Raw genomic sequence first — 288,358 nt, 5'->3', positions numbered from 1 at the left:
TCTATCAGACGGCTGTAGATACAGTGCGATCTCCTCCTAGCACAGACATACGCATGCCTGTACCTGAAGGGTTTTCTGGTCACAGATCTGACTTCCGGAATTTTAGAAATAGAGTGTTGTCATACTTTGAGTTAAGGCCTAATTCGTCAGGGACCATGGCACAGAGAATAACCTTTATTAAGACTTTGTTGTTAGGGGATTCCCAGACTTGGGCATATAATCTTCAGACAGGGCATCCGGCCCTAACTTCGGTGGAAGAATTCTTTAAAGCTATGGCTATAATTTATGATGATCCGGACATTGCCTCTACCGCTGAGCGGAAGCTCAAGACACTGCGGCAGGGCAAGGGTCCGGTAGAAAACTATGCTGCGGAGTTCAGGAAATGGGCAGTGTCAGCTAGATCGGACTCTTTTGCTCTTCTAGACTGCTTTTTGTCAGGCTTGTCAGACGCAGTTTCTGATCTTATGCTGGGTCATCCTGAGCCGAAGTCTATCGATGAGGCCATTTCATCGGCCATCAGGATTGACCGTCGCTTACATTACCAAAGACAGACTCGGGGTAGGAACAATGTGAGATATGTGTCCTACACTGCGCCTCCATCTGTTTCATCTCCACCCGCTTCGCCTCCACCAGAACCAATGCAGATTGGTCGATCGAGATTGTCCCGGGTGGAACGGAGGCGCAGAGAAACAGAGCAGCTTTGTCTATACTGTGCAGAGGGGGGTCATAAGGTGCAGAATTGTCCCAAGAAGTCGGGAAACGCTGCCGCCGAGGTGTAGTCGGAGGTAATACCCTAGGCGCGCAGTCATTACCTCTAGATGATCAACGTTTGCTCCTTCCTTGTACTATATCCTGGAAGGATAAGACAGAGATCACTGAAACCTTCATTGACTCTGGCTCAGCAGCCAATTTTATGGATTATGAATTTGCTAAGAAATTGGGGATTCCAATTTCTCCATTAAAGCAACAGATTCTGGTCACTGCAGTGGATGACTCTCCCCTGCAGAGTAACCACCCTCTGTCTCAGACCCCTGAGTTGGGGGTTACGGTAGGGATGTTACATAAAGAGAATTTAGTTTCTAGTGTTGCGAATGACAACCTCCACGATCATTCTTGGTATGCCATGGTTACAACTTCACTCGCCTCAGATCAATTAGGCCACAGGTCAGCTAACAAGCTGGTCTACCCATTGTTATCATCATTGTCTAGCAAAGGTAACCTTGGGTGAAACCAAGATTCACATGGAGGGTTTGCCAGATCAGTATTCAGAATTTGCGGACGTGTTTTGTCCTAAGTCAGCTGTTAATGTCATAGCTGTATGTTAATCCAAGTTTCATAGATATGCACTTAATAGATATAAGGTGACACCAATGTTTAATAAAACCTATGTAACACAGATGAATAGAGTTACCCTTTAACATTAGACTCAGATTTTTCTACTGCTGACATGCTTTAGCCAAGAGCTAGTACTGTGTGTGAATTCTTATCTTTCAGGAATGTGTAACAGACATGTTGCGCCTGGCACTGCAAACCTCCCACCGTAGGATGTTTCCATTCCCACAAGCTGAAATCTTGGAAGTATCCTTGAGAGAATGGACTACGTGCTAGAGACAATACCAGGTGCTAGGCTATGGGAAATCTCCACCCTTCTGTGCAAAGAAGAAAAAACTCTCGGAGACATGCATTTATTATTGGACAAGTAAAATTACATCATGCCTACATACTTTGGGGTATAAGAGCCAATGCACGGTGGAAGTGAAGCCAGAAACCTTAACTGCCTGAATCCTTTCACTAGGCTTACTTGGTTTCCCGCATGTATACATGTGATATTTTTGAATAAAGCCATATCTTGTTTTTCTTTTCATCTCCTGACGTATTTTTGAAATCTTGGTGCATTGGTAAGAAAGTGACATCCACATTATGGTCCTTCGAAGCGGGATCGATTCTGTTTCGCCTGGGGTACATCTCTGAAATATGGGGGTGATGATCCCAGTCATCCCAACAAAATAAGTCCTCCAGGGTGAAAAATTCCCTGTAAACAGGGGCAAATTTTCAGAGTACTATACCCAGACGGGACGGAACTCGAATCCAAGAACCAGGATTTCAGGAGATGCTTTGAAGAGCAGAGGGCTTTACTTTTTTTGGTGTGTTTGTGTGTGAATGTGTGGCCGGCCACGGATTGAGCGGATTACATTGATTGTCAACACTGAGAGCTATCAAGGTGCATCAAAAAAGTAAGTAGATATTTGATTTTATTCAAGTACTGCATGACGGTTCAGTTAGCTGGGGATACCTGTGATCTGTAAAAAAGCTGACAATTTTACCAATTGTCAGTCGTGGTATCTGCGAGGTGGAATAGATCCTCAGTGACCGGATGAGGAGAAACAGCGGATACCACGCAATAGCCACAGGGCAAATGTAATCCCAGGGCTCAAGTGCAAGCCGAATTTAACCTCCTTAGCGGTAACCCCGTGTGTGACACGGGGTAAGCCGCCGGAGGGTGCCGCTCAGGCCCTGCTGGGCCGATTTGCTTAATTTTTTTTTTGCTGGACGCAGCTAGCACTTTGCTAGCTGCGCCAGCACCCCGATCGCCGCCGCCGCGCGCCCGATCGCCGCTATCCGGTGCGGCGCGCGGCCCCCCCCCCCCCCAGACCCCGAGCGCTGCCTGGCCAATCAGTGCCAGGCAGCGCCGAGGGGTGGATCGGGTCTCCCAATGACGTCCCGACGTCGCTGACGTCGGTGACGTCATCCCGCCCCGTCGCCATGGCGACGGGGGAAGCCCTCCAGGAAATCCCGTTCTTTGAACGGGATTTCCTGATCGCCTATCGCCGGAGGCGATCGGCGGGGCTGGGGGGATGCCGCTGAGCAGCGGCTATCATGTAGCGAGCCCTCGGCTCGCTACATGATAAAAAAAAAAAAAATTAAAAAAAACTGTTGCGCTTCCCCCTGGCGGTATTTTTCATACCGCCAAGGGGGTTAATCCAGGGCTACAACAGCCGGGTTGGATTCAGGGCTTAAGTGCAAGCCGGGTAATAGCCGTGGTTATCATCACTGATTTGCTAGGCTGGGTAGTAATTCTCGCAAAGCGCGCCCGAGTTACAGCGGCATTCAGTGAAGCGTACTATTCAGCAAGTCGGCCCCAGCACAGTATCGGTACACTGGGGGGCAGCGGCGGCTGAGCAGTTATATCATAGGAAACAGATCACAGGTGCCCCGGAATAGAATTGTCAGGCAGGATGGGGCAAAATGCAACTAAAGCTCAACTTCTCCGTGCAACGGATGATGAACTTCTCATGCACCGTAAAGACCCCCGCTTGACAGAGAAATGCGAGGTCTGGCATGAGATGTTCAAATTCCCGGGCCATTTGCACCCAAAACAATGCAGGGCATTGATAAAGGCTATAGAGGAAAGAAGTAAAGGGAAATTGACTTTGCAGAATAAATATGGTTTGCAATTGGCGAGAGAATGGCGAGATGAAGCTGACAAGCGTAAGAGGGAACTGTGCTCCTTTTATTTTGGAAAGAAAGCGAGTGATTTGGAAGGGGAATATGGTCACAGCGTGACTATACAGGATGTTGAAAGTGAAAGTGATAGTGACAGTGGAGATGTGCATGGAGCTGGAGCAGCACAAAGGCTGAGGCAGAGATCCCAATCCCCTCAGCGGGCTCCAGATCACAAGTCAGGACTTCCAGCCCACACCTCAAGTACAGGAAACATCAGTGAGCCCACTAAGTCCAAACCTGTTAATAGACAAACTGAGGTGACAACGTCTGATAGACAGTTGCGGGAACGAAGAACCTCAGGAACCCGAGGCAGAGCATCCTCAGTCTCGGGCATCAAACAGGAGGTTGATCAGTTAGCTGTGACAACGGGAGATCTGAGAGTAAGTACAAATAGTGAAGAACAGCCATCTCAGACCCCGCCGAAATATACCAACATTTACCCACCGCTTCCACACCCTCAACTTCCTTCCTATAATCCAGGTGCCATCTTTATGCACCCGATGGCAGCCATGTCACAGCTCCCGGGTTCTGCCCTATTACCTTACCCATCTTCCACCACATTGCGACAGCCAGCAGTGACCATTTCAGTGCCTACTGAAAAGTGCAACCCTGAACCCGCAATGCAAATGCCTATGATAGAGCTCCCAAACGGAGCAGGGCAAACCATACATGTTTACAGACCCTGGACAGAGGACGACATGTTGAATGCAATTAAGACTATACCTAGCCCGAGAGAGGATGTGGTTGAATGTGTTAAACAACTGACTGAGTTGAGGCGGAGTTTTAAGCTGACTGCCACTGAATGTGAGAGAGTTGTGAGAAGAGTCTGTGGTACTGGATGGGTTAATATCGAGGGTAATTGGAGTGCATGGGGGCCTGGACGACTTGCGACTGAACCGCCAGCAGAGTTGGGTTGGGAAAGCACAACCTTAACCACCAGGTGGGATGAATTGATCCAACGAATGATAACATTTTATAAGATCACCCCAGATTTTACCAAGCTTTCTACAATTTCCCAGAAAGCAAACGAAAGTGTGGATGATCTGGTTGCACGGGTCATGGATGCTTTTGAAAAATACAGTGGGTTGCAGAAACCTGCAGTGCTTGATGGCACTACACCATGGGAACAACAGCTCAAAGCACAGATTGATAGGGCTTTAAAGGAAGAATTACAGTGGACAATCCATAAACATTTGATTACATGGCGTACGTGCAGTGTGACAGAATTTTTGGAGTATGCCAGGCATGCAGAGAAAATTCTGATAGAAAAAAAGAAGCGGGGACAGAAGAGACATCCTGCTGCGGCAGCCTCCTATTCCTTGTCCACCTACAACCAGGGCATGGGAGAGGAGGGTGCATACAGCGAAGATGTCTCGCGTCCCCGTCCCCGTCCACGTAGATTTTTGCGTGACTATGCAGGAAAACGAGAAAGAGGGGAATGTTTCATTTGTGGAAAGCGGGATCACATTGCACGAGACTGCCCAGAGAACACGGCCAATCAAACCAAGCAACAAACCCAGTCTGCATGACTAGGCAGGGAAGAGTTGAGCCGTGACACTATTGTGATTGAGATTGATTATGCTGACACAAAAAAGCCTGAAATCCTCTTGTCTGTATCGAGTGTTAGAATCAAGTTTTTGGTTGACACTGGTGCATGTAGGTCAGTCTTTGGGACTGGTTTAAATATCCCGTGGGAAAGGTTGGGTACAGTTGTAACACGAAATGCCGGTGGTGGGTTTGAAGTGTCCCCAACCACTAAACCGTTGCAGGTTTTAGATGAAAAGTCAGGCAGAGCTGTGTTTTGCAGTTTCATAATCTCTGCAAGGTGCCCAATTAATCTGTGTGGCAGAGACTTGATTGGTGATTTAAAGTTGACTATTGCTCCCGGTCCAGAGTCACTGCAGATCCATCGTGCTCCTATGGCAGACGCACCTGACGTGCATTGGTACGGTATTATTCTGCCAAATTCACTCCTGAACTGGATGCAGCAGGATGCCGGTCCGGCTGATACATTTCAGGAGGTAGTATGTGTGGCACACGTCACCACACATTACATAGCAAATGGACGCAGGGATTTGGACTATGAGCAAAAGTACCCGATAAGGAGAAAAGTCTGTGTAGAGATTACCGGACTATGGGAGAATGCAGAAGGTTATGTTCTGTATGAGGTTTCAATCCCAGGCTGGGACAGTGTTGAGACAGACGGCATCCTGCAGGATGAGCTGTTTGCTGTCCCGAACTCCGCCCCTCATGCTTCACTGTACAAACCGAAGTGGGGACGTTGGGACACGGCCGGGATTCTATTGAACAAGTGGAAAGAAGAAGGTGGTGAGGGCATTTACGCCACCTTCAGACCACGGGAATGCTGATACACCTGACTAAACGACCTGAAGAATCTGACAATGTTGACTTTGCAGATGCGTCCTGACATGAGTTGTCCAGTGTCCCAGACAAGCTGTGGGCACAATCTGACACTGACATGGGTCTGATAAAAAACTCAGAGGAGGTCATTGTAGTTGCTAAAGGTGCATACCGGCCATATAAAAAACAGTATCCACTTAAACCTGACATGGTTGCCGGCATTGAGCCCATCATACTTGGTTTCCTAGAAAAGGGTGTGCTCATACCTTGTGACTCGTCCCCCTGTAACACGCCCATTTTTCCCCTGGCCAAACCTAACTCTACAGAATACCGTCTAGTTCATGACCTTAAAGCGGTAAATGAAGCAATTGTGCCACGAGCTCCAGTGGTTCCCGATCCCAACACAATTCTAAATGAGATCACCCCAAGCTGTCAAGTTTTCAGCATAGTCGATTTAAAAAATGCTTTTTTTTCTATAAAACTTCATCCTGACAGCAGATTTTGGTTCGCTTTTACGTTTAAAGGTAAAAGATACACGTACTCGAGACTCCTGCAAGGATACTGTGAAAGTCCGGCGATCTTTTCACAAGAGATAAATAGGTCTCTAGAATCTTTCCCTGTCCCTGATGATTGCAGACTCCTCATTTATGTCGATGATGTGTGTATAGGTGCTCCAGATGAGAAGAGGTGTCTGCAACTCACAGTGCAACTGCTCTGTTTCTTAGCAGAACAGGGCCACAAGGCCTCACGTAAAAAACTACAGTTCTGTCAGCCCACTGTTAAATATTTAGGACAACTCATTTCAGGTGCAGGACGTACTATTGAGGATACGCGGGTACGAGCTATCCAAGATATACCAAAACCTGTGACAAAGAAAGACATGATGACGTTCCTCGGGACCCTTAACTACTGCAGGGCCTGGATTATCCATTGCTCAGCACTGGTTAAGCCTTTGTTCAATGCCATCCACATTGACCCAATGGCAATGACTGACAAAGTCACCTGGACAGATGACTTGACTATGGCATTTCAGAGGTGTAAGTCTGCGCTGCAAGACCCCCTGGTTTTAGCCTTCCCTGATTACACGAAGGTTTTTAAACTGTATGTTGATTGCAAAGATAAATGTGTGACAGCTGTGATGACACAAACTTGGGGAGACAAACAGAGGCCGCTAGGTTTTTATTCTAAGCCTTTGGATCAGGTTGCATGTGCTTTGCCGTCTTGTGTACAATCTGTTATTGCTGCTGCGATGGCTGTCGACATAACGGCCACCCTGGTCCTCTACCATCCACTAGAGGTTCTTGTTCCCCACGCAGTGCATGCTCTTTTGTTGCAGGATAAAATGACGTTACTTACTCCTGCCCGTCACTTGTATTGCACTGCCACGTTGCTGGGTCAGCCTCACCTTACAGTGAAACGCTGTACCACACTCAACCCAGCAACTTTACTCCCGACCCCCGCTGCAGAGGGTGATGAGCCTCAGCATGATTGTGTCACAGAGTCACAAAAGGTCTTTCTACCCAGAGAAGACCTGAAGTCCGAACCAATACCCGGAAGTACACTCGTCTTTGTCGATGGCTCTGCCTCCAAAGATGCCTTAGGAGGGAACAGAGTGGGATATGCTGTTGTTACCCTGGATGCTGTTTTGGAGTCTGGTCCCTTACCAATCTCCTACTCCACACAAGCTGCAGAGATTCATGCACTCACTCGAGCCTGTGAGTTGCACGAGGGTGAAGTTCTCACTGTTTACACTGACAGCCAGTATGCGTTCTCTGCTTGTCATACCTACGCTGCACAGTGGAGGAACCGTGGCATGTTAACTGCGGCTGGGAAACCAGTCTGCCATAAAGACTTATTGCAACAGCTCCTTGATAGTGTACTGCTGCCCTCGCAGGTAGCTGTGGTAAAATGCATGGCACACATGCGTGATGACTCTGAAGTTACCCGTGGCAACAATCTTGCAGATGCTGAGGCGAAATTGGCGGCGCTGCGCCCTCTCCCAACTTCTGACCCATCCCATCCCATGCCATCCCTTCTGCCCACCACAGCTGCCGCCTCCCCTTCACTCCCTGACACTGATCCCCCTCTGCCATCAGCCCCTCCCCTCTCATCATTCCATCCTCTGCAGCGATCACCACTGATCTCTTAGTGGAATTCCAGAGCAATGCACCAGCAGCTGAAAAGTCTCAGTGGGGAAGAGCACATGCAACTGTTAATGATAGCGGCCTCCTCTGTGTCAATGATGCCTTATGCCTTCCCAGACTTCTGTACAGATTATTGGCTCTTGTGTTACATGGGGTCACCCATGTCTCAGCGGGTGGTATGATGGCTACAGCCACCAAATATTTTTACTGTCCGGGCATAAGCACCTTTTTTAAGAAGTTTGTCTCACAATGCACTGTATGTGCCCAGCACAACACAGGAAAGGGATTAAAGCCACCTATTGGTAAAACACCTACACCACATTACCCCTTTCATACTATTGCACTGGATTACATTGAACTCACCCCTGCAGAGGGAAAGAAATATGCTCTAGTGGTGCTAGATATATTCTCGGGGTGGGTGGAAGTCTTTCCCACTGCAAAAGCTGATGCACTCACAGTTGCAAAAGCGCTGACAAGAGATATTATTCCGAGATGGGGCATACCAGAAAAAATCATCAGTGACAATGGTAGCCATTTTGTGAATGATATCATTAAACAGTTGACAGTTACTTTGTGCATAAACGTTAGGCACCATTGTAGTTATCACCCACAGTCAGCAGGAGCTGTGGAAAGAACAAATGGTACAATTAAAAACAAACTTACTAAAGCTATGGCGGAAACAGGGAAGAGTTGGATACGGTGTTTACCCTTGGTATTGTTAAGTATGAGAACAGTGACAGTGAAAGGCAAGTTGTCACCATATGAAATTGTGTTTGGCAGGTCCTACAGAATCCCGGCTTTTGATGTAATCTGGGATCCCCCTGAGGAGTGGGAACTTGCAGACTACTTAAGACGCACCTGTAAACAAAGATCTCATGTACCTGGGAACCCTCCAAAAGAGCCGGATGTAAGTGAGGATCTCCTTGTAAATATAGGAGATTGGATCTGGGTCAAAATTATTAAAAGAAAACATTGGAACACCCCACGGTGGGAGGGTCCTTACCAGGTGTTGCTGGCCAAACCCACAGCGGTCAAAATAGCCGAAAAAAGTTCGTGGATACATTTAACTCACTGCAAAAGGGCACCCATTCCTGGTTCAGGGGCAGAATAGACAGCATCCTGTGACGGGAGGTGTAAGCTCCTGGGCCCTGGAGTGTGAGGAACATTTGCCTGAGCTCCAGTCAAGACAACGTCACAGCGGGTGGAGGGAATATTAGAGATTTTCCTCCATTTAAAGCGGGCACAAGCCCTGAACAGGATGACTGAGGAGCTAGATTAGGGAGAGTTGGGGGCCCGTTTAATTCTCAGAGTTTGTGTTTTAAAAAAAAACAAAAACAGAAATGGGGATCTTGGATACAGGATACTTTAACACTCCAAGTGGAAAGGGAGTCATTATTTCTATGCTTTTCATTGGGACATTGTGGACAGTGTTAGAAGCCCTAGAGCATTTCCAAACACCTCCTTCAGCCTTTCCACAAACTGATAATGTAACTCACAACCGACCAAGGGTTAAACGGGATGCCATAAATATAGGACTGATGCGAAGAGGACAGGTTGCTGTAACAAGAGAACACCAGAGCTTAGTGTTCTGGTATAATTCTTCACAAGTACAAGTGGCGACTTACACCTTTGACTACTGCCAGGTTGTGCAACGTTGTAATTGGCACTGCAGCCTTTATGAAAAAGGACAATTTTTTATTTGCGTGACTGATGACCATTGGGGGTATAAATGTAGTTCTTGGGAAGCAGCTGCCTGGAACACAGGTACTGACTGGGGATATAGACCTGATCCTGCCATGACTCGGGTGGACAGAAATGGGGTGCCCCTTCACTCAAGGATGACCTTAACAACAGCTGGGGGAGCCTGTATGCCCGGAAAACAAATAGATAGTTCCCAGCGCCTGACCCTGAATACAGAAAACCCAAGCCCTGGAGATGCAGGAACATATGTGATAGGCATGCATGTCCCAGGGTATACAGGGGGGCCTCTGGGGAAGTTTTCGCTCAGGGACATGTACAAAAACCCTGAGTTTAGAGTCATGGAGCATGAGGATCAGGAACCTTGGGTACAGGCCCTGGCTAACCCTACATTTGAGGAGACCATTGCCATGGAGACAGGATATTCAGATACTAACATGTGGCTTGAATGGATGAGGTACACAGCCAAACAAAACAATATGTCAGATTGTTATGTATGTGCAGGAGCAAGGCCACACCTTGGCACTGTGCCACTTCCCCTTCCAGAAGGGGGTGAGAAATGTTTTCTGTCACTCTATAGGAGTAAGGGTCAAACCCCGGCCACAACAGATCCACTCTGTAAAATGTGGATTGACCGATACCCATTGAAGGAAGGTACCCCTGATCAAATTGACCACTCAGCAACTGTGTACAAGGGAAACTATACCTGTTATAACAGTACGAATTCAGGTGGAGTAGATGTGGGTGAATTTCCCCCTGGTTACTGTGCTGTAATGAAACAAGCAGACCCTTTCCTACTATTTCATCAGACACACTCCCTTGGTGATATCTACTGGTTGTGCGGTGATCTTAAATTACGCCCTAGATTGCCACCAGTGTGGAAAGGTCACTGTGCACTGGCCAAACTCATTATGCCCATACATATGTTTAGAGAAAGTGACCAAGATTTTGAAAAAGAAGCCCACAAGATCTTTAAGAGAGAACTTAAAGGTAACCTGGACCCACATGTCTATTTGGATGCAATAGGTGTCCCCAGAGGGGTTCCAGATGAATTTAAGGCCAGAAACCCAGTGTGGGCAGGGTTTGAGTCTTTAATTCCACAGATCACTATTAACAAAAACGTGGAGTGGATAAACTACATATATTACAATCAGCAAAGATTTGTAAATTTCACACGTGATGCTCTGCAAGGCATAGTTAATGATTTAGGCCCAAACTCCAAAATGACATTTCAGAACAGAATGAGTCTGGACATGATGCTTGCTGAGAAAGGAGGAGTTTGCAAATTTCTGGGACTGGGCGGGGCCTGCTGTACCTAAATTCCCAGTGAAACTGGCCCTGATGGACGGGTGACAGAAGCTTTGAGGAAACTGACTGACCTATCAGACGAGTTAAAAAGAAACTCTGGTGTATCAGATTCCTTTACAAAATGGTTCAATGACTGGTTTGGAGACTGGAAGGGTTTCCTAAAAAATGTTGGTACCATGATACTTATTGTGATACTCATGTTCAGTTTTTTTGCTTGTTGTGTCATACCCCTGGCCAGGAAATACGTGGGCAGTTTCATAAAGCAGAAAACTGATGCAGCCATGTTTTCATTTCAACATGAGGAATACAATGACAGTGAGGAGGAGGATAGCTTTATGGGAAAGCACAAATTCCCAAAAATTGATTTCTCAGTTGTGTAGATTGTTTGATATCAGATAAGATAGTACACTAGAAGCATTAGGCGTCAAATAAATACATATATATATTTTGTAATGCTACAAGGCTACAAAGAAAGCAACTGCTAGCTTCCATTACTTAAGAAGTGTTTCAAGTCTATGTAGTTAAACCCCTTGCCACCTTATACGTATATATGTGCAACAGGGGGGTATGATAATGTCATAGCTGTATGTTAATCCAAGTTTCATAGATATGCACTTAATAGATATAAGGTGACACCAATGTTTAATAAAACCTATGTAACACAGATGAATAGAGTTACCCTTTAACATTAGACTCAGATTTTTCTACTGCTGACATGCTTTAGCCAAGAGCTAGTACTGTGTGTGAATTCTTATCTTTCAGGAATGTGTAACAGACATGTTGCGCCTGGCACTGCAAACCTCCCACCGTAGGATGTTTCCATTCCCACAAGCTGAAATCTTGGAAGTATCCTTGAGAGAATGGACTACGTGCTAGAGACAATACCAGGTGCTAGGCTATGGGAAATCTCCACCCTTCTGTGCAAAGAAGAAAAAACTCTCGGAGACATGCATTTATTATTGGACAAGTAAAATTACATCATGCCTACGTACTTTGGGGTATAAGAGCCAATGCACGGCGGAAGTGAAGCCAGAAACCTTAACTGCCTGAATCCTTTCACTAGGCTTACTTGGTTTCCCGCATGTATACATGTGATATTTTTGAATAAAGCCATATCTTGTTTTTCTTTTCATCTCCTGACGTATTTTTGAAATCTTGGTGCATTGGTAAGAAAGTGACATCCACACAGCCGATAAACTTCCCCCACACCATCCTTTCGATTTCCCCATTGATCTCAGGTCTGGTTGTATGCCCCCTAGAGGTCATCTCTATAATTTATCTGGGCCAGAGAAATTAGCCATGCAAGAATACATCCGATGAAATTTAGCTAAGGGTTTTATTCGTCCTTCTCGGTCTCCAGCAGGGGCCGGGTTCTTTTTTGTGAAAAAGAAGGATGGAGGCCTCCGCCCATGCATTGATTATCGGGGCTTAAATAAAATCACAGTAAAGAATCGTTATCCTCTGCCCTTGATAGACGATTTGTTTACCCAGGTTACCAATGCTAAGATTTTCTCAAAGCTGGATTTAAGGGGTGCATACAACCTTGTGTGTATCAGGGACGGTGATGAATGGAAGACGGCCTTTAACATGCCCGATGGGCATTACGAGTACCTATTGATGCCCTTCAGGTTGTGTAACGCCCCTGCCATCTTCCAAGAGCTGATTAATGAGGTGTTCAGAGAGGTATTGGGCAAATTCGTCCTGGTGTATTTAGACGATATCCTAATTTTCTTGTCCAAGCTCTCAGAACACAGAAAGCATGTTAAGTTTGTGTTACGAAAGTTAAGACAAAATATGCTGCATGCGAAATTGGAGAAGTGCATTTTTGAAGTGACCTCCGTCGCCTTTCTGGGGTACATAATTTCGACCTCTGGCCTCTCTATGGACCCTGGGAAAGTTTTAGCTGTCTTGGAATGGCCCCAACCTGTAGGGCTGAAAGCTCTCTTGAGATTCCTGGGGTTCGCCAACTACTATAGGAGGTTCATAAAGGGATACTCTACGGTGATTTCACCTTTCACCAGTCTCACCAAAAAAGGGGCAGACACTCACCACTGGTCCCCTGAGGCCCATGCTGCTTTCTCCACCCTGAAGAAACTGTTCTGTTCTGCACCCATACTGAGACATGTTGACATCTCCTTTCCCTTTATCATGGAGGTAGATGCCTCAGAGGTAGGGGTAGGGGCTGTGCTGTCTCAGCATTCCGGTTTGCAGGGAAAATTGCATCCTTGTGCCTATTTCTCCCGTAGGTTTTCACCCGCAGAGAAAAACTATGAACATACCATTACGGTTTATACTGACCACAAGAATTTGGAGTACATTGAAGACGCTAAGAGACTTAGCCCCCGACAGGCCCGGTGGTCATTATTTTTTTCGAGATTCAGATTTGTAATCACGTATACCCCTGGTAGTAAGAACATCAAGGCTGATGCCTTATCCAGATTTTTTGAACCCGAGACAGCACAGCCCTCAGACCCAGAAACCATTGTTCCTGAAAAGATGGTTCTGGCAGCCACTGAGACCTGGAAAGACTGGACAGTCACGTTGGGTCCGTTCCAACAAGATGTACCAGGGGGGAAGTCTGAGAGGGTCATGTTCGTACCATTGCCTTTTCGCTTACAAATATTGCAGCTGTTCCATTCCCTCAAGAATGCTGGGTATCCTGGGGCCACCAGAACTCAAGATCTCATTGCTAGATGTGCTTGGTGGCCGTCATTGGCAACTGACTGCAAGGAGTATGTGAGGGAGTGTGCAGTGTGTGCTAGGAGCAAACCCTCCCATCAGGCACCTGTTGGAACACTGCAACCCCTGCCAGTTCCAAGTGAACCATGGACCCATTTGTCCATAGATTTTGTGGGCGAGCTCCCCAGGTCTGAGGACATGATGGTCATTTGGGTGGTAGTCGATCGATTCAGTAAGATGGCCCATTTTGTCCCCCTGAAACGACTCCCCTCGGCCCAGGAATTGGCCGATCTCTTCATCCAGCATGTTTTCCGGCTGCATGGCATTTCGGAAAATATAGTGTCAGATCGGGGAGTCCAATTTGTTTCCAAGTTTTGGAGAGCATTTTGCCATCAGTTAGACATGGAGCTTTCTTTCTCATCAGGCTACCACCCACAGACCAATGGCCAGACCGAAAGGACAAATCAGTCTCTGGAACAATTTCTGAGGTGTTACGTTGCAGATGCACAAACCGACTGGGTCAAATTTTTGCCGTTTGCAGAATTTGCACACAACAATCTGAAGAGTTCCTCCTCAGGATTTTCCCCATTTCTGGTGGTGACGGGAAGGTTAACTAAGTTCACCCCATTGCCAGTGGCTTCCACTCCGTTTCCAGCACTGGAGAGCTGGCAGAAGTCTCTGAAACAGATTTGGGGAATGGTTGAAAGAAATCTGGGGAGGGCTTTTCAGAACCAGAAAAAACAGGCTGACAAGAGACGTTCCATAGAATGGGAATTTCTTCCAGGAGACCTGGTCTGGGTGTCCACACGACATTTGGCTCTAAAACAACTGTCTCCCAAGATAGGCCCTAGATTTGTGGGTCCTTTTCCAGTGACCAGGAAAATCAATAATGTCACCTATGCCATAGATCTCCCTACCAGCATGCGAGGTGTGAGATCATTTCATGTGTCCCTGCTCAAGCCGGCAGTGCACGTAGATTCCGCTCCCCCCCCCCCCCCCGTGTTGATTGATGACCAACCTGAGTATGAAATTGAGAAGATTCTGGACTCACGGCTTGTGCAGAACTCTGTGCAGTATTTGGTTCACTGGAAGGGGTATGGCATAGAGGAAAGAACTTGGGTGCCAGACTGTCGTATGCACGCAGAGGAGTTAAAAAGGGAATTCCATAACTTGCATCCTGGGAAGCCGGGTAGGAGATGTCCGGAGTCCACTCCTCAGGAGGGGGGTACTGTGAGAAAACGCGGAAAAGCCGGCGCGTGTACTAGCAGCAAGGCGGCTGATTCCGCGTCCAACGCGGCGGTCTGCACGTGGAAGCGTGCATCTAGTGACATGGCAGAACGCGGAAAAGCCGCCGCATGTATTGATGGCGAGGCGGCTGGTTTCGCGTCCAGCGCGGCGGTTTGCACGCAGCAGCGTGCGGCTGGGGTGGCTGAGCCTGTTAGTTCACATAGGTTTAGGAACACGCGCGCGCTGAAAGGCAGGGCTTTTATGATGGCCAAGGGGGGATCAGCTGACCAGGTTGGTCAGCTGACCTCAGAGCTGGTAACCATTGATTGATCACTTTAGAGCGGCGCCTGAGAGCACTGCTCTATATATGGTTACTGCTGGCCACTCTCAAATTGTCTGCCAGTGCGATCACTACGTGGAAGCACTCAGACCTTAGTCAGATCCTACAGTGTGTTTGAACCAGGAGGACCTGGGGATTCACACTGAGCTAGGGAACTTGTGTTATTATTCTGTTATACATCAGACTAGTTCCAGGGTGTAGAGACCACGGACCTCACACCCAAGACTAGGGAACTTGTGTTACCATTCTGTTATACATCAGACTAGTTCCAGGGTGTAGAGACCACGGACCTCACACCCAAGTCTAGGCATTGGTTGATATTTGTTATGACCTGTTGCTTTCCTGACTATCCCTCTGCTTTCTGATTCGGTACCACGCATATCTGATTTCTCGTTGCCAAACCCTGCCTGCCCTGGATACCGAATCAGCCTTCTGTCTTTTGTACTTTGTCTGTCCGTGTGTTGCCGACCTGGCTTGCCTGACCTCGAGAGCTATCTCTCTCCACTTAAGAGATACTCTCCAGATCTGTCAGTGACATCCACCTCTAGGTGTCACTCACTCTCTTGTCCTTCCTACCTGCTGCCTGACTCCACCCCTTGGAGAGTCTCAGGCTGCTGGAAGGTTTCCGTACTCTCTATAGCAGTACTTCCCGTACTGCCTAGGGCCACCTGCTTTTCAGGTGGTTGCTCAAAGTCATACTGTTACACCAAACACTCACAATACACTTTATTAGAGGTGTCCAGAGGTTAGCACTATATCTGTATTATTGGTGATTCTGCAGATCATCCATAATCAGGTATAGATCTGTATTCTTGGTGATACTGCAGATCACCAATAATCAGATCCTCTCTGCAAGCTGACACCGATCGTTACATCATGTCTAGGAGAACTCATGGAGAAGCATGTGATACGTTTGATCAACTGATAGATTTGGTAAGCTCTAATTAGCTGTGATCACATCCAGTTTTAGCACATGACCATGACTAGCAAATCAGAGACTTACATATCTATCACCTGACCAAACTGATCTCATGCCTCTCCAGGAGTTTTCCTAGACATGACCATCACTAATGATCCCCTCCTACTCTTGTCATCTCATCCAATCCTGCATACAGAATTTCTCTTTTTTTTCCCTCTCCTACTAAACTTCCTCCTTAAATCAGTTTAACACTCTCTATCTTTAGTAACGTTCAAACACAACCTAAAACCCCACTTTTTCAAGCAAGCATATAACCCATCCTAGACAATTTTAGCTGGTTACCAAAGTACTACTATATATATGCATAAATTACATAGTTCTATTTTATTTGCTGCTTAGCTGTAATTCCTGCCTGTAATTTGTTGGCACTGATGGAAGACCAGGGGCTTCCTCCGGGTCACAGAATCTAAGTGACTATTGGGCTTCATCAGAGCATCCCCATCCCCATTGACTTTTTATGAACTGTAATTATGGCTTATTTTTGGAGCAGGTATTATATTTTGAGAATCCTCAACATTTTTGAAAACTCATGCTAAAGCTTATTTACAGGGTAGGTCTTATTTTCTGGCAAACAGGGCATTTGGTTGCAGTTTTATGCTACATTTCAAAAAGAGGTGTTAAAGCTAATGGGAACCCATATTTAAATAAAAAAAAAGTCAGATACTCACCTAAGGAGAGGGAAGGCTCGGTCCTAATGAACCTTCCCTCTCCTCTCCCGGTGCCCTCAGTGCTGCGCTGGCTCCCCCGTTCACATCCCCAACCGAGGGGACTTCGGAAGTCTTTGGAAGCTGAGTCCTCCCAAAGACAGGCGGCTCCATACTGCGCACGCGCGAGTGCGTCATAGTGGGCGCTCGCGCGTGCGCAATGTAGAGCTCCCCGTCTTCGGGAGAATTCAGGCTCCCGAAGTATTTCCGAAGCCTCCCTTCAGCCAGGAAACAGCGGTATTTGACTGAAATGGTCGAATACCTCTACGGGGAGCCAGCGCAACAGCGGGGACCTGGAAAGGAGAGGGGATGCTCTATGGGACCCAGAGCCTCCCTCTCCTTAGGTGAGTATCTGACTTTTTTATTTACAGTTCGGTTCTCATTCACTTTAAACACTGATTCATGTTGAGAAGAAAAGTTGAATTTCCTTTTAAACATTGTTACTACTTTTTTAAATTTGACTTTCATTCTAAGATGTTGGTTAGGGGAATTTTTTGTGTAGACAAGTGATTACCTTCCTCTAGCCTAGGCTGCATATGGTTTCAGCCTTCACTTAAATCATATTCCAGTTTTGTCTGTTCACCATTTTTCCACTGAGACCTTCTTAAACTTATTCCTGTCTGTGCTCTGCCATCAGATTTTCCAGACCAACATGCAATATCCATGATGAAAAAAGCCATTACCATGGAAACTGTGTTTATGGGGAATTCCCTAGAAATATTTGGAAAAAATAGACTTCTCTGTATTTCCTGAAAATAATTACCGCAACGTATGGACTATTGGGGTAACCCAGGGGAGGTCAGCTGCAAAATGCCTTATAAAGATTCTATGCCTTTTACAGCTTTTATAAAGAAACCTGGTGAAGAGTATTTAAAAAGAGCCTCAATGAAAATAAAATCTAGTAATGACTATAACAGAGCAGATGTGATGAGAACCTGCCTACGCTAAATGTAGAGCAGTGTTAGGCGAAATAGCTTTGGGGCATTTAGATAACAGTTCAATATATTATGCAATAATGCCCCTCTGTATGCAGATAATAATGGCAGTATTTGTATAGCGCCTTTCTCCTGTCGGACTCAAAGCGCTTGCGAGGCAGCCACTAGAGCGCACTCAGTAGGCAGTAGCAGTGTTAGGGAGTCTTGCCCAATGAACTCCAGATGATAAGTGGTTGTTGCCTGTTTTTCTCCACAATATATTTGATTTTGCTCTCTTTTCTCATTCACCTACTACCATATGTACTTGAATATAAACCTAAGATAAAAACCCAGGCCACAACTTTTAACATCCTCATCCCCATATTTCTTCTCTCATGGTCTTGTTACCTCCTCCCTTCCCCATATAGCATTTCCTGGAGTCTAGTGGACCCCCTTCCTCCCTCATACAGTGCTACCTGGTGTCTAGTGGTTCGCCCTGCCTCCCCCATACAGCATTACCTGGTGTCCAAAGGTTCCCTCCCCTATACAGTATACCTGGTGTCTAGCGGTGCCCCATCCCTATACAGCATGCCTGGTGTCTAGTTGTTCCTCCTCCCTCATACAGTGTATAGGCGAATAGGGGACCACAAGACAAAAGGTATGACCCAAGTATAAACTGAGATTTTGCTTTGAGGGTCATTTAAGAAGCAAACAAAAATCTTGGTTTATAATTGAGTATATATGGTAACCATGTTCTTGTCATGTTCATTTCCAAAACATTTCTTTCATCCATCCATTATTTACACAAAAAATCTAGTGCATGCCCCAGTCCACAGGTGGTGGGCCGAAAGCGGACCACCTCACTATTTTATGTGGCACACAATAGTTTCAAACGCATAGGATTGTCTCAATTCAATTAAAGTCTATGCTAATTTAAAGGGCTCAATAAACGACATCTCCCACAATCATCTGTCAACTTTAACATCCCACTGATAGAGTTCATGGTTTCTAATTCAGTGTTTCGCAGCTATTTTTTCAATAAGCAAAGATTAGAAATCTCAACAATCAATCCCAAAATGACCAAGAAGAGAAAGGTTGACACTAAAAGAAAACAATTGAATGAAAGATGGGAAAGTAAATATATGTTTGGGCATTAACCACCTTGACGGTAATGACGAGCTCAGCTCATCCATTACTCAGCCCCTGGAGGGTCTTTTTGCACCAAATTTTTGAAAGGGGTGTAGCTAGCACTTGGCTACCTACATCACCCCTCCGATCTCTGCCAGCCCGCTCTGATCCCACCGATCACCACTGTTTTTGCTTACCCCCTGGAGCCCGCGCCGGCGCAGCCTCTCCATAGCCTCCAGGGGTTGCTATGGCGGCGATCTGAACTGCGCATGACGATGTCATCAGACGTCATGTCCGATCGTTGCCATAGCAACGCCTGAAGCTATGGCAGAAGTCTCGGCCATTGCAGGATCTCGGCCAGGTAAATATCGCCGGTGGCGAGCAGAGGGGGGGATACGGTGCCGGGGGACTTGGGGGGGAAAGTGTGGCTAGCCTAGTCCTAGCTACACTAAAAATTAACCTTTTTTTTTTTTTTTTAAAGCCACTCACGGCCGTATGGCTGCAATAATTGTAACGCCAGGGTGGTTAAGGACAAATATATGCGTTATAAGACAGTGTCGGTGGTGGAAGAGTAATATACGTCAGCAATTTGACCCAAAAGTCCTGTATTATAAATGTACTCTTCAAGAAAAACATTAAATTGTCTAAGAAGTAAAAGTCATACTGCAATCACAACAGGAAACGTTTAGCATGGCATGTTGTCAGTTTGAGACTGTCCAATAAATGTTAAAACTAAGGCTGGGAACACACTTGAGTTGGCGATTTCAGGTGCATTTTCGGGAAATTTGGTGCACTGTGTTCATTCCGATTTTTTCTGAATGTGGTGAAATACATTTTAAATCGGAAACACGTGTCTAGAAAAAGCAAAATGCTGTCCAATTTTTAAATCGCAGTAAAAAATGGTAATACAAAATATGGACGTGCGATTCCCAAGTGGGCCAGTGTGAAGGTGGGTATTTTTCTGCATGCAGTAAAACATGCACCATTCTGACAAGCATGCTTCCTGCCTTAACCTCCTTGGCGGTAATCCTGAACTAAGTTCAGGCTAAGCCGCCGCGGAGGATTGCTCAGGCCCTGGTGGGCCGATTTGCACAATTTTTTTTTGTTACACGCAGCTAGCACTTTGCTAGCTGCGTGTACTACAGGATCGCCGCTGCGCTGTTTCGCCGCTACCCGCCGCGCCCCCCCCCCCCCCCCAGACCCCTTGCGCAGCCGGGCCAATCACCACCAGGCAGCGCTAAGGGGTGGATTGGGATTTCCCCATGCGCCATGACGTCAATGACGTGGATGACGTCATCCCGATCGTCGACATGGCGACGGGGGAAGCCAAACAGGAAATCTCGTTCTGAACGGGATTTCCTGTTTGCTCTGATCGCCGAAGGCGATCGGAAGAGGTGGGGGGATGCCTCTGCACAGCAGCCATCATGTAGCAAGCGCTAGGCTAGTTACATGATTTTAAAAAAAAATTAATTAAAAAGTGCTGCGCCACCACCCTGGCGATTTTTTGTAATGACAGGGGGGTTAATATTGTAAGTAATGTGGTCTGCAACTTATAATGCTCCCACCCCTGCTCTAGTGTTTTATTGAAAAGCCCCCAATAAGTGTTTGCATTCATCTCCTGTTGCTAACTGTCAAAATCTTTGCTTAAAGGACAACTGTAACAAGAGCGATCTGAAGGCTACCATATTTATTTCCTTTTAAACAATTCCAGTTGCCTGTCTATCTTGCTGATCTTCTGCCTCTAATACTTTTAGCCCCTGAATAAGCATGCAGCATATCAGGTTTTTGACATTATTGTCAGATTTGACAAAATTAGCTGCATGCATATTTCAGGTGTGATTCAGACACTAGTGCAGCCAAGTAGACCAGAAGGGCTGCCAGGCAACTGGTATTGTTGGAAAGGAAATAAATGTGTCAGCCTCCATATCCCTCGTGTTACAGTTGTCATTTGACAGGATTCTAGCAGCCTAAGCCTATATGTGGGCAGTGGCATCATCAAGATGGCTGCCAGGGACCCCTCAGTCCCTGGCGACCATGCTATGACAAGGGTTAATTAAACTAGGATTTTTTTAATGTGAATGGGGGGTCTAGGGGACCAGGGCATATCCTGCCCTGTCAGTGTACTGACAAACAGCAAATGACTGCAGCAAATTCACTGCTTTTGCTAAGGATATATATAAAGCTACAATTCCAATTTGTTAGATGCATTATCTGTCATTTTACCACATATAACAGAGTAACCATGCAGCTCGGGGTGACCCAAACCACTAGGAATGTATAGGGGGATAAAAGAGACCGAAAAGCCTTCCTACTAATGAGCAATGCTTGGTGAAATTTGCCTTCTTAAAACAGAAGGAAATTTGCAATAATTCAGCTATAAGTGAACATTTGTGGTAACCCACAATGCACCACTACTGAATATGCAAATTATCTCTTTTGGATCCTGTAAGCCAGACAAGCATCCAGAGCCGTTGGTGTTTAGCAAGCCTATAGCTTTAAATATTACACAGCCACACCAACCCCATGTAAGAAACTTTTATTATCATTACTTTCATTTCTCAAAAACTACAAGGTCTAATTGATTATTTTTGTTACTTGTTACCACTATCTTCCCTAAGATACCCAGCAAATTTGGTAATTATAGCACGTATTTGCTTTGCCATAAACCAATAAAGTCACTGCCCTTGACTTCAACGCAATTTTCCAAAACTTGCCAAAATTTTGCAGAGCCACTGAAAGTTGAAGGAAATTCTTTTGAGGCTGACAGAGACTTTCTTACTAATCCCTACTTTTACGTTATGATACAATATCATATTACACCAGCACATGGGATTGTAAGAAACATCTGCAATGCCAGACCTGTAGCCCTGGTGAAAAATAGAAAACAGCAATAATGTGTAAAAATGGAATATAAAAAAGAGTGAGCTGCTTGCTTCCAATATTGTAACTGTAATATTGTAATACTATGTTCCATAAAACCTACACTCAAAATAAGCAATACACACAAACACCATTGAGATATATTTCAAGCCATACTTTGTAAAATGTAGAAAGCAATACAAAAATCTGACTTTACACAATGATATACAATGGCCACTAATATGAAGAGCAGTTATGCATTAGACCCGTGCAGGTAAAACATACAGTAGAACAAATTAGCGAACAGCAGTTGGAAATTGTATGCATAGCAATAAACAACACAATTTAACAGCAGGTGGGACAACTAGAGAGATTTGCTCTGATTAGCCCAAAGTATTCATATGCAACACAATATCCTGTCATAGAATAATAATATGTAATAGGCTAGCTAAAAACAAACAAACAAACAAATAGGTAACAGTGCAGAATTGGAATATAAAGGAAAATATGCACAAAAATTGATGTAAATCTGTGAGAAGAATACAAAATAGCTATTCCCTTAAAAATATTCCCTTCAAAACTGTAAAATCTTTATATATATATATATATATATATATATATATATATACACGGTATTTCACATATAGCAATAGCTGTTAATTACAAAAAACTTTCTGTACAATGATTTGAAGTATAATAAATAACATGACTCAATTGGTTTGCAACATTGGAACAACTATATATACATAACTCTGTAGCAAAAATAAAAGATACATCCTACGATTAATAATAATAACATCTATGTCAAGGAAATAATAATGGTACACAAACAACTCACAACATGGAAGTTTCCCTGAAAACATTTCCAAACTTACTCCACAAAAATGCACATATGCCGGAAAATAAAATGTACTGTATGTACAGTGTACCCAATGGGGATCACAAGAGAACTTTCATTGACATGCAGAGTCCCAAATACTTCATCCCCACCCCCAATTAATGTACTAGTGCATGATGATGATCATATACTGTATGTTGTATCTGTGTGTCCACTTTTTAAAAGTATTTAAATATGAAATACTTAATCCAGGAGGGAGGGAAGGCAAAACTAAATAACATTAAAACTGATAATACACCGGGCCCGGGTGGTATCTATACTTGGGTGCTAAGGGAATTAAGTTCAATTATTGATAAATCTCTTGTTCTATCTTTTGTGACTCTCTTTCAAGTGGGATAGTTCCATTGGACTGCTGCACAGCCCACATTTCCCCATTGTTTAAGAAGGGCAAATAAACTGAAATTATATGCCTGTAAGCTTAAAGCGGATCTTAGATGAAAAACTAACTATAACAAGTAACTTGTCTATATATCTTATATAAAGTTTAGATAGTTTACACAGCAAATATAGCTGCAAACAGCTTCAACATTTTATGATTATTTATTCCTGTGATACAATGAGGGCAGCCATGTTCTGTTTGTCACAGGCTGAGGGCTTGAGATACTATCAGCTTGCCTGCTTGTAAATTCAGTCCCCTCTACCCTTCCTCCTCCCCTCTGCCTCTGAAATCTCTGGCTAGTAGCCTCCTTCTCTTCCTACCCAGACTGAACGCCCCTAAGCCCTTGTTACAGTGCCAAGGCACTGTAAAAAGCTGTTGGCGAGGCTTGTTTACTTTATAGGGAATTCGAGTATTAAAACAAAACAAAAAAAGTATTTGGCTTGAGGAATCCCTTATAAACTATATGAAAAGAACACAATTATGCAGTGAGTAAAAGTTTATCTCCAATCCACTTTAAAGTGAACCAGAGACGAAGTACCATCATGTATTTTACCATATATATTAGTGGGAACATTAGAGAAAACACCTACCTTGCTCTCTGTTTCATTCTTCACTGCTTAGCCTGCCTGTTATCAGCCCTGATAAAATCCCCGACTGAGCATTCAGTCTGGCTTTGCTCAGGAATCATTATAGCTGAGTCATTATAGCAGAGCCAGAAGGGGGCAGGCTTGGGCTTGAAAAGACATCAGAGAAGACAGAGTCCACTATAATGATTCATGAGCAAAGCCAGACTGAATGCTCAGTCAGGGATTTTATCAGGGCTTATAACAAGCAAGCTGAGCAGTGAAGAATGAAACAGAGAGCAGGGTAGGTGTATTCTCTAATGTTCCCACTGTGTGGATATTGGGAATGATGTAGACATGAATTACTTGGACTTTGCAAAGACCTTCAATACTGTTTCCCTTAACAGTTTGGTGCAAAAGTTTAGGATGCAAAATCTGGGGAAGATTCTGTGAGCATGAATTTTATGGACAAAAAGCAAAGTGTTCTGGTTAATGGATCGTAGTCAAAATGGGTGACTGTTAGCAGCGGGGTCTCACAGGGGTTCGTCCTAGGTTCAGTACTCTTTAATTTATTTATTAACGACCTAGTAAATGTAGTATGCAGTAATGTTGCAATTTTTTCAGATGCCACAAAGTTCTACAGAATTATCAACAAACAGGAAGATAGTAACATATTGCTGAATGATTTGGATGATCAAGGAGATGGCAGGTGAAATTCAATATTGAAAAATGTAAAGTCATGCACCTTGGTTGTAACAATGGTCTAGCACCATACAAAATATTCAGGATACAATAAAAAATAAAAACAATAAAAAAAGCTTGAGAGATTAGATTTGTGTCCCTAGGTTTGTGCAAAGAACTACTAGAGGACATGATCTGCACATGGAGGTGAAACATTTTCACCATTTAGGAAAGAGTTCTTTACAGTAAGAGTAATGAATATGTGGAATGTATCACCGCAGGAAGTAGTTACGGTAAACTCTATATATGCATATAAATAGTGGTGAGCACAAAGTTTCACATAATCATAATTTCACATCGTAATTCACAATTACGATGCAAAATTGTAATGCGGAATTTCAGGAAAAAAAGCATACTTAATTTGTATGTAAACATCAGAAACCGTAATTTTACGTAATTTTCACGTCGTTTTGCGCCAAATTTATCAGCTAATAGCAAAGCCCCAATACACGTCATCATCACCAAAATTGCTACGTATGTTAAGGAGAAAAGTGGGAATCAGACAAACAAAATTCAAAAGACCTTGTAGTTTTTGTGATAATCGATTTTGTAAAAATGCAATGGAAAATGGTTTTTAAAGTGAGGCCGAGGTGAAATTGATATGGAGGCTGCCATTTTGTTTCCTTTTAAACAATACTATTTGCCTGGCAGCCCTGCTGATCTATTTGGCTGCAGTAGTGTCTGAAGTACACCAGAAACAAGCAAGCAGCTAATCTTGTCAATTCTGACTTAATTGTCAGAAACACCTGATCTGCTGCATGCTTGTTCAGGGTCTATGGCTAAAAGTATTAGAGGCAGAGGATGAGCAAGATAGCCAGGCTACTGGTATTGCTTGAAAGGAAATAAATATGACAGCCTCTATATAACGCTCACCTCGGGTTCACTTTAAACAGTCATTTTTCTAAGCTTAAAAAATGTTTTTCCTTTGCATTTTTTACATCAATTTTCTAAAAAACGACAAGGTCTTTTGGGAAAATTATTTTTTCAACTTGTACCCCCCCCATTCCACTTAACCCCCCTTAACAAAGGTAGCAATTTTGGTGACGATAGCTTGTATAGCGGCTTTGCTATTAACTGCAACATTACGCAAAATCACAAATGGATTACGCAAAATCAGCTGAATGTCCAAACTGTTATTATGTATGGTCATAATTGTGAATTGCATAAAGAAATATTGAAAAGGCTACTTGCAATTGATTGTACTAATTATTAGCTTGTGGACAGGTAAGTGAGAGAAGGTGTGCTGAGTGTTTCAGTGGAACTGGTGTCCCTAGAACGTAAGGACTGTCCCTAGGACAGTTCAGCTTGTAATGTGGCTAGGCTGAAATCCAACAGCCTATTTAAAAACTATTTCTGTTAGCTCTAAAGGTGGCCACACACACCATACAATTTTTAAATATCTTTTCAATTCAAGAATTGCAATCAATGCTTCTGACTGAGTGTAACATTTCAAAAATCTGACCAATGTACCGCACACATGTGTTCAATTTTTCTTCAATTATAATAACAATTATTAAAAACTCTGAAAAAAAATGTGCTTGGGTCTGTAAATCAAGAAATTGTCAATTTACCCTACACTATTCAATTTTCATATAAATTGATCAAAAAAATCCAACACTTCCAATCTTTTATCGAATAAAAATGGGAAATTCAATTTTTTGAATGAATGAAAAAAAAAACCTTTTTATTTTTCTGTACAATGGATAATATTAAGCAAATTGGTGTAAAATTGGATCTTCTATTTGTATTGTGTGTGGCCACCCTTTACAATTGCAACCCACAATTAGTGATGCTCAAATACCCCTTTTTAAAATTCGAGTTTGGTCGAATTCGAATAGTAAATTATTCGAGGTCAGTCGAATATTCGAGTCGAATAATTTTTACTATTCGATTCGACCTCGGACTTCGAGCTCACTATTCGAGTCGGTATTCGAGCTCACTATTCGAGCTGACTATTCGAATTGGCCTTAAATAGCTTCCAACACTTGTTTTGAGGGTGAATGATGCAAGAAACATCTTTTTTTCCAAGTAACAACAGCAAGTGATTATGTGGGGATGTTCCTTTAAAAAAAAATGTGGAAAGAGAAGTTGTGTCCTTAATTTTGTTCAGTAGTGTTACTGTATATACTTGTTCTTCTTCTTCTTTATCTTTCTTCTTCTTCTTCTAGATCTTCTTCTTCTATATCTTCTTCTTCTTCTTCTATATTGTCTTCTTCTTCTTCTTCTTCTTCTTCATCATCTTCTTCTTCTTCTTCTTCATCATCTTCTTCTTCTTCTTCATCTTCTTCATCTTCTTCTTCTTCTTCATCTTCATCTTCTTCTTCTTCTTCATCTTCATCTTCTTCTTCATCTTCTTCTTCTTCTTCATCTTCTTCTTCTTCTTCATCTTCTTCTACTTCTTCATCATCTTCTTCTTCTTCTTCTTCATCTTCTTCTTCTTCTTCTTCTTCTTCTTCTTCTTCTTCATCTTCTTCATCATCTTCTTCTTCTTCTTCATCTTCTTCTTCTTCTTCTTCTTCTTCATCTTCTTCATCTTCTTCTTCTTCTTCATCTTCATCTTCTTCTTCTTCTTCTTCTTCTTCATCTTCATCTTCTTCATCTTCTTCTTCTTCATCTTCTTCTTCTTCTTCATCTTCTTCTTCTTCTTCATCATCTTCTTCTTCATCTTCTTCTTCTTCTTCTTCTTCTTCATCTTCTTCTTCTTCTTCTTCTTCTTCTTCATCTTCTTCTTCTTCATCTTCTTCTTCTTCATCTTCTTCTTCTTCATCTTCTTCATCTTCTTCTTCTTTTTCATCTTCTTCTTCATCATCTTCTTCATCTTCTTCTTCATCTTCTTCTTCATCTTCATCTTCTCCTTCTCCTTCTTTTTCAATATCGTCTTCTTCTTCTTCACGTATTTCTCTTTTCAATTTTTTATTTAAAGAAATGCAGCTATTTTTGAGCGTAACAAATAGCTGGTGGGCGCACGCATGTTGGAAGCGCCATTGTATGTGCTCCCTGGCAGTGGAAACACAAAGACAGCAGGAGGTAAATTCAGCAGCAGGAGGAGGAGGATGAGTGTGTGGCAGCAGGCAGTCAATGAGGCAGGCAGCTCGCCGTGACATAATAGCCCTGGTACCTAGCGGTGATACCAGGGCTGTAAATAAACACAACAGGAGGTCCCAGACAGCGGTCGTGCAGCCCACATTGTGTCCAATACACAACTGGGACAACACAGTTTTCAACCCGGGCACCTCAGAAAAATTAAACCTTTTTTTTTTTTTTTTAATGGTTTGTTTGGTTTTGGTTTTGCAACCAATATAGCTATTGTTTGACGTAATAGCTGGTGGCAGAGTGGCAGCAGAAGGTAATTCTGTGTACCCTGGCAGTGGGAAACACAGACAGACAGCAACAGCAGCAGGAGGAATGGAGGAGTAATGTGAGCAGCTATTGTTTGACGTAATAGCTGGTGGCAGAGTGGCAGCAGAAGGTAAATCATCTGTGTACCCTGGCAGTGGGAAACACAGACAGACAGCAGCAGCAGCAGCAGGAGGAGGTATGGAGGAGCAGTGTGAGTGTGGCAGCAGGTAGGCAGCGTGACATAATAGCCCTGGTACCTAGCGGTGATACCAGGGCTGTAAATAAACACAACAGGAGGTCCCAGACAGCGGTCGTGCAGCCCACATTGTGTCCAATACACAACTGGGACAACACAGTTTTCAACCCGGGCACCTCAGAAAAATTAAACCTTTTTTTTTTTTTATGGTTTTTTGGTTTTTGGTTTTACAACCAATATAGCTATTGTTTGACGTAATAGCTGGTGGCAGAGTGGCAGCAGAAGAAGGTAATTCTGTGTACCCTGGCAGTGGGAAACACAGACAGACAGCAGCAGCAGGAGGAGAAATGGAGGAGTAGGCGAGCAGCTATTGTTTGACGTAATAGCTGGTGGCAGAGTGGCAGCAGAAGGTAAATCATCTGTGTACCCTGGCAGTGGGAAACACAGACAGACAGCAGCAGCAGCAGCAGGAGGAGGTATGGAGGAGCAGTGTGAGTGTGGCAGCAGGTAGGCAGCGTGACATAATAGCCCTGGTACCTAGCGGTGATACCAGGGCTGTAAATAAACACAACAGGAGGTCCCAGACAGCGGTCGTGCAGCCCACATTGTGTCCAATACACAACTGGGACAACACAGTTTTCAACCCGGGCACCTCAGAAAAATTAAACCTTTTTTTTTTTTTTTAATGGTTTGTTTGGTTTTGGTTTTGCAACCAATATAGCTATTGTTTGACGTAATAGCTGGTGGCAGAGTGGCAGCAGAAGGTAATTCTGTGTACCCTGGCAGTGGGAAACACAGACAGACAGCATCAGCAGCAGGAGGAATGGAGGAGTAATGTGAGCAGCTATTGTTTGACGTAATAGCTGGTGGCAGAGTGGCAGCAGAAGGTAAATCATCTGTGTACCCTGGCAGTGGGAAACACAGACAGACAGCAGCAGCAGCAGCAGGAGGAGGTATGGAGGAGCAGTGTGAGTGTGGCAGCAGGTAGGCAGCGTGACATAATAGCCCTGGTACCTAGCGGTGATACCAGGGCTGTAAATAAACACAACAGGAGGTCCCAGACAGCGGTCGTGCAGCCCACATTGTGTCCAATACACAACTGGGACAACACAGTTTTCAACCCGGGCACCTCAGAAAAATTAAACCTTTTTTTTTTTTTATGGTTTTTTGGTTTTTGGTTTTACAACCAATATAGCTATTGTTTGACGTAATAGCTGGTGGCAGAGTGGCAGCAGAAGAAGGTAATTCTGTGTACCCTGGCAGTGGGAAACACAGACAGACAGCAGAAGGGCAGTACACAGCAGCCCACTGTAGGTGTAAAATGTGTGGCTGCAGGCGACGTAATAGTCAAAGTGAACCAGGCTGGCTTAGTGAGCAGGAGCCAGGAGGTGGTAAAGGGTGGTAAGGCACATTAACGATGGTTCCGGCAGCCAGTTCATGTCCCCCTCTCGCCGACAACAGGGGCCAGGAACTCGCCTTCCACCCACGCCTGGTTCATCTTGAGAAACGTTAGTCTGTCCACAGACTTGTGAGACAGACGTGAGCGTTTCTCGGTGACCACGCCACCAGCTGCACTGAAGCAGCGCTCGGACAGCACGCTGGAAGGGGGGCAGGACAGCACTTCCAGGGCGTACTGCGCCAGCTCGCTCCAGATCTCCATGCGCTTGACCCAATACTCCATGGGATCAACAGGGGCATCGCTGTCAAGCCCGCTGTACGACCCCATGTAGTCAGCCACCATGCGGGTCAGGCGCTGGCTGTGACCGGAGGAGGATGCTGCTGCATGCATCTCCTCTCTAGTCACTGCTGCCGGAGCCTCTACAGTCCTGTAGAGCTCGTGGCTGAGAGACAGCAGGTCTGTGGGGCGCTTGCTGCTGCTGGATGCAGGCACCTGCTGCTGCCTCTGTGCTGGCTGCTGGACAGTGGGGGTGGAAGGCTGGGGGAAGGCTTCCTCCAAGCGCTCAACAAGGGCCTGCTGCAAGCTCCTTATTTGTTGCGCTGGGTCTCCTCCTGCAGGCGGCAGGAACTGGCTCAACTTCCCCTTGAGGCGTGGGTCCAACATCATGCTGATCCAGATGTCCTCCCTCTGCTTCATCTGGATCACCCTGGGGTCCATGCGCAGGCACGTCAGCATGTGCGCTGCCATTGGAAAGAGGCGGGCCACGTCTGCTGGCACATCGACGTCAGTGCTGTCCTCATCCTCCTCCTCTGCCGCCTCATCCTCTCTCCACCCCCGCACCAACTCAGCTGCGCTGTGCTGATCCCCCTCATCAGCAGCCAGGTCAGGGACCTCCACCAAGTCCTCCTCCTCCTCCCCCTCAGAGGTGGACTGCGCAGCTGGTTGCCGCTCCTGCTGGTCCAAGGCTGCCGCTCCCTGTTCCAGCAAAGCATCGAGGGCCCTGTTCAGCAGAGAAACCAGGGGCACCCACTCGCAGACCATAGCATGGTCCCTGCTCACCATGTTTGTGGCCTGCAGGAAGGGAGCCAGCACTAAGCACACCTGCTGCATGTGCCTCCAGTCATCATCGGGGACGATGGACGGGATGTTGCTGGTCTTGTCCCTTCTCTGAGCTGCGGAAACAGTGGCCAGGGCAAGGTACTGTTTGACAGCGTGCCTCTGTTCAACCAGACGCTCCAACATCGCCAGGGTGGAGTTCCAGCGAGTCGGAACGTCAAGGATCAGCCGATGGCGTGGCAGATCCAGCTCCTTTTGCACGTCTTCCAGGCTCGCACAGGCTGCAGCCGAGCGCAGGAAGTGACGCACAACATTCCTTGCCGTTTCCAGCAGTTCGCCCATCCCCTGGTAGGTGCGCAGGAACTTCTGCACCACCAGGTTCAGCACGTGGGCAAGACAGGGGATGTGGGTCAGGTTTCCCCTGTCTATTGCGGCAACCAGATTGGCCCCATTGTCGGCCACCACCTCTCCGACTCTGAGGCCTCTGGGGGTCAGCCAAATCCTCTCCTGCTCCTGGAGTTTGGCCAACACATGGGTTGCCGTCAGCTTGGTCTTCCCAAGGCTGACCAAGTGCAGCAGCGCTTGGCAGTGGCGGGCCTTCACGCTGCTGCTGAGGCGGGGGGTTTGGCCAGGTGTGCCGGAGGATGGCAGAGGATCGGAGGAACCTGCTGCAGTTCCCCTGACCCTGCGGGGTGGCACCACCCACTGTGTTGCTGCTGCTGCTGTGCCCGCTGCTGCTCTCCCATCCTCACCCCCTTCCACCAAGCTGACCCAGTGGACAGTGAAGGACAGGTAGCGGCCTGTCCCGAAGCGGCTGCTCCAGGAGTCTATGGTGACGTGGACCCTTTCACCAACCGCGTGCTCCAGCCCTCGCTCCACATTGGCCATCACAAAGCGGTGCAGTGCAGGAATGGCCTTGCGGGCAAAGAAGTGTCTGCTGGGGAGCTGCCAGTCTGAGGCTGCGCAAGCAAGCAGCGCACGAATGTCGCTCCCCTCCTGCACGAGCGTGTACGGCAGGAGTTGGGAGCACATGGCCCGTGCCAGCAAGCCGTTCAGCTGCCGCACGCGACGGCTGCTGGGAGGCAGAGCCCTAACCACCCCCTGGAAGGACTCGCTCAAAAGGCTCTGGCGTGGCCTTTTGCTGACACGGGAATCAGCAGACACAGCAGAGGAGGCCACTGAGGACTGGCTGCCAGAACAGGCCTCAGTGTCGGCGGCAGGAGTTGCAGAGGGGGGAGGAGCAGTGCGTTTCCGCACTCCTGCTGGTGCTGCTGGAGGAGCAGGAGGGCGGGTGGCTGCTGTTGCTGCTGCTGCTGCTGAAGGCTGTGCAGTGATGGGTGTGGTGCCACTGCCAGCAGCAGATGCCTTCAGCCTCTGGAACTCCTCATGCTGGTGGAAATGTTTAGCCGCAAGGTGGTTGATGAGCGAGCTGGTGCTGAACTTTAAGGGGTCTGCACCTCTGCTCAACTTCCGCTGACAGTGGTTGCAAGTGGCGTACTTGCTGTACACAGTGGGCATGGTGAAAAACCGCCAGATTGGTGACAGAAACTTCCCCCTACGGCATGGAAGCGCTGCTGCCTGTCTCCCTGTGGTGGTTGGGGGGGGGCTTGGGTGCGGCTGGTGGTGGTACTGGCTGATGCTGCTGCTGCTGCTGCTGAGCCTGAGACACCAGCAGGCTGTGGGACGCTGCCAATGCTTGCAATGATTCGCCTCCTTGCAAGGCCCACAAGCGCATCCTCCTCCTCCTCCTCAGAGCTGCTGAGGACGACATCCCCTGGAGGTGGTGGCACCCAGTCTCTGTCTGTCACCGGGTCATCATCATCATGCCCCTCCTGAAACATGTCCTGCTGGGATGATGACCCCCCAAACTCCTCTCCTGATGCATGGATGGGACGCTTGACTGTCGCCACAGTCTTGCTGTCCAATCCCTCCTCCCCCAAAGTGCCCATCAGCATCTCCTCCTCAAAATCGCCAACAACAGCAGACAATACCCTGATGGTGCCTGGGGTAAAAAGACTGCTGAGTGACAGGTCGGCGACTGATGGTGAACTGGCCTCCTCCCCAGGCGCTGCTGGGCGGCTGCTGCGAACAGGGGTGGTGGTGGTGGTGGTGGTGGTGAGGGTGGAGGCCTCGGATGCAGAGCTGATGGCGGGCTGCTCATCCTCCGTCATGAGTTGCACCACAGTGTCTGCATCCTTTTCCTCAATGGGACGTTTCCGACCCGGCTGGAGGAAAATGGGAGCAGGTGCTACACGCTGCTGCTGCTGTGTCTCTGCAGCGTGAGTTGCAGATGCTCCTGCTGGGCGGCGCCCAAGGCGTCCACGGCCAGTGGCTATGGGAGGAATGTTAGCCACTGACGCTGCTGCTGCTGCTGCGGAACTGTGCATGGTGGCGCGCCCGCGGCCGCGGCTTGCCACAATGCTGCTCCCTCTCCTCCTGATTCCCTTGCTGCCCTTCCCCTTGCCCAAACCGCGCTGGCTGCCACTTCCAGACATCTTCAATGTTTTGGGCGTATAGACAAAAGTTTTTTAAAAGGGCGGGTGAAAAGTGGGGTACTTTAATGGAGTGGGTTGGTTGGTGAGGTGACTGAGTGAGTGTCCCCTAGTACAGTAAGTAAGTAGTAACAGTCAGGAAGTACAACTAGCAGTTACAATAATCAGTAGTAATCACAAGTAAATTTAGTGTGTGTACACTCAGACAGTGAGTGCACGCACGCAGGAGCTAGTAGCCTATGAACACAGTGACTGAGTGTCCTAGACTCCTAGTACAGTAAGAGTAAGTAGTAACAGTAAGTAGAACTAACTAATTACAATAATCAATCAGCGATCAGAAGGAAATGGAGTGTGGGTGTGTGTACACTCAGACAGTGAGTGCACGCACGCAGGAGCTAGTAGCCTATGAACACAGTGACTGAGTGTCCTAGACTCCTAGTACAGTAAGAGTAAGTAGTAACAGTAAGTAGAACTAACTAATTACAATAATCAATCAGCGATCAGAAGGAAATGGAGTGTGGGTGTGTGTACACTCAGACAGTGAGTGCACGCACGCAGGAGCTAGTAGCCTATGAACACAGTGACTGAGTGTCCTAGACTCCTAGTACAGTAAGAGTAAGTAGTAACAGTAAGTAGAACTAACTAATTACAATAATCAATCAGCGATCAGAAGGAAATGGAGTGTGGGTGTGTGTACACTCAGACAGTGAGTGCACGCACGCAGGAGCTAGTAGCCTATGAACACAGTGACTGAGTGTCCTAGACTCCTAGTACAGTAAGAGTAAGTAGTAACAGTAAGTAGAACTAACTAATTACAATAATCAATCAGCGATCAGAAGGAAATGGAGTGTGGGTGTGTGTACACTCAGACAGTGAGTGCACGCACGCAGGAGCTAGTAGCCTATGAACACAGTGACTGAGTGTCCTAGACTCCTAGTACAGTAAGAGTAAGTAGTAACAGTAAGTAGAACTAACTAATTACAATAATCAATCAGCGATCAGAAGGAAATGGAGTGTGGGTGTGTGTACACTCAGACAGTGAGTGCACGCACGCAGGAGCTAGTAGCCTATGAACACAGTGACTGAGTGTCCTAGACTCCTAGTACAGTAAGAGTAAGTAGTAACAGTAAGTAGAACTAACTAATTACAATAATCAATCAGCGATCAGAAGGAAATGGAGTGTGGGTGTGTGTACACTCAGACAGTGAGTGCACGCACGCAGGAGCTAGTAGCCTATGAACACAGTGACTGAGTGTCCTAGACTCCTAGTACAGTAAGAGTAAGTAGTAACAGTAAGTAGAACTAACTAATTACAATAATCAATCAGCGATCAGAAGGAAATGGAGTGTGGGTGTGTGTACACTCAGACAGTGAGTGCACGCACGCAGGAGCTAGTAGCCTATGAACACAGTGACTGAGTGTCCTAGACTCCTAGTACAGTAAGAGTAAGTAGTAACAGTAAGTAGAACTAACTAATTACAATAATCAATCAGCGATCAGAAGGAAATGGAGTGTGGGTGGTGTGTGTACACTCAGACAGTGAGTGCACGCACGCAGGAGCTAGTAGCCTATGAACACAGTGACTGAGTGTCCTAGACTCCTAGTACAGTAAGAGTAAGTAGTAACAGTAAGTAGAACTAACTAATTACAATAATCAATCAGCGATCAGAAGGAAATGGAGTGTGGGTGTGTGTACACTCAGACAGTGAGTGCACGCACGCAGGAGCTAGTAGCCTATGAACACAGTGACTGAGTGTCCTAGACTCCTAGTACAGTAAGAGTAAGTAGTAACAGTAAGTAGAACTAACTAATTACAATAATCAATCAGCGATCAGAAGGAAATGGAGTGTGGGTGGTGTGTGTACACTCAGACAGTGAGTGCACGCACGCAGGAGCTAGTAGCCTATGAACACAGTGACTGAGTGTCCTAGACTCCTAGTACAGTAAGAGTAAGTAGTAACAGTAAGTAGAACTAACTAATTACAATAATCAATCAGCGATCAGAAGGAAATGGAGTGTGGGTGTGTGTACACTCAGACAGTGAGTGCACGCACGCAGGAGCTAGTAGCCTATGAACACAGTGACTGAGTGTCCTAGACTCCTAGTACAGTAAGAGTAAGTAGTAACAGTAAGTAGAACTAACTAATTACAATAATCAATCAGCGATCAGAAGGAAATGGAGTGTGGGTGGTGTGTGTACACTCAGACAGTGAGTGCACGCACGCAGGAGCTAGTAGCCTATCGACAGTGACTGAGTGTCCTAGACTCCTAGTACAGTAAGAGTAAGTAGTAACAGTAAGTACAACTAACTAATTACGATAATCAATCAGCGATCAGAAGGAAATGGAGTGTGGGTGTGTGTACACTCAGACAGTGAGTGCACGCACGCAGGAGCTAGTAGCCTATGAACACAGTGACTGAGTGTCCTAGACTCCTAGTACAGTAAGAGTAAGTAGTAACAGTAAGTAGAACTAACTAATTACAATAATCAATCAGCGATCAGAAGGAAATGGAGTGTGGGTGTGTGTACACTCAGACAGTGAGTGCACGCACGCAGGAGCTAGTAGCCTATGAACACAGTGACTGAGTGTCCTAGACTCCTAGTACAGTAAGAGTAAGTAGTAACAGTAAGTAGAACTAACTAATTACAATAATCAATCAGCGATCAGAAGGAAATGGAGTGTGGGTGGTGTGTGTACACTCAGACAGTGAGTGCACGCACGCAGGAGCTAGTAGCCTATGAACACAGTGACTGAGTGTCCTAGACTCCTAGTACAGTAAGAGTAAGTAGTAACAGTAAGTAGAACTAACTAATTACAATAATCAATCAGCGATCAGAAGGAAATGGAGTGTGGGTGGTGTGTGTACACTCAGACAGTGAGTGCACGCACGCAGGAGCTAGTAGCCTATGGACAGTGACTGAGTGTCCTAGACTCCTAGTACAGTAAGAGTAAGTAGTAACAGTAAGTACAACTAACTAATTACGATAATCAATCAGCGATCAGAAGGAAATGGAGTGTGGGTGTGTGTACACTCAGACAGTGAGTGCACGCACGCAGGAGCTAGTAGCCTATGAACACAGTGACTGAGTGTCCTAGACTCCTAGTACAGTAAGAGTAAGTAGTAACAGTAAGTACAACTAACTAATTACGATAATCAATCAGCGATCAGAAGGAAATAGAGTGTGTGTTGTGTGTGTACACTCAGACAGTGAGTGCAGTGCGCACACGCAGGAGCTAGTAGCCTATATGAACAGTGACAGTGAGTGTCCCTACGGGTACAGTAGGAGTAAGTAGTAAGTAAGTACAACTAACTAACAATAATCTATCAGTAATCAGAAGGAAATAGAGTGTGTGTACACACAGACAGTGAGTGAGTGCACACACGCAGGAGCTAGCTAGTAGCCTATAAACAGTGACAGTCAGTGAGTGTCCTACTCCTAGTACAGTATAACTACAATACTATTAGTAAAGGACAGCAGAAATACTGGTATAGATGAGAGAAATAAACAGAGGACAGCTGCCCACAGAGGCAAGGCCCCCCTGAGGCCTAAACCTGTAAGCTTGCAGCAGCTGCCTGTCTCTAATGTAACACACAAGCTACTAACTAAAATACAATGTCTAAATAACTAACAACAATATAGGTGTGTATAGGAGGTGTATGTGAGCAAAAACGCTAGGTAAATGACCACAATAGAGCTCTTGCTAAGCCAAAGCACAAAGGAGCAACTCTCTCTCTGTACAAGTCTCAGGCAAGCACGGAGAAACGGAACATGGCGGCCGCTATTTATAGGGTAGGGGCTGGCCAGGGTCCCCCTCTGTGATTGGCTGCCGTCAGAGGGCCTGGGCGCCCTCTGATTGGCTCTAAGGACATCAATCTGGGCTATGACGCTATTCGAGCTCGGTACCGAGCTCGAATAGCGCCGGGTTGCTCGAATAGCTCGAATAGTGAATGGGCTATTCGAGTGTACTCGGATAGCCCATTCGAATAGCTCCAGCTATTCGGAGCTCGAATACCGAGCTCGAATAGCTGAAAAAGAGCTCGAATATTCGAGCTACTCGAATATTCGAGCTCTGCTGAGCACCACTGCCCACAATTCAGAAACCACAAATATGTGGTCTGATGATAAAATGGGTGTGAATATTGTCTGACTTGAACAAGTCAATGGAACAGCCTCTATATTTTCATTACACAATAAGCATTTGGCTGTATGTTCGTAGACGTACGCCTTTGGCAAATCACATATGGATGCTATTTGAAATAGAAATCTATTGTGGCACTATGGGCTATGTTGCATAAGTACTTGTGTACATTATTAAAAAAAAGATGGAGGCTTATTTCTCCGGGAAAACATGTGCTTTTAAATGCCGATGACAGAGTTAGGAACACAAATACACTGAGAAAGCAAACAAAAACATGTACAGATTCAAAGAGAAAATCTAGTGTGAAAGAGGCCTATGTGTCTGTGAGAGTAATCAACTGAGATTGCTTAAAGGACAACTGAAGTGAGAGGGATATGGAGGCTGCCATATTTATTTCCTTTTACGATATACCAGTTGCCTGGCTGTCCTGCTTATCCTCTGTCTCGAATACATTTAGCCATAGCCCCTGAACAAGCATGCAGCAGATCAGATGTTTCTGACATTGTCAGATCTGACAAGATTGGCTGTATGCTGGTTTCTGGTGTTATTCGGACACTACTGCAGCCAAATAGATCAGCAGGGCTGCCAAGCAACTGTTTAAAAGGAAATAAATATGGCAGCCTCTATATCCCTCTTACATCAGGTGTCCTTTAAAATGCTCTAGACTGGATTTGGGCTTCAACCACCCTTTGCTGTTGTGCTGCAGAGGGGAGAAAGTGATTAGAATTATACTGACCTGGGCTATCAAATGATTAAGCTTTGAGACACCAACCGTGACATTCAAGTGGAGTATGTCAGTCGGCCTGATTGACATTTCGAAGGAGGGAGGGACACTGTGACCTACAATGATGCTTAACGGTTTGTGATCCCCCTTGTTGCATGATCCACTGTTCTTGAGTTTCAGTTCATTAACAGATGCCTTGGCATTTATCCAATACAATTCTTTAGTACAGAACTCATCGTACCGTCAATGATAGTAATGAGTGCAGGCCCAGATGTAGAAAAACAGGCAAACACCAGAACACTCCCACCACCGTGTTTCACAGATGGGATAAGGTTCTTATGATGAAATGTAGTGCTTTTATTTCTTCATATGTAACATTCGTAATGAAAGAAGGCAAAAAGCTCTATTTTGGCTTCATCAATCCACAAACAAACATGAGGACCCATCTGATTTGTCCAATGATCCTTAGCAAAATGTAGAAAGGCAGCATTTTTTTTTGGGGGGGGGGGGGGAGAGTTTTCTCCCTTGCTGCTGGTGATGGACTAGAATATTTGCTTAAAGTGTACTGGCTAAGTACATATAATATTTGCTTAAAGTGTACTTGCTAAGTTGTGTCAGTCAGGGTCTTCTGCACATGCTCAGACCTCCTGGGTGGAAGACCCAGACTGACGTGATTTAACTAGTTACCGGGGTTGATTTCGGCTTAACGGCAGACCACGGGAGGACGGCGAGGGTCTCGCATGTGCTTATGAGGCTGGAGGAAGCCCTGAGTAAGTATTGAATCTTTGTATTATAACGTCTCTGGTTTCCTTTAAACAGTTTCTGCCCCATCATCCTATGCCACTGACCTCTATGACCAACTTGGAATTCGCTGTCAAGGTATTGCCATGTTGAAATGTTGACAAAAGTGGTCAGAGCCGAGGAAATTGTTCCTCATTCTCTGTCCTGGAATCCTAGGCCTACACACTGTAAGAGTGCTCCCAAAACAGTACAGTGTTTAGAGCCATCAATGTGTCTGTAGAAGTGTGAAAATCAGCCACTGCAGTTGACTAGGGCACAGGGGATTGCTGAATGACATACGTGCAACAGAAGATTGGCTTTAAACGTTTACGGTATACTGTTCTAAGCAAACAACTGCAAGATCAGCTTTTGTAGAGAAGAGTTTAACATTTTTCATAGTGCTGTAGACTGTAACAAAAACTGTTAATTACGTAGTACATTAAAAGTAGAGGAAAAAAAATCAATTCATCTGCAAGTACCCTCTAAATGTAATTGATGCCAGTTCGAATACTACTGTCTGGCTTCTCACTTAAGGTACAAGAAACCATGACCCTGTGAAACAGATTTTAGGGATGTATCAAGCTTAAAGAGGAACTGTAGTGAAAATAACATACTAAGTAAAACTGCTTATTTTATTACAATATTAATTTATAGATTTAGCCAGTGCTTGCCTAATGTAAAATCTTCCCTCTTCCTGATTTACATTCTGAAATTCATCACTGGTGGTGACATCTTTAGTTCTGCCAGGTGATCTGTGTGGAATGTTTGTTACTGTGAGTTCTAAGCAGAGGGAGATACTGCTTGCTTGACAGTTGGAAAAAGACATTATTTCCCACAACTAGGTTCACAGACAGCAAATTGTCAGGACCATGGTCCTGACATTACACTGTGGGAGGGGTTTGACCACAATATCAGCCATACAGACCCCCCTGATTTTCTTGTGGGAAAGGGGGTATCAGCTACTGATTGGGATGAAGTTCAATCCTTAGTTAAAGTTTCTCTTTAAGTTACTATGAAGATTATGAAGAATCACAAGGACTGAAGTCATGATTAACTTCTTGGTTGAGGTGGTGACATCTAAGGATCTTTTAGTTGAAGAGTAAAACAAAAGTTTGCTTTCTTAAAACAGAAAGAATTTGTGATAATTCAGGTTGGAGTGAGCTTGACATGTCTCCCAGGGCATCACTGCTGAAATATGCAAATTATCCATTGTTGTCCCTGCAAGCCAGCCATACCTCCAGATCGGCTGGAATGCAATAATGTGTCAGCTTTTATTGTTACAGAGCTACAATAATCCAACATCCATGCAGACTGTTTCAGATTGAGTGATCCTCATCAGAGCATGGCATGGATTAATGCGGCTCTATTGAGTAGGACATCAAACACCCAGAGGTACAGAGTACCCATGAGCTTGTTGGGTTCTCTGTAACTCTTAGTTTAAGAGAAGACATTTCTGTACTGTTCAGTATCTGCTGTGAGGGACTTTTGGCCCTTTATAGCCCACTTCACCAAAGCCTGGTGGTTCTCCATGATCTATACTCTATGAGGCAAATTTATTTAAATAAAAAAAATGCACAGAATAAGCAATCTGCTTAAACCCCAAACCCCACCCCTGCACACTTTCTACGTTGTGTAGTTTCTAACAGCTTAACTAGGCTGTCACTGCACTTTTCTACCAGCTGCATTCATTATGTTGCAGTGAATCAATTTCTACTCTGAGACAAATGCTAATCTTAAAGTTATGTGTGCACATGTATCTTAAAGGTTACAGTTTTTAGATACAGTCATCTTTTAAGCTTATAGCACTCTGTACTCCATCCAACAAATTCACGTCACCGGCCTCTCCTGCAAGTGAGAAAAAGTGGTAATGGTTACAGAAAGGAAAAATGCACTGCAGTAAAAGTGCAAAAATATACAGCTTTCACAGTGCACCTTTACAAAAAGTGACCACTGGTTAGGGCCAAATTATGTAGTATGTATAGTAGTCTCATATATTACTGCAAAACTTAAAAAGACTCTGAAGTCTCAAGAAAAACATCTTTTTATTTAAAAAATGTGTTTAATATGTTTTGCCCTACCTAAACTGCCGCATTCCCGCCGCTGTAATCTATCTAAATCCCCCCAAACTCCCCGGGGGGCAATCCGGGCAGCGCTTCCGTGAGAGGCAGAGCTATGAGCCGCAGCTCTGCCTCTCAGCGCGTCTGTCAGCCCCGACCGCCGCCTCTCCCCCGCCCCTCTCAGTCTTCCTTCACTGAGAGGGGCGGGGGAGAGGCGGAGATCCGCTGCTGATAGACGGGCATGGAGGCAGAGCTGCAGCTCTTAGCTATGCCTCCTATAGCAGCAAAATCCACGACCAAGAAAGTCGTGGATTTTGCGGGGGAGAGGGAGGTGGGAGTTAAGGGGGATTTAGATAGATTACAGCGATAGATTACAGAAGACATCAATCAGCCTCCAGTCAACTTTGGGCCCACTACAGACTCACAGCCTTTAATCCTTCACATACATGAAGTGCAGCAAGCACTCACAAATATCAACACCAGGAAAGCTGCAAGTCCTGATGGTGTGCAAGAACGTGTGCTCCAGGCCTGTACTGGTCAACTAGCGAAAGTTTTTACACAAATATTCAACTTCTCTCTGTTCTTAGCTGTAGTCCCCTTATACCTTAAATCCACAACCATTGTGCCAGTTCCTAAAAATCCTAGGATAACCTGTCTTAATGATTATCGACCAGTTGGTCTAACCCCCGTTCTCGCCAAGTGCTTTGAACGACTGGTAGTCACACACATCAAGGCCTCCATCCCAGCAAATCTAGATCAACACCAGTTTGCCTACCGAACAAATAGATCGACTGTGAATGCCATCTGTGTAGCTCTCCATGCTGCCTTCTCACGCCTAGAAAAGCCCAACTCCTATGTTAGGATTATGCAGGAGAACAGAGGCGCCAAAAGGATAAAAAGAAGCTAAATGAGCTTAAAAACCAAATTCTTGGTAAATAGAGGAGGTAGTGGTGGACTTACCGCCTCCAAGTAGACACACAACGACTGTAGTAAAGACAGTCAATATATTTTATTTATGAACTCCAAATATGCAACGCGTTTCGCAGGATTGATCCTGCTTCATCAGGCAATAACAACGGAGCAATAGCATATGTGGTCAGTAGAAGAGCCAGGCACCTCTGTCTCGCCCTGCGAAACGCGTTGCATATTTGGAGTTCATAAATAAAATATATTGACTGTCTTTACTACAGTCGTTGTGTGTCTACTTGGAGGAGGTAAGTCCACCACTACTTCCTCTATTTACCAAGAATTTGGTTTTTAAGCTCATTTAGGGTCCTTTTATCCTTTTGGTGCCTCTGTTCTCCTGCATAATATTGAGTCCACCCTGGGTGGAGGGTTGAACCCCCTTTTTTCTCATCTACAGAGAGCGACTTCTTATTCCTGAGTGGGGTCAGGAAAATCTCCCCACCTGCCTTTACAGTGGTTGCCTAATGGTAACCCTGGTTTGTGAGTATTAATATTTACTCTATTTAATAACCATTTACCAGTACATATTACACTATTGGGGCTCTTGGTGTTCCTTGTTTTTTCCTATGTTAGGATGCTCTTGGTTGACTACAGCTCAGCATTTAACACCATCGTACCTAGCCAGCTGACCAACAAACTCCATGCACTAGGTCTTGCTCCCTCCATATGTACCTGGTTATTGGACTTCCTTACTAATCGCCCTCAAACTGTCAGACTAGGAAAAGAGACATCCTCCACCCTTACTCTGAGCACTGGCGTGCCACAGGGCTGTGTATTAAAGCCAATGTTTCCTGATTAATGAAAAAAAAGCCAGCTACTTGCCTAAGGAGAGGGAAGGCTCTGTGTCCTAATGAGCCTCCCCTCTCCTCTCCCGGTGCCCTCGTCGCAGCGGCAGCTCCCCCGTTTAAATCCCCCGCCGCGGGGGACTTCGGAAGTCTTCAGGAGCCGAGTCCTCCCGAAGACAGGCGGCTTCATACTGCGCACGCACGAGTACACGATAGAGGGCGCTCGCGCGTGTGCAGTTTGGAGCGGCCTGTCTTCGGGAGCACTCGGATTCCCCAAGACTGCCGAAGCCTCCCTTTTTGCTTTACTTTTGCAAACCACTGTAAATTAGCCAGGTAGGTTCCCCCCGTATAAGGTAGCCAAATAGGTTCCCCCAGTATAGGTTAGCGAGGTAGGTTCCCCCAATATAGCCAGCCTGCTGGCTGCTGCAACCCTCCTCCCTCTTGGCCGCCATTGGTTTCGGGTGGTGGCCTCCTGCAGCAGGACAGGCTTGCCGAGTCCGCCTTGCCTTCCTGCTTACCTCAGATCCGTGTGACCCGCAGCGCTGATATGAAGGGAGGACAGGGGCTCTCATAGCAGTGCCTATACCGGTAATAATTATTTTCAGTATATGCGCTGCTATGCGAACTGCTCTCCTTTCTTCCTGCAGCACTGCAGCCCGGGCCATGTGGATCTGAGGTAAGCAGGCAGGTGAGGGGGACCCTGCGAGCCTGCCCTGCTGCAGTAGGTGGTCGCTCAAAACTAGTGGCGGGTGGGAGGGAGGGGGTGGGCGGGCGGGATGCCGTCTGACATGTGATGATGTCTGAGGAAGCGGCATCACCTGGCATCATGGGTGAGACTTGCCTGCCTTTAGCTACCTATGGGGGGGGGTCACTTTCCCTTACTGGGGGATACCTTTGGTTTGCTATGGGGGGGGGGGGGTAACTTCATATACTGGGGTCACCTTTGGCTGCCTAAGGGGGGAATATCCACTATAGTAGAATATTGATAATTTTACTGATATTCTACTATCTGCAATCAGTAATTATACTGATAATTTGCTATGCCCAACCACCTCCCAACTACAAAGGCCCCCCCCCCCCCCTTGCCGCTATTTTCCACTGGAGTTCGGCTACAGTTTAGCTAAATTTCTGTGAGCTACTGCTTTCAGCATGCCCGCCACCTTCCTTGCAGAACTCTACCACCACTATTTTTAGCAAGCAGCTCTGGTGCCCACTCTTTTTGTTATGCACCCCTCGCACCCGAATTTATGGCCATAGCCGGTATTTGGGAAAATTACCATAGCTACCTATACTGGGGGCACCAATACCTGGCCATCTATATATTGGGGTCACCTATACCTGTCTACCTAAACTGGGTGCATCTAAAATTGGATAACTAAGAGTTAACAATACTGGGGCACCTAAACATGGCTAGCTATGCTGGAGGCACTTATACCAGGCTACCTATACTGGGGGCACCTTTACCTGGCTAGCTATACTAGATGCATCTATACATGTGGGCACATATACCTGGCTACTTCTACACGGGGCATCTATACTGGGAACACCTATACCTGGCTACCTATATTGGGGACACCTATACCTGGCTACCTATACTGGGGCACCCATAGCTCGCTACCTATATAGATTATATACCTATAATCCTAGAGAAGGGGCTTGTACTTATGGGACATCTAACTACCTATATTTGGAGTGGCTACATCTGGCTACATAGTCCTGGGGGCCTATTCATATTGCAAAACACTGCATCACAAATGGAGTTCACAAGCCTATGGGGGGAGGGCTAATTTTTACACCCTCATCCTGTGAATTCTTTAGCCTATAAACTACCCTGATAAAGGCTATCTAGTACTGTTATCTGGAGCTCCCAAGGCTACCTATTACTGTTAATTTGGGCTGGGGGCCCCCATCCAAAGTTTTGCAGGGGGGCCCAGTGATTTCGAATTATCCCACCATCTCAGGACTGTAGGGGTAAAGCCTGTATGCTACCAATGTAAAGAATAAGAATAGCTCTGTAAATGCAGTTATGCTTTGTGAACAAGTAGTGAGTGCATCACTGCATAAATCATTATGCGCCCTGAACCTAATAAAAGTGGCTTTATTTATATTGTAAATTTCCCTGTAAACATGCATGTTGCTCACATTGACTATTTTCTGCTCAGCACAGATAAGATTATGTTAAAGAAAATATTATTATTCTGCCTGAGGATAGTGGTGGCAAACATGCCTGAAAATATATCTCATCCTGTCACCTCGGAGTCAGAGAGAAGCAAAACAGTGCTGAACAGCACCCCTAGCAGAATGAAATGATAGCCTTCCCAGGCAGAAAATAACCTCAGTGACGGGATGCCAGAATTGTATATTACCAGCTAGTTCTTCTGTATCTGCTCCTGATAACTGAAATTACTGGTTTCCCCTCTTGAATGCACCGCTGGGGATTGAAGAATAGTGGGAATAGCTGGCAGGTTATGTGTGCACTGGTACAAATCAATGGTTTTCATCACTTGAAGTAGCCCAGGGGAATGTAGTGGAGCACTGGGTTATAACTTAGTGTGCGCTGCTGACATCCTGCTTCCAATATAATAAAGTAACTCTACCATCCTCAGCAAAATTCAAACTTTAAGCAGGATACCTTTTTAGAATACTCATGTTTAATCTCCTTTCCTATATAGCAATGGAGAAAGTATCACACCCACACCTGAAGCCTGAAAGATACTGAGGAAGTATCTGGTTGGAGGTATTTTTTCTGTCATTTTCGTTACTTTGACCTGTAGAAGTGAACTGCTTAAAGTTAGAAATCATTTACCACCAGCAATTATACAGGACGTGTTCACACAGAGAGACACATTCCAATAATGCAGGTAGCCCCTAGTAATCGACAAGATAGGGACTGTAGGTTCGTTCTTAACCTGAAGCCATTCTTAAGTCAGAACAATGTGCCATCTCTGTCCCCTGTACCTCTCTGTGAACCCCTGTGCCTCCAGTGTCCCCCTCTTTGTCACCTCTGTACCCCTGTGCCTCCAGTGTTCCCTCTGTGTCACCTCTGTTCCTGTTCCCCTGTGCCTCCAGTGTTCCCTCTGTGTCACCTCTGTACCCCTGTGCCTCCAGTGTTCCCTCTGCATCACCTCTGTTCCCCTGAGCCTCCAGTGTTCCCTCTGTGTCACCTCTGTTTCCCCTGTGCCTCCAGTGTTCCCTCTGTGTCACCTCTGTCCCCCTGTGCCTCCAGTGTTCTCTCTGTGTCACCTCTGTTCCCCTTTGCTTTCAGTGTCGCCCTCTGTGCCACCTCTGTCCTCCCACTGTGTCACCTTTGTCTCCACTGTGTCCCCCTCTGTGCCACCTCTGCTCCCCTTTGTGCCTCCTTCTGTCCTAGTTATGATTTCACATAATCTGTGCAAACGTCCAGAGTGTCCCAACGCTGGATCACAGGTTTGCTTTAAAATGTAAAAAATGTGTATGAAAAACTCAGAACTCATAGTATAGTGTACAGCAGCAAAATGTAATTTAAACGAGCTTAAAATTATTATTTTTTTAAATCAATTTTCTCAAACTTCAAGTCTTTTTGAATTTTTTTTTTAACTTGTTCCCACAGAATGGACCGGTCATATTGACAATTTGTTCACAGGTTGGGCATTCATAAGTTGGGGACTAGCTGTATTTCAATTGCAATAAATCTGGCCTAATTGTAGTAACTCTTCAGTACTGCAGAAACAGGACTGCTAAAACAGAAGTAGTAAAACAAGAGCCTCCCAAGGCAAGATGCCTACAGGGTGGATGTAAATAGCTCCTGGGCAGAGTTGTGGGATGTCATTGAGGGATTACTTTCCCTCTAAGAAGTTTTGTCTGTTAGGTTGCAAACTTTAAGGTGGAACTAAAGACGCATTTCACAAATAATTATTTGGCTTAGTAATATGCTCAGTGAAGAATGATTGCATTTATTTAATATACAGCCAACAGGGCCGGGCCAAGGCAGAGGCAAGAGAGGCTCTAGCCTCAGGGCACAGTGTAGGAGGGGAGCAGAACTCACTCAGCTATCATTCCCCTATTGTGTTTAAAGCAAATGGAAATACGAAATGGGGATACATAGCAGTGACTGTAAACCAGATAACTAGAGATTAAGGTGTTGGGGGGTTGGGGCCCCTTGGCGCTCCTCTTAGTCTAATAGCAATCAGGGTGTGACGGCTGGCGTGGGAGGGATGGGGGGTGGGGAGGTTCACTTTGGTGTCTCAGCCTTATGTGCTGGAGGACCTTGTCCCGGCTCTGAGATCCAATACATGTGATCTGGTCACATTAGGTGAAAAAGTGAAACACAATTTGCTTTCTTAATCTGTGATGGGCAGAGATGGATTATCATCTAATCTGTATCTGTAGCACTTCACAATGCTCTGAGTCTTTCTTTTTTGTAAGAGGGGAGAAACAGGTAGTGACTCACCATCAATCATCATACTTCACTTTACCACCCATAAGGCAAAAAGTACACCGTTTTTGTTAAAATGTTGCTTTTACTTGGTGAAAAGGGAATACATTGACATTAATAGAGTCAAATCTCTACCCAAAAGGATTGTCATACAGCTAGTGGTGCATCCAAGGAGCTTTGGACCCCAGTGCAAGTTACATTGGGCCCCCAAGCATTCGATACATAATTCATATGGCGCAACAAAACCTGCCAAGGACATCCGCAGTATGAGAGCTGTAAGCAGAGGAGGGGAACTGTCTGTTAATGATTACCACGATTCCAAGCATCTATAGAAGTGATCAGAAACCAGCACAGGACCAATCAAGAGCTAATACTGCAGTTGAGGGAGGACCCCTAGGTGCCCCTGTGGTCCAAGGGCCTTGGTGCAGTCGCAACCTCTGCATCCCCTACTGCTACACCACTGTTTACAGCACTTTAGCACTCCTGAAATATTCTGTATCCCTTCCTTTTGGTGCCTGGATTTTTTTAGCAGGGTTCCTTTAAACACAGCTAACTACTGCAAAACAAATGGGCATGACATAGGTTTTCGAGTCCAAAGACACAATAGTGATGAATTATACAGTACATTAGTAGAGGCTGAGCACTCTTGGAATTAGCAATAATACTTAAAGAACTCCTGAGGCGATAAGCACAGGGCCGGATTTACAGTTCAGGAGCCTATAGGCACAGAAGTTCTGGCGCCCTAAGCCCCGCCTATCAGCACAGGCCACACCCCCAACTCACGCCCCCTTTTCTTACGAAAACTAATGTAGATATTACCAAAGGCAATTAGAGAACACTAACAATATGCAGATATTGCCAATGACAGGCAGAATTTACCAAATATATGATATTACCAACAACAAGAAGATAATACAAATCACAAGGCATTAATACAGATAACGCACAGTTTCTAATTACAGGCAGGTACTAATGAGTAGATTTTAGTGATGGGTAGATTCTATTGATAGGAAGGTTTAGGTAGGCAATATGGATGGTCTGTGAGTTGATCCAAATTTGGTTGCAATTAGTCTGCTAGTGGGAAGCAGCTGTCCTGCCTCCCCACATAGAAACAGCACACTGTTTGGGTATACCCAAGTGATGTCACACTCAGGACTGAGCTCAATCCTTACAGGTGACACTTATTATAATAGGCGCCTCATCAGTCCTCAAAGGATACCTTAATCCTAAACATATCATCAAATTGACGCCTGTGCTTACTGTGTTTACCGTGTCCAAGCATCTGCGTCCGTTTGCCCGTTTTCCTCCCGTTCAGAGTCCTGGTCGGCACCCTGTGACCCTCACATACTATGCTGTGCACGCGCAGTTTGTCCGACGGGTACGTCTTGGTGCGAGAGTGCGTACGTAAAGCACTTGGAGGTTCCCAGCAAGTGCGGTCACAAGTGGACATACTGCGCATGCACAGTGTAGTATGTCTAGGCTTGAGAGCGCCAACAGGACCCTTAGAATGGGGAGGAAAATCGGCAAACGGAGGCAGACACCGGCCCACGGGAGGTGCAGTAAGAATATGTACAGCTCCCCTCACACACAGACAATTTGAGGATAATATATGTTTAGGACTAAGACATCCTTTAAAAGAAATATCAGGCATTCGCGAAAATGTGGAAAATGCGATGTACTTACCTGTTGCTTCCTCCAGCCCCGGAAAGCTATGTGTCCCTTGCCGCAGCTCTGCTCCCAGCTGGTCTCCAAAGGTCCCCTCTGTTGCAGATGCTGACCTGGCAAGGTCGTTATTTTCTGCGCCAGTGTGTGGCTGCTCTCGATCACGTAGCCGGGAGATTTGTGTGCAGATGCAGCACTTCTGCGCCTGCACAGAACACTCACGGCTACATGAGCGTGATCCTGCAGGTGCAGAAGATACCAACCTCGCTGGGTTGGCATCTGCAACCGAGGGGACCTTTGGAGACCACCTGGGAACGGAGCTGCGGCAAGGGACACATAGCTTTCCGGGGCTGGAGGAAGCAACAGGTAAGTAGATTGCATTTTCTTTAAAATACATACTTCCTTTAACCCTCACTGATCTCTAGCTGAGAGACTACATTACTTCCTCCTAAATGTGTCCCCTTCTGAGGCAATCCTATGCTTCCCCTTACTCTTTCAAGTGGTTCCCCTCTCCATTTGACACCTAGTCCTGGCCTCCAGCAGTGTTTTCACAGAGTGACACCTCAGCACTGACCAGCTGTCACCTGATCTGATCAGAGCAGCAAATACATCTGATCAGTTCAGGTGATATCTGGACAGAGCTGACTGTCAGCCTATGGAAACTTCACAGGATTGTCTCAGCAGGGGATACTGTTCAGGAGGGGAGGGGGGGGGGGGAGCATTATAGTCTCAGCTAGGAAAAGGAGGGGGGGGGGGAATCAAAGGTCCCAAGCCTCTCTGCATAAACGATCAGCCACTTACTGTCACTGTAACTGGCTGCAGATGTCCTTGCTGCAATGCAGGTAGTCTGTGTGAAATGCACACTGGTCCTGTAACTGTGATGTCATGGAGCAGGAAGGAATGGCATCTTCAAAAGTCCCGGGCACAGGCTGAACCAATAGACACGGGGAGGGGGGATGAGGGCAGAGCTGTAGCCCACATGCTGTGCAGCAATCATCCTAAAGCCACATGTAACAGCATTCCGTGCTGCTCTCCCCACCACTCGCCTGTCACCTTACTGACCCTTTGCCTGCACGTGTGAAATGGAAGGGGGAAGGAGCTTTATGTACTTATGCTCTGCTTTCTCCTCCTCCCTCCCCCTCTACAGACTTTGTAGTGACTTCGGTAGCTTTCTCCCCTAATAGCTCCCGGCGGCTACTGAGTGAACAAATAAATAAAGCCAGCCGGAGGACAGTGTATGCTGCTCTCATCTCCCGACACCCCCGTCCATGGCATTGGCTACTTCTCACTGTGTCCCCAATAATAGAATACACACAGGGCGGGGGGCGGAGTTGTAATGTAAACAGTGCAGCCGGGGCGGGCAGTGGTTCCTCACACTCCCAGCCAGCAGAAGACGAACAATCTCAACGCCCCCAGCCGCCTATGCACGCAGCTAGCTGTTGTTCACACAAGTTATAGAGCTGCGTGCAGGCAGGGAAACGGCGGCCGGTGGGCGGGGAGAGCGGGGTAATGAATGCGTGTGTGCATGTGTGTTGTCACTAGCCTCCCGCAGCCCGCCCCTCTCTGTAGTTGCAGCCGCGGCCACACCATTATCATGTAAATGAGGGCGCGAGCGGCCGCTATTGCACTTTCACTCATTTAAATTTAAAGGGGACATGACACAAACCCGCCCTTTGACCAATCAAGCGCCTGTAGGCACGTGCCTAGTGTGCCTTATGGTAAATCCGGCCCTGGATAAGCATAATTTATTTTTACTCCCCTGAGGCTTTTTTTAGCCACTCTTAGCCGTTTCCGTCCCTCGTCGCAGTCCCGGTCCACTTCAGTGTCCTGCTGGCCACGCGCAGAGAGCGTCTCTTCTGTGCCTCCGCAGGCACTAGAGCCCACATGTCCCCGTCATCTGGCACGTACTGCGCCATAGTTGTGGGCCACGTCATCTGGCAGTACCGTGCAGTAGTTGTGGGCAGGCACAGTACGCACCAGATGACGAGAACACAGAAGAGCCGGCAGGACACCGAGCGGCCAGCAGGACACCGAGAAGGACCTGAGCTGCAGTGAGGTACTGAAACGGCTGATAGGGGCTGGAAGAAGCCCCTATCAGCTAATAAATGCTAATATATATGACAGTATGATATATATGGCAGCAGAATACCAAAATTCTACACTGAAAAGTAATATTCTATCCAAACTGTTTTTTTTCTTCCTTCATCTGACTTGCTCTGGCACATGAGCAATATATATAAATTTATATGATTCAGGCCATGAAATCCAGATGGGCAAAGACCAATAAAAAAAAAACTCTTCCTTAATGTAAATAAAGAATGTAACTTGGATGCACTGAGGCAGTATGCTTTCTTCTCTGTTAAACTGTTCTCTCCCTGTATAGTTTCTGTCATTATCTTGATGAGCCAATTGTTCTTTCGCATTATCTTTCCAGCTAAATGTTTCCACAAGTATTCTGACAAAATTAAAATAAAAGACAAACCTTATCAACATTCAGAGAGAGGATCCAGGATCCATAATTCATGTCAGAAAAGTGTTTTCACCAGTGAGGATGATAGGGAATCTGAAAACAATATTTTCTGCTTGGCATCTGCATTAATCATGTTTGATTTAATGTAGTTTGCAGGACTTTAAATCTTAAAGACATGTAACGTCTGCGCGAGAAAATGTTTGATGATTTTAATGTAATTTCCACCATCCCAGTGAGAACTGAACATTTTCTTTCAATACTGAATGGAATGTCGTGTTAGTTAAATGAAATAATGTATCCTACACTGTAAATTATAATGATATTAGAAGCCCTTGAAGAGCTCTATTACCATCTAAAATACGGAACTGGTCGCTGAAGAGTTTTATTCATACTGGGAAATGCACCACAGACGGTAAATGGTAAAGCACATTCTCCATACTATTTCCTATTTACTTTTAAAGCTCACCTGAAGTGAGAGGGATATGGAGGCTGTCATATTTGTTTCCTTTTAAACATTGCAAATTGCCTGGCTCCGCCTCTAATACTTTTAGCCATAGATACTGAACAATCTTACAGATCAGATGTTTCAGGTGTGTGATTCTGACAGTACTGATGCATGAGAGATCAGCAGGACATCAGGCAAATGGTATTGTTTTAAAGGAAATAAATATGGTAGCCTCCATATCACTTCAGGTATTCTTGAAAGTATAAACTTTCCTAAACCTAGGAAACCGACTACATGATGAAGGGATACAAATTCAAAGTTCCACCAGAATGAAATTGTGATGTCAAAATGACAAAAAGTTTGCTGAAATACTATGCAAATATGTATTTTTTTCTTTATTGGCTCTTAATCTGATTAGTGCCTTTACTTACCAAGTTCCTCTCACTTTAGCAGCCTAATTGGGATGCAGCTATCATAAAACGTGACTTCTGGCTCTGCATCTTTGTACGATTACTTTCTATAGCCTAGTTTCATTACAGATTTCCCTTTAAAGGATACGTCCAAGCAACACAAAAAAAAAAGATCCACTTACCTGGGGCTTCCTCCAGCCCCTGGCAGCCATCCTGTGCCCTCACCGCAGCTCCGGTGGCTCCCGGTTCCCTCCGCTGGCGAAGCCGACCCCACCAGGTCGGGTTGCGCTTCGGCTTCTTCTGCGCTCCACGGCACAGGTCACATGGTCTCACCGGCGTCATTAGGACGGTACTGCGCCAGTGGAGGAGACCGGGAGCCACCGGAGCTGCGTTGAGGGAACAGGACGGCTGCCAGGGGCTGGAGGAAGCCCCAGGTGTTGCTTGGACGTATCCTTTGAAGTGGAATATTTCTGAATATAACTTACTGAATAAAATTGCTTTTTTTTACAGTATAACTGTATAAATTATTTTCTCAATGTTTGCCCATTGTAAAATCTTTCTTCACCCTGATTTACTTTCTTAAAGTTATCACATCTTTACTGCTTACAATGTGCATTACAGTGGGATGTTTGTTGTTAAGTGAGCAGAAACAACCCCTGGTCTCCCAGAGTCCTCTGGGGTAGAATGCATCATAACCTAGGCTAAGCATCATTGGGAGGGTGGGGTTACATAACAATACACAGCAATATATAGCTATAGGAAGTGTTTCAGATGCTGAAACCAGGACTATTAACAAAAAATTGGGTATTCAGAATAAGGGCCTGTACACACTGCTGTGCTTGCGCTGCACTTTTTTTAATCGCAAGGTCTTTTGAAAAATCATGGTAATCGTGGAGACCTGTACACACTGTAGGGCAGGGCTGCCCAATAGGTCGATCGCGATCTACCGGTAGATACATACCGGTAGATCGCGACCGCCTTCTCGGTAGAATGGCTGCGAGTTAGAGAGGGAGGAGAGAGGCGGCGCGGCCGCTACGTCATAGCTGGGGGCAGCGGCGGGCAGCTTGCAACGTGCGTGCTTGTAACGTGCCCAGCCATGATGTAGCGGCTGCGCCGCCTCTCTCCTCCCTCTCTTCTCACCGCGTCTTCTCCCCTGCATCCTTATTGGCCAGCGGCCTGCCTGCCGGAGGTTCCAGGAGCCCAGAGGACCTAGCTAACCTACTCTGCAGGTACATATACCTGGCTAACCTACACTGAGGGCCCCTATACCTGGCTAACCTACACTGAGGGCCCCTATACCTGGCTAACCTACACTGAGGGCCCATATACCTGGCTAACCTACACTGAGGGCCCATATACCTGGCTAACCTACACTGAGGGCCCATATACCTGGCTAACCTACACCGAGGGCCCATATACCTGGCTAACCTACACTGAGATCTCCTAGCCTCGGCAAATTTTAAAGTAGCTCGCGAGCCGAAAAAGTGTGGGCACCCCTGCTGTAGGGCAATGCGATTTTTCTATTTTCATAGAGGCTTTGCGATTTAAAAATGCAAGAGCAGCAGTGTGTACAGGCCCTTATGTATTACATTCTACTATACGTGATTGCAGTGCCTCTTTAAGCACTGTTGTATAGTGTATCTTATGCAATGATGACTCTTTTAGGATGGACAAATATAAAAACTGACATGCAATTGTTATGTACATTTTATTTCATTTAAAATTGCCACAGAAGTAGTTTATTTGCTGCAGTAGTCGAGCCTTTGTCTTTCTTCTGAGCAAAAATGTTGTCTTCCCAAAACCGTTAGGTAAAGTGACCCTACAAGTAATTAGACAATGTTTTTTTTCCCTCAAAACACACATATGCTACACAGGTGGCCTTATGCTACACAGGTGGCCTGGTGGGTGGGTATGCTACACAGGTGGCCTGGTGGGTGGGTGTGTATGCTACACAGGTGGCCTGGTGGGTGGTTGGGTATGCTACACAGGTGGCCTGGTAGGTGGGTGGCCTGGTGGGTGGGTATGCTACACAGGTGGCCTGGGGGAAGGGAGGGTGGGTGGTTGTGCTACACTGGTGGCCTGGTGGGAGGGAGGGTGGGTGGTTATGCTACACTGGTGGCCTGGCGGGAGGGAGGGTGGGTGGATATGCTACACAGGTGGCCTGGTGGGAGGAAGGGTGGGTGGATATGCTACACAGGTGGGAGGGAGGGTGGGTCGGTATGCTACACAGGTGGCCTTTATGCTACACAGGTGGCCTGGTGGGTGGGTATGCTACATAGGTGGCCTGGTGGGTATGTGGGTGGGTGGTTATGCTGCACAGGTGGCCTGGTGGGTGGGTATTTATGCTACATATGCTACACAGGTGACCTGGTGGGTATGTGGTTGGGTGGGTATGCTACACATGTGGCCTGGTGGGTGGGTATGCTAAACAGGTGGGTGGGTATGCTACACAGGTGGAATGGTGATTGAGCGGGTGGGTATGCTACACAGGTGGCCTGGTGGGTGGGTATGCTACACCGGTGTCTGGGTCAGTGGGTGGTCATGCTACACAGGTGGCTGGGTGGGTATGGAACACAGGTGGCCTGGTGGGTGGCTATGCTACACAGGTGGCCTGGTAGGTGGCTATGTGACACGGGTGGCCTGGTGGGTGGGTATGCTACACAGGTGGCCTGGTGGGTGGGTATGCTACACAGGTGGCCTGGTGGGTGGGTATGCTACACAGGTGGCCTGGTGGGTGGGTATGCTACACAGGTGGCCTGGTGGGTGGGTATGCTACACAGGTGGCCTGGTGGGTGGGTATGCTACACAGGTGGCCTTGTGTGCGGGTATGCTACACAGGAGGCCTGGTGTGTGTTTATGCTACACAGGTGGCCTGGTAGGTGGGTAAGTATGCTAAACAGGTGGCCTGGTGGGTGAGTAAGTATGCTATATCGGTGGCCTGATGGGTGGGTATGCTACTCAGGTGGCCTGGTGGGTTGGTGGGTATGTTACACAGGTGGCCTGGTGGGTAGGTATGCTACACAGGTGGCCTGGTGGGTATGTGGGTGGGTATTCTACACAGGTGGCCTGGTGGGTGGGTCTTTATGCTACACGGGTGGGTGGGTGGGTATGCTACACAGGTGGCCTTTTAGGTGGGTAAGTATGCTAAACAGGTGGCCCAGTGGGTGGATATGCTACACAGGTGGTCTGGTGGGAGGAAGGGTGGGTGGATATGCTACACAGGTGGGAGGGTGGGTCGGTATGCTACACAGATGGCCTTTATGCTACACAGGTGGCCTGGTGGGTGGGTATGCTACACAGGTGGCCTGGTGTGTGGGTATGCTACACAGGTGGCCTGGTGTGTGGGTATGCTACACAGGTGGCCTGGTAGGTGGGTAAGTATGCTAAACAGGTGGCCTGGTGGGTGGGTAAGTATGCTACATCGGTGGCCTGATGGGTGGGTATGCTACACAGGTGGCCTGGTGGGTTGGTGGTTATGTTACACAGGTGGCCTGGTGGGTAGGTATGCTACACAGGTAGCCTGGTGGGTATGTGGGTGGGTATGCTACACAGGTGGCCTGGTGGGTGGGTCTTTATGCTACACGGGTGGGTGGGTATGCTACACAGGTGGCCTGGTAGGTATATGGGTGGGTATGCTACACAGGTGGCCTGGTGGGTGGGTATGCTACACCGGTGTCTGGGTCAGTGGGTGGTCATGCTACACAGGTGGCTGAGTGGGTATGCTACACAGGTGGCCTGGTGGGTGGGTATGCTACACAGGTGGCCTGGTGGGTAAGTATGCTACACAGGTGGCCTGGTGGGTGGGTATGCTACAAGGTGGCCTGGTGGGTGGGTGGGTATGTTACACAGGTGGCCTGGTGGGTGGGTATGCTACACAGGTGGCCTGGTAGGTGGGTAAGTATGCTAAACAGGTGGCCTGGTGGGTGGGTATGCTACACGGGTGGGTGGGTATGCTACACAGGTGGCCTGGTGGGTGTGTGCTTATGCTACACATGTGTCTGCGTCGGTGGGTGGTCATGCTACACAGGTGGCTGGGTGGGTATGCTACACAGGTGGTCTGGTGGGTGGGAATGCTACACAGGTGGCCTGGTGGGTGGGTAAGTATGCTACAAGGTGGCCTGGTGGGTGGGTATGCTACACAGGTGGCCTGGTGGGTGGGTGGGTATGTTACACTGGTGGCCTGTTGGGTGGGTGGGTATGCTACACAGGTGGTCTGGTGGGTGGGTGGGTGGGTGGGTATGCTACACGGGTGGCCTGGTGGGTGGGTGGCCTGGTGGGTATGCTACACAGGTGGCCTGGTGGGTGGGTGGCTATGCTACACAGGTGGCCATGTGGGTGGGTGGTAATGCTACACAGGTGGCCTGGTGGGTGGGTATGCTACACAGGTGGCCTGGTGGGTGTGCTACGCTGGAGGGTGGGTGTGCTATGCTGGAGGGAGTTATGGAGGGTGCGTGTGCTACGCTGGAGGGATGGGTGGATGGAGGATGGATGGAGGGTGTGTGTGCTACACTGGATGGATGGATGGAGGGTGGGTGTGCTATGCTGGAGAGATGGATGGATGGATGGAGGATGGATGGAGGGTGGGTGTGCTACGCGGAGGGATCGAGGGTGGGTGTGCTACGCTGGAGGGATGGATGGATGAAGGATGGATGGAGGGTGGGTGTGCTACGCTGGAGGGATGGAGGGTGGGTGTGCTACGCTGGAGGTATGGATGGATGAAGGATGGATGGAGGGTGGGTGTGCTACGCTGGAGGGATGGAGGGTGGGTGTGCTACGCTGGAGGGATGGATCGATGGATGGTGGGTGGGTGTGCTACGCTGGAGGGATGGAGGGAGGGAGGGTGTGCTAGGCTGGAGGGTGTGCTAGGCTGGAGGGTGGGTGGGTGGGTGTGCTATACAGGTGGGCTGTTGGGAGGGTAGGTGTGTACCAGCTGGTGGGGAGGTGTGCAGTAAATGGCCGCCTGGGCCAAAGTGTTGCTGAAGGCTGAGGAGGGCATGGAGGGGAGCCGAACTTCTTCCCTCCCTCCCTCACCTCGGGGCTCCCCTCCTGACATACCGCCGGTGGAAGATACAGCTGAAAACTTATCTCCCAGGCTCCGGTCTTCAGCAGGCGTGTGCTCCAGATCCACGCTGCCTCTCTGTAATGCCACTCCCATTGAATCAGGAAGTAGTGTGAGCAGCATGCAGAGGAGACAGCGTGGACCTGGAGCTCTAGTGTCTGCTGGAGACCGGTCCCTGTAGCTGTATCTTGCGCCGCGCTTGTAAAGGCATGACAGGAGGTGAGGGAGGGAGGGTAGAAGTCTGGCTCCCCTCCCCACAGCCTTTTGCAGCATTTTGTACCAAGGTGCCTCTGCTCCCTGCTGAGCATTCGGGGCACTTGCGTCGTGTACTCTGTGCCCTGACATCGGGGGCACAGTGGGCGGGATTCGTGGGTGGTGCCCCGAACCTAAGCCCCTAGCGACGCCCATGGCACTCTTAAGTAATGCCACCTGCCCCTACCCTATGGACATGAGTTAATTAGGCAATTTACATTCTCATGCAATCAACACTGCACATAGTCCATGGGCACTGAGTCAGAGGGTGGAGAAACAAAAGAAAGTTCATAGTGGATACATTAAGTACCTCCTGGGCCCCTGATGCTTCAGGGCCCCATAGCCGCTGCTATGACTATTGCTATGGCCCCGGGTCAAGCCCCGATTTACCTCACAGGAGCCTATAGGCACACATGTCCTGGCACCCTAGACTTCACCCTCCATGAACCTACAAACCCCTGTCGAGTGTGCTGGCTGGTCCAGCTGTCACTTCTCCCTTACTTCCCTTGTCCATCATAGCCACCTACAGGTATCCCTTAGCATTAGGTAGCCAGAAGTACCCTCAGTATTAGGAAGCTAGAGGTGCTCCTGACTGAAGGGAGATCTGCTGAGTGGAATGCTGAGAGCCAGGTGAGTAACCTCTCATGTACACTCTCATCAGGACTCTGCGTAGAGAAGAAGGAAGGGAGGCGCTCAGGGAAGGTAGTGGGCCACCTTTCCATCATCAGGCGCCTGTAGGCACGTGCCTACAGTGCCTTATGGTAAATCCAGCCCTGCCCCGGGTGCTAGGCTCCCTGGGGTGAGCTGCCTTTCCTGGTACAGCAACCAGTCCAGTGACTTTTCTTCAAACAGTGGTGTGTTTATTGGTGCTATTTACAACTATATACTGTACACAGGTGCAGAAAAGGTGCTTGAAGAGAAAAAAAAACCTAGCCATGTTTTGTCTCTAACTATACAGTATATACACTCCTCACTACTGACTGAACAAGCCTTGTGCTTTGTTTGCAAAGTCACAAACAGCAAAATGTCAGTTTTTAAACAAACCTTTCAGCTTTCACCTGTCTGCTCCCCAGGTTACAGAGCAATAACCGTGAGTAAAACTCAGCTATTTAACATAACCCACCTGAATGCTGTGGATTCCTGCAGTGGAGCACATCTCCAGGTATGTAAATGAAAGAAGCCTGGGTGATATGCACATTCCTGACAGACTTTTCCAGGATCTCTGTTAGCCATCCTTCTGCACTGTATGTATGTCACCCAGTGTGGACAGATCCTATAGTTAACATAGGACGCATGTCTGTGTGTCCCTTGCTGAAAATGTATCAATTTTGTCAATAGTATGAATCTAGCCTCAATCAAAGTACAAACACACAAAAGAATGTTCTGCAAGACTGGGCCTAAAAACACCACCTCAGATATTTGCAGTCTTGATTACCTCTTTTAAGGGACGGGATCCCCTAGGCGCTTACCGTTCGCCAGTGAGTGATCTGTAAAGTGCTACGCCAGTGGATCCCTATGGCTGTGGTCCCACTAATAGCATTTTGTGAGCGATCCTAGAGAGATCACATCAGTGGCTACATCAGTAGCGTCGTTACGGGGGTGCGACCCACACCAGGTGGGGTGACCCCAGCCACCCTAGGGGGGTGTGCTTAGGGCATGGGCGTCCGCACCGCACTATGGCAAAAACGGGCGGCTTCCTGCCTCCCCCTGGCTGCCGCTCACCCCCTCTGGCTGCCTCTCACCCCCCTCCCTCTAGCCGCGTCGGACCTCGATCAGGCGGCGACCAATAGTGCGGGTGCTAGGACCTAGCACACTGCACTGATATGCGGAAGTGACATCACTTCCGCATATAGAGCGTGGTGCGTCCGGCGCCCGCTCTTACTGGTCATGTCGCCTGCTGATCGAGGTTTGACGCTGCAAGGTGAGGGGGGAGCGGCGGCTAGACGGGGGGTCCCTGTCACTCATTACTTAAACAGGGGTCCCTGTCACTCATTACTAAAACGAGGGTCCCTTTTACTCACTACCTAAACGGGGGTCCCTGTCACTCATTGCTTAAACGTGGGTCCCTGTCACTTACTACCTAAACAGGGGTCCCTCCCTGTCTCTCACTGCCTAAACGGGGGTCCCTGTCTCTCACTGCCTAAACAGGGGTCCCTGTCTCTCACTGCCTAAACGGGGTCCCTGTCTCTCACTGCCTAAACGGGGGTCCCTGTCTCTCACTGCCTAAACAGGGTCCCTGTCTCTCACTGCCTAAACGGGGGTCCCTGTCTCTTGCTGCCTAAACGGGGTCCCTGTCACTCACTGCCTAAACGGGGGTCCCTGTCTCTCACTGCCTAAACGGGGGTCCATGTCTCTCACTGCCTAAACGGGGGTCCATGTCTCTCACTGCCTAAACAGGGGTCCCTGTCACTCATTACTTAAACTGGGGACCCTGTCACTCACTACCTAAACGGGGGTCCCTGTCACTCATTACTTAACCGGGGGTCCCTGTCACTCACTACCTAAACGGGGGTCCCTCCATGTCTCTCACTGCCTAAACGGGGGTCCCTGTCTCTCACTGCCTAAACGGGGGTCCCTGTCTCTCAGTGCCTAAACGAGGGTCCCTGTCTCTCACTGCCTAAATGGGAGTCCCTGTCTCTCACTGCCTAAACGGGGATCCTTGTCTCTCGCTGCCTAAACGGGGGTCCCTGTCTCTCACTGCCTAAACGGGGGACCCTGTTACTCACTACCTAAACGGGGGTCCCTGTCACTCACTACTTAAACGGGGGTCCCTGTCACTCATTACTTAAACGGAGGTCCCTGTCACTCACTACCTAAATGGGGGTCCCTGTCACTCACTACCTAAACGGGGGTCCCTCCCTGTCTCTCACTGCCTAAATGGGGGTCCCTGTCTCTCACTGCCTAAACGGGGGTCCCTGTCTCTCACTGCCTAAACGGGGGTCCCTGTCTCTCACTGCCTAAACGGGGATCCCTGTCTCTCGCTACCTAAATGGGGGTCCCTGTCTCTCGCTGCCTAAACGGGGGTCCCTGTCTCTCGCTGCCTATACGGGGGCCGCTGTCCCTCGCTGCCTATACGGGAGCCCCTGTCTCTCGCTGCCTAAATGGGGGTCCCTGTCTCTCGCTGCCTAAACGGGGGTCCCTGTCTCTCGCTACCTAAACGGGGGCCCCTGTCTCTCGCTACCTAAATGGGGGTCCCTGTCACTCACTACCTAACTGGGGGTCCCTGTCACTCAATACCTAAACTGGGGGGTGCCTGTCACTACCTAAACTGGGGGCTCCTGTCTCTACCTAAACTGGGGACTCCTGTCACTACATACACTGGGGGGTCTCTGTCACTACCTGAAATGGGGGGCACCTGTCACTACCTACACTGGGGGGGGCTCCTGTCACTACCTACACTGGGGGGCTCCTGTCACTACCTGAACTGGGGGGCTCCTGGCGCTACCTTAACTAGGGGGCACCTGTCGCTACCTTAACTAGGGGGCACCTGTCGCTACCTAAACTATCTAGGCCAGCCAGCCCAGCATCACCACCAGCCAACCAACCCAGAATCATTGTCAAAAAGGCAACAGCATCACCACCAGTCAGGCCAGCATTTACTTCAACCAGCATTACCGCCAGCCAGGTCACATCATCACTGCCAGCCAACCCAGCCACATCGGCCACAGCATCACCACCAACCAGGCCACAGAATCACTGCCAGGCCTTTCAGCTCACACATCATCCACCATTCCAGCCAAAAACAGTATTGCCAGGCACAGCAGCCAGTAGAGGAGAATTCAGAAGCCAGGTGAGAGGTGTCTACCATATTAAGGGGGCATTCTGCCTATTTATGTGAAATGCTGTCTATTTATGTGCCTCATGACTGCTGAATTTGTCTTTTTGGAGGCCTCATTATTGCTGAATTTGTCTTGTCGGGGGCCTCAAGATTGTTAAATTTGTCTTGTTGGGGGCCTCATGATTTGTTGGGGGCCTCATGATTGCTGAATTTGTCTTGATAGGGGCCTCATAATTGTTTAATTTTTCTTGTTGGGGGTCACATGATTGCTAACTGCGAGACTATGGGAAAAGCTGCATCCTTATCATATGAGACAATAGCATTAAACCTACTTTTTTAGCTTTTTAAAACAGAAAATAAAACTGGGAGGTTCTAAAAAAATGAATTCATTTATTCAGGAGTAGGATGGATGAAATTGTTTATCTTCACAGTTTATTTTCAACTTGGATTTTCCATAATGTTCATGTATGAGTTAAAACATTTGGTAGTTTAAATTGCTGTTACCACTTTGCGACAGATAAGTGACTTGTGGGTTGCAGTTTGGGCACTCGGCCTCCAAAAAGTTTACCACCACTGTTCATGTAACTTTGTTGACACCCACATTCTGGTCCATGGCCACACCTATTTTTCAGTGCGGTGCCCTACGCACGCCGCACAACGTAACCCTCATATTTTTTGGCAAGCTAGCTGCAGTGTGCTGATCTCTGCTGCCTACAGTATGTACAGTATAAGCTGTTCTTTAGTGCCTGCACTGTGTGCTATAAGGTGTTACTGTGTGCCTTTACTGATTGTAAACCAGCTGTATTGTATGCTGATCCCTGCTACTTTCAGTATGTACAGTATTAGCTGTAAAGCCTGCTACACACATTCAATTTTGATTAGCCAATTTTAGCTCTGTTCATCAAATTCATTGTCTGTTGGCTCCCTTACTGCATGGGGGTGGTAAAATTGGTCTGTGATTGACCAATCAAAATTGATCTATGCCTATACTGATTGTAAATTATCTAAATAAAGGACAGGGGGCTCCATCCAGTATTTCAATGGGCAGGCCCGTTATCTGTAGCTTACACCGCTGCTAAGTTCATGTACATTTGGCCCCACTCATGGCCCCACCCACTCACAGCATGACCACACCCACCGCTTCTCTTTTTGGGGGGGGGGGTGTCGGTAAATTATCCACACCCTAGCTACGCCACTGGCTTCAATAGCCAAATCGTAATCACTCTGGGAATCTCCATGAAATTGCGGCACTTCTGCAATTCAGCAAATCGTGGGCACTTTGTGATTACCGCAAAGCGCCCCATAGTGGGTCCCAGCCCTATTGGTTAATTAAGAATTAAAGAGGTTTTAACTATGCTTTTGTCAGTGCTGCTGATCTCATTATTAAAGATATTTTACCAACTTTCACAATCCAGTTTCATTTTCTGTAGAAACCAATATGTTGCTCTGTGGCAGCCTACGGACTACGGTGTCCTTCCCAACACAGAAAACATAATTTACGTACTGCTCACAGAAATATTTTTATAAAATTATGTCTTGCTACATTATCTTCACTCCCAATTTCATATCTGTAAAATCAAAATCATTGGGTACGTCTTGGTCCATTAGATCACTTATGGATCTCAGTGTATCTTTTGTAATTTAAATATTAAATGTCCCTGAAATGCCTATAATTCAGCTCTGGGCCAGGACAATATCTGCATGGAGTTTGTATGATCTCCCCATGTTTTTCATGGGATTCCTCTGTACACTCAGGTTTCCTCCCAGATCCCAGAGACAGGCAGATTATAGATACATATGGATAACATAGATACAGAGTAACTGGCTCCTCCAACAATTGGCTATCTTAAAGAATAACTTAAGTGAACAGGGTGAAAAAATAAATCAAAACATTGCAAAGTGAGATGTTAAAAAATAGAAGAGAGATCAAAAAATTATTGATATTCGTCATGCAATTTGTTCATATTGTTTGATCCACAATCAGCCTGCACATAATCATCCTAACTAATGGCAGACAGTCAGTACCAACTGCCATTATCTATAACCGCACCCCCTAACAATGCGATAGGCTAAAAGGTTGTTTTTATAGATATACATATGCACAAAGAGTTATACTGCTTGCTTAGCAGTTGGAAACAGCAATCATTTCCCACAATGCAACAATGCTAACAAACAGGAAACTGTCAGGACCATGGCCTGGACAACACATTGTGGGAGGGATTTCGCCACAATATCAGCCATACAGACCACCCTGATGATCTATTTGAGAAAAGGTAAAGATTTCTCATGGGAAAAGTAGTATCAGCTACTAACTAGGATGAAGTTCAATCCTTAGTTACAGTTCCTCTTTAAGATCTTGTCACAACTCAATCAATAACAAAGACTCTGCACTCAAACACATGCTCACAACAGCCTACAACGCAAACAGTAATAAAAGTAACTGAAAGTCGTTAAAATGGAGGATATTAGTTTCCCCCAAAAAACTGCAGTGGTTTTGTACTCAGTCAGCTCACTCTTCCATGCCTTCCTGAGAACGGTACTCTACTTTGCCTATGCCAGTCAGCACCGCTGTCCGCGGTCCCGCTCGCACGTGCGCGCTCTCCCGCGATCGTCCACGCCGCCGCCCGCTTGTCCGGAGATCAATGAATGGGAAAAACCATTCCCGTTCGTTGATCTCTGCCCCAGCAATGATCGGCTGCTTCTATGAGAAGCAGCGTGATTATTGTGAAAAAAAAAATCAGTTTCCCAGCCTCCCTGAACTTCCTGCAAGCGTACTTCCTACGCTTGCAGGGCGCATTTACAAAAAATTACTGTGGCCATCTTGTGGTCAAAAAGTAATACTACACCCAAAAACATTTTTCACATACAAATACATTATTTTCCAATATAAAATTAACTTATTAACTCCCACACTCCCCAATTGTTACCAATTTTTTTTTTGTAATAAAAAAATTAATTAAAAAAATTACAATAAAAAAAACAACATAAATAGTTACCTTAGGGACTGAAATCTTTAAATATTTATATCAAGAGGGTATAACACTGTTACTTTATAAATTATGGGCTTGTAATTAGGGATGGATGCAAAACTGAAAAAAATGCACCTTTATTTGCAAATAAAATATTGGCGCCAAACATTGTAATAGGGACATAATTTAAATGGTGTAATAACCGGGACAAATCGGCAAAAAGGTTACATGGATTTTAATTATAGTAGCATGCATTATTTAAAAACTATAATGGCCGAAAACTGAAAAAGAATGATTTTTTTTCCAAATGTTTTCCTATTTTCCCATTAAAACACATTTAGAATAAAATAATTCTTGGCATAATGTCCCACCTAAAGAAAGCCTAATTGGTGGCGAAAAAAACAAGATATAGTTTATTTCATTGCGATAAGTAATGATAAAGTTATAGGCGAATGAATGTAAGGAGCGCTGAAAGGTGAAAATTGCTCGGATGCTGAAGGGGTAAAACCCCTCAGTGGTGAAGCGGTTAAAACTGAAAGCAAGTTTTTGATTTTTAGCCTTGCAAACAAAGGAAAAAATATTTGCATAAACCAGTCTCTCTCCAGGGGAGCACCAAATTGTACCACTCACACTATTTCATAAATGGGTTGTGCTGGCATAGGGGAAATTATAGGTGCTAAGCGATGTGGTCAAATTTACAATTTTTAATTGGGTTGAGGTTTGGAATTTGACTGGGCCACAACATCATGCTGATTCTTTTCTTTTTCAGCTATTCTGTTTTAGGTCTGCTGGTGTGCTTGCACTGATTATCTAGCCTGGTTGATCTTTAGGCAACATCATGGGACACCAATACACACACTAGATCCTTGGCCAAGATGGTCCTGAATGGCCTCCTCAGCCTAGAGTCACCTAACTTGTGTACATAGCTTATTTTTGTTAAGGGACCACTATCGCGAAAATTGTTAAATTTAAAATACATGTAAACTTACACAAATATAAAAGTACATTTTCCTCAGAGTAAAATGTGCTATAAATTACTTTTCTCCTATGTTGTTGTGACTTACAATAGGTAGTAAAAGTCTGACAGAACCGACAGGTTGTAGACCAGCTCATCTCCTCATGGGGGATTCCCAGTGTTCTCTTTATTTTTTTTAAAAGTACTTACTAAAGGGCAGTTGCTCCATCCAACTGCCAAAACAGTGCGCAGCGATCAGGGAGGCTGGACAGCATCTTTGTATAAATCCTTTTCAGGGAGTGTCTTTTTAAAGAATAAAGACCAGGCAGGGAATCCCCCATGAGGAATTGAGCTGGTCCAAAACCCGTCGGTTCTGTTAGATTTCTACTACCTATTGTAAGTGACAGCAACATAGGAGAAAAAGTAATTTATGGCTCATTTTACTCTGGAAGCAATGTACTTCTTATTTGTATGTGTTTACATTTATATTAAATTGTACACTTTTTCGCGATCGTGGTCCTTTAAATAAATAATGTTGCGATGTAATATGTCGTGTTGTTTATCTAAGATTGTATTTACCTAATTATAAGACTGCCTAAGGACCAGAGGATTTTTATTATTATTATTTCCTCGTATGCATACCTAAGCATTGAGGAAGAGTACTTTCTTTTTCCCATAACTATATGTAATTGTGAAACATAATGCACGCATGAGTTGGATACCTTAATGCCCAATAGATTAAATAAGACCATTGAATCTTTCATGAATAGTCTTTGTGATGTTATTCTTTAGAGGTTGGATTATTTGAGTCAGATGCACTGTACTGTTTGATGTTTATTCTAAACTATTTTGATGTGTACAGTGTGTAGGCTTTTAACTTTTTGATAAAGGATCATATGTTCTAGTCTTCTAAGAATCATCAGGTGATGCAGATGAAAACGTTAAGAATAATTTTCTGTGGGGGGGGGGGGGGAGGGGGAACATGGCTGGCGTGCTTGAGAGATGGACGCTCTCTAGCTTCGCTCCGCACAGCCGACTGCCTTAATCAAAAATTTTACCTTTTACAGGCACCATTTCTCTCCAGCTTTCCCCTGTTTACTAAGAGCAAACACTTGAGCAGCCATGGGTCGCAAAGAATCCCCCGCCTCCTACACCCTCGCCGATGACCAGACGCTGCCGCGGCCTGGACAACATGGCGTCCTCGACCTCCTTGTGTTCGGATGTGACGGTTGCCTCTTATCCGAGGTCACAACCTAAGAAATAAAGGCCCCCCGAGGGAACACGAGAGAGCAGACGAATCTCTAGATTGGACTCCGAAAGACGCTCTTCACTGGGCACAGTAGCAAACAAGATAGCACATCAGCTTAAGAAGGAGATTCGGGACCTGGCTTGCTGGACCGGAGACCTGGAGGATAAAGTGAACAAGGCCTCTACAGTGCTAGACGCTCATGAAGAATAATTTTCTGCCTTACCTATAAATAATCAGAATTGGAATCAGAGTCACAATAATTTATTTCGCTTGTACAAACGGGGGGTTTATCCGGGATTAGTCTCGTACAGATTCTGGAAGGATGGGGGGGGGGATAATGTCCGAAAGTCAAGAGCCGAGGCTGTCATACTACGGCGCCACCAGTCGCACTTGGCAATCATCTGCTATCTCTAAGGAGACATGGAGGGATGGGGACAGAGGGAGGCAAAGGTTCAGCAGTGATGACCCAGTTTTTCATAGAAACCTGCAGTGATGGCTGATGCTGCTGAGGATCCCAATTGCTGACATCTAGCAGTGCATGCCAAGGTGTTCCAATTCAAAAGGTGCAGGAGTGTAAATTTCTGTGGTGGGTCCCGACTCCTGGGCAGCATTCAGCAGGGCTGGTCAAGATAATCCGGCTGTCACCGAAGCATCCAGCTGCTTACTTCCAGTTTAGTGGCTGGCATCATAGACGGGCTGAACTAGAGGTATCCCTGCTGTAGGGGAGCAGCATTAGCCGATGGATGGATGGAGCCAGCATACATCAAGGCCACAGTTTTCCTGATCAGCGCTGAGTCCTACCTCAGTGGAGCCCTGATCTCCTGGGTAGCAGCGGTGGACTCCACAAAGCCTGTATCTACACAGACAACAGACTCAGGCAGCGGCAAGGTGGAAAAAAACTCCAGGTCCCGGACTCTCCATGACCCACACCAGTGTCCCAGGCTACACTGGACCACACTGCACACCTTTAGGGGGGAAAAAAGGTGAATTAGTAGGGAAAAGGGAAGTAAAACAAAAAGCCAGAATTCTGTTGCCGTGGCTGCCAATTAGGGCGCCATCTTCCTGAATGAAAGTGGGGTAGTGGATTAGCCCCAGGTGCGATCAGGCCACCCACTGTTTGCTCGGCTGCTCCCAAAAGCCACTAGATAAACACAAAAAGAAAGAAGGGGCGCTCTGAGCTGCAAGTATGAATCAAAGTACACTCCCCCAGGACAGGTCTCACCTGGTTCAAGTTTGGCCAGCACAGCGTGCTTAGCCGCGATTAGCCTGTGTCCCTCTATGCTGAACCGGGCTCTCCAGGTTCGTAGGGCGGACGTGACGTCACTCTCCACGGTGCTTCCTGTGGTCGTAGCTGACAGTCAGTTTGTAGTAAATTATACTGTATTATCCATACTTATTCCGTCTTTACTGCCCTCTATGACGGCCATCTTATTTTATACATTGTAATCTCCCGTGGATATTCAGACACCGCTCACTGCGTAGCTGCAGCAATAGCAGAGCGTGCGTCCCAGTCTCCACAGCTACGACCACAGGAAGCGCCCTGGAGAGTGACGTCACGTCCGCCCTACGAACCTGGAGAGCCCGGTCCCCGGCTCAGCATAGAGGGACACAGGCTAATCGCAGCTAAGCACGCTGTGCCGGCCAAACTTGAACCAGGTGAGACCTGTCCTGGGAGAGAGTGTACTTTAATTCATACTTGCAGCTCAGAGCGCCCCTTCTTTCTTTTTGTATCTTCCTGAATGGCAGTTTAACAGTACTGTGGATTAATTTCAGAATTAATAATTTTATCGTCTTTATTTTTTATTTTGTTGCTGCTCCATCCCTCACAACAGAGCAATGATGCCCCATTCTAGTCACTCCACCATAGCTACAAATAATGGATAAGCTGCATGCTCCATTATTCCTGCTTTATTTCAAAGACGTAAAAAGCATGAGTTCCACACAGATGTCTGACATGTTTCGGATCAGGCATGATCCATAGTCAAAGCTAAGTGCATGTCCGCCTATAAAGGTGTTGTTAAAATAACCCACGCGCATAAGCCCCTTATCAATTAAGATCACAAAGGCATTTAGGCCTCGTTCACATTGGGTGCGTTAATAAATGTATTTAAGCACATGCATGCGTTGATGTGCGTTTCATTATGAGTTTCAGTGCACTGCTGTGCGCTTCTTTTAAGCGGATGCATGCGTTTTACATGCTCTTAAACGTGCTTGAATGCGTTTTTGTTCAGCATGTTTTGCTTATTTGATATAGCAATTGTCAATATAGATTTGTTTTCATTTGAATTTTTTTTTAATTACGGGTAAAAAACACATCTCCAAAGTGCATTGCTATGCGCTCCTAGGTGCTACAAAAGCGCAACCATTCACTTGTATTGCTGTGCGCTTCACAGCGCAATGCACAGAAATGCCTGCAACGCCACATTTCTCAAATGGACGGTAACAAAGCGCAGAGATGTGAACGTGGTACATTAGAATCAATGGAAAAAGCTGTACCTACCAAAGCACATAGTAGTGTAATGCCCTGGGAAAAGTGTACAACAGCGTCCTTGACAATACCCTTGATAATACACAGGCATATAATGAACACCAGGAGAGAACAGAAACAAGTAAGAAAATAATGCAAATGCTCCATAACCTAGTAAAATCAATTAGAAAATATGACATAGTATTTGATGGTATCATAGAACCAGGAGGCAACTGGAGAGGAGGAAAAACATTTATATGGGCAAACATACAGGGACTAGGTATAAAACTCAAATGGACAAACAATCATCTAAAAAAGATGTAAGCATATACTAACAACAACAATCTCAGTGCTAAAAGGATATCCAACAAGAAAATAATTCCTGATGCACAAGCAATATAGACATTTATTAAACTTCCTTATTTAAAAAGGAGGTCCAAAGGTTTTAGATTGATAGATGTCCATGGATCTTGTTCATATGTCTATAGACTTAGGCTGCGAATGGCAGGTGAAAGCATACTGAAACATGTAAACAATGCGCCTCGGTAGTGTAATAAATTTTAATAAAAGACGATTCTTATATAACATTGTTTATATCATCTGAGAAACAGATTGATGTCCCACTGATGATTGAAACCCTTAGGCTCCCTGGTGCACAGGGAGGAATATAAAAAAAAACCTCCCTCTCCAGCAGTGCCCTATGAATATTGCCTCCTCTAGGATCCCCTCACACTCTCTTGACACCTCTTAAACAGAAACCCTCATATTTACAATGTGGACTGAGCAGAAATGTTTTGAAACATTAGATAGATTGCTAATATATGTATCATTGGTCCTGGAAGCTCGACAGTATGTTTCACAATCTTAGTATATAGTGGATGTGTGGTGCAATCCACATATTGTTTGCAGTAAAGACTGCAATTTAATCACAGTAGAGTTGAAACTGATATACTGCCCTAGAGGAAACTTACGTCCAATAGTCAATGATACAACTGACCTGGTGATCTGATGTACTGTACAGTACAATATTTACATGTCCTGTAGCCAGACCTAAGAGATTGAGGGTGTCTAAGCCAATTAGGGGCTGTGTTTGAATTGAAGCTGGAGAAATAGGAGCCGTCCTGGTAACAAATTTACAGCCCCTTTCTAAGACCTGCATAATTATGGAGTCAACATACAAAACAGGTGTCTTTGGATGTTAACAACCTTACTGTATTCCAGACTATAGGTAATACAGAAAGTTATAAGTGATTGTTCTGCTCAATGTCAATGCAAAGCAACTTCTCTCAACCCTAGTCTTGGCCTGTGCTAGAGCTTTCTATCGAAGTTCCATGTCTAAATACTGGTTCTAACAGCCACCAATCTCAATTACCAATGCAATATTTAAGATGTATAGGGATAATAAGTAATATAATGGGCAGCCCTATAATGAATGTCAAAATGAATAAACAAAAAATGAAGTGAAGGTTTTAAGGAAGACTGGAGGACTGATAATGAAATTCTAATGGTCTACTTAAAATAAAGATCAGAAATAGACGTCAGCATTTAGGATTTCTAAATCTTCCTCGCTAATCTGTGGAAGTTTAATTTTATTCAAATAGACCTCCATATCTTCAGGTCGCCCACCTCGTGATTCATATAACTTCTCATAGAAGGAGGTAAAAATATCCAGTACTTTCTCATGGCCCACTCTAAGTTTTCCCTGTGAGTCCTTCAGCGAGTGGATGTGACTAGGAGACCACCCAGACTTAGTTAGGTTTGCAAGGAGTTTACCCGATTTATTTGCAAGCTTAAAAAATTTTGCAGCCCTATGAGATCTAAAGGTTTTATCATACCTCTCAAGCCAGAGATCGCTTTCCCTTTTTGCATGGATCCAGTGCTCTCTATTAGTCTCTGAAGGATGTTGTATATACGTAAGATAAGCAGATCTTGCTTTATCATATTTTTGAGTATAGTTTTCTAAGGCCTTTTTTTTATAAGATTTGACATACCCAATAATACGACCCCTCAACACGGCTTTTGCAGTTTCCCAGTAAAGAATAGTGTCTTTTCTATGTGCCCGATCATCCTCTGAGTATTCCTACCACCAATTCGTCAGAGCTGATGCAAATTGTTCGTCCTCATAAAGATAATTAGGGAACCTCCAGCCCTCCCAGGTACGTTTTACAGTTCCTAAATGGAAAAGCGACTGCACCGGGGCGTGGTCAGAGATGACCATTGCTTTAATTTCTGATGCAGTGACTTTAGTTATAAGGTTCGGGGAGACCAAGACTAAATCTATCCTAGAATGTGATGAGTGTGCCCCAGAGAAATGTGTAAAGTCTCGTTCTAGAGGGTGTAAATGGCGCCAAATGTCTACTAGCCCTGTTTCATCCAAGAACATTTCGAGTTGTTTGTCCTGTTGTCTCACAGTCACATCCACTCGCGAGTATACCATTTTTCTATCTTCTTCTACTGAAGGAACTGCATTGCAGTCTCCAGCTACAATGATCTTAGAATGCATAGGGGACATCTGCGTCTTGCTCGATAAGGCCCTATAAAAGGACTCGTTGTCAGTATTTGGGGCGTTTATCCCCCAAATATTATACATTTGTTCTTCTATCAAGAGTTCCACCTTCAACCATCGCCCCTTGACCATATCAACTTCAAATGAAGTTACTTTATCAGAAAATGTTTTACTAAGCAATAAGATAACGCCAGCTCTTCTTCCATTGGAGGGAGACCCTATTGCCCTACCTACCCAGCATTTTGACATCCATTTAATTTCATCTTCCCTAAGATGTGCTTCTTGTAAAATCGCACAATCATCCTTCATCTTATGTAAGTGTCTTAATACTTGCGTACGTTTTTGTGGTGTGCGGAGGCCTCGCACATTCCATGTGGTTAATTTAAAGGTATTAAGGGGGATGGTTGAAAGAGGTTGTAAACCATAATGTGTAATATATTTTGTTTAATGCTCGGGGACATCCCAGCTGTGTCCACCCGGCAGTCATCAATTTAAATGGAGTAGTAAGGATGAAATTGAGACATCCAAGGGAGCATGTACATATATTCTGGATCTTAATATCAGAAGTGACAGGGACACCGAAACCCCAACATTGAACTATCCTATCCCACCCTTTCTTAACCCTAACGCTACAGGAGAAAGAGCAGCTAAACCAGCAACATAGGTCCTGCTCAATCAGCCGCAGCAAAATAGTAATTCCAGAATGGAACACTTCAGTAGTGATATGTATGCCATTTTCTGACTTCCTTTTTTCCTGGCAAGAACAAGTTAACAAGCTGTAACATAGCAGTACTAGTAAAACAAGGCATAGCCACTTAACAAGGTGGCAAATCAGAACTTTAAATACAGGAGTTTACCCCCTGCATAAGTGAGCAAATCCTCCGCCGCCATTTTGCTCAATGTAAAGTTGGAGGAGTTTCATACCAAGGCTTGACTGTTTGTCTCAAAAAACAGATAAATTTTGCACTCCCAAAAATTAGACTTGAAATAGCAGTCATTTTTTGCATAAACATCTCCCCTATAAAATGTTCAGGTATCCCAAACAGAGGTAGGAACAAAAATGGACTGATCAAGATCTTAGTAGATATCAGTCATCCCAATCTGTTGACGTTTGACTAAGGTGCTGCGCAGGAGGTTCTGGGGAGTGGCATGTTTCCTGATCCTGGATTTCTCCAGAGGTCTGAGCCTGAAGTAAAGGGGGATCAGTATTCACTATTGCTTTAACATGGTTCTCCACTTCCTGTACAGAGATGAACGAGGAGGCATTGCCATCGGCATCGTAAACAAGCAGGGTAGCTGGATAGATCAATGCAAAACGAATCTTGTTCTTTACTAACAGCTGACATACTGGATTGAACGCTTTTTGCGCCTTATTCACCTCTGCTGAATCGTCTGCAAATATAAGGATTTTTCGACCTTGATATTCCAGTTTCCTTTGATTTCTGTAAGCTCTCATCAAAGCAGATTTCTCAGAATAGTCTAAATAGCGTGCGATTACAGGTCTAGGCAGCTTACGATCGTTGCGAAGTGGTCATACTCGATGCGCTCGTTCCACCTTAAGCAGCGCATCTATACCCAATGCCTTTGGAAATACTGTGGAGCAAATGTCCGCTAAGTCTGTCGATTTCACTGTTTCCGGTATACCAATAAATCTTAAATTATTTCGTCTGGAACGATTCTCAAGGTCATCCAGTTTATCAAAGATAATAACTTGCTTATTCGTAGTAGTTTGTGCCAGCCCCTCTGCTTCCTTAACTTTATCTTCCAAGTCGCTCACCCGCTGTTCTGTCGCTGCCACTCTTTTTACTATCCCCGTTACCTCCTTTTTGATGTCAGTTAAATGTAGTCCTATAGCTTCCGATATCATCAGAGAGAGATCGGGTCGGAGGAGTTCCACCATTTCCTTCGCCAGCGCTTTGTAATCCATCTGTGGATGATGGCTACTCTCCTATGTTAGCGCCGGAGCGCGATCTCCTACATTAGGATCCACCATCTTGGGAGGTGCCCGGGCTGATTTATCTTCATTCGCGCGGGGTTGTTTCTGTTCCCGGGGGGTACGCAAAAAGTACCTCTCGATTGTGCCAGTCTCCGGGAATTCAGCCATACGAAGCCGTGTCAGCGGGGAGATGCTGAGTCGCAGCAGGGAGCCGAATAGAGGCAGCGGAGGACGAAGTTCACCGCTCACACAGCCATCTCACCAGGCGCCGGAACCGGAAGTCAGTTTCAGAGTGTTGAGATCACGGCCCTCACACTCCAGACTAGGAATACTGTTTATCATCTGTGTTATTCTCTAGCATAGTTCCAGGGTGGTTGAGATCACGGACCTCACACCTCAGACTAGGCCTTGTTCCGATATCTGTTATGACCTGTAGCTTTCCTGACTATTCTTCTGATCTCTGATTTTGTACCTGGCATATCTGATACTCTGTTGCCGGCCCGGCCTGTCTGACCTTCTGGCTGTCACCCCCTCTCAGGGTGTCCAGCCTTCCCGCAGGGGTCCCCAGCTCCACAGAGGGGACTCTGCTCCTTATCAGTCAGGGACTCCCCCTCCAGGTGTCCTTGACTGCAGTAGAGTCTCCTCTACTTATTGGACCACCTGCTACCCCGGTGGTCCGAAGATTACTTTTGCACCAAAACACTTACACACCCAGGTGTCTAGAGGTTAGACATATTTGATTATTGGCGATTCTGCAGATCCTCAATAATCAGGTATATCTGTATTCTTGGGGATACTGCAGATTGCCAAGAATCAGATTCTCTCTCTGGTTGCTGACACCTATCGTTACAGACAATATCCCACAACAAAAAAGAAATGTACTAACCTATGGGCTTGATTAATTAATTAGTACACATTTTTGGATTAACAAACTTACTGCTCTGAAGTAAGCAGTTTCATGATCTTCTCTTCTATAAATAACATGTATCCAATCAAAATCCATTTAAAAATGTAAAGCTGGCCATACAATAGGCCGATTCTACGCCGATCGACAGCAGATTCGATTACTGGGATCGAATCTGCTGTCAAATCATTAACGCTAAATCTCGATCTATTTCGTCCCGAAATAGATCGATCCCGTCGATCGCTCCATGCGGGAAATTACCGTCGATCGCCCGCGGGTAGGGAGCGCGTCGGTAGCGGCGTTCGAGTGCCCGACGACCGACGCAATACAGCTGCAATACGTTACCTGCCTTTCCAGCGCGACTCCCCTGGTCTCTGCTGCTCCGTCTCCATGCTGGGCTCTGGATCCAGCAGGCTTCACTTCTTCCTGTCCCGGGAGGAAGTTTACACAGTAGAGGGCGCTCTACTGTTTCAACTTCCCCCAGACAGGAAGAAGTGAAGCCTGCCGGACCCGGAGAACAGATCAGAGCGGAGAAGAAGACAGCGGAGACCAGGGGAGTCGCGCTGGCAGAGCAGGTAATGTATGCGGGGGGGGGGAGCGGCGGCAGCACCACCACCACAGATTGTGAACGGTTTCAGGCTGAAATCGATTCACAATCTGTTTGCAGTAAAGGCAGCCATACGATCCCTCTCTGATCAGATTCGATCAGAGAGGGATCTATCTGTTGTTCGAATCTGATGGCAAATCGACCAGTGTATGGCTACCTTAAGTTTTGACTTTCTTTAATATGATAACGGGTTTCCTGGTCTACTCTACACCCCTCTTTTTCAGGTCAAAATACAGTGCCTAAAAATTATGTACAAGAATGCTCATTGCTCATAACCTGCTAAAATAGAGAACATTGTCCATTATAACAATTACTAACCAATCCACAAAATGAATTAATTTCTAAAAATATAATAGAAAAATGTTTTTCTTATGTATTGTAAACATAGTAAAATTTGAATGTTTTCGAAACATTGTTAAAATAATAAGCTAAACAATATATCATTATATACAGACAGCAGAAAACAGAGCAAGCGCTCACCAACATGGGCTACAACTGAATGACTCATCACCTCATATGCACCGCTTATATAGCTGAAATGCACACTCAGCAATCAGACAGATGCAAAACATATGCAAAACTAAATACTTACCATGCAAAACAGGATAGCACAATGGGTGCTGCTAGCCTGGTAGTTACAGAACTGTGGAAACAAAATATAGGTAGAAGGCTGCGCATCCCTGACCCAATACTGTACAATTGAATGGTTAATCGATGTGGCGCACACTGCCCCCCCCTGGACTAAAATGTACGCCCGCATCCAAACAGTGCAATACTGGTCTATGGAGAAATTTTAGCTTCCATCATAGTTTTGCATGCAAAAATATAATATACTGGACATCTGCACCAACGTTGAGGTAAATCTCCAGAGCAGATGTCCTAACACTAAACTGACCTAAGTTAAAAGCAAATGTCTTTACCCTGGCAGCGGCTATGCTAAAATGTGTAACTTACATTCAATACAGACAACAGAAAACAGGGCAAGCGCTCACCAACATGGGCTACAACTGAATGACTCATCACCTCATATGCACCGCTTATATAGCTCAAATGCACACTCAGCAATCAGACAGATGCAAAACATATGCAAAACTAAATACTTACCATGCAAAACAGGATAGCACAATGGGTGCTGCTATCCTGGTAGTTACAGAACTGTGGAAACAAAATATAGGTAGAAGGCTGCGCATCCCTGACCCAATACTGTACAATTGAATGGTTAATCACTGTGGCGCACACCGCCCCCCCTGGACTAAAATGTACGCCCGCATCCAAACAATGCAATACTGGTCTATGGAGAAATTTTAGCTTCCATCATAGTTTTGCATGCAAAAATATAATATACTGGACATCTGCACCAACGTTGAGGTAAATCTCCAGAGCAGATGTCCTAACACTAAACTGACCTAAGTTAAAAGCAAATGTCTTTACCCTGGCAGCGGCTATGCTAAAATGTGTAACTTACATTCAATACAGACAGCAGAAAACAGAGCAAGCGCTCACCAACATGGGCTACAACTGAATGACTCATCACCTCATATGCACCGCTTATATAGCTCAAATGCACACTCAGCAATCAGACAGATGCAAAACATATGCAAAACTAAATACTTACCATGCAAAACAGGATAGCACAATGGGTGCTGCTAGCCTGGTAGTTACAGAACTGTGGAAACAAATATAGGTAGAAGGCTGTGCATCCCTGACCCAATACTGTACAATTGAATGGTTAATCGATGTGGCGCACACCGCCCCCCCTGGACTAAAATGTACGCCCGCATCCAAACAATGCAATACTGGTCTATGGAGAAATTTTAGCTTACATCATAGTTTTGCATGCAAAAATATAATATACTGGACATCTGCACCAACGTTGAGGTAAATCTCCAGAGCAGATGTCCTAACACTAAACTGACCTAAGTTAAAAGCAAATGTCTTTACCCTGGCAGCGGCTATGCTAAAATGTGTAACTTACATTCAATACAGACAGCAGAAAACAGAGCAAGCGCTCACTAACATGGGCTACAACTGAATGACTCATCACCTCATATGCACCGCTTATATAGCTCAAATGCACACTCAGCAATCAGACAGATGCAAAACATATGCAAAACTAAATACTTACCATGCAAAACAGGATAGCACAATAGGTGCTGCTAGCCTGGTAGTTACAGAACTGTGGAAACAAAATATAGGTAGAAGGATGCGCAGCCTTCTACCTATATTTTGTTTCCACAGTTCTGTAACTACCAGGCTAGCAGCACCCATTGTGCTATCCTGTTTTGCATGGTAAGTATTTAGTTTTGCATATGTTTTGCATCTGTCTGATTGCTGAGTGTGCATTTGAGCTATATAAGCGGTGCATATGAGGTGATGAGTCATTCAGTTGTAGCCCATGTTGGTGAGCGCTTGCTCTGTTTTCTGCTGTCTGTATTGAATGTAAGTTACACATTTTAGCATAGCCGCTGCCAGGGTAAAGACATTTGCTTTTAACTTAGGTCAGTTTAGTGTTAGGACATCTGCTCTGGAGATTTACCTCAACGTTGGTGCAGATGTCCAGTATATTATATTTTTGCATGCAAAACTATGATGGAAGCTAAAATTTCTCCATAGACCAGTATTGCACTGTTTGGATGCGGGCGTACATTTTAGTCCAGGGGGGGGGGGGGGGGTGTGCGCCACAGCGATTAACCATTCAATTGTACAGTATTGGGTCAGGGATGCACAGCCTTCTACCTATATTTTATATATCATTATATACTTCTCCAATGCAGCATCAAACATCCTCTATAATAAAAGCTCTCTGTCCCTGTGTCCTCTCCTGTCCCTGTGTCCATGCGTTTGCGTCACTGTGCATGTGTGGCACGTGGGCAGATGTTGGAGAGCAGGAGGACGGGTGCAAGGGGAGTGCGGCCGTGCGCGCAGCGGGGAGCGCAGCTTGCATGCTGGACAAGGTGGTGGTGAGGGGGGTCGCGGCTGAGCCCTAGCGTCTGTTTTACACAAGTGGGCTTAATGCCTAGTTGTTTATAAAACTTTAAATCACTCAGAAATACTCTTCCAATCTATGAGTATTTATGAGGGATTATGGTTTTATAAACAATGTTTGATGCTAAATTGCAAAAGTATTCATTACAATATTGTTTAGTTTATGACATCATATTTTAACAATATTTTTTGTCAGGCTTGTCTGGTCAATGACGATAGTTCAGGCTGTATGCCCATGTGACTGACCTATAGCCCAGCCCGTAACACCTGCGCAAACTCCTACCTAACACAATACTACAATACACCCTGCAGGTAGATGTAGCATACAGACTGACAGAGAGTAATCCACCAAACAGAACCTGATAACTCTGGCAATGCAAATGTGCACAGTGTATACAAGCATATATATGATATTCACCTGCGGCCGGCCTAGTGGATGAGACTATCCAGACGAATCAATCAGATGACAGCAGTGTCAGGAGATCCTGGTGTGTAGCAAGGTAGTCTCGATAGGCACTTCCTAGAGATAACGTAGACAAAGCAAGCCGAGGTCAGTCCAGGCAGAGTTCATGCAAATCCTAGTCCTAAGCAGAAGGTCAATCCAGCATCAAGGCAAAGCGTAGTCCAGGTACAAGAGCAAGGTTGGCAACAGGAAATCCAGCAGAGATAAACGTGGTCAGGATACAAGGCAGTCGTCAGCAACAGGAATCCAGCACAGGTTAAACGTGGTCAAGGTACAAGGCAAATAGTTGGTAACAGGAATCCAATAGCGGTGAACGCAACCCAGCAACAAGCCAAAGCTAATGCTATCACGGGCGATGACTGGGGGCGCTCACCAAGTTTAAATATAAGGACTAACCAATCAAACACAAGCAGAATTGAAAACAAATAATAGTGATCCAGCGTGTCAGCTGGTCAGCTGACATGCATGTAACGTGAGAGTTACTGTTTACATCTGCGGAGCGCGTATTGAGAACGTGTCCTCCGCCTATCCACTGAGAGCTGAGAGGTCTCCTGCATTCCAGTGATATCAGCAGTTTGCCGAGACCCAGAAGTCGGAGCTGCAGCCCGAGTCTCGGCATTACAGTTTTTAATACATAGGAAAATCTTTTTTAAAAAAAATGTATTAAGTTATTTTTAGAAACCCATACAAATTTTGGTTATGGTTAGTACAATTGTTATAATGGACAATGTACTCTATTTTAGCATGCTTTTAGCAAGCATTCTTGTACAAAATTCTTAAGCTTCATACTCCCCGGCCGACAGGTCCTGCGACGTCCCCTTCATGACCGTCATCAAGCGACAAGTCTTCTTGCTGACGGGTATGCACACTGTCACGTGACGCTACATGTTGGGAGCAAACAAGACTTCAAGTGTTCGCGGTACTTTGTGCAGGAGTTGACGGGGATCTTAGCAATCCAATCTACCATGACTGTCGTTGCGGCGGCGTGACGCTAAGCAACGTTCGTGTGACAGTACCCACGTAGCAGTATCGTGGAAACGACCGCTCGGCGCTCAAAAAAATCATCGGTCGTCTGGGAAATCATTAGGAAAATCCTGACATGGGTACATAGCTTTAGACACTGTATGTTGACCTCAAAAAGTGGGTTGTTACCCGTGAAATGCATCATCTTTGATGCAAAATAAATTATTTTGTCTTTTTCCTAATCGGTGTTGTCATCTTAACCTTTTGGGGGCCGACGTAGGTTGAATCTACGTCCAGCAGGTGGTGCTGCCGTCCTGACTGGATGTTGATTCAATGTCCGCGCTAACGAACCATCCCAACGCGATTGTGCGCACCGGAGAGGGGAGATTAAGCTGTCATAAGACAACTGGCATCTCCCCTCAGTGATCAGCAGCCATCGCGTATGACTGCTGATCACATGATCACTACGTTCGCCGGCGGATCGTAGTGATCACTTTGACAGCTGCGGTGGTAAGGGGGAAAGAAGAGGATCCCCTCACCTCCCTGCCATTCCCACGACGATCGGCGCTCACCACCGCTCTTGCCGGCATCTCTGCTCGTTGTGATGTAAGTCCCGGGCCGCAACTTGATGACGTCATCAAGCCACGACCCAGGACTTAACATCAGTACAAGCGGGGATGTCAGAGAGAGCGGTGGTGTCTGCAGTGGCTCATTTCTGGAGCCTGGAAGGTGAGTCAAAGCTGCTGCTGAACGGGTGGACACCTGGCCACAAAGGGGGACACAGCCCAGAAAGCCTAGCAACAGGATCTGGCTGCCTGACACCCCCCCCCCCCCCCCCCCCCGCCAAACGTGCATCCCTCTCTCCCATGAAAAAAGTGCCTGGTCCTTGAGGGGGGTTAGAGGTCCGGTCCTGAAAGGGTTAAAAAGGAATTTCAGCCAAAGCAAACATACTGTCATTAAGTTACATAAATTATGTTAATTAAAACAGATAGGTAATATAATCTCTTACCCACACTGTTTTAAAAGAACAGGCAAATGTTTGTGATTTCATGGGGGCAGCCATCTTTTTGGTTGAAAGGAGGTGACAGGGAGCATGAGACACAGTTCCAACTGTCCTGTGTCCTGATCAACCCCACCCCAGCTGCGCTTGCTGGGCTTCAAATCTCAAATTCAAAATTAAAAAAAAAAGAATTTGTGCCAAAACAGCAGAATGAGAACAACATAATAAATCCCATTATGCTTTGCACAGCATCAGGGGAAAAATGCCCAGGCAGTTTTCTTCTGTGCAGCTAAAAATGAGGCTTGGGTAAGAAAAACAAAGTTCTGATGCTGTGAAACTGTTAAAGAAACACCAAGCCTTTTCAGTGCTGCTGAGTAAATTTTTAGTCTGGAGGTTCACTTTAAGGTAAGCCAATATCTACCTTTTTAAAGGGTTTTTTAATCATGTTATACTTTTTGGGCACCTTCACCAAATTGTAAGTTTCTTATCCCAGTTGGGGGAGCGATATCTAATGATGCATATTTTATCCACTTAAAGAGACTCTGAAGCGAGAATAAATCTCGCTTCAGAGCTCATAGTTAGCAGGGGCACGTGTGCCTCTGCTAAACCGCCACTATAGCGCCGCTAAACGGGGGTCCCTTCACCCCCAAACCCCCCACTGCGACACTTGGTCGCAGACTTGGTCGCTCCTGGAGGCAGGGCTAACGGCTGCAGCCCTGCCTCCAGTCGCGTCTGTCAGCGGCGCATCGCCGCCTCTCCCCCGCCCCTCTCAGTGAAGGAAGACTGAGAGGGGCGGGGGAGAGGCGGAGATACGCGCTGACAGACGCGCGTGGGGCAGGGCTGCGGCGGTTAGCCCTGCCCCAACCAGGAAGCGCTCCCCCGCATTACGGAGGGGATTTGGGGGATCAGGGACCCCCGTTAAGCCACGTGCCCCTGCTATCTATGAGGTCTGAAGCGAGATTTATTCTCGCTTCAGACTCTCTTTAAAACCTTGTTGTTTTTCTGGAGTGCAACTGGATCACACCCACTACCCAGGACTCACATCCCCAAGTGGGGATGAGCTTTCTCCACTTGGGCTTGCAGTGGTTTGTGAGGATATTCAGTTATATTATTCTTTTGATCATCTTTCATATGAACATACCACAATATAGAGGGCTCATGGTGTCGCTGTTCATTGTTTTCTATTTCTATAAGTGCTTCCAAATTCTTCTCTACAGTACTTATCCAATCAAGTTCCACTTTTTAAAGCACATTTTCTCCTTGTCATTGGATAAAATTGGATTTTGAAGCTGTTTTGAAGTAGTTTTAGGCAATTGAAAGCAACCCTGTGGCCCCATAGACATGAATACTGTTCATTACCACTTAAAAGGTGACAAAGAAATTCTTGAGAGTTGATGCAATGCAGCACTAGCAATGTGCTTCATCTTATCTTTATAAATAGGATGGCAGCCAGGGGTGTAACAATAGACCCTGCTAGGGATGCAGCCGCAGGGGGACCCAGAAACCACAGGGGGCCCCGTGGGGGGGAGAAGTTTCTTTTCCATGTCCTGAGAGGGAGATAGGTTGTTTAGTCTGCAAAGGAGTATCATCAATGGCAGTGACATGAAGTTTGCTCTGCAAAGACACGGCAGGAATACCCAAATCAGTGGCAAGGACTGAATCAATTAAGTTACCAGCTGCCCCGGAATCAATAACAGCGTCAGAATGGAAAGACTTATCGCCCCACTGAATAGTAATTGATAATCTTTTTTTTATTTTAAAGGGAAGCAATTGCTCGCCCAAGTAAAGTTCCCCTACTTCACCTAGGCACTGGAGTTTTCCAGAGCCTTCTTTGCAGAACAAGACTGTGCATAATGACCTTTCCCACCACAATACATACAAAGACCTTCCTGTCTTCTCCTGAGTTTCTCAGCAGGGGAGAGTTTAGAAAACCCCAGTTGCATGGGCTCTTCACTAGAAGTGGAAGAAGAGCTGCTTGGCCTAATGTTTCCTGGGGCAGAATAGGCCCTACCCTGACATCGATGCCTAATCCGTCTATCTACCCTTATAGCCAAGGAGATAGCATCCTCTAAATTCCTGGGTTCAGTATGACCCACTAGAACATCATTCACAGAATCAGCTAAGCCAAACAAAACTTGGTCTAGGAGTGCTGCCCCACCCCATTTAACAGAAACAGACCATCTCCTAAACTCAGCAGCATACTCTTTGACAGTATGACGACCCTGACGGAGGTCTCTTAATTTGCGAGCAGCCGTGGCTGAGATATCAGGATCGGCATAAATGGTTGCCATGGCATCGAAAAAAACTTAACAGAGGTGAGAGCTTCATGATCAGGACTCAAACCATAGGCCCAGGTTTGAGAATCACCCTGAAGTAAGGTCTTAATCAAGGTAATCTTCTGTGATTCAGTTCCAGAAGATCTAGATCTGACTTCAAAGTAGGACATACAACGATTCCGAAAGTTACTAAAATCGGATCGTGAGCCCGTAAATTTCTCTGGTAAAGGCATTTTGGGCTTAATGAAAGGTGGAATAGGAGCACTTGGAGTAAACCTGCTGATTATTGGCATTAGCAGAAAGATTCATCTGAGCGAGCGTGTTAGACAGTTGAGTCAACTGCGTCTGCTGAGTGGAAACCTGCTCAGTGAGATGATTGACAGCCCCTGCGAGTGTCAAAATCTGATTTTGCAGCTCAGCCATATTAAGGGCATTGATAATATCACGCTGATACGTGAAGAGATCTGACGTCACAAGTGTAAATCACAGTATTAGTGAGAAAAGTATAGTCTGAAACAGGCCGAGGTCGTACACGTGAGCAGATGACTGAAGTACAGAAGGGCTAGGCAAAATCGTTGTCAAAAAAAAGGCAGAGTCATACACATAAGTCAGATGTCAGTTGTATTGGAAGGATCAAACAGTAGCAAAGTCAGGGACAGGCCGAGTCATACACAGAAATCAGATGGCAATAGTACAAAGGGGCTAGGCAGATACGAGGTCAATAAACAGGCAAAGGTCGGTACACGGATATCAGATGGCAGTCATACAAAGGGCTAGGCAGATACGAGGTCAATAGACAGGCAAAGGTCGGTACACAGATCAATATACAAAACTAAAAATAATACAATACTGACTGACTAGAGTACATATATACAGTGGGTTGCAAAAGTATTCGGCCCCCTTGAAGTTTTCCACATTTTGTCATATTACTGCCACAAACATGAATCAATTTTATTGGAATTCCACATGAAAGACCAATACAAAGTGGTGTACACATGAGAAGTGGAACGAAAATCATACACGATTCCAAACATTTTTTACAAATAAATAACTGCAAAGTGGTGTGTGCATAATTGTGTGCAGTCAGTTGCCTATAGACATTGCCTTATGAGTGCTAATGACTAAATAGAGTGCACCTGTGTGTAATCTAATGTCAGTACAAATACAGCTGCTCTGTGAGGGCCTCAGAGGTTGTCTAAGAGAATACACCGTGAAGTCCAAAGAACACACAAGACAGGTCCAAGACAGGTCAGGGATCACGTTATTGAGAAATTTAAAGCAGGCTTAGGCTACAAAAAGATTTCCAAAGCCTTGAACATCCAAAGGAGCACTGTTCAAGCCATTATTCAGAAATGGAAGGAGTATGGCACAACTGTAAACCTACCAAGACAAGGCCATCCACCTAAACTCACAGGCCGAACAAGGAGAGCGCTGATCAGAAATGCAGTCAAGAGGCCCATGGTGACTCTGGACGAGCTGCAGAGATCTACAGCTCAGGTGGGAGGCTCTGTCCATAGGACAACTATTAGTCATGCAATGTACAAAGTTGGCCTTTATGGAAGAGTGGCAAGAAGAAAGCCGTTGTTAACAGAAAGCATAAGAAGTCCCGTTTGCAGTTTGCCACAAGCCATGTGGGGGACACAGCAACCATGTGGAAAAAGGTGCTCTGGTCAGATGAGACCAAAATGGAACTTTTTGGCCAAAATGCGAAACGCTATGTGTGGCAGAAAACTAACACTGCACATCACTCTGAACACACCATCCCCACTGTCAAATATGGTGGTGGCAGCATAATGCTCTGGGGGTGCATCTCTTCAGCAGGGACAGGGAAGATGGTCAGAGTTGATGGGAAGATGGATGGAGCCAAATACAGGGCAAACTTGGAAGAAAACCTCTTGGAGACTGCAAAAGACTTGAGACTGGGGTGGAGGTTCACCTTCCAGCAGGACAAGGATCCTAAACTTAAAGCCAGGGCAACAATGGAATGGTTTAAAACAAAACATATCCATGTGTTAGAATGGCCCAGTCAAAGTCCTGATCTAAATCCAATTGAGAATCTGTGGCAAGATCTGAAAACTGCTGTTTACAAATGCTGTCCATCTAATCTGACTGAGCTGGAGCTGTTTTGCAAAGAAGAATGGGCAAGGATTTCAGTCTCTAGATGTGCAAAGCTGGTAGAGACATACCTTAAAAGACTGGCAGCTGTAATTGCAGACAAAGGTGGTTCCACAAAGTATTGACTCAGGGGGCCGATCAATTATGCACACCCCACTTTGCAGTTATTTATTTGTAAATATTTCGATCCACTTCTCACATTTTCGATCCACTTCTCACATGTACACCACTTTGTGTTGGTCTTTCATGTGGAATTCCAATAAAATTGATGCATGTTTGTGGCAGTAATGTGACAAAATGTGGAAAACTTCAAGAGGGCCGAATACTTTTGCAACCCACTGTATATCGTGCTGATGCGCAATATATGAAATGTAGCTCTCAAACTCTCACTAGCTAAGGGCCATGAACCAGCAAACTGATTAGTATCAAGGTCAAAGAGCAAGTGAACTCTCTGGCCTTAAAGAGACACTGAAGCGAAAAAAAAATGATGATATTATGATTTGTATGTGTAGTACAGCTAAGAAATAAAACATTAAGATCAGATACATCAGTCTAATTATTTCCAGTACAGGAAGAGTTGAGAAACTCCAGTTGTTATCTCTATGCAAACAAGCCATTAAGCTCTCTGACTAACTTAGTCGTGGAGAGGGCTGTTATCTGACTTTTATTATCTCAACTGTAAGTGAACTGTTTACTTTTCCTCTGTTAGAGGAGAGGTCATTACTTCACAGACTGCTCTGAAAGAATCATTTTGAATGCTGAGTGTTGTGTAATCTGCACATATTATAGAATAATGCAATGTTAGAAAAAACACTATATACCTGAAAATAAAAGTATGAGAATATTTTCTTTGCTGCTAATCTTCTAGTAATTATTCATAGTACACAACCAATTCATTATATCATATTTTTTTTTTCGCTTCAGTGTCTCTTTAAGTATCCAAAATGCAGAGCATAAGCCTGCCCCCGGAATTGACAGCACCTCCTACCAAAAAGTTTCAGCTGATGTCCTCACAGCTGACATCACATCAGATACTCCCCCTCAGCCTGTAAAGGCTGTTCTGCCCCGCGCGCGTCCTCCTAAGTGCACTGCGCACGCGTGTGCTGATTCACCCCTGCAGGGGTGCCGGGGATGCCACTGGAGGATGACAGACCACGCAAATGAGCACCACGGCAGAAGCCACGGGACTCACCGTAGGAATTTAAGATCGTTACAACATGCATATTAAAAAGGTTCATACCCTTAGGTAACTATTTATGGTTTTTTTTGTTATTGTCATTTTTTTTTTATTCAAAATTTTATTAAAGTATTGTATGCATTTTCTGCAGACCATGTGTACCTGTATGTGTTAAAACATGCACATTTTATCACATAAGTTAATGTAATTGATAGAGAAAATGTCTGCAGTGCTTCATTGCTGTATGCTTTTATCTGCATGGAGAAAAACATATTCAGGTGTGCACCAGCCACTTGAATAACATTAGTTCTCAGCTAACCTGTGCAGTGAGGGGGCATCCAAAGGGGGAGGTCCAGTGACTTCTACTTATGCCCCTGATGGCAGCATTTTTTTTATTATTTTTTTAATGGTTAGCAATGTGACCCGATGATTGACATTTTAATCCTCATTTATAAATACTATATAGCTGTAGGGATAACAGTTGTGCCTGGAGGAGTAAATCTGTGAATGCATTTGTTTGAACATTTGCATGTGAGTGTGCGAAGGGTTAATTGTTTTTTGCTGTTTCTAGCCACACCCCCTTCAGCACCTCCCTTTCCCTAATAATTTATTTAATGTCCTAACTAAAGGCGATGTGCCTGGATATATGTATGTTTATTCTTATCATTGACCCCTGTGGCTAGGGTCCAATTCGGTGCACTCCCCCCTTCCCCTGTATGTTTGTCAGCATGCAGACAGCTTATGCTGGTGTATGCGCATGGTGCACATAGACACATAACGTTAGCTCACTTGTGCGATTGGTAAGATGCACTGTCTTTCCCAGGAGAGGAAGTTAGGATGTGTGCTCCTAATCCATTGATAGGTTTGATGCAATGAATGTGTTTGCATGTCTGCACTATGCATGTTACAGGGCCAGAGTTAGGACACCTATGTTTACCTGGGTACTTCTACGCAGTATTGGTGACTAAGCATAAGAATGCATTCTTCTGTGAACTAAAACCCTGGCTTTTAATTTAGCTGTAGGGATAACAGTTGTGCCTGGAGGAGTAAATCTGTGAATGCATTTGTTTGAACATTTGCATGTGAGTGTGCGAAGGGTTAATTGTTTTTTGCTGTTTCTAGCCACACCCCCTTCAGCACCTCCCTTTCCCTAATAATTTATTTAATGTCCTAACTAAAGGCGATGTGCCTGGATATATGTATGTTCATTTATAAATACTGGGGTTCTACATTTTTAAAAGTATGTAATTCTTTCATAACTGCAAAACATAACTTTGATGATCCCCAAAGATATTCAGCGTTGTCAATCATCCATTGTTAGCAATACACGTTACGTATACTTATGTCTCTTGAAGAATACATATGCCAGGTTACAGTATCAAAAGCAAAACATTCTTTCAAGCATGATCTGCATTTAAGCATTTATATCCCGAAAGGTAGATAAAGTTATTGCTTGTATGTGTCGACATTTGCATGAATTCTCCTAGATTCTCAGATTTACTCTAATCTGATCTTTTTTTACAGGAATATCCCAGAGAAAGAAATGTTTGGTTCCTGGTTTTATGGGCACAGCAAAGCGTGATGTTTTTTTAATAGGAATTAAACAGCTGATGGCGAGTCTGTGATCAGTGCAAAAGAAAACAATTTCAAAATTTTAATTAACTGTATTTTAATAGCTTTAATTAGATTGGAATAATTTAAATACCAGGGGAAATAGTTAACACTCCTCAAAGCCTTTTTTATTTACATTTTAAATGCTCCATATAGCACAAGTATGAGCACACTTACTTTTCTGTTGCAGGAGAGGCATGAAAGTACCACAACACCACCAAGCCTTTATTTTCACTTATAAACGTGAACCTTAGATTTTTCTACAAAAAAATAAAATAAAAATAAAGAAATAACCAATCCAAGTATGCTTTGAATGGAAATATCTTAGAAATCCTAGTTGCGGATTCTTATGCTCGTGATTATACACAGACATAAGACATTGCAGCTAGTTATTGAAAGTGACTGCTGAGTGAGACTATGAAAAAGCCAAGCACTGCAGGCTGCCACAATATATTTAACATGCATTCAACCTCAGAGGAACGCATTACAATTACATGGATTCTTACACTTTATGAATCCGAAGACATAACAACAAAAGTTGTTTAGGTGATACCTTTAATGACTATCGGTACAAGATTTCTTTGCAAGCTCTTGAAACTTTAAGTTTCTTCAGGCATGTTTCAGAACTGGATCAGAACCATGCTGTCATTATTCATTTTTTTAATTTATTTTTTTGCTGCTCTGTCCCTCACAACAGAGCAGTGATGCCCCATTCTAGTCGCTCTACCACATGTACAAACAGAGCCGGGACAAGCTCCTCCAGCACCCAAGGCTGAGACACCAAAGTGCCCCTCCATCCCTCCCACCTCAGCCGCCACACACTGATTGCTATTAGACTTAAGCCGCATCTACACGCGTAGATGCGGCCGCGATGTGGCTTATCAATCCAGCCGCTGATGCTGCTCGATTGATAAGATCCGACAGGACGGATCGTGCTTCCGCCGATTCCCTGCTCGCTTCCCGCGAGGGGACAATGGCAGGGAATCGAGTGGAAGATAAGCGGCGCCTGCGGGGACGAGCGGGGAATCGAATCCGGCGCACGCGCAGCGAGCGGGGACGCGGCGGGCACGTGCGGGGACGCGGAAGATGCGATCCGGCGGCTAATCGAGCCGCCAGATCGCTGCCGCATCTACACGTGTAGCTGCGGCTTAAGAGGCACCCAGGGCCCCCAACACCTTTAGTCAGATAATAGTTAACTGACTTGCAGTCACTGCCATGTATACCCTTTTCTTCTTTCTCTCTGCTGCAAACACAATAGGGGATTGATAGCTGAGTAAGTTGTGCGCCCCTCCTACCCTGCGCCCTGAGGCTGGAGCCTCTCTCGCCTCTGCCTCGGCCCGGCCCTGTGTACAAATGATGGTTCTAACAAGATATAAGTCTGCTGCACAGCTGTATGCTAGTATGGTTCTGACCCAGCTCTGAAACATGCCTGAACTTAACATTTTGAATGTTTACAAAGAAATCTTGTACAGTTAGTCTTTAAAGGCATCACAATAAACAACTTTTGTTGTTATGTCTTCGGATTCTCTCCATGACTAATACAAGATCACACACAACTGGCTGAACACTTTGTGCAAACTTTACAAAAATTTAAATAGCAAGTGGCATCCACAAGTCTTTCATCAGTATTAGGAATCCATTGGAACAAACAGTGGCTGACAATTTTGTGAACTGTAAATATAACCTACCGCAATCATGGGTACAGACTATAGGCTGCGTACAGAAAAGAAGGACAGGTGGAAATTGATACCTTCATCTACTGAAGTGGGAGGCTTGGAGGATAAAAATGAAATACTATGGGATAGAGTGGTTTGAATAAGGAGAGGGATCTGTCTTATTTCCTAAATTGCGGAAGTGACATGATGTTGCTCTGTTGTTTCACAGCCTGGTGTCGTGAATTATGGGGGATGAGCCTTGAGACTGGGCAGTATGATAGGTAGTCCTTATACATGACATGTTCCACTCCCTGTGCCCTTATAACAGAGGGATGGTTCCTGTGATAAAGCAGTGATACTGTAACGATCGGTGTAACACAGAGAGGGTCTGATTACCGGTGAACTGCAGTATCACCGAAAATGAAGAATATACCCGATTATAGATAATCTGCAGTATCACCGATAATCAGATATATACACTAACCTCTGGACACCTGAGCAACAGAAATACTTAGAGAACACACAGAGGAATGTTCCTTCCGTAGGCCTAGACTCTCCCGAGGGAGGAGCTAGGCTGAGAGTAGGAAGGACAGAGTGTGAGTGACACCAGAGAGGGTGTCACTAACAGGTCTGGGAACTGCCTCTAACAGCAAGGCCAGTTCTCGAGGTCGGGCAAGCCAGGTTGTAACACACAGACAGATGAGGTACAAATTCAGGTGACAGATACGGAATCCAATGGACAGGAAGAGTTTGGTAACGGAGTATCAGAAGTAGCAAGGTACAGAATCAGGAGGCAAATACAGAGTCCAGGAATGAGCAGAGTTTGGCAACAGGTGATCAGAAGTAGCAAGGTACAGAATCAGAGTTCAAAGGAATGGTCAGGCAAGCAGAAGGTCATAACAGATAATACAGTTCAAATTCCTAATGCTAAGGTGTGAGATCCTTGGCCGTCAACACCTTTGGAAACTATGCTAGTACACAGATACAGACAAGGTCTGAGTGCTACCACGTAGTGATCGCAACGGCAGACAACCAGTGAATGACCAGCACCCAGTATATATACTTCAGTGCTCTCCAGCACCTCCCTTAATTGCTGGACCAATGAACGATGCTGTAAATGTCAGCTGACCGGCCTGGTCAGCTGACCTTCCTCTGACTGCCATAAAAGCCCTGCCTCTCTACGCGCGCACGCGTCCTCCTAAACCAGTGTGGACTATCAGTCCCAGCCACACCAGTCATGTGTTGTAATGTAGTTGCTATATGGGATGCGGAATCCGCCGCCACGCTGTCCGAGCGAGCGGCGTTTCCTCCGCGTCCCACCTTACTGAGCGAGGCAGGCCTATGCGTACAAACCGTTTCTCCGTGTTCCTCTATGCCAGACGCGGAAACAGACGCCTCATCTTGCGTCCATGCGGTGGCTTTTCCGCGTTTCTTCACAGATACTTTGCATTGATAAAATAACTCCCCCAGTGATAATATGGTGCTTATTATGAGTGATGCTATTGGAAATCATCATGTTCAATGCTGTGATGTCATTGGTGTCAGTCATTACTAACATTCTGCGTTACCGTTGATATTATGGAGCTCAGAAGTATCCTGAGTAGGGATGATCAATTTGATGCAAAATTTTCAGAGTTCATGCAAATTTATGTAAATGTTTATGCAAAATATGCAGTTTGAAGAAGAACTGATCAGTTTAAACCGAGATTCAAATTGATTTGTCCATTTTCAAACTGCATACATTTGCATAAAAATTTGCATACACTGTCAGATTTCTGTTATAACCACACTAAAACCCTGTCTTCTATATTATTTTTTAGTTAACTATGATGATTCAAATAAGCCTGATATGTATACTTTTCAAGAATTAGTGTCAGTTGTATGCCAGATAGAGTTAATCCTTAAACAAGTGCAAAATAGTAAAATGCTCAGAAAATATTTGTTTTTACTTTTATGGAGACTTAGATAGCAATTCTAGACAGACCAAGGTTGCCATGTTTTTCTTTGTTTTGGGAACAATATCTTATGTTGAAATTAGTGATGACAGCAGACATTATGTTATGGTAGGTCATTTTGACTTTTATAAAATATCAGACAGATAAAGCATTTTTAATTATAAGTTTAATGCATAATAGTACACTGCCATCTGGTGTTTTTTTGTAATCTTTTATAAGTTATAAAATTAATGATTTCTTCAAAAAAAAAAAAGAATTATAGAATGAAATTATTTAGATTTCTGATCAGTATATATAATATTTGATTACTCTTTAAGGATAGTATAGTGTTTAAATAAGTATTCATGTACCGTAAGTCTGAATACTGTTGGTTACAGGCCTATGTATTTTGGTGGGCCAAGATGGCCGACAGCATTTCAGAAAGAAATGGGCATACCTCAGGCCAATTAAGACACAGATGTCATAATAAGTAAATAAAGCATGGAACATAGATATGGGAGATGTTTTTAATCCTGGAGACCCAGTGTCTCATGACATTTCTCTTATCGGGAGGTCATAACGTAGTCAAGATGTCTACCTGCGTATGTACCCAATTAATTAATTTATCACCCTTATTAGTTAAATGTCAGATTTTGTAAATAAGATACATTGAATGACGCACAAAACTTTCCAAGATATGAAAAATACGTCAGTGGGAAATTCCGATTTTTCAGCCATTTTGAAAATTGGGTATAAAAAAGGAGGTAGGATGGGCAGGTTTTACACATCTCGACAACAGCTACCTTGGGGTGAGACCTTCTACATAATTGAGGAGAGGTATGCCTTATTTATATTATATTCTGGTGATTCTTAGCATTCTTAGCATTGAATATTTAGCTAAGGCCATTAAGCATTGAAAGTTAGCATTTTTTATGAGCCTTATTTTTGAATATTTTTTCTCTCAGCAACTACTAGAGATACACAGAAATAGGCAACATTAACCAACCTTAGATCTACAATTCATTATCTGCATGATAAAGTTATTTCATGGAACTGTGAACTTTGATCATCTTGAAGATTCATATTTTTCCGCTGTAAATATATTGCTTTTTGAAAAATACAAATTTATATAAAAATCCAAACTGAGTGCTTTGAGATTATTCCAAGAAAAAACCATCATCTATAACTTTTACTGTTGTAGAGGGAAGGAACTCCACTATACCCGATATTTTTGATCGCAACGCTGTAAAAGTTCTACCTTTTACTGAGTTAGTGATCTTACAGAGGTAGATCCTGAAAGGTTTTCTAACAGTTGGCGCCCAACGTTAGATGGTTTTCTTTTGAAATTGAAAAAATATACTTTCTGTAAGTGGAAGCATAGACTACAGTTTACTTGTCGACAAGGGGATAAAAAGGTATACAGCCATACAAAATGGGGATATTGCTCCTCGAATACATTAAACAAAGTACAGAAGTAACAGCTCCTTATGAATTAAAAGATGAAGCAACAGAGCTATTAAGGAAAGCACTCAAGCTACAGTCTATAGAAGACTTAGAGGGAAAAAATGGATATATTAAAGTACGCTACCCAGATGAAGATAGCACTACATATATATATATATATATATATATATATATATATATATATATATATATATATATATATATATATATACACCGCTGACAATTATAAGAAATGAGGACACTATACTGATCATGTCACTGCCACCAAAAGATCCAGGTTTTGCATTAGACATGGAAATGTCAGAAGTTGACAAACTTTTTGATGACAATATTTTTGAGAAATTGCCAATGCCTTTTTTTACTGGACCTTTGCTATATGCAACTGCACCTTTTACTCGACAAGAGATCCCTCTTATAAGAGAATTATTTCTTCTGGAGCAGGAACACCTCAATGAGCTTATTTCTGATGTTAGAAATGCTTACATAGAACTCATAACTTTGTGTTTGAAGATGTATAACCTCTTAGATGTAAAGGGAATAAGAAAAAGTTACAGTTTTTATCACCATCAGACAGTGATACAGGGAAGACCGAATCGTCAACTGACAGTGATAATGGTCAAGAAGATACTTTGTTTCCACCACAGCAATATTCTCGTAAAAGATTTAGAGCAGTGTCTGAGAGAGTGGAGATGTGCAAAAGTGTCCTTGGTCCTTTATTTAAGATGACGCCTAGAGAAGTAGCATCCAGAATAGGCATTTGCAGACCGCAACTAGAGATCATTTCCAAAGGTATTCCAGCTGAAGATTTCAACATTTTATTGAGCATTTTGCTACCATCTGGATACATAGATGGTAGATACCGAAAGGTTTTCTAACAACACTTGCATCAACTCTGAAAAAAATTGCATCTCATTGATCATCCCTAATCATCCCTAATCCTGAGATGGGTTGGCGAGATGGACGGAATGATGTATGTCATGTGTGATGTTAAAGAGGGTCACTGTATTTTAATCATATGCACTACATTATTCTACAGTTAACAGTTATTGTGCATGTGTAGAGAAAATATTAGTGAATACCTTTTATTTGATCTTTTTAAAGGGGGCAAAGACAGTAAATTATGGTAGGCAGTCATAGAACATTTTTAACATCAACATTTCAGGGTGGAATGAAAAATAATTCTAATGTTAAGCTATTGTATTAGCATAAAGACATAGGACCATATGCAATGAATGTCTTCTGAGTTTTCTCCTAGGTGATATGTTCACACTTTGGGGTCAGTTCATAAAAGGCTGTGCAGGGAAAACATTTTGTCAGGAAAATACTGCATTCGGTATTTTAGACTTTTGTGTGCTAATTCATAAAAATAAAATCACCAATGTGGTGTATGCGCTCCTCTTAACACCTTTGTCACAAATAACTAGAGCATATAATAAAACCCAACTGTAAACCCAGAATTAAATCATAAAACTGACACGTGGATCACCGCACAACTGGGTGGGTATACACACCCTAAACAACAATAAAGATATTTAAGTGCGGTGCTTTACACCTGTCAGTGCACAATAACCAGCTCACGACCAAAAACAGATAAAGTCCCGATTTGCACAAAAGTCCATGCACCACTGCCCTGAACAGTGAATTAACTTGAATCTGCCGAAATCCTCTATTCCGTTTCAATATTGGCATGCAGTTATTACATTGGTAGGTATCACTCTCACCAGATTGGTAGGCTGATTAATTATAGTCAGCATATACAGCGTTAAACAACAGTTGTGGCCCCTCGTGTCCAGCCTCTTCCTCCTAATTGTAGCTCAGAGACAAGAAGTACAGTAATAGATAGTGTAATACTGTATAGGGACCACATATCATAAGTCCTCCACCAAAAGTGATAGCACCAGCCCGTGCCAGAGATCGTAGATAGCACCACCACTCTGTGTATCCACAAACAGTAGAATTCAAAGCTCACCAATATAGGAGTTACGCTATGATACTTCTCATTTGAGTTTATGAAGGGAGAAGGCTGCTGATTACGAATGGGAAGTCTGGTGGAATACTTGATTGCTGAACTGTCATGGTCAGCCATTGTATTTAGTGAGCTTTAAATTCTACTGTTTGTGGATACACAGAGTGGTGGTGCTATCTACGATCTCTGACACGGCTGGTGCTATCACTTTTGGTGGAGGACTTATGATATGTGGTCCCTATACAGTATTACGCTATATATTGCTTCTTGTCTCTGAGCTACAATTAGGAGGAAGAGGCTGGACACGAGGGGCCACAACTGTTGTATAACGCTGTATATGCTGACTATAATTAATCAGCCTACCAATCTGGTGAGAGGGATACCTACCAATGTAATAACTGCATGCCAATATTGAAACGGAATAGAGGATTTTGGCAGATTCAAGTTCATTCACTGTTCAGGGCAGTGGTGCATGGACTTTTGTGCAAATCGGGACTTAGGCCTCTTGCATACTGCATGCATTTCAGATTCCGATTCCGCTTTTTAATCTGTTTTTACATCCGATTCCGATTCAGATTTTTAATCTTAACTGCATGCTGCGTTTTTTGATCCGTTTTTCTGTTGAATGTATTCAAGGAAAATCGGAAACGGAATCGGAAACGGAATCGGAATCGGAATCGGAAAACGGATTTGCAGTGTGCAGGGAGCCTTTATCTGTTTTAGGTCGTGAGCTGGTTATTGTGCACTGACAGGTGTAGAGCGCCGCACTTAAATATCTTTATAATTCATAAAAATGTTTACAGTTGTGATAGAAGTTCGGGGATTTCCCGAAACTAAGCTCGCGGTAACACGAGAAGCTGCCTAAGTTGATACATTTTCTCTGTGCAAAAACAGCGTTACAATAAAAGAGGCATCCCCAACTTCCCTTTAGATGTGCACTTTTTTTTTAAACTGCCTCTGTTTGCCCTGAATCTGCACTGAATCTGTCTATAAGGGCTCGTTTCCACTAGTGCGGCGTGCGTCTCGCAGGCGAATCCCATGAGCCGTGCCATGCACGGCTATGGGATTCGCAGCCTCCGCCACGAATTCTGCGGAGGGTTCCGGCCGAATCGATCCCGCAAGCGATTCCACCGCGGCGCCATCATCACCTATGGCAGAGTTTCCCCGTGCGATTCATGTGCTGGGAAACTCTGCGGAATCGCGGCGGAAACCGCGATAGTGGAAACAGGTCCTTAGTCTTTCTAAACAATCAAAGAAGCAAAGAAAGTGACAGAAAAGCAGCACCCAAGAGAGATTTCACTAAGTCAAGGAGGCTTGATGTTCTGCCAAGCCAAAATCCAAGCTCCTCTCCCCAGCTTCTTTCTCTCCAAGAACCTGATAACCCCAACTTCACCAAGAATATCGTTCACCACCACCTGGACAGGCAAGATTTTTTTCCTAATCGATACATCACACCGTGAAAGCCACATGTGTCTCCTAACCACTAAACTGTCTATATATAACGTGCACAAATCAAAACCCTGGTGTTGATTGAATGCTCCATAAGCCCACTCAGCATAACTGAGATGCTCCAGAAAGGGAATACCTAGGACCCCTCCCACCTGTTTACATACCTCTACATTAAAAGGACACGACATCAAAAAGTGGTCCATGTCCTCCTCAACAGTGCACTCCTGTCGGGGACAAACACGTTCCTCCACCACTTCATGTTTCCTCCAACGTAAAGCTTGCCCTGGAAGGTAAGCCAGGCGATGTCCCACAATTTGTTCGGAATACGTGGCGAATTAAGTAAACGTAAGCCCTCCTCCAAAATTGTGCCTGGGCAATTCCTTAAGGCCAATGGTTCAGAAAAGTAAGAGTCCATCACCCTAATCGAGAGGGCTTTCCTCTCGACCGACCTGATGTCCTCCACCATCAGTCCCCACTGTCGTAGTTTTTTCACACAGGGTATAACATAGGCCAGAAGATAGCCATGACGTGCATTCAGACTTTTCACTGAGCCACCGCTCTTCCAGTCTCTAAGAAAAGGTTCAAACCAGGTCTGAAAGATACCTACCCAAATAGGCGGGCTCTCTGCTAGATAACTACCAAAATTAAATTTGATAAAAATCAGAGAGAAGAAAACAATTGAGTTGACCATTCCTAAGCCACCCTCTCGCCTAGTTCTGTAGGTAATATTTCTCCGCACATGGTTTAACCTGTTTCCCCATAACATCTGGAAAAACAAGGCATAGGTCCTGGTATACAGAGATGGTGGCAAAATTGTAACATAGCTAGCGTATAACATGATTGGTACCAGATAGGTTTTGATTAAGTCAACTCTTTCCCTAAGAGTCAACTTCCAACCCTTCCAGCGAGCCACTTTAGTGCTGACATCTTGCAGTTTGCTCTCCCAATTTCGCAGACCATAATCGCCTGGGCCAAATTTGATGCCAAGAATTTTGATCTCATCCTGAGGCACGGGAAAGGAACCGGGAAGTACAAAGGATTCTCCATCTTTACCCATCCAAAGAGTTTCACACTTATCTGGATTGATTTTTGAACCAGATGCCAATGAGTACCGGGCAATTTCTTCAGCAACCACCAACACCTCCTCTGCTTTCGAGACTACCACGGTAACATCATCAGCATAAGCCACCACCTTTAGAGATGAGACACCAGTGATGCCCACCGGAACCCCACCGAGCGTCCTGCCCTCTATCCTTCTCACGAAGGGGTCGATGGCAAACACATACAGCAGAGAACTCAGAGGACAACCCTGGTGGACCCCCGAGCTCACCTCAAAAGGCTGGCCAACCCATCCATTGATGAGCATGAAACTCTTTGTACAATGTTCGTAACCAATCCACAAATCTGTCTTGCAAACCGTATACACTAAGCAACCGCCATAGGTACTCGTGGTTGACTATCAAAAGCCTTGGACTGGTCCAATGTTAGCGAAAACTTTCCCCAACCCTCAGCCCTGCACCGCTCCAGGACCTCCCAGACAGCTAATCGTGCTGAGAGTGTACTCCTGCCAGAGACAGAACATTACTGATGGCAGGAAAGTATGTCTGTTACCTGGGACAAACGCCAGAATAACATTTTTGCCAAGATCTTTCTGTCGACATTGAGAAGGTTGATGGGACGCCAATTCTCAATCATCTCAGGATCACGACCCTTTGACAGCAGAATCACTGCGGATTGTCTCATGGAGGGTGGTAACTGGCCCTCAGCGAGACAGTCATTAAAGGCACCAGCCAATTGAGGGGCCAAGATGGACACAAAAGCCTTATAAAATTCGGCCGTCATGCCATCCGGACCCGGAGTCTTTTTGGGTACGAGATCAGCAATGGCTCTCTCGACTTCTTCCGCAGTAATTTCTGCCATCAAATTTATGGAAGAAATATCAATATCTCTCAAACCTGGTATGGATACCAGGAAGTCTTCCATCTTCGTCTGGTCAAGTGGTTTCCTCCCAAGCAGATCAGCATAAAAATCTCTAGCTATGGATAGAATCTCCGACCTGGACTTTGCCAGAGATCCCGAGCCATCCCTGAAACCACAGACCGTCTTAAGCGCTGAGCTTTGTTTGAAACTCTGGTAAGGATCAGGCGAGTGGTATTTGCCATGATCTCGCTCCAGAGTTAAAGAAGCCAGCCGGTCATACTGCTGCTGCCTGAGGTGAAGTTTGACCTCAGAGATCTCCCCCGGATCTCCGCCTTCCGAAACGAGAGTGTTCAACTCCCCCCTCAGATGCTGGTAAGCAATATTTTTATCAATACTTCAACGGACTGCTAGACTCTTGAAAAGTCTGGCAGCACGTTTTTTGACCTCCTCTCACCACTCAGACCTATTGTTAAAACAGTCCAGGATGGTGACCTGCGCCTGAAAAAACTCCTGAAAGGATTGTCTTATCTCATCTTCCAGCAGCAGGGACTAATTCATTCTCCAGATACCCCTACCTCTGGGAGGAGCATCCGAAGCATTCAAACCCCTCGATAGAATAAGGTGATCCAAGAACTCCACCGCCAACAACTTGGGGGTTGAAGTGATGAGGGTCTCTGAAACAAAAAACCTATCTATTCTAGATCTACTCTCGCCTTTATAAAAGGTGAACCCTGTGAGATCCGGTGAGTGGCGAATGTGCACATCCACCAGATCAGCCTCTCTAGCTAAATTATCTAAATACTTACCATCAACACTTATCTGGACCCTGTTACTTGACCTGTCCCTTGCCCTAGCGACGGTGTTAAAATCACCACCTAGGATCACAGGATAAGTAGAAAAAAGGAATGGCCTGATCTGCGTAAAAAGGCATTTCCTCTCCCCTTTAGACCCAGGGTGGGCATAGGTGTTAATAAGCCTGAGGTTCTGCCCTCCCACGCAGACGTCTAAGACCAGACACCTTCCCATCTCCACCTCAATTACTCGCCGGCATGTTACCATATCGGCCCTTAACAGGACCGCCACACCACTGCCAGGCTCTCCCGCAAGAGACCAAAAACTCGGACCAGCCAACCAGTCCCTCTCTGCCAACCAAAGGTCAGACATTGAGGTGAGCCTGGTCTCCTGCAGGAAAAAGATGTCAACCTCCAATTCGGCCAGAATTGCATATGCCAATTTTCGAGCTCTAGATGTTTTGATGCTAGCAACATTGATTGTTGCCAACATTAGTGGTGGGGGAACCGCCATCAGAATAATTTAAGGCTTCTCTTTGTGCTTTTTACACAAGGACAAAAAAGGAAACAAAAAACACAACATCAACAAAAAATGAAAAAACGTAAACACAAAGGACAATACCTCCTCATTCAGGAGCTCTACCACCTATCTCCATCTCCTCTTCCTCGGAAGAGAGAGGATTTCCTGACAAAATCTCACATCTGTTAGAGATTTTGAGTTCCTGCCTTTTTTGTAAAAAGGACTCGCGGTTTTATTCCGTGAGAGAAAAAGTTTTCCCTTTTTTGATTTTATATTCTTTTTCTCTCTGGTTATGTTTTCTTTCTAGAAACTTTTTCCTCAGGTGTTAGATACTCCCTGCCACGAGGTGTCAAAGGAAAACACCCAAAACCCGGAAAGGCTGTTTGAGGGGAAAGGGAGGCAGGGATAATATTTGGGTCAGGGGGATCGGGTTGAGGAGGAGGAGGGGGGGATTTCTGGTATCAGGCGGGGGAGGAGGGGGAAAGGGGTTATTAGTTTCAGGATGGGGAGGGGGAGGAAGGGAATTGTTAGTATCAGGAGGAGGAGAAGAGGGAGGATTAGAGGGTGGAAGGGAAAAAGGGTAAGGGGTAGAATTTTTGTGGGGGGCAGCAGAGGGAGGCTCTGTGGAACCTTCACCTCTTTTGCCCCTCTCAGACCTCTTTAGAGGTCTAGGTCTCTGAGGCTTGGGAGAAGAGCCTTCCCCACCTTGAGCAGCATCCCGGATGCGACCCGACTGCCCGAGTCCAGACTGCCCCTTAGAGGCCACACCAGCCGTAAATATAACAGGAGAACCAGCGGGAGGGATAACAGAGGAAGGAGACACAGTAGACTCAGACACATTAGGGACTGGATTTGACTGTATGGAAACATCTGGAGTTGGCACAGAAACAGGCTGGCTCTCCTCATCCATCTGGTCTAGCATGGCTCTCTTGAGATCCGCAGGCATAGCCAACCAGGAGGTCAGGCACTCCGTATAGGGATGACCAAACTCAAAACAAAAGTTACATTTTATCTTGCAGCAACTACCTGAGGAGTGCCCGAACTCCTGGCACCGGCTACATCTGGGATCGGGGCAGTTACTGGCGAGATGACCCCTTTTGCCACACCTGTTGCAGGTTCTGGGCTGACCCGGGTAATACACTATGATTTTATCATGACCAATAAGAGCAGAACGGGGAATATGGGTGGCTACCCCTTCCTTTGCATGAAGTTTTATCGCCACCTCATATTCCCCCCACCAAATACCCAGGTCATCCAGAACCCGGTGCAGCGGGGACATCACGTCAGCAAAATGCTGGACCCAGGCCAACAAATCACGGACCGGGATACTCTCATTTTGTACCACGATGTGAGCTCTCTTCTCCAAAGATTGTCTAGATAATGGCGTGACAGAAAACCCATGCCACAGATTATTTTTTGAGTACTTTTGCCTTTCTTCAAGGAAATATTCCATGCCATGTAAAGAGAGAAAGCTCACATCGTAGTACGTGGGAGGATCCCCTGGAGCCAGAATTGCAAATAAATCTACAGGCCTCACCCCCATGTCCAGGAGGAACTTAACAAAATCTTTTTTGTTGGGAACAGTGGAACTTTGCTCCCATTTAAGTCGTACCACGTTTCTCCTGCTGGGGGCGATAGCCTCCAATTCTGACTCCAGGGGAGCCTGGACTCTTCTCCCCGAAGAGTTGTTTCTCAGAGCCCTGGAGTATGACCTAGGCTGACTCGTACCAGTAGTCTGAGCAGGAGCCGCCATGGACGCAAGAGCACCCGGTTTGGAGACAGGACCCAGGGCAGGAAAATCAAAGCCCACCCTGGTCACGCTCTCCAATTCTGGCAACCCCTGCTCAGCACCAGCACCATCAGCCCTGGAAGCATCAATAATAGGTTTGGCAACCACTGTAGGCGCAGGAGGAGGAGCCTCATATTTAGGGGCATTCGGCCCTAGGCCAGAAATAGATTCTAGGCGTTCCATTTCACCACCAAAAGAATACCATTTTACTATTTCATTTTCAATGAGAACTCTCTTCCCATTTGCTCTGAACTCAATTTGTTTACCGACATCTGCTTTTCCTATGCCAATAAGGTACAGACCATTATAATCTCCTCCTGGCTCAACAAAAAAATTCTCAAATTCATTACTATGACAATCACAATTAGTTTTTCTTTTTCTAACCTATACAGATTATTCACAGTTTTAAATTCTGTTACAATTTTTTCTTTCTCCACTGGTGGAGGATCACGTTTCTTTTTTTCTTTTTTATTTTTGGGAACTTCAGATTCAGATTCATTCTCTGAGTAAAAATGTTCCCACATTTTGTCAAGAGCTTCTCTTCCTGCTAATTTTTTTCCTTGTCTAATAACCATTACTATTTCTCCATTTTCTTCCCTATAAAGGACAGAAGCCCTTTCTGTAGAGTTGTCAACAGTGATGCTCAAATACCCCTTTTCAAAATTCGAGTTAGGTCGAATTCGAATAGTAAATTATTCGAGATCAGTCGAATATTCGAGTCGAATAATTTTAACTATTCGATTCGACCTCGGAATTCGAGCTCACTATTCGAGTCGGTATTCGAGCTCATTATTCGAGCTGACTATTCGAAATGGCCTTAAATAGCTTCCAACACTTGTTTTGAGGGTGAATGATGCAAGAAACCTCTTTTTTTCCAAGTAACAACAGCAAGTGATTATGTGGGGATGTTCCTTTAAAAAAAAAAAAGTTGAAAAGAGAAGTTGTGTCCAGAAATTTGTTCAGTACTGTATATACTTCTTCTTCTTCTTCTTTATCTTCTATATCTTCTTCTTCTATATCTTCTTCTTCTATATCTTCTTCTATATCTTCTTCTTCTTTTATATTGTCTTCTTCTTCTTCTTCTTCATCTTCTTCATCATCATCTTCTTTTTCTTCATCTTCTTCATCTTCTTCTTCATCTTCTTCATCTTCTTCTTCATCTTCTTCATCTTCTTCATCTTCTTCATCTTCTTCTTCTTCATCTTCTTCATCTTCATCTTCTTCATCTTCTTCATTTCATCTTCTTCTTCATCTTCTTCTTCTTCTTCATCATCTTCTTCTTCTTCATCTTCTTCATCTTCATCTTCTTCATCTTCTTCATCTTCTTCTTCTTCATCATCTTCATCTTCTTCTTCATCTTCTTCTTCTTCATCATCTTCATCTTCTTCTTCTTCATCTTCTTCTTCTTCTTCTTCTTCTTCATCATCTTCATCTTCTTCTTCATCTTCTTCTTCTTCATCATCTTCATCTTCTTCTTCTTCATCTTCTTCATCTTCATCTTCTTCATCTTCTTCATCTTCTTCTTCATCATCTTCATCTTCTTCTTCATCTTCTTCTTCTTCTTCATCATCTTCATCTTCTTCTTCTTCATCTTCTTCTTCTTCTTCTTCTTCTTCTTCATCTTCTTCATCTTCATCTTCTTCATCTTCTTCTTCTTCATCTTCATCTTCTTCTCCTTCTTCTTCTTCTTCTTCTTCTTCTTCATCTTCTTCATCTTCTTCTATATCGTCTTCTTCTTCACTTATTTCTCTTTTCAAATTTTTTTTTTAAAGAAATGCAGCTATTTTTGAGCGTAACAAATAGCTGGTGGCGCACGCATGTTGGAAGCGCCATTGTATGTGCTCCCTGGCAGTGGAAACACACAGACAGCAGGAGGTAAATTCAGCAGCAGGAGGAGGAGGATGAGTGTGTGGCAGCAGGCAGTCAATGAGGCAGGCAGCGTGACATAATAGCCCTGGTACCTAGCGGTGATACCAGGGCTGTAAATAAACACAGCAGGCAGGAGGTCCCAGACAGCGGTCGTGCAGCCCACATTGTGTCCAATACACAACTGGGACAACACAGTTTTCAACCCGGGCACCTCAGAAAAATTAAACCTTTTTTTTTTTTTATGGTTTTGTAGTTTTGGTTTTACAACCAATTACACAGATATAGCTATTTTTTGACGTAATAGCTGGTGGCAGAGTGGCAGCAGAAGGTAAATCTGTGTACCCTGGCGTTGGGAAACACAGACAGACAGACAGCAGCAGCAGCAGCAGGAGGAATGGAGGAGTAATATGAGCAGCTATTGTTTGACGTAATAGCTGGTGGCAGAGTGGCAGCAGAAGCTAATTCTGTGTACCCTGGCAGTGGGAAACACAGACAGACAGCAGCATCAGCAGGAGGAATGGAGGAGTAGTGTGAGTGTGGCAGCAGGCAGGCAGCGTGACATAATAGCCCTGGTACCTAGCGGTGATACCAGGGCTGTAAATAAACACAGCAGGCAGGAGGTCCCAGACAGCGGTCGTGTAGCCCACATTGTGTCCAATACACAACTGGGACAACACAGTTTTCAACCCGGGCACCTCAGAAAAATTAAACCTTTTTTTTTTTTTATGGTTTTGTAGTTTTGGTTTTACAACCAATTACACAGATATAGCTATTTTTTGACGTAATAGCTGGTGGCAGAGTGGCAGCAGAAGGTAAATCTGTGTACCCTGGCATTGGGAAACACAGACAGACAGCAGCATCAGCAGGAGGAATGGAGGAGTAGTGTGAGTGTGGCAGCAGGCAGGCAGCGTGACATAATAGCCCTGGTACCTAGCGGTGATACCAGGGCTGTAAATAAACACAGCAGGCAGGAGGTCCCAGACAGCGGTCGTGCAGCCCACATTGTGTCCAATACACAACTGGGACAACACAGTTTTCAACCCGGGCACCTCAGAAAAATTAAACCTTTTTTTTTTTTTTTTTTTTTTTTTTATGGTTTTGTAGTTTTGGTTTTACAACCAATTACACAGATATAGCTATTTTTTGACGTAATAGCTGGTGGCAGAGTGGCAGCAGAAGGTAAATCTGTGTACCCTGGCGTTGGGAAACACAGACAGACAGCAGCATCAGCAGGAGGAATGGAGGAGTAGTGTGAGTGTGGCAGCAGGCAGGCAGCGTGACATAATAGCCCTGGTACCTAGCGGTGATACCAGGCCGTAAATGAACACAACAGGAGGTCCCAGACAGCGGTCGTGTAGCCCACATCGTGTCCAATACACAACTGGGACAACACAGTTTTCAACCCGGGCACCTCAGAAAAATTAAACCTTTTTTTTTTTTTTTATGGTTTTTTGGTTTTGTTTGTAAAACAAATTACACAGATATATAGCTATTGTTTGACGTAATAGCTGGTGGCAGAGTGGCAGCAGAAGGTAAATCTGTGTACCCTGGCAGTGGGAAACACAGACAGACAGCAGAAGGGCAGTACACAGCAGCCCACTGTAGGTGTAAAATGTGTGGCTGCAGGCGACGTAATAGTCAAAGTGAACCAGGCTGGCTTAGTGAGCAGGAGCCAGGAGGTGGTAAAGGGTGGTAAGGCACATTAACGATGGTTCTTAGCCAGTTCATGTCCCCCTCTCGCCGACAACAGGGGCCAGGAACTCGCCTTCCACCCACGCCTGGTTCATCTTGAGAAACGTCAGTCTGTCCACAGACTTGTGAGACAGACGTGAGCGTTTCTCGGTGACCACACCACCAGCTGCACTGAAGCAGCGCTCGGACAGCACGCTGGAAGGGGGGCAGGACAGCACTTCCAGGGCGTACTGCGCCAGCTCGCTCCAGATCTCCAGGCGCTTGACCCAATACTCCATGGGATCAACAGGGGCATCGCTGTCAAGCCCGCTGTAGGACCCCATGTAGTCAGCCACCATGCGGGTCAGGCGCTGGCTGTGACCGGTGGAGGATGCTGCTGCATGCACCTCCTCTCTAGTCACTGCTGCCGGAGCCTCTACAGTCCTGTAGAGCTCGTGGCTGAGAGACAGCAGGTCTGTGGGGCGCTTGCTGCTGGATGCAGGCACCTGCTGCTGCCTCTGTGCTGGCTGCTGGACAGTGGGGGTGGAAGGCTGGGGGAAGGCTTCCTCCAAGCGCTCAACAAGGGCCTGCTGCAAGCTCCTTATTTGTTGCGCTGGGTCTCCTCCTGCAGGCGGCAGGAACTGGCTCAACTTCCCCTTGAGGCGTGGGTCCAACATCATGCTGATCCAGATGTCCTCCCTCTGCTTCATCTGGATCACCCTGGGGTCTCTGCGCAGGCACGTCAGCATGTGCGCTGCCATTGGGAAGAGGCGGGCCACGTCTGCTGGCACATCGACGGCAGTGCTGCTGTCCTCATCCTCCTCCTCTGCCTCGTCAGCCTCATCCTCTCTCCACCCCCGCACCAACTCAGCTGCACTGTGCTGCTCCCCCTCATCAGCAGCAAGGTCAGGGACCTCCACCAAGTCCTCCTCCTCCTCCCCCTCAGAGGTGGACTGTGCAGCTGCTTGCCGCTCCTGCTGGTCCAAGGCTGCCGCTCCCTGTTCCAGCAAAGCATCGAGGGCCCTGTTCAGCAGACAAACCAGGGGCACCCACTCGCAGACCATAGCATGGTCCCTGCTCACCATGTTAGTGGCCTGCAGAAAGGGAGCCAGCACTAAGCACACCTGCTGCATGTGCCTCCAGTCATCATCGGGGACGATGGACGGGATGTTGCTGGTCTTGTCCCTTCTCTGGGCGGCGGAAACAGTGGCCAGGGCAAGGTACTGGTTGACAGCGTGCTTCTGTTCAACCAGACGCTCCAACATCGCCAGGGTGGAGTTCCAGCGAGTCGGAACGTCAAGGATCAGCCGATGGCGTGGCAGATCCAGCTCCTTTTGCACGTCTTCCAGGCTCGCACAGGCTGCAGCCGAGCGCCGGAAGTGACGCACAACGTTCCTTGCCGTTTCCAGCAGTTCGCCCATCCCCTGGTAGGTGCGCAAGAACTTCTGCACTACCAGGTTCAGCACGTGGGCAAGACAGGGGATGTGGGTCAGGTTTCCCCTGTCTATTGCGGCAACCAGATTGGCCCCATTGTCGGCCACCACCTCTCCGACTCTGAGGCCTCTGGGGGTCAGCCAAATCCTCTCCTGCTCCTGGAGTTTGGCCAACACATGGGTTGCCGTCAGCTTGGTCTTCCCAAGGCTGACCAAGTGCAGCAGCGCTTGGCAGTGGCGGGCCTTCACGCTGCTGCTGAGGCGGGGGGTTTGGCCAGGTGTGCCGGAGGATGGCAGAGGATCGGAGGAACCTGCTGCAGTTCCCCTGACCCTGCGGGGTGGCACCACCCACTGTGTTGCTGCTGCTGCTGTGCCCGCTGCTGCTCTCCCATCCTCACCCCCTTCCACCAAGCTGACCCAGTGGACAGTGAAGGACAGGTAGCGGCCTGTCCCGAAGCGGCTGCTCCAGGAGTCCATGGTGACGTGGACCCTTTCACCAACCGCGTGCTCCAGCCCTCGCTCCACATTGGCCATCACAAAGCGGTGCAGTGCAGGAATGGCCTTGCTGGAGAAAATATGAACGAATGTCGCTCCCCTCCTGCACGAGCGTGTACGGCAGGAGTTGGGAGCACATGGCCCGTGCCAGCAAGCCGTTCAGCTGCCGCACGCACCGGCTACTGGGAGGCAGAGCCCTAACCACCCCCTGGAAGGACTCGCTCAAAAGGCTCTGGCGTGGCCTTTTGCTGGCACGGGAATCAGCAGACACAGCGGAGGAGGCCACTGAGGACTGGCTGCCAGAACAGGCCTCAGTGTCGGCGGCAGGAGTTGCAGAGGGGGGAGGAGCAGTGCGTTTCCGCACTCCTGCTGGTGCTGCTGGAGGAGCAGGAGGGCGGGTGGCTGCTGTTGCTGCTGCTGCTGAAGGCTGTGCAGTGATGGGTGTGGTGCCACTGCCAGCACCAGATGCCTTCAGCCTCTGGAACTCCTCATGCTGGTGGAAATGTTTCGCAGCAAGGTGGTCGATGAGCGAGCTGGTGCTGAACTTTAAGGGGTCTGCACCTCTGCTCAACTTCCGCTGACAGTGGTTGCAAGTGGCGTACTTGCTGTACACAGTGGGCATGGTGAAATATCGCCAGATTGGTGACAGAAACATCCCCCTATGGCATGGAAGCGCTGCTGCCTGTCTCCCTGTGGTGGTTGGGGGGGGGGGGCTTGGGGGGCTTGGGTGCGGCTGGTGGTGGTACTGGCAGATGCTGCTGCTGCTGAGCCTGAGACACCAGCAGGCTGTGGGACCTGCCTACTGCTGCCAATGCTTGCAATGATGCGCCTCCTTGCAAGGCCCACAAGAGCATCCTCCTCCTCCTCCTCAGAGCTGCTGAGGACGACATCCCCTGGAGGTGGTGGCACCCAGTCTCTGTCTGTCACCGGGTCATCATCATCCTCCCCCTCCTGAAACATGTCCTGCTGGGATGATGACCCCCCAAACTCCTCTCCTGATGCATGGATGGGCTGCTTGACTGTCGCCACAGTCTTGCTGTCCAATCCCTCATCCCCCAAAGTGCCCATCAGCATCTCCTCCTCAAAATCGCCAACAACAGCAGACAATACCCTGATGGTGCCTGGGGTAAAAATACTGCTGAGTGACAGGTCGCCAACTTGTGACGGTGAACTGGCCTCCTCCCCAGACCCTGCTGGGCGGCTGCTGCGAACAGGGGTGGTGGTGGTGGTGGTGGTGAGGGTGGAGGCCTCGGATGCAGAGCTGATGGTGGGCTGCTCATCCTCCGTCATGAGTTGCACCACAGTGTCTGCATGCTTTTCCTCAATGGGACGTTTCCGACCCGACTGGAGGAAAATCGGAGCAGGTGCTACACGCTGCTGCTGCTGTGTCTCTGCAGCGTGAGTTGCAGATGCTCCTGCTGGGCGGCGCCCAAGGCGTCCACGGCCAGTGGCTATGGGAGGAATGTTAGCCACTGACGCTGCTGCTGCTGCTGCGGAACTGTGCATGCTCCCTCTCCTCCTGATTCCCTTGCTGCCCTTCCCCTTGCCCAAACCGCGCTGGCTGCCACTTCCAGACATCTTCGATGTTTTGGGCGTATAGACAAAAGTTTTTTAAAAGGGCGGGTGAAAAGTGGGGTACTTTAATGGAGTGGGTTGGTGGGTGAGGTGACTGAGTGAGTGTCCCTAGTACAGTAAGTAAGTAGTAACAGTCAGGAAGTACAACTAGCAGTTACAATAATCAGTAGTAATCACAAGTAAATTTAGTGTGTGTACACTACAAACAGTGAGTGCACGCACGCGCAAACACGCGCAGGAGCTAGCCTATGAACAGTGACTGAGTGAGTGTCCCTAGTACAGTAAGTAAGTAAGTAGTAACAGTCAGTAAGTACAACTAACTAATTACAATAATCAATCAGTTATCAGAAGGAAATAGAGTGTGTGTAGTGTGTGTACACAGACAGTGAGTGCACACACGCAGGAGCTAGTAGCCTATGAACAGTGACTGAGTGTCCTAGACTCCTAGTACAGTAAGAGTAAGTAGTAACAGTAAGTACAACTAACTAATTACAATAAGCAATCAGTTATCAGAAGGAAATAGAGTGTGTGTAGTGTGTGTACACAGACAGTGAGTGCACACACGCAGGAGCTAGTAGCCTATGAACAGTGACTGAGTGTCCTAGACTCCTAGTACAGTAAGAGTAAGTAGTAACAGTAAGTACAATTGAACTAACTAATTACAATAAGCAATCAGTTATCAGAAGGAAATAGAGTGTGTGTAGTGTGTGTACACAGACAGTGAGTGCACACACGCAGGAGCTAGTAGCCTATGAACAGTGACTGAGTGTCCTAGACGCCTAGTACAGTAAGAGTAAGTAGTAACAGTAAGTACAACTAACTAATTACAATAATCAATCAGTTATCAGAAGGAAATAGAGTGTGTGTAGTGTGTGTACACAGACAGTGAGTGCACACACGCAGGAGCTAGTAGACTATGAACAGTGACTGAGTGTCCTAGACTCCTAGTACAGTAAGAGTAAGTAGTAACAGTAAGTACAACTAACTAATTACAATAAGCAATCAGTTATCAGAAGGAAATAGAGTGTGTGTAGTGTGTGTACACAGACAGTGAGTGCACACACGCAGGAGCTAGTAGCCTATGAACAGTGACTGAGTGTCCTAGACTCCTAGTACAGTAAGAGTAAGTAGTAACAGTAAGTACAGCAATCAGTTATCAGAAGGAAATAGAGTGTGTGTAGTGTGTGTACACAGACAGTGAGTGCACACACGCAGGAGCTAGTAGACTATGAACAGTGACTGAGTGTCCTAGACTCCTAGTACAGTAAGAGTAAGTAGTAACAGTAAGTACAATTGAACTAACTAATTACAATAAGCAATCAGTTATCAGAAGGAAATAGAGTGTGTGTAGTGTGTGTACACAGACAGTGAGTGCACACACGCAGGAGCTAGTAGCCTATGAACAGTGACTGAGTGTCCTAGACTCCTAGTACAGTAAGAGTAAGTAGTAACAGTAAGTACAACTAACTAATTACAATAATCAATCAGTTATCAGAAGGAAATAGAGTGTGTGTAGTGTGTGTACACAGACAGTGAGTGCACACACGCAGGAGCTAGTAGACTATGAACAGTGACTGAGTGTCCTAGACTCCTAGTACAGTAAGAGTAAGTAGTAACAGTAAGTACAACTAACTAATTACAATAAGCAATCAGTTATCAGAAGGAAATAGAGTGTGTGTAGTGTGTGTACACAGACAGTGAGTGCACACACGCAGGAGCTAGTAGACTATGAACAGTGACTGAGTGTCCTAGACTCCTAGTACAGTAAGAGTAAGTAGTAACAGTAAGTACAACTAACTAATTACAATAAGCAATCAGTTATCAGAAGGAAATAGAGTGTGTGTAGTGTGTGTACACAGACAGTGAGTGCACACACGCAGGAGCTAGTAGACTATGAACAGTGACTGAGTGTCCTAGACTCCTAGTACAGTAAGAGTAAGTAGTAACAGTAAGTACAACTAACTAATTACAATAAGCAATCAGTTATCAGAAGGAAATAGAGTGTGTGTAGTGTGTGTACACAGACAGTGAGTGCACACACGCAGGAGCTAGTAGCCTATGAACAGTGACTGAGTGTCCTAGACTCCTAGTACAGTAAGAGTAAGTAGTAACAGTAAGTACAACTAACTAATTACAATAAGCAATCAGTTATCAGAAGGAAATAGAGTGTGTGTAGTGTGTGTACACAGACAGTGAGTGCACACACGCAGGAGCTAGTAGCCTATGAACAGTGACTGAGTGTCCTAGACTCCTAGTACAGTAAGAGTAAGTAGTAACAGTAAGTACAAACAACTAACTAATTACAATAATCAATCAGTTATCAGAAGGAAATAGAGTGTGTGTAGTGTGTACACAGACAGTGAGTGCACACACGCAGGAGCTAGTAGCCTATGAACAGTGACTGAGTGTCCTAGACTCCTAGTACAGTAAGTAGTAACAGTAAGTACAACTAACTAATTACAATAATCAATCAGTTATCAGAAGGAAATAGAGTGTGTGTAGTGTGTACACACGCAGGAGCTAGTAGCCTATGAACAGTGACTGAGTGTCCTAGACTCCTAGTACAGTAAGTAGTAACAGTAAGTACAACTAACTAATTACAATATTCAATTACAATAATCAATCAGTTATCAGAAGGAAATTTATCAGAAGGAAATAGAGTGTGTGTAGTGTGTACACAGAAAGTGAGTGCACACACGCAGGAGCAGCTAGTAGCCTATGAACAGTGACAGTGAGTGTCCTAGTACAGTTACAGTATATAACTACAATACTAATACAATCAGTAGTAAAGGACAGCAGAAATACTGGTATAGAATAGAGAGAAATAAACAGAGGACAGGAGGACAGCTGCCCACACAGGCAAGGCCCTGAGGCCTAAAGCTGTAAGCCTGCAGCAGCTGGCCTGTCTCTTATGTAACACAAAAGCTACTAACTAAAATACAATGTCTAACTAACTAACAACAATATAGGTGTGTATAGGAGGTGTATGTGAGCAAAAACGCTAGGTAAATGACCACAATAAAGCTCTTGCTAAGCCAAAGCACAAAGGAGCAACTCTCTCTCTATGCAAGTCTCAGGCAAGGACGGAGAAACGTAACATGGCGGCCGCTATTTATAGGGTAGGGGCTGGCCAGGGTCCCCCTCTGTGATTGGCTGCCGTCAGAGGGCCTGGGAGCCCTCTGATTGGCTCTAAGGACATCAATCTGGGCTATGACGCTATTCGAGCTCGGTACCGAGCTCGAATAGCGCCGTTTGCTCGAATAGCTCGAATAGTGAATGGGCTATTCGAGTGTACGCGAATAGCCCATTCGAATAGCTACAGCTATTCGGAGCTCGAATACCGAGCTCGAATAGCTGGAAAAGAGCTCGAATATTCGAGCTACTCGAATATTCGAGCTCTGCTGAGCACCACTGGTTGTCAACAGAAGATGAAGGTGTACCCTCATCTCCTGCTGATACACTTAGGGAGATATCACTTGCAGGAACATTTACATTTGCATGCCCCGCCCCTCCCTCCGGAACAACACCTTTCAACACATTGCTTTTATCAGGAGCTGGCTTTTCAACAACAATACTCTTAAGGTGGCCATACACTGGCCCGATTCGCGGCCGTTTCGACAGCAGATTCGATCCTGGGATCGAATCTGCTGCCAATCGTTCGCGCTAAACGCACCCGCCGATCCGATTTCCTCCCGAAATCGTATCGGTCCGTCGATCGCGCCGTGCGGGAAATTACCCTCGATCGCCCGCGAGTAGGGAGCGCGTCGCTAGCGGCGGCCGATCCGATCAGGTATACATTACCTGACGCTGGCTCCCGGGCGTCTTCTCCGCATCTTCTCCGCGCTGCTCCCGCTCCATCCTGGCGCTTCCTGTCACTGCAGTGACCAGGAAGTTCAAATAGAGGGCGCTCTATTTGAACTTCCTGGTCATGGAGTGACACAGGAAGCCCCGGGATGGAGCGGGTGCAGCATGGAGAAGATGCGGAGAAGATGCTCGGGAGCCAGCGTCAGGTAATGTATGATCGGGGTAGGGGACAGGCGGCAGCGGCGGCTCCACAGATTGTGATCGGTTTCAGGCTGAAATTGATTCACAATCTGTTTGCAGTAAAGGCAGCCATATGATCCCTCTCTGATCAGATTCGATCAGATAGGGATCTGTCAGCTGGTCGATCTAATGGCAAATCGACCAGTGTATGGCTACCTTTATTTATATTAACTTTCCCACCTCCCTCCATCACAAAGCAGATGCAAAATCCTCGTCCATAGAGGAACAGTCATTTTCAGTATAAACATTTTTCTTACTACCTCCATCTCCAACAAATAAATTCTTTGGTTTGTTAACCCTGTTTCTGCCTTTTCTAATTTGTTTAGTATTAGAACTTGTTTTCTCACCTCTCTTGCACTTAACTACCAGCTCCTCCTCCAGGCAGTCCTGTCCATCGTTAGTGCTTTTGTTTGCAAAGTCTGCTGCTTGAGGGCACTGTTCCTGGGCCCCTTGAGAGTCCATAAGCTCCACACCAACTTTTTGTTCTACTGCAGGGTTGTCCTGACTTTTCTCCTCCATAGCTGAGGTGTTTTCCGCGTTACCACACACGGAATCCGCTTGCGGCTGGTCCTCTGCAACCTCATGTTGAAATTCCACCTGTACATGCGGCTGGTTTTCCGCGTCCTGACAGCTCTCCGAATCTCCACGCTCATGTGACCGGTTTTCCGCATCCACATTGTGGACCTCCATTCCAGAACGCGGAACTCCACTTGCCGATGGCGGAAAAGGCACTTCCGCCCCCTCTGACGTCACAGGAAGTTTGCTTGGCGTCCTCTCCTCGTGGTCAGCACCATCTTGGGGCACATAATGCGGTTGAGGATGACTTTCCCTTTCTGGACTCTGGGTGCACGCTCACCCCCCAAATCCACCCCAGACACCACCAGGGAGCCCGGCAAAGGACTACAGGCGTTATCCAGGGAAGACTCAGTGATAGTAAGGTTACCGGGGGGGGGGGGGGGGAGACCGTGCGGGCACCCAGGGAGGCCATTACAGCCTCAGCACAACCACCTCCAAATGGTGGGGAGGGGTACACGGCCACCGCAGCCTTGGTGCTTGCAGCACCCACACTACTACCAACCGCCACCCCAGGGGCCCCAGCGGCAGACACACCACCCAGTCCTGCAGTGGCATGCACACCGCCCAGCACCCCCCCCCAGCAGCAGCAGTGCAGGCACCGCTCACACACCCCCCGGGCACCCACCACAGAGCAGGGTACTTGTTCCTCCTCACCTTTGACGGTAGTCACACTCCCCTCGGGCTGCACGGTTTTCACCCATGGGGTGGCCTCTTTGGACGTACTGTCACTCTCCACTATGGCGCACTTATCTGTGTTATCATCATCAGATTCCAGATCCGATATCGGCTGCAGCATTTTTTAAACCGCTTTTTGTGCATTGTCTGTTCAGACAGGGGACCGCCAATACTTTCCAGATAAGCCAGCCTTTTCTTCCTGTCTTTAATTTCAGCTTTCAAGCATATTAAAGTTGAATCAGTCTTTAGGAGCTCTGGCTTCCAGCTGAGCCCATGTCTGTACCTGATGCTTTTAAAGTTCTTTTCCAACTCCCTCAGGCTTTCAGAGAGCTCTTTCACCTCCTGGAACCAGGCTACCACCTTACCAGCGTTTATCTCTCCTCCCCCCAGGTAAGGTGAAGTTATAGGGAGGGGGTATGAGCCGGCCACTCCATGCCTGGAGCGGCCGGTTAGAATAGGCAAGGCCCCTGCTAGGCCCAAGGCCTGGAGCAGGGACCTCAAGTTCACCACAAGCCCAAAAGGAAGCAGCAAAGTTGGCTACAAGCAATCCACCAGCAGACCTCTAGGAGCTCCTCACCACACGTCCTCACAGTGCAGAGAAAGTCCTGTCCTGCTAGTCATGTCACCCAGTCTGTTTCCCTAGTAAAATTATTCAAATGATTCGGTTCAAAGATCCGGATCTTTTCAATGATCCAATTCAAATGATCCGAATCCTTAAAAAGATCCGGACTTCCTATCACTAACCTGGAGCGGCTGCTTTGAGAGCTGCATAACGCAGCTCAATCTGACGTCCAACTTCAAATCCACCATGCGTTGCGTTAGGGGCACGTTATGCGACCATAACGTCCCCTAAAACGCAACGTCTTGGTGTCTAAGTAGCCTAAATCTGCTGCGTTATGTGTGTTGCACATGCTCAGTAATGTTTTCTTATTTTTTTAAAATGTAATGCATGCGCAGCTTTCGTTCCATCAGTATACAACGAAAACAGCACACCAAGAGACCCATAACGCAGTGTAAAATAACGTCCAATTTCATAACCTACATGCGCTGCGTTAGGGGCACGTTGTGCAACTTTAATGTCGCATGAAACGCAATGTCCCACTATGAAAGAGGCTTTAAAGAGAAGATGAAAAGTGTTCTCCTAGGAGAAAACATTAATAACATATGATCCTTTGCGCAAAGGTGGATCAGCACTTCACCAGGCCGCCTTCGAATGGCCACCAATCAGAGGTGCGCTCAGCCCCCCCAAGAAACTACAAACGCACCTTGAAACCAAACAGAAGCTCTGCATAAACATCAATAAGCAATGCTATTAAATGGGAGCAGCTGACCAAAGTTACTTACATTTGTACATGGCAAGGAAAGGAACAGCGCTACTTAAAACAGATTGCATCCTTATGACTACCTACAGCTGCAGCTCATAGCCCTGCCTCACACGGAAGCGCACAGGGGCAGCAAAATCCACAACCAAGAAAGTTGTGGATTTTGCAGGGGGGATTTGGGGGGTAAAGACCCCTTGTTATGCCGTGGATGCATAAGGATGCAATCTGTTTTTAGTAGCGCTGTTCCTTTCCTCGCCATGTACAAATGTAAGTAACTTGGGCAGCACGGTGGCGTAGTGGTTAGCTCTCTCACCTTGCAGTGCTGGGTCCCTGGTTCGAATCCCAGCCAGGGCACTATCTGCAAAGAGTTTGTATGTTCTCTCCGTGTCTTCGTGGGTTTACTCCGGGCACTCTGGTTTCCTCCCACATTTCAAAAACATATGGATAAGTTAATTGGCTACCCCTAAAAATTGGCCCTAGACTACAGTACTTACACTACATAATATAGACATATGGCATTGGTAGGGATTAGATTGTGAGCTCCTTTGAGGGACAGTTAGTGACAAGACAATATATATATACACTGTGCAGCGCTGCTTTATATGTCGGCACTATATAAATACTAAATAATAATAATAATAATAATAACTTTGGTCATCTGCTCCCATTTAATAGCATTGCTTATTGATGTTTATGCAGAGTTTCTGTTTGGTTTCAAGGTGCGTTTGTAGTTTCTGGGGGGGGCTCAGCGCACCTCTGATTGGTGGCCATTCGGAGGCGGCCTGGTGATGAACTGATCCTCCTTTGTGCAATTTTGAATTTTTACTTGGTAGCACACCCAGGCTATGCATATGCATAATTTAGGATTAGTTAGTGTTAGTCATCCCATGGGGGATGACTTCTTCGCAGTGGGAGGGACGATTACTTAATAAGTTGCATGCAAGCTATTACGCAAACCAACATCCTCCAATAGTAGACAGGTGCATTTTATTTGAATGCTGGGTGTGTATTTTATCGTGGGGCTTGCACTCTCAAGCAGGTGGTCATAAGGATGCAATCTGTGTTTAAAGAAAACCTGAACTGAAAATTAAAAGTCAAAATAAACATACACAAGTCACACTTACCTCCCGTATACTGAGGTGCTACACCTGCTACTGCTGGAATTCTGTTTTGTCCCCACGTTTATTGCCTGATGAAGCGGGCTCGGCCTGCGAAACGCGTTGCACATTTGGGGTACTATATAATAAATGTGATTGCTATGGGGTGCCCAGTTTTGAAAAATCAGCTGATCTGTAGGTTCCCTAGACTAGAGAGCAATGCTGATCTACAATAGCAAGAAAAAAGTATGTGAACCCTTTGGAATTATATGGATTTCTACACAAATTGGTCATATTGGCCACCTGTACTGTGAATGTTTACATGGTGTGTTCAATAAAAACATGGAAACATTTAATTATTTGTGTGCTATTAGTTTAAGCAGACTGTGATTTTTTATTGTTGTGACTTAAAGGATACCCGAAGCGACATGTGACATGGTGAGATAGACATGGGTATGTACAGTGCCTAGCACACAAATAACTATGCTGTGTTCCTTTTTTTTCTTTCTCTGCCTGAAAGAGTTAAATATCAGGTATGTAAGTGGCTGACTAAGTCCAGACTCAGACAGGAAGTGACTACAGTGTGACCCTCACTGATAAGAAATTCCAACTAAGGCCTAGTGCACACCGAGCTGTTTTGGTAGCATTTTCAAAAACGCTGCCACCTTCAGAAAATGCTTGGCTAATGTATCTCAATGGGATGGTGCACATCAGCGGTTTGAGGTTTTTTAGCAAACCGCAAACGTGGGTCCTGCAGCATTTTTGTGGTTTGCAGATGCGTTTCTGCCTCAATGTAAAGTATAGGAAAAGCTCAAACCACTCTGAAAAACGCTAGATCAGAGCTGTTTTCCAGGCGTTTTTGTTACAGTAGCTGTTCAGTAGCAGCTTTACTGTAACAATAGGTGAAATCTGCTACACAAAAATGCTCCCAAAAATGCTAGGTGTGTTTAGAAAGCCTCTCTAAACATGCTTATAATCACTCTGAAAATCTGCTGTAAAAACCTCTATAGTTTTGAAGATCTGCTAGAGGTTTTTGGTGTGCACTGGGCCTATAAAACACTTTCCTAGCAGAAAATGGCTTCTGAGAGCAAGAAAGAGGAAAAAAAATGAATTTCTTATCAGTGAGGGTCAAACTGTAGTCACTTCCTGTCTGAGTCAGGACTGAGTCAGCCACTTACATACCTGATATTTAACTCTTTCAGGCTTAGAATCACTCTGAAAATCTGCTGTAAAAACCTCTATCGTTTTGAAGATCTGCTAGAGGTTTTTGGTGTGCACTGGGCCTATAAAACACTTTCCTAGCAGAAAATGGCTTCTGAGAGCAAGAAAGATGAAAAAAAATTGAATTTCTTATCAGTGAGGGTCAAACTGTAGTCACTTCCTGTCTGAGTCAGGACTGAGTCAGCCACTTACATACCTGATATTTAACTCTTTCAGGCAGAGAAAGAAAAAAAGGAACACAGCATAGTTATTTGTGTGCTAGGCACTGTACATACACATGTCTATCTCATCATGTCACATGCCACTTCGGGTATCCTTTAAATGAAGATCAGATCACATTTTATATCCAATTTGTGCAGAAATCCATACAAGGGTTCACATACTTTTTCTTGCTACTGTATTTCTGTGATTATTTATGTCCATTGACAATGAATGTGAGTTACATTATTTTTTGCAATAGAATATGTCAAGGAGGTATATTAAGCCACAAGTGACCAGTCCGTTCTTAAAGCGGTTCCAAGATGAAAAACTAACTATAAGAAGTAACTTGTCTATATATCTTATCTTAAGTTTGTATAGTTTACACATCAAATCTAGCTGCAAACAGCTTTAAAAGTTTATGATTATTTATTTATGTGATACAATGAGGGCAGCCATGTTCTGTTTGTCACATTGTCACAGGCTGAGGGCTGGAGATGCTATCAGCTTGCCTGTGTGTAAATTCAGTCCCCTCTCCTCCTCCCTCCTCCCCTCTGCCTCTGAAATCAATGGCTAGTAACCTCCTTCTCCTCCTGCCCAGACTGAGCTCCCATAAGCCCTTGCTACAGTGCCAAGGCACAAAAGGAGCTGTGGGCGAGGCTTGTTTAGTTTATAGGGAATTAGAGTATTAAAACAAAGCAAAAATGGAATGCCCTATAAACTATATGAAAGGAACACAATTATGCAATGAGTAAAAGTTTATCTCAGATCCACTTTAAACGTAATATTTTGGAAGCAAGTAAAATGGTCAAGCATAAGGATCTGAGCAACTCTTGACCATGTGAATATGAATTAGTCAGTACATACCCCAAAAGTTATCCAAAGAAGGAAGTGCTTAAGCTCATAGATACACATAGAGGGTGTGAAGGCTAGCCCATCTGATCCAATCTTACAGAAGAGGTACTTAGTGGCATAACTACAATTCTTGGGGCCCTCCAGCAAAACTTTGATAAAGTCCCGTCACGTTCACACCCCTTCCCTTGCCTCCCCTTGATGCCCTTCATGGCTTGGGGTCCATGTCACAAGGGTTTATAAAACAAGTGTGGCCATCATGATCTTCTTCACACCCATAACAAGAGCAGCCACAAAACACCTGATTTGAAGTATAGTCCCCAGTATCAGAGGAAGGGAAAGTTAGTAGTTGGGTCCCCCCACAGCTCTAGCCGCCCTGCATTCCCAGGGGCTGCTGCCCTCTAGTTACGGCTCTGGAGATACTCTAACACAAATTGCTTAATGGTAACTATGAAAGAAAGGAGTCAGAACTTTCAGCACATCACAGTTTGCTGTATATGAGCCAGAGTACCCAAGCTGACCCCTGTCCACTGCCAAAAGCACCTTCAATGGCCATGTTAGCAACCAAAACTGGGCCACACAGCAACATAAGATGGTGAACTGCTCTGATGATGAATCCTCAGATCTTCATTAGAGTCCCACCTCACAACTTAAGCCTCATACAAATATAAAATAACTGTTTCCCAGCAGGTATCAGGACTTAATCCTCCAGGCTGCAGTTAGGGGCTGAGTGTGTACTGGTGTATAGGTAGCCTGCATGCTAGAATTGGGAAGGTGGAAGGATAACGAGTGGAGCACGACAGCGCAGCAGAGGGCATACGGGATTAGTGGGAGAACAATGCACTCAAGAGGTCACTTGGACAACAGATTTCACTAAGATCTGGCATACCGGACCTTCAGGGGATATTGATGGGCTTGTGTATACATGCTACATTCTCGTCCGAGGTGGTTTTTGTCATTTGCCCCAAGTGGGTATTATCTAGCGAGTCTGGCATAAGCATACAATTAGAAATCTACCTGCCAACTCTTCATTGCCCATAACATTATCCTACCCATATTTGACTTAAAAGTAATATCATTTTTATGGAAACCACAGTACCCTCTTGGTTACAGCAGCTAGCATGACGCAGCCACTTTGCATAACAATCTAATATCTATTTCACTCAGGAAACTTTGCAGTTCTAATCACTGTAAAGGGGCCCATACACTGGTCGATTTCAGCCATCAACCGATTGGTTCATTCTATAGAATCGATCAATCGATCAGAAATAGAAAGTAGCCAATTTTGATAGATTTGATCTATCTGACAGGATCTAGGTCAATCTGCTGCTGGCAGCAGATTGATGGCCCATAAAGTTGCATCTAATGGTCCGATAACGCATTTAGATAGATTTCCAATAGATTTCATTCTGAAATCTATTGGAAATCTGTTCCTAGTGTGTGGCACACACCAGATAGATTCCTGTCAGATTCGAATTGACATGCATCTGACAGAAATCTATCTGATGGTCGAATCTGCTGCAAATCTATCAGTGTATGTTGCACAAAGACATTGTAATGTGAACAGAGAGGCCCTTTGCTATAAAATTAGCATCTTATCTTCTATCGTTAAGCCCGGTACACACCTTGCAATTTCCCATCAGATCGACGGGGCGATTCGATAATTTCCAACTGGTCGGATCAACTCCCAATCAATAATATGATTGAATATCCGCAGTAGTTAATGGACAATTGATCATGTTATTGATCGGTTGGAAACTATCAAATCCACCCATCAATCTGACGGTAAAGATAAATAACAATCTTCAGGCAGTCTGGAGAAAAGCAGGTCATTTCAGCGGTTGGTACTCAGCACTGAATCTGGACACCACTATAGCATTAATGCTACAGTGCGCGCCCCAGGCAATGGTAATTCGGGGTTCCAGCGATCGCCAAACCCCAAATTACATCTCCTTGCGAGTTGCTACAACTCCTAGGGGGAATAGTATTTAACACTGCCGGGAATCAGAGCAGCAGCAAGGTCTACGCCCATCTCACCAGTGACATTACAATATGTACGCGTCTGGAGACCTCAATGAAGCTCAGTGCAAAACAGTGATAAGTACTTAAACTAAATATATTAACCCTGCCAGGCACTCTAAAGCTGAATATACACAGGTCGATATGACAGATAGAGCCTTCTGAGACCATTGATTAGAGAAGAATCCCTCCACTCACTGTACACAGATTTTCAATGTATTTTAGCATGCCTTCTGGGTCCCCAGGGCATAGAGCCCTTGACTATGTTCTGGGTACAGCCAACAGCCATTCGTGGACCAGATGGGATGGGGTCATGGGTCCCACTGCTGGACTTTAGTGGGCTGGTAGCATCACAATGCATTTCGGTGTTCCACGTCTTCATCGGGTGACCCTGCAGTTGGCCACTAAGGTTTGAGGCTGCACCCAGGACTTACCGAAGGGCTCTGTGCCCACCGACATGCTTGTTTTTACTTCTACACAGTGAGTGTATTTTATTGCGCATTATTTCTTAGTAAAACGTTGTCACACGACGGAGCTCTCCTCCTCTCTTCTGTTTTACCTTACTGTATGTGACCACTAGAGGCCTCTACAGTTTAACCTCTAGCATTTGTCATGTGACACAGGTGAGCCAGAGAGAAGACACTGGAGGAAGCACTGGTGGACAGGTGAGAGTAAGCTTCCTTGTGTAAATCACTCATTGTGCGTGCGCTCCTGACCCACGGGCGAACTAGTGAAATGTTACATCTGATGCAACTATCCGAATCTAGTCAAAAATATATCCATCAAAAATCCACTGGGAATCATTTTTTGCAGCATTGATCGGTTGGATAACAATTAAAAAAGAAGTCCTGTGTATGGCCACCTTAAAAAAGTTTGTGATTATAATTTGTAATAGTGTAGCTAATGTATTGGCACAGTGGGAAGGTTTTCACTTTAGTTTCATTCCAAGGGGAGCCTACCAGTATTAGAAGGTTTTAATGTTTTAGCTGATTAGCACATGTTATTGAAAGGAGCAGACATTTTTGAACAGCGACAATTTATTTTGGGTTCGTTTGTTTTATTAAGAAGGAAAAAAAATGGGAAAGAAATGTCAAAATATTGCATTTTATCATTTTTTTGCTCATCGTTCCCCCGAATATTCATATAGTTCATTTCTCAAGTTTTGATGGATATTGTAAATAATAAAATGGCAGTTGATAATTAAACTAAAGCAGTGCGAAAATGCTAAACCTGTTCTGGTCCGGAAGAAATAGAGTACATGATATGACTTCCTTCTGGGCCAATGAAAAACCTAACAGGGTAATGATGTCACCTGTGCATTTAAATTACATGGCAATTATGCTCCTGATCGCAACTAGTTGATAAATCCTCTTCTGCCCAGACAATAGAAAACAGTCATGAATTTGTAACTCTGTTTATATAGCATATGTTTAGTTATAGATTGTCTGCTCAGCTGTTCATAAAATATGTACTAGTGAGCAGGTGAGCTGGTAAACACACTTTTACCTGCAGTGTGAAGTAATTTGTGTTAGTAAAGACCACTAAGGTTTTCATTTGCGTAGATACTGACAGTGATAGCTATTTGGTATGTCTGTCCAGTTCCTTTTATTGGTATTTTTATTCCATACAGCTCCACTCATTCTTATGTTCCATTTGACCCCTTTGCTTGGACTGAGAGCCACAGGCAAAGTACCGTCATAGGTCCTCCTAGTCCAATTAGTGCTGCTAGCACAATGTGCCTGAGGCTGCACCTTGGGCTGTGTCTTCTCCAACGAAAAAGAGCACAATCTGCTCATTTATTTCTAATGTACACAGCTTACAAAAATGTGTGGACACCACTTCCACAGTGACGGTATCTATCCACTCACAGACATTTTCTAATTTCGATATTTTATTGGAAGGAATGTCATTTGATTACACAGTTAAGCAGAAGGCTTGTTGTTTTTTTTATTACTAAAATCCCCAAATCCAATTGTACAGTGATTCTATAATCTTGCTGAGCAAAAAACAAAAAACAAAATGTATGCGTGAAAAGCATAAAGGAAAGTGCTACGTACAGTTTCTCAGGGGAACAAAGCATAAGCCACGTTACACTGTTTTTTTGTTTTGTTTGGTTTTAAGTGGGTGCATTCTGATTCATTGCTCATTTCACTGCATTTTTACTAACTACAGTACATTGTTTTTGAAAAACAAACAAACCATGAGTTAAAAGTTCAAATCCAACTAGTCAGGGGCGTAATAATAGACCCTGCAATGGATGCAGCCGCAGGGGGGCCCAGAAGCCACAGGAGGCCACATTCTGAGAAACTGACAACTAAGGGCAAGGAGAGAAAAGAAACTTTCTGCTCTCTACACAATTATTCTAATGACTGCATATGCTCAGCCACTTATAAGGAACCATACAAAGTTTTGTAGACAAAGATTTGTAGCCTTTCTACCCCTCCCCAAGTGCTGTGTCCTATAGTGATGCTTGAGGAGTCTGGGCACAGAGAGAAAAAGCTTTTTATCCTCTGCACATTTGTTCTAATGACTGCATCTGCTCGCCACTGATAACGAATCATACAAAGATTTGTAGACAGCCCCTATTCAGTGTGCAGCAGTCTCTTCTGTACAATGCCTAGCACCCAACCTCTCTACCCCTCCCCAAGTGCTATGTATCTTAGTGATGCTGGAGAAGTCTGCAGAGCCAGCTCTGCTTCATCAGAGATGAACAGAGTGAAGATAATAAGTGGAGGCTGGGAGCACACTCGTTCGTTGGTTTTCTGTATGCATTTTCTGCACACCAAGGGCTTGATTCACTAAACTGTGATAACTCAAATATCACAACCTATCAAAGATCTCACACCTTATAAAAGTTAACGTGCCTTATCAGAGTAGCATAGCAAGCGCTACGAACGTATGCCTGCTAATTGGCAATGGCACTCGTCCTGCCCTGAGTCCCTGCTCGTTATGCTAGTCTGATAAGCCATGTTAACTTTGATAAGGTGTGATATATTTGATAAGGTTTGATATCTATGATAAGGTGTGATATTTGAGTTATCACGGTTTAGTGAATCAAGCCCCATGTGTGTTTGTATGAGTGAAAACATGCACATTTTATCACAGAAGCTAATGTAATTGATAGAGAAAATGCATGCAGTGCTTCACTGATGTCTATTTTTTTTCTGCATGGGAAAAACACATTTATGTGTGCACTAGCCTATTGAATAACATTGGATCTCAGTTTATCTGTGCAGAAAGTTTGGCAGGAGGGGGCCCCATCCCAAGTCTCGCAGGGGGGCCCCAGTGATTTCTAGTTACACTCCTGCAACCAGATTTTGAAATAGCTATGTTCAGTGCCAGAACAAATTGATTTTGGGTTCAAATACTGCCAAACCGGAGTCTGAACAGCAGCACTAATCAGGATTATTTTAGAATAGAAATGTATTTCCATTTAAGATAGTCTTTTAAATTACTCCTGTATTTTGACATTTTGTCATGTTTTTATCTTCTTTTGTATCACAATTTTATATCACAGACATACTGTATATCTTGTTGCTTCTGAGTTATATTTTTAAAGCAGCTCACTTTCTTTCATTGGTTCCCCCAATAAGTAAAAGCTTTTCAAGCACAGATGCAGCACAGCAGCCAAACACCTGTCATACTCATGTGGCCTGGCTTCTGCACTTGAGCCCACATCTGCTTGTGTGTGCACATGACACTGACTGCAGACTGTGGTCAGGTGTGTGCTCAAGTTTGCACTTTGTGACCGAGCATTGTGCAAGGTGTGGCACATGCTTCTGCATGTAGTTTCATGACAAAGTTCAACCCTCCCCAGCAGCCAGCACTGCTCCTACTGACAGCTATTGTTGTCTTCCGCTTCTGGACAGCCTTACCTCTGATCTGACCCTGCTCAGCTGACTACTCTGGGTCTGATCCCCTCTGTTGGCCTCTGCCTGTGAACTCAACTACGATTAACTTTCTACTACATACCCTGACATTGGCTTGTTACTGGATTCTGGCTGTTAGCTGCCTGCCCCCACTCTGGCCTGTTTTTGACTATAAACCCAGCTGTCTGCCCTTGGGTCTTTGTATCTTGTTTGTCTTTGACCTTTCTCCTGCTTGGAGTCTCCAGATAAAGGTGTCTTTGTTCTCTTGGTCACTATCTGAAGCTATCCCAGTTGTGACCTGCAAAGTCCATCATATTAGTGGAAGAGTCAGTAGTGATAGCAAGCATAACATCATTTCGGTATATTCACTCTACCATGTTCAATTTTATACTGGAGATGAGGCTGGTGTTAGGGTGGGTACACACATCAGATAAAAGTCTTTGGAAAATGAAAGATCACAGACCAATTTTACCCCCTTTCATGTAGTATGAGAGCATATTCTACACAGTCTATTCTATTGAGCTGAACTCCCCATCAGACAGAAATCTTTGCAAGATACTGAGAACAAGGATGCTGTACACATTCAACAGATCAGTAACTGCAAAAGATCAGTTCCTGCAAAAGATCCGTTCCTGCAAAATGCATTCATAGTCTGAGATCTGCAGATCATCATACACACCTTGTTTAACAGACATTCATCTGTGGTCCCAGATATAAAAATTAAGAAATTCTGTGCTCCTGGATATCATAATTAAATAGCCAATATGCCTACCTCAGGTAACTTCAATAGATGTATTTCCCAGGTTGGTGAACATGGTCTCTTAAATTCAAGGAGGGAGAGCCCCTTACATTTATTGCCTGGAAACTAAATCCATTCTGTTTGTGGTCATATGACCAGCTAGAGCATGAGGATCAAGCGTTCATTCACCTCCATAAGGAACTTTGATGACAGAGCTCTTGTTTGGAATAGCCTGAATGTGTATTTTAGGGGTTCTTGCATAAAAATAATAACTGCTACAAATGGGAAAAGAAAGTTCAAATGTAGTCGCTGGAACAGCAGATCCCCCTACTCTCTATTTCACAAACCGAGATGACAGCTCTCAAAGAAACTGGTGTCCTGCCCAAATTAAAATAGCTACTCTCCTTGAGGCTTAAAGGGAACCAGAGAGGATCAAGAAAAGCTTTTATACATACCTGGGGCTTCCTCCAGCCCCATACGCACAGATCGCTCCCACGCCGCCATCCTCCGCTGCCTGGATCCGCTGATACCGGGTCCCGTCATTACCGCCAGTCGGCCGGCAGACTCGGCCAATTCTCCGCATCACAGGGGGCTCCCTCCATACAGTTACGTGTGTGGCTGCCTACTGCGCAGCCACATGCGTACGGGTATGGAGGAAGCCCCTGTGATGCGGACAATTGGCCGCGTCCGCCGGAAGTGACGGGCCCGGGATCGGCGGATCCAGGAAGCGGAGGATGGCGGCGTGGGAGCGATCCAGGCTTATGGGGCTGGAAGAAGCCCCAGGTATGTATAAAATCTTTTTCTATTTTAAAAATGCATTCCTCTCTGGTACCCTTTAAGGAGAAGTCAAAGCCAAAATCTTCTTTGCCTAACAACTTTATTATGAGCAGGGCAAGAAAACTGGTATCTTCTTAGCCAACCCCGCATCATATACAGACTGTGATAGCTAGCTCTCTGAAGTCACGCTCCCTACTTCTACATGAGTTGAGGACTCTTCTCGATGCACCCATCACAATAGACAAAATTAATGTAGCTATTAAAGTTTCCCCCCCAAAAAATATCCTGGTTTAGACAGCCTTCCCATAAAACTATTTATAAATTCTCAGACTTGCTATCTCCCCTTATGCTGCAGACCCTTTGAAAATGCCTTTGTATGCCTTTGAAAATAGCCTATTGCAGCTATCAATGAGACAAGTATCGATAATCCTTCTCTTAAAGCCCAGTAAGGACCCCTCTCAATGTGACTCTTACCATCCCATCTCCCTTTTTTAGTGTATGCAATGTGGCCCTATTTGAAAGAGATTGTCAACCACTTTGGCAAAATTCTTATCAAATGGGGTAATATACTATACACGGACCCTTCAGCTTGCATCTGCACCAAATCATGGATCTCAGACCCCTTTATCATACAAAGAGAGACTAGACAAGGTTGCCCACTCTCCCCATTGATGTACACTCTAGCAGCATAACCACTGGCTAATAGCATCTGCTCCTCGATGGATGTCAAAGGACTTAAAATTCATAACTTGGTGGAAAAAATCATCATGTAAGCTGAGGACACCATCATATACCTGGCCGATTGTCACAACTCACTTTAGGCTGTCTTTTCCCTGATTGAAGAAACTGGATACCAGGGCTGTGCAGAGGGTCCTTAAGTGGGGGGTGCTCAAATTTAAAAAAGGGGCAATGCCTTCCCCCGCATGCCCCCCCTTCCTCGTTTCTGGCTAGGGGGGTATTGATTGTCATGCTGCTGAATGCAGATGATGGGAGCCATGTGGGTTCTGGGTGCTGGCACAGGGTGTCATGCGGATTCTGGCAGTATGGGTGTGTATCAACCATCATGTAGGTGTTGATTGCAGGTACTCAGTCCCTTGTGAGTTATGGGTGCATGTACTGGATGTCATATGTGAGTGCTTGGTGTGGGTGCTGGGCATCAAGTGGAGGCTTAGTGCAATTGGAACTACTGCAGATGAAACATGTGGGTGTTAGGTGCAGGCACTGGGTATCACATAGGTGCAAATACTTGGTGCCATGCCTGCACTGGGTGCTAGCTCTGGGTTGGTGTTGTGTGTCACGTGGGTTCTGAGTGCAGGTGCTTTGGGTGCTAGTACTGGTTATGTGAGTGGGTGCCATGTAGAGGCTGTGTGCAGGTGTGAGTAGTGAGTGACATGTCAGAGCTGGGTGCAAGTACTGTGCCATGTGGGTGTGAGTACTGGGTGCCAGCTATAGGGTAAAGGGGTGCAGGTATTGGGTGTCATGTGGCTGTTTGATGCAAGTACTAAGTGCCATATTGAGGCCGGATGTAAGTATTAGGTGCAGGGTGCTTGGTACAAGTACTGGGTGCTTGCTATAGTTGGGGTTACTGGTTGAGTGTGCTGAATATTGGTGGGATTGCTGTGGGTGCAGGGGGTAGGAGGCCACTGTGGGTACTGCTATGAATGGCATAGTTGCTGCTAGGGAAGGTCGAGGTCAGTGTGGTTGATGGGGGAAGGGTAGGTCACTGTGGGTGCTGGGGGAGAAGTAACTGTGGGTGCTGTGGAAAGTAGAGGTCAGTATGGGTGCTGGAGGAAAGGGAGGTCACTGTGGGTCCTTTAGGGGAGATCACTGTGGGTCTCGGGAGGTAGAGGTCATTGTGGGTGCAGGGGGTGGGAGGTCACTATGGGTGCTGCTATGAATGAAATAGTTGCTGCTAAGGGAGGTAGAGGTCAGTGATGGCGCTGGGGAAAGGGTAGGCCACTGTGGGTGCTGGGAGAAGTCTGTGTGGTTACTGGAGGAGGGAGTGGATGCTGGGTGTTGGGAGAAGCCACTGTGTGCCCTGGCAATGGGAGAGGTCACTGTAGGTGCTGCTTTTGGGATGAGAGATCCCTGTGGGTGCTGCAGGGGACAGGAGGGTAGCCACTGGGGGAGGGAAAAATCACTGTGGGTGCTGGGGGAGGGATAGGTCAGTGTGGGTGCTGGGGTAGGCAGGATCACTGCTAGAGCTGGGGAGGGAGAGGTCACTGTGGGTGCTAGGTGGAGGGAGAGGTCATTGTGGGTGCTGATGGAGGGAGAGGTCACTATGGGTCCTAGGTGGAGGGAGAGATCACTGTGGGTGCTATGTGGAGGGAGAGGTCACTGTGGGTGGTGGGGGAGGGAGAGGTCACTGTGGGTGCTGGAGAAGGGAGAGGTCACTGTGGGTGCTGGGGAAGGAGAGGTCACTATGGGTCCCAGGTGGAGGAAGAGGTCACTGTGGGTGCTAGGTGGAGGGAGAGGTCACTGTGGGTGCTTGATGGAGGGAGAGGTCACTGTGGGTGCTAGGTTTAGGGAGAGGTCACTGTGGGTGCTAGGTGGAGGGAGAGGTCACTGTGGGTGCTAGGTGGAGGGAGAGGTCACTGTGGGTGCTAGGTGGAGGGAGAGGTCACTGTGGCGGCTGGGGAGGGAGAGGTCACTATGGGTCCCAGGTGGAGGGAGAGGTCACTGTGGGTGCTAGGTGGAGAGAGAGGTCACTGTGGGTGCTGGGTAAGAGAGAGATCACTGTGGGTGCTAGGTGGAGGGAGAGGTCACTGTGGGTGCTGGGGGAGGGAGAGGTCACTGTGGGTGCTGGGTAAGAGAGAGATCACTGTGGGTGCTAGGTGGAGGGAGAGGTCACTGTGGGTGCTAGGTGAAAGGAGAGGTCACTGTGGGTACTGGGTAGGGAGAGGTCAGTATGGGTCCTAGGTGGAGGGAGAGGTAACTGTGAGTGCTAGGGGAGGGAGTGGTCACTGGGTACTAGGTGGAGGGAGAGGTCACTATGGGTGCTGGGGGAGGTAGAGGTCAGTATGGGTCCTAGGTGGAGGGAGAGGTCAGTATGCCACACTAGAATTCCTGTCTGGGCCTCTTCACTTGAAAGTGTCCCAGGCGGGGGCGGAGCTCCCCGCGGGTGGGCGGGGCTTATCACGGCTGGGGGCGGAGCTTATTTTGTGCGCGGGGGGGGGGGCCTTTTTTGAAGATTTTAAAAAGGGGGGTGCCTGGGCACCCAGAGCACCCCCCTGTGCACGTGCCTGCTGGATACTGTTCAGGCCTAGTTATCAATAGGTCCAAATCAACCATGGCATGTCTGGACTCCCCCATAAATTCAACCCAACTCCTTCAACGTCCAGTCAGCAATGTAGAATACTCTAATTACCTAGGAATGTACATTTATAAACAACCTACAGAATATTCAGAGGCCTATACCCTCTTTTAGATTTTGCTAAAAAAAGAAACTTGTAACCTGGACCAAACTTCCACTGTCCATTTTGGGACGCATACACTTGATTAAAATGGTTCTTCTCCCAAAAGTCCTTTATGTAATTTACCACTTCCCTATATACTGTACATCCCTAATAGTTTTTATTTCTTTTGCTTAACTCAGATCATTTGTTTTCAGTTTAATTTGGAATAAAGCATGTGCTAAGTTTAAACACTCTCTTTTATAAAATCCCTCTAACAAGGTGGGCTAGCAGTCCCTCCAAATCATAAATACTAAAGTGTTTCCCAAATACATCAAATTTCTCATTGGTTTCTTATCCCCATAACTAATAACGCTCCACAATTGGAGTACAATTTGGAATATTCCATGGGTGCTTTGCACAGTCATGGGGAATCAAGCATTAAGAGTTCACACTTGTGGACAGACCATGCGCCCACTTTACAGAAGGAAAGAAGGGGGGATTAAAGTTGGTGGCAAGATGAAGGGAAGGCTGGAGAAGCTGAAGGGCCACAGACTTTATAAGTTAGTGGTGATGTGACTGTAGCTGCATGCAGTATCCACAACAAGGGTCTCGCTCTCTCTTTTTTTTAATTTAATCAGGATGGTTTTACTTTTAGCTATCTCAACTGTTTCAATATAAAAGAGGTGAAAGTTACAATCTCTTTTCCACCTTACAACAGATTTCTGTATTTTAATACAGTCCAAGTTAACTGATACTTGCAACATCCCAAATGGAAATACATGGAGATGCTGAAGGTGCTTATGTGACACCTTAGTAAATCAGGCTACATGTGGCTCACAATGAACATAGTCTAGACAAAGCAAAGAAGAGAGTTATGTGAAAAGAGTCAAAAGAAAAGTATAGGCAAACACGATTACTTTCACCGGCAGGGATACGGACACGATCTCTCGGCCAACAGTTTGCGGACAATTGGTGTAGAGATATATCTATGGGGGGGAGGCTGTACACAACAGAGCAGCGTTTGGCAGGCGGGGTTGAGAAGGAGAACAATGTACTCAGATGCCAGTCATTCTGGGCATACTGGATCTTTAGCTGATGTTGGGGTACTTGTGTGCGCACTTTAGATGATTGGCCAAGATGGTTTTTAGTGGTCTACAGTGTCATCTAGCATGTGTACCTAGCTTAAGATCATCTCTAAGTAACATTATGTTCCTTTATTAACAAATACAAACAATAAGAATTTTACATATCAAGGTGCTGCAACCAGCTTCCCTGGATGTTGCTGCAAGAGGAAAATCTAATCAAAAGTAGGCAGAAGGGTAAGGAGATAAGTAGACAAAAAGCCAAGGACAACTTCCAAAAAGATGCAAACTGTACTCCAAGATCAATGTCCATCAGTGTCTGGTTGCAGCATTTGTCATGTTTTGAGTAACTGAGGGTTCAGTAGAAGACCACCATGAGGAATCCTTTGTTGAAAAGAAAAAGAAAACATAAAAACCAGGCTTGAATCTGTGAAGATGACATACCGACAATCCAATCCACAATGTATCTGGGAGAGTATCCTTTGGACAGACCGGTGACAGTTGGAGCTTATTGGGAAATCGCATCAACTTTATGTCCACAGACGAAAAACAAAGCTTCATGATGTAAGACTTCATGTCTACCATGAAACATGAAGAAGACTTGGTTATGTTCTGAGGCTGCTTTGGTATGAATGTCAAAGGAAGCCATAAATCTGTGCAGGGGACAGTGACATCTTCAGACAATATAGAGTGAAATGTACTGGCCAGTGTTAGAAAGCTCTGTCACAGGTCCTGGATGCTGGCAAATGATAATGAGCCAACCAAGGACACCATTAAAGCCCTGCAGAACCTGCAGAACAAAGCTATTCTGAAGTGGTCCTTTACTGGTCCTGTCAGAATCCAGTTGAACATCTATGAATTGAAAATACAGTATGGAGAAAGTACTCTTCAGACCTGACACAGTTGGAGTAGTTTATTCAGGAGGTCAAACTACCAGATGCAGAAGTCTAATTGAGAGTTATAGGAATTCCTTGTTTACATTTACATCTCTAAAGCCTGTACAAAAATATTACACTAGGGGCCCATTCATTTTTCTCAATTTTCATTCCATTTTTGTTGAATTAAAATTCTAAAGCAACCTCTGATTTTTGTTTAATATAGAACGAACTATGAAGAAGCCTTTTACTTTTGTCAGTTAGCTTTGTCAGACAGTTGTGGGTTCTTCTTTTTTGTGAAGGGTTACTTTGTATAGTTTAAGTATCCTTAGGGCCCTTTAACACTATATCAGTTGCTGTCAGTTGTAACTGAAAGGACAACTGATGTACAAGGTAATGTCCATGTTTCCCTATGGCCTCTATCACACTACATGCTGAAAAACTGAAGCTTTTTCACAATGCACTGCTATGGAGAAAAAGACAAAGCATTAAAATGCAACGCATAGCAACACATACTAGTGCCTACCAGCGCATTAAGTATAAAAACTCTTTTTAACGTGTAGATACAGTTCAAAAAAAGCCACTTTGTTTCCTTTTTTATTTTAGCTGATAAAAATTGTGTTTGTGAAAATGTTGTACTTCACATTCTTTGATTTTGACAAATGTGTCATCTTTATACCTAAACAAGATCGTGTTCCCTTGACAGAAAAGGGGTATTTGACACCAGTTACCATCAGCATACAATGCTGTTAATCATGCTTACCTAGTTATTTTTAAGTCCATACACACCCTCAGCAAGGCACTTAAACAGCTAACATCTGCATACTGAGTGTCAATTATACAGACGGTTAGCTGGAGTAAGTAGATTACCTGTACTTATAAGTATTCTCCTTAATTAGAACTCAACAAATTGCTCTGTAAGAGTAATAAAACGTCTTCTAGAAAAAAAAAAGCCTAGCTGAGGCTACGTTATTTCTTTTCTTTGGTTGCGATTTTTGTATTCTGCATCCTTTGGTACACATAGTTGAATTTGCTTGTCTTTTTCCATCTTGGTTCATCTCATTTGCCTTAATTCCCCCTCCTTTTCCATTCTCCCTGCACCCCTCCTTCCCTGATACTCATGTTCATTATCTGCTCTAAGGATCAGTCCTGGAGACAGAGCGGCAGCCAACTCTGTAAAGTGAGATCTCTGTCTACAGACAAAGAATTCCAGGAGCAGAGCGTGCTCTGCATACAACTGCAGCACCATCAGCAGCATCAGCCTCATTAATTCCATCCCTCTTAAAGTGAGCGTCTAGGGTATTGGGCTATTTATGTAGCAATATGTTGTATTAGTGAGCTCCAAATAAATACACAGAGGTGGCAGTGCTGCATTGCTTTATTAACCTGCAGAATAGCACAGGGGCCAATTTAACTGTAAAACAGGTAGGATGGTTTCTTAATGGCATCAATTATGAAAAGGCACCAACATGTTCAGTAGGGCTGTAAGCCAGAGGCAAAGAAGTGTTCATACACACGCTGAATAAGAATTGGAAGAAAATACTGAGCTCACATTTGGAAGAGAACTACCCGCTGATTATTTTAAGCAAATCCCTCATTATTTTACTGTATGTGAGCTGCCTACTACCATATATACAAATACTTGATGTTTAGGCTACTTGAAAACATGAGCATTAAATTATTCCTTAGAGCGAAGTAGCTCAACCTGTGAATCTGCATCCTTCACATTGTGGCAATTACAGAGAATATACAAAGAAAGGAAGTAAAAGAGAAATTCTAGGGTTTAAAAGTTTACACTACTCCCCCCCCCCCTCCCCCCTTGCCCCTGACACTACCCCTTCATTCCAGAAATGGATTAAGATGAATTGGCACCCTAGGCAAGATAGCAGTTTTGTCTGCTGCTGGTGATCACCTGGCTTTTTAAGTAAGATTTGGTGGGGGCTAGCATCCGCCAGGCTCCTAGACTCTCTCCAGGCCCTAGGCAACTGCCTGGGTTTTCCTTATGGATGATGCGGCTCTGCTTCATGCACATAATAGTAGAGAAAGATTTTAAAACTCACATCTGGATTTTAACTACTTGCCGACCGCTCCACGCCGATTGGCGTGAACGCGGCAGCAGCCCCCGGACCGCTCAACGCCGATTGGCATGAAGTCCTGGGGCGGGGTATTGCAGAAGATTGCAGATGCCGAGGCGCACGCATCTTTACTTGATTGACTGCTGCTAGGAGACTGTTAGGAGGTGAAACCGCTGTCTATTTACAATGTACAGCGCTGTGATCTAAGGCAGCGCTGTACTGGGGACAGCAATGTCACTCGGCTGTCCGCCGGGGAGGAACAAGAACAATCGGCTGTCATAGGCTGTCATGACAGCCAATCGCAGTGATTGGCTGACAGGGGGAGGGAGGGAGGGCCGGGAATTAAAAAAAAAAAAGTCAAATTTATAAAATAAAACTAAACAAAAACTAAACAAAAAAAACACAAATAAAAATAAATAAATAAACATGTCGGCAGGGATCGGAGCCCACCAACAGAAATCTCTGTTGGTGGGCAGAAAAAGGGGGGGGGGGTCACTTGTGTGCTGAGTTGTACGGCCCTGCAGCGGGCCCTTAAAGCGGCAGTGGCCTGAATTGTAAAAAATAGCCTGATCGCTAGGGGGGTGTTAAGTGGTTAATGTTTCAGCACAGCAAAAGGTAAATATTGTATTTTTACTACGTACAGTACACCACTGAACGTTTAGACAAGGTGAGTTGCTGAAAAATTGGTCAGTAGGCTTTATTTAAAGGACATCTGTAATGAGAGGGATATGGAGGCTGCCATAGTTATTTCCTTTTAAGCAATAGCAGTTGCCTGGCTATCCTGCTGATCATCTGCCTCTAGTACATTTAGCCATAGACCCTGAACAAGCATCCAGCAGATCAGGTGTTTCTGACATTATTGTCAGATCTGACAAGATTAGCTGCATGCTTGTTTCTGGTGTCATTCAGACGCTATTGCAACCAAATAGATCAGCAAAGATGCCAGGCAACTGGAATAGTTTAAAGAGAAATAAATATGGCAGCATCCATATACCGCTCACTTTGTAGACATTAGTCTGGAATTTCTATTGCCTTCCCTGCAGTACAGATGCCACTGGTGCTTGCTAGCGTAGCCACTGTGAATCAAAGCATCAGCCCTATGGGCAACTTTAGTATTTAGGCTGTGACTTTTTTTCCTTCTCACGCTTTCTACATATAGTTTTACCTTACTAAAAGCAATTAGCGCTCAGCACATTAAGAGTTAATGGTGTTCAGACAGTTTACTTCCTTTTTTGTTCAAATTTTAAATATGTATGAAATGTCTGGTGTGTATACTACTAGTGTTGGGCGAACACCTAGATGTTCGGGTTCGCGAACGTTCACCGAACATCACCGCGATGTTCGGATGTTCGCGCCGAACTCCGAACATAATGGAAGTCAATGGGGACCCGAACTTTCGTGCTTTGTAAAGCTTCCTTACATGCTACATACCCCAAATTTGCAGGGTATGTGCACCTTGGGAGTGGGTACAAGAGGAAAAAAAATATTTGAAAAAGAGCTTATAGTTTTTGAGAAAATTGATTGTAAAGTTTCAAAGGAAAAACTGTCTTTTAAATGTGGAAAATGTCATGTTTCTTTGCACAGGTAACATGCTTTTTGTCGCCATGCAGTCATAAATGTAATACAGAGAAGAGGTTCCAGGAAAAGGGACCGGTAACGCTAACCCAGCACAAGCAGCAGAACACGTGATGGAACAGGAGGAGGCGCAGGAGGAGAAGGCCACGCTTTTTGAGACACAACATCCCAGGCCTTGCATGAGGACAAATAGCGTGCGGATATAGCAATGCTTTTTGCCGCCATGCAGTCATAAATGTAATAAAGATGAGAAGTTCAATAAACAGGGATCGGCAACGCTAACCCAGCAGCAGCATCAGCAGCACACGTGATGGAACAGGAGGAGGCGCAGGAGGAGAAGGCCACGCTTTTTGAGACACAACATCCCAGGCCTTGCATGAGGACAAATAGCGTGCGGATATAGCAATGCTTTTTGCCGCCATGCAGTCATAAATGTAATAAAGATGAGAGGTTCAATAAACAGAGACCGGCAACGCTAACCCAGCAGCAGCAGCACACGTGATGGAACAGGAGGAGGCGCAGGAGGAGAAGGCCACGCTTTCAGGCGCAACTCAGGCCTTGCATGAGGACAAGAAGCGTGCGGATAGCATGCTTTGTACCGCCATGCAGTCATAAATGTAATAAAGATAAGAGGTTCAATAAACAGGGACCGGGCGGCAACGCTAACCCAGCAGCAGCAGACGTGATGGAACAGGAGGAGGCGCAGGAGGAGAAGGCCACGCTTTCAGGCGCAACTCAGGCCTTGCATGAGGACAAAAAAATGCGTGCGCAAAGCAATGCAATGAGTAGTTTTCAGGACACAATGGGCTATTCGGAGGAGCTATTCCCACCCCCACAATCTTCTACCTGTGAAAGGTCAATGGAACAGCCACAAATGTTGTGCCCGGATTCACAACCTTTTTCTGTGGAAAATGCACCTCGCACTGAAATGCAAGGCGAGGCCGAGGATGAACATGACGTCAACAACTCAACATGACGCAAAATGGGGGCGGAACAGAAAGCTGCTTTCAATGTTTTGAAGGCCTTAATTGCCTCCGGTGGCCAGTTAGATGCATCATTCATCACACCCAAATCCCAGAGCAATGTGTGCAGGAATTTGAATCGCAGGAGGTGTACCGAGATCATCTGGACAAGTGACCAAGTGACCAAGTGACCAAGTGACAAGTGACCAAGTGAAAAGTGACAAAGTGAAAAGTGACAAAGTGACCAGTGACAAAGTGACAAAGTGACTGACAAAGTGACAAAATGACAAAGTGACAAAATGACAAAGTGACAAGTGACAAGTGACAAAGTGACAAGTGACAAAGTGACAAGTGACAAAGTGACAAAGTGACAAAATGACAAAGTGACAAAGTGACAAAGTGACCAGTGACAAAGTGACAAGTGAGAGGTTGTTCTGGGGAACTCTACTCCACTGCACACAGTCACATATGAGGAGAGGTCTCGTCGGGACTGCTGATCCTCCTCAGCTTGCTCAAAGCCTTGAGGGTTCCTGAAGATCCCCTGCTTGGAGTTCGCCGGGGTTCAGCTTGGTGTCGGGGTCGGCGGCGTCCTCCTCACTCCAACGTGGCAGATCTTCTGTTGAAGGGGAAAAAAAAAACATTTTTTAAAGTCCAGTACCGCTTCTGAAGGACTCACCAAGAGATGCAGGAGCGCTTCAATCTAGCGCACCATCGCTCACTGGGTGATGTCCCTCCCTACGCGCTGGAATTCTACGCTGCACATGCTAGCACGCTTTTGCGCAGTGCCGAGGCGCATTCCAGCAGTTAGCTACCAAGCTTCTGTGGATCTGATTGGGCCAAGATGTTGGATCTCTGCCAAGTCCTCCAAAATTTTGAGCAATCCACGTTGCTTGTGACTGAGCAGTGACAACTCTACAGTCAGCATTACAATACCACTGCTGTGTTTACTGAAGAAATCAATGTTGAAGATGGAAACCGCTGGCATGATGCAAGTGGGGGAATCTGAAGATGAAAACGATCAGCGTGATGATACCAACATCAGGCAACCTACCTCAGGAAACGCTGGTCCCAGCTATGACAAAGAACAGGACGAGGAACAGCTGGAGTTGGAGCAGGAATTGGATGCCCCCACTGCCGAGGGACAGAGCGGTGCACGTTGGACTTCCACAATTTAGCGGGAATGGACAGCAGAAGAGGAAGAAAGTGATGCTGGTGACGAATATGGTGCATCACAACAATCACAACGCTCACAAGAACATGAAGACAGAGGAGTCTGGCAAGATTCTCTGGCACACATGGCTCAATTCATGCTAGACTGCATTGAACGCGGCCCGCGCATTATTCACTATTCATTAATATTCATTATTCTGGACAACACCAATTACTGGGTTTATACCCAGTTTATACAAACACAATGTTAAAAAACTGATTGAAGAAAGTGTCAGACAGGTCAAAAATGGAACAATTCCAGCAGGCCCTTGAGGATGGAGACTTTAGAGAGGAGATTGACATCCTCCTCCTTCTCTAGCCAGTTGTACGCCGACAGACTGACTTCAGCAAACCCAGGAGGACCAGGAGGGCAGGCAGCAAAGAACACAAGCTGCTGCTAGTGCCCAAAAGGGAATGGTATTGGCAGTGTCCTTGGAGTGGGAACATTTTCTGACACCCATGCAGCAGCCCCCAGAACAGCAATCGGGCAGTTCCACGTCCTCCAACACCAATCGCCTGGAGAAGATGGTCAAGGACTACATGTCAGATGGCGTAGCTGTGTTGAACAATCCATCTGCAGACAGACGGTGAGTGTGACAGCACAGAAAGACCATGGCAACTCACTCATAGTACCACAGTTTGATAGTGCTGCCCAAAAAATTATATGGATCCGTGGACCCGGGCAGTACTGGGAAGTGGGAACGCAGATTTTAGTACCTAAACACACGATACAACATGTTTTCCGGGGTCGGACTCTGAGGCACATACAGATGGTCCCGATCATCATCCTCATCATACAACTCTTCTCCTGAGTCTGACCCACCCACCACCTCTGCCACCCCAACATCCCCAGACACAGACCCCTCATCGTCCTCAACATTAACTTGGGATGCTGGCCTGAGCCCGACCTCCTCCTCCACATCAGGCCCCATCATCTCCTCAATGGCAGACCTCAATAATCGCTCTGGCGCCGGACCGATGGACACAACGTTCTCCTCCGGGGAAGGCTGCTACTGACCACTGGCTGCTGGGGTGGATGTTATAGCTTGCGTGGGGCGTTGGCTGTTGCTGTTGTTGGGAGTGCTGCTCACAGCGGAGGTCTCTGAGGAACTCATGGTGAGCTCATATAGTGGTTGACGTTGAGTGGAGTATTACTGATCCCAGCAATATACACACTGACTGGCAGAGTACGCAATGCTATATAGTGGTTGACGGTGAGGGAAGTACTACAGATCCCAGCAATATACACAGTGACTGGCAGTACAATGGTATGGGTGGGTGAGCAGAGTACTACAGATCCCAGCAATGCTATATAGTAATGGGGTGACTGAGTGAGCGGCAGTGTACTACTGTTCCCAGCAGATACAGAGTGGCAGTAAACACAATGCTATATAGTGTGGCTGAGCGAGGTACACAGAGTGGCAGTAAACACAATGCTATATAGTGTGGCTGAGCGAGGTACACAGAGTGGCAGTAAACACAATGCTATATAGTGTGGCTGAGCGAGCGGTGTAGTACTGTTCCCAGCAGACACAGAGTGGCAGTAAACAGAATGCTATATAGTGTGGCTGAGCGAGCGGTGTAGTACTGTTCCCAGCAGACACAGAGTGGCAGTAAACACAATGCTATATAGTGTGGCTGAGCGAGGTACACAGAGTGGCAGTAAACACAATGCTATATAGTGTGGCTGAGCGAGCGGTGTACTACTATTCCCAGCAGACACAGAGTGGCAGTAAACAGAATGCTATATAGTGTGGCTGAGCGAGGTACACAGAGTGGCAGTAAACAGAATGCTATATAGTGTGGCTGAGCGAGCAGTGTACTACTATTCCCAGCAGACACAGAGTGGCAGTAAACAGAATGCTATATAGTGTGGCTGAGCGAGGTACACAGAGTGGCAGTAAACAGAATGCTATATAGTGTGGCTGAGCGAGCAGTGTACTACTATTCCCAGCAGACACAGAACAGTAAACAGAATGCTATATAGTGTGGCTGAGCGAGGTACACAGAGTGGCAGTAAACAGAATGCTATATAGTGTGGCTGAGCGAGCGGTGTACTACTATTCCCAGCAGACACAGAACAGTAAACAGAATGCTATATAGTGTGGCTGAGCGAGGTACACAGAGTGGCAGTAAACAGAATGCTATATAGTGTGGGTGAGCGGTGTACTACTGTTCCCAGCAGCGACACAATGACTGGGGGGACCCTGGCTAGCGTGGCTGGAGCGCGAACTACCCTGCCTGCCTACCCAAAGCTAAACCCACAGACAAATGGCGGAGATATGACATGGTTCGGGTATTTATTTACCCGAACCACGTGACAGTTCGGCCAATCAGAGCGCGTTCGGGTCCGAACCACGTGACCCGTTCGGCCAATCACAGCGCTAGCCGAAGGTTCGGGGAACGTTCGGCCATGCGCTCTTAGTTCGGCCATGTGGCCGAACGGTTTGGCCGAACACCATCAGGTGTTCGGCCGAACTCGAACATCACCCGAACAGGGTGATGTTCTGCAGAACCCGAACAGTGGCGAACACTGTTCGCCCAACACTATATACTACATGTGTGATGAATACTATACGGGTTTAAGGTGATGGACAAAGCCAAGTTGAAAGTGCTGGTATTAGTCACACTACCATACGTCATTACCAGTATCAGCGAATCCCAAGTGCCCTATTAAGAATAGTATATTGTGTTGCATTGACTTGCAGGTAGGCGTGATTCTGAAAAATTCTACATTCTGTAAAACCATGTTACAGATAGAGCCAACAACATGAGAGTGCTTTTATATCATTGATCAAAAGTGAAACATGACTCAGTGGTTAATATTAGGTTTGAGCTTACTGATCTGTTTGTTTAGAGATCCAACTGAAACCAGGATGATAGGGGCAAATTCACTGCACTTAATCCATATATTCTTTTTTTTTTTTTAATGAAAATATTAAAGTGTACTTAAAGCAAAACAATTCAAAAAAGATACTTACCCCTGTTCAGAGAAGGCTCTGGATAACTCAAATGTGTCCCCCTCCACTTCACTGTTCCAGGTCTGTGATCCTCTGAACCTATTTGACAATGGCTTGTGGAACGGGTTTGCTCGGCTGCGCTCTCATCCCAGTACGAGCACCACTTGTGTCTGTGCAGAAGCATGGAGCTGCTCGTGTGTGGCATTTTCCTTTATGCATGAATGGCTACTGCAAAGGCACCGGTGGTCATAGCGCTTGCGCTTGTATACGGATGAGAACGCAGCTACAAACAAAAAAGGGTCCCGGCAAGCAGCAGTGGGCTCAAAAAGGATCAGAGAAGCTTTTGGATCATCCAGAGGCAATTTTCTACAGAGGTAAGCATCTCACTTTTATTATGTTTGCTTTAAAGATGTGTCCTGTTCTACAAAACATTCTGACTCACTGCACCAGGTTGGAAATCCCATAGTAAGGTGGCTGATGGCTATATTACTGGCTGATGACTGTCACTGCACCAGGTTGGAAATCCCATAGTAAGGTGGCTGATGACTATATTACTGGCTGATGACTGTCACTGCACCAGGTTGGATATCCCATAGTAAGGTGGCTGATGACTATATTATTGGCTGATGACTGTACTCCTGTTTACTACATACCAAACATCAAGAATCATGATTATAGATCAACTATAGCTAATTACACTTATTTAATTACTGTGCAGTGGCTGGATAGTGTACTGGCTAAGGGCTCTGCCTTGAACATAGAGACCTGGGTTTTAATCTCAGCTCTTCCTGTTCAGTTCAGGAGACCTTGGGCAAGACTCCCTAACACTGCTACTGCCTATAGAGCGCACCCTAGTGGCTGCAACTCTGGCGCTTTGAGTCCCCCAGGAGAAAAGCGCAATATAAATGTTATTTGTCCATTTGTCTTGTGTACTGTAGCCCACAGGCATCAGGAATAGATCCTTCGGGCAATAGTTAGGGACTTGATGCTGCACAGATGCGTTACTAACCAGCAGGGTAGCAACAACATATACTGTTACCATAGTGGGGTCGGAGGGACGGAGCAGGGTACACAATGCAGTGGAATTATTTTAATCTTACTGATCATTTCCACACACAGAAAGTATTCACACACAAAAATAAACACAATGTGGGAAAAAAGCCCCCACTTCCGGTCTTACGTAGTATCCCTTACTTCCACCTACATTCCTCTCTTCTCTCCACAATATCCCCACTAGGCATTGACAAACATTGCAATATCAGGTTCACAAACCCCTTCACAAATATTACCATGAACGTTTGCCACCCAATCATTCGCAGAGACCCCATTGACTTTAATGGCCTGCAAACTTTTGAAAACTTCAGGGCATCTCTGCAGCCACAAATTCTTTAAAAAAAGGTGTGCAAAGTGTACCAAAACCCAGACAGTGTCATGGTGGAGATAGATCAATTCCGCCAAAAATATGTATTTTAAGCAGAGGCTTTTTTTCATGCGTAAATGCCAAAAATCACATATAGGACTCGATTCACAAAGCGGTGATAACCCAGTTAAAGACTTTAGGCGTGATAACCATTTTATCATGCCTAAACTCAGTTTAGGCATGATAAGTTTAGGCATGATAAGTTTAGACATGATACGTTTAGATAAGTTTAGATCGCGTGCAAAGTCCCACACGCAAACTCTATGCAAAGTGCACCAGACTTTGCTAGCGCAAAACTTTTGATCAGCTGTGCACTGCGGTGCTAACCCAGTTGGTGCTTAAACTTATCACGCCTAAAAACTTATCACACCTAAACTTATCATGCCTAAACTTATCACACCTAAACTTATCACACCTAAACTTATCATGCCTAAACTGAGTTTAGGCGTGATAAAGGGCTTTTCACTAGCGTGCTAACTGTTAGCACCGCTTTGTGAATCAGGCCCATAGTTTCTAGATTTTTTTTAAATAAAAGTCTTTAGTCACAGCAGTTACCTGCCTAAATACTGTTATGTGCAGCCACTTTTAGCAGAGATCAAAAATACATGTCATTGCAAATTTATTACATTTTGAAACTTTTTGTGACCTAAAAATTCAACATTTCAAGTATTGCAACTAAATGTGCCATGTTGCCAACAACTTTGCTCTACAGCAACACCATCCTTTCTGCCTGACAGAAAAGAACACCAGTCCTCAAAGAGGCCTGAACTATGTATCATTCCAAATTGATTTACTACAGTTTTAAAAATCGTAGTGTCAGCAACATTTTAAATACGTCATGTCAACTGGTGTACAACATTATAATTGCATCTACTGTAGTGCCAGTCCACAGAGAGACCTGAAATATGTGGTAGTGCAAATTTATCTATGATATTTTTAAACATTTTGGCCCATATGCAATTCACTTTTTCTCCATAGTTTTCTCCCAGGTGATATTTTTAGACTTGTCAATAAAATGCCTTTTAAGCCACCAGAAAGCAAGAAAAGGCTCAAAATAATTTTGATAGTATTTATTCAGCTACTTTTTGGTACTTTCTTTGTTGAAAAGTGCTGGAAAGTTATTTAAAATTGAAGATGAAAAATTATCTCCTAGGAGAAAACTCAAGTGAAAAAGAGAATTGCATATGGCCCTTTATGTCATCAAAATGTTTTCACTCTAATGACTCATTAGTTGCAGGCACTGTAGTATACACCTGAAGAAGGCATCAGTCAGCAGAGTAAACATTGTTAGTTGCCTGCACTTTGAGGGCTGAAATATCTAGCATTCTATTATCAATTTATTACATTTTTCTGGAGTTATTTTTATAATGTCAATTTATGATGTTTTTTGCAGCAGGCACTGTAGCATTAGGCCCGGAGAAGGCAGCAGACAGCAGAGTAAACATTGTGAGGGCTGGATTTGTTCTCTTTACCGCCCAAGGCCACTGACACCAGCCGCCCCCCTTCAGTATAGGTAGCGAGATGACCCCTCCTCCTTCCCTCCAGAATAGGAAGACACATGACCCCTCCCTCCTAGTATAGGTAGCCTGATGACCCCCCTTTCCAGTATAGGTAGCCAGGTGACCCCCTCCTCCCTTTACCTTTAGTATAGGTAGCCTGAAGACCCCTCCCCCTCCAGTATAGGTAGCTAGATGACTCCCTTAATCCCTCCCATTCCCACTCCCCCCTTCCGCCCTGCAGCAGCCATTAGGGATGATCGGAAGAGGCGATTTCCGATATCGCGGTAATTCCGCCTACCGCTATAACGAAATTCCACTACCGCTACATTCCGGCGGTTTCCCGCGGTATTCCGCGGAATTCTGCATTCCGCCGGTACAATTTACACAATGTTAAAGGGAACCTGATGGATGTTTCCTTTTAAACAAATACCATTTCCCTGGCAGTCCTGCTGATAACTTATGCTTTAGTGGTGTCTGAATCACAATGCTGAAACAAACATGCAGCTAATCCAGTCTGATTTCAGTCAGAGCACCTGATCGGCATGCTTGTTGAGGGGCTGTGGCAAAAATTATTAGAGACACAGGATCAGCAGGAGAGTCAGGCAACTGGTATTATTTTAGCGTACGTACAAAAAAGGCGCCCGGACAAAAAGGGCGCGGGGTGTAAACTCTAAATAATAATTAATCATTAATAGGGTTTATAAAAATAGTGTGCTATATTTCATTTACAAATAATGTTTAACAAAATTATAAATCATTAAATAATGTTTATGAAATCGGAAATTGTGAAAACAATAATCTTCCCTGTTTCAAAAGTTAAACTTATAATTACGTTTATTAAAAAAACAATAATATATGTTTAATTGTTATAATTGTATATTATTGTGAATAACCTGGTTTGTTCTTATAATAAAATCTGAAAATATTCTTTATAACGATGATATAAATATAACTACGTTCGTAATAAGTGTTGTAAAAAATTAGTAATTATTACTAAAATTTTACTAAAACTATACCTAAGCCTACTCTTACACAGAACCCTCCCTGTACCTATCCCTAACCCCTAGACCCCCCTGTTGGTGCCTAAACCTAAGACCCCCCCTGTTGGTGCCTAAACCTAAGACCCCCCTGTTGGTGCATAACCTAAGACCCCCCCTGTTGGTGCCTAAGTAACCCTCCCTGTAACTACCCCTAACCCCTAGACCCCCCTGTTGGTGCCTAAACCTAAGACCCCCCTGTTGGTGCCTAAACCTAAGACCCCCCCTGTTGGTGCCTAAGTAAGCCTCCCTGTACCTACCCCTAACCCCTAGACCCCCCTGTTGGTGCCTAAACCTAAGACCCCCCTGTTGGTGCCTAAACCTAAGACCCCCCCCCCCCCTGTTGGTGCCTAAGTAACCCTCCCTGTACCTACCCCTAACCCCTAGACCCCCCTGTTGGTGCCTAAACCTAAGACCCCCCTGTTGGTGCCTAAACCTAAGACCCCCCTGTTGGTGCCTAAACCTAAGGCCCCCCTGTAGGTGCCTAAACCTAAGACCCCCCCTGTTGGTGCCTAAGTAACCCTCCCTGTACCTACCCCTAACCCCTAGACCCCCCTGTTGGTGCCTAAACCTAAGACCCCCCTGTTGGTGCCTAAACCTAAGACCCCCCTGTTGGTGCCTAAACCTAAGACCCCCCCCTGTTGGTGCCTAAGTAACCCTCCCTGTACCTACCCCTAACCCCTAGACCCCCCTGTTGGTGCCTAAACCTAAGACCCCCCTGTTGGTGCCTAAACCTAAGACCCCCCTGTTGGTGCCTAAACCTAAGACCCCCCTGTTGGTGCCTAAACCTAAGACCCCCCTGGTGGTGCCTAAACCTAAGACCCCCCTTTATTATGTGGATAATAATGTTTTACTAATTGTGGATGCAAAAAATATTTTGCAATTTACGTTACGTACTGATCACTTTATTTTGTGAATAATAATGTTTTACAAACAGTAATGTTTTAATTATTTAAATAAGATAAATATGTTTAGTATTTTCATAAACGTTATTCGGCACGGGTGCATTTTATAAACGTAAATCACCACAAGCTCAGTTATAAATCATTAAACATCTCCGGGCGCCGTTTGTAAACTTTATTTAGCTCCGGGCGCCGTTTGTAAACTTTATTTAGCTCCAGCGCCCTTTTTTCCTGCTCGGCGCCCATTAAACGCTATTTATTATGGGAGTGAATGGCGGCGCCCTTTTTGTCCACTAGCTGCCTGCGCCCTTTTTTCCCAGCTCCATTATTTTAAAAGGAAAAATCCACATCCTTCTCAGTTTAGGTTCCCTTTAAAAGGATTTCTGTAAATTTCCGAGGTATTACTCACAGGCTCATTTGAAACATTGTTTTTGAAACATCGTAGGCCATGGGACCTAGAGGTTGTTCCACGGCGGTCATCACAATTTTTTTTTTGTAGCAGCAGGAGTTGTCGTAGGCCATGGGACCTAGAGGTTGTTCCACAGCAGTCATTAAAATTGATTTTTGGAGCAGTAGGAGAAGTTGTAGGCCATGGGACCTAGAGGTGGTTTCACAGCAGTCATTAAAATTTTTTTTGGAGCAGCAGGAGTTGTCGTAGGCCATGGGACCTAGAGGTGGTTACACAGCAGTCATTACAATTTTTTTTTTGGAGCAGCAGGAGTTGTCATAGGCTATGGGACCTAGAGGTGATTTCACAGCAGTCATTACAATTTTTGGGGGGAGCAGCAGGACCTAGAGGTGGTTTCACAGCAGTCATTACAATATTTTTTTGGAGCAGCAGGAGAAGTTGTAGGCCATGGGACCTAGAGGTGGTTTTACAGCAGTCATTATAATTTTTTTTTCGGAGCAGCAGGAGAAGTTGTAGGCCAAAAGCATAGGGTTAGGATAGAATATAACATCCGACAGCTGCAAAAGCTGCATTTTTATGATCTTAAAAAGCAAAAATATGCGATGATACGCAGCAGAGTTTGAGAGGAAGACCATTTGAGGCTTGAAAAACAGTAAAATTTGAATTTAGTCTGTCTAATATTCATTGTGAATTAGTGAAACGGGCCTTGTAATTATCACTGATCCATGACTCGTTCATTTTAATGAACGTTAATATGTCCACATTGTCTGTGGACAGACGGGTCCGTTAGTCGGTGACCACCCCACCTGCAGTACTAAATACTCGCTCAGAAAGAACACTGGCGGCGGGCATGCAAGAACCTCCAGTGCATACTGAGCGAATTCAGGCCAGGTATCCAGTTGTTTTGTCCAATACTCCATGGGGTCATCATTACTCTCCATATTGTCTGGAGCACTGGCCGACCCCAAGTAATCATTCACCATACGGGCCAGCCGCTGGGGATGACTACTTTGCCCGCTGGTGGTGCTGCTGCTACAAGGAGTATCTGGCATTGGCTGATAAAATTCCTTCAACATACTCAGCAGGTTCACAGATTGGCTAATGGTGCTGCTGCTGGGAGTGGGACCACCAGACCTTTGCTGAGTATGATGAGGCTTGGTAGCTTGGGCCCGGGATACAGGTTCAGGAAACGCATCTTCTACCCAACGAAGAAGGGCATCCCAGATGTGGCTCATCTTGGGAGGGGGGTATGAACTGCCGCATTTCCCCCTTGCACCGGGGATCTAAGATGGTGGCCACCCACAACATGTTGAGCCTCGATTTTAAAGTTTTAATCCGGGGGTCCTTACGGAGGCACTGGAGTATATGCGGAGCCATAGGGAAGAGATGTCTGCCATTAATCACCTCTTCCTGGCTGTCATAACTGTCGTCATGCTCCAGCTCCACATCAGAGTCTTTCTCCCACCCCCAGACAATGGGCTCTTCCGCTTCCACAAGCTCTGCCTCCTCATCCAGAACTTGAGCATGCTCACTTACTTCCCCACTTGACTGACCACTGTTCAGTAGGGCTTCCTCCCCCTGTCCGAGAAGTTTGTCAAGAGCCTTGTCCAGCATAAAGACAAGATGGAGCACTTCTGATATGATGCACTGCTCCTCACTGACCAATTTTGTTGCCTGCTCAAACGGCTCCAAGACTTTACACACCTGTCCAATCAGCTGCCACTGGTCCCCAGTAATGTAGTCCAGTGGCCAAGTTCTGGAGGAAAATGTCTAGGACAGGTATAGCCTGACCGCCATTCGCTTCCCCCACAACCTCTCCAGCATGTGGAGGGTGCATTTCCACCGCGTTGAACAATCAGAAATAAGTCTGTGCTGCGACAGGCTATAGCAGAGCTTCAGCAGTTTCAAGGCCGCGGTGGCGGTTGCGGAGCGAAGGATGTGGGCTGACACCTTTCGTGCTGAGGCCACAGCATCCTTTAACCCATCAAAAGTGCATAAGAACTTCTGGACTACAAGGTTGAAGACTTTCAGAAATAGCGGCCAGCATGTTGGCACCATTATCAGACACCACTACACCTGTCTCCAGTTTTTGGGGGGACAGCCACTCCCAAATCTGATCCTGTAAGGCTGCAAGGATTACAGATCCAGATTGCCTGTTTTTGTCCATGGATTCAAGTTTCAGCACTGCTTGGCATCAATGGTGCTGCAGACCAGTGTAGGAGCAGGACCACTTGCTGGGAGGCTCAGCAACGGTGGACTGGCCTTGGACAGAACAGGTAGCAAAGGGAAGTAGAACAGGCCTCCCCTTCAACCCACGTGGTGGCACCACCAGCTGAGATGCCGCAGATCTTGCACCCTCCTCAGCAGCACCATGTAGGGTGACCCAATGGGCGGTAAAAGTTAGATACTTTCCCTGCCCATGCCTGCTGCTCCAGCCATCCATAGTGAAGTGCACCTTGCCACCGACAGCATGATCCATAGACATGCCGACACGCTCCACAATGTGCTGGTGAAGGGCAGGGATAGCATTCCTGGCAAAATAATGGCGGCTGGGGATCCACCATTGTGGAGCAACATTGTTCATCAGTCTGCGCAAGGGGGCACAGTCCACAAACTGGTAGGGCAGCAGCTGTTGGCCCAACAGCCTTGCCAGGAGCCCATTATTTTTAACAACAAACGGATTAGTTGCAGGGAGCATCCGCTTCCTCTGCAACATTTCTGGCACAGTCGCCTGACACTGGAACACTGGTGATTCAGAGGAAACCAACAAGGGTGATGATGAGGTGCTAGCCGAGGTCTGGAGCCCTCTTCCAGCCTGGCATGCAGAGGTATTTGAAGTAGAATGGGACTGAGCAGGTTGGATAGGGACAGGATGAGTAGAATAATAAGAGGAGGGGCCTGTTGCTGCTGTTTTTCCTCCACCCATCTTATTGTAATTCTTTATATATTCGAACTCCCGTCTGTGGTGGTTGCGCAGATGGCTTATTAGCCCTGAAGTGCCTAACCCGCTGCCTGATTTGCCTCACCGATTTACGGCACACAGAAAAGACTGCCCTGGATTCATCCTCTTCCAGAACAGTAAAATAATTCCATGATGGGGACGTGCGTGCACGTGGAACAGTGGTGTGACCTGTTCTAGCACGTTGATGCCAAGCATTGGACTGGTGGGTACTGACAGATGGGAAAGCACTTGCAGGCTGCTGGCCATCCATCTGCTCTATTTCTCCATGCTGCTCATGCCTGCTAGTGCCTAACCCACCAGATGGCGACCACGTTGGATCAGCCACCTCATCATCCAAAACATCATCCAGTTCAACCAAAGCTCTGGAACCCATAAGTGACTCTTCTGGACCCTCCACCTGGCCACGAAACACCTCTGTAGTTGACTGGTGGTGATGTTGATTGGTGGTGACACAAGCTCCCAGTTCTGATGGATTACTGGATGAAGAAAACACAGGGGCCATGTCTGTCACCACAGAACCCACCACTTCTTGGGAGCTTGGTCCCATGGTCTCCTCCAATGCCTCATCCTAATCCTTCTGCACATCTCTCTCATCGACATAGGTGTGCTTTAATTCTGGAGGAGAGTACTGGGAGGAAGCAACCTTGTCAAGATAAGCAGCTGCGGTCGGGTTCTGGTCATGAGAAACCTGGCCACTACTGGTGCTGCTGCAACTAGCTTCAAGTTCCTCAGACTGGGTAGAGGGTAGAGTTGGGCCGAACCTCCGATTTTAGGTTCGCGAACCTGGTTCGCGAACTTCCGCGGAAGGTTCGGTTCGCGTTAAAGTTCGCGAACCGCAATAGACTTCAATGGGGATGCGAACTTTGAAAAAAAAAAAAATTATGCTGGCCACAAAAGTGATGGAAAAGATGTTTCAAGGGGTCTAACACCTGGAGGGGGGCATGGCGGAGTGGGATACATGCCAAAAGTCCCCGGGAAAAATCTGGATTTGACGCAAAGCAGCGTTTTAAGGGCAGAAATCACATTGAATGCTAAATGACAGGCCTAAAGTGCTTTCAAACATCTTGCATGTGTATACATCAATCAGGTAGTGTAATTAAGGTACTGCTTCACACTGACACACCAAACTCACCGTGTAACGCAGCGCAAACAGCTGTTTGTGTAGTGACGGCCGTGCTGGACTGGTGCGCACCATGGCGAGAGTGCAGGTTTTGGTGGCTTTACAGCCCATATGGTCGCCTGGCTGATGTAGCTGAATGACAGAACAGTGACTGTCCAGCTGATCAAATTTGGTCTGACCACAATGAGGCAACGACCTTATTATCGTGGGTGTGCCCCCCGAGACACTCATCTAGGCGCCGGTCATTGCTTCATTGTGATACGCAAGCCCCTTCACCACGGCAAGGTAATGATCACGAAGGGGAATGGGCGCATGTACATGCCTTTTCTTTTGTTGTTGCAGCTGCCCACAGTGCAGCCAGAAAAATTAGGCAGTCATGTACACGCACCAGAAAAATTATTACAGCGGCCGCTGCTAGCAGCGGCCTAAAAAATTCAGCAATCCGCCTGGAGTCCCGGACCCTGTTGGTGGTGGCGGAGAAGGTAGTCAAGCGGCCTGCAGGCAGACATGCTGTGTGGAGGGACTGGGAGCGACTTAGTCTTCTTGGGGCAGGCCAGGCAGCCAGTCACACGGCATGCAGGCAGAGATGCTGTGTGTGCGGGGACTGACTTAGTCTTGGGGCGGGCAGCAGCCCTCCGGGATCCATGCCTCATTCATTTTGATAAAGGTGAGGTACTTAACACTTTTGTGACTTAGGCGACTTCTCTTCTCTGTGACAATGCCTCCAGCTGCGCTGAAGGTCCTTTCTGACAGGACGCTTGCGGCAGGGCAGGAGAGAAGTTGGATGGCAAATTGGGACAGTTCTGGCCACAGGTCAAGCCTGCGCACCCAGTAGTTCAAGGGTTCCTCATCGCTGTTCACAGCAGTGTCTACATCCACACTTAAGGCCAGGTAGTCGACTACCTGCCGTTCCAGGCGTTGGTGGAGGGTGGATCCGGAAGGGCTACGGCGAGGCGTTGGACTAAAGAACGTCCGCATGTCCGACATCACCATGAGATCGCTGGAGCGTCCTGTCTTTGACTGCGTGGACACGGGAGGAGGATTAGTGGCAGTGGTACCTTGCTGGCGTTGTGCCGTCACATCACCCTTAAAGGCATTGTAAAGCATAGTTGACAGCTGGTTCTGCATGTGCTGCATCCTTTCCACCTTCCGGTGAGTTGGTAACAGGTCCGCCACTTTGTGCCTGTACCGAGGGTCTAGTAGTGTGGCCACCCAGTACAGCTCATTCCCCTTGAGGTTTTTTATACGGGGGTCCCTCAACAGGCAGGACAGCATAAAAGACGACATCTGCACAAAGTCGGATCCAGTACCCTCCATCTCCTCTTGCTCTTCCTCAGTGACGTCAGGTAAGTCAACCTCCTCCCCCCAGCCGCGAACAATACCACGGGAAGGTTGAGCAGCACAAGCCCCTTGCGATGCCTGCTGAGGTTGTTCTCCTGCCGCTGTCCCCTCCTCCTCCTCCTCCTCCTCCCCCAAAGAAACACCTTGCTCATCATCCTCTGAGTCTGACTCGTCTTCTGCACACGACTTCTCTTCTTCCTCCTCCTCCCCCCTCTGTGCTGCCGCAGGTGTTGAGGAAACAGCTGGGTCTGATGAAAATTGGTCCCATGCCTGTTCCTGCCGTAACGGTTCCTGGTCACGCTCATTCACAGCTTCATCCGCCACTCTACGCACAGCACGCTCCAAGAAGTAAGCGTAGGGAATTAAGTCGCTGATGGTGCCCTCACTGCGGCTCACCAGGTTGGTCACCTCCTCAAACGGCCGCATGAGCCTGCATGCATTTTCCATCAGTGTCCAGTTGTCGGGCCAGAACATCCCCATCTTCCCAGACTGTTTCATTCTACTGTAGTTGTAGAGGTAGTGGGTCACGGCTTTCTTCTGTTCTAGCAGGCGGGAGAACATGAGCAGGGTCGAGTTCCAGCGAGTCGGGCTATCGCAAATGAGGCGTCTCACCGGCATGTTGTTTTTGCGCTGAATTTCCGCAAAGCGTGCCATGGCTGTATAAGACCGCCTCAAATGCCCACAGAACTTCCTGGCCTGCTTCAGGACATTCGCTAAGCCAGGGTACTTTGCCACAAATCTTTGAACCACTAGATTCATGACATGTGCCATGCAGGGTATGTGTGTCAGCTTCCCCATATGCAAAGCGGCAAGCAGATTGCTGCCGTTGTCGCACACCACGTTGCCTATCTCCAGGTGGTGCGGGGTCAGCCACTCATCCACCTGTTTCTTAAGAGCAGCCAGGAGAGCTGCTCCAGTGTGACTCTCCGCTTTGAGACAAGACATGTCTAAGATGGCGTGACAGCGTCGTACCTGGCATGCAGCATAGGCCCTGCGGAGCTGGGGCTGTGTAGCTGGAGAGGAGAACTGCCACTCAGCCAAGGAGGAGGAGGACAGCGAAGAGCATGTAGCAGGAGGAGAGGAGGTAGCAGGAGGCCTGCCTGCAAGCCGTGGAGGTGTCACAATTTGGTCCGCTGCGCCCTGCTTGCCATCGTTCACCACCAGGTTCACCCAATGGGCTGTGTAGGTAATGTAGCGGCCCTGCCCGTGCTTGGCAGACCAGGCATCCGTGGTCAGGTGTACCCTTGACCCAACGCTCTTCGCAAGAGATGACACCACTTGCCTCTCAACTTCACGGGTGCAGTTGGGGTATGGCCTTTCTTGAAAAATAAGTGCGGCCTGGCATCTTCCACTGCGGTGTTCCGATGGCCACAAATTTACGGAAGGCCTCAGAGTCCACCAGCCGGTATGGTAACAGCTGCCGAGCTAACAGTTCCGCCACGCCAGCTGTCAGACGCCGGGCAAGGGGGTGACTGGCCGAAATTGGCTTCTTCCGCTCAAACATTTCCTTCACGGACACCTGACTGCTGCTGTGGGCAGAGGAGCAGGAACCGCTCAAGGGCAGAGGCGGAGTGGAGGAGGGTGCCTGTGAAGGTGGAAGGGAGAAAGCGGCAGAAGCAGATAATGCACCTGATGGAGGAGGAAGAGGAGAAGGAGGGTGGCTTTGCTTTTGTGTGCTGCTGCTGCTTTTGCTCAGGTGGCCATCCCATTGCTGTTTGTGCCTTTTCTCCAGGTGCCTTCGTAAGGCACTTGTCCCTACGTGAGTGTTGGCCTTTCCACGGCTCAATTTTTGTTGGCAGAGCGAACAGATGGCTTTGGTCCGATCTGAGGCACACACATTAAAAAATTTCCACACCGCTGAGCCACCCTGGGATGTGGGCACTATGGGGACCTCAGCAGCTGATGCTGAAGGGCAAGTTGGCTGGCTGTACATAGGTGGCGATACATGGTGCCGGACTCTGCCACCAGCTGTTTCTGACGAAGAGCTGCCCCAGCTTCTTTCAGCAACTTCTCTCCTCCTACTACTCTCTGACTCCCCCTCTGAACTGTCCCCCTCTTTATCTCCTCTATTGGGAACATACAGAGGATCCCTATTACCGTCATCATCGTAGTCATCCTGCCCAGCTTCGCTTGCCTCAGACAAATCCAAACTTGCACCATCAGTAGGTCCTTCATCCTCCTGACACGTTACATCCATAGTGTTGCCGCGTAACTCAGACATATTAGCTGGTGAAAATTCATCTGGCTGTAACAACAATGGCTGTGCATCAGTGATTTCAACACTAAATAATTCTTGCGAAGTGTCAAATGCAGCGGAAGTGGTGCTAGTAGTAGCGCTGGTGGCTGAGCAAGATGAGGTGTTCTGTGTCGCTAAATACTCAACCACGTCCTGACAATCTTGGGAGGTGATGGGACGTGCCTTCTTCCGAGCACTGTACTGTGGGCCAGGTCCACACGAAATTACATTTACACGACCTCGCGCAGACCTGCCGGGTGGCCTTCCTCTGGCTCTGGCACTACCTCTTCCTCTACCTGTTTTGTCCATATCGGGTATGCACGGAGTGGTATATCACACTGCGTGCACTCACGTAGGTAGGTGGGTTCACTTAACTGCACAGGTATGCGCACTGATGCGGTGGGTTCACTAAACAGAACAGGTATACAGTGGCGGGTTCACAGAACAGGTATGCAGTGGCAGGTTCACTGAACACAACAGGTATGCAGTGGCGGGTTCACTGAACAGGTATACAGTGGCGGGTCCACTGAACAGAACAGGTATGCAGTGGCGGGTTCACTAAACAGAACAGGTATACAGTGGTGGGTTCACTGAACAGGTATACAGTGGCGGGTCCACTGAACAGAACAGGTATGCAGTGGCGGGTTCACTAAACAGAACAGGTATACAGTGGCGGGTTCACAGAACAGGTATGCAGTGGCAGGTTCACTGAACACAACAGGTATGCAGTGGCGGGTTCACTGAACAGGTATACAGTGGCGGGTCCACTGAACAGAACAGGTATGCAGTGGCGGGTTCACTAAACAGAACAGGTATACAGTGGCGGGTTCACTAAACAGAACAGGTATACAGTGGCGGGTTCACAGAACAGGTATGCAGTGGCAGGTTCACTGAACACAACAGGTATGCAGTGGCGGGTTCACTGAACAGGTATACAGTGGCGGGTCCACTGAACAGAACAGGTATGCAGTGGCGGGTTCACTGAACAGAACAGGTATACAGTGGCGGGCTCACAGAACAGGTATGCAGTGGCAGGTTCACTGAACACAACAGGTATGCAGTGGCGGGTTCACTGAACAGGTATACAGTGGCGGGTCCACTGAACAGAACAGGTATGCAGTGGCGGGTTCACTGAACAGGTATACAGTGGCGGGTTCACTAAACAGAACAGGTATACAGTGGCGGGTTCACAGAACAGGTATGCAGTGGCAGGTTCACTGAACACAACAGGTATGCAGTGGCGGGTTCACTGAACAGGTATACAGTGGCGGGTCCACTGAACAGAACAGGTATGCAGTGGCGGGTTCACTAAACAGAACAGGTATACAGTGGCGGGTTCACTAAACAGAACAGGTATACAGTGGCGGGTTCACTAAACAGAACAGGTATACAGTGGCGGGTTCACAGAACAGGCATGCAGTGGCAGGTTCACTGAACACAACAGGTATGCAGTGGCGGGTTCACTGAACAGGTATACAGTGGCGGGTCCACTGAACAGAACAGGTATGCAGTGGCGGGTTCACTAAACAGAACAGGTATACAGTGGCGGGTTCACTAAACAGAACAGGTATACAGTGGCGGGTTCACAGAACAGGTATGCAGTGGCAGGTTCACTGAACACAATAGGTATGCAGTGGCGGGTTCACTGAACAGGTATACAGTGGCGGGTCCACTGAACAGAACAGGTATGCAGTGGCGGGTTCACTGAACAGGTATGCAGTGGTGGGTTCACATAACAGGTATGCAGTGGTGGGTTCACAGCACAGGTATGCAGTGGTGGGTTCACTGAACAGGTATACAGTGGCGGGTCCACTGAACAGAACAGGTATGCAGTGGCGGGTTCACTGAACAGATATACAGTGGCGGGTCCACTGAACAGAACAGGTATGCAGTGGCGGGTTCACTGAACAGGTATGCAGTGGTGGGTTCACAGAACAGGTATGCAGTGGTGGGTTCACAGCACAGGTATGCAGTGGTGGGTTCAATGAACAGGTATACAGTGGCGGGTCCACTGAACAGAACAGGTATGCAGTGGCAGGTTCACTGAACAGGTATGCAGTGGTGGGTTCACAGCACAGGTATGCAGTGGTGGGTTCACAGCACAGGTATGCAGTGGTGGGTTCACAGCACAGGTATGCAGTGGTGGGTTCACAGCACAGGTATGCAGTGGTGGGTTCACAGCACAGGTATGCAGTGGTGGGTTCACAGCACAGGTATGCAGTGGTGGGTTCACAGAACAGGTATGCAGCCAGACAGGAACAAGTTAAGCCTAACTAATCTTTCCCTGAGAGACAGTCTGCAGCAGCTCGCCCTACTCTCACTAACGCAGGCAGCACACGAGTGACCGTAATGGCCGCCGCTGCCTGCCTTATATAAGGGGGGGTGGGGCTCCAGGGGCTAGTGTAGCCTAATTGGCTACACTGGGCCTGCTGACTGTGATGTAGAGGGTCAAAGTTGACCCTCCATGTGCATTATGGGGCGAACCGAACTTCCGCAAAGGTTCGCCTGCGGGACGCGAACGCGAACCACTGAAGTTCGCATGGAACCGTTCGCAGGCGAACCGTTCGGCCCAACTCTAGTAGAGGGTTCCTTCCTGATCAAAATAATCAACAACTCTGTTCGCCTGCTGCTCTGTCAAACTTTTCCTGCGTGCAAACATAGGGAAGACATCTCTGATCAGGGGGGAACGCTTCATGCTGCTGCTGTTGCCACCCTCAACCTGATCACGTACTTGACGTGATCCACCAACTCCACCATCACTCCATTTTCTTTTAGGAGTGGCAGGAAATTGCTGCTGCTCTCGCTCCATTGTTTTGGGGCAAAAAAAGTTATTGGGGAAGGGGTATGAGCGACAGAACCAAAGTAAAATAAATCCACCTATCTTGAACTAAGAAAAATAAGGGGGTGACATAAATCAAAAACAAAAGAAAAAAAGAAAAAATAGTGAACTTAGAAAAAAACAAAAACCTTGCACTACATTCATCTAAACAATCACCTAACTCTCTCACTCTGTCAAACACTAAGCCTGCGGCCTGGCTGGCTCTCTCTAACCCTCTCCACACAGCAACTACTAGTATACTACACTACAATCTATCACTGAAACTAACAATCTACTGTCACTCTCTCACAAATACACCTAGCTACTACTACTAATAGCTCACACTCAGTCTAATTCTCTCTCACAGTCTTTAAAAAGACGTTTGTTTTATATACAGACCTAATAGAGCTCTCTGATTTGACCTTTTTGACAGAGACCTGGCTTGGGAAGCATGCAGGCCCAACTCTTGAAGCAACCGTGCCGGCCAATTATTCAATCTTGCACTGTGAGAGACAAGTCGGCAAGGGTGGGGGGGTTGCCATATGCTTCAGATCCTCCTTGAACATAAGGCCCCTGCCCATAGGCCCCACTGAAACCTTTGAATGTATTGCAGCTCAACTGTCAGCAGAAGTAAACATCAACATATTGCTCATATACCGCCCCCCAAAAAATGGTCCAGCCTTTCTTAAGGAAATATCTGAACTCTTATCCTGCGTAACAGTGGAACACCCTAGATGGATCATCCTGGGAGACTTCAATGCATGGGTGGATGATCACGACTCCCAGCTAGGAAGTGAACTACTTCTCATAATGAATGAACTGGGTTTCTCTCAGGCTATCAACCTCCCCACCCATACGAAAGGGCACACCCTGGATCTTATATTTCATTCCGGACTTTTAATATCACACATGGATATAAACCCAGTGGTATGGTCAGACCACCACACCATCCACTTCTCTCTGACAGCACCAGCGATAAAACACAGAGGGAAAGAACTCATAAAATACCGTTCACTGAAAGATGTCTCACCCCAGCACGTTCAGAATATCCTCAACTTCGACGCATTAACCAATCATTGCGCAGACCCAGACTCCATGGTCCTGAATTACAACCATGCAGTGTCATCTGCCTATGACGCCCTCGCTCCAGTTCGCATCAAACGATCTACACCACTTCACCATGCACGGTGGTTTGACAGCTCACTAAAGGACCTAAAGAAAGAAGTGCGCAGACTAGAAAGGAAGTGGCGAAAATCTCAGAATTCAAAAGATAAACACACCCTTGTCTCTCACCGGGAAAGCTACCAAAATGCGATCACCAAGAAAAAATCCTCCTACCTATCACAGGAGATCGCAAAGGCCGCCAACAGACCAGCCCAACTATTTCGCACAGTTGATAGACTATGTAATCCATCCTGTCTAAAACCCACTATAACTCCCTCAAAGGAGCTATGTGAGAAATTTGCCTGCTACTTTGCTGACAAAGTATCTTCTATTCGGTCTCTCATTCAGTCCACAGCACCCAAGACTCATGCAACTAATGGAAATAGCTGCAAAAACAACCTAACACCCTGGACTGATTTCAAAAGTATTAGTGAGGAAGAGATCTCAGACACCCTCTGTCGTCTCCACCAGACAACCTGCGACCTGGACCCTGGACCAACTAAACATATGCTGAAATGCCCTGACCTGCTTGGTCCAGCATTTCACAAAATAGTAAATTGCTCTCTGCAAGCAGGGAGGTTTCCTACCTCTCTAAAAGAAGGAATCATCAAGCCCCTTCTCAAAAAACCTTCCATGGATCCAGATGCTATGAGCAGCTACAGACCTGTCTCCAACCTCCCCTTCTTAGGTAAAGTTATTGAAAAGGCTGTCTATCTGCAACTTGAAACCAGGCTGTCAGTAAACAACATCCTGGACCCTCTACAATCTGGCTTTAAGAAACACCACAGCTGTGAAACAGCCCTCATCCAAGTCTGCAACGATCTGCTCATGGCAAGGGACAGAGGGGAATGCTCCATCCTAATCCTGTTGGATCTCTCAGCTGCTTTTGATACAGTTGACCATGAAATCCTGCTTAACAGACTGCAGGAGTACTGTGGCATCAGTGGATCAGTCCTCCAGTGGTTCAGATCATTCCTGACTGACAGAACACAGAGAGTATCCCTAGGACCTATAATGTCCAAACCTGCACCTCTACAATTCGGAGTGCCACAAGGATCAATCCTATCCCCTCTGCTGTTTGCAATCTACATGTTGCCACTCGGTACACTTATCCAACGACATGGCCTGACGTACCACTGCTACGCCGATGACACACAGCTATACCTGTCCTTCAAACCTGGTGGAACAGACCCTACCCCAAAAATAAACTCTTGCTTAGCTGAGCTTCAGGCATGGATGAATGATAACTGGTTGAAACTGAATGCTGACAAAACTGAGGTCCTGTTTGTCCAAAGCCAGTGCTCGCCATCAAAACAGCTCTATCCTAAAGCAACACCAATCAGGATTGGGAATTCAGACATAAACAGCTCCAACCTTGTGCGCAGCCTTGGCGTACTAATCGATGGGGAATTGAGTTTCAGAAACCAAATTTCATCTGTAGTTAAATCTTCCTTCTTTCATCTGAAGAACATTGCAAAGATTAAACATCTGATTCCCCCAGAGGATCTTCAAACCCTAGTCCACGCCTTCATCACATCACGGCTGGACTACTGCAATGCCCTTTATGCTGGCCTCCCCAAAAAAGACTTGCGTCGCCTGCAATTAGTGCAGAATGCTGCTGCCAGATTGCTAACAAACCAGCCTCGCCACTGTCACATTACACCGATCCTTCGCTCACTGCACTGGCTACCAGTAGAATGGAGAATACTCTTCAAGATTGGACTGCTGACATTCAAATCCCTGCACAATCTGGGCCCTGGATACATGAAGGACCTGCTGAAGCTGCACTACACCTCTCACAACCTCAGATCAGCAAGTTCTATAAACTTGGTCACTCCCAGAGTGCACCTCAAAAAATCTGGAGACAGAGCCTTCTGTCATGCTGCCCCTACTCTTTGGAACTCCCTACCACACCCAGTAAAGACAGCACCATCCCTGGAGCTATTCAAATCCAGACTGAAAAGCCACCTGTTTAGCCTGGCATTTCCAGATTTATAAAATTCTTCCCCTGTACTACGATGGTCGGAGCCATGCTTATGCGCTTTGAGTCCCACGGGAGAAAAGCGCTTTACAAATGTTATTTGTTGTTGTTGTTGTTGTTGTTAAAAAGACTATTGTTTTATGTTGAAACAACTAATATGGGTCTGTCTTTCATCTCTCCAAAACACCAGACTGAAACCCACAAGCTTCGTGACTGTTACACCTCTCTTGTATACAAAAAGGGTGGGATAGCTGATGATAGGTAGCTAGGAGCTGGTTGCTAACGTAGGGTAGGTTGTTTTTTGTTAAGACTCTAATTGGTGCAAAAATTCCGATTTTAATGCAGAAATCAGCGTGTTTAAGCTTCTGTGATGGGTCTATCCTTTCCGATTCTTCTGATTGGCTTAAAAATTCTGCCTAACAGTAAATGCAGCTTTTACGCGCTTCTGATTGGCTTTTAATTTCCGATGGCTCTAAATTCCGACGAAATTCTGCATCGAAATTCCGCTTTTTACTGATTACCGCTATAGATGTTCCATACTGGCTCACCGGAACGGAACTGCCAATTTCTGGCTGGAATCGCGGAAATCTCAATTCCGCGGAATCCGACAAACAATCCTAGCAGCCATCAGTGTCACTCACTTCTCCACTTGTCTACAGTGCAAAAGCTTAGTCTTTCCCTTTGTCTCCAATGCTGCCCAAGTCCATAGCCGCCAGCCACAACGCCAACGTGCACAGAGAGCAAGGTGGCTGCTGCACAGGCGGCTGGCAGCAGAGTACCATGGCTTTGGCCTAAATCCGGCCCTGAACATTGTTAGTTACCACCACTGTAGCAAAGGCCTGAAATATTCAGCATTCTATTACCAAATGATTACATTTCTCTAAAAGTTATTTTTACAATGTACATTTATGATGTTATTTGCAGCAGGCACTGTAGCATAGGCCAGGAGAAGGCGGCAGAGTAAAAATTATTAGTTGCCTCCACTGTAGGAGAGGCCTGAAATATCCAGAATTCTATGACCAAATATTTACATTTTTATGAAGTTAATTTTACAAAGTAATTTTTTGAGATTATTTGCAGCAGGCACTAGCATTGGGCAGAAGAAGGAGGCAGGCAGCAGAGTAAACATTCTTAGTTGCATCCACTGTAGTAGAAGGCCTAAAAATGTGGTATTTTCCATTGTAAACAATAGAATTAGAAATAGCAGCCACACTAGGTGAGGCCTGAACATTGAGCAGTTATCTGCCTAAACATATGAAACAGCAGCCAAACCAAAGCATGACATCATCATACCAGCGTAGTGGAACAGACACTGTGGAGCTTAAGGGACACAGCACAAGAGGGGGGCAGAACGGAAGAGAAGGACTCAGTCAGAGAGAGAAAGCAGAGGAAGAGGTAAAAGTTGAAAAAAAGGCTGGCCTTTTTGGATGCAAGCCATGGTGGTGCCATGACTCCACTTTACAGCCACGCAGTCCTTTTTTCCCCACCGTCACCACCATGTTTACCTAGTGGGCAGGGACGGTAATGTACCTTCCCTGTCCATGTTTTGAATACCAGATGTCTGTGGTAAGATGGACCTTAGCCCCCAGCTTTGTGTGCCAGAGATTGGTTGACCTGCCGCTTAACATGACGGTACAGGTCTGGGATGCCCGTCTAGGAAAAGTATCTTCTTCCAAGTACTTTCCACTGCAGTGTTGCAATGTGTAAACATTTTTTGAAGGCCTCAGATTCAACCAGAAAAAAAGCTGACTAGCAGTTCTGACAAGCCAGCTGTCAGACATTGGACAAGGTGGTTACCTGGTGACATCCTTTTTTCCCCTTCAAACATCAGTGATGGAACTCTGACTCAGTGGTGATGACCTTTAAGTGGGTAGGCTGGAAGGTGGAGTGAAGGACAACTGGGAACCAGGGAGAGGAGGAGGGGAGGAGCTGGAAGGTGGAACACAAGGAGGCTGGCTTGCGCTTTGACGACTTCTTTCTTTAAGGGCTTCCTGCCACAGGGCTTTATGGTGGGACTCCAGGTGCCTTCTCAGTGAACATGTGGGCAGCGGTGAAACACCCATCACCACAGCTTCATCACTGTCATTGCACCGTTTCAAGCTCACAGTAGACAGCAGCAGCAGGGACATTACATTTTGTGGTGACCTGGGGACTGTCGTCTGGATGCCTTCCTTGCTCTTCTCCTTCATCCAATGCCAACGCTTGCACATCACTTTTTTCCATAAATGACTGGTAAAATAGCTCCTCTGAGCAATCTGATTCATCTGGGCTGCTGTGGTTGTGGGGTTGGTGTTGCCGTTGACCACAGCAGAGGAGGAGGAGAAGGAGGAAGGAGCAGGAACATTGGCAGCAGAAGAGGTGGAATGCTTAGTGAGACTGCTTCTTTATTGAAGAGCCCTTTGACACATGTCCACACTCACCACTCAATCGATACACTATGCTGATAAGCTCTCATAGCAAGGAATTTATTGGCAATAGTAACTTCTTATGTGGGCAATGATGATGTAAAAATACAGCATTTTGAGCCAGTCATTTTTTTTTTTTTTTTAAATCAGTAAAATTACATTTTGCTGCGTTTAAAAAACATTTTTCATTTGAATTTTTTAATTGATTTTCTCAAAAACAAGGTCTATTTGAAAAAAAATATGCATAATTATGTGAAATAACGAATGGATTAAGCAAAATCAATTGGATTTCCAAATCGTAAATTACGTGTGACCATAATTACTAAATTTTATGTGGCATGTCGCATAACCATAATTAGTGCATTCTGATCATCACCAATGGTTGTTGTATATTTTTTTTAATTCTTCTCTCTGAATAGGTTACCACATTCCTAAGTGTCAAAGAAAATTCTGTATATATATAAGATTCCAAATATTCACTCCAATAGTAAAATATTGGTAATTTTTACCAATATTTCACTAACACCGTTCTCACACAAGCTTTTCCTCCCGTGGCAAAATGCCTAACTTTAACCGACCCCCAATCAATGCCTATTCCTAACGGTCCCCCGCTGAAAAATGCCTAACTGACCTCCCTAACCAATCCTTAACCTTAACTGTTCCCACCCACCCCAGCTGTAATCTCTGCTAATTCACCAGGGTAGTTTAGGGGCCACCATAGGCACCCATGTTACCAGCCTGGTGGTGGCTACAAATGGAAAGTTTCACTTATAGCCACTAATCATGGCTATTAACTTGGGTACCTATTGCACCACCCAAACTACTGTGGCACCTCCGGCGCACAAGTTACTTGATTCATAATGTATACAGCTATGTGATGATTTATTCAGGGCCTAGGCTACCATACCCACTCTGATTTACATTACTGCCATGTCTTTATTGGCTCTTCTAACTGACATAATGCAGATGGGTGGTACTACCCATGACTGACAGAACTCATACCGAGTTTAGGATGGCCCTCAGCCTTTCTCAGTGACATCAGTAAAAGAGAGGCTTTCCTGACCGCTGAGAGGCGGGGCACAGACAAAGCTAGCAGAATACTGTCATCCTGCTGTACTGTTGGTCTTCCAGGAGAGAAATGCTTCTGGATTGGACCAAACTACAGGTATTCAGACTAGCTTTTTTAACAGGCATCCCCACAAATACTGAATAAATGCAAATACAGTATTTATGAGCACACATATGCACACATATACATAAGGGTAGAAAATGTTATTGTTACAATTGGGGCTGAAACTGGTTGTTAAGTAACAGAAACATATATTCTTAATTAAGCTATTTTCCATTAGAGTGACCCACAAGTTCTAAGAAATAACTGTATGGCTTTACCAGCCTTTGTTCCAGCAACCGTCAAAAGTAATGTAATATTTCCATTCAAGATCCCACGGGGTCACTTACTATGGCTTCACAAATGTATCAGGCCAGATCTTTGCTTTCATGGTTAACTCCACTGGTTGCTGGAATTTAAAGCACAAAACAAAAAGATAGGCCAGGTTCACTGAGGGTGAAAGGGTGAATAGAAACTGTTTTCGGTGCTTGGGGTGATGTTATCTGTGGCCTGAAGCCGCCTCTTTGCCACCGTATTCCATGGGAATGGTCTAATATTGGTCTTTATAGTGAATAGGCCACTGTCTGATTTCTAACACATTTCAACAGCTTTTTATTCTGTGGTTTAATGAAGCAGGAGATATTTTTGCGACCCCAGAGCAGTCTGTTCCCCCTCCTCCTTAACCCATGGTGACCAAAGACAGCCTGTTACCCCATTCAAGCTATACAGAGAAAAATGCCCTGAAATCTTGGCTTTCAGAACTTGGCAGGAAGGTAAGGGCTTCCCCAAATCATAAACAATCTGGAAGAAAGAATGCTGAATCACCTTAAACAGAGTCATACTTTATAATATATTGCTTTACACAAGAGAGCCTCATGTAAAGTAACACAAGGTGCACAGAGACTCGGCCAAGTTTTGCTTCATGATGATTCTTTTAGAGAACAATGCTGATTTCAGATATTTCCAGGACATACTGCTTTATGTCTGTAATTTGTGAACTTTTGCAATGTAAGTGATTTATACACACAACCATTAACAGCTTAAGCATTGAAGTGCACAGTGAATTCATTTCACATACTTTATTGCTATTTCTGTCACAGTTTCTTTGCTAAAACCATTCACTGAGTGCAAATGGGTTAACATGAGCCTGTAACTGCCAGCAGATCTTTGTTGAGGCAATTTATAGGAGATCTGTTTTGCTTGGCTGGGCTAGTATAATAGAAAATCATCCCACGCAATCAGAGAGCCAGAATGGTACAGAGACTAGGAGGGGTACAGTCATGAGTAACCCCTTTTTCCTTAAATACTAAGGCCTGTCATTGTCAGTAATTCACATTGCCTTCACTAACTTACTCCAGTACATGACATGTTATGCATGCTGTGTTATACAGAGACAGCTGAGGCTAGGTGAGCATGAACAATCATAACTCTCAAGCATGGCCGGGATTTGACCTGAGCGACTTGAGCGGTCGCTCAGGGCACCGGCTTCCAGGGGGTGCACGTGATGTTCATTCAACTGGCCCTGGCCGCATTTCTACGTCCTGGCTGCAGGCTCCAGGTCTGTCTGTGGCTGCTGCGAGTGGTAGCTCTGCCCCCTGGTGCTGCAGGGGATGATGGGGGCGAAGACTCCAGGAACCTGCTGCTGCCTCTTGCTGAGTCAGTGTGAGCATTGCATGCCAGTAGTGCCGCCCCTCGCTCACAGGCGATGTCTGCACTGCACACTAATCAGAGAGAGACCTGGTTGTCACTCCTGACTTCTGGCCATCTTCTGTCCCCAGCTACAAGCAGAAAAGTAAGATTCCCCAACTGCCTCCCGGTTGGGGGAGTAGGGGGGGGTGCCTATATAGGCTAAAGGGGGATCTGCTTGTATACTATACACTATTTATCTGCCTAGCTATATACACTAAACAGTTACATAGTTACATAGTTACTTTGGTTGAAAAAAGACATACGTCCATCGAGTTCAACCAGTACAAAGTACAACTCCAGCCTGCTCCCTCACATATCCCTGTTGATCCAGAGGAAGGCGAAAAAACCCTTACAAGGTAAAAATTCCTTCCCGACTCCAGATGGCAATCAGATAAAATCCCTGGATCAACATCATTGGCATTACCTAGTAATTGTAGCCATGGATGTCATTCAACGCAAGGAAAGCATCTAAGCCCCCTTTAAATGCAGGTATAGAGTTTGCCATAACGACTTCCTGTGGCAATGCATTCCACATCTTAATCACTCTTACTGTAAAGAACCCTTTCCTAAATAAATGGCTAAAACGTTTTTCCTCCATGCGCAGATCATGTCCTCTAGTCCTTTGAGAAGGCCTAGGGACAAAAAGCTCATCCGCCAAGCTATTATATTGCCCTCTGATGTATTTATACATGTTAATTAGATCTCCTCTAAGGCGTCTTTTCTCTAGACTAAATAAACCCAGTTTATCTAACCTTTCTTGGTAAGTGAGACCTTCCATCCCACGTATCAATTTTGTTGCTCGTCTCTGCACCTGCTCTAGAACTGCAATATCTTTTTTGTAATGTGGTGCCCAGAACTGAATTCCATATTCCAGATGTGGCCTTACTAGAGAGTTAAACAGGGGCAATATTATGCTAGCATCTCGAGTTTTTATTTCCCTTTTAATGCATCCCAAAATTTTGTTAGCTTTAGCTGCAGCGGCTTGGCATTGAGTACGATTATTTAACTTGTTGTCGATGAGTACTCCTAAGTCCTTCTCCAAGTTTGATGTCCCCAACTGTATCCCATTTATTTTGTATGGTGTTAGACCATTGGTACGACCAAAATGCATGACTTTACATTTGTCAACATTGAATTTCATCTGCCATGTATGTGCCCATATAGCCATCCTATCCAGATCCTGTTGCAATATAACACTATCTTCCTTAGAGTTGATGATTCTGCACAATTTTGTATCATCTGCAAAAATAGCAACATTGCTCACTACTGTATCCACTAGGTCATTAATAAATAAATTGAAGAGCACTGGACCCAGTACAGACCCCTGTGGGACCCCACTGCTAACAGTCTCCCATTTTGAGTATGATCCATTGACCACAACTCTTTGTTTTCTGTCCATTAGCCAGTTCCCTATCCAAGCACACAGACTCTTCCCCAGTCCTTGCATCCTCATCTTTTGCACCAGACTTTTGTGGGGAACAGTGTCGAAGGCCTTAGCAAAGTCTAAGTATATCACATCTACAGCATTCCCAATATCCATATTAGCATTCACTACCTCATAAAAGCTGAGCATGTTAGTCAAACAGGACCTGTCTTTAGTAAACCCATGTTGATGCTGAGAAATAAGATTATTTTCTACTATGAAGTCATGTATAGTATCTCTTAGTAACCCCTCAAATAGTTTGCATACAACTGATGTTAAGCTTACAGGTCTATAATTTCCTGGATCTGATTTTTTGCCCTTCTTAAATAATGGGAAAACGTGGGCTGTACGCCAATCCACTGGGACTCTGCCAGTTGCAAGAGAGTCACAAAAGATAAGATAAAGGGGTTTATCTATAACTGAACTTAATTCCCTTAGGACCCGAGGATGCATGCCATCCGGGCCAGGTGCCTTGTCTATTTTTAATTTATTTAGTCTTGCCTTTACTTCTTCCTGCGTTAAGTATTTAATATTACAGTTAGAAGATTGAGACTCTTCCGCCTCTGTAATTTGCAACAGTGCTGTTTCCTTTGTAAAGACAGAAGCAAAGAAAGCATTTAATAACTCTGCCTTACCTTGGTCATCCACCATTGAGTTTCCACCTTCATCCTTTAGGAGTCCTATACAGTCAACCTTTCTTTTTTTAGAGTTGATGTACTTGTAAAACTTTTTTGGGTTAGATTTGATATCCCTAGCGATTTGATTTTCAGCTTCGATCTTTGCTAGCCTAATTTCTTTTTTACAATTTTTATTGCACTCCTTGTAATTGCTGAGTGCAGCCTCGGACCCCTCCTGTTTTAGGACCTTATAGTGGTGTGAAAAACTATTAGAGGCAGATCCCCCTTTTAATATTTATAGGCAGATCCTCCGCTTTAGTGTATATAGTCCAATCCCCTTTTAGTGCAAATAAGCAGATCTCCCCCCTTTAGTATATATAGGCAAATCCCCTTTTAATGTATAAAGGCAGATCCCTTTTGGTGTACATAGGCAGATCCCCCCCCCCCTCTCCTTTAGTGTATATAGGCCGATTCCCCCCTTTCGTATATATATATGTGGTGTGAAAAACTATTTGCCCCCTTCCTGATTTCTTATTCTTTTGCATGTTTGTCACAATTAAATGTTTCTGCTCATCCAAAACCGTTAACTATTAGTCAAAGATAACATAATTGAACACAAAATGCAGTTTTAAATGATGGTTTTTATTACTTAGTGAGAAAAAAACCTCAAAACCTACATGGAGCTGTGTGAAAAAGAAATTGCCCCCTGAACATAATAACTGGTTGGGCCACCCTTAGCAGCAATAACTCCAATCAAGCGTTTGCGATAACTTGCAACAAGTCTTTTAGAGCGCTCTGGAGGAATTTTGGCCCACTCGTCTTTGCAGAATTGTTGTAATCCAGCTTTATTTGAGGGTTTTCTAGCATGAACCGCCTTTTTAAGGTCATGCCACAACATCTCAATAGGATTCAGGTCAGGACTTTGACTAGGCCACTCCAAAGTCTTCATTTTGTTTTTCTTCAGCCATTCAGAGGTGGATTTGCTTGTGTGTTTTAGGTCATTGTCCTGCTGCAGCACCCAAGATCGCTTCAGCTTGAGTTGATGAACAGATGGCCGGACATTCTCCTTCAGGATTTTTTTGGTAGACAGTAGAATTCATGGTTCCATCTATCACAGCAAGCCTTCCAGGTCCTGAAGCAGCAAAACAACCCCAGACCATCACACTACCACCACCATATTTTACTGTTGGTATGATGTTCTTTTGCTGAAATGCTGTGTTACTTCTACGCCAGATGTAACGGGACACGCACCTTCCAAAAAGTTCAACTTTTGTCTCGTCGGTTCACAAGGTATTTTCCCAAGGTATTTTCTTGGCAATCATTGAGATGTTTTTTAGCAAAATTGAGACGAGCCTTAACCTTTTCGGGACCACGTGCATTAGATTCTACGCCGCACTTGTGGCTGTTCTAGCCTGATGCAGCGTAGGATCTACACCGGCCCGCAATTTCCGCTCCCGACGCGATCATGCGCACCCGAAGGGGGAGATTAAGCTGTCATATGACAGCCGACATCTCCCCCGAGTGATCAGCAGCCATCGCGTATGGCTGCTGATCACGTGATCACTACGATCGCCGTCGGATGGCAGTGATCTGTTTGACAGCTGCGGCGGCAGGGGGGAAAAGAAGAGGATCCACTCACCTCCCTGCCATTCCCGCATCGATCGGCACCCCCCTCCACTCTCTCTGGCCGGCATCTCCGCTCCGTCTGACGTCAGCGCCGGGTCCCGGCTTGATGACGTCATCAAGCCGTGACCCGGAACTGATCGTCAGACAGAACGGAGATGCCGGCCGGAGAAGAGGGTCCCGTGCGGCTCTTCGCTGGAGCCTGGAAGGTGAGTGAAGGCTGCTGGCAGAAGGGGGGGGGCACAGGCCACCATGGGGGGACACAAATCCAGCCAGCCACAGACGGGATCCGGCCGCCTGACCCCCCAAACGGGCGCACCCCCCTCCCGCGCAAAATGCCTGGTCCTTAAGGGGGGGTAGGAGGCCGGTCCCGAAAAGGTTAATGTTCTTTTTTTCTTAAAAGTGGTTTGTGCCTTGGATATCTGCCATGCAGGCCGTTTTTGCCCAGTCTCTTTCTTATGGTGGAGTCGTGAACACTGACCTTAATTGAGGCAAGTGAGGCCTGCAGTTCTTTAGATGTTGTCCTAGGGTCTTTTGTGGCCTCTCGGATGAGTTTTCTCTGCGCTCTTGGGGTAATATTGGTCGGCCTGCCACTCCTGGGAAGGTTCATCACTGTTCCATGTTTTTGCCATTTGTGGATAATGGCTCTCACTGTGGTTCGCTGGAGTCCCAAAGCTTTAGAAATGGCTTTATAACCTTTACCAGACTGATGGATCTCAATTACAGTACTTTTGTTCTCATTTGTTCCTGAATTTCTTTGGATCTTGGCATGATGTCTAGCTTTTGAGGTGCTTTTGGTCTACTTCTCTGTGTCAGATATCTCCTATTTAAGTGATTTCTTGACTGAAACAGGTGTGGCAGTAATCAGGCCAGGGGGTGACTACAGAAATTTAACTCAGGTGTGAAACCACAGTTAAGTTATTTTTAACAAGGGGGCAATCACTTTTTCACACAGGGCCATGTAGATTTGGAGTTTTTTTTCTCACTAAATAATAAAAACCATCATTCAAAACTGCATTTTGTGTTCAATTATGTTATCTTTGACTAATAGTAAACGGTTTTTGATGAGCAGAAACATTTAAATGTGACAGACATGCAAAAGAATAAGAAATCAGGAAGGGGGCAAATAGTTTTTCACACCACATATATATATACGAAAGGGGGGAATCGGCCTATATACACTAAAGGAGAGGGGGGGGGGGGATCTGCCTATGTACACCAAAAGGGATCTGCCTTTATACATTAAAAGGGGATTTGCCTATATATACTAAAGGGGGGAGATCTGCTTATTTGCACTAAAAGGGGATTGGACTATATACACTAAAGCGGAGGATCTGCCTATAAATATTAAAAGGGGGATCTGCCTCTATACACTAAAGGGGGGGGGGGGATCTGCCTATATATACAGTACTAAAAAGGGAGATCTGCCTATATACAATAAAAGGGTGGGGGGATCTGCCTGTGCCTGCCTGCGTGTGCGTGAAGAGCATGAATGGGGGGGTGGGGGCACCGAAATCTGGTTACGCTCAGGGCGCTGTGAAACCTAAGGCCGGCCCTGCTCTCAAGCAGGGCATTTTAATGTTTTTAACCCTCAGAAAAGTAAGGCACTACAGTGGAGGTCCTTATGTCAAAGGCCAGTGAGGTCCAATAAACATCCACAGGTTGCAGTGAAGTAGGATTAACATTAAAAGGTGATCATATCACATAATCAATGAAGAGCTACAGTACCTGAACACCCCATGTGGTTGCAACGTCTGCATTCCCTATTGCCAAATCACTGCTAAGTGGGATACTTTCAAGTGCTTAAAGTGTACCTGAGATGAGTTAAAAGACAAAATTTATACATACCTGGGCTTGCTCTAGCCCCGTTCAGGATCCACTATGGGTCCCAGTAATTGTCAGTTGGCACAGACGCAGTCTGGCTGTGCACGCTCCACCGTTGCCTGTGCAGTAGTACATGCGTAGACACTGAACTCTCCCAGGTACGGAAACACGATGGGGGCGTGTGGCCTGGCTGAGAATGCGCACCACACCCGACTGGCTGAAATATTGGGACCCGTAGTGGAGGATCGAAGCAGCATAGGATGGCGAGGGACCAATAAGCCTGAACAGGGCTGAAGGAAGCCCCAGATATGTATAAATTTCATCTTTTAACTCATCTCAGGTTTACTTTAACTCCCAGAATCTACAAACCTACTAGTAGGTAACATGGTTATCTTTCAAAAATGGCCATGAACAGTGGCAGGAACAGTAACATGCTCGCCCCTTTTTGTATGAAGTGACTAGTTCAATGTACCATGTAAACATTTCCAGATGTGTGTACTTTTTTTTGAAGATTCAATTGTGGACAGCATGGTGGATAAGTGAATGGCCCCCTCTCTAAGGGTGTGAGCACACTTGCGCATTTCTGTGTATTTTTCAGCAACACAACAATGTTACAGACACGTGCTCCATTCTGAAAAATGCACAGCAGTGTGTACAGGCCCTAAGACTTCCAGATTCAAATCCTATTTAGTGACTGGATATTGCTTTGGTTAAGGGCACCGCCTCTGACATAGAAGACCAGGGTTTGAATAGTGGTTCCTATTCAGTAAGCCAGTACCTATTCAGTAAGGAGTCCTTTGGCAAGTCTCCCTGTCACTGCAGGGTGGCCTAATTGAGTTCACCCTTAGTGGCTGCAGCTCTCAAGACCTTTGAGTCAGACAGGAGAAAAGCGCTAAGTTTTTCCTATATTTGTGTGTTTCTACCTAAAGCCCCCAAAACTCACTTATTAGTTAATAGGCTTCCCTCCAAATTGGCCCTAGACTGTATTAGACCCTGTGTAGACCCTACTGGGAATAAGTTAATGGCATGAATTGTTCGACCTGCTCTGTAAAGTAATGTGGAAAATGTGTGAGTGTTAAACATAATCATATTAACAGTGAGCAGCCATATACATAATAATAATAGCAGCCAGCATCTGCAGAGTACAAAAGCTGCTTGTATAGTACCATTTGATCAATGCATTAAAAGAAAAAAAAATCCTATTTATTATAACTGCTTTTATATTTTTAAACATGAGGTATTTTTTTTCAATATATGTGCTGGAACAGTATAGCAAGTGATCAAGACCGTTGAATTAGCAACCTGTTTTAAAAAGGGATAGTTTAAACTCCAGTGCACTGAGACTGATACAGGAACCTCTGCTGACAGCGTGCTGTCTTGTCTCCCCTATCTTCTTGGTGACATGTTTGGCATTATAAGAAATATAATTGCTGTCATAGTCTAAAAGTTACATATAGTGCTAGTCCCCACAGGGACCCACTGGTCACAGATCATATGATGATAAGCTGTATGCCTTTGTTCAGTTTTCTGTCATAAAAATTACATTTAAAAAAGTGTTACAGGTCACAAGTAAAAACAATAAGATAATCTAGTAATCTTTAGTTGAGCTTCCAGAGTCATTATAATTAATTTTGTCCACTGAAGCAGCCCTGAGGAGTGATACATAGCAGCCCACATCTGGCTAAATTTAAAAAGCCCATTGCAGCAATATTAATTTTTACTGACACCATTGCTGACTCTGCACATTTCTGTGTGCTAGGAACACAACAGTGGGTTACTTAATATGGCAAATAAGAACGTTCAGTGTGCAGGAACCAATTAAAGGACCACTATTGCTGACACATTGTACAATTAAAAATACCTGTATATGCATACATATAGGACATACATTTAAACCAGTGTAAGCTGCACCATAAATAGTTTTTTTTTTCCTTTGCTGATGTCACTTACAGAAGGTAGCCAAAACCTGACAGATTTTAAACTAGCCCATCTCCTTATGGGCGATTCTCAGGGTTGTTGTTTTTTTTTAAAAGCACATACTGAACAGCAATTATTCAGTCCAAAATAGTGTGTAATCAAGTCGGGAGGCTGGTATCTTTGTACAGATCCTTTCCATGGAATGCTTTTATAAAGACTAGAGCAAATACTGAGAATCCCCATGAAGAGATGGACTAGTTCAAAACCCGGTCAGGTTAGGTACAAAAAATGCAATTTTCCATCAAATCGGCATGTTCTGTCTGCGCTTGATTGATAAAGGGTTTGATCTACTGATCAGTACTGCATAAAATTGCTCCTGTTATCAATCGGGAGCAGATTGGACATGTCACAAATTCTCGGTTCGATCTGACGGGAAATTGCATTGCGTGTACCTAGCATAAAGACTTGTACACATGCTTGATGAAGCAGCCAATAATGACCACCTCTGCCGAGGATCTACTACGACTGTAAGGGTGCCCATACACTTTTTTAGATTGCCACCTTATATGGCAAACAGATTCATCATCAGAGAGGGGTCGAATACCCCATACACTGCACACAGATTTTTTAAAAGCTTTCACCATGAAACCTATTTAATTCGATCGACTGAAATTTTCTGTCCGATTTTCAATTGACTTTTTTCAGCAAACCGATGAAAATTATGATTGATTTGGCTCGTTGCACTATAGCTTTCTGGCAGATTCGACCAGAGTGATTTGTTGGTACATATGAGTGTTTGGCCTGCTTTACTGGGAAGAACAGCACTGAGCTCTGTTTTGCCAAGGTTTAAATAACCCCTACTTTTGTGCCAGTAGCGAGACTCCACCCAGTCATGTTCAGAAAAGTCAGGACGTGCCAGATGCATGGTCCCCAGGAGCACACCCAGCTGGGGAACAAGCTGGGAATGGAGTTGCCAGACACTGTGAAGAAGATGGGCCTGCTGCTGGATTGTCCTCAAGGTAAATGTAGCGGTTGGGCTCTGTACTTCTTGCGTTGTCGTGATAAGATAATTATTGAAATTGCTAAGATGTCGGAGCCGGAGGCTGTGGTGAAGAATTTTGTTATCGGCATGGGGTGGGGAGTGTAGGGGTTTGTATTGCTGGAGGCTGTAGTGAAAGGTGGTGGTGGAGGGTGTTGGGGCTTGTATTGATGCTGAAGGCTATGGTGAAGGAGGGAGGTGTTAAAACTTGTACTGCTGAAGGATAGAGTGATGGGGTGTTGGGTCTTGTATTGCTGGAGGCTGTAGTGAAGAAGGGGGTGTTGGGTCTTGTATTGCTGGAGGCTGTAGTGAAGAAGGGGGTGTTGGGTCTTGTATTGCTGGAGGCTGTAGGGAAGAAGGGGGTGTTGGGGCTTGTATTGCTGGAGGCTGTAGTGAAGAAGGGGGTGTTGGGTCTTGTATTGCTGGAGGCTGTAGTGAAGAAGGGGGTGTTGGGGCTTGTATTGCTTGAGGCTGTGATGAATGAGATGTGTGTTTGTGATTGTATTGCTGGAGGCTGTGGTGAAAAAGAGGGGGTGTTGAGGCTTGTAGTTCTGGACAATTGCAAAAAGAAGACGGACTCCGGCACACTCCATAAATTTCTTCTTTATTCAGCCACGACACTCAGTTGTAGTTCTGGAGGCTGTGGTGAAGGAGGGGGTTATTGGGGTTTGTATAGCTGGAGCATGTAGTGAGAGATTTTTTTTGGGGGGGTTGGGGGCTTGTATTGCTGGAGGCTTTGTAAAGGTAGGTGTCATGGATGGTTGCGTGGCCGCAGACGGCGTCCATGAACCACCAGTGAAAAAAATGCGATCGCAATCGATTTTCTACACCGATTGCGATTAAGATAGGATCTGAATTGGCTGTCTGTGGCTATCTGCAGTCCAGCCTGGGGTCCCAGTTGTCTTCACAGTTCTTTTCATGAGAGCAAGTATGCCCACTGAAAAGAGCTGTGTGGTTAATTAGCATATGACTAGGATCTGGGCCTTCACAGAAGTGCCAAAGCTTGTCCAAGCTGATCTCACAACTCAGATGTTAATTAACAAACCAGAAGTCTTTTCAGAGCCAAGGGAGCTAGCCCAGCATGAATCTGTATAGACAAGGGGTGGGGGGAATGGGAGGAGAGAGAGGAGAGCGCACTCAGAAGGGTAGCAGTTGTCCCTGGCAAGCCTGCCGGGGAATGATCTCACCTTTAGGACTTACTGACTAGCCCATATGGGTCTGTCAGCAGTCTAGCGTTGTCTCTCTTTATGCCGGGGATGCAGGCAGCAGTGGTGCTTTCAAACAGGATCGGTCACATTAGCTGATCTCCATAGATGGCCGCTCACTGGGTCTTGCTGGATGTAGTGCCTGGAGGCTATGTGTGCAAGTTTGTTAGCTGCACACTGAACTCCCACTATGTGTGGGGATAGAGTGTGCTGCTGAAGGTTCCTGGAAGGTGCAGTGCATGCAGAAAGGATACACGGCAAAGTCCGTGTTTGGTTGAAAAAAAAATAAAATGTTTATTACGCAACGCGTTTCTGGAGAGAAGCTTTCTCCTTTCTTCAGGTGAAAAACATTTGTACAAGTGTTCAGTACATTTAAATACAATAAGACAGACTGTGATTAGTTAACAAAGGTAACAAGCTGGCCAATGCATGTAGGTATGCAAATACAAATACCAAAATTCTTTGCAGTCTTGGAGGGAAAAAAGTCCAAGTTTAACTATGATAAAATCAAGTTAAATAATAAAACTACTGGAGTTAAAAGGTATTGATAAATGATGGGTGGGAAATGTTTTGTATATATATATATGAAAAAATGTGATAAAATGTAAGAAATTTTAAAAACACCATAACTGGCTTCATTGCAGTCTATAAAGGATATAAAAAAATATTGATCAGATTGTTAAGGTGCAATAAGCACACAGGTTCTCTAGGTGACAGCAAAGCACCCAAACAAAAAACTACAAAGGGTAAAAACAACCACTGGGACTATTATCGATATTCTGTGGTTGGATTAATGAAAGAAACATTAATGGTAATTATGAACGCATACTGGGAAAAAAATAAATAAAAATAAAATAAAAATTGCAATATAATCATATATACAGAAAGGCAGGTTATTTCACTGTATTCAACCAGAAAATTATAAAACTGTAATACAGATTCTAGTTCACCATATTTTCAATTGCAACATTCAGACCATCTGGTGTTAAAGTTTCTAACTGTAAAATCCAAAAGGTCTCTCTATTACAGAGATTCCTAAAACGGTTGAATTTGTTTCCATCAAAAATTTGTTCTAAGATGGTGATCTTCATTAAAGAGGGGTCTCTATTATGAAAGTCATCAAAGTGTTTAGAGACACTGTGTTTTGAATAGCCCTTTCTGATGTTTTCCCTATGCTTATTAATACGTTTATGCAATTTTTGTTTGGTGCGGCCTATATATTGTAAATTGCAAGGGCATTCCAGCAAATAAATTACATAGTCTGATTTACAGGTCAGACTTTGTTGTTGATGGATGATTTATACTCCTTTCGGCCATTTTGCATATTTTTGCAACATAGACATTTGTTTCCTCTGCAGCAGAAAGAGCCGTTCTTTGTTGTATTTGTTAGTGTACAGGTCCTCTTCTCCTGCTTCTCCTTCAGTCTACTAGGTGTCACTATATTTCGTATGGTTTTTGCTCGTCTATAGGTGATTTTAGGTTTTGGTGGGAGTATTGTTTTGAGTAAGGGATCATTAAGTAGGAGGCCCCAGTGTTTTTCGAGTATTTCTCTGCATTCTTTATGTTGGCTGGAGAAATTCATAACGATATTCAATTTTCTTTCTATATCGGTATTGTTATGTTGTTTCAATTTTGTTTGTAAGCAATCCTGCTGTGATAGGCTGCCAGCTTTTTTCTGTGCATCACAGACAATCTTAGGTGGATATTGTTTATGTAAAAATCTCTTTTTTATAAGTTCCGATTGTTGGTCAAAATCATTTTTTTCAGAACAGTTTCTTCGAATGCGCTTAAATTGACCGTACGGGATGTTCTTTAGCCATGGCTTGTAGTGTTCGCTTTTAAAATTAAGATAACCATTACAGTCTGTTTGTTTAAAAAAGGTTTTAGTAAAAATCTTGTCTGATGATGTATCTGTAAAAATCGTTAAATCTAAAAAATCAATAGTTGTATGATGAATGTTGGCTGTAAAAGTAAGCCCAAAATGATTCCCATTTAGATAGTGGATGTAATCATTCAGTTTTTCCAAAGGGCCATTCCAGATACATATAATATCGTCGATAAAACGTTTATGGAGGACTAGGTTCGCCTCGAACAGGTTGCCTGGAGACCAAATGAGTGTGTCCTCCAACCAACCCATATAGAGATTCGCAAAACTCGGCGCGAACCGAGTCCCCATGGCGGTCCCCCTGACCTGTAGGTATATATCGCCTAAAAAACTAAAATAATTCGATTTCAAAATAAAATCGATAGCTTCAAGGATAAAGTCTTTCTGTTTCTCTGGCATAAGAGGGTCACCTTCTAGGAAATATGCAATACCCTGGAGGCCTTTTTCCTGTGGGATGTTGCTATATAAGGAGCTCACATCCAGGGTGGCCCATATATATTCATGTTTCCATTTGATTTTCTGTAATGTATTGAGTAGATTCACTTGGGGTGTTTGTAATAGGATTGGCTGGAGTATTAGCAGTGATGGATTTTATGACTGTTATGAAGGGGCTACATGGAACTGTTGAGGGTAGGTTGGTGAAGGAACAGGATGAACATTAAGAAACGTCTGATGTAGTTAGGACCAATCTTGGCAAAAATGGAACGTTTAGCCCTAAAACACTTAAAATCCAATGACACCATAGTAATCAGGGAGGCTGACAAAGGGGGCAGTATAATAATACAGGACAAAACAGCATATATCAAGGAAGCATACCGGATCTTGAATGACCCCCAATACTACAAAAAACTCAATGACCCTACTGAATACTATCTTGAAAAATATAATGACATGATCTCTAGGGCCTACAAAAACCACATTTTGAATAAAAATGAATTTGGCTTTTTGACTGTACAAACACCACAAACGCCTTTTTTCTACCATTTGCCAAAGATTCATAAAGACCCAACCAACCCTCCTGGTCGACCAATTATTTCTGGTATATACTCCATCACATCTCACCTATCGCATCTTACAGATCTCCACCTGCAGAAGTTTGTACAAGCACTACCGTCATATCTGAAAGATACTACCCATACTATCAATACATTACAGAAAACCAAATGGAAACATGAATATATATGGGCCACCCTGGATGTGAGCTCCTTATATAGCAACATCCCACAGGAAAAAGGCCTCCAGGGTATTGCATATTTCCTAGAAGGTGGCCTTCTTATGCCAGAGAAACAGAAAGACTTTATTCTTGAAGCTATCGATTTTATTTTGAAATCGAATTATTTTAGTTTTTTAGGCGATATATACCTACAGGTCAGGGGGACCGCCATGGGGACTCGGTTCGCGCCGAGTTTTGCGAATCTCTATATGGGTTGGTTGGAGGACACACTCATTTGGTCTCCAGGCAACCCGTTCGAGGCGAACCTAGTCCTCCATAAACGTTTTATCGACGATATTATATGTATCTGGAATGGCCCTTTTTTAAACAAACAGACTGTAATGGTTATCTTAATTTTAAAAGCGAACACTACAAGCCATGGCTAAAGAACATCCCGTACGGTCAATTTAAGCGCATTAGAAGAAACTGTTCTGAAAAAAACGATTTTGACCAACAATCGGAACTTATAAAAAAGAGATTTTTACATAAACAATATCCACCTAAGATTGTCTGTGATGCACAGAAAAAAGCTGGCAGCCTATCACAGCAGGATTGCTTACAAACAAAATTGAAACAACATAACAATACCGATATAGAAAGAAAATTGAATATCGTTATGAATTTCTCCAGCCAACATAAAGAATGCAGAGAAATACTCGAAAAACACTGGGGCCTCCTACTTAATGATCCCTTACTCAAAACAATACTCCCACCAAAACCTAAAATCACCTATAGACGAGCAAAAACCATACGAAATATAGTGGCACCTAGCAGACTGAAGGAGAAGCAGGAGAAGAGGACCTGTACACTAACAAATACAACAAAGAACGGCTCTTTCTGCTGCAGAGGAAACACATGTCTATGTTGCAAAAATATGCAAAATGGCCGAAAGGAGTATAAATCATCCATCAACAACAAAGTCTGGCAGATCAACCAACGCCTGACCTGTAAATCAGACTATGTAATTTATTTGCTGGAATGCCCTTGCAATTTACAATATATAGGCTGCACCAAACAAAAATTGCATAAACGTATTAATAAGCATAGGGAAAACATCAGAAAGGGCTATTCAAAACACAGTGTCTCTAAACACTTTGATGACTTTCATAATGGAGACCCCTCTTTAATGAAGATCACCATCTTAGAACAAATTTTTGATGGAAACAAATTCAACCGTGTTAGGAATCTCTGTAACAGAGAGACCTTTTGGATTTTACAGTTAGAAACTTTAACACCAGATGGTCTGAATGTTGCAATTGAAAATATGGTGAACTAGAATCTGTATTATAGTTTTATAATTTTCTGGTTGAATACAGTGAAATAACCTGCCTTTCTGTATATATGATTATAATGCAATTTTTATTTTATTATTTTTTTTTCCCATTATGCGTTCATAATTACCATTAATGTTTCTTTCATTAATCCAACCACAGAGTATCCATAATAGTCCCAGTGGTTGTTTTTACCCTTTGTGGTTTTTTGTTTGGGTGCTTTGCTGTCACCTAGAGAACCTATGTGCTTATTGCACCTTAACAATCTGATCAATATTTTTTTATATCCTTTATAGACTGCAATGAAGCCAGTTATGGCGTTTTTTAAAATTTTTTACATTTTATCACATTTTTTCATATATATATATATAAAACAATTCCCACCCATCATTTATCAATACCTTTTAACTCCAGTAGTTTTATTATTTAACTTGATTTTATCATAGTTAAACTTGGACTTTTTTCCCTCCAAGACTGCAAAGAATTTTGGTATTTGTATTTGCATACCTACATGCATTGGCCAGCTTGTTACCTTTGTTAACTAATCACAGTCTGTCTTATTGTATTTAAATGTACTGAACACTTGTACAAATGTTTTTCGCCTGAAGAAAGGAGAAAGCTTCTCTCCAGAAACGCGTTGCGTAATAAACTTTTTATTTTTTTTTCAACCAAATACGGACTTTGCCGTGTATCCTTTCTGCATGCACTGCACCTTCCAGGAACCTTCAGCAGCACACTCTATCCCCACACATAGTGGGAGTTCAGTGTGCAGCTAACAAACTTGCACACATAGCCTCCAGGCACTACATCCAGCAAGACCCAGTGAGCGGCCATCTATGGAGATCAGCTAATGTGACCGATCCTGTTTGAAAGCACCACTGCTGCCTGCATCCCCGGCATAATGAGGGACAATGCTAGACTGCTGACAGACCCATATGGGCTAGTCAGTAAGTCCTAAAGGTGAGATCATTCCCCGGCAGGCTTGCCAGGGACAACTGCTACCCTTCTGAATGCGCTCTCCTCTCTCTCCTCCCATTCCCCCCATCCCTTGTCTATACAGATACTTGCACCACTATCCAGTGGCTTCCAGAGAGCGGCACCACCATCATTTTCATCTTCAGCCTACACACTGTACAACACCACTACAGGACGCTCCCCTGTATATACAGGAGTCTTCTATATATACACTGCCCAGTGTATATGGGACACTACCTACTGCAAACAGCCCAGCATGAAAGCAGACTTGGCGGAGCCATTCGGCCAGAGTAGGAAAGCATGGAGTTATGATCTTTAGCATGTTTTAGGAGTACCATTCATGTGAGAAATGTGAAAGCTATCTCATTCTGCTGGTCCGGATCTTGTGAATCTTTTGATATTAAATTGGGGCCGCTGATATAACCAGAACACAAGGTATTCCACTATTTCGTAACCGGGCATGCAAACGCGCCCAAGTTTGGTATCATATGAACGGGCATATTCTGAGGAATATGAATCTGTGGCCGTTAAGTGCGTGCGGGAAGCGTACGCAGAGGTATGGAAAATGTCATATTTGGTGGGCATCAGGAACCCATCCAGGGAGCTAACCGCCCCTGTCCAGCCCCTGGGCTGAACCTGAGACTCCACCCAAAGATGGGGGTCAGTCAAAAGTGTTTGCGAGGGACTCCTCCCTCATTCCTCCACATTCCACCTTCATGGTAGCATGCTGCCACTTTGAGGAACAGTGGTGGCCATCTTGTCTGAACTTTTCTCCTGACTGAACTGAACTGAAACCAGGAACTTTACAAGCTTTCCCAGAAAGGACATATTTCCACGAACTATGTATTTTCTCCCTTTTTATCCTCATACTGGCTATTAACGTTTCTATAATTGTTGATTTTAATAATTTTCTGTATATATTAATTATTTATATTGCATTTTAATAAACCGACGCTAACTTCAGTTTGTTTATTCCGCTACCCTATTATTCAGCCACACAGAAACTGAACCTGGGTCTCTGAAGAGACGCTACTATTGTCGCTAGCTAGACAGAATAGAGTGTGGTTAACCGTTTTCTTTGCAGGTCTAGACTTAGCCAGTCAGTGGGCTCCTCTGCCTCATGGTAACAGAGGTGGTGGCAGTTATACTTGAAATAGTGTGTAATTTGTAATTACCGTAACTCACAGGCTCCCTTTTAGTCGGTCTGCTGCCAAAATTCCAGCGGTTTCTGCGCACCGAGTGCGACCACAGCTTGCATGGTCTGTGTGCTGAAACCGATTGGAAGGCATTTTGCGGTCTGGCCACTAGGGGTCCTGTGACAGTAGGGAAGGGGGTTGTTGGCTTCTTGGCTTGTTGCCTGATTAGCACTGAAATCCACTGATCACTGTCTGCTTTCCACTAGTATTGACAGATCACTGCCTGTCCGTGACTAGAATCTAACGGTGTTTACCAGCCTGCCATTAGAATCAACTGATCACTACCAGCATGCCACTAGAATCGACCATTCACTACCAGCCTGCCACTAGAGTCAACAGATTACTACCAGCCTGCCACAAGAATCAGCAGATTACTGCTAGAGATGGCCCGAACGGTTCGTTCGCGAACTTATTCGCGGTAACTTCGGTGGTTCGCATTCACGGTGAACCGCGAACTATATGCGAGTTTGACCCGCCCCCTATACTACATCATTAGGGTCAACTTTGACCCTTTACATCACAGTCAGCAGGCACAGGGTAGCCAAACAGGCTACATTCCCTCCTGGAGCCACCCCCCCCTTATAAAAGGCAGCTGCGTCGGCCAATTCACTCACTCGTGTCGTTGCAGTAATTAGAGAAGGGAAAGAACCTTGCTGCTGACATAGGGAAAGCTTAGTCAGGCTCTTGTGTTAAGCTTGTTAGGTTGCTCTTTCTTGCTGATCTTATTGCTAAAAAGCACTCCTCATCCTCAACAGCTCTAATGTTGTTCTTGTGATCTATTTTGTGTGTGTGTGTGTGTCCCACAGACACTTGTGTTGCATATACAGCCCTGTCAGTCAGTCGCAGCTACTGGTGGGACCTTGGCCCCTTGGTAATTCCTACTGTGCCACTGCCAGGCCCAGCACATTCAGTGACTACCTGTGTGTGTGACAGCTGCACATTTGTAATACCAATCACTGCATACCCACCTGTGTTCAGTGCACCTACCTACCTACGTGAGCGCACGCAGTGTTATATACGCAGTGTCAGGAACCGGCCCGCGGCACACCTGCGTATACGGTTCCCGACTGCGGGTTTGACCAGATCGAGAGGGGAAGCAGCCTTAGTCAAGCTAAAACAAGGCTGGGACCCCTCAGAACACCTCTCACTGCCACCACTAGCGGTTCGCTAGACACTTCCATTCTGCTGTCGAGTCCTCAGCCCGCACTCCGCGTTTTCGTATTCGGGTCAGCTTTGCGCTTAGGCCGAATACGGGAACGCCACGCACCCACACACACGCACAGTTGCAATCTTACACTGTAGTGAAGCAAAAAAACACTAACAGTCGTTCCGAACTATACTGTTAGCCACTCTGCTGTCGCTACTCGCACTGGCGTTTTTCGTACGTTGGGTCAGCTGCGCGCTTTAGGCCAATGTATGACAAACGCCCCCACACACAATGCAATTACAATTTCATATGGTAGTGTTGCTCAAGCATACAAATAGGCATGGACTTATACACAGTTGCACTTCAATCTCTTCTAGGCTATGAGTGTTAGTTTAGCACAGCAGAAGTCAAGCTTATTAAATAACGATTTAATATTCCATAAAAAACGAGGAACAATGCAGAACTTAATATATACAAAAGATGTACAAAAATAAAAAGGTTACAAAGATAAAAGTTACAAAAATAAGAGGTTACAAAGATACACACCAAGCAATTTGCTTACCAAAATACAGGAATCCAGATAGAAGAACCTTGGACTTTTGTGGACGGACACAATTCTGGTTAGACCGGGAGTCCACTAGCTTGGGCCAGGAGACCAGCTGCCGCTACCGTCAGGAGGGGACTGATTTGAGGTAGCTGTCCCCTGGTTTTTATAATGAAATATTCGCCTCGATGCTGTAAGCCTGTGTGGATGGGGGGGACCTAGATTTAATTACATCCTCAGTCATAATTGGATTTCCAGAGATCTAACATCCACATACATGAAAAAGACTTCCCTAGTCCATGTTACAGGTGACAACCCCATTGTTGACAGTATTTCCTAGCTGATCAAAGATAAGGATATAGTTTGCACCTCCACCAATAATTTAATTTCCACAGGTAGAAAATGGTATCAAAAGGACTTCACCCCTTCAATCATTTCCAGTAGGCTGTCAAATACATTTCAAACATTCAGGTGTCAGCTTCTCCCTGTCCCCAAGACTCTGGCAGGCTTGCCTTGTATAATGGGACAATGGCTGACACCAGACTCAAAAGCCATGCCGACCAGCCTATTCTTCCTCAATTGGCAGCTAATTAGCAGTAGACACAGTTTCCCCTGCTGGACAATGGGGCAGAGGTAATGGACATCTACATACAGAATTACATTAGACTTCAGTTTACTCTGGCCAGGTGACCAATTACTCCCAAGCACAATACACATCTGAGGTTTTACCCAGTAGACAGAAACAGGGCAAAAATATGTTCTGTTATTATCCTTAACATTATCAGCCTCATAACTAGCGGCTATATTCCCGACACGCCCCCTCTTCCAGATGGCGCCGGCAGATGATTCTAACGAATCGTCCTGCCAAAGCCGACACTGACGGCCGGGCCTGGGGGGGTAACTCCTTAGCTCCAAGCTACAGGACTGGAAAGCTAGGTCAGGTTGCTGCAATGTGTCGTTGCCCCTGGCAACCGGATGTAACCAACCAGGGGAATGAGGGTCAGTGACGACCGTGAATTCGCAACCATAGATACGGTGCTGCAGCTGGGGAAGGGTTCCAACAGTCGCTACACGCACTTTCTCTATAGTGGCAGGAGCTATCTCTCGGTCCCTTTGGGGAACGATTATCTGCCGGTCTGCCTCCTCCACTTCGGACAGCTCCGAGGGAATACCTTCCCAGAACCCTCTCAGCCCGCCCCTCCCAGCTGGTGACCTGCTGGCTAGCCCCCTGAGCTCTTCCAGGCTGCTGTCATATCGCACAGCCCCAGAGAGCTCGGTGCTGCCTGTCACACATTCCAGGAAGGCTGCAGACGGAGAGGTTCCTGAGCCCTTTGGACCATGTTCCGAAGTGGAGGTTGCTGACCCAGCAACATTTGTCACTTCAGTGGACAGTCCCTCTGCTGTAGGCTTGCTAGCGCTGCGGGTTACCACAGCAGCTGAGGGAGCGCCCACCTTCCACATATCGTAAACCACATCACCTTTGGTCTTGAAACCATCTGAAGGGGAAAGATCTGGCCTGGTGCCATCTGCCCCTTCAGTGGACAGTCCACCTGCTGCAGCCCAGCGACCATTGCTGGTTACTCCTGCAGCCGACGGAGTGTCCACAGGACAAGTATCATTATGTAGCACAACACATATGATATCAACATTATCCGTCTTATACATATTGACATTTAGAACATCACAGAAAACATCCACATTATCGGTATCATTACACACATTGCTACTCAGCACTTCACAAGTATCATCAACAGTTCTTGCATCGATCGCCTCGATAGTCCGTGCGTCATAAATGACATCATCAGTTTCTGCATTCTCCGTATCAACATGTCCCACTCCAGGCCTAGGCACTGGAGAATGACTAGGGCTGGCTCCTAGTACACCGTCCATAGCCCCTGGGGCCTCGCCAGCACTCCCCACTTGCACAGCATTATCAAACAGCACCTGGCAAGAGTCCTGAACTTCTGCTGGGGATGCAGGCTCCACGGGGTTTGGAGTAGGCTCATACCGGGCCACTAACCGTCCCAGGTCAGTACCCAGCAAAACGTTGGTGGGGATTTTGTCAGTTACCCCAACTTCTTTCAGTCCGCTGCCGGCCCCCCAATCCAGGTGGACCAAGGCGGTTGGTATTGCTGGGGTGACACCCCCAATTCCTCTGACAGCAATAATTTTCCCAGGTATGTACTGCTCTGGGTTCACAAGCTGGGGATGTATGAGAGTCACTTCTGCTCCAGTGTCTCTCAGCCCAGTGGCAACTGTACCCCGAACCGTGACAAGCTGCAGATTCTCTGCATAGCCAGTGGCATTCCTGGTAGCACACAGAGCAGTTGGGACTTCACGGGGGTTTGAGGCCTAACTGGATTTTGGGGCCTCCCTCTTCCTCTCTGGGCAAGTCATGCTGATATGACCCTCCCTGTCACATACAAAGCATTTCCGAGTGTCAGTGGTTGGTTGCCTGAATCCAGGAGACAGCGGTGCTTGCCTCCTCTGGGTGCTGGGTGAAACAGGTTTAGCAATCTGTTCTCTCCAGCTGGGCGTAGTAGTCCTCCAGGACTCGGGTGCTCTATGGGCCGTGTAGGAATCGGCCATTTCCGCAGCCTCATCCACTGTCTTTGGTTCTCGATCCAGCACAAACAGCCGGACATCAACAGGACACGTGTGGAGGAACTGGTCTTTTATCATCAATTCCTGCAGGGCATCCAAGGTTTCCACTGACAGTCCTTTTAGCCACTGCTGGAAGGCAGTGCGCAGGTTGCACGCATGATCCAGGTAACTGTCATTAGGACCTCGCTGCACTGTCCTGAAACGTTTTTGATACACCTCTGGCGTGAGGTGGTATCGCGCAATGATGGCTTTCTTAATCGCCTCAAAGTCTGTTTCTTCCTCCTGGGGGAGACTCACAAACGCCTCCAGGGCCTTGCCTCTCAGCCCTGGTGTGAGGCAGTGGCGTCGCTAGGGCTAAAGGTCCGAGGCACGTGCCACGGATCTCCACCCACTGTGCCACGAACCTCTGCCATGTGATGCAGGGCACTTCAGTCCCCCGAAAGGAAGCAGCAGCGTCTGTTGCTAAGACGCTCTCTGCCGCTCTCTTCTCCCCTTACAGCATTGGCCAGCGCCAACCCAGCTGCTCCACCCCTTCTCCCTGTCACCTCCAACATTGGCCACTGAAGCTCCGCCTCCTTGCTGTTTTGAACTGAGCGCGGTCTTCGTGGGCTTGATGGGGAGAAGCAGCAGTGTTGTTTCCCGATGAGAGCTGAATCAGTGGGCGGGACACCTGCACTTCTCAGCACACACTGAAGACTCTGGAAGATCCTGGAGCAAGCTGAAGACTGACGAGGGGGAGGTAACCGGAGAACAGACTCACAGCCAGAGCCAGCCACATGGAGCATGCAGCAGCTAATCAGGGGGAGGAGGTAATGTACTCTGGCTGGCTTGTTTCCTTTCTAGTGTCTTACTCCCTCTGCCCTCCCCCTCCCTTCTCTTGTGTATGTTGTGCTGAGAGAGAGAGAGAGAGAGAGAGAGAGAGAGAGTGTGTAGTATGGAAAGTTAACTTTGAATGTGTGTTGTGTGCCTCCATCTGTCAACATGTGTGTATGCTCCTTTCTGTGTGTGTTTGTCTCTCTCTGTGGCTGTGCTCTGTCCTGTGTGTGTCTTTCTGCTTGTGCCCCTCTCCTGCATGTGTGTTGTATGTTGTGTGTGTGTGTGTGTGTGTGTGTGTCTGTCTATGTGCCCTGTCCTCTGCACTGACATCTCCTGCAGCACTTAATAGAGTATATAGTCATGCCGCTCAATGTCCTCAGAGGAGCCCCAATATATTATCCCTACCATAGCCATAGTCTAATGTCCTTCCATATTATTATGTATTTATATAGCACTGTACATAGCACATAGTCATGTCACTGGCTGTAAGAGGAGCTCCCAATCTAATCCTGCCATAGTCATACTCTAATGTACTACCATAGTATTATTGTTATGTATTTATATAGCACAGACATCTTCTGCAGCGCTTCATAGAGTACATAGTCATGTCACTGACTGTCCTCAGAGGAGCTCACAATATAATCCCTACCATAGTCATAGTTTAATGTCCTACCATATTATTATTATGTATTTATATAGCACTTACTTCTCCTGCAGCACATTACAGAGTACATAGTCATGTCACTGACTCTCCTCAGAGGAGCTCACACTCTAATCCTGCCATAGTCATAGTCTAATGTCCTACCATATTGTTATTATGTATTTATATAGCACTGACATCTCCTACAGCACTTTACAGAGTACTTAGTCATGTCAGTGACTGTCCTCAGAGGAGCTCACAATCTAATCCTACCATAGTCAGTCTAACCTAATGTCCTACCATATTATTATTATGTATTTATATAGCACGGAGATCTGCTACAGCACTTTAAAAACGACATAGACAGGTCACTCTCTGTCCTCAGAGGAGATCACAATCTAATCTGTGCTATAGTGTACCCTAAGTCCTAGCCTCCCCCCTAGAGATGAGCGTAATGACCTAATTACGATTTTGCGTAATTTCGCGTAATTAGTGTAATTACGATTATGGCCGTAAGTACATAATCGTAATGAAGAAGGATTTCGCGAAATTTCGCGTAAGCGTAATTTTCGCGTAATTTTCGCATTACAGTCGTATCATGCCGTAATTTCGCATTAAACGCTACCGTAATTTCGCGTTAAACCGTAACGCTCCGTATAATATAAAAAAGCCGCCGATTTTAAGGGTTAATAGCAAAGCCCCCTTAAATGCTAAGAGCCTCAAATTTGGAGAATATATTAAGGAGATCAGGAGGAATAAGAGGAAACATTTTTTTTTCAAAAAGACCTTATAGTTTTTGAGAAAATCGATGTTAAAGTTTCAAAGGAAAAATGTAAACATTTAAAAACCCGCCGACTTTAACGGTTAATAGCAAAGCCTGCTTAAAGTTTAGGAACACCAAATTCCCAGGGTATATTAAGGGGATCAGTGGGAATAAGAGGAAAAAATTTTTTTTTAAAAAGACCTTATAGTTTTTGAGAAAATCGATTTTTAAGTTTCAAGGGCGAAAATGTCTTTTAAATGCGGAAAATGTCAGTTTTTTTTGCACAGGTAACAATAGTGTATTATTTTCATAGATTCCCCCAAGTGGGAAGAGTTTTACTTACTTCGTTCTGAGTGTGGGAAATATAAAAAAAAAAACGACGTGGGGTCCCCCCTCCCAGACCTCTTTAACCCCTTGTCCCCCATGCAGGCTGGGATAGCCAGAATGCGGAGCACCGGCCGCGTGGGGCTCCGCACCCTGACTATACCAGCCCGCATGGTCCATGGATTGGGGGGTCTCGGAAGGGGAGGGGCAGCCAAGCTTTCCCCTCCCCCTCCGAGCCCTTGTCCAATCCAAGGACAAGGGGCTCTTCTCCACCTCCGATGGGCGGTGGAGGTGGAGGCCGCGATTTCCTGGGTGGGGGGGTTCATGGTGGAATCTGGGAGTCCCCTTTAAAAAGGGGTCCCCCAGATGCCCACCCCCCTCCCAGGAGAAATGAGTATAGAGGTACTTGTAGTACCCCTTACCCATTTCCTTTAAGAGTTAAAAGTAAATAAACACACAAACACATAGAAAAAGTATTTTAATTGAACAAAAAACATAACCACGAAAAAAGTCCTTTAATATTCTTAATTAACCATTAATACTTACCTGTCCCTTTAAATAAATGATCCCACGCAATATCCTCGGAAATGTTCTATCAGTTACAATGTAACAAAGTTATTATGTAACAACTTTGTTACATTGTAACTACGCCGCACCCGACGCCACTCGCCGCTCAGCCGCCGCATACGCGTCCGTGCAGGACGCTAAGTCCCCGCAGCTCCCGCTGTCCACCCCGCCCACATCTGTCACCCACATGTCACCCACATGTGGGTGACATGTGGGTGACATGTGGGAGAGGCGGGGAGGGCAGCGGAGCCGGCGGGGACTTAGCGTCCTGCACGGACCCGACAGAGCTCTGAGCTATATAGCTCAGAGCTCTGAGAAGCATCTTTGTATTTGGGCTCCAAGGAGCCCCATTGGTCCTTAGCAGACCAATGGGGTTCCTTCAAATCAGAAGGAACCCCATTGGTCTGCTAAGGACCAATGGGGCTCCTTGGAGCCCAAATACAAAGATGCTTTCGAGAGCTCTGAGCTATAGCTCAGAGCTCTGTCGGGTCCTGCAGCGCAGACGCGGCGGCGGCGGCGGTGAGTGACGTCGGGTGCGGCGTAGTTACAATGTAACAAAGTTGTTATATTGTAATAACTTTGTTACATTGTAACTGATAGAACATTTCCGAGGATATTGCGTGGGATCATTTATTTAAAGGGACAGGTAAGTATTAATGGTTAATTAAGAATATTAAAGGACTTTTTTCGTGGTTATGTTTTTTGTTCAATTAAAATACTTTTTCTATGTGTTTGTGTGTTTATTTACTTTTAACTCTTAAAGGAAATGGGTAAGGGGTACTACAAGTACCTCTATACTCATTTCTCCTGGGAGGGGGGTGGGCATCTTTGGGACCCCTTTTTAAAGGGGACTCCCAGATTCCACCATGAACCCCCCACCCAGGAAATCGCGGCCTCCACCTCCACCGCCAATCGGAGGTGGAGAAGAGCCCCTTGTCCTTGGATTGGACAAGGGCTCGGAGGGGGAGGGGAAAGCTTGGCTGCCCCTCCCCTTCCGAGACCCCCCAATCCATGGACCATGCGGGCTGGTATAGTCAGGGTGCGGAGCCCCACGCGGCCGGTGCTCCGCATTCTGGCTATCCCAGCCTGCATGGGGGACAAGGGGTTAAAGAGGTCTGGGAGGGGGGACCCCACGTCGTTTTTTTTTATATTTCCCACACTCAGAACGAAGTAAGTAAAACTCTTCCCACTTGGGGGAATCTATGAAAATAATACACTATTGTTACCTGTGCAAAAAAAACTGACATTTTCCGCATTTAAAAGACATTTTTGCCCTTGAAACTTAAAAATCGATTTTCTCAAAAACTATAAGGTGTTTTTGAAAAAAAAATTTTTCCTCTTATTCCCACTGATCCCCTTAATATACCCTAGGAATTTGGTGTTCCTAAACTTTAAGCAGGCTTTGCTATTAACCGTTAAAGTCGGCGGGTTTTTAAATGTATACATTTTTACTTTGAAACTTTAACATCGATTTTCTCAAAAACTATAAGGTCTTTTTGAAAAAAAAAATTTTCCTCTTATTCCTCCTGATCTCCTTAATATATTCTCCAAATTTGAGGCTCTTAGCATTTAAGGGGGCTTTGCTATTAACCCTTAAAGTCGGCGGCTTTTTTATATTATACAGAGCGTTACGGTTTAACGCGAAATTACGGTAGCGTTTAATGCGAAATTACGGCATGAACGAAACGCGAAATTTCGCGTTGAAAATTACGCTTACGGTATTTTCAATTACGATTTTAAGGGCAATTTCGCTACGCTAATTTCGCATCGTAATCGCAAATTTCGCATGCGTAATTATAGTAATGCGAAATTACGAAAATTTCAGCTCAACTCTACTCCCCCCCCCCCGCCACTGGAACTTGGCACCCTATGTTACTTTGCTTCCACTGCTCCCTAGCTCCTAGCACCTACTGCATGTCTGTCACCCACTACTTGTCAGCATTTACTTACTACTGTCATTTGTTTCCTACTGCCTGCCTATCACTATCTGATTACCACTAAAATCTATTAACCACTTGAGGACCCACCCTTTACCCCCCCTTAAGGACCAGCGTTATTTTTTGTGATCTGTGCTGGGTGGGCTCTGCAGCCCCCAGCACAGATCAGGTTTCATGCAGAGCGATCAGATCGCCCCCCTTTTTCCCCCCTATGGGGATGGAGTGCAGGGGGGGTCTGATCGCTCTGGTGGGCAGGCTTGTTGGGGGGGGGGGGCACCTCAAAGCCCCCCTCCGCGGCGAAATTCCCCCCTCCCTCTCCTACCTGCTCATCCCCGGTGATCGGGGCTGCACAGGACGCTATCCGTCCTGTGCAGCCAGTGACAGGACGTCCCCTGTCACATGGCGGCGATCCCCGGCCGCTGATTGGCCGGGGATCGCCGATCTGCCTTACGGCGCTGCTGCGCAGCAGTGCCGTACAATGTAAACAAAGCGGATTATTTCCGCTTGTGTTTACATTTAGCCTGCAAGCCGCCATCGATCACTACCAGCCTGCCACTAGCATCGTCCGATCACTACCAGCCTGCCACTAGAATAGCTGATTAATTAAGGTAATCAAGGCAGGTAAGTATTTACCTTTCTGAACCTGATTTACCACATGAAAAGTAGTGAAATAGCCCCTGCTAAAGCTTATTATCTGTGCCTGTACTGAAAATGTGGGCTGATCTCCGCTACCTTCAGTATGTACAGTGTAAGCTGTTACTCTGTGCCTGTACGGATAGTAAACTAGCTGCAGTGTGTGCTGATCTCTGCTACCTCTAGTATGTACAGTATACTCTGTTACTCTGTGCCTGTACTGATTGTGAACTTGCCAAAGTGTGGGCTGATCCCTGCTACCTTCAGTATGTATAGTGTATGCTGTTACTGTACTGATAGTAAACTAGCTGCAGTGTGTGTTAATCTCTGCTACGTCCAGTATGTACAGTATAAGCTGTTACTCTGTGCCTGTAGTGATAGCAAAATAGCTGCAGTGTGTGCTGATCTCTGCTGCGTTCAATATGTACAGTATATGCTGTTACTCTGTGCATGTACTGATAGTAAATTAGCTGCAGTGTGTTCTGATCCCTGTTAGCTCCAGTATGTACTGTATAAGCTGTTACTCTGTGCCTATACTGATAGTAAATTAGCTGCAGTGTGTGCTGATCTCTGCTGCCTACAGTACTACAGTATGTACAGTATAGTATAAGCTGTTACTCTGTGCCTGTACTCCCTGCTACCTTTTGTATGTACAGCATTAGCTGTTACTCTGTGCCTATACTTAACTTGCTGTAGTGTGTGCTGTTCATTTCCCCAATAACCCCAATATGTACAGTACAGGATCTTCTCAAAAAATTAGCATATTGTGATAAAGTTCATTATTTTCTGTAATGTACTGATAAACATTAGACTTTCATATATTTTAGATTCAAATACACACAACTGAAGTAGTTCAAGCCTTTTATTGTTGTAATATTGATGATTTTGACATACAGCTCATGAAAGCCCAAATTTCCTATCTCAAAAAATTAGCATATTTCATCCGAACAATGAAAGAAAAGTGTGTTTAAAACAAAAAAAAAGTCAACCTTCAAATAATTATGTTCAGTTATTCACTCAATACTTGGTCGGGAATCCTTTTGCAGAAATGACTGCTTCAATGCGGCGTGGCATGGAGGCAATCAGCCTGTGGCACTGCTCAGGTGTTATGGAGGCCCAGGATGCTTTGATAGCGGCCTTAAGCTCATCCAGAGTGTTGGGTCTTGCGTCTCTCAACTTTCTCTTCACAATATCCCACAGATTCTCTATGGGGTTCAGGTCAGGAGAGTTGGCAGGCCAATTGAGCACAGTAATACCATGGTCAGTAAACCATTTACCAGTGGTTTTGGCACTGAGCAGGTGCCAGGTCGTGCTGAAAAATGAAATCTTCATCTCCATAAAGCTTTTCAGCGGATGGAAGCATGAACCCACTTTTGAACCAGAAACAGCAGCAGAAGCGCCTGACCTGGGCTACAGAGAAGCAGCACTGGACTGTTGCTCAGTGGTCCAAAGTACTTTTTTTGGATGAAAGTAACTTTTATATGGCATTCGGAAATCAAGGTGCCAGAGTCTGGAGGAAGACTGGGGAGAGGGAAATGCCAAAATGCCTGAAGTCCAGTGTCAAATACCCACAGTCAGTGATGGTCTGAGGTGCCATGTCAGCTGCTGGTGTTGGTCCACTGTGTTTTATTAAGGGCAGGGTCAATGCAGCTAGCTATCAGGAGATTTTGGAGCACTTCATGCTTCCATCTGCTGAAAAGCTTTATGGAGATGAAGATTTCATTTTTCAGCACGACCTGGCACCTGCTCACAGTGCCAAGACCACTGGTAAATGGTTTACTGATCATGGTATTACTGTGCTCAATTGGCCTGCCAACTCTCCTGATCTGAACCCCATAGAGAATCTGCGGGATATTGTGAAGAGAAAGTTGAGAGACGCAAGACCCAACACTCTGGATGAGCTTAAGGCCGCTATCGAAGCATCCTGGGCCTCCATAACTCCTGAACAGTGCCTCAGGCTGATTGCCTCCATGCCACGCCACATTGAAGCAGTCATTTCTGCAAAAGGATTCCCGACCAAGTATTGAGTGCATAACTGAACATAATTATTTGAAGGTTGACTTTTTTGTTTTAAAAACACTTTTCTTTTATTGGTCGGATGAAATATGCAAATTTTTTGAGATAGGAAATTTGGGTTTTCATGAGCTGTATGCAAAAATCATCAATATTAAAACAATAAATGGCTTGAACTACTTCAGTTGTGTGTATTTGAATCTAAAATATATGACAGTCTAATGTTTATCAGTACAATACAAAAAATAATGAACTTTATCACAATATGCTAATTTTTTGAGAAGATCCTGTATAAGCTGTTACTCTGTGCTTGTACTGATAGTAAACTATCTGCAGTGTGTGCTGATCTCTGCTGCCTCTAGTATGTACATTATAAGCTGTTATGCCTGGTACACACCATGCAATTTCCCATCAGATAGATGGGTCTACAGATATTTTCCGACAGATCCGCTCAGATTTCTGATTGATTTTCTGATCACTTCTATGGAAATTGATCAGAAAAACTATCGGAAATTAGATCGGACCTGTCGGAAATTATCTATTCGACTCATCTATCTGACGGAAAATTGCATGGTGTGTACCAGGCTTTACTTTGTGCCTTTACTGATTGTAAACCAGCTGTATTGTATGTACGGTATTATCTGTAAAGCCTTGTACACACATACCATTTTGATTAGCCAATTTTACTACTTCTAGGTATTATGAGAGTTCAGCTCTGTCCATAGTGTATAAAATCTGTTGGCTCTCATACTACATGGAGGTAGTAAAATTGGTCAGTGATTGACCAATCAAAATTAAATGTGTGTATGCATCTTTTCTCTATGCCTATACTAATAGTAAACTATCTACTTAAAGCATAGAGGGCTCCATCCAACATTTTGCTGGGCAGGCTCTTTATCTTTAAATTAGTCTGCTGTTAAGTTCATGTACATTTGGCCCCACCCACGAACACGCCCACTTTCTGAATGGCCACGCCCATAATTTGCCACGGCGCGCTACGCTCTCTTTACTTGGTGCCCCATGGGTGCCACGGATCTCCTAGGACCCTAGCAACGCTCCTGGTGTGAGGTATCTTGCCCACTGCTCACGGGGCACCCCATACTGCCGACAAGTCCTTTCAAACCCCTGTAGGAAAGTGTCTTTGTCAGAGTCCTTGTCCATAGCGGGGAACTTATCCAGGGGGATTCTGTGGACTCGCTCACCTTCGCATTCTGCGGGTCCAGCAGACCGGTTCTGCTGCTGAAGTTTAGCAAGCTCCAGCTGGTGTTGCCGTTCAGCTCTTCCCTCCTCTGCCCGGAGTCTGTCCCTCTCGGCCTGGAGTCGCTGGGCAGCTTGTTCCCTCTCTGCTTGTCGTATTTCCCTCTCTGCTTGCCGATGTTCCAGAATCAGCTTTAGGCGCAGTTCGGGCTCAGATGAACCTAGTAGCTGTAGGTCGGCTTCCAGAGATGTCATCTCCGTGTTCGGTGGATCATCCAGGACATCGTCTCCACTCGCATTCTGTGGCGGAAGCGATTCCTCCTCTGGCGTGTCGTGAGCTGCATCCGCTGACGTTGAAGCACGGGCTCGCTCTGCCTCATCATACTCCTCGAGCGCACTAACTAACTGCTCCTTAGTCTGGCCGCTCACCGTCTCGATGCCTTTGTGCTCACACAGGTTGAGTAGTATCTCTTTGTTTTGCCTTGCATAGCTGGATGCTTTCTAAGCCATCGTGTTGCAAAAAATAAAAAGAAAAAAAGGGGGGGGGCGGGAAAGCAAAATACCAAGTGTGTATCTTTGAACAAAAAAAAAACGTATATAGATTCTGCACTGAGTAGACTTCTGTAGGCTAGTTGCTTCTAGCAAGCTTCCAGCCTTTAGTACTCAGAATAGCGAGCTAAACTGCGTACTAATGTACTAAACGTTCCCACCACTGCCAGCCAATTATGTCAGGAACCGGCCCACAGCACGCCTGCGTATAAGGTTCCCGACTGCGGGTTTGACCAGATCGAGAGGGGAAGCAGCCTTAGTCAAGCTAAAACAAAGCTGGGACCCCTCAGAACACCTCTCACTGCCACCACTAGCGGTTCGCTAGACACTTCCACTCTGCTGTCGAGTCCTCAGCGCGCACTCCGCGTTTTCGTATTCGGGTCAGCTTTGCGCTTAGGCCGAATACGGGAACGCCACGCACCCACACACACGCATAGTTGCAATCTTACACTGTAGTGAAGCAAAAAACCACTAACAGTCGTTCCGAACGATACTGTTAGCCACTTTGCTGTCGCTACTCGCACTGGCGTTTTTCGTATGTTGGGTCAGCTGCGCGCTTTAGGCCAACGTACGACAAACGCCCCCACACACAATGCAATTACAATTTCATATGGTAGTGTTGCTCAAGCATACAAATAGGCATGGACTTATATACAGTTGCACTTCAATCTCTTCTAGGCTATGAGTGTTAGTTTAGCACAGCAGAAGTCAAGCTTATTAAATAACGATTTAATATTCCATAAAAAACGATTTAATATTCCATAAAAAACGAGGAACAATGCAGAACTTAATATATACAAAAGATGTACAAAAATAAAAAAGTTACAAAGATAAAAGTTACAAAAATAAAAGGTTACAAAGATACACACCAAGCAATTTGCTTACCAAAATACAGGAATCCAGATAGAAGAACCTTGGACTTTTGTGGATGGACACAATTCTGGTTAGACCAGGAGTCCACTAGCTTGGGCCAGGAGACCAGCTGCCGCTACCGTCAGGAGGGGACTGATATGAGGTAGCTGTCCCCTGGTTTTTATAATGAAATATTCGCCTCGAGGCTGTAAGCCTGTGTGGTCGGGGGGGAACTAGATTTAATTACATCCTCAGTCATAATTGGATTTCCAGAGATCTAACATCCACTTACATGAAAAAGACTTCCCTAGTCCACGTTACAGGTGACAACCCCATTGTTGACAGTATTTCCTAGCTGATCAAAGATAAGGATATAGTTTGCACCTCCACCAATAATTTAATTTCCACAGGTAGAAAATGGTATCAAAAGGACTTCACCCCTTCAATCATTTCCAGTAGGCTGTCAAATACATTTCAAACATTCAGGTGTCAGCTTCCCCCTGTCCCCAAGACTCTGGCAGGCTTGCCTTGTATAATGGGACAATGGCTGACACCAGACTCAAAAGCCATGCCGACCAGCCTATTCTTCCTCAATTGGCAGCTAATTAGCAGTAGACACAGTTTCCCCTGCTGGACAATGGGGCAGAGGTAATGGACATCTACATACAGAATTACATTAGACTTCAGTTTACTCTGGCCAGGTGACCAATTACTCTCAAGCACAATACACATCTGAGGTTTTACCCAGTAGACAGAAACAGGGCAAAAATATGTTCTGTTATTATCCTTAACATTGCAATTAAAAAGAGAAAAGCACCACCTATATAGTGGGAATTTTGCAGGAACAAATAACTGGTGCCAAGAACAAAGTAAATGCAAATACTAATTTTATTAAGCCAATTACACAATTATAAAAACAATTAAAAACAAGGCAACGCCGTGCCCAGCCAGGAGATCCCTTATGTTATAAAATATCCAAGTCTGTAGGCTCTGCTAAGAGGTAGTTGAGCTGCACAACAATGCTAAATATTTAGGGATAATAATAATACTGGTAATATTGTGTTAGATGTGGCATGCATAATCTGTAGAGCAATGACAGTGTCACAATAATATTAGAATAAACAACAATGTAATAGACACTGCATTGCTATAATCCACAGGCAATACATACAACCACAGTATCATGCAATTCAGATCATAAACTCTCCTATACAAAGCATCTAATGAAAACGTGCTAAACAAACAGTGTAACAACATAGAAAAAACGACCTCATAGAGGATAATGGTGGTTTGATACAAACAACAAGATAAAGTGCATAATTATCAACAATTCAAAAAACCACTAACTGACAGTGTGAATGGAGGTGAGCAGTAAGAGCGTGAGATCATAGAGCCAGGTTCAGGAGAGAGTACCAGAGCTTACCCGGTAAAGATAAATAGAAAGGCTGGGGACGGCTGCAACGGCGCTCCTGCACCCGTCCGACTAGTTCCGCCGAAGCTGCTGTGGTCCCATTTTGAATTGTTGATAATTATGCACTTTATCTTGTTGTTTGTATCAAACCACCATTATCCTCTATGAGGTCGTTTTTTCTATGTTGTTACACTGTTTGTTTAGCACGTTTTCATTAGATGCTTTGTATAGGAGAGTTTATGATCTGAATTGCATGATACTGTGGTTGTATGTATTGCCTGTGGATTATAGCAATGCAGTGTCTATTACATTGTTGTTTATTCTAATATTATTGTGACACTGTCATTGCTCTACAGATTATGCATGCCACATCTAACACAATATTACCAGTATTATTATTATCCCTAAATATTTAGCATTGTTGTGCAGCTCAACTACCTCTTAGCAGAGCCTACAGACTTGGATATTTTATAACATAAGGGATCTCCTGGCTGGGCACGGCGTTGCCTTGTTTTTAATTGTTTTTATAATTGTGTAATTGGCTTAATAAAATTAGTATTTGCATTTACTTTGTTCTTGGCACCAGTTATTTGTTCCTGCAAAATTCCCACTATATAGGTGGTGCTTTTCTCTTTTTAATTGCTTAGTTCCATAGTTAGGTCGAGGACCTCACCCCTTTGTACAGAACACACTTGTGTTTATATTAGCAATATTTTATTGCATGAATATGTCTGCTCATCTTTCCCCTGTTTAAAAATTATCCTTAACATTATCAGCCTCATAACTAGCGGCTATATTCCTGACACGCAGTGTCACTGCACCTGTTGACAGTACCTGTGTGTGTGTGTGACAACTGCACATTTGTAATACCAATCACTGCATACCCACCTGTGTTCAGTGCACCTACCTACCTACCTACCTACCTACGTGGCCGCAAGCAGTGTTATATGCCAGTCACTGCACCTGTTCACGGCACCTGTGTGTGTAACAGCTGCAAATTTGTAATACTAGGCATTGCATAATTGTTCACGGTACCTATGTGACCGCATGCTGTGTAATATACCAGTCCATGCATACCTGTTAACTGCACGTGTGTGACAGTTGCACATTGTATTGTAATACCAGTCACTGCATACCTTTCACTGCACCTGTGTGACTGCACATTGTATTAGTCAAGTCAGTGCATACCTTTCACTTCACCCCCCCCCCCCGATATGGACAAACCAACAGGCAGAGCCAGAGGCAGACCCAGAGGCAGGCCACCCAGCAGGTCTGTTAGAGCACGTTCTGACATGATTTTGTGTGGCCCTGGCCCAAAGTATAGTGCTCAGAAGAAGGCACGTCCCATCAACTCCCAAGATTGTCAGGATGTGGTTGACTATTTAACACAGAACACCTCATCTTCCTCAGCTTCCGCACGGAACCATGACATATCTTCCTCCTCCTGCTCTGATTCTGGCACCCCACTTAACACTCAGTCGGCCGCCACCACCAAAGTGCCATCACCCCAGGGCTCAGCGGTGTGGATATTTTTTTGTGTGTCTGTCTCTGATAAGAGCAATGCCATCTGTACTCTCTGCCGTGGAAAGACCAAGACCCGCGTAGCGACAACTTCCTTACGAAGGCACATGATGACAAAGCACAAACTGCAATGGGATGACCACCTGAGGAAAAGCAGCGCACAAAAGCAAAGCCACACACCACAGTGTAAGATACCAGGCCGCAATTATTTATCAAACAAGGTGATACCCAAACTGTACCGTGATGTTGAAAGGCAAGTGGTGTCATCTCTGGCACACAGCGTTGGGTCAAGGGTCCATCTGACCAAGTGGTCTGCAAAGCACGGTAAGGCCTGCCCGAAGACTAAGTCAGTCCCCGCCAACAGCATGCACGCTGTGTGACTGCCTGCCCCATGACTAAGTCAGTCCCCACACAGCATCTCTGCCTGCAGGCCGCTTGACTGCCTTTTCCGCCACCACCAACAGGGTCCAGGAATCCAGGCGGATTCCTGAATTTTTAAGGCCGCTGTTAGCAGCGGCCGCTCTAATAATTTTTCTGGTGCGTGTACATGCCTGCCTAATTTTTCTGGCTGCACTGCAGCTGCAACAACAAAACAAAAGGCATGTACATGTGTCAATTCCCCTTCGTGATCGTTACCTTGCCGCGGTGAAGGGGCTTGCGTATCACAATGAAGCAATGACCGGCGGCTATATGAGTGTTTCGGGGGGGGGGGGCCACACCCAAGATAATAAGGTTGTTGCTTCATTGTGGACAGACCAAAAATCGATCAGCTGGTCAGTCACTGTTGTTCTGTCATTGAGCTACCTCAGCCCGGCGACCATATGGGCTTGAAAACCTCCATGGCCTGCACTCTAGCCATGGTGCGCACCAGTACAGCACGGCCGTCACTACACAAACAGCTGTGTGTGTTGCGTTACACAGTGAGTTTGGTCTGTCAGTGTGAAGCAGTACTCTAATTACACTCCCTGATTGATGTATACACATGCAAGATGTTTTAAAGACTTTAGGCCGCCAATTTAGCATGCAATGTGATTTCTGCACTTAAAACGCTACTTTGCGTCAAATCCAGATTTTTCCCCGGGACTTTTGGTGTGTATCCCACTCCCCCATGCAAAAACTCAGATGTTAGAGCCTTTAAAACTTATTTTCCATCACTTTTGTGGCCAGCATAAATGTTTCTAATTTTTAAAGTTCGCCTCCCCATTGAAGTCTATTGTGGTTCGTGGAAGTTTGCGCGAACCGAACTTTTTGCGGATGTTCGCGTTCGAGGTTTGCAAACCGAAAATCGAAGGTTCGAGCCATCTCTAATTACCTACTGCCAGTCTGCCACTAGAACAGACTGATCACTACTAAAAGTGATTGATTGCTACCAGCTGGCCATTAGAATAGCTGTTTAATCAAGGTACTCAAGTCAGGTAAGTATTTATAAGTTGTCTGAATCTAATATACCACGTGCAACGTAGTGGGGCAGCTCCTGCAAAAACTGTGTGGTTTTGATTTTTCTCATCTGAAATGATCATTGGTTAATGGTGTTATGGGAAAAATTAGTGTATATTGTCAGTATTCTCTATTTGTCTTTGGAAATATCTGCATTACCATGCATGGTTTTATTTCTTAAGAAAATGGAGTGTACTTGTATTGAGGGGCAGAGTTTAGAGCGCCAGATCTTCTGTACCTATAGGCTCCAGAGCTGTAATCTGGCCCTGCCTACAGCACATGCAATGCAGCAAACGTTACTACATAAATTGCAGCAAACATGATGCCACATATGAACACACAGCAAACATTATTCCCCCACATATGAAATGCAGCAAAATTGCGTACCTATACTGTCCCCCTTATGGGAGGGGCCATAAGTAGCCAAAGCTGTCCCCAGTATAGGTACATCCCCTCATAGGTAGCTAAATGTGTCTTCCCCATTGTATGGAGTGTTCCATTACTCACAGTCTCAGACCTGCAGATCAAAGGCAATCCCAAGGAGACCCAGCTAGCTACACCCCTGAGTAAGGACCTGGAGAGGTGAATTCTCCATCCACTGTGCAGTCTGCACATTGAGCATCTTGTTGTTCCACCCCTTCACTTGCTGTAACCCCATCCCTTCATCCACTGTATCCCCACCAGGCCCCAGTGGTGAAAAAACACACTGATTCCCTCTGCCGTGTGTCACCCCTTCTGCAGTGACCCCTGGTGCGGGCCACTCCCCCGTTCCCCCTGAGACGCCAAAGGGTGGGGTCGTGATAGCTGAACTTGCTCAGGTGGGGTCATGATAGCTGCACTTGCTAAGTGAGAGACATGATTTCTGAACATGCTAAATGAAAGTCATGATATCTGCATTTGTTATGCGGGGGAACATAAAAGCTGAACAGAACATATAGAAAATAGTTTACTCCCTGGAAAACCCGTATTTTAATAATATCATACTTACTTTTACCATGGTTCAGCGTGTAACATTTTTTAATCCCATTATCTAGCAAGTAATCTACAGAAGGAACTGATGAATGGGGATCTGGCCATCAGTGGTGCTCAGCAGAGCTCGAATATTCGAGTAGCTCGAATATTCGAGCTCTTTTTCAGCTATTCGAGCTCGGTATTCGAGCTCCGAATAGCTGGAGCTATTCGAATGGGCTATCCGAGTACACTCGAATAGCCCATTCACTATTCGAGCTATTCGAGCAACCCGGCGCTATTCGAGCTCGGTACCGAGCTCGAATAGCGTCATAGCCCAGATTGATGTCCTTAGAGCCAATCAGAGGGCTCCCAGGCCCTCTGACGGCAGCCAATCACAGAGGGGGACCCTGGCCAGCCCCTACCCTATAAATAGCGGCCGCCATGTTACGTTTCTCCGTGCTTGCCTGAGACTTGTACAGAGAGAGAGTTGCTCCTTTGTGCTTTGGCTTAGCAAGAGCTCTATTGTGGTCATTTACCTAGCGTTTTTGCTCACATACACCTCCTATACACACCTATATTGTTGTTAGTTATTTAGACATTGTATTTTAGTTAGTAGCTTGTGTGTTACATTAGAGACAGGCAGCTGCTGCAAGCTTACAGGTTTAGGCCTCAGGGGGGCCTTGCCTCTGTGGGCAGCTGTCCTCTGTTTATTTCTCTCATCTATACCAGTATTTCTGCTGTCCTTTACTAATAGTATTGTAGTTATACTGTACTAGGAGTAGGACACTCACTGACTGTCACTGTTTATAGGCTACTAGCTAGCTCCTGCGTGTGTGCACTCACTCACTGTCTGTGTGTACACACACTCTATTTCCTTCTGATTACTGATAGTTTATTGTTAGTTAGTTGTACTTACTTATTACTTACTCTTACTGTACCCGTAGGGACACTCACTGTCACTGTTCATATAGGCTACTAGCTCCTGCGTGTGCGCACTGCACTCACTGTCTGAGTGTACACACACAATACACACTCTATTTCCTTCTGATCGCTGATTGATTATCGTAATTAGTTAGTTGTACTTACTGTTACTACTTACTCTTACTGTACTAGGAGTCTAGGACACTCAGTCACTGTCCATAGGCTACTAGCTCCTGCGTGCGTGCACTCACTGTCTGAGTGTACACACACCACCCACACTCTATTTCCTTCTGATCGCTGATTAATTATTGTAATTAGTTAGTTCTACTTACTGTTACTACTTACTCTTACTGTACTAGGAGTCTAGGACACTCAGTCACTGTGTTCATAGGCTACTAGCTCCTGCGTGCGTGCACTCACTGTCTGAGTGTACACACACCCACACTCCATTTCCTTCTGATCGCTGATTGATTATTGTAATTAGTTAGTTCTACTTACTGTTACTACTTACTCTTACTGTACTAGGAGTCTAGGACACTCAGTCACTGTGTTCATAGGCTACTAGCTCCTGCGTGCGTGCACTCACTGTCTGAGTGTACACACACCACCCACACTCTATTTCCTTCTGATCGCTGATTGATTATTGTAATTAGTTAGTTCTACTTACTGTTACTACTTACTCTTACTGTACTAGGAGTCTAGGACACTCAGTCACTGTGTTCATAGGCTACTAGCTCCTGCGTGCGTGCACTCACTGTCTGAGTGTACACACACCACCCACACTCTATTTCCTTCTGATCGCTGATTGATTATTGTAATTAGTTAGTTCTACTTACTGTTACTACTTACTCTTACTGTACTAGGAGTCTAGGACACTCAGTCACTGTGTTCATAGGCTACTAGCTCCTGCGTGCGTGCACTCACTGTCTGAGTGTACACACACTAAATTTACTTGTGATTACTACTGATTATTGTAACTGCTAGTTGTACTTCCTGACTGTTACTACTTACTTACTGTACTAGGGGACACTCACTCAGTCACCTCACCAACCAACCCACTCCATTAAAGTACCCCACTTTTCACCCGCCCTTTTAAAAAACTTTTGTCTATACGCCCAAAACATTGAAGATGTCTGGAAGTGGCAGCCAGCGCGGTTTGGGCAAGGGCAAGGGCAGCAAGGGAATCAGGAGGAGAGGGAGCAGCATTGTGGCAAGCCGCGGCCGCGGGCGCGCCACCATGCACAGTTCCGCAGCAGCAGCGTCAGTGGCTAACATTCCTCCCATAGCCACTGGCCGTGGACGCCTTGGGCGCCGCCCAGCAGGAGCATCTGCAACTCACGCTGCAGAGACACAGCAGCAGCAGCGTGTAGCACCTGCTCCCATTTTCCTCCAGCCGGGTCGGAAACGTCCCATTGAGGAAAAGGATGCAGACACTGTGGTGCAACTCATGACGGAGGATGAGCAGCCCGCCATCAGCTCTGCATCCGAGGCCTCCACCCTCACCACCACCACCACCACCACCACCACCCCTGTTCGCAGCAGCCGCCCAGCAGGGCCTGGGGAGGAGGCCAGTTCACCATCAGTCGCCGACCTGTCACTCAGCAGTCTTTTTACCCCAGGCACCATCAGGGTATTGTCTGCTGTTGTTGGCGATTTTGAGGAGGAGATGCTGATGGGCACTTTGGGGGAGGAGGGATTGGACAGCAAGACTGTGGCGACAGTCAAGCGTCCCATCCATGCATCAGGAGAGGAGTTTGGGGGGTCATCATCCCAGCAGGACATGTTTCAGGAGGGGCATGATGATGATGACCCGGTGACAGACAGAGACTGGGTGCCACCACCTCCAGGGGATGTCGTCCTCAGCAGCTCTGAGGAGGAGGAGGAGGATGCGCTTGTGGGCCTTGCAAGGAGGCGCATCATTGCAAGCATTGGCAGCGTCCCACAGCCTGCTGGTGTCTCAGGCTCAGCAGCAGCAGCAGCAGCATCAGCCAGTACCACCACCAGCCGCACCCAAGCCCCCCCCCAACCACCACAGGGAGACAGGCAGCAGCGCTTCCATGCCGTAGGGGGATGTTTCTGTCACCAATCTGGCGGTTTTTCACCATGCCCACTGTGTACAGCAAGTACGCCACTTGCAACCACTGTCAGCGGAAGTTGAGCAGAGGTGCAGACCCCTTAAAGTTCAGCACCAGCTCGCTCATCAACCACCTTGCGGCTAAACATTTCCACCAGCATGAGGAGTTCCAGAGGCTGAAGGCATCTGGTGCTGGCAGTGGCACCACACCCATCACTGCACAGCCTTCAGCAGCAGCAGCAGCAACAGCAGCCACCCGCCCTCCTGCTCCTCCAGCAGCACCAGCAGGAGTGCGGAAACGCACTGCTCCTCCCCCCTCTGCAACTCCTGCCGCCGACACTGAGGCCTGTTCTGGCAGCCAGTCCTCAGTGGCCTCCTCTGCTGTGTCTGCTGATTCCCGTGTCAGCAAAAGGCCACGCCAGAGCCTTTTGAGCGAGTCCTTCCAGGGGGTGGTTAGGGCTCTGCCTCCCAGCAGCCGTCGCGTGCGGCAGCTGAACGGCTTGCTGGCACGGGCCATGTGCTCCCAACTCCTGCCGTACACGCTCGTGCAGGAGGGGAGCGACATTCGTGCGCTGCTTGCTTGCGCAGCCCCAGACTGGCAGCTCCCCAGCAGACACTTCTTTGCCCGCAAGGCCATTCCTGCACTGCACCGCTTTGTGATGGCCAATGTGGAGCGAGGGCTGGAGCACGCGGTTGGTGAAAGGGTCCACGTCACCATGGACTCCTGGAGCAGCCGCTTCGGGACAGGCCGCTACCTGTCCTTCACTGTCCACTGGGTCAGCTTGGTGGAAGGGGGTGAGGATGGGAGAGCAGCAGCGGGCACAGCAGCAGCAGCAACACAGTGGGTGGTGCCACCCCGCAGGGTCAGGGGAACTGCAGCAGGTTCCTCCGATCCTCTGCCATCCTCCGGCACACCTGGCCAAACCCCCCGCCTCAGCAGCAGCGTGAAGGCCCGCCACTGCCAAGCGCTGCTGCACTTGGTCAGCCTTGGGAAGACCAAGCTGACGGCAACCCATGTGTTGGCCAAACTCCAGGAGCAGGAGAGGATTTGGCTGACCCCCAGAGGCCTCAGAGTCGGAGAGGTGGTGGCCGACAATGGGGCCAATCTGGTTGCCGCAATAGACAGGGGAAACCTGACCCACATCCCCTGTCTTGCCCACGTGCTGAACCTGGTGGTGCAGAAGTTCCTGCGCACCTACCAGAGGATGGGCGAACTGCTGGAAACGGCAAGGAATGTTGTGCGTCACTTCCGGCGCTCGGCTGCAGCCTGTGCGAGCCTGGAAGACGTGCAAAAGGAGCTGGATCTGCCACGCCATCGGCTGATCCTTGACGTTCCGACTCGCTGGAACTCCACCCTGGCGATGTTGGAGCGTCTGGTTGAACAGAAGCGCGCTGTCAAACAGTACCTTGCCCTGGCCACTGTTTCCGCCGCTCAGAGAAGGGACAAGACCAGCAACATCCCGTCCATCGTCCCCGATGATGACTGGAGGCACATGCAGCAGGTGTGCTTTGTGCTGGCTCCCTTCCTGCAGGCCACAAACATGGTGAGCAGGGACCATGCTATGGTCTGCGAGTGGGTGCCCCTGGTTTCTCTGCTGAACAGGGCCCTCGATGCTTTGCTGGAACAGGGAGCGGCAGCCTTGGACCAGCAGGAGCGGCAACCAGCTGCGCAGTCCACCTCTGAGGGGGAGGAGGAGGAGGACTTGGTGGAGGTCCCTGACCTGGCTGCTGATGAGGGGGATCAGCACAGCGCAGCTGAGTTGGTGCGGGGGTGGAGAGAGGATGAGGCGGCAGAGGAGGAGGATGAGGACAGCACTGACGTTGATGTGCCAGCAGACGTGGCCCGCCTCTTCCCAATGGCAGCGCACATGCTGACGTGCCTGCGCAGGGACCCCAGGGTGATCCAGATGAAGCAGAGGGAGGACATCTGGATCAGCATGATGTTGGACCCACGCCTCAAGGGGAAGTTGAGCCAGTTCCTGCCGCCTGCAGGAGGAGACCCAGCGCAACAAATAAGGAGCTTGCAGCAGGCCCTTGTTGAGCGCTTGAAGGAAGCCTTCCCCCAGCCTTCCACCCCCACTGTCCAGCAGCCAGCACAGAGGCAGCAGCAGGTGCCTGCATCCAGCAGCAGCAAGCGCCCCACAGACCTGCTGTCTCTCAGCCACGAGCTCTACAGGACTGTAGAGGCTCCGGCAGCAGTGACTAGAGAGGAGATGCATGCAGCAGCATCCTCCTCCGGTCACAGCCAGCGCCTGACCCGCATGGTGGCTGACTACATGGGGTCGTACAGCGGGCTTGACAGCGATGCCCCTGTTGATCCCATGGAGTATTGGGTCAAGCGCATGGAGATCTGGAGCGAGCTGGCGCAGTACGCCCTGGAAGTGCTGTCCTGCCCCCCTTCCAGCGTGCTGTCCGAGCGCTGCTTCAGTGCAGCTGGTGGCGTGGTCACCGAGAAACGCTCACGTCTGTCTCACAAGTCTGTGGACAGACTGACGTTTCTCAAGATGAACCAGGCATGGGTGGAAGGCGAGTTCCTGGCCCCTGTTGTCGGCGAGAGGGGGACATGAACTGGCTGCCGGAACCATCGTTAATGTGCCTTACCACCCTTTACCACCTCCTGGCTCCTGCTCACTAAGCCAGCCTGGTTCACTTTGACTATTACGTCGCCTGCAGCCACACATTTTACACCTACAGTGGGCTGCTGTGTACTGCCCTTCTGCTGTCTGTCTGTGTTTCCCACTGCCAGGGTACACAGAATTACCTTCTTCTGCTGCCACTCTGCCACCAGCTATTACGTCAAACAATAGCTATATTGGTTGCAAAACCAAAACCAAACAAACCATTAAAAAAAAAAAAGGTTTAATTTTTCTGAGGTGCCCGGGTTGAAAACTGTGTTGTTCCAGTTGTGTATTGGACACAATGTGGGCTGCACGACCGCTGTCTGGGACCTCCTGTTGTGTTTATTTACAGCCCTGGTATCACCGCTAGGTACCAGGGCTATTATGTCACGCTGCCTACCTGCTGCCACACTCACACTGCTCCTCCATACCTCCTCCTGCTGCTGCTGCTGCTGTCTGTCTGTGTTTCCCACTGCCAGGGTACACAGAATTACCTTCTTCTGCTGCCACTCTGCCACCAGCTATTACGTCAAACAATAGCTATATTGGTTGCAAAACCAAAACCAAACAAACCATTAAAAAAAAAAAAAGGTTTAATTTTTCTGAGGTGCCCGGGTTGAAAACTGTGTTGTCCCAGTTGTGTATTGGACACAATGTGGGCTGCACGACCGCTGTCTGGGACCTCCTGTTGTGTTTATTTACAGCCCTGGTATCACCGCTAGGTACCAGGGCTATTATGTCACGCTGCCTACCTGCTGCCACACTCACACTGCTCCTCCATACCTCCTCCTGCTGCTGCTGCTGCTGCTGCTGTCTGTCTGTGTTTCCCACTGCCAGGGTACACAGATGATTTACCTTCTGCTGCCACTCTGCCACCAGCTATTACGTCAAACAATAGCTGCTCGCCTACTCCTCCATTCCTCCTCCTGCTGCTGCTGTCTGTCTGTGTTTCCCACTGCCAGGGTACACAGAATTACCTTCTTCTGCTGCCACTCTGCCACCAGCTATTACGTCAAACAATAGCTATATTGGTTGCAAAACCAAAACCAAACAAACCATTAAAAAAAAAAAAAAGGTTTAATTTTTCTGAGGTGCCCGGGTTGAAAACTGTGTTGTCCCAGTTGTGTATTGGACACAATGTGGGCTGCACGACCGCTGTCTGGGACCTCCTGTTGTGTTTATTTACAGCCCTGGTATCACCGCTAGGTACCAGGGCTATTATGTCATGCTGCCTACCTGCTGCCACACTCACACTGCTCCTCCATACCTCCTCCTGCTGCTGCTGCTGCTGCTGCTGTCTGTGTTTCCCACTGCCAGGGTACACAGAATTACCTTCTTCTGCTGCCACTCTGCCACCAGCTATTACGTCAAACAATAGCTATATTGGTTGCAAAACCAAAACCAAACAAACCATTAAAAAAAAAAAAAGGTTTAATTTTTCTGAGGTGCCCGGGTTGAAAACTGTGTTGTCCCAGTTGTGTATTGGACACAATGTGGGCTGCACGACCGCTGTCTGGGACCTCCTGTTGTGTTTATTTACAGCCCTGGTATCACCGCTAGGTGCCAGGGCTATTATGTCACGCTGCCTACCTGCTGCCACACTCACACTGCTCCTCCATACCTCCTCCTGCTGCTGCTGCTGCTGCTGCTGTCTGTCTGTGTTTCCCACTGCCAGGGTACACAGATGATTTACCTTCTGCTGCCACTCTGCCACCAGCTATTACGTCAAACAATAGCTGCTCGCCTACTCCTCCATTCCTCCTCCTGCTGCTGCTGTCTGTCTGTGTTTCCCACTGCCAGGGTACACAGAATTACCTTCTTCTGCTGCCACTCTGCCACCAGCTATTACGTCAAACAATAGCTATATTGGTTGCAAAACCAAAACCAAACAAACCATTAAAAAAAAAAAAAAGGTTTAATTTTTCTGAGGTGCCCGGGTTGAAAACTGTGTTGTCCCAGTTGTGTATTGGACACAATGTGGGCTGCACGACCGCTGTCTGGGACCTCCTGTTGTGTTTATTTACAGCCCTGGTATTACCGCTAGGTACCAGGGCTATTATGTCACGCTGCCTACCTGCTGCCACACTCACACTACTCCTCCATACCTCCTCCTGCTGCTGCTGCTGCTGTCTGTCTGTGTTTCCCACTGCCAGGGTACACTACACAGATGATTTACCTTCTGCTGCCACTCTGCCACCAGCTATTACGTCAAACAATAGCTGCTCACATTACTCCTCCATTCCTCCTGCTGCTGTTGCTGTCTGTCTGTGTTTCCCACTGCCAGGGTACACAGAATTACCTTCTGCTGCCACTCTGCCACCAGCTATTACGTCAAACAATAGCTATATTGGTTGCAAAACCAAAACCAAACAAACCATTAAAAAAAAAAAAAAGGTTTAATTTTTCTGAGGTGCCCGGGTTGAAAACTGTGTTGTCCCAGTTGTGTATTGGACACAATGTGGGCTGCACGACCGCTGTCTGGGACCTCCTGTTGTGTTTATTTACAGCCCTGGTATCACCGCTAGGTACCAGGGCTATTATGTCACGCTGCCTACCTGCTGCCACACTCACACTGCTCCTCCATACCTCCTCCTGCTGCTGCTGCTGCTGTCTGTCTGTGTTTCCCACTGCCAGGGTACACAGAATTACCTTCTTCTGCTGCCACTCTGCCACCAGCTATTACGTCAAACAATAGCTATATTGGTTGCAAAACCAAAACCAAACAAACCATTAAAAAAAAAAAAAGGTTTAATTTTTCTGAGGTGCCCGGGTTGAAAACTGTGTTGTCCCAGTTGTGTATTGGACACAATGTGGGCTGCACGACCGCTGTCTGGGACCTCCTGTTGTGTTTATTTACAGCCCTGGTATCACCGCTAGGTGCCAGGGCTATTATGTCACGCTGCCTACCTGCTGCCACACTCACACTGCTCCTCCATACCTCCTCCTGCTGCTGCTGCTGCTGCTGCTGTCTGTCTGTGTTTCCCACTGCCAGGGTACACAGATGATTTACCTTCTGCTGCCACTCTGCCACCAGCTATTACGTCAAACAATAGCTGCTCGCCTACTCCTCCATTCCTCCTCCTGCTGCTGCTGTCTGTCTGTGTTTCCCACTGCCAGGGTACACAGAATTACCTTCTTCTGCTGCCACTCTGCCACCAGCTATTACGTCAAACAATAGCTATATTGGTTGCAAAACCAAAACCAAACAAACCATTAAAAAAAAAAAAAAGGTTTAATTTTTCTGAGGTGCCCGGGTTGAAAACTGTGTTGTCCCAGTTGTGTATTGGACACAATGTGGGCTGCACGACCGCTGTCTGGGACCTCCTGTTGTGTTTATTTACAGCCCTGGTATTACCGCTAGGTACCAGGGCTATTATGTCACGCTGCCTACCTGCTGCCACACTCACACTACTCCTCCATACCTCCTCCTGCTGCTGCTGCTGCTGTCTGTCTGTGTTTCCCACTGCCAGGGTACACTACACAGATGATTTACCTTCTGCTGCCACTCTGCCACCAGCTATTACGTCAAACAATAGCTGCTCACATTACTCCTCCATTCCTCCTGCTGCTGTTGCTGTCTGTCTGTGTTTCCCACTGCCAGGGTACACAGAATTACCTTCTGCTGCCACTCTGCCACCAGCTATTACGTCAAACAATAGCTATATTGGTTGCAAAACCAAAACCAAACAAACCATTAAAAAAAAAAAAAAGGTTTAATTTTTCTGAGGTGCCCGGGTTGAAAACTGTGTTGTCCCAGTTGTGTATTGGACACAATGTGGGCTGCACGACCGCTGTCTGGGACCTCCTGTTGTGTTTATTTACAGCCCTGGTATCACCGCTAGGTACCAGGGCTATTATGTCACGGCGAGCTGCCTGCCTCATTGACTGCCTGCTGCCACACACTCATCCTCCTCCTCCTGCTGCTGAATTTACCTCCTGCTGTCTTTGTGTTTCCACTGCCAGGGAGCACATACAATGGCGCTTCCAACATGCGTGCGCCCACCAGCTATTTGTTACGCTCAAAAATAGCTGCATTTCTTTAAAAAAAAATTTGAAAAGAGAAATACGTGAAGAAGAAGAAGACGATATTGAAAAAGAAGGAGAAGGAGAAGATGAAGAAGAAGATGAAGAAGAAGATGAAGAAGATGATGAAGAAGAAGATGAAAAAGAAGAAGAAGATGAAGAAGATGAAGAAGATGAAGAAGAAGAAGATGAAGAAGAAGAAGATGAAGAAGATGAAGAAGATGAAGAAGAAGAAGATGAAGAAGAAGAAGCTGAAGAAGATGAAGAAGATGAAGAAGAAGAAGAAGAAGAAGAAGATGAAGAAGAAGAAGAAGAAGATGAAGAAGAAGAAGAAGAAGAAGATGAAGAAGAAGATGAAGAAGAAGAAGATGAAGAAGATGAAGATGAAGAAGAAGAAGAAGATGAAGAAGATGAAGATGAAGAAGAAGATGAAGAAGAAGATGATGAAGAAGGAGAAGAAGAAGAAGAAGAAGACAATATAGAAGAAGAAGAAGAAGATATAGAAGAAGAAGATCTAGAAGAAGAAGAAGAAAGATAAAGAAGAAGAAGAACAAGTATATACAGTAACACTACTGAACAAAATTAAGGACACAACTTCTCTTTCCACATTTTTTTTAAAGGAACATCCCCACATAATCACTTGCTGTTGTTACTTGGAAAAAAAGATGTTTCTTGCATCATTCACCCTCAAAACAAGTGTTGGAAGCTATTTAAGGCCAATTCGAATAGTCAGCTCGAATAGTGAGCTCGAATACCGACTCGAATAGTGAGCTCGAAGTCCGAGGTCGAATCGAATAGTAAAAATTATTCGACTCGAATATTCGACTGACCTCGAATAATTTACTATTCGAATTCGACCTAACTCGAATTTTGAAAAGGGGTATTTGAGCATCACTACTGGCCATTGGTTGAAAAGGTTTGATTATCCCTGAATTAGATGTTTTAAGGTAAACAGAGTACATCTTGTTTAGTAAATCCTTCCCAGTGACACTGCTGGGTGCATGTTTTTCACAGATGTGTAGTTCATAAACCACTGAAGCCTGAAGATCAACATGATAGCCAGTCAGCTGACAAACTGGTAAGCAATAACTGCATTCATTTTTCTCTCTCTTCAGATTTGCTTTAAAGAGAAATTCAATTTGTGTTTACAAAAACAAAACGTAATTATTCATTTAGGCTCAATACACCAGATTTCAGCTTGATCACATTTTTTTTAATGTGCATGTAAAATACAGGTATTCCACGGGTGGAAATGGTAAAGTCTGCTTCTAGGCAATGGATTAGTGAATGAGTTAATGTCTTCTGCACTGTGCAAACAATAATGTAATTTGGGCACCGGATTTGGTACCCGTGTTAGTACGTAAGTCTAAATCTAGTAGTAAGTAGTAAGTAGTAGTAGCAGTAGTAGCAGCAGCAGCAGCAGTAGTAGTTCTAAATCTGGGACTGGGAGCCGGAAGCCACCTGCTATACAAATTGCAGGTGCAAAGTGGGGGTTTTGAGCATCGTTTGGGGGGTTAGTTAGGGTTAGGCATTTTGTGGTCGTGGAATAGATTAGAAATAGGTATCGGTAGAGGAAGGGCTTGAGTGAGAACAGAGTTAGGTTAGGGGTTATTAATATATTGGTAAAAATTACCAATATTTTACTGTCGGAATGAAGTAGGGGAATATCAGTAATACATAGATTGTTAGGAATGGTCGACGAGATGCTAATAATTCTGAGCTGATGTAAAGTTTATGCTAATTATGTGCAGCAGCTTCTGCATCTTATTGGCCTATTGTAACGATAGGTGTCAGCAACCAGAGAGAGAATCTGATTCTTGGCGATCTGCAGTATCCCCAAGAATACAGATATACCTGATTATTGGGGATCTGCAGAATCGCCAATAATCAAATATGTCTAACCTCTAGACACCTGAGTGTGTAAGTGTTTTGGTGCAACAGTAACCTTTGGACCCCCGGGGTAGCAGGTGGTCCAATAAGTAGAGAAGACCCTACTGCAGTCAAGGACACCTGGAGGGGGAGTCCCTGACTGATAAGGAGCAGTGTCCCCTCTGTAGAGCAGGGGACCCCTGCGGAAAGGCTGAACAGTGAACACCCTGCGGGGGGTGACAGCCAGAAGGTCAGACAGGCCGGGTCGGCAACAGAGTATCAGATATGCAAAGTACCAAATCAGAGATCAGAAGAATAGTCAGGAAAGCTACAGGTCATAACAGATATCAGAACAAGGCCTAGTCTGAGGTGTGAGGTCCGTGCTCTCAACACACTGGAACTATGCTAGAGAATAACACAGATGATATACAGTATTCCTGGTCTGGGGTGTGAGGGCCGTGATCTCAACACCCTGGAACTATGCTAGAGAATAACACAGATGATATACAGTATTCCTAGTCTGGGGTGTGAGGGCCGTGATCTCAACACCCTGGAACTAAGCTAGGGAATAACACAGATGATATACAGTATTCCTAGTCTGGGGTGTGAGGGCCGTGATCTCAACACCCTGGAACTATGCTAGAGAATAACACAGATGATATACAGTATTCCTAGTCTGGGGTGTGAGGGCCGTGATCTCAACACCCTGGAACTAAGCTAGAGAATAACACAGATGATATACAGTATTCCTAGTCTGGGGTGTGAGGGCCGTGATCTCAACACCCTGGAACTATGCTAGAGGATAACACAGATGATATACAGTATTCCTAGTCTGGGGTGTGAGGGCCGTGATCTCAACACCCTGGAACTATGCTAGAGAATAACACAGATGATATACAGTAACTGGCTAAGTGTGGATTCCCAGGGCCTCCTGGTTCCACCACACTGAAGGATCTGACTAAGGTCTGAGTGCTAACACATAGGCATTCGCAACGCCAGACAACCAGCAACTGAACAGCAGGAGATATATATAGTAAAGCGCTCCACAGCGCCGCCCAGCTCCCATCAACCAATCACTGACTGATCAGGGATCAGCTGACCGCCCTGATCAGCTGATCTTCCTCCTATTGGTATAAAGAGCTTGTCTTGCAGCGCGCGCGCGCGTAGCTCTCCATCTGTGTGCACTACTAGGTCCAGACAGCCCAGACACATGTTGCTGTGGGGAAACCACCGCACTGGACGCGGAATCCGCTGCCTTACCGTCAGAACACGCGGCGGCCCCCATGCCATTCCTCCTATGTACACCACCAGTTCCAGACAACCCAGACGCATGCTGACGCGGACAAACGGCCGCATCAGACGCGGAATCAGCCGCCTTACTGTCAGAACATGCGGCGACTTTTACGCTATTCATCACAGTACCCCCCCCACCAAGGAGTGGACTCCGGACACTTTCCACCTGGCTTTCCAGGATGTAAAACATGGAACTCTTTCTTCAAATCCTCCGCATGCATGCGGCAATCTGGCACCCAAGATCTCTCCTCTATGCCATATCCTTTCCAGTGGACCAGATACTGCACATAAATTCTGCACCAGGCGAGAATCCAGAATCTTTTCAATCTCATACTCTGGTTGGTCATCCACCAACACAGGGGGGGGGGGGGGGGGAGAGAGGAGTCCACCTGCACAGCTGGTTTCAACAGGGACACATGGAACGATCTCACACCTTTCATGCTGGGTGGGAGATCAACAGCATATGTGACATTATTAATCTTCTTGGCCACTGGAAATGGTCCTATAAATTTAGGACCTAGCTTGGGTGACAATTGTTTCAAGGCCAAATGACGAGTGGATACCCACACCAGATCTCTAGGGGAGAATCTCCACTCTACCGACCGATGTTTATCTGCCTGCTTCTCCTGGGTTTGGAAAGCTTTCCCTAGGTTCCTCTTAACCATTCCCCAAATCTCTTTCAAGGCCCTCTGCCAGTCCTCCAGAGCTGGAAAAGGAGTTGATGCGACTGGCAAACGAGCAAACTTAGGTGATCTACCTGACACCACTTGAAAAGGGAAGAAGAACCCAGAAGAAGAGCTTTTCAGATTGTTGTGCGCAAACTCTGCAAACGGTAAAAACTTTACCCAATCCGTTTGCGCATCAGCAACACAGCACCTGAGAAATTGTTCCAGGGATTGGTTAACTCTCTCGGTCTGGCCGTTGGTCTGAGGGTGGTAGCCTGATGAGAATGCGAGTTCCATGTCTAATTGATGGCAAAAGGCCCTCCAAAATTTCGAAACAAATTGGACTCCCCGATCTGACACTACATTTTCCGGAATGCCATGCAGCCGGAAGATGTGCTGGATGAAGAGATCAGCCAGTTCCTGGGCCGAGGGGAGTCCTTTCAGAGGGACAAAGTGCGCCATCTTACTGAAACGATCTACTACCACCCAAATGACCGACTTGCCTTCAGACCGAGGGAGTTCACCCACAAAATCCATGGAAATATGAGTCCAGTTCATTGGGGACTGGCAAAGACTGTAACGTGCCCATGGGGGCCTGACGAGAGGGCTTACTCCTCGCACAGATCGTGCACTCCCTTACAAATTCCTTACAATCAGACACCAAACTAGGTCACCAGGCACATCTAGCCAGTAGATCCTGAGTTCTGGTGGCTCCAGGATGACCGTCATTTTTGTGAGAGTGAAAAAACTGTAGAATTTGTAACCAAAAGGGCAGTGGCACAAACATGACCCCCTCTGGAACATCCTGTTGATAGGGACTCAAAGTGGTTGACCAATCTCTCCAAGTCTCAGTGGCTGCCAGGACTACCTTTGGAGGCAGGATAGTCTCCGGATCAGTAGACTGCACTGACTCGGGCTCAAAACACCTAGAGAGTGCATCGGCCTTGATATTCTTACTTCCGGGAGTATACGTGATTATAAATCTAAATCTAGCAAAAAACAGGGACCACCGGGCCTGACGGGGGCCAAGTCTCTTAGCCCCCTCGATATACTACAAATTCTTATGGTCTGTGTAAACCGTGATAACATGTTCTGCACCCTCCAGCCAGTGTCGCCATTCCTCAAAAGCTAATTTAATGGCTAGGAGCTCCCAGTTGCCGATGTCATAATTTTTCTCGGCAGGTGAAAATCTGCGAGAAAAGTAAGCGCATGGATGTAGCTTGCCCTGCAATCCTGACCTCTGTGACAACACCGCTCCTACCCCCACCTCTGAGGCATCAACCTCTACAATGAAGGGAAAGGCGACGTCAACATGCCTCAGTATTGGGGCAGAACAGAACAGCTTCTTCAAAGTTGATAAGGCCGTATGAGCCTCAGGTGACCAATGATGAGTATCAGCCCCCTTCTTGGTGAGACTGGTGAGAGGAGAGATGATGGTAGAGTACCCCTTAATAAAGCTTCTGTAGTAATTGGCAAACCCCAGGAACCTCTGGAGTGCCTTCAGCCCCACGGGCTGCGTCCAGTCCAGGACAGCAGAAACCTTCCCTGGGTCCATCGAGAGACCAGAAGTGGAGATGATGTAACCTAGGAAGGCTACCGACTCTACCTCAAAGAGGCATTTTTCTAGTTTGGCATACAGCTGATTCTGTCGTAACCTCTCTAATACCCATCTGACATGCTTGCGGTGTTCAGCGAGGTTGGACGAAAAGATTAGTATATTGTCCAAATAAACCAGAACAAACTTCCCCAACACTTCCCTGAAAACGTCATTGATTAACTCCTGGAAGACGGCTGGCGCATTGCACAACCCGAAGGGCATCACCAGGTATTCGTAATGCCCATCGGGTGTGTTAAAGGCCGTCTTCCATTCGTCCCCATCTCTGATGCGAACCAGATTGTATGCACCCCTGAGATCTAGCTTAGAAAAAAATCTTGGCGTTGGTCACCTGTGTGAATAAATCGTCAATCAATGGTAAAGGGTAGCGATTTTTCATAGTGATCTTATTCAGTCCTCTGTAATCAATACAGGGGCAGAGACCTCCGTCTTTTTTCTTCACGAAAAAAAACCCCTGCCCCTGCTGGTGACCGAGAGGGACGTATGAACCCTTTCGCCAAGTTTCCCCTGATGTATTCCTACATAGCTAGTTTCTCTGGCCCAGAAAGATTATAAAGATGACCTCTGGGCGGCATACAACCAGATCTCAGATCGATAGGACAATCAAAGGCGCGATGGGGGGGAAGTTTGTCTGCTGACTTTGGGCAAAAGACATCAGCAAATTCTGCGTATTGTCTTGGTACACCTTCAACCTGAACGTTGGTATTACCCAGGGTTACTTTCGCTAAACAATGATGATCACAGTGGGACGACCAGCTCGTTAGCTGACCCGTAACCCGGTCTATCTGAGGTGAGTGGATTTGTAACCAGGGCATGCCAAGAATGACGGTAGAGGTTGCCATATGCAAGACCAGAAATTGCAGACTCTCCCCATGTAAAACCCCCACCTTGAGATGCACATTAGGAGTCTGGGACAAGGGGCGGTTACTCCGCAGAGGAGAGTCATCTACCGCAGTGACCAAGATTGGTTGATTCAAGGGAAGCATGGGTATACCCAATCTTTTTGCAAACTCGTAATCGATAAAATTAGCTGCTGAACCAGAATCAATAAAGGCTTCCGTAGAAGCAGTCTGACCCTCCCATGTGACCGAACAAGGGAGTAACAGACGATCATTATGTAGAGGTAAAGACTGCGCACCCAGGGTATTACCTCTGACTACACCTAGGCGACAGCGTTTCCCGACTTCTTGGGACAGTTCCGCACTATATGACCCTCCTCTGCACAGTATAGACAAAGCTGCTCCGTCTTCCTACGATTCTTCTCTGAACGAGTTAATTTGGAGTGACCAATTTGCATTGGCTCAGGTGGTGGTGAGGTAGGGGGAGACGTGGCATAAGAGACATATCTAACCCTGTCTTTACCACGGGTTTGCTTTTGGTATCGTAACCGACGATCCACACGCACTGCCAGAGAGATTGCTTCCTCAAGTGTCTTAGGTTCAGGGTATCCCAACATCAGTCCAGAAACTGCGTCTGACAACCCCGATAAAAAACAATCTAGTAGTGCAAAATCCCCCCCACCTAGCCGACACTGACTACTTCCTGAACTCAGCCGCATAGACCTCCACTGGATCCATGCCTTGACGCAAGGTTTTTAGCTTCCGCTCAGAGGTAGACGCAATGTCTGGGTCGTCATAAATTATGGCCATGGACTTGAAGAATTCTTCAACTGACTTAAGTGCTTCATGCCCTGTTGGTAAATTATACGCCCAGGTTTGAGCATCCCCTGAGAGTAAGGTTTTGATAAAGGTAATTCTCTGTGCCTCTGTCCCTGACAGATTAGGCCTCAATTCAAAATATGACATCACACGATTCTTAAAATTCTGAAAGTCAGATCTATGGCCAGAAAACTTTTCCGGTTCAGACATTCTCAAGTCTGTGACTGGAGGGGATTGCACTGAATTGACTGTCGTCTGTAGGACTTGTAGTGACCCAGATAAAGCAGAGATCTGGGCCTGCTGACCGTCCATCACTCTGATGAGATTTTCCACCGAGGTGGTGAGTGTGTCCAGACGAGTGCTAAGTGCGTCCACATTGTTTTGGTCTGGCGTTCTGTAACGATAGGTGTCAGCAACCAGAGAGAGAATCTGATTCTTGGCGATCTGCAGTATCCCTAAAAATACAGATATACCTGATTATTGGGGATCTGCAGAATCGCCAATAATCAAATATGTCTAACCTCTAGACACCTGAGTGTGTAAGTGTTTTGGTGCAACAGTAACCTTTGGACCACCGGGGTAGCAGGTGGTCCAATAAGTAGAGAAGACCCTACTGCAGTCAAGGACACCTGGAGGGGGAGTCCCTGACTGATAAGGAGCAGAGTCCCCTCTGTAGAGCAGGGGATCCCTGCGGAAAGGCTGAACACCCTGCGGGGGGTGACAGCCAGAAGGTCAGACAGGCCGGGTCGGCAACAGAGTATCAGATATGCAAAGTACCAAATCAGAGATCAGAAGAATAGTCAGGAAAGCTACAGGTCATAACAGATATCAGAACAAGGCCTAGTCTGAGGTGTGAGGTCCGTGCTCTTAACACACTGGAACTATGCTAGAGGATAACACAGATGATATACAGTATTCCTAGTCTGGTGTGTGAGGTCCGTGATCTCAACACCCTGGAACTATGCTAGAGGATAACACAGATGATATACAGTATTCCTAGTCTGGGGTGTGAGGGCCGTGATCTCAACACCCTGGAACTATGCTAGAGAATAACACAGATGATATACAGTATTCCTAGTCTGGGGTGTGAGGGCCGTGATCTCAACACCCTGGAACTATGCTAGAGAATAACACAGATGATATACAGTAACTGGCTAAGTGTGGATTCCCAGGGCCTCCTGGTTCCACCACACTGAAGGATCTGACTAAGGTCTGAGTGCTAACACATAGGCATTCGCAACGCCAGACAACCAGCAACTGAACAGCAGGAGATATATATAGTAAAGCGCTCCACAGCGCCGCCCAGCTCCCATCAACCAAAAACTGACTGATCAGGGATCAGCTGACCGCCCTGATCAGCTGATCTTCCTCCTATTGGTATAAAGAGCTTGTCTTGCAGCGCGCGCGCGCGTAGCTCTCCATCTGTGTGCACTACTAGGTCCAGACAGCCCAGACACATGTTGCTGCGGGGAAACCGCCGCACTGGACGCGGAATCCGCCGCCTTACCGTCAGAACACGCGGCGGCCCCCATGCCATTCCTCCCATGTGCACCACCAGTTCCAGGCAACCCAGACGCATGCTGACGCGGACAAACGGCCGCATCAGACGCGGAATCAGCCGCCTTACTGTCAGAACATGCGGCGGCTTTTCCGCTATTCATCACACCTATTTCCAAGTTGTACAAATTAGCATATAAGTCAATTAGCATACAATTTGCGATTGCGTGGAATTATTAGCATCGCGTCATCCACCCCTACTGGCTGTCACTCTAGAATCCAACTGATCTGTATCTGTGGAAGTATATGAAAGAACAGGAGAAACCTGTAGAGGAAAACACAGAGTTAATTTCTGGCAAGCACACAGCTTGTGGCGGACACAACCAACAGCTGTAGGGTTAAGTTGAGTCATTGCACTGCGTGTCTTAAAGTCTGCGTATCAAGGTCATTTGTCCTTTTACCATCTTGTGAGTCAGTGAGTTATTTTAGACGGCTATCACAGGAGATATTACTCGGCGCAGGGATTAGAGAGGGATGTATCTCATTCTGACCCCTGAGCACCATTTTTTTCTCCTGTTTTTCTCTGTCAGGTGGGAGGCATTGCAATAATCCTGACAAACACTCCGCATTTAAAGTAAGAGACTGGATTACCAGGCCTTCTATGTGTGACGCAGAGACTGGCAGAATTAGATTTTTTTGTGCTTTGATGCATTGCTTTGTCACACCCCCTCTCATCCCCTCTAGTTTGTCTATATTTACTGTCATTCTGTCCTTCTCTTTTTCATATGCTTCTGCTTCTGCTCAGAACCACTTTTCTAGCAGCGCCATTACTCATTTTCCTTGCTATCATTCATTGCTTTTACCCTGTTCTTCATATGCCTTATTTTACTTTGCATCTGAATTCTTAAGATTTCTGCCTGTTTATAGGTTGATTTGCCATTCTTTATTATCTTTTATCCTTGGCCCGCTTATTCCTATATCTTCCACTTAACAGCCTGTAACAGAAAGCTGTAAGTGATGGCTGCAAGCAGGAAGACAAACTGTTCATGGGAGGTCAGTGTGGTTATTAAATGTCGCTCTCTGATAGGTCAATCTAGTTCAATGCCGCACATTGCTTTATGTACTGAAGTACTAAATAAAATAAAGCTCATTATTTCCTGTTCCTCTCAAAATTTGAACTTACCAGTCTATATTCTTTTCTTTTTAGACTACATGACGGTACTGTTTTCTGCCATAGTATTAGTATATACCCAAGAGTTTTGAAATACACTTTGAAAATGTTGCACTTCCTGTATAGTGACTGTCACGATTTTGTGAACGCCATTGCGGCAAGCGCATGTTAATGCGCCCAAACTATGATCTGGAGAGCCCCTTTAATTCATATGCCTGGCTTTTAGAAACTCAGTGCTCTTCCATCTCACCACCCCTGCCCTGGGGGATGTGAGGGAGTGTTTGTTTGTGTTGTACTTACTGAGAGAAGCCATTCACCCTAAAACCAGACCATCCACACAGGAAAAAGGTTATCTATAGGGGGGCAATAAAGATTCTCCAGGAATTTTCTCCCATCCTAGTTTTAAAGATAAGGAGAGGAACAGATCCGCTCATAAACTCATTAGGACCCATTCACATTCCTGCCTGTCCTGAGAATACCCAGAGACATGTCCCTGGCTTAATGACCTTTTGATATCTCACTTCATAGTAGTCCATAATTCGATGGATATTGCGGAACCGTTTGGGCCCAGTGGTCCACAACTCACAGTGCGCCATGCGACCAGCGCAGCACACCTTCTGAGACATTAATCGATCTCCTAGTCATCTCACAGCCTGAGGTATTGATTACATAGGCAGGGAAGGTGGCACTCCAAGCGAGTTTGATATCGATTGGTTCAGCGCATGCTGACGGAATCTAAAATGTTGGGTTTTATATGATATGTCAGATATCCACTAAGTTATGGCATACTTGGAGAAACTGCCAATTCTGTCCCTCAGACAATAGGGGCGGACTTCAGCAGCCTGAGGTCAGATTGTTAAGGGTGGAGCAACCTCTCTTGTTACCATCCACACCCTCTGGCAGAGAAAGGGTTAAAACCGACTGACACTCAGCCTGGAGAGAGAGACCACAGCCATCCTGTACCATCACGGATTTGGGCTGGATGATAAAAGGATTAATACCCATTCCACAGAACTTTCCAGAACTGGACTATAAATCTTCTGTGGGACTTACCGCAAAGGACACGGTAACTTGACAAACTGCTCAGACTGTAATCAGCTATTATTTTCATATTGAACCCTTATTATTTCTCTATCAGTTTGTTTCTATTGCTATATTTTGTTCTGCATTATTTCTTTATATAAACGATTAAAAAATCGTTCGTCTAAGTGCTGTTCTGAAACAAATCTCCGCCAAAAGAATTCACATCTTCAAAGAGAGACATGTTACCATAACTGTTTGATATTAAATATTGTTAGTTTAGCTATCTCTAGAAAGGTTGTCAAATTAACCCTTTTTCCTACAGGATTTAGCTAGAGTTAGAATTAGCGCATTCGCACGCTTTTATTGCGGATTGGTGGCAGCGACCTGGCCTCTATATGGGAGCACGGATTGTATCGATTGTATATACAATCGAAATTGGACTGTGTGTGGACTCACCAACCAATCCAAAAGGTTACTTTGCCTGCAGTTCTGACTGTCTTCAGGATTCCCTCAGGGTCTGAGGCTTGATGGTAAACTGCAGCAAAGATAACAGGAATTGGTGGGTGACTGCGCATACGTCACATTGGTAGGCAGCGGTGGGACGGAGCCCAAATTGCTGTTAGTTTTGCAGTTTGGAGATCATTTTCAGAACAATAGAACATTGTTATTTAAGTAACTGTTCTACAGAGCTTAAGCTTTGAGCACATAGACGGTGCATCTTGATATAGCATAGAACCAGATTGTTACAGATTTTATTTGGCTATGTCTGAGCAAGTCAATTACCAAAACATGTCCTTGCCAGACCTACAAAACCTTTGTCAGGCTCGGGGCATCGATATTCGGGGAAAACCCCAAGCTACACTGAGGACCATCCTCATGGAAGCCGATGGCCAGGTGATGGATGCCTTGCCACAATCCAGTCCAGAGAGACAGGATACTCCTGAGCCGGGAAGCGCTGATGTTTGCTCCCTGGTCTCTTGTAGCCATGCAACGGGGGACAATTGTCCCCCGTGTGTATGTAGCTTTATAGTTTCTCGGACTTTGGTTGTTAAGGCTCATACACATGAGCCACAGCGGTGGCTCGAGCCATAAAAAAGAAAAAAGCAGCGACAGCTCGTCGCCAGGTCCCTCTTTGCAAAACCGTACACACGGCGCACAGAGGGACACAGATTCGGCGGAAGCTGTCGCCGAAGGTTCCTCCCCCCTGCTGGAAGCTCCATAAATTGTGTATGGAGTTGCTGTCACTAGTCCGCATACACACAGCGGACTAGCGGCAGTTGTGTCGATGTTGCGGCGACAGCTGTTGCCGGCAATTGGCCGCGCAAATTGCCTGGCGACAGCAGCAACGAGCGACGGTTCGGGGTGCGTGCCTCATACACACGGGCGACCTGTCGCCGCAACACGAGCGTGCCATGTGGTTGCGGCGACAGTTGTAGCCCATGTGTATGGGCCATTAGACTTTGGTTGTTATTGCAAACTTTCGGTGAACCTATTTTGGGGATTCTATTAAAGTCAATGGACCAACTTAAAGATATACTTAAGTCATTTAAAAAAAATGACTTTTACTCACCTGGGGCTCCTCTCAGCCCCCTGCAGCTGAACGGTGCCCTCGCCGTGTCCCTCCGATGCGGCAGGTCTCGCCGGCGGCCACTTCCGGTGTGGCCGTCACTGGCCGACAGGCTGTGAAACGCGGCTGATTATCCGCGTCCCTGGACGCAATAGCATTGTAGAAGGCGGTATTGCGTCCGGGGACGTGGATAATCAGCCGCGTTCACAGCCTGTCGGCCGGTGAGGAAGTGGCCGCCGGCGAGACCAGCCGCATCGGAGGGACACGGCGAGGGCACCGTTCAGCTGCAGGGGGCTGAGGGGAGCCCCAGGTGAGTCAAAGTCATTTTTTTTAAATGACTTAAGTATTGCTTTAAAGCATTAATAGCAAAGCCCCTATACATGTTACAGCAACTACATTTGCTAGGCACAATATGTATAGCAGAACAGTGACAAAAACGGGGAAAACAAGTTCCAAAAGACCTTGTGATTTTCCAAAAAATTGCAGATAAAGTGACATCAAATTAGGCCATGGAGGACGTGTGATTTTTTTTTCAGTAGGTGCAGCAGCTTAACTAACAATGCACAAGTTGCACTGTGGACTGGAGGACTACAAATATCTTGATGTCCACAACGTTCCAACTGATGTGAATCTGCAGTGAATAAATCCTAGGCTGTATAGCAGTGTGCTCACTAACCGGCAATACAGTTTGCAAGAGCTAACAAGCCTGTCTAAGCAGTTTAAAAGCACATGTCTACCTTACAACTTTTGTGTCATACATACCAACACTTAGCGTGTCTTCCGGGTCATAAGGGTGCATGTCAGCAACGTCATGCTCTTACATTATTGTTCCGGCGTGTGACCCCGCATGGCGTGCTTCCGTACGCATGCACGAAGACTTTGACGGCGGGCCTCCATAACGGTTTTCCACGTTCACGCGTAGGGACGCTTGCTTCTCTGCAGAAGGTGGTTGGTTTGTGTAAGTCTGTGACTGGGCATGCACAAATTACTAAAATTGGTGCCAGAGGCCCTACAGACTGTTTATAAGCCAGTGTTCCAGTGTCCCCAGGGGGGCATTGCTGTTATTTCACTTCAGCTTGGTTAGTCTGTAGCCTTGTGTTCCGGCCTGCCATTACTCTGAGTTCTGTGTTTGACCCCGGCTTGCTATTTGCATACACTGCCCCCAGGCACTATATCCAGCAAGACCCAGCGAGTGGCCATCTATGGAGATCAGCTGATGTGACCAATCCTGCTTGAGAGCACCACCGCTGTCTGCATCCCCATCATAGAGAGGGACAACGCTAGACTGCTGACCCATATGGGCTAGTCAGTCCTAAAGGTGAGATCATTCCGTGGCAGGCTTGCCAGGGACAACTGCTACCTTTCCGAGTGTGCTCTCCTCTCTCTCCTACAAGTGCAGTTTCTAGGATAAATTTCTCACAGGGCAAGTGTAAAAAAATACGCCCCCCCCAAACAATGACGGTACTTTGCATAAGAGTTGTAGGGGATCTTAAAGATCCGATCCATTGTAGTCGCCAGGGCCGGGCCGAGGCATAGGCTGGAGAGGCTCCAACCTCAGGGCGCAGTGTAGGAGGGGGCGCACAATTCATTCAGCTGTCATTCCTAATTGTGTATGAAGCAGAAAGAAATAAGAAAAGGGGATACATAGCAGTGACTGCAAGCCAGATAACTAGATATTAAGGTGTTGGGGAGGTTGTGGGCCCTGTGGCCCTCTTAGTCTAATAGCAATCAGTGTGTGACAGCTGGGGTGGGAGGGATGGAGGGGCGCACTTTGGTGTCTCAGCCTTGGGTGCTGGAGGACCTTGTCCCTTCTCTGGTAGTCGCTATCACCACTCGCCGCCAGCTGTCGTCACCTGTACCCACATCTCGAGACCACGGAAACGCTCGTCGCTCAACAAAAATTGATGGTTGCTTTAAAAATTGTTGTAAAAAATATGTATTGGGTATAGGCCTTTACAATTTGTAACTGGCTATACCACCTATACTTGAGGGGGGGGGGGGGGGTGCAACCAAAACAGAGGTAGAGTTCAGAAATAAAGAAAGCACCTACTAAGCCTACACAGGAGATCACATAGCAGATTGTCTAAGCAGGAATTAAACTAACTCACTACCAGCTTCAAATCCATGGATCATACACAGAAGATTATATAGCAGATAATGCAACTTCCCATCAAATTGGACCTGTCAGAAATTATTGATTCGACAGTCAATCTGATTTCTGATTGATTTTGTATAGAAATGATTGGAAAATCGATTAGAAAAATTATGAGGCATCAGATCAGACCTGCCGGAAATTATCGATTCAGCTGTCAATCTGACGGGAAATTGCATGGAGTGTACTAGGCATTAGAGTACGACTCAGACCAGGGCAGAGAGGAGCATTCCCCCACTTCCCACGGAGAGTGTCCACAACGGGAGGAAAAGCGATAGAGGTCAATTAAGCTAGTGAGGGAGGGAGAAAGTCACTGAAGCTAGTGGGGGGAGGGAAGTCACTTGGGCTAGTGGGGGGAGGGAGGGAGAAGGTCACTTGGGATAGTGGGGGATGCAGAAGGTTACTAAAGCTAGTGGGGGGAGAGGTCACTGGAGCTAGTGGTAGGTGGCAGGTCACTGGGGTTACTGGGGGTGGGGAGAAGGTCACTAGGTCTAGTGGGAGGAGGGAGTTGGTCACTGGAGCTAGTGGGGGGGGGGAGGTCATTGGGGTTACTGGGGGTAATCAAAAGGCCACTGTAGCTACTGGGCGGGAGAGAGGAGGTCACTAGGGCTAGCAAGGTCAGGAAGAAGCTCACTTGGGCTACCAGGGTGGAGGGAGAAGGTCACTGGAGCTGGGGGGCATAAGGTCACTGGGGCTAGTGGGGGGCAGAAGGTTGAGGGGAAGAGGAAGCCACTGAAGCTAAAGGGGAAGAGGGAGGAGGTCACTGGAGCTAGTGGGGGGAGGGAGGAGGTCACCAGAGCTAGTGAAGGGAAGAGAGGAGGACACTAGGGCTAGAGAGGGTCAGGAAGAGGTTCACTTGGGCTACCAGGGTGGAGGCAGTCACTGGAGCGGGGGGCAGAAGGTCACGGGGGGGGGGGCGGAATTCCCTGGGGCTAGTGAGGGGGGGAGGCAGAAGGTTACTGGGGCTACTGGAAGGGGGCAGAAGGCCACTGGAGCTTGAGGGGAAGAGGGAGGAGGTCACTGGAGCTAGTGGGGGGAGGGAGAAGGTCACTGGAGCTAGTGGGGGGAGGGAGGAGGTCACTAGGGCTAGCAGGGTCAGGGCTACCAGGGTGGAGGGAGAAGGTCACTGGAGTTGGGGGGGGGCATAAGGTCACTGGAGCTAGTGGAGGAGTTACTGGGGTTAGTGGGGGAAGGAAGAAGGTCACCAGAGCTAGCGGGTGGAGGAGAAAGGTCACTGAAGACAGTGGGGGCAGGTAGATTCATACTTACAAAATTCTGGCTGCAGGTGTCCATTCCTCCATTGTCCCAAAGGGGCAAGGCTTACTCAGGGCAGGTCTTCATCCTGTCAAGCACTCCTTAGTGCACAGGAGACTAGGGGTGACCTCTCCCCTGTGCAAGGGGGCGGGGCTTCTTCTGGACATGAGATGGGGCTCTGTCCTGGAACACTTCCACCTTCCAGACACGTGCTCTTAAATGAGCTTCCAGGGGCTGCAGATGGCCTTTCCTGCATACGGAGGCAGGGCTCACATTAGCCAGCCACCCTAGCCATCCGTGTCCCATGCGGGGGGCGGGGCTTCCGCGATCGGGGCGGGGCTTATGGCGGCCGGGGAAACCTCACCTAAATGTCCCAAATGGGGACAGCATGGGGATAGCTGCTTGTAGCCACCATGGATCTGACCCCAGTACAGTGACAACTCAGCCTCAGCCCCCAGCTGCCTGTCAGTTCCTTCTCCTGCCCCAGTCCCCACAACACGCAGGAACACATCAGCAGCAAGCTAAACTCCTTCATTGTCCTGATGGCTGCTGCACAGTGCCGCTGCAGGACGTCAGTTTCACCACTCGGTGGTCACGTGGTGATTACTTGAAGTCGGCAGCCAAGGCAGCAGGACGCTCAGGAGGAGTCAGACGTGACAGAGAGGTGATCGCAGCGCTGCTTCTCTTTCCTCTTCAGCGCGCATCACCCTCTCTCTGTCAGTCCCGTCCTTCTGCCGGGCGCCCCCTTCTCCTCAGTCCTGCACTGCGCCCCGTGCGGTGGCACTGTCCGCACGCCTATAGAAACGGGCATGTCTCCTCCCATACACCTTACCCCTTGTCTATACACATACTTGCACCACTATCTAGAGGTTTCCAGAGAGCGGCACCACCACCATTTTGATCCTCAGCCTACACACTTTATAACACCACTACAGGATGCCTTACCCCCCACCCCCTGGAAAGAGTGCAAAATGATTTTATTGTAATAAATAAGCAGTATCACACTATGTGCAATATTTTTATTGAGGTTGATCATCATACTGTAAGTGGACCAGTGACAATTATTAGAATAAGAAAAGGGACCTAAAGACTGTCTGAGTGATGAGGGACGACCCGTGAACGGTCCCAAGGCGCTTCAGACCCCTAGATTGTGTCAGAAATGGCAGTGAGTGAACCACAAAAGGGTGAGGTGGTGGCCTGTTCATATAGTAGGGAAGTGACCATTGAACTACCCAAGGAAATGGAAGGATTGCAGTTTGTTGAAATAGTTGTGCAAGTGGACCTGCGGACTGGTTCATACTGGCTGTTGCTGAACTGTCTATGCGGAGAGTGCAATTTGGCATTTTTTAGGATATAATGTACTAGATGTTGTTTCATGGACTGGATTTAAATGGATTGTGTATGCAAACTGTGAGTGCTACCTCTTGAGAATTGAATTTAATTGCATGTAAGAGGAGGTGAACCGGTCTATGCTGATATTATTACAGCTGAGCGCAGACCTCTTTTATAAAAATCTCCTGTGTTTGACCTCTGCTTGTTTATTAGTTTACGATTGCTCTCCACCTGCCCTGACTTCTGGCCCATCTCCACGTTACGATTGTACTCAGCCCTCCCCGACCTATTGCCTGTTTCACTACATCTCCTGTCTAATCCTTCGGTACCTTGCTCTCTGGTTGCTGATCTCCACATTGCAATTTTCTCTGTTCTCCAACCCTCTGTTAGGGTGATCTGGGTGTGCAACCGTGCAACCTCGTGAGCACTAGGCAGCAAAGTCCATCAACCCTTGTGGGACGCTCTGGTGAAGACCCATGGTCACTTAGACTCTGTACCCTGGGAATCCCTCACCTCAGTGCGAAGGTAAACAGTACATAACAGTATAATAAGTCATAACAGTTTGTACACAATACACCCTACACAGGACACTTCTGCATGGCATATACCCTATAAAAGACAGCTCTATGGTGCTAAACCCAACCTATGTTGCTATATCTTCTGGAAACAATACAATTTTCTTCCTGGCTCTGTCTAACTCCTCACACACACAGAACCCCTGCCTCTGCCTATATATATCTGCCCGTGGTGAGATCTCTTCTCATTGGCTGTTGGTCCATGCTGTGCAACCTAGGAGCAAATGATTTTCTCAGGACACCCATTCTGCTGTTCCTGACAAAATGTGGCAGCATTAACATCCCCTGGTTTTGCTTGCGTTCATTCGGTGAGACCGCATGGAGAATCTTCAGGACTTTCTCGTGGGAAAGTTCTGTAAGCGTAGAAGGCCCGATTCGTGCAAGATCAAACTTTGCAATCTGACTCGTTTATTCCTACCTCCTAGTCAGAGTATCAAAGCTAAATGGCAATGTTGGGGGTGTTGCAGAGTTAAATACTTAACTGATCCAACATCTTTGGGTCACAGGTGATGCTCTGCCCCACTCCTCTGCAGTGCAGTCGCAGCCATGTTTCCAAAGACTACTGAAGCTCTTCGGCATCCTCCACCTGTGTTGTCGGGGCTAGTGTTGGGCGAACACCTAGATGTTCGGGTTCGCGAACGTTCGCCGAACATCGCCGCGATGTTCGGGTGTTCGCGCCGAACTCCGAACATAATGGAAGTCAATGGGGACCCGAACTTTCGTGCTTTGTAAAGCTTCCTTACATGCTACATACCCCAAATTTGCAGGGTATGTGCACCTTGGGAGTGGGTACAAGAAGAAAAAAAATATTTGAAAAAGAGCTTATAGTTTTTGAGAAAATTGATTGTAAAGTTTCAAAGGAAAAACTGTCTTTTAAATGTGGAAAATGTCATGTTTCTTTGCACAGGTAACATGCTTTTTGTCGCCATGCAGTCATAAATGTAATACAGAGAAGAGGTTCCAGGAAAAGGGACCGGTAACGCTAACCCAGCACAAGCAGCAGAACACGTGATGGAACAGGAGGCGGCGCAGGAGAAGAAGGCCACGCTTTTTGAGACACAACATCCCAGGCCTTGCATGAGGACAAATAGCGTGCAGATATAGCAATGCTTTTTGCCGCCATGCAGTCATAAATGTAATAAAGATGAGAGGTTCAATAAACAGGGACCGGCAACGCTAACCCAGCAACAGCAGCAGCAGCACACGTGATGGAACAGGAGGAGGCGCAGGAGGAGAAGGCCACGCTTTTTGAGACGCAACATCCCAGCCCTTGCATGAGGACACATAGCGTGCAGATATAGCAATGCTTTTTGCCGCCATGCAGTCATAAATGTAATAAAGATGAGAGGTTCAATAAACAGGGACCAGCAACGCTAACCCATCACAGATGGTCATTGTTCATGTTACCAACTTGAAGGTCTCAACGTTGTCGGGAGCATGCCGCTTGTTCGACCAGAAGTCGAGATCAACTCTAGCTATGCGCTAACTCCAAGAGCAATGCTATATAGTGTGGCTGAGCGAGGTACACAGAGTGGCAGTAAACACAATGCTATATAGTGTGGCTGAGCGAGCAGTGTACTGCTGTTCCCAGCAGACACAGAGTGGCAGTAAACACAATGCTATATAGTGTGGCTGAGCGAGGTACACAGGGTGGCAGTAAACACAATGCTATATAGTGTGGCTGAGCGAGCAGTGTACTACTGTTCCCAGCAGACACAGAGTGGCAGTAAACACAATGCTATATAGTGTGGCTGATCGAGGTACACAGAGTTGCAGTAAACACAATGCTATATAGTGTGGCTGAGCGAGCGGTGTACTACTGTTCCCAGCAGACACAGAGTGGCAGTAAACACAATGCTATATAGTGTGGCTGAGCGAGGTACACAGAGTGGCAGTAAACACAATGCTATATAGTGTGGCTGAGCGAGCAGTGTACTACTGTTCCCAGCAGACACAGAGTGGCAGTAAACACAATGCTATATAGTGTGGCTGAGCGAGGTACACAGAGTGGCAGTAAACACAATGCTATATAGTGTGGCTGAGCGAGCAGTGTACTACTGTTCCCAGCAGACACAGAGTGGCAGTAAACACAATGCTATATAGTGTGGCTGAGCGAGGTACACAGAGTGGCAGTAAACACAATGCTATATAGTGTGGCTGAGCGAGAGGTGTACTACTGTTCCCAGCAGCGACACACAATGACTGGGGGGACCCTGGCTAGCGTGGCTGGAGCGCGAACTACCCTGCCTGCCTACCCAAAGCTAAACCCACAGACAAATGGCGGAGATATGACGTGGTTCGGGTATTTATTTACCCGAACCACGTGACAGTTCGGCCAATCAGAGCGCGTTCGGGTCCGAACAACGTGACCCGTTCGGCCAATCACAGCGCTAGCCGAACGTTCGGGGAACGTTTGGCCATGCGCTCTTAGTTCGGCCATGTGGCCGAACGGTTTGGCCGAACACCATCAGGTGTTCGGCCGAACTCGAACATCACCCGAACAGGGTGATGTTCTGCAGAACCCGAACAGTGGCGAACACTGTTCGCCCAACACTAGTCGGGGCCAATTAGGCAGCAACAGGGTGTGAGGAGGTGCCCAATGTGGATATCTCATATATATTATACTTCTAAAAGTAAAAAAGATAATTTTAGAAGTATAATATATATGAGATATCTACATTGGGGCGTCTCCTCACACCCTGTTGCATGACCCAGTACACCTCCCTAGGAGGTGATATTTCTTACCTTGTGTACTTCACCTACAGATAGGAAAGATCCAAGGAGAGCGACCACCCCGGTCTTCAAAGATACGGGGTACCGAACGGGGATGTTTATTTCCCTGTGGGTGGAGGTGAAAGTGTGGAACACCGCTGCACTATACGAGATAGGACCGTGCTGGATCACAGGCTGCCAAGCTAAGCCAAGGTATGCAATTAAGTAGCTAGATACGCACTTGGTCTCAACATCAAAATAGTTTATTTAGGACATATCCCAGCACAGTAAAACAGCATCTGTAGGTGCCTACAGTGGTTTCAGGATCTACATTTACAATTCTGTCCTACTGCATAACCAAACGGTACTGCACCATCAACTTATATGCACCAAGATTCCCTTTCTGGGAATCTCAGGGACCAAAACTCCAGCCTAATTAGGCAGCGGGAACCAAGCTGGGTAGGGGGAGGGTTTGGGGAGGGGGCGCAGCAATGCAAATGGGCGTGGCCAGAGACACGCCAGCAATTTTGAAAAAAAATCGCCAAGGCCCATTCTTTGAGTATGCGGAGTGATTACCTGCCTGGATGGATGACACCAGAACAGGTAAGTATTTAACCTCACACCCCTAATCCTCCATCGTTAAGACAGAGATGGTCATGACAGGCTCTGTCATTTTTAGCTTAGGTAATCTTTAAGTCTAACGTCAATTTAATTTTTAGATATGATTAGAACTACTCTCCCTCAGTCTCTCTCTGCCCCTCTTATCCTCAGTTCAGTTTCCTTCTTTTCTCTTCACTCCCCCGTCTTTGTCATTCTCTCTGCCTTCCTCCCATTTCCCTTTAACCACCCTCTCATATTCAGCTTTCCTCTCACAATATTTACTGAGGCTGTCAGCTCAGACTCAGCAGGGAACACTTTACATCTCCTAGCTGCCTTTAGGGTAAAGAATCTTTTACTAAAAGAAAGAGAGATGAAACCTATTATCTAAAGTCGGGATGCATCTCCTGATTACTGTATTAACTGTTCCTTACTGCGTTGCAAAGATCAAGGAAATGACTTACAATTAATATAAAATAGGAAGTGCTTACATGCATTTATTAGAAGGCATGTCCTCTCACCATTTGTGGAGCTTACACTGTTGAATGATTGTACAACTTATGATTATTTATGAAATATGATCGCAAAATATTAAGATCTCAGTCATTCAATCACATTGTACAAAGCGTCCTTTCTTCATTGCAATGTAAATATGAAAAAAAAAACTATAGAGGGTAAAAGACTGAAGTGTTTTTCCATAATCAGCTGCTCCATTTACATGTAAAAAAAATATCTACAAACTATCTAAAAATATCTAAAAACTGCTGGTGTACCTAACTATCCAGAGCAATGGGCAAAGCATAGCCAACAGCAAAAGAAAGATAGGTCTGAGGCAGAGGTCATTACCCCACCACCCACAATGTTCTTTAGCTATATTTATTAAATAGAGGGATTAGAATGTCAGACTCTGCAGGTGAAGCTGTAGGAACTAATAGTAGCTCATATAAATGAAGACCACTATAGGGAAACACAATAAGACACAAAATAAAAATAGCATTATATAAGGGGGAGGGCATGCTACACGATGGCACTATATGCAGGAGGTACTCTATAAGGGAGCACGATTAATAGAGGGCAATGTATAATGAGCACTATAAGAAGTAAGCAATGTAATGGGAGAACTATAGTGACAGTACGGGCTGGGGACAACTATAAAGAGTGGCACTGTGTATAAAAGGTATAATGCGGGGGTTACTATTCAGAGGACACTATAACAGGAGGTGCTAATTGGGATTATTACCTGCCTCAGGACCACACTATGCAAATTCTATGTCCTGTTTATTTACAGGCTGCAGCTTTCACTAAACCAGTCCATGATCATGCATACGTGATGATTCAGATTTGGTCAACCCGGCTCATCGTATGGTTAAACAGAGACCTTGAGAAGCCTACAATGCACAGCGTCTTGCTCCAACTGTAAAATATGGAGGAGGGTCTATGGCGATTTGGGTATAACATTATTGTAGAAAAAAATTGCTTTCTCCTGCTAAGAGTATGTTACCCAATTCAGAGGGTTAGTATTTCCAGTAGTAAATTATGCCACACAGCCAGTGAAATCAAGGTCTAGATGTAAAATCACCAACTCAAGAGTCTGTCTTTGTCAGCCCAATCTTCAGAATTGAATGCATTTGAAAACCTCTGAAATTACTTAAAGAGGAAGATGGATGGTCACAAACCATAAAGTAAAGCTTATCTGTTTGATTTTTTTTTTGCAGAAAGTGTGGTATGAAGTTACCCATCAATTTGTAGTTTTTATGGCAGCTTCATTCAAATGGAGAGGGACAGAATATCAACCAAAGATCCAGAAAAAAAATTGCATAAAAGTTATACATTGATTTTTATGTAATTGAAATAAGCATTTGATCCATAACCAAAACAGTACTTTGTGGTGAAACCCTTGTTGGTAAGCTTGGTGGTAAGACATTTCTTGTAGCTGGTCACCAGGTTTGCACACATCTCAAAAATAATTTATGCCCAGTCCTCTATACACAAACAATCTAAATACTTTTGGTTTCTTCGCTGCCACGTGGCATCGTTCAACCTCAGCTCCCTCCACAGATTTCTATGGCATTGAGGTCTGGAAACTGGCTAGGCCACTGCTTCTTCTTTAGCCACTCCTGCATTACTTGAACTTCAGTATTCAGGATAGTCAATTAGATGAAAGTCAAAACCGTTTTGCGTTGATGCAGGATTCTGCAAATTTTGTATAAAGCTTGAAATTTGGACCAATCTAATCCCACCAAGGAGGAATTCAATTGGTCAATTTTTAAGTGGCAAATGTTTGCATACAAAATGTCTATAATCCTGCAAATCCTTCATCAACTCGGAATGATTTGCATCTCATTGACCGTCCCTACTTAGTATGTACAATAGTAGTATGTATGTGGTATAATAGTACGTGGCATACATACATTATAGAGAAATAATAATGTTACATGGCAGACTTCCATAAAAACATTTTTAAACATTCAAGCTAGGAGCACACCAGGCAGAATCGTCAGCGTTGCGAATACACAAGCATTTCTGCACAAAGTCTATGGGCCACATAAAAAACCCACATATCTGTGTCTTACAAAATACACAAATTGCTGCATACTTCTCAAAAACACACGTAAAACAAACCTAATGTATTTCAATGAAGATGCAGAGGACTGTGTTTTTACATGCATTTTTACGCACTTTTTTTCCTCCAATGAGAAAGGGAAAAATTGCAAAAGCATACAAAACGCACCCAAAAAAGTAGAAATGCAAAATACAGAAAATGAATGGTTTTGTGCTCTGTCTAGTGCGCTCCTAGTCTGAGAGAAATGTACAAAATCAGCAAAACCTAACAGCTGAATACAATAAGATGCAAATCTATAAGGTCAGCTACATAAAGTTGCAGCTACTAATATGATGGTGTTATAAGGCAAATGCTATGCAGGCAAAATTACAGAATGGGCAATATAGAGGTAGACTAGCACTCGGGTAGTTCTAAAACTGGTGACAACTAAATCACGGCATCAAAAGAACAACTGCATCTGCTCAGGATATAGAAAAGAGTCCATGTAAAACAAACACAAAAGGCCTCTGCACCAAAGGTGCCCACTGACTCCCCATGATCACAACATTCTTGACAATGTGAACTCCACTACTATCATCTGCATTGTTTTACTATATTGTTTCTTGTACCAGCTCTTTATGGAATATGTAATTTTTGTGTTTAAAAGTACAGAATGAGATGCAAGAAGCAATAGCAAGTGGCTGACTGTTACAAGGCAGAAAGACCCGTGCTCAACCTGACCAGATGATTGGCAAACTCAGGAGCAATGCAGTGTTCAAGAAGGTTACTGGCGCCTCTATAAAAGGTTTTGGTGCTACTTCATCGGCATTTTTAATTACCTCTCAGGTTGTGGGCAGAAAGAGACACCTGTTAAAGGAATGCATATGCATTACAGCACAGTTACTTCTTAAAAGCCCAACTTAACCTAAAGTTGAATGGGCAAATTCCCGCCGCCCTCCGCCCACACCCCCTGGGCTCTGTCCTCCTCCTGTCCCAACGGCTACACATGCGCAGCAGCCAAAACACACAGGACACAGGGACAGGAGGATGATGCAGGGACAGTTAGGGTTTTATTACATTGGATAATATACCTTTTAAACAATGACAGATAAGGAGTAACAGAGGCGCCAGATTAGAGTAAAAGGTTTAAAAACCGCTTAAAAGGAGGGGGGTCGGTGGTTACCGCCCTCCAGTAAAGAGTGACCAGCCAATGAGTCAAATATAAATAGACAATGCAATTTATTTAAAATCTCTAGGCAAACACAACGCGTTTCACGGGTCCAGAGCCCGCTTCATCAGGCAATCAATTTGGAGATATACTGAAGAGACAGAGAGAAAGACAGGGAAAAAAACAAACAAAATCATAAACATATAGAAAAATAAACATAGAAGACACAAAAATGCAAAGATCGGTATGGGATGTAACAATAGGCGCCAGACTTTGTCTAATTCAGACCAATTTGTGATCAAACATGAGCTAAAAAGAGAAAAACACAGCAATAGGCTGTCTACCACAAGGTCATCACATAAAAGATCATCAAATTAAACAACATATATCATGTGCTATGCACGGCGAAATGCCGCAACTTTGTGGCCAATTAAAAATGCCTATAGACACTGCGGGGGACAACTGTGTTGAAAAACATGCATATGAAATCCAGTAACAATAAGACATCAGATTGTATAAAGTGGAGAGGACATATAAATTGCTTAAATATGAACAATAAAGGGTCATCTGAAGTACATAGTGCGTGGGCTACAGTCTGTACAGACTGGCTGGTACTTACCACGACTGTATCGGTATGAGGAAAAGCGCCTACTGTGGGAGGACGCTACTTTCCTTTGGAGTTTTAACAACAATGGACGCGGACATCCGGAAGTTGACGGCGTGTCGCCGTGGGAAGGGTGATGACGTCACGGCGTTACGTGCGCGTGTAGAGGGCGGACGCAGATTGGTAGGAGCGTCGTGCGCTGCTAGGGGCAAGGACATGCTCAGGTTATAATTCTCCCCACCTGCACCATCAGTGGTTGCTTTCGTGGCAACCCAGACTTGTGAGTATATTTCTCATGTGTTGTCTTGTCCCATTTATCAAGACTTACTACACCATGGCTTCAATTCATCAAAGGGTGTTCGATAACAAAACCCCAGTCCTTAAAATACCGCATTCGGTATTTTACACTTCACTGTGCTAATTCATCAATATTTTCCCATGCGTGGTAGAGGTTCGTAAAGTTACCGAACTACTAGGCTTCAATTCATCAAAGGCTGTTCGATAACAGCAGAGTGGTGCAGAGCAGCTTGGAATGTCCGTGTGTTGTTACAAGCTGATAACAATAGAAGGCATCCAGACATCCCTTTAGATGTAAAGGTGTTATTTATACTGCCTCTGCTGCTCTGAATCTGTCGATCAGTCTTTCTTAACATTTTATTTATTTGCCACAACGTAGATGAACTTCCTGGAGACATTACAAATGCCATGCTTGGTGATTTCACCACCAGCATCTTTGCATTATCAAACAGGGCCTGAAAGGGTTACACCACCGAAGGGAATCTGGGGATATATTTTGACCCGTTCTCTCTGCTCACTGCTTGGGGGGTCTGAAAGCTCATGTGGAGAAGCCTGTGTGACCTATCAGCGGCACTTGCAGGAGAACAGGGGCTGTTTCTATTGCTTGCCTGCTCCTGCTAATCATGAAAACATTCACACAGAAGGCTTTCGAAGCCTGTAACGACAGGGGAGAGCTTGAGATAAACACCGAATGTGTTATCGAATGTGGGAACCTTGATGAATTAACATTTGTTGAGCACATGTCGGTAATTTATCTCATTGCTGTGTCATTTCAGCTTCTCATTCGGTAACAGCTTTGATGAATTAACATTTTCTAAAGTGCTTCGTTAAGTCAGCTGTTTTCAGCATTACCGAATGCGGTAATGCTTGATGAATTGAAGCCCATATCGGGCTCTTGGTTTCCTTTCCCTACATTTTTTCCATACCTTTTAAACAGTTTTAGCTTAAAAATCCATTGTTTAGCTGTGCTTGCCTGTACATAGAGACCTAAAACCTGCAGAGCCCAGGGCCGGATTTCTGGAAAGGCCACAAAGGCCACGGCCTAGGGCGATAAAATCAGATAAGATAAGAAGGGCGGCATGACTTGGAGAGAGAAGAGGTCATATGTCAAAATTAATCACCTCTTCTGGTCCCGCAGCGCAGCCAGCCAGCGCCCTGCTCTGCACTAATAGCTGAATTCCAGAGTTCCCCAATTCCAGCAAGTCTCTCTCTCAATCAACATCTGCTGTCACCTCATCTGATGATCAATTCCTCTTATCATGATCATACAAGTTGATGTGAGAAATACCAGGGATTTACATTACAAAGCAGATAGAACTAAGGCTGAGTTTTAATGCAGGCATTCAAAGACATCAGTGAACCCTGCTAATTTCTTCACTTTCTCTTTTACAGTTTTGACACTGACCCCAGTAGCTGTTAATTACACTTTCTTATCTCTAGTCTACTTAAATTTATGGCTTTAGGGTTTTTTTTTCTTCCTAGCCAGCAGTAGTCTCAGTTAACTCTTTCCTGACTCATTTTCTGTTCCTACCATCTATGAGAGGAATAAAAATGCTGTTTGCTTTACTTTCATTGCTAAACTGTCACTGTCACCTGAGCTGTTACTACCTCTATGCTAGTCTGTATAGTTTGGCATCCTTCTCCTTTCCTGTAGCAGTAAAGCATTGTACCATTTTAGCCACAGCGAAAGCAGAGAGTTTTGAATGAGGATGATACCATTTATTGGCTTAAAAGAAAAAAAAGTAATCTTTCTGTGAATAAGCCTTCTTAAGACTTTGTTCCTGTATAATGTCAATATGTTAGAGCAAACCACCATATGTACTTTCAACATTCAAAAGAGATACATAGATTTTTCAAATATAAATAAATATCATTCAGATGCTTTAAAGTGGAGCTGAACTCTTGCACAGGACAGAAGGAAAACATAGAAAAATCTACCTTGTATTTGTTTAGAGAGCCTGTGTATTTCCCCCCCATCTGTGTCTAATCTGATGTTGTAATTTGATCTCTCCTGTGTCCCCTGACTGTCACAACATCCAAGCTAATTTGAAAGCACAGGATGTTAACAATATGTCTGCTTCCATGAAAGCAGGAAGTAGACACTGCCGATTGATTGCAGGATTTGTATCAGCTGTAACAAAGAAATGTTTTTTTAAAGGTTATTATGTTATTGTGTATCTTTTGAAGCAGAGAGGAAGTTCTGAGTTCAGGTCCGCTCTAATTACAACCAAACATCCAAAGTGGGTATTGACAGGATGTTTGCTACTTACCTGTTCTCTGTTTCTCTCCATTGAGCTGTCCTGTCACCTGTTTGTGGCTATGACTGCAGCCAGTCGCACAGAGGACAAAGAAGCAGCGCATGCTCTGGCCACTCACGCTCCCTGTCACCTGTTTGTGGCTCTGACTGCAGCCAGTCTCACAGAGGACAAAGAAGCAGCGCATGCTCTGGCCACTCACGCTCCCTGTCACCTGTATGTGGCTATGACTGCAGCCAGTCGCACAGAGGACAAAGAAGCAGCGCATGCTCTGGCCACTTGCGACTTGCGCAAGTTTTCTGCTCCTGCCCAGATGTCCACAGCAACCAACGCCAGTATAGTGTTATACATTCTTGACAAGTACATATATCAGCGTCATTTCTCAAGTATGCATACCCAGAACACTATTGGCTGCTGTGCACTTTCGGGCAGGAGCACAAATTTCAGGAATTATTGAGCAGACAGAGCATCCTCTGATTCTTGGCTGAATGGGAGGCAGAGCAGCACAACTGAAATGAGCCCATTCAAACCAATGATCGATAGTCAGTGTTGGTCAGAATGTTTTTTGGTAGTGGTGGTGGTTGGCGGGGCGGGGGGGGGGGGGGGGCGGTAGATGACAGCAGGCCTAGGGCACTGGAAAGTACAAATCCGGCCCTGGCAGAGCCTAAGTAGATTGCAGTTAGCCGATTGAGAGGTGTCACAATAGCTCACCACCAACATCCAAAAGTCTGCATCCTCACACGTTTTCTACTGCAATGCAAGGCGGATGGGAAATGTAAGCTAAAATGCAATGTTTTTCCTGTTTTGGGTGTCCCACGTTAACAGCAGCTGATTGCTCACTCCACTAGCTGCACCCATAGAGGCAGGGCCGGGCCGAGGCATATGCTGGAGAGGCTCCAGCCTCAGGGCGCAGAGTAGGAGGGGGCGCACAATTCATTCAGCTGTCATTCCTAATTGTGTTTAAAGCAGAAATAAATAAGAAAAGGGGATACATAGCAATGACTGCAAGCCAGATAACTAGATATTAAGGTGTTGGGGAGGTTGTGGGCCCTGTGGCCCTCTTAGTCTAATAGCAATCAGTGTGTGACAGCTGGAGTGGGAGGGATGGAGGGGCGTACTTTGGTGTCTCAGCCTTGGGTGCTGGAGGACCTTGTCCCAGCTCTGCATAGAGGAATAGAAGAAAGGTAAATTATAGTCCACAAGTACATTTGCTACTTGAAAAAAGGTATTTTCTCCAATACGCTCTTTCTATATACAGTATGTGTTAAAGTTTAATTGACCGGATCACTACTACATTTGGCTCATATAACTTGAGCTCAAGTCAAAGCTGGTGTCTCACAAAACCTCACTGTAACTCTACAATATATAAAGGTGAAATAATAGAATTAAAATCGATTAGTACACCCCTAAAATATTATTTGTACACCCCCTTTCAGTGTTACTATTCCTAATTGAAATCTAAGAATTTTCTTTTTTTAGTGGACAGCTTTACAGTGCTGATCACACCTACTTTACTTGTTGTCAAAAAGATCTATCAGATTATCATAAGAGGGTATTTTTATTTTTGATTTATTTAACTCATATTTAGCTCTAAGTAGTAATGATTTTACATCCTGGACTTTAAGATTACCGTAGCCAGAGTTCATCAGTTTTAGTGTGCTCCAAAATATTGCTGTTGGGAAAGAAATCTATGACATAATTCACATGCAGGACATCAGGTTGTGGTGTGGATGAGAAGCGCCCAGACCATTGGTTAAATATTCCCTTCTAGTATCCTGACTTTATTGCATGCTAATCTGTGCATAGTTTCTTTGTTAAATCACTGCCTTCCCTGTATATGTGTGCAGTGCTGGGCTAAACATAACCAGATGTAAAAAGCACAAGTCTTTCCAGCCTGCAGGACCTGCTCACTATCTAAATCCACTTTACAGTCTTTGGAGTGAGCTTCAAACAATAGACATTCTGGGAAAAACAGCAGGAACCGTGGAAAATAGATGATATATTTATTACCCATTTTGGGTAAATTGATTGTGAATGTAGCAGTTTTGTGGCAACGTAACAGCAGACACTCATGAGCACAAATCAGCACTTTTCCAGCTGTTAATCTAAATTTAGCACAAGAAATGTGTAACATAACACCTCAGCCATCAAAATGCAGAGCAAGCATGTCCTGTATTTCACCAGTTTACAACGTTATGCGGCACCAGTCCATCTACATGCCTTTCAGGGTAATTTGCTAGTGCATGTGGCTTAGAACTGTAACGATTGTGGAACTTTCTCCGTGATCAGCGCACAACGCGTGCGCTGACACGGCGGAAATCCTCCACAAGCGTGTAATAGCAGGCACCCAGCAAAAGGTGCTACGCACCTGTAGAGGGAAATTCCTGTCGGCAGATGGCGCTGGGGAGTGCAGAGGAACCAATCCTCTGTACCTCCACAAATGCCAGACAGGAATTGTACGAAGCGCAGAACGCAATCGCAAGAGAGGCGATTGCGAATGAGAACGAGCAAAGGGACAAGTTGTATGTGTGTGCGCCAATCCAGTCGCCACCCCGCGACCGCGCACACACAACAGCAGATATGAAATAGGAACGCGATCGCGAGAGGTGCGATCGCCAGACGTGACACAAGGCAGATCAGAACAGAATACAAGGGTAGCAAAGGCACAGCAAATAATACAATGAGAAGATGCAGAAAATAACAAACGCTAGCTAACCGCGAACACCGCACTCATTCGCAACAGTGCACGCGGTTATGCGCGGTCTCCACGTGATGAGCACAGTAGAGACAAGCACGCCTAACTAACCATCGACAGACAAACATGAAACAGGGGACGCGAACGCTTGCTTAACGGTTACCTCACCGAGCCTCCAGCAAGCGGTCGTAGCAGACAAGAGAGACACACGAAAACAGGGACAAGCGAGAGATAGGATCCACAGCACTAGCGAAAAGTGGCTAGCGCGATCCAGGTACAGAGTAGCAGAATAGAAGGATCCACAGCACTAGCGAAAAGTGGCTAGCGCGATCCCAGGAGACAGAACAGAAGGATCCACAGCGCTAGCGAAAAGTGGCTAGCGCGATCCAGAGAGGCAGAACAGAAGAGATAGCTGGTAGCAACCGCTGCACCAGCTATGCTCCAAGAACAGAGATCAGAACGACTTCCTATCGACCACCGCTGGGACAGGACAATCGCAACAGACAAACAAAACAGATAAACAATCCTGACTGCACTAGGGAAATCTGCCTAGCACAGTTTCCAGGAATTACTCTAAGCTGATCTTCAAACCAAGAGCATGGCTGACACCCCACCAGGAGTGTTACATAGGACGAAATCCTTATGACCAGCGAAGCATTGTGGGAAAGACATAGTACTTATAGTACACGCCTCCAATGAATGTGGCCAGGCAATTTGCATGACAACGTATGCAAATTCCTCTGCAAGCACAAGCTGCAAAACTGACAGAAGCTCTTCTTTCCAGAGTCCTGCAGCATGCAAACCTACATAATGGTCAAAAGGCTGCCTGCCTGCACAGGCAGCTGAGCAAATCATCACAGTACCCCCCCCCCCCCTCCAGGGTCGAATTCCAGACGACCCTCAAAACTGCTATTAGCAACAGACTCAAACTGAAGACTCATGAAGGTCGGGGCAGCCAGACAAGGTCCAATTCCAGAGTCAGTCCACCCGAAACCGACCTCATCGGAAACAGAAGCCACCGAAAAAAAAGGCCCATCAGTACTACCAGTCTCAGTATAACACCCATCAGGACTGTGAATGCCAGAGAAGAAGCCATCGACACCCTCCAGACAATACCCACCACCTTCCAAGGAGCGTCCGAAAATACCAAACCTGCCACAATACCTGTTCGAAGTGTCCCTTTCAACACAAAAGCCACTGTTGATCTTATCCGGGGTACCAAGCAAAATTTCTCCCGGAATCTCCCAGAACCTTTTGAAGCTCCAAAGAGATCCCAAGAGGGCAGAACAATCACCAGGCTCACATGGAAAATTACCAAGAACCCCCATGGAACCAATGACAATTACGGATTCAGAATTACGAGGACACCCATCAAGATCAAGACTTTCAGGGACCACTTCTGGGCATGCAAGCAGGCAGGCCATATCAGAGCATGTCTCCACCGAGGAAGCATCTGAGTACGCTGGTAACCGAGGCACACTTGGGCTTTCTGGGTCACAGAGCACACTGGGGTACACCAGCACAGGAGAAACCTCAGGACATGTCGGGGAACTGCCAACCTCAGAGTCCGGCACGACAAGACCAAAACCAGTACCGGGCAGAGAATCATCATGAGTGGAGGTCACAGGCACTGGACTTTCAAAAGAAGACTCGGATACAAATTCAGAAATTTCTGTGACAATAATATCATCATTGACTACATATGAGTGAAACTCCATCAGAGCTGAAAAGGTAGCCAGCAAGGCAGCAATGCCTACGGAAGAGGGTAACACCTCAGAAGGACTTGGGGGGCAGGAAACATCTCCTACAAGTTCTGCACCCTTTGGGAGGAACTCGGAGACCTTCAGAACATCAAACAAGACCTCAGGAACATCATTTTTCAAGTTTTCTAAGAAGGATTCTGTACTATCCATGTTACAGGGCAAAACTGGAACTTTATTTTGAGAACAGGGCAGATGTCCCAGGGAAGGTTCCACCATAAACTGAGACTGAATTTCATCATCATGAGTGGAACGTACAGGAATATTCACTGGACCACACACTGACTCCCTAACTTTAATCTCGCTGCACCCAGAATTCTGCGTAGCAGTCAAACTAGCTTGCAACTCCAAAACTGCAGAAAAACAGGTAAAAATAGCAGCAATACCTAGACGAGCCTCTAGGGGCAGTGCAGGAGATATTTTACCAGGCAATATTGACTCATCCAGAGTACAGGGTGAAGAGTCAAAACTTTCTTCAAAGCAAGAAAGGGACTCCCAAATGTCAGTGTGATTGGACATCATTTTGTTATTCATGGTACAGGGCAGGCTCAGAGAAACTTTTTATGGACCCAGCAGAGCTGTTTCAGAGTCAGATTCGCAAAACCGAAGCGCTGTCTCACTCTTAGATTCGGCTAACAATGTCAAATCCGAGGAGCCAGAACGCAAAACCTGCGAATCTAAAATCGCTTTAGGTTGTGAAACTGACGCTTCCATAGCGCAAACCATCGCGATCTGCGGAGCAGACTGCAAGGCATCTAGGACCGAAACACTGGAGCAACTGTCTCCAGGCAACGGGCCCTTACAGGTGAGAACAGGGTGAGACAGGGAATCATTTGCAGAAGAAATAGCGACATCAACAGGATAAACTTTATTAGGCATATTAATTTTACTTTTGACGCTGCACAGTCGAGAAACTTTCCCCATAGCAGGGTCACAGATGGAAGATCTCAAAGATCTGTTTCTAAATGACAAAGGATCCCACACATCCTTGAGGAAACCGGCAGACTCATGCCGATCACAATCTGCAGGAACATCCGAGAAACAGGCATCAGATCGCACAGATTCAAACTGCACACTGTCAGGAGAGAATCCTTCAGGATTCGCACAGGAATCAACCACAGCGGCATACTCATTCATTTCAGATTGCACAAAGTCAAGACTCTCATGCTTTACCCCAGAAAGGCAGGAACAATCATCCGACAACAATGTCTCTTTATTGGAATCAATTGGTTGGTGTGTGTGCAACTCATCCAAAATCGTTTGCCATACATAGATCACCAGATCCACATCATCCTTGTCACATTCATCGGAATCAATCAGAAGGTACATAGAATCAAGACAAGCATTCAAGACATCTTCGCTTTTTGCGATGTAAAAATCGCAAAAGGCTTTCCAATCAAAATCGAATTCCTCCAGCAAGGCCCCAACATCCCAGGAAGCAAATGGGGGTTCAAACAGGCCAGTATCCAGATAATCTCCATAGGGGTGGAGTTCAGGAACAAGAACAGATTTTTTTAACTGCTTTAATATAGTGTGTGATCCTACCTACAGCAGGATCCACATAAGCTTTGGATTGGGGCAAAAAGCCTGGAGATTGAGCAACATCATCATACACATCATTAGGGAGTGTTTTATTCAGATGCTTGCGCTTTTTAGTTTTTCCCTTTTTTGCAACTTTGCATGTCTGCTGTTTAAAACCTGAAGTGGCAACAGACACATTGAACTGATTGTCATACTGAAAGGTTTTGCATGGAAGGGAAAGATCAGCTGACCTATCAGCAGCTACACACTCAATCAGAGCAGGTGGCAAGCCAGGCAGTTTAAACCAGTGAGATAATATCACTGCAAGAAACTGATACAGATTATCATTCCAGGAATTGATTTTTAACAGATCATATGCCCAGGTGAACAAATCGTCTTTTAAGAGCACATAAGCAAAAAGAAGAGCCGACGTGGACGGATCAGAAATCTGAAAGGTGGGATTCAGACAAAACCTCACACATTCAGAAAGAAATTCCGCCTTGGTCTCTGAATTTAGCCTTTTAAAGCTCTTAAAGACACAGGACCCAAACTCGACAAAATCGTACAAATCAGAAATTCCGTCTACACTGGGGTTTTGGGTTGGGCTGGTCATACTGTAACGATTGTGGAACTTTCTCCGTGATCAGAGCACAACGCGTGCGCTGACACGGCGGAAATCCTCCACAAGCGTGTAATAGCAGGCACCCAGCAAAAGGTGCTATGCACCTGTAGAGGGAAATTCCTGTCGGCAGATGGTGCTGGGGAGTGCAGAGGAACCAATCCTCTGTACCTCCACAAATGCCAGACAGGAATTGTACGAAGCGCAGAACGCAATCGCAAGAGAGGCGATTGCGAATGAGAACGAGCAAAGGGACAGGTTGTATGTGTGTGCGCCAATCCAGTCGCCACCCCGCGACCGCGCACACACAACAGCAGATATGAAATAGGAACGCGATCGCGAGAGGTGCGATCGCCAGACGTGACACAAGGCAGATCAGAACAGAATACAAGGGTAGCAAAGGCACAGCAAATAATACAATGAGAAGATGCGGAAAATAACAAACGCTAGCTAACCGCGAACACCGCACTCATTCGCAACAGTGCACGCGGTTATGCGCGGTCTCCACGTGATGAGCACAGTAGAGACAAGCACGCCTAACTAACCATCGACAGACAAACATGAAACAGGGGACGCGAACGCTTGCTTAACGGTTACCTCACCGAGCCTCCAGCAAGCGGTCGTAGCAGACAAGACAGACACACGAAAACAGGGACAAGCGAGAGATAGGATCCACAGCACTAGCGAAAAGTGGCTAGCGCGATCCAGGTACAGAGTAGCAGAATAGAAGGATCCACAGCACTAGCGAAAAGTGGCTAGTGCGATCCCAGGAGACAGAACAGAAGGATCCACAGCGCTAGCGAAAAGTGACTAGCGCGATCCAGAGAGGCAGAACAGAAGAGATAGCTGGTAGCAACCGCTGCACCAGCTATGCTCCAAGAACAGAGATCAGAACGACTTCCTATCGACCACCGCTGGGACAGGACAATCGCAACAGACAAACAAAACAGATAAACAATCCTGACTGCACTAGGGAAATCTGCCTAGCACAGTTTCCAGGAATTACTCTAAGCTGATCTTCAAACCAAGAGCATGGCTGACACCCCACCAGGAGTGTTACATAGGACGAAATCCTTATGACCAGCGAAGCATTGTGGGAAAGACATAGTACTTATAGTACACGCCTCCAATGAATGTGGCCAGGCAATTTGCATGACAACGTATGCAAATTCCTCTGCAAGCACAAGCTGCAAAACTGACAGAAGCTCTTCTTTCCAGAGTCCTGCAGCATGCAAACCTACATAATGGTCAAAAGGCTGCCTGCCTGCACAGGCAGCTGAGCAAATCATCACAAGAGCCTTTATATACAGGTACATAATGGGGGAGCAACCAGGATTTTGTATCTTGGGCTGAAAGGAAGCTACCGCTACATGCCCTTCACTGAAAACACATCGAAGTACAGTATTGCCTTCTTAAAACTTAAAGGAATACTATCAATTTACATATTTTTTTCAATTGACACAGGAATTGTTTGGGAAGTGCTGCTAAGTACTGGTGTATACATTTTAGTAGCAACTTCTTTGTTTACTGTTATCAAAATACTTTCAAACTTTACTGACGCCAAAACTAACGGCAGACTGAGTCATGAGGAGAGGGGAAATCCCCCTCACACTTCATCAGTTAACTCTATGGCCTCGATTCATAAAGCATTCCCGCATGCGGAAATGCAGAAAACGGCACACTTTACCGACCACACAGCAAGATCTGTATTCATAAAGGCTTTTCCGCATGAAAAGCCGACATTCGCGAGCAAAGTGATAAATCACCGCCTTGCGCGGTGATTATCACAGCAAAAGTAACAAGTGGTCAATTCATAAAAATTAGAGGTAGCGGTATGCGGACGGGTACTACCGCTACCTCTGATGTGGCGAGAAGCGTGCGGAATCCGTTGCAGTGAATGGGACAGACCTCCCAAGCAGCTGCAGAGAGAACACCGCACGGAGGGATTCCGCCTGCTTCTCCGGCTTCCGCATGTCTCCCGACAGCCTAACGCCTGCCTACAGCGGAGTATCTCCGCACGCCTGTCACAACAGGCAACATTTTTATGAATTACCACCCTGAAGGCGGAAATACCGACAGCGGTGTTTCCCCGCTCGACTTTCCCCGCTCGCAGGCACTTTTATGAATCGAGGCCTATGTGTAACTTTGTGTGTGACAAAGAGAGAGAGCTCTGCAGCTTCTGTGTCCTGTGTTTCTGACTGACGTGTCTGAAGAGAGCAGAGGAAATGTAACTAATTGTCACAGCTTTTCATACTGTTTTTGCTTTCAGAGTTTGATATGTTTGATATTTGCTTTCTGTAGTCCGATATGCAACTCTGGCTGTGCATTGAAGCAGACACCCCTTCTGCAATTGATTTGTCCCAATATAGCTAAATCCTACCCTCAATAAATTACAGATTTTGCCTCTGATATTTAACATGAAAAGTAGGAAAATGTTTACACAGCTACTTAGACATTATTTGTACATTGTCATTTTAGAACACTTGGGTATTGATAGTATTCCTTTAAACAATAATTGCAGGTCCTCACCATCACATGCCTTCATTTCAGGACAAGATTAAAGCCCTGCAAATTGTTCCTTTTTGCCCTTTCAAGCAAAAACATATCCTTAAATCTCATTTCATCATCTAAGGTGGCAGTATATTTTATCTGTTGGACTTGTAATTAATAGAACAGAACAAAGAATAAAACATGTTGAAAAAGCTTTAAAAAGGGAGTTAGTGGTGGACTTACTTCCCCATTGAAGACTCAAATTGTCTGGTTTAGACAAAGAGAGCTCAACTATGATGCTCCTGTTAATTACCTGAGGAAGCGAGTTACAGACCCGTGAAACATGACGCTTTTTTGTGGAGTATACAATAAATTTGTCTAAACCAGACAATTCAAGTCTTCAGTGGGGAGGTAAGTCCACCACTACCAAATTTTTTAAGTGTTTTTAATGTATTTTATTCATTATTTCTGGCGCCTCTTTGCCATCCACTAATTACAAGCTTGTCCACCCTTGATGGTGGGGTGTATCCCCTATCCCCGATCTACAGAGAGTGACTTCTTAACCCAAATGAGGGTCGGGTTTAACACCCCTCCACCACCTGCCTATAAAGTGGTTGCCTTAGTGGTAATTCAACCTTGTGAGTATCCATTCTTATTGAGATTATCTTATTTAACCACTTGAGGATCGCAGTGTTAGACCCCCCTAAAGACCAGGCCACTTCTTGCTTAATTGGCCACTACAGCTTTAAGGCTTAGCTTCAGGGCCACTCAACACAGCACACAAGTGATTACCCCCCCTTTTCTCCTCACAACAGCGCTTCCTGTTGGTGGGGTCTGATTCCCCCCCCGTGTTTATTTTTTGGTAAATACATTGGCTTGCAAAAGTATTCTGCCCCCGTGAAGTTTTCCACATTTTGTCACATTACTGCCACAAACATGAATTAATTTTATTGGAATTCCACGTGAAAGACCAATACAAAGTGGTGTACATGTGAGAAGTGGAACGAAAATCATACATGATTCTAAACATTTTTTACAAATAAATAACTGTAAAGTGGGGTGTGCGTAATTATTCAGCCCCTGAGTCAATACTTTGTAGAACCACATTTTGCTGCAAATACAGCTGCCAGTCTTTTAGGGTATGTCTCTACCAGCTTTGCACATCTAGAGACTGAAATCCTTGCCCATTCTTCTTTGCAAAACAGCTCCAGCTCAGTCAGATTAGATGGACAGCGTTTGTAAACAGCAGTTTTTAGATCTTGCCACAGATTTTCGATTGAATTTAGATCTGGACTTTGACTGGGCCATTCTAACACATTGATATGTTTTGTTTTAAACCATTCCATTGTTGCCCTGGCTTTATGTTTAGGGTCGTTGTCCTGCTGGAAGGTGAACCTCCGCCCCAGTATGAAGTCTTTTGCAGACTCCAAGAGGTTTTCTTCCAAGATTGCCCTGTATGTGGCTCCATCCATCATCCCATCAACTCTGACCAGCTTCCCTGTCCCTGCTGAAGAGAAGCACCCCCAGAGCATGATACTGCCACCACCATATTTGACAGTGGGGATGGTGTGTTAAGAGTGATGTGCAGTGTTAGTTTTCCACCACATATAGCGTTTTGCATTTTGGCCAAAAAGTTCCGTTTTGGTCTCATCTGACCAGAGCATCTTCTTCCACATGTTTGCTGTGTCCCCCACATGGCTTTTGGCAATCTGCAAATGGGACTTCTTATGCTTTTCTGTTAACAATGGCTTTCTTCTTGCCACTCTTCCATAAAGGCCAATTTTGTGCAGTGCATGACTAATAGTTGTCCTAGGGCCTGAAGTCAGCCATCCCCTCGGTACTCTTGGCAAATGTCCGCTCCCTCCCTAACAAACTGGACGAACTACGCCTCCTCTGCGGCAGGTGGGAGCTCGGGAGGAACACCCCAGTACTCTGCTTCACGGAGACTTGGCTACACGAGAACGTCCCAGAGAACGCTCTACACCTTCCAGGCTTCGGCCTCATACGGGGGGATCGGGACCCGTCCCTCTCTGGGAAGAAAAGAGGTGGCGGCATCTGCTTCTATGTCAGCTCTGCATGGTGCCCCACCCCACCAATACTCGACAAGAGATGCTCCCCAGACCGAGAGCTTCTACTTGTGAATTGCAGGCCGGCATACTCACCAAGGGAATTCTCCTCCTATGTCCTGGTCGGAGTGTATATTCCCCCAGACGCTGACGTCAGATCTGCCCTGAGCACCCTCAGCGACACCATCTGGCAGTGGGAAACGTCCCTCCCAGACTCACTGTTCATCGTCATGGGTGATTTCAACAGGGCAAACCTCCGACAAGAGCTGCCACGCTACCATCAGCATGTCGCTTGCCCTACTAGAGGCCTGAACACTCTCGATCATTGCTACACGCCACTGAAGGATGCCTACAAGGTCCAACAAGCTACGGCTATAGCGGAAACGCAAGGAGGCGGCGCACAATGTGGGCAACCAGGAAGACTTTAGGAAGGCGAGGAATGCTCTGAAACGCGAGCTGAGAGCTGCAAAAAAGGAGTTCGCTGAGAGGATGAGGCAGAACCTGCGCTCGAACGACTCACGAGCCGTATGGCAAGGGCTTAAGGCTGCCACCAACTACAAGCCTCCCCCGCAACATGCACCACCCGGCCCTGAGTTAGCAGAAAAACTGAGCAAATTCTACTGCAGGTTTGAGAGACAGGCTGAGCCTGGGGGGCACCCTCCATCTCCAACTCCCCCCCCCCCAGCCTGTGAGACTAGTGACCCAAGTGATGACTCACTCTCCCTGGAGGTGGGTGAGGCAGACGTTCGGCGCCTCCTGTCCACGCTAAATGCCAGGAAAGCCCCAGGCCCCGACGGCGTGTCCCCAGCCTGCCTCAAAACCTGCTCGTGGCAACTCGCTCCCATCCTCTCTGCCATCTTCAGTAAGTCACTGACAGTGGGCAGAGTACCTGCATGCTTCAAGAGGTCCACCATCATACCTGTTCCCAAGAAGCAAGGCATCTCCGATCTCCACAACTTCAGGCCGGTGGCCCTGACATCTGTCATCATGAAGTCCCTAGAGAGAGTGGTCCTATCCATCCTCAAGCTCTACACCGTGCCACTACTGGACCCACTCCAGTTCGCCTACAGGGCGAACAGGTCTACCGACGATGCCCTAAACATTTGCCTCGAATCCATCTACAACCATCTCGACAGACCAGATGCGTATGCCAGAGTACTGCTACTAGACTTCAGCTCAGCATTTAACACTATATGCCCACGCATCCTCCAGAATGTTCTAGCCACACTTGGGGTCCACCCTACTCTGCGTTCATGGATCACGGACTTCCTCTCTAACAGATCTCAAGTTGTCAAGCTGGGGGACATCTACTCGCGAGAGATGACAACCAACACAGGTGCACCCCAGGGCTGCGTCCTGTCCCCGCTGCTGTTCTCCCTCTATACAAACAACTGCAGATCCACAGCGGTCTCTGTCAAAGTCATAAAATTCGCTGATGACACCACCATTGTCGGCCTCGTCACCAAGAATAACATCCAGGAGTATCAGCAGCAGGTGGAGAGAATATGCCACTGGTGCAAGGTAAACAGTCTGGTGCTCAACACGGCCAAAACCGTTGAGCTAATAATTGACTTTAGGAAGTCTTCCCCCAACCCCCCTCCCATCTACATTGACGGCACCGAGGTGGCCAGAGTGCCCTGCGCTCGCCTTCTGGGCACTACCATCTCCAGAGATCTCAGCTGGAAGGCCAACATCACGGCAACCCAGCGGAAAGCCCAGCAGAGGATCTTCTTCCTCCGCCAACTGAGGAAGTTCGGCATGGAGCAGGAGATTCTAACTCGTTTCTACTCAGCCACCATCGAATCCATCCTCTGCTCCTCCATCTTGGTCTGGTATGCGGGAGCCACCGTCAGTGACAGGCATAAACTACAGAGGATCATCAGGTCAGCGGAGAGGATCATTGGGAGACCTCTCCCCCCGCTTGACCTCCTGTATAACACAAGACTGCGTGCCAGGGCACTGAAGATCGCAAGTGACCCCTCACACCTAGGCCACGACTTCTTCACCCTTCTACCGCTGGGCCGGAGACTTCGGGTCATCCCCACCAAGACCACCAGACATAAGAGCTCTCTCTTCCCTGCAGCCGTTGGCCTCCTGAACTCCCTTAACATTATTCCACCCTCTATCAGTGCCCTACCGACTGCAAAGTAGCGGTCTGCAAAAGGAACACGTTTCTTGCTCAAACAATCCAGGCACCGGTCACCACATTTTAACTGACTGACTTTTTACCTGCACATTTTGGTAGACTTCAGCAGGGCGCCTGTAAAGTTGCACACTGTCGCTGAATGTATATTTGTGTACTTACATATTTGTGCATTTTTGTATTACTGTCATGTTCTTATTGTATTGCCTTTTGTCTATGTACCACTCGGTAGCTATGTATGTGCTGTGCCAAACCCAATTCCGGGCATGACCCAGTTATGCTTGGCGAAATAAACGATTCTGATTCTGATTCTGATGGACAGATTCCCCCACCTGAGCTGTAGATCTCTGCAGATCGTCCAGAGTCACCATGGGCCTTTTGACTGCATTTCTGATCAGCGCTCTCCTTGTTCAGCCTGTGAGTTTAGGTGGATGGCCTTATCTTGGTAGGTTTACAGTTGTGCCATACTCCTTCCATTTCTGAATGATCATTTGAACAGTGCTCCGTGGGATGTTCAAGGCTTTGGAAATCTTTTTGTAGCCTAAGCCTGCTTTAAATTTCTCAATAACTTGATCCCTGACCTGTCTTGTGTGTTCTTTGGACTTCATGGTGTTGTTGCTCCCAATATTCTCTTAGGCCTAGTGCACACCAAAAACCGCTAGCAAATCCGCAAAATGCTAGCAGATTTTGAAACGCTTTTTCTTATTTTTCTGCAGCGTTTCAGCTAGCGTTTTGCGGTTTTGTGTAGCGGTTTTGGTATAGTAGATTTCATGTATTGTTACAGTAAAGCTGTTACTGAACAGCTACTGTAACAAAAACCGCCTGGCAAACCGCTCTGGAGTGCCGTTTTTCAGAGCGGTTTTCCTATACTTAACATTGAGGCAGAAACGCATCCGCAATCCAAAATCTGCAGCAGCCCGGGAGTATGCGTTTCTGCAAAACGCCTCCCGCTCTGGTGTGCACCAGCCCATTGAAATACATTACCCTAGCGGATCCGCACCCGCAAGCAGATCGCAAACCGCAGCGGAAACGCTCCGGTGTGCACTAGGCCTTAGACAACCTCTGAGGTCGTCACAGAGCAGCTGTATTTGTACTGACATTAGATTGCACACAGGTGCACTCTATTAAGTCATTAGCACTCATCAGGCAATGTCTATGGGCAACTGACTGCACTCAGACCAAAGGGGGCTGAATAATTATGCACACCCCACTTTGCAGTTATTGATTTGTAAAAAATGTTTCGAATCATGTATGATTTTCGTTCCACTTCTCACGTGTACACAACTTTGTATTGGTATTTCATGTGGAATTCCAATAAAATTGATTCATGTTTGTGGCAGTAATGTGACAAAATGTGGAAACTTCAAGGGGGCCAAATACTTTTGCAAGCCACTGTATTTATGTTTTTTTTGTATTAAATTTCCTTATTTATTTCTTAATTTTTTTACCTAACTCCCTCTCTCTCCTTTGTCACACGGCTGTCCCCAGTACAGCGCTGCTGTGGATTGCTGTACTATGCTAATAGATGGCGGTTTTGCTGTCTAACAGTCTCCAAGTCTGAAGGCAGAGCAGAGCTCCACCTACCAAGCGCAGATGCGCGCGATCTCCTGCAAAAGCCAGCCCCAGGAATTGGCGTTAGGCAGCCCTGGGGCTGCCGCCGTGGTCACGCCCATTGACATGACGTGGTCTTTAGGTAGTTAATACTTCATCATAATATACCCTGTTTCCCCAAAATAAAGACATCCCCAGAAAGTAAGCCCTATCAGGAATTTCGACCTAGCAGAAGTAAGGGGAAAAAGTATGGCAACTTGTGTTGTTACTTAAGCTGACGGTCTTGCAGGTGGGCTCCATCATTGGGTAAATCACTGCACTTGCTGCAGTGAATGCAATGATTTGCCCAATAATGGAGTCATGGTCCCGCCAGCAAGACCATCGGCTCAAGTAGAAACACAAGTTGCTGTACTTCTCCCCCATAGGCTGAAGCTCGGGGACACAGCGGCATGGAGCTGGGGGTAAGAGGAGGATCCAGGGGGACATCAGAGGACACAGGGACACCAGGAAGACATGGGAGACAGCGGAAGAGGTGGATCCAGCAGAGGAAGTGGCAATCACGGTGGGGAAGGCAGGAGGACACACAGCACAAGAACTTCTGTGTTCACAGAAATATAAGAAAATAAGCCCTATCACAACTTTTGGAGCAAAAATGAATACAAGACACTCTTATTTTGGAAGAAACACGGTACTACACCATTGTGGGCTCTAGATTTCTCTTTTTTTGTTTTCCAGTATCGGTTGGACTTGTACCATCTCAATCAATACATTTACATGTACAGTATTAATTAAGTTAATCAAATTATTATAATCTGCAGGCGATAATCATCTACGCCCATAGTTCCCTTCACTACAGTGGTCATCATGGTAAGCATTTTTGTAATCCATGTACAGAGATGGTCAATGAGATGGTAGTGATAATTAGGACACTCATGCCGATTTAGTGCAAATTGTATAGATTTTGGAATTGGCCAATCACACACACTCCTGACAATTTTCATTGGCATAGTTTCAAGCTGCATACAACTTGCATTAAAAGCTGCAAGACAGAATTACTAGCTCATTCCCCATCTCTATCCATGTATGAGAGGTCATGGACCCATAAAGCCTTACATTGCTATTTCATAAGAAAAATAAACAAACATTTTAGCCTTGTTTCAAAATAGCCAATCAATCAAGTGAACTGTTGGCCCAAATTACAAGAAAAAAAAAACTTTTCAGAGACTAATAATAAAAAGGAGTGAAACTATGTTACACAAATTATAAAATAATTTAGAGATTTTGTTTTCTACTTCATAAAACTCTGAAATGCAAGCCTTTGAACATGATATTTGGGTTACTTAGCTACTGTCAAATTTCTGCAAGCAACTCAGAGCCTATTGACGGGTTTGAAAAACCAATCACGTAAGAAAAACAGAAGTTCTAGGTACTCTAGCTACCAGGAAGCTCTGTAGCCACCAGGAAGTCACCAAGTGCAGGTAGACTCCCAGAAGACGTTTACAGGAAACATTGTAATGTGCTATTCCCTTCTTTGTATGATATGAAGCTGGCCAAAAACCCTCCAATACTTCTCAACTTATTTTATAAGGCAACAATTGCTGTAATTTTAAAGCCTGGGGAAAACATGCAAGTATGCCACTCATATCATTATTTTGGTGCACCATAGCTGCTATTTACAGAATACCATTCTGAGCACACTGCTCACCGATGCGCCTGCTTATCACAGTGATAGCACGCAGCAGCAGGTTGTTATATGCAGAACACACAAGAAAAGAGAATAGTACCAAAGCTCAACTGTGTGTAATGATTTCAATACCAGGGAGTCGACCAGTCAGCACCTGGATCCATCAAGGTGCAAATCCATTAGACCAACACAGAAAGAAAGACTGGGTCTCCACCTGGAATTAGTGCAGTTATAGCAAAGTGATATTTATTCCATAGCAGCTGCTATGGAATAAATATCACTTTGCTATAACTGCACTAATTCCAGGTGGAGACCCAGTCTTTCTTTCTGTGTTGTTATATGCAGAACAGACAGCCACCCCGGGGCCTATAACCACCCTGAGGAGACGGACAACTTGCCACAACAAGCCTGGTCCCCGGCTAGTTGAACGCATGCCTCCTTTACTGGCTTCTCCTATACTGGACTGCCAGCCATCAGATCAGGTGAGATTATTCCTGCACCAGCCTCCTTTTACACACCAGAGTCCCTGCGTGCGCTCTCCATTTGTGTCCTCCTACAGATCGCTCCATAGTCAACGTGGTGAACCAAAGAGCAGCACCAACCTCCATGTGGGACCTGACCAATTTGATTACATCGTTTTGATCACTCCCCCTGTAAAAGTTACTGGGGTCTTCTACCCACACTTTTGTTTACTCATATCATTCAGTTTTACATTAAAACTAGAGCATTTTAGCTAAAGATAAGCTTTAAGATTAATGGACCACTGTCGCAAAAATTTTAAATATATGTAAATGCATACAAATAAGAAGTACCGTACGTTTCTTCCTGAATAAAATGAGCCATAGATTACTTCTCTCCTATGTTGCTGTCAATTGCAGTAGGTAGTAGAAATTTGACATTACCGATAGGTTTTGGGATAGTCCATCTCTCCATGGGGGATTCTCAGAATGGCCTTTATAAAGACACTCCCTGAAAAAGATTTATACAAAGATGCTGGCCAGTCTCCCTGCTCTCCATACAGTTTATTGGCAGTTGGACAGAGCAACTGCCATCCACTAAGTGCTTTTGAAAATAAAGAAAACCCTGAGAACATTAGGAGGGACAGCAGCAGGGGTTTTGTCTAGTTTGTCGCTTGTACCGAAATCGTATGCCATTATCGCCGCGCACCCGATCGAGCAAATCGGCCCTACATTTGCAGCATGTGCAATCAACTAATGCGACCAATTTCAGCCCGAAATTGGTTGAATTGTCAATCAGCGTGCACTTGGTGGTACCAATTTTCATCTGATTGTGTTATAATAATCGAATCGGATGGTCGATTAGCCGCCAAGACACCTGATGTATGGCTACCTTAAGTGTTACTGGTTCATAGTTTTAGATACTATTATTTAATAGTTATTTTTTTGTCATCATTGCATGAATTTACAAATATTATATAGGATGTAGCTACTGTTGCTTTACAAACTGTAAAGGTGGCCATATATCGAGTGACTTGGTGGCCGATCGACCATCTGATTCAATTAGTGGATGTAAATTGTGCCGCCAAGTGCAGCCCAACCAACGATGCAACCATGTTGCAAGATGTTGAGCCAACTTGCTTGATTGGGTGCGCAGCGGGCATGGCGTATGATTTCAGGACAATCGACGAACGCAACGAAACCCCGGCCTCCGCTTGTCCTCCACTGTTCTGGGCGCATTCCGCTCTACATTCATGTGCGCCCCCTGTGGTTTCCTAGTAAGGGTGCGCATATGATGTCAGATTTGTTTCTTGGTTGAATCTGCGCATCATTGCTAGATGTATAGCTATCTTTAATGTTGGTTCTTAATTATGTTTATTTAATACAGTCAATAAAAGTAAATTAAACTGCTATTCTAAAACTCTTTTTACAATTCACATTGTGCTCCTAGCTAGAACAGGTGGTTGTGGTAACTACTTCTATGTTACATAACAAAAAGTTTTTATCCCAAAAAGTTTTTTTTTTTTGTTCAACATACAAAAAGATGCCTCATGTTTTATGGAGAGTTCAGCCCGCATACCCTTGTTATATGCTTGCTAATCAGTTGTGTGCTCAAGTAAAATTTTTGGGGTAACTGACAGCACTCCTTTGTAATCCATACAGTTTTATGAAAAGGCTGGCAGTTCCAAAATAATACACATTTATTGATGCAGACACAAAGCCAACGTTTTGGGACATGCAGGTCCCAAACAGATGAGACATCTGTCCAGGCAACAAGCATATCATTTCACCAGAAAGTGATGTGTCCAGTCCCGCGGTTGCTTCATACTGGACCACTACCATACATCATTCAAACATTACAATGTATATAGAATTGAAACCATATACTCATCAGTAAAATGACCTTTCATAGTTGCAGTTGTCTTTGTTGCTGACCTGTGTCACCAGGAAAAAGCCCAGCATATTTAAGGCAGAAAGTCTTCATCGCTATTGCACCCACTCTCTTATGCTCCACAGCCACATGGCCACCAGTTCTAGACACAGAGCTGCACCCAATGCAACCAGTATGGGAAAGGATGTGTACAAAACAGTCTACAGAAAATAAGCAAATTTAATACAAATTTATGGTCTTTCAATCTCTATCCATACAATTAAGGGACATTAAGAATTGTCAGTATGAGACTAACTACAGAGTAAATTGAACTTCTACTAGAATAGAACAGCATTTCCAGGGACAATGAACATCTGGCACACCAAGGTTGACAACAAAAGTGTTTATTTTTATTTGCAGATTAGTTAATGGACTGTTTGATGTTAATAGCACTATGTACATGGATGTATCACACATTTGATGGAAATAGCATAACATGTATAACTATACTTTATTGTTATAAATAAAATAAGTTTACATACATTATATAAGGAGTCACTTCCACTAAATGCATACTTGTTTCTTTCATACGTGAACGCAAACTGTGATTTTGGGATGAATGCCTTTTCTTGGCAGCAGAAAGAATTAATATTGTCAAATACATTTCTCCAAAATAAAGGCCTATACCCACATGCAAATTACTCCACCCAAAATGTTTATTCGTGGTGGTTTTCGGTTTGTTTTCAAAGTTTGTATAGGTGTCTCCTAACACCTGCTGACTGCTCATCGACCATCCCTAATTACTGTTGTTATTCTCTATTGTAGATGCCTGCAGTTCATTTATACTCAACAGTTCTCCACTACTCTCCATGGAGCAGAGCATGCTGCTCTGGAGATAGCCACACAGTGTGTATGGGAAAGGTCACTCCAAACAATCACAACTATTATTTTAGTGATTTTAGATGCAAGTATGTACAGCCTTAAAACAAATGGCAAAGGAAATGTTACACAAGGATGTGATGTTTTTAGGACTCAGGTCAGATGGTTACATTTTGGGAAGCTACAAATACCTCTATGTTTTTTTACATGGGAAGAGTCGGGAAATGCAGAAGGCTGAGATGGAGTAGGGCTGCTGCTAAGTACTAGAGCAAAGAGAAGCCTTACTGATTGCCAACTCATATATTCTTTATCCCAATCAGTAGCTGATACCCTCTTTTACATGAGAAATCTATTCCTTTTCACAAACAGACCATCAGGGGGCTCTGTATGGCTGATATTGTGGTGAAACCCCTCCCACAAGAAACTCTGAGTACTACTCTTGGCAGTTTCCTGTCTGTGAACCTTGCTGCATTGTGGGAAATAGCTGTTTACAGCTGTTTCCAAGTGCCAAAAAAGCATGCAGCAGTTGCATCACCTGCCAACAGTATAAATGTCACCATGTAATAAATGTCAGAATGTAAATCAGGGATTTAAAAGACTTACAATGGGCAAACACTGACTAAATCATTTATACATAATTATTGTAAAAATGAAGCACTTTTTTTATTACATTATTTTCACTGGAGTTCCTCTTTAAATGCTGATTGGCGTACATGAAAAGCTTCTTTTGAACCATATGAAAGAAGTGCTTCAATGTCCAGAGTTATGTGCCTTCTAAAGTAGCTCACATCTACTAAACAATACAATACAATAACATTTGTAAAGCGCTTTTCTCCCATAGGACTCAAACAAAGCTTCCTACAAGAGCCTTGATAAAACTGTGAAGGATGATAGTCAGAAAGACAATTTGATTGTTATGGGGAGATCTAAATGAAAAGTTGGGTCCAGAAAATAAAGGCCTAGATCAAATGTATAATGGGCATGAATAGACTTGAAGAAAGAAACAAAATGTTTTCAAATGTTTGTTCCAGCCACAATGTGACATTAGGTGGGTACCTTATTTCCACATAAATATTGGCTTCTAACCTCTCAGGTATCCACAGGTTATATAATGGAGAACCAGATAGCTTATGTTGGCTTGAGTAGGAAGATGAGAATACCTTTAACTAATACAAGAAATAAGCATGTAGCACATGAAGGTAGGAATGCAGTTTGATAAGTACGAAATTCCAAATGAATATTGCGACATAAAATATATTTTTTCTTGAAACAGGAGAGAAATTTGGCATTGGTAAGTTAAGTAGACAAGATTTCACTTCATAGTTACATAGTTTCTTGGGTTGAAAAAAGACATACGTCCATTGAGTTCAACCAGAGAACAAAGTACAACACCAGCCTGCTCCCTCATATATCCCTGTTGATCCAGAGGAAGGCTAAAAACCCTTACAAGGCATGGTCCAATTAGCCCCAAAAGGGAAAAAATTCCTTCCCGACTCCAGATGGCAATCAGATAAAATCCCTGGATCAACATAATTGGGCATTCCTAGTAATTGTAGCCATGGATGTCTTTCAACGCAAGGAAAGCATCTAAGCCCCCTTTAAATGCAGATATAGAATTTGCCATAACTACTTCCTGTGGCAATCCATTCCACATCTTAATCACTCTTACTGTAAAGAACCCTTTCCTAAATAAATGGCTAAAACGATTTTCCTCCATGCACAGACCATGTCCTCTAGTCCTTTGAGAAGGCCTAGGGACAAAAAGCTAATCCGCCAAGCTTTTATATTGCCCTCTGATGTATTTATACATGTTAATTAGATCCCCGCTAAGGCGTCTTTTCTCTAGACTAAATAAACACAGTTTATCTAACCTTTCTTGATAATTGAGAAATTCCATCCCACGTATCAATTTTGTTGCCTGTCTTTGCACCTGCTCTAAAACTGCAATATCTTTCCTGTAATGTGGTGCCCAGAACTGAATTCCATATTCCAGATGTGGCCTTACTAGAGAGTGTATAGAGAGCAGGGTGGGACCTGTAGACTGACTACTGACTGGGATGGCAGGTAACAAGATTACAGACTGTGGACAGGTAAGGCAGGGACTGGGATGACTGACTGCAGAATGGACTAGCAAAGTAAACTGACAGGACAGGCTAGGTACAGGACTGGGTGAGAAAAGACTGTTGGCTGGACCAACTGGAACCATAATGACAGACTGTGGACTGGACTGGCTGTTAACTGACAAGATATCTTATAGGACTGACAGATGGATAAGCAGACTATTCAGGAGAGCAGCATAGAAATGTGCTGCAGCTGTAGAGAGTAAACAGCACTGAGCGCTGTTTTGCTAGGGTTGAAATAACTATAATGTTTGTGCTAGTGCTGCAGCTCCACTCCCATGCTTGGCACAGAAAAGCAAGTAAGTGTCATGCGCATGCAAGTGCCAGGAGCTTGCCTGGCGAGGAAGCAGAATGACAACGCCCAGAATCGGCAAAGGAGGAGAACGTTATGTGGAGCCTATATTTTTGATAGAGATGCTATTTATGAGTAGACAAACCCTAGTCTAGAAATGGATGAGAGCTGAAATACAAGCACTAAGTCTCTGGACAAGACTAAAACAACCACATTATTCTATATGAATTCATTATTTATGGAAGAAGAAAAAACAAGTTATACCCATCATTTTTTTTATGAAATGTGGAATAGACAGCTTGCAGGTAACTCCTATAAAAATCCGAACAATTATTCTAATTAGCCAACACTGAAAAGAATTTAATAGCTTAAAGGGACTCCGAGCAGTGCAGAAACTATGGAAAGATGCATACCATTTTGAAGCTCTCTTTCTCCTCTTTCCAACGATATATAAACCGCCGCCCTACGCCTTTTAGTTTTCGCAATTTTCGTGATCGAAATTGCGGCCGCCGCAATTTCGATCGTGAAAATCGCAAGAACTAAAAGGCGTAGGGCAGCGGTTTATATATCGTTGGAAAGAGGAGAAAGAGAGCTTCAAAATGGTATGCATCTTTCCATAGTATCTGCACTGCTTGGAGTCCCTTTAAGTTAAGAATGAAGAAAATGTATACTTTACTGTGATATTATGCACAGAAATATCCAGGAATTCTTACAGTTTTGGTACTTTATTTCTACTTTCTGGTTTTAATATGCTTGTGAGCTGTATAGATTTCCAGCAATTAATTATTCTATAATATTTTCTTTATTTAGTACTTTTTCATTGAAGCACAAGTTTTTTTTTAATCTTGCTCTATTCAGTGGGAATTCAATGAAAAATATGCAATGCCATACTTTCTACAGTCACAATTTTCATTGTTAAATGAAAACAATTCTTAAAAAGTTAGCATTACTTCTTGTTTAATTTATGTGTTACATCACGACAGTGATATTTTAATTAAATGAGAAGGTGTCAGTGCATATTCAGCTCAATGCAATTATGTTTTAGGAAAAATAAAAAATGTAACTGTGGCATGGAAGCGATCACTAATTGACAGAATGAGCATACCATGCTTGGCAACATCACTGACTTTTCACGCTTAAAGTGAACCTCCGGACTAAAAATCGACTCAGCATCACTGAAAAGGCTTTGTGTTTCTTTAACAGTTTCACAGCATCCGAACTTTGTTTCTCTTATACAAGTCTCATTTTTAGCTGCACAGAAGAAAACTGCCCGGGCTTTTTTCCCCTGATGCTGTGCAAAGCATGATGGGATTTCTAGGTTTGTTGTTCTCGTTCTGCTGTTTTGGTGCAATTTTTTTTTCTACATTTTTAATTTGACATTTGAAGCCTAGGACGCGCAGCTGGGAGGGGTGATCAGGACACAGGATAGTTGGAGCTGTGTCTCCTGCTCCTTGTCACCTCCTTTCAACCAAAAAGATGGCTGCCCCCATGACAAAAGATGGCAGCCCCCATGAATCACAAACATTTGCCTGTTCTTTTAAAACAGGGTGGGTAAGAGATTATATCACCTATTTATTCTAATTAACATAACTAATGTAACTTGATGACAGCATGTTTGTTTAGGCTGAAGTTCCCCTTTAACTGCCTTAATTTTTTTTGTGTTACAGAATCAAAAAGTGTGGAATCTGCAAATTTGTTGGCTACGCATCCATAATGCCAATCTCCTAATGCACTTCACCTTAAATATAGTTACATAGAAATAGCCTCCGGTTAACAAACAACATAGGGACTGTAGGTTTGTTCTTAACCTAAATTCATTCTGAAGTCAGAACACTTTGCCCTCTCTGTCCCTGTACCTCCTGTGTCCTCCTTTGTGTCATCTCTGTCCCTCTCAGTTTCCCTTGTGCCTCCTCAGGTCTCCATTGTGCCACCTTATTTCCGCCTTGCGTCACCTTATGTCTCCATTGCGCCACCTTATATCCTCCTTTTGCCACCTTATGTCTTCATTGTGTCATCTTATATCCTTCTTGTGCCACCTTATGCCACCACTGAGCCACCTTGTATTTCTTTTGCAGAGTAGGTGCAGCAGAAACCGCAGCATGTCTCACCTTGTCCATGGGCGCCCGCAGTGATCAGCAATGTCCTTTCTCCCTTCACTGTCCCCCCTAGTGGCGACTTCTCCTGATCTCGTAATTTCCGCAATACAAGAAAAGCTGGCATTAGGTTAACAGTGAGGGAGAGAGCACGCCACTGATTGCCTTGGGCACCTATGGACCAGGTGAGGCACACTTCAGCTTTTGTTGCATCGATTCTGCTAAAGGTACAGGGCTAAGGGAACAGGAAAATGTAGTCCCTGACTTTGTGACATTGTTGTGACAGATTGGCAGGCATTTGTATTGGCGGGTCGTTCGGATGTCGGGAGTTCATAAGTTCATAAGTCGGGGAATACCTTTAGAAAGTTTGATTGAAAAAAAGATATCTGTCCAAGTTAAACCAGAATAATATAAAAAAATAAAGAAAATAAACATAGGGCAACTTTCTCTCAGCACCCTCACATATCCCAGTTGATCCGGGAGAAGGCAAAAAAAAAACCCTTACAAGGCTTGGGCCAATTAATTTTTAAAGTGTACCCGAGGCGACTTGACATGATGAGATAAACATGTGTATGTACAGTACTAAACATATAAATAACCAGGGTGTTTTACTTGTATTTTGCTGCCTGAAAGAGTTAATTTTTAACCTCCCTGGCGTTCAGTTTCTGATGGATTTCTGTGCAAAAAGTGATCCAATTAAAGTGGACCCAGATTAAAAATACAAGATTTCAGAAATAAAATGTATTTTCTAAATTATAATAATAAATAGCAGCCTTTTTTCAGCTGCATAATGACAAATATAAAATATTTTACATTTATTGGAGGAACTCCTCCCTTCCTTTCATATTGCCGGACAGAATCCGGCAAACTGGTGGAGTAGGTGGTGTCTGGCAAAGGAGGAATTGATGGCTGCCACCTGTATAACCCTAGTTATGGAAAGAGAAGGGTGAAAAGCATGCACTGAAATGCTCATAGGCTTGAAGGAGTGTTTATTTATCTTTGTATGTGTCAGAGTGGTGCATCTAAATATTTTGAATTTAAAAAATGTTTGGTTTGGGTCCGCTTTAATTTTCATAACGTTTTTTCATGTAACTTACCAAAATGTGTCAAGCAAGGGTCTAGTAAACATTTTGAGTATAATAGTCCGCAAAATCTCCCCAAAATCTCTGATCATTTACACTTCTGAGCTGCAGCTGCTCAACCTGCACTAATACAAATGTAAAAGTGGTCTTACATCTACAATGATGGGCAGATTCGACCAAGAGACAAATCTCTCTCTGATCGAATCTGATTAGAGAGAGATCTGTCGGCTGCCTATACACCGCAGGCCGATTCCAGTTTTCGGCATGAAATCTCTTGGGAATTGGCCTGAGTCTGCCACATCCGCCACTTCCCCCCACCCCCCAGTGTATAAATGCACTGGGGGGTGGGGGGCATAGCCGCATCGCACCACAGTTTCCTGAAACCAATGTATGGCAATGGAACAGTTTCCACTGCGTGCAGAGCAATCTGAGATTGCTGCATGCTGCAGATTCTCGCATGGCCGCATCTGCCCGCCGTTCCCTCCATACACTTCCACATCAGGAGATGCGGAAATGACACAGACACCAGCGGAAGCGATGCGGCTAGGTAGCCGCATGCACACTCTCATCACTTCTTAGTGGAAATGGGCCCTAAAGCTGCGTACTCGCCACCCGACGGGTCCTGTGACGCCTCTTCCTGACGGCGGGTGCACACAACGTCACGCGACGCTACACCAAGACTTCAAGTGATTGCTATACTTTGTGCGGGAATCGTCGGGGATCCTAGCAATCTGATCTGCCGTGACAGTCATTATTGCGACGCGATGCTAAGGGATGTTACGCGGTCGTGCACCTGTACCCACATCGCAATATCGCGGAAACGACCGCTTGGGGCTCAAAAAAAATAGATGGTCGGAGGGAAAATTGCAATGTGGCTATTTAGCTTACCTCTCTCTCTGCAGCTATGGCCGATCACCTCCCCCCATCTCTCTCTCCCCTTCCCCACCACCCCCAGCCTCCATCCCTTCCTCCTACTACCTCCTTTCCCCTCCCTCTTGAGAGATATGGAGTGGCCAATCCGCCTGATGTCATCACGTCATTAGGCCAGCCTCGGTGTGACGATTTGTTCCCGCCCCTCTCTCTCGATCAGATGTCAGGACGGTGCCTCTCACTCGTATTGCTACAGTCGCCTCATCTGCTCTATACCCACTGAAAAAGGAATAATTCCGAAACACCGACGTCTGGGTAAAAAGTTGGGAGTGCCAGCACCTCATCTCTCTCTGCTTATTGTAAACTTTGTATTGCCTATCTGCAACTTTGCACATCCGTTTTAGCTATTTGCTATAGGGAACTGGGTTCTCTTATGGACTGCTGCTGGTTTGTGCACTTATATATGGACTGCCTTAACTGAGTGCATATCTATGGGACTTTGTCCACATGAATCTATACTGCATGCATAGTGCCCTTCCAGTTATCATGCATTCACTGATGTTTCATAATTTATATCTGTGTACTATTCTGTATATATTATCCACACTGGTGCTGTAGGTTCAGAGCATTGTATGTTATATTACTAGATGACTTTAAGATTTTTGAATACACTTTTATGAGCATTTAATTGGCTTGGTGTGCGTGTCTTTTTTTTATTTAATGGCCGATCCCCAACCCCCCCCCCCCCCCCGAATAAGTTAGCTAGTGTAACGATTGTGGAATTATCTCCGTGGTCAGCGCACAACATGTGCGCCGACAATGCGGAAACCCTCCACAAGCGTTTGGATAAGGGAACCCAGCTTTGGTGCAAATGCACCTGTACAGAGGAATTCCAACCGGCAGATGGAGCTGTGGAGTACAGAGGAACTTGGTCTCTGTACAACCACAGATGCCAGATGGAAATTGTACGAAGTGAAGCGATACAGGGCAAGATAGCCTCTCGAGAGAGAGTGAGCACAGAGACAGAATGTATGTATGTCCACCAATCTAGTCGCCACCCAGCGACGGTTGACATACAACAGTGAAGACTAAAGTGAGAAAGCAATCGCAAGAATGGCAATTGCTAGCAGAGACACAAGACGGAGTAAAGAGAGAACATAGAATGAATAAAGACAGAACCAATTAGCAAACTGCAATCCAACACGAAGGAACTGACAGGACTAGCTAAACGCCGTCACCTCCCGTTAAGCGCAATAGCGACAAAGCGCGTTCAAGGCACAGTCACCGCACGTTAAGCGCAACAGCGACAAAGCATACCAACCCTAAGTATTAAACACCGAACAAAAAGATGGCGAGAACGCTTTGCTAATCGGTTGCCTAACACCAGACAACAGCAAGCATTCACACCAGACAAAAGCTCAGGCCCACACTCCAGGAACATAGGTCAGAAGGATCCACCGCCTCTACCGCTAGGGCGAATGCGATCCAAACAGACAGAGCGGTTCACTATCAGCCGTCGTTGGAGAAAGTGCAATCGCAACAGATAAGACAAGACAGAACCAGGCCATACAGATAATTAACAAGCTGACTGCACTCCCAAGGATAACTACTCTAAAACAATATTAGCAATCAATCAGCAGAGGGGCTGATACTCAAGGTAAGTCCAGCAGAACCAAACCTTTATGACCAGCAGGGAATTCTGGGAGGAAATGGCATTTATACTGCAAGCCTTCAAAAGAGGCAGAGCTATCAATAACCAGATGAGTGAATGCAAATCCCTCACCAGAACAGCAAGTCTGAAACTTGCAGAGTGAAAACAGTTCTCCTTTCCAGGGACCTGCAGCATGCAGACCTGAAAAATGGTCAAAAAGCTGCCTGCCTGTGCAGACAGCAGAGCAGATCATTACAGCTAGCTATACCTGACCCGTATAGCTAAGCTAACTATATGAGATGCAGCATAAAGCCCCCTTCAATGATTCACCCCCCCCCCCTCCGAGTGAATCCCCCCCCCCTCCCCGTGCATCTCCCCATCTGTCCCTGCATGTATTTATCTGTCTCTCCCTCTCTCTATGGTCTATCATACTCCCCCGGGTCCCCCCCCTCCCGGTGATTCTCCCCCAAGTGATTCTCCCCCCTTTCCCCAAATCTCCCCAAGTGTCCCCGCATCCATGTATCTATTTCTCCCCCCCTCCTTTGTCATAGAGGGTGGCCGGGTGCGCTGTCACTCACCCTTCCTCTCGCCCCCGCCGATCACCTACTCTGCTCTTCTCTGTTCACTGTACTGCGACACGGCATGACGTCATCCAGCATGCCGTATCGCAGTACAGTGAACAGAGAAGAGCAGAGCGGGTGATCGGCGGAAGCGAGAGAAAGGGTGAGTGACAGTACACCCGGCCACCCGCGATGACGGGGGGAGGAGAGAAATAGATACATGGATGCGGGGATTGTTTATCTGATCAGTTTATTTTCCCCTCAGGTTCACTTTAAAGGATACCCGAACTGACATGTGACATGATGAGATAGACGTGTATGTAAAGTGCCTAGCCCACAAATAACTATGCTGTGTTCCTTTTTTTCTTTCTCTGCCTAAAAGAGATAAATATCAGGTATGCAAGTGGCTGACTCAGTCCTGACTCAGACAGGAAGTGACTACAGTGTGACCCTTACTGATAAGAAAATCCAACTATAAAACACTTTCCTAGCAGAAAATGGATTCTGAGAGCAAGAAAGAGGTAAAAAGGGGAATTTCTTATCAGTGAGGGTCACACTGTATTCACCTCCTGTCTGAGTCAGGACTGAGTCGGCCACTTACATACCTGATATTTAACTCTTTCAGGCAGAGAAAGAAAAAATGAAAATATGCCCCATTTGTCCAACCTTTCTCAGTACATGAGACCTTCCAATCCCACAGATGAATTTAGTTGCTCGTCTTTGTACTTGTATCCTGTATCCCATACTCCAGATGTGGAGTCTGGAGTAATCTGGCATTCAAATAAGCAAGATTACAAAGGGACCCACATTTTTTACATTCTTCCCAGTTTTTCACATTTGATTTAATTTTGTACAATAAATACTGTTTCACTAAAAATCTTTGTTCAGAAAACGCCACAGTAGACAAATGTACCTAGGAAATGAAAGGCATGCCACTCATCTCTTTGTGTTCATATCACAGTACATGTACCAAAGTCCACATTAGCAAGTAGGGATTGTGATTAAGGTGCAAATAAATTTGAAAATATTTAGAATGATATTAATTAGTACGCTACCGAATTGTGCAAATTATTATGAAAATCTAAACTGGAAATGGACTTATTAAATCTTGCAGTGAAAGCATTTGATTTGTCCATTGTCAAGCTCCATACATTGCATACTTCTGCACTTTGGCACTGAGCCAAAACCTTGTACTAAACACTTTTAGACAGGAACATGGAGAAACAATTACACCTATACACGTTTACGGCAGGCAGATGTAGGTTTTGTACTACAATGACTTTAGATGTCCGTGGCAGTCTAAGGGTTAAATCTATAAGTGTGACCAGCATTAGGCTTTCTATCCAAAGCATCCACAAAAATCTCTGCAGAGGTGGGGCAAAATGTCTTTGTTGTAAACACAAAATGAAGGGACATTCCAAGAAAACAAAAAAAAATAACTATATTAACCACTTGTCGACCGCCCACTGTATATTGGCGGCGGCAAAGTGGCATGCCCAGGACCACGTAACGCACATTGGCGTCGGGTCCTGGGTCTCATCCGGGCCGGGGGTGCAGTGATGCGCATGCATCCGCCGGCAATAGGCTCCGCCCACCCGCGACGACAACCCGCCGGCCGTTCAGAAGCGCCGGCGGGTTGTTAACCCCATGATCGCCGCATACAAAGTGTATAATACACTTTGTAATGTATACAAAGTGTATTATACAGGCTGCCTCCTGCCCTGGTGGTCCCAGTGTCCAAGGGACCACCAGGGCAGGCTGCAGCCACCCTAGTTTGCACCCAAACACACTGATCCTGCCCCCCTTCCCTCTGATCGGCCACAGCACCCCTCAGACCCCCCCCCCCCCGCCCACCCCCCAGACCACTGTTTGCACCCAATCACTCCCCTAATCACCAATTAATCACTCCCTGTCACTATCTGTCAACGCTATTTTTTTATTAGGTCCCCAACTGCACCCTGGGGGCTCCTGATCACCCCCCCCCCACCCCTCAGATTCTCCCCAGACCCCCCCCCCCCAGACTCCCCCCTGTGTACTGTATGCATCTATCCCCCTGTAATAGCCCACTGATTACCTGTCAATCACCCATCAATCACCCCCTGTCACTGCCACCCATCAATCAGCCCCTAACCTGCCCCTTGCGGGCAATCTGATCACCCACCCACACCATCAGATCGCCCACAAACCTGCCGTCAGATCACCTCCCAAGTGCATTGTTTACATCTGGTCTCTCCTCTAAACACCCACAAATTACCCATCAATCACCCCCTATCACCACCTGTCACTGTTACCCATCAGATTAGACCTTACTCTGCCCCTTGCGGGCACCCAATCAACCGCCCACATGCTCAGATTGCCCTCAGACCCCCCCCCCCCTTATCAATTCGCCAGTGCATTATTTACATCTGTTCTTCCCTGTAATAATCCACTGATCACCTGTCAATCACCCATCAATCACCCCCTGTCACCCCCTGTCACTGCCACCCATCAATCAGCCCCTAACCTGCCCCTTGCCGGCAATCTGATCACCCACCTACACCATCAGATCGCCTGCAAACCCGCCGTCAGATCACCTCCCAAGTGCATTGTTTACATCTGTTCTCTCCTCTAAACACCCACTAATTACCCATCAATCACCCATCAATCACCCCCTATCACCACCTGTCACTATTACCCATCAGATTAGACCCTAATCTGCCCCTTTCGGGCATCCAATCAACCGCCCACACGCTCAGATTGCCCTCAGACCCCCTTATCAATTTGCCAGTGCAGTATTTACATCTGTTCTTCCCTGTAATAACCCACTGATCACCTGTCAATCACCCATCAATCACCCCCTGTCACTGCCACCCATCAATCAGCCCCTAACCTGCCCCTTGCGGGCAATCTGATCACCCACCCACACTATCAGATCGCCCGCAAACAGATCACCTCCCAAGTGCACTGTTCACATCTGTTCTCTCCTCTAAACACCCACTAATTACCCATCAATCACCCGCCATCACCACCTGTCACTGTTACCCATCAGATCAGACCCTAATCTGCCCCAATCACCCACCCACATGCTCAGATTGCCCTCAGACCCCCCCTTTATCAATTCGCCAGTGCATTATTTACATCTGTTCTTCCCTGTAATAACCCACTGATCACCTGTCAATCACCCATCAATTACCCCCTGTCACTGCCACCCATCAATCAGCCCCTAACCTGCCCCTTGCGGGCAATCTGATCACCCACCCACACCATCAGATCGCCTGCAGACCCGACGTCAGATCACCTCCCAAGTGCATTGTTTACATCTGTTCTCTCCTCTAAACACCCACTAATTACCCATCAATCACCCATCAATCACCCCCTGTCCCCACCTGTCACTGCTACCCATCAGATCAGACCCCTATCTGCCCCTAGGGCACCCAATCACCCGTCCACACCCTCAGAACGCTCTCAGACCCCAGCCCTATTCACCTCACCAGTGCATTGCTTGCATCTATTCACCCCTCTAATCACACCTTAAGACACCCATCAATCACCTCCTGTCACCACCTTTCACCCCCTAGCACACCTATCCATCAGATCAGGCCCAAATTTGCCCCGTGTGGGCTCCTGATCACTCGGCCAAACCCTCAGATCCCCCTCAGAACCCCTTCCGATCACCTCCCCAGTGCATTGATTGCATCTATTTTCCCCTCTAATCACCCCCTGAGACACCCATCAATCACCTCCTATCACCCCCCTAGCACTCCTATCCATCAGATCAGGCCCAATACAACCTGTCATCTAAGAGGCCACCCTGCTTATGACTGGTTCCACAAAATTCGCCCTCTCATAGACCACCTGTCATCAAAATTAAAAAAAAGACACCCCAAGGTATTCCGTTAGGTGTACGACGAGTTCATTGAAGATTTTTTTTTTTTTTGTCAAAAGTTAGCGGAAATTGATTTTTATTGTTTTTTTCACAAAGTGTCATTTTCCACTAACTTGTGACAAAAAATAAAATCTTCTATGAACTCACCATACACCTAACGGAATACCTTAGGGTGTGTTCTTTCTAAAATGGGGTCACTTGTGGGGTTCCTATACTGCCCTGGCATTTTAGGGGCCCTAAACCGTGAGTAGTCTAGAAACCAAATGCCTCAAAATGACCCGTGAATAGGACGTTGGGCCCCTTAGCGCACCTAGGCTGCAAAAAAGTGTCACATATGTGGTATCGCCGTACTCAGGAGCAGTAGTATAATGTGTTTTGGGGTGTATTTTTACACATACCCATGCTGGGTGGGAGAAATACCTCTGTAAATGACAATTTTTTGATTTTTTTACACACAATTGTCCATTTACAGAGATAATCAATCGGCGGGGTTACCGCCAGGAAGGTTAAGGGGTTTTATGACTGCAGTCCTTAAGTGGTTAAGTATAATATATTTACATACTGTGGCAATAGGTAGTAGGATTTCCAAGGGAGCATGGGATTGCCCTACTCCCTCTCCTTTACCACTCTTCCTACAAGAAGATTTGTGGCAATAATGCAAAAGTAGTCAGCAGCTGTCTTAGGGCTCGTTTCCACTATCGCGAATCCGCATGCGTCCAACGCATGCGGATTCGCACATGGTATGCAAGTGGATGGGCCTGTTTCCACTGTTGTGTTGGTAATGTGCGTTTTTTTGAGCGGTGAAAAAACGCACAAAAGAGCCAACGAATTCGCCTGAGAGTTGAATGCATGCGAATCGCATGCAATGTATTTAATAGGGAAATCGCATGCGTTTTCCCCATGCGTTTTTTGCCGCGAATTCGCATAGGTACCGATGTAAATTCACACAGGCAGTGACATGGTTAAAATCGCATATACCCTCACCTATGCGAATTCGCATGCGAATTCGCTGCAAAAAACACATGGGGAATCACATCCGCATGCGATTTCATCAGCGGTGGAATCCAGGCGATTCCGCACCGCAACAGTGGAAACGAGCCCTTAGCTGAAAGGGCCTGTTCTGAAATATTATAGAAGGACAGTCCACTACAGAAATTGTCGGGGGGGGGGGGGCAGGGGCAAACCCAGGATTTTCAAGAGGGGGATTCCTGAAAGGTCTCCCTCAGCCACGTACAATACAGTATAATAATATAGTAGGACATCATGCTCTGTACACATAATGCAATTTCCCGACCAACAATTGGATCAATCAGGAACAGTTTGGATACCAATAATTTTGAGGACAGCTGACATTGCTAATGAAGGGGAAAGTGAAGCATTCAAACAGCTGGGCACGGGGCTGTGCTCGTACCTAACACTGTTAAGTTCTCCAGAGCTGCTCCATGCTCTGTAAACACACTGTTGCTACATCCAAAATCAACTGTAGCAGGGAAAGAAAGGGGGCAGTGCTGTGAGCTGCAGGATGCCTAGACATTTAGACATTCTGGTGTCTAAATGTGTGCCTGTCCCCAGACACTGCACCAGCCCTGGTCTGAGGGGGGATTCTGGGAAGCTGTAATCCCCCTTGTGTTTGCATATGGGTGGGAACAACTAAGGCAAAGGTTTGATGTTTTTTTTGTTTTTTGTTTTTTTACATACCGTGTTTATTGAGGTAAAACAGTAATACAAATTAATTTACTGCAGGTAATAGACTAGTGGAGCTGCCATAGATAATAGTAATAAACAAACCGAATGGGAGTACAGGTAATATTTATTCACAAACTATGTCCCAACAAGGACCTAACCTATATGTACAAAATAAGTGACATGAGGAGTCACTGGTCAATCAGCTGGATTGTAGTCTTGTAAACCAGTGATCAACAGGTCTCCAAAAAACATATATACAAGTATGAGGAGAGACTTGACACAGGTGTCATAACTGTCAGTCTCACTTAAGTACTGATACACATATATATGCACGAAAGAAATAAAAATACGTTGCTGTGAGGTGCGAGGTCTTTGCTGATCCCCCCCAGTGCTGGCAATCAGTCAGAGGATACTGGGGTGTAGCTAGTCCCACCACGGCAAAGTACTGTTAAAAGTGATTGCAAAAGCACATGGCAAAATAGGAGTATGGTAACATAACTGTGATGGAGGCTAAGTGTGAGACTGCCATCAATCACAGAGAGACCTGTATGCTCCTACACAGTAATATTATAGCCATGAAACAAATGCCTTCACAGAAGGTATAGAGCTGGGGTAGAAATGGGTGATATATACAATTTACAGTGCTAGTGTCATTCAACTAGGACTAGTTTCACTCTATAAAACAAGAGCTTCGTCAGGAAATAGAACACACAGTGTACAAACCATAAAAAGTATCCCCCCACCACAAGAAATCCCACAGCAATATAGCCCAAGACAGAGCTGGAGCGCCTGCTACTCTTTGCTCTTATATACAAGCACTAATGGCTGTATCAGCCTCACCTGTGTGTGCATCCACCCACATCAAGTTCTGTCTCATCCATGTTTCAGGCAGAAGAAACCATCCCCAGGTTTAACCCTCTAAACATCAGGGCCAGGCAAACAGCATGGAGTTATACAGCCTCCTCTCCATGCTGTAGCTGTATCATAGTGGAGGAAGTGATGTCAGCAGGGGAGTCCCGCCTAGTGTTTCACTGATTGGTTTGCAGGGACTGAGTGCTGCCATAGCAACGCTCCAAACACTCACAGCCCTGTGTAATGTGAAGAGGGCAGGATAGAGTACTGGCTGGATAGAGTACTGGTCAAGAGCTCTGCCTTTGACATGGGAGACCAGGGTTCAAACCCCGGCTAGGTCAAATACCTATTCAGTAAGGAGTTCAAGGCAAGACCCCCCAACACTGCAGGGTGGCCTCCTGAGCGCCTTGAGTCCAACAGGAGAAAAGGGCCACACAAATATTCTGACTATTATTATTATTATCATAACAGCCTGTCCAAGCCTCCTGATTGATCACACCAGCGCTCTGCCATTTGTTTGTAAACAGAGTACAAACTGCAGCCCTATGTATACATTGCCCACATAGCAGTGCCTCAGTAAAGCTACACAAATGAGCAGGGAAAGCAGCAGCTCCCATATAGCACAAGTTGTGCAGTGTAACACATCTTTGTGCTGATGGTGAAGCTGATGCATGAGCCCAGCCTGCATAATAGAGTATATCTCTCAAGAGGGCAAGGGAAGCTACAGTTCCAATTATACACAGAATATGTGCATCCCAAAGATGTATTGGGGACCAATAAAAACATATTTGTGTGGACAGATAGAGTCACTGCGAAGAAACCCCCCGCCTGTATGCCACTGCATAAATACACCTCACAAAGAGGTGGGGGAACAGTAGCTCTAGTGATACATGTAGCAGGGCATCTGGGAATGGGCTCCTTAAGGTATCTGGCAGGGCAAAGAAAGGTGGAAAATTGAGACATGAAAACTTGGGTGGGACATGTATGGACATGGTGGTGCGTGCACAGATGATCATTGTCGTATGACGAAAATAGAAAGAACACACATAGATCACAGGCATGTACATAAAAAATGCTTAATGATTAAAGGTAATTGACGAGATGTGTCAGGGCCTATCTCCACTACCCCGCGATTTGCGACCTGACCATGACCGCAATTCGCAAGGGACATAAACCCATGGAAACCACGGCAGCACTCTCCATTAGTGTGATCCGATTGCGATGCGATTTTAGTCAAAACGCGATCGCCATCCTGCCGCGTTTTGGATGCGACTGAGCTATACTAAACTGAGTACAGCAGCTCAATCGCATGGTGGAAATGCGATCGCAACCGCGATCGCACCTCATAGTGGAAAAGGGCCCCCACACAGGAGGTACTTATGTAGGTACAAATGCATGTGTGGTTACTTTTGTATTGCTAGAGGAAACTTGACAGAGCAAAATCTTCATTAAGACCACTTGGTGCCAGGGTCTCTAATCTATAGATCCAACCTGCCTCAAGTTGGTGCAACTTCTTGTCCAAATCCCCACCTCGTAACCCCATGGACCACTTTTGGACCCCCCAGAATTTAATTTCAAAAGGTCTACTTTGATGTACACTATTCATGTGCCGTGCCACAGATGTGTCATTCTTGTTTTTTATGTCCCCAATGTGCTCCAGGACCCGTTGTTTCAAAGGTCTAGTTGTTAATCCTACATACATCAGATTGCAATTGCACTTGCAGGCATACACAAGGCCTGGAGTGTTGCAGTTGATAAACGAGAGGACAGAAAATGTTCTCCCATTTTTACTCGATGTGAAAGTTGTTGTTTTTGGCATAAATGGGCAAGCCTTACAGTGGCCACATTTGTAGGATCCATTTGGTTTGGGGGGTAACCATGTTGGTCGTGCCTGTGTCTGTTCACAGAAGGTACTGTGAACGAGTATGTCCCTCAGATTTTTTGTGCGGCGATATGTAACTGATGGCCTCGTGGGTAAATATTTAGTCAAGTCTTTGTCCTGATGTAAAATGGGCCAATATCTTTCCAAGATATTAAAAATCTTATGGGACTGTTTCGAAAAAGAACCAATAAGCCTAGGGGCATTTCTGGTGGTCATTGGTCGTTGTTTAGTGATCAATGTGTCTGGACGTGGGGTGGTCTTGGCTCTGTCATATGCCCTATCCACAACATGTCTAGGGAAACCTCTCTGTGCAAACCTGTTACGTAAATGGCCGCATTCCTCCTCAAAGGTGTTTTCAGAGGAACAGTTCCTGCGAGCCCGCAGGAACTGACCTGTTGGTATGCCAGCTTTTAGAGATTTCGGATGGGCACTACTCCAATGTAACAGAGCATTTGTAGCTGTTGGTTTTCGAAATATTTCTGTTTGGAGTGCACCATCCTCATCTTTACTAATCCGCAGGTCAAGAAAGGAGATAGTTTTTTCCTGAACCTCGAAAGTAAAGTGCATACCAATTTGGTTTGTATTGAGGACCTCTACGAATCCCTCAAAAAGGTCCCTGGGGCCGTCCCATAATATTAGCACATCGTCAATAAAACGGCCCCAGAAAACCACATGTGACGTAAAGAAGGAGAGGTCCTCGTTGAAGACCAGTGTATCCTCCCACCAACCCAGGAAGAGATTGGCGTAAGATGGCGCACACGCCGTGCCCATCGCACTTCCTCTGAGTTGGTGGTAGCACTGGCCCCCAAACATAAACACATTGTGGCGTAGTATGAAGTCAAGGGCGTCCAAGATAAAGTTGGTATTCTCTGACAAGTGTGTACCCCTTGCTGCTAAGAAGTATTTCACCGCCTGGATGCCCAAATCGTGTCTGATATTACTGTACAACGATTCGACATCGAGGCTAGCAAGGAGGACGTCTTGAGATAGTACAATGTCCTGTAATCTGCATAGCACATCCTTTGTATCCCTGATATAAGAGGGAAGAGACTCTACAAATGGCCTTAAAAATGTGTCCACATACTGGCTTAAAGTATCTGTCAGATTTTCACTCCCAGACACAATCGGTCTTCCGGGAGGATCTTTAAGTCTTTTGTGGATCTTTGGTAGCGCATAGAACACTGATAAAACAGGGTGTTTGCTTGACTTAAGCAGAATATCAAAGTCTGTTTTTTCTAGAGCACCATTCATTAAACCTGATCGCAACAAAGTTTCTAGGTCTTTTTTATGCTGCTTAGTGGGATTGGATTTTAATCTTTCATACTGGGAGGTGTCATTCAGTATATCCATACACATTTTGACATACCCATCTTTGTTCATAATAACCACATTTCCTCCTTTATCAGCGGGTTTGATTATTATTTCAGTGTTTTTACTCAAAGAGTCCAAAGCTTGTCTTTCTGCAGATGTCAGGTTATCATAATCGGTGTCTTTACATTGGTAGACCTGTTTTTCTAGTGCTCTAAGATCTCTTACTACCATATTAACAAACGTTTGTACGTGAGTGTATTGTGCTATGGAGGGGCAGTATGTGCTCTGAATCTTGAGGTTGCTCTTGGGTGCCATCGGATTAACCCCCTGTTCATTTTCTTGTAATAGTTCATTTAGGGTGGCTAGAGCCTCTCTGTCAGATATCCCAATTCGTCTATCTTTGGCCTCTTGAGTTTCGTATGTTTTTATCAGGGCTAGTTTCCTAGCAAATAAATGTACATCTTTGGTCCACTCAAAAGCGGAAAAATTTGTTGTTGGTACAAATGTGAGCCCTTTTTGTAAAACATTGATCTGATCCAGAGACAGGTCAAAATCAGAGAGATTTATCACTTTTAAAGTCGTATTTTGAGTTTGGTCTGGTATACCCATGAGTTCAGATCCAGTTAGTCTCACCACTGATGATTGGCTCTGCCCCTTCTCCTGCCTGTATACCCCCATTCTACCCGATTCCTCAGGTGTGGTGTCTGAGGTGTCACCCCTCCCTGCGGGTCTTTTCCCTGAACCTCTGGGGTTTGTGCTAAAAAACCGTCCTGTGGATGAGGTTTAGAGGGCCCTTGAGGATTTTTTGGGGGGTGTGGGTTCTTATGTTTGGGGGCTTTGGGTTTAGGATTCCTGGGGTTTTTTGATTTTCTTACTACAGAGGAATCTGACTCAGTTTCCGATTGGGGTTCACTTTCTGAAACAGAGTTAATATCTGGTGTAGGGGCCTGTGGAGGTTTTGCCCAAGTGTATACTTTGTTATTCTTAAAATCTTCACTATCTCTCTGATATTTTCTTTGTTTTCTAGACTTGATCTCCTCTCTAAAGGCGTTCACTTTTGTTTGTAATTTTGCCTCAAGGCGATCAAATTCGGCGTGATTTGAGGCCTCAAGTAAAATTTTTTGCTGAGTACACAATTTTTCTCAGTTTTTTTCCCAAAACTTGGTCTCGTAATCGCGTAAATAAGTCATAAGCTCCAAGGTCTGTTTGGTTTTCAATTTCTCCCACCCTTCCATAAAATCTGGATCATCAGTGTGAGAATTGGGGTTTATTAGATTTCTGAGGCCTCTTACTGTAATACATTCCTTGAGATAGATGTTAAATGTGGCAACCTCCCAAGAGGTTCTAGTGAAATCCTTGTAGGTCTTAAAATGTTTCTAAACTCAGGCTCAATGTCAATACTGTGACCACTTGTATGCTCTGTCTGTGTATCGTCAGCACGAACATTAAATGTCTCTCTCGCTTCAACTACGAGGGAGTCGACTGAGGGGAGGTCTGTTGATAGATATGCCATGCCCCCACAGTGGATTTAAAAATTAGGTGTTCGGTGCACCCAGTAGACACATTCTCTAGCATAAACAAACCGAATGGGAGTACAGGTAATATTTATTCACAAACTATGTCCCAACAAGGACCTAACCTATATGTACAAAATAAGTGACATGAGGAGTCACTGGTCAATCAGCTGGATTGTAGTCTTGTAAACCAGTGATCAACAGGTCTCCAAAAAACATATATACAAGTATGAGGAGAGACTTGACACAGGTGTCATAACTGTCAGTCTCACTTAAGTACTGATACACATATATATGCACGAAAGAAATAAAAATACGTTGCTGTGAGGTGCGAGGTCTTTGCTGATCCCCCCCAGTGCTGGCAATCAGTCAGAGGATAATAATAACCAGTAATTGCCAAAGTCTCACTTTCAAGGATACATTGAATAGGCACTCAACAATGGTAAGGGTGTTACACTATAAAACTGGTATGTTACACTATAAAATGTACATGTAGGATAAGAAGGAAAGAATGGACATATAATAGTAAACATTTCAATACGAACAAAGAAAGCAAATCAAAATGGGTCTGGGGATACGCCCCAATACGAATCTCCCGCCAAAGGGCCCAGCAACCCATAGCACCTGGTGTATCTGGAGACCAGGGACGGATCAAGACCAAGTTGCGCATTGGGGCAAGGTCAGGTTTTGGCGTCTAAAGGTCAGGTTTTGGCGCCTACACTGCCATTCATTTTGCTGCCTTTTTAAGAATTCAACAAACTGCGCCTGGGGCAAGATACCCGCCTGCCCCCCCCCCCCCCCCCCCTAGATCTGTCCCTGCTGGAGACTGGATAACCAAGCTGAAATGTAACTCAAATCGCTGCACAGAGAATTTAAATGTGTGCATTAAACACCAAGTGAACACCTGACACAACTGGCTGAGCAAATTTGGCCTGATTGGCTATTCATGAGGCAATGCTCATGCAAATATGCATTTGCTTTCGCAAAAGGCGCTCCTGGATAGTGCTGTATAGCATGAACTAATTCCCGCAGGGCAAACCGCTTTGCGGCATTGGTTCAATGGACCCTGCATTAGTTGGCATGCGAAAGCAAATGCATATTTGCATGAGCATTGCCTCATGAATAGCCAATCAGGCCAAATTTGCTCAGCCAGTTGTGTCAGGTGTTCACTTGGTGTTTAATGCACACATTTAAATTCTCTGTGCAGCGATTTGTGAATTTCTTTCCCTTGGAGGCGGGTGGCGGATGGCTCATTCCAGGTAGTGTGAGTCCTGGAGTGGGCTGTCAGTGCCTGTCCTCCACCCCCCTTGGAGTGCAGTGTGTGAGCCAGCCCTGAGCTCCAAAGCTCGGTGCGACCCATGCTTCATTCCTTTCCTTTTCAAATGTGTTGCACCCAAGCTATGCTCAGCAGCAGAACGCAATGGACGTCAAGGTAAGTGCCTGTTTTTAAATATTGGGAGGTGAAAGGTGCGGATGGCTCTCCCCGGCGCTGGCCACGCTTGGGGGGGCCGCCTGCGCCACCCAGCCTCCCCCCTCCGGGGTGCTGCTGTGGTTCCCAGGCAGTGAGAGCGCCTGGGACCCCGCGGTCCCCCGGTTGTATGGGGGCATTGGGAAGCCTCCCCGAGGCGCTCCTGGATAGTGCTGTATAGCATGAACTAATTCCCGCAGGGCAAACCGCTTTGCGGCATTGGTTCAATGGACCCTGCATTAGTTGGCATGCGAAAGCAAATGCATATTTGCATGAGCATTGCCTCATGAATAGCCAATCAGGCCAAATTTGCTCAGCCAGTTGTGTCAGGTGTTTACTTGGTGTTTAATGCACACATTTAAATTCTCTGTGCAGCGATTTGAAATGTAACTCAATTGGTCTATCTAATTTGGGTATACATGGATGCGGTCCATTCTAGCCAGATTCTTTCAACCTTGGTAGGTGCTCCTTTATGTTGATAAACAGTTTTTCTAAATGGCAGGACCACATTCACAGCCCTGATCCAATCAGATACAGTGGCTACTATCCCATTTTTGGTTAGTTGCTTACGCATTAAGTGAGGAACTTCGATCACCAATTGCTTCCGGGATGGTCAGCATTTTTACTGTTAAAATATTAATGCTCATAATTTGTACACAAATCTGCAGATACTCTAAAGCCTAGGTTCTCAATGTGTGGTACGCGTACCCCAGGGGGTACTTCTGATGATTCCAGGGGGTACTCAGGCTTGATATATTTAAACAAGAATAACAAACTTAGAGCTTTAGAAAATGATAAATCTTATTTAAACAAAGCCAAATTAGTATTTTAGCTAATTAAAAGCAGGGCCAACGCTACCGCTAAGGCAATGAGGGCAATTGCCCCCAGGCCCCAGAGTCCATAGGGGCCCCCCAAGGATTTTCTATTAAAAATGTGATTTAGCTGGCTGCCGGGTCCTGCATCATGTGTGGTACAGATGGTGGAGGTGAGGCAGCAGTGGCAGGCAGAAGAAGGTTTCAGGGGCCCCCCGAGTGTTCCTCCGAGTTCCTTCCCCCATATTTTGAACTTACTAGTCAGCATCACTGGGAAGTTCAGAAAGTCTTCTCCACTTCCCACTTCACAGCATCTCCTCTCTGCTACCTGCTGGTGGCGCCTCTCAGTACTGCACCGCTGGAGGAGTCAGAGAGGAGACGCTGTGATTGTGTGAAGTGGAGAAGACTTTCTGAACTTCCCGGCGACACTGACAGGTGAGTTGTACCCTAAGCCCTACTGTTGCACTGCGCACCGCTCTGCATATGAAGAGGGGAGAGAGCCAACCGAAGCCCAGTGCTGGGCACACCTAGCTATCTATATTGGGAGGGAGGAGGGCTATCTAATCATGAGGAGCACATCTAACTATCTATACTGGGAGGGCATACCTAATCCAGGGGGGGGGGGCACATCTAGCTACCTATACTGGAGGGGAGGGTAACTTATACTGGGGGGGGGCACATCTAGCTATCTACTGTATACTGGAGGGGGAAGGGTGTCACAAGCCCCCTAGTGGCCGGACCGCACAATGCCTCCCAATCGGTTTCAGCACACAGACCATGCAATCTGTGCGCAGAAACCGCTGGGATGTTGGCAGCAGACAGACTAGAAGGGAGCTTGTGAGTTACGGTAATACAATTTACACACTATTTCAGGTATAACTGCCACCACTCCTACAGCAGGGTAGGAGTCCTAACTAATACTGAGACTAATACCTGCAAATAAAACAGTTAAAGGGGAACTTCAGCCTAAACAAACATACTGTCAGTTCCATTAGTTATGTTAATTAGAATAGATAGGTAATATAATTTTTACCCACCCGGTTTTAAAAGAACAGGCAAATGTTTGTGATTCATGGGGGCTGCCATCTTTGTCATGGGGGCAGCTATCTCTTTGAAAGGAGGTGACAAGGAGCATAAGACACAGTTCCAACTGTCCTTTGTCCTGATAACCCCTCCCAGCTGCATGCGCTAGGCTTCAAATGTCAAATTGAAATTGTAAAAAAAAAATATTGCACCAAAACAGCAGAACGAGAACAACAACATCAGAAATCCCATCATGCTTTGCACAGCATCAGGGGAAAAATGCCCGGGCAGTTTTCTTCTGTGCAGCTAAAAATGAGGCTTGTATAAGAGAAACAAAGTTCTGATGCTGTGAAACTGTTAAAGAAACACCAGGCCTTTTCAGTGCTGCTGAGTTGATTTTAAGGGCTCGTTTCCACTATTGCGGTGCGGAATCGCCTGGACTCCACCGCTGATGAAATCGCATGCGGATGCGATTCCCCATGCGTTTTTTGCTGCGAATTCGCATGCGATTTCGCATAGGTGAGGGTATATGCGATTTTAACCTGTGTGAACTTACATTGGTACCTATGCGAATTCGCGGCAAAAAACACATGGGGAAAACGAATGCGATTTCCCTATTAAATACATAGCATGCGATTCGCATGCATTCCACTCGCAGGCGAATTCTGCGGCTCTTTTGTGCGTTTTTTCACCGCTGAAAAAAACGCACCTCAACAACGCTACAGTGGAAACAGGCCCATCCACTTGCATTACATGTGCGAATCCGCATGCATTGGACGCATGCGGATTCGTGATAATGGAAACGAGCCCTGAGTCTGGAGGTTCACTTTAAACACACTCTATTTTATCTAGCTATCAACAATAGTAGCGACTCTTCAGAAACTAGAGTTCAGTTTGTGCGGCTGAATAGCAGGTGTAGCTGAACAAATAAAATGACTTTTTATAAAGTCTCTATTATAAATGCAATATAAATAATTAATATATACATAAAATCATTAAAATCAACAATTATGGAGACAATCGTAGTGCAGTATAAAAAAATAAAAAGGGAAGAAAATACTTAAGTTCATGTGGAAATATGTCCTTTCTGGGTAAACACATGCAGTTCTTTGTTTCAGTTCAGGAGCCAAAGCTCAGACAAGATGGCTGCTGCCCGTCCTCAAGGCATCAGCAGGCTCACATGAAGATGGAATTGGAGGAACTGAAGGAGGAGGGCCTGGCAAATATTTTTGAATAAACCACAATTTTGGGTGGAGTCTCAGGTTCAGCCCAGGGGCTGGACAGGGTGCGGTTAACCTCCTGGGTGGGTTTCTGGTGCCCACCAAATATGACAGTGTTCATATCTCGGCTTACGCTTCCTGCACACACATAACAGTCACAGATTCATATTTCTCAGAAAATACCGATTCATATGACATATTTCATGAAGGCTGTATCAGGTCTTGTCACCGAGAAAGTGAATACCTCAATAACCGGGCAGGTTGGTGTCATGCATTTCATATAAGCATACCGGTCTAATTCTCATGAGTAAAACTATTGCAATTTCATAACTGTGCTATGCACGGCACCTTCATAACAGCCCAAAAATCATAAGACACATGCTTTTGAATCTGCTCCCCAGCAGTGCCACTAGGCTAGGTGATAAGAGCTCTTCTGTGGACCCCTGTGGAGCTATCTTCCTTTGGCTTCCCTTGGATGAAAGCAACCTTTTGGTGTGGTAATTATCATCTGAGTGAAATTTGCTAGGAAGCAACCTTTGATGTACTACCAAATGATCCCTGACTAATTAACAACTCACAGGCATCCTACACGAAAGGTAGCCATACACTGGCCGATTTGCCATCAGATTTGACCAACAGATATATCCCTCTCTGATCGAATCTGATCAGAGAGGGATCGTATGGCTACCTTTACTGCAAACAGATTGTGAACCGATTTCAGCCTGAAACCGTTCACAATCTGTTGTGGTGGTAGTGGTGCTGCTGCCGCCGCCGCTCCCCCCGCCCGCATGCCCTCATACATTACCTGCTCCGCCGGCGCGAGTCCTCCCGGTCACCGCTGCTTTGTCTGCGCTCTGGTCTTTAGGTCCGGCATGCTTTGCTTCTTCCTGCCCGGCAGGAAGTTTAAACAGTAGAGTGCCCTCTACTGTTTAAACTTCCTGCCGGGCAGGAGGAACTGAAGCATGCCAGAGACCAGCGCGGACACAGAGCAGCGGTGACCGGGGGTAGTCGCGCCGGCGGAGCAGGTAATGTATTGCCGCTCTATTGCGTCGGTCGCCGGGCAATCGAACGCCGCTAACGACGCGCTCCCTACCCGCGGGCGATCGACGGTAATTTTCCGCATGGAGCGATCGACGGGATCGGACGAAATGGATCGAAATTCGGCGTGTAGCGCGAACGATTGGCAGCAGATTCGATCCCAGTGATCGAATCTGCTGTCGAAACGGCGGCAAATCGGGCCAGTGTATGGCCAGCTTTAGGTTGCTTTTCAGCTGCTGGGAGAGGGAGAGACCTCAGGCTGGGCTGCCAGGCAGCCCCTACAAATTCAATCCAGATTCTATCGTTAATCGCAATCGGTGCAGAAAATCGATTGCGATTGCATTTTTCGTGGGCGGTTCAAGGACGCCGTCTGCGGCAGCGAAACCGTCCATGACAAAGGGTAACTAGTCTTGGTGGGCACATCTTGCCATCTTATCTATACTGGGGGGAAGCTACCTAATCCTGGGGGGCACATCTAGCTCTATACTATGGGGGGAGCAGTATTTCATCAGTGGGTGGGTCAGGTGACCCCAAGTTACTTTTGCCCACGGTGGCCCATTGGAGTTAGAACCGGCCCTGATTAAAAGCAATAGTAAATGCTTGGAAATTGTTTAGAAGCAATTATCATGTACTACGATTAAATATATATTTGTCAATCGGTACATGTGATGATAATGTTTACTATGCTAGGGGGTACGTGGTGTGTACAGGGTTTCAAAAGGGCTACAGTCCAATAAAATGTTGAGCAACACTGCTCTAAAGTACACAGCATAGGATATGATTTGTGGGTATACGGATGCCTCTCTTTTGATGGTGCTAGCAGATTAAATGGCTAATGGTGGTTAAAAGAATTATATAATATTAAATTATATAATCATATACTTTTTGCAATCAAAGTGAATATAAAACTTACTACCTACTAGGAAGGAGGCATGACACGCACCCTGTCAAACTGGATCATGCTCACTAAGGTGTCTCAAAGGCCATTGGACTACATTTAAAAAGAAAAGAAAAAGGAAGAAAGAAAGAAAGACAAGAGCCTTCAAGCAAGTGTTCTAGAGATATGCTGTGAGCTTTAGTGATCAGTGTCAGCAAACTATGCAAGATGAAGTAACACACAAGGCAGAAACTTCCTTGCTTGAATTCAATGTGTAAAACCTTGTAAGGAGGCAGGAGAAGAATGGCAGATCGTTGCTCTATAGTGTGGGCTGATGTGGAACTGGCATTGCAGATCTGGCAGCAGATGGAATGAAAAACATGTACCTTTGCATGCAAGTCACTGGAACTTTTTAAATATTTATCAGAACTGTAGCTATTGCTGTCTGCTTGGTGCCAGCGTGTGATGTTATGATCCACAGACCTATATAGACAGACTGTTGTTCCAGTTAACCTATTTACAGCTAGGCAGTGTTACATGATGATGACATATACTGGCAGCAGTCATACATTAAGCATACAGCACAGCACTTGACACAGATTTTCAGAGAGCAGCTAAAATCAATATTCATCGAGAAACTTTTATCAAAGTGAGCAATTTGGGCACATAGCATGCCTGGAAACTTGGGTGCCCCCATAGACCACGATGTAAATTGTGGCTACTGCGGAGCAAAATGGAGAATTTGGGCACCAGAGGCTGGCTATAATATAGCTGAACTCTGGTTATCGGAGGAGAGGAAATTTCAGTGCACAGAGTTGGGTTACAATACAGCCGGACTCCAAATAGCGGCAGAGATAATGACAGTAGTTCAAATAGCAGAGGAGATAGCGACTGTAGATTAAATAGTGAAGGAGATAGCGGCTGTAGATTAAATAGCAGAGGAGATAGCGGCTGTAGATTAAATAGCGGAGGAGATAGTGGCTGTAGATTAAATAGCGTTGGAGATAGCAGCTGTAGATTAAATAGCAGAGGAGATAGTGGCTGTAGATAAAATAGCTGTGGAGATAGCAACTGTAGATTAAATAGCAGTGGAGATAGCGGCTGTAGATTAAATATAGTTGGAGATAGCAGCTGTAGATTAAATAGCGGAGGAGATAGCGGCTGTATATAAAATAGCTGTGGAGATAACAACTGTAGATTAAATAGAGGAGATAGCGGCTGTAGATTAAATTGCGGAGGAGATAGCGGCCGTAGATTAAATAGCGTTGGAGATAGCGGCTGTAGATTAAATAGCAGAGGAGATAGTGGCTGTAGATTAAATAGCAGAGGAGATAGTGGCTGTAGATTAAATAGAGGAGGAGATAGCGGCTGTAGATTAAATAGAGGAGGAGATAGCGGCTCTAGATTAAATTGCGGAGGAGATAGCGGCCGTAGATTAAATAGCGTTGGAGATAGCGGCTGTAGATTAAATAGCAGAGGAGATAGTGGCTGTAGATTAAATAGCTGTGGAGATAGCAATTGTAGATTAAATAGAGGAGGAGATAGCGGCAGTAGATTAAATTGCAGAGGAGATAGCGGCTGTAGATTAAATATCGGTGGAGATAGCGGCTGTAGATTAAATAGCGGAGGAGATAGCAGTTGAAGATTAAATAAAGGAGGAGATAGCGAAGGAGATAGCGGCTATAGATTAAATAGCAGCAGAGATAGCAGCTTTTTAAAACGACAGAAGTCTGTTAGTGGCGCCAGGAGTTCCGTTTCAGCACACAGAGTTTGGCATGGGGTAAGGAATTTGCACATCTGGGTTCTGCGATCATGTAACTGGACCCCGCATCAGTAAAGGATAACAGTAGGTGCAGTGGTTAGTGTTAGGTGTACATAAGGAGGGTTAGTGTGAGAGATTAGGTTAAGGAAAGTGATATTAGAATATTAGTAATGTTACTGATATTCTACTATTCGTAATACCCAGAAGTTGAATTTCCTTACACTTCTTTTTGTATGTGCACATTTATGCTGTAGAAGATTACACTGATAAACCTGACTAATGTACTAAAACAAGAGTCCTTTTCCAAGGGCCGTCTTCCAACTTGAAAATCGTATTGGACATGATGTTTCCACGGTTCAAAATTTTCAGGGGCATCATGATCATCAGTGTAATTGTGGTACCCCTTTCCCACTGCAGTGAGCCGATGACGTGAGATTTTAACTTAAGCGGTAACATAGTGCATGCTGCAGTTTTCCTGCATTTGAGTTTAGGTTTAGTTTATGGGAGCGCATGAAAATCTCATGGAAAGCACAGTACTATGCAACTTGCCATATGTTGCATGAAACCACTCCCCCTATTGTCAGGAAATCACAAGAACCTGCCCTGCATATCAGTGGCATACAAATATACAGTACATAGGATAATTGCCTTTCATTTAGTCCTCTTTAACCAGTTCACCCCCAAGGGTTTTTATCCTAACGGACCAGAGCAATTTTCAGTTGTCAGCGCTCCTCCCCTTTATTCCCTAATAACTTTATTACTACTTATCACAAGAAAATGATCTATACCTCGTTTTTTTCGCCACCAATTAGGCTTTCTGTGGATAGTACATTTTGCTAAGAATTTTTTTATTCTAAATGCATTTTAATGAGAAAAACAGAAAAAAAAGAAAAAAAAATCATTATTTCTCAGTGTTCAGCCTTTATAGTTTTAAAATTAAACATTCTCCTGTGGATAAAACAAACACGTTTTATTTGCCCAGTGGTCCCGATAATTAAACCGTTTAGATTATGTCCCTACCACAATGTATGGCGACAGTATATTATTTTGAAATATAAGTGGTTATTTTTCTGTTTGTTCTGGCCATAATTACAAGCCCCTATGTAATAAATTAAAATTAATTTTCCCCCATAAAATATAGAATAAAAAAAGCTGAGACCCTAAGGCAACTATTTATTTATTTTTTTTAAGCTGATTTTTTTTTTTTACAAGTGTTTTTTTTGGGGGGGAGGGTTGGAAGTGTAATTTTATTAATGATGTGTATATACTTGAAAATGTATGTATTTTGTAGGTGTGATATACTTTTTGGCCACAAGATGGCGCTAGTGAACACTCATAGGACGTGTTCACTTTTTTTTTTTTTTTTTTTTACACTTTATTAAACTGTTACATTTCCTGTTTATGTGAATGGACGTAGCCGCTGTTCGCGGTCACGTCCATTCACTCCAGGCACTGCGATTGGGTAGAGGACTGTTCGGTCCTCTTCCCCAATCACCCAGCACGGGATCCCGACGGTAATGGCGGCGGTAGCGGTGGACACACGGCGGTAGCAGCGGCGGGAATGCGCGACGTATTAAAACGTCATGTTGCTGTTAATAGCGGTAAGCATGATGTTTTAATACGGTAAATGGTTAAAGGGACACTTAAGTCAAACAAAAAAAATGAGTTTTACTCACCTAGGGCTTCCAATAGCCCCTTGAAGCTCTCCGCTGCCCTCGCCGTCTCCCTCCAATCCGCCTGGCCCCGCTGGCAGCCACTTCCTGTTTCGGTGACAGGAGCTGACAGGCTGGGGACGCGAGTGATTCTTCGCGTTCCCAGACACATTAGCACCCTCTATGCTGCTATATGGTATATGATATATGCTATGGCAGCATAGATAGCGCTATTGTGGCCAGGAACACGAAGAATCACTCGCGACCCCAGCCTGTCAGCTCCTGTCACCGAAACAGGAAGTGGCTGCCGGCGGGGCCAGGAGGATCGGAGGGAAATGGCGAGGGCACCGGACAGCTACAGGGGGCTATTGGAAGACCCAGGTGAGTAAAACTCAATTTTTTTTTTGACTTAAGTGTCCCTTTAACACAGGAGGCTAATGTTGGGTATACACTATGCGTTTTTTTGGTCGATGTCCCGTTCAATCCATTTTCGATTCGTTTTTCCACTCGATTTCTGGCTCGATTCTCTTATCTTTTCTTATCAATTTCCATTCACTTCTATGAGAAATCGAGCGGTAAAACTATCGAAAGTAATATCGGACATGACGGAAATTATCAATGAACGCATTTTGCGTAATATGTTGGCGCTTTATAAATACAATAAATAAATAAATAAATCTATTGAAAAAACAAACGTAACGTGTGTACCTAACATAAAGGTGGTGAATTCACCCTTGTCAGGGGCGTAACATCCTTAACTTCCCTGGCTTTATGGTTATTTCCAGATTTAGGGCTTGGTAAAAGCCAAGCAATTTTTTCACAAGCTTTTAGACCCTAAAATCAAGTAAAAAAAACATACCAAAGAGAGATCTGCAGCAGCTCCTGCATATGACACACTCAGGCATGGGATAACTGCTCTGAGCTGTGAATTTCCGTCTTGAGCCTGACTCGGGATTACCACTAAGGATCATGTATCATTTAGGCCTAATAAAACTTTTTACTGTCATTTTTAATAGTGTGGGAAGGAAATGGAACCTTTGGTTTTTTTAAGGAATAAAGAAAGCTTAATTAATTGTTGTATTAATGTATGGCACCTGGATACGGGCCAGCGCATGGCAAAAGGTTGATTGTGTGTTGGACCTATGGGGACAGTTGCAGATAAATTCTGAAATTCTAACACTTAGGGCTCGTTCACAATAGAGGCGTTTTTGGATTTTTTAAGCGCAGGCGTTTTGAACAAATCGCCCTAAAAGCGCTTACACTATGCTTTCCACTGAGATAGTTTTCATTGGGGCGTTCCATTTGCTTGCCGCTGACAAAAGCGCTGCATGTACCATTTTCAGGGTGATTTGCCCTGAATAGAAGGTATAGGGAAATCGCAAAGCGCTTGAAAAAGCGTTTTGTATAGCGATTTCCCCATTGCTTTCATGAATAAATACATTGTATTTATTCATTCCCGGGGCAAAGTAATCACTTTCTGACTTACGTCAGGAAGTGATTTAAATAATTGCTCTGCTAAAGCGCTTATAAAAGCGCTTTTAACAAGCAGAGCAGAGCAATTTGAAGAAGGAAAAAAAAAATCGCTCAGCGCAGGCGCGAGAGCAACACAATGTGAACGAGGCCTTAGGCCCCATTTACACTTAATCAGTTGGTACACATTTTTTTTTTCTCCATAGCAGTGCATTGTGATCACGGCCGTTTCTAGGGCCGTGCGACCCGTGCGGGCGCCCTGAGCGCTATTGGCAAGGGCCCCCCTTGCCAATAATGGAGGGGGGAGCCAGCCACGGGGAGGGCAGCCCGACCTCTCCCTCCCTTCCTCTCCGGGGCCGCCCACCGTGCTCCCGCCTCCGAGGCAGAGTAATTGTATCAGGAAGCGCTAGTCACAACTTACCTCCCTGCGTTCCACTCACAGTTCACTAGCCGCTGGAGGACTCCTCTCTGCCTAGCCGCTGCGCTGATACACACGCTGCTTCCTGTTTTGCTGGAAGCAGCGTGTGTATCAGCGGCTAGGCAGAGCAGGAGTCCTCCAGCGGCTAGTGAGCGGCGAGTGGAACGCAGGGAGGTAAGTTGTGACTAGCGCTTCCTGATACAATTACTCTGCCTCGGAGGCGGGAGCACGGAGGGCGGCCCCGGAGAGGAAGGGAGGGAGAGGTCGGGCTGCCCTCCCCGCGGCTGCCCCCCCCCCCCTCCACTATGGAAGGGGGGTTACCTACCTACCTACCGGGGCAGCTACTTAT

At 45.8% G+C, this 288,358-nt stretch overlaps 2 long non-coding RNA genes across 4 annotated transcripts; one reads left to right on the top strand and one right to left on the bottom strand.

Annotated features, from left to right (window-relative positions):
* The first annotated feature begins 63,044 nt into the window (after window positions 1-63,044).
* LOC137534089 (uncharacterized) lies at window positions 63,045-66,270 on the top strand. 2 transcript variants are annotated; one of them, XR_011024307.1, is made up of 2 exons: window positions 63,045-63,125; window positions 65,844-66,270. It is a non-coding gene; the product is annotated as an uncharacterized lncRNA (long non-coding RNA). The 2 variants fall into 2 exon arrangements; XR_011024308.1 differs by lacking the exon at window positions 63,045-63,125 and adding an exon at window positions 65,121-65,172.
* Window positions 66,271-68,909: 2,639 nt separating this feature from the next.
* LOC137534088 (uncharacterized) lies at window positions 68,910-271,702 on the bottom strand. 2 transcript variants are annotated; one of them, XR_011024306.1, is made up of 3 exons: window positions 271,551-271,702; window positions 87,213-87,295; window positions 68,910-68,987 (listed from the first exon to the last, which is right to left on the bottom strand). It is a non-coding gene; the product is annotated as an uncharacterized lncRNA (long non-coding RNA). The 2 variants fall into 2 exon arrangements; XR_011024305.1 differs by lacking the exon at window positions 68,910-68,987 and adding an exon at window positions 77,877-77,950.
* Window positions 271,703-288,358: the final 16,656 nt, after the last annotated feature.

This window comes from Hyperolius riggenbachi, chromosome 10, assembly GCF_040937935.1.
Source record: "Hyperolius riggenbachi isolate aHypRig1 chromosome 10, aHypRig1.pri, whole genome shotgun sequence".
Classification (NCBI taxonomy): Eukaryota; Metazoa; Chordata; class Amphibia; order Anura; family Hyperoliidae; genus Hyperolius; species Hyperolius riggenbachi.
This window is presented reverse-complemented; position numbering and strand designations above follow the sequence as displayed.